At 43.0% G+C, this 288,358-nt stretch overlaps 1 protein-coding gene across 3 annotated transcripts; it reads left to right on the forward strand.

Moving 5' to 3' along the window:
- The first annotated feature begins 57,479 nt into the window (after positions 1 to 57,479).
- Positions 57,480 to 206,657, forward strand: EPSTI1 (epithelial stromal interaction 1). 3 transcript variants are annotated; one of them, XM_073580307.1, is made up of 13 exons: positions 57,480 to 57,729; positions 77,116 to 77,174; positions 92,705 to 92,788; positions 95,848 to 95,921; positions 115,439 to 115,522; positions 117,847 to 117,920; positions 152,040 to 152,118; positions 169,481 to 169,552; positions 181,812 to 181,868; positions 189,393 to 189,476; positions 199,658 to 199,719; positions 204,438 to 204,516; positions 205,466 to 206,657. In XM_073580307.1, exons 1-12 carry the CDS (start codon positions 57,536 to 57,538, stop codon positions 204,481 to 204,483), a joined length of 969 nt encoding a protein of 322 aa, XP_073436408.1. In that variant the 5' UTR covers positions 57,480 to 57,535; the 3' UTR covers positions 204,484 to 204,516; positions 205,466 to 206,657. The 3 variants fall into 3 exon arrangements, with proteins under 3 accessions (XP_073436408.1, XP_073436407.1, XP_073436409.1); XM_073580306.1 differs by lacking the exons at positions 181,812 to 181,868; positions 189,393 to 189,476; positions 199,658 to 199,719; positions 204,438 to 204,516; positions 205,466 to 206,657 and adding an exon at positions 169,737 to 170,729; XM_073580308.1 differs by lacking the exons at positions 57,480 to 57,729; positions 77,116 to 77,174; positions 92,705 to 92,788; ... (4 more) ...; positions 204,438 to 204,516; positions 205,466 to 206,657 and adding exons at positions 98,812 to 98,962; positions 169,737 to 171,351.
- Positions 206,658 to 288,358: the final 81,701 nt, after the last annotated feature.

A 288,358-nucleotide genomic window follows, 5' to 3' on the forward strand; every position in this document is an offset into this window, starting at 1 on the left:
CCTTGATTTCTGATTTCCTGTGCCCTCTGGTCTTGACGACTCTATGTCATTGGCCATTCAAATTGATTGGCGTTTACGTGAACGTAAAACTACATGAGAGGCGTTGCCACCTTTCGAACGAATTTCTGAACCAATGCAATGTGATAGGGTTTTATCTAGGGTGCAACGTCAGGAGTTTAGAAGGCGTAATAAGCTGCGTTTTTTCTGTGGGGACACCTCTTATACTATTTCTGTCTGCCCTAAATGAGAAAAGCGTTTTGCTCACACATTTCCGGTGGGCAGTGTACAGCCTAAGTTCCTTTTGGCAATTATCCTGATCTGCTCCTTGTCTACATTTTCCGCTTAGGCTTTTGTCGATTCAGGAGCAACTTTGAATCTGATGGATTTGGACTTTGCTAAACGTTGTAATCTTATTCGCATCATGCACGGGGATGAATGGAAGATGGCGTTTAATACTCCGGAGGGACATTTTGAGTACCTGGTGATGCCTTTTGGGCTCACTATTGCCCCTTCTGTCTTCCAATCTTTTATGAACGATGTTTTCCAGGACTTTGTCGATAAGTTTTTGATCATTTATCTGGATGATATTTTGATCTTTTCCAGTGATTGGGATTCTCATGTGGAACATGTCCGGACTGTGTTCCGGATTTTAAGGGAAAATTCTCTTTATGAAGTTTTTGGGTTTTGCTAGTTTCTACCATAAATTTATAAGTATTTTGTCTGGTATTGTTAAACCACTGACTGATTTGACCAAAAAAGGGCGCTGATGTGGTGAATTGGTCTTCAGAGGCAGTTTCGGCATTTCAGGAGCTTAAGCAGAGCTTTACTTCTGATCCGGTTCTACGGCAACCTGATGTCTCAGTCCCATTTCAGGTGGAGGTAAATGCTTCTGAGATTGGTGCAGGAGCCGTTTTGTCCCAAAGAGATCTGGTGACTTCTAAGATGAATCCCTGTGCCTTCTTTTCTCGAAAATTCTCCCCATCTCTTGATGTGACCGAGCCTACTACCATTCTAAATGAGGGTGTAGTTCTTTCCGCCATCTCACCCGATTTGAGACTTGCCCTGGAGGAATTTCAGGAGGACAAACCTGAACATTGCCCTATGGGAAAATTGTATGTCCCTGACCAGTGGAGGAAAAGAGTAATGTCTGAAATTCATTGCTCCGCGTTGGATGGTCATCCAGGTATTTTTGGTACCAGAGATTTGGTGAGTCGGTCTTTTTGGTGGCCTGCCTTATCTCATGATGTCAGGAATTTTGTGCAGTCCTGTGGGACTTGTTCTCGGTCCAAGCCCTGTTCTCGTTCTACTGGGTTGTTGATGTCCCTGCCGGTACCCAGGAAGCCATGGACCCATATCTCAAAGGATTTTATTTCTGAACTTTCAGTCTCACAGAAAATGACTGTTATCTGGGTGATCTGTGATAGATTTTCGAAGATGGTCCATCTTGTACCACTCCCAAAGTTGCCATCTTCTTCTGAGTTGGTGCCCTTGTTTTCACAACAGGTGGTTCGGTTGCACGGGATTCCTGAGAGCATTGTGTCGGACAGAGGAGTCCAGTTTGTTTCCAGATTTTGGAGAGCTTTTTGTTCCAAACTGGGAATTCAGTTATCTTTCTCCTCTGCATTTCATCCTCAGACCAATGGGCAGACTGAGAGAACCAACCAGACTTTGGAGTCCTATTTGAGATGTTTCATATCTGCTGATCAGGATGACTGGGTCTCATTTTTGCCGTTGACCGAATTTGCGCTAAACAATAGAGCTAGTTCTGCCACTTTGATGTCGCCCTTTTTCTGTAACTTTGGGTTTCATCCTCGATTTTCTTCAGGTCAGGTGGAATCTTCGGCCTGCCCAAGTGTGGATTCTGTGGTAGAGAGAATGCAGCAGATTTGGGACCAAGTGGTGGATAAGTTGTATCACTCTCAGGAAAAAGCCCAACGGTTTTCCAACCGGCATAGGACCATTGGTCCCCGGTTTAAAGTGGGTGATATGGTTTGGTTGTCTTCAAAGAATATTCCTATGAAGGTTGCGTCTCCAAAATTCAAGCCAAGATTCATTGGACCTTATAAGATTTTGGAAATCCTTAATCCCGTTTCTTTCCTTTTGGCTCTTCCAGTTATGTTTAAGATTCATAATGTGTTTCATAAATCCTTGTTGAAGAGGTTTGTGGAGCCAGTAGTTCCTATGGCAGCGCCTCCTGACCCTGTATTGTTTAAGGGCAATTTGGAGTATGAGTTAGAGAAAATATTGGATTCTCGTTTGGCTAGACGGAGACTCCAGTACTTGGTCTAATGGAAGGGTTATGGCCAGGAGGATAACACTTGGGTCTCTGCTTCTGACATTCATGCCAAAAGATTGGTTCGTGCCTTTCACCGGGCCCATCCTGACCGGCCTTGTGGCGTGGATGAGGGTTCATGATGCCTCCTCAAGGGGGGTACTGTTGTGAATTCTCTTTCTGGCATCCCTCTGGTTATTACTGAAGGTAGTGGAGCTGGTCAGATTGACAGAGGGGTTGCGAGTTCTCTTTCTGGGCTCCCTCTGGTGGTTACTGGAGGTAGTTGAGCTGATCTGATTGACAGAGGATTTTCACCTGATAATGAGGATGACGATTTGGGATCTGGGGTTTCAGATTGGGATTTAAGACAGCCGACTCCCTCTATCTCTGCTGGTGATTTCCTTCCTGTGCCTTCAGAGGTTTGATGTCTCCTGCTCTGTCCCTGCATGGTTCAGCTAAGTGGTTCATTTGCTTTTCTGTTTGCATTTGATCTTGTTTTGTCTTTCTCTGCTTTGTGCAGGTCAGCCAGCTCCGGCTGGGGCTGTGCTGAATCACCACCCATATGTTACTGCTTGTGCCAGTTTGTTTTGTCCCCTGTTGTATTGGTCTCTTTTTGCTTTGCTTTCAGAATATACCAGAGTGCTGATATAGTGGGGGCGAAGTCGTGCGACTTCAGTGTTTTTGTGCATCAGACGTGTTGGACTTTTTGCAGGGTTTTTTGCGTGATTGCAGTGTCTTTCCTTTCCTGTCTTGTCTAGTCAGTGTAGGCCCCATCATTTGCTCAGTCTATTTTCCTACCTGCATTTGTTTTCATCTTGTCTCATCGACAATATATATTTGGGAGCTTTCTATTCCTTTGGGGTCTGCTCTGGGGCAGTTTAGATTTCCCCTTTCTTGCTTTAGGCTTAGTTAGCTCTCCACCTGTGTCGAGGCGTCTAGGATCATCGTAGGTACGCTCCACGGCTACTGCTAGTTGTATGGATAGGATCAGGGGTCTGCAATCCACTCAGTTACCAACCTCTCTGGTTTTCTGTGGTTTAGCCTGGGCCTGCTATCCTCCTTGGTGACCCAGTCATAACACTCTACATTGTATGATGTTGGAAAGGATTTGTGAGCAGAAGAGGTCAGTTGTTGACTACCAGCATCAACAAGGCTGTCAGCATTCATTTCAGACTCCACACATAAGACCTCAGGAGTGGACATGGATGTCAGACATATGTACCATCCTCCAAAACATGGAGGACTCCACCAAGGTGATGAGAGGCGATGATGCCATAATTAGCGCTTCTCAGTGTTCTGAAACGCACTCTGCTCACAATCAAAGAGAATGCATTGCAGGCGGAGCACGATGAGATGGAGCAAGGAACAATAGAGGGTGATTGCATATAGTCCAGCCTCATCTCATCCCAACGTGGATTGGATGAAAATGAGGAAGAGGAGGAGGAAGACAGGAGCTAGTTTCATGCGCTATAGACAGTACTAATTGCACAACTGTCTGTGCAGCATAGATGGCCTCAGGACAGGGAGGAGGAGGAGAAGGAGAGCATGGTCAGTCGTCCTCTTGGTGAGGACATGAAAGTCTTGCATTCTGGCACGCATGGCTGAGTTTGTTACGCTGCCTTTCCCGTGACCCTAGCAATCTCAAAATTTTGGATCACAGTCTTTACTGGTTGGTGGCATTTCTAGACCCACGCTACATGGAGAACTTTCTATCTCTTATTGCCGAGGTGGACAGGTCTACTAAAATGGGGCAGTATCAGAGGGCCCTTGTTGCGGAATTATTAAAAAAATTCCCATCTGAAAACACTGGCGGCAGAGGTCACAGTTCATTGAACAACCAAGGAGTACAAGCAAGATAGATACAACTCCAATCCAGCAGAGGCAGGGGAACACTGGCAAAGTTCTGGGAGAGTTTTCTCAGACCCTCCCATAGCACAGGCCCTGAGGCATGGGGTACTCTCACAAAGAGTGCAAAGTTTTGGAAGATGCTGACTGTTCCAATGTCCTCCGTGATTCCTCTGTGCCTTATAATTATTGGGTATCCAAGCTGGACACTTGGCATGAACTGTCTTTCTACGCCTTGGAGATCCTGGCCTGCCCTACCACTAGCGCTTTGTCAGAGCGGGTTTTTATTCCCGCTGGTGGAATTATAACTGATAAGCGCATCCACCTGTCAACTGGAAATGCTGACAGGCTGAATCTTATAAAAATGAACTAGTGCTAGATTGGGCCAGACTTATCAAAACCATCGAATGATAGCAGCAGCGTAACAGAATCTCAAATCCAGTGGCTTTTTTTGGAAGTCTATTCCCAAGCACCTCTTCACACCCACACATGGGTATATGCTTCCTGATTTTGGCTATTTCCTGTTGTCCTACTCCTTCTTCTCATCTTCATCCTCCAACAGCATATCACCAGGGTGACCATGGTCCGTAATGCAACACCCACATAATATTTTTAAAGTGTGTTTATGATGCACATACAAAAAAAATGGTTATACAGTATGTTCATGTATACCCCCAGGGGTAAATGTTTGTCAGCACATACACTTAGTGCATGGGCATTACAAGTATAGGAGATCCGCTCCTTTCTAATGGGAACATTTTTTATGAGGCCCTCCTCCACTTCTCTTACAAGGGGCATTGGAGTGCCTCCAAATTTTTGGCAGCCCTTGCATTCTCTGCATAGGTAAACACTATGGGAGACCCACTTCCTAAAAATGGGAACATTGCTTTCATGAGGCCCTCCTGTACGTCTTGTCAAAAGGCTATTGGGGTGCATCAGCATTTTCGGCAGCCGTTGCATTCACAGCATAGGCAAACAGTATGGGAGACCCACTTCCTAAAAATGGGACCATTGTTTTCATAAGGCCCCCCTGTACGTCTCATCAAAGGGGTATTGGGGTGCATCAAAATTTTGGGCAGCCCTTGCATTCACTGCATAGGCAATAACAGTTTAGGAGACCCAAAGTTTAATAATGGGAGCAACAAAGCATAGCTGGCTGATGGCTCTTTAAGAATAGTGAGGGCCGACTGCTGGTCCTTTAAGAATAGTAAAGGCCGCCTGATGGCCCTATAAAAATAGGCTTTGTGACTTTTAGAGTCCCTCCTTCATAAATGAAACAGAATGTGTCTGATGATGTGTCACACACCACATGGCCAGATAAGGTTGTACAATGTTAAAATGACATTTCCCAGTGAATGCATTTGTCTTGTTTGAAAGCAATGCTAAAGTTCAAAAGCGCATAAAAAACGCTACATTTGAATATAGCCCAAGGTGTGGAGAAGCATTTTTGTTTTTGGTTATTTATTTTGCCTTATATACAAGTTGTTACCCCGGAAAGGATGTTCCTTAACATATTTCCCAGGAAAATCCATTTTGGTTTAGTTTTTGTATGTTATATTGTGAGTCTGTAAAAGTGGCGTAAGACTCTGACAACATTGTTCACAGCAGTGACCTGGGAATCAGAAATGCTTCCAGGGGTCTTCCCCATGCTGTTTCCATGTCATTTGAGCACTGTTCCCATTGATTTCCACAATTTCTAGTCCCTCTGCAGACTGCCGGGGGGGGGGCCACAGGAAAAATGCTCGAGTTTCCCAAAGGCTGGGGTCACACTTGCAAGAAACTCGCACGAGTCTCATGTCTCAATACCCGGCACTGCCGCCGACACTCAGGACCGGAGTGTGCGGCTGCATGTATTTCTATGCAGCTGAGCACTCCGGTCCGAATGCACACGTCGGTGCCGGGTATAGAGAAGCGAGACTCGTGCGAGTTTCTCGCAAGTGTGACCCCGGCCATAGACTTACATTGGGCTCATTGCTCGGGTCGAGCACCAGAGCATTCCAATTTGCTCGAACCGAGCAACAAGCACTTTACTGCTTGCCCATCACTAATGTCTACTCTTTCTCTATTTTAGCTGTCTTTGCCATACAGGTAATGCCAGCAATATTTCTCTATCCTGGACTAGAGAGGTGAACACATTCTGGTTATAAGTGGTTATTTCCAAAGTTTTTGCAAGCAGTGATTGCTTAATCCTTTTCTTTTTCCCAAGATGTCTTTATATTACTTTGTTGCCTCTCAGGTTTTACACTTTATATTCCTTTGTGTATTTCTCTGAGAGTGTTCTGTGTGATTGTGCTTCATTTCTGCCCTGTCTATCTTGTTTTGTATTTTCCTCATACACTGTAAAGACTAGTGCTACTTAGGAGTATAGAAAGGAACGAGGCCCACATTTCCTCCACATTTTTGGAGGAAAAAAGTGTGTCTTATAGTATGAAAAATACGGTACATATTTTCCATGCTCATTCCCCACCTAACAAGCACAAGGAATATAGGAATATATTATACACCTGTTTATATGGGATGTGTGTTCATTTTCCTCTAATCTACATACATTCCATGTCTATTCCCCACATAACATGCACAGGAAATATAATATTCACCTGTTTATGGAATATGTATTAATTTCCTTGTAATCTGCTTATATTTCATGCACATTTCTCCACCTAATAAGCTGAGGGAATATAATATAGACTTGTTCATATGTAATATGTGTTTATTCCCCTATTATCTTAATATATTCCATGTTCATTCCCAACTAACAAGCACAGGAAATATAATCTACACATGCTTGTTGAATATACAGGTGCTTCTCACAAAATTAGAATATCATCAAAAAGTGAATTTATTTCAGTTCTTCAATACAAAAAGTGAAACCCATATATTATATTGAGTCATTAAAAACAGAGTGATCTATTTTAAGTGATTATTTCTGTTAATGTTCATGATTATGGCTTACAGCCAATGAAAGCCCAAAAGTCATTATCACAGTAAATTAGAATAATTAACAAAAAACACCTGCAAAGGCTTCCTAAGCGTTTCTAAAGGTCCCTTAGGGTATGTTTCCACGGACCGGATTACATCCGGATTAACTGCAGATTGAATGCTGCGTTCAATCCGTAGCGTCCAGATGTTACAGAATAGTGGAGGGGATTTTATGAAATCCCGTCTCCATTATGTGTATGAACATGCATCTGGCGGCCCTGCATTTCCAGACATGCGGCGCCTATTTTTAGACCGCAGCATGTCTGTTTACCTTGCGGCGACGCTCCGTCTCCGCAAGGTAAATAACACAGTCCTATGTATAGGGTGCGGCGATTTCGGATGTGTTCAATGAACACATCCGGAATCACCGCGCGTACAGAAGGGGGCGGCGCTTTGGGCGGGGAAGACTGCTGAGAGTTTTTCTCACGGTGCAAGCAGGGATGTCACTGAGGTCACGGCAGTTCAGCCCGGCTGGGAACGGAGCCTCAGTGACCAGACGTAACCTCTATGCTGTCACCACCGGTCTCTGAGGCTGCGCTCGCAGCAGTTCATTTACCAGTGGTTACAGCATAGGACAGAATGATGGACAGGTATGGCATATTGTTGGTGTTTTATTTTACTTTTATAACTGGAGAACGAGGGCTATGCTGGAATTAGACGTTTAAATAAAAATGTTAATCTGTGTTTAGTCTTATTTCAAATAAAGTACTTTATTCTGGCTGTGTCTTCATTTACCATGTAACTATAGGATTAGTAATGGTTAGGTGTCTTACAGATGCCTTCCATTACTAAGCCATGGGCTTGATGTCACCTGACAATACAAAGGGGACATCAACCCCACAAATATGAACCCCACTTGCCACCTGTAATGACACCGGTAGTGTCACTGAGGAAGCCTAGGGAGCGCTAGCAGGGGGCACGGAGCCGAACACAGGGAGTGTGAGAACTGAGGCACACAGTGCACACAGAACCTGAGACTAAGCAGTCACGTGACCGAAGGGGGCGGAGTCACCGCATGTGAGGACAGGGAAGCAGCTGAGAGCAAGGAATACAGGGCAAAAATTATAATGTAGTCAGTAGCAAGCCGAGGGTCAGAAGCAAGCCGAGAGCGAGGTGCCCAGGGGCAAGACAAAAGAATAAACAGAGACAAGCTGAGGGGTCAGAGAACCAAGAAGGACAAAACAATACCGAGCAGAAAACAGAGGCAGAAGTCAAGGGACAAACCGGGTCATACACAGCTCACACGCACAGAGGCACAACGATTACAGATGAGTAACCTGGGTCAGCTTCCTCTAACCGAGTACACGGAAGTATCACTGACACTTAACCCAGGAACTACCAGCATTAAATAGCCGCCCCAGAACCAAAAAGCGGCAAAGTCATTTAACCCTGACCTGACAGGACTAAGCTAGAACAACCTCGTCCTCACTCATGACAGTACCCATCTCTCAACGGGGGGCCACCGGACTCTCAGGTTTCCCAGGAGATCAGGCATAAAAGGACCAGACGACCGGCATGAACCGATCGAGCAATTCCCAAGATCTGTCCTCTGGACCATACCCATTCCAGTGCACAAGATACTGGAGGGTACGAAGGATCAACCAAGAATTCACAATGTGCTCCACCTCATACTCCTCCTGACTATCCACCAATACAGGTGGCGAGGGACCCAATGACACTTCTTCCACAGCCCCAAATGGTTTCAGCAAGGCCCTGTGGAATACATTGGTGATCTTAAAAGACAATGGGAGGCGCAAACGAAACGCCACTGGGCTAACCACTTCCGTGATCTCATAAGGGCCAATAAACTTAGCCCCAATTTCACCGAAGGAACCTTAAGCTTAATGTTCCTGGTGGACAGCCACACTTTATCCCCAACCTCTGAGCCTCCCCAATATTCTTGTGGACCTCCCACCAGAAATTCCCCAACTGCTGTACAGCCACATCAGCCCCTAGGCAACCAGAGTCCAAACGAGAAAACTCCTAAAAGTGTAGATTTAACACGTAATGTGTCCATGGTCTATCAGGAACTGGCAAAGGCACCAATTTCCTGGCTGGCCGGTTATGAGAGCTCTTAGCTCAGGCACAAACTTCACAGGCAGACACAAACTTTTTAACATCAGACTTAAGTGAGGTCCACCAAAAAACCCTCATGATGGCACCATAAGTAGCTGAGATCCCAGGATGTCCACTCAGGGCTGAACATGGAACTCCTGGAGAACTCTGAGTCAAAATTGAATAGGAGCAAACAGTTTATCAACTGGTTTGGACGGGGGAGCCTGAGACTGAGCTTCCGAATCTCCCATTCCAACCCTGACAACACATCAGCCACCACCACCCCAGGTTGAAGAATGGAGGATGGAGGCACAGGCGGAAACTGGATCTAGACTCCGGGACAAGGTATCGGCTTTCACATGCTTGGATCCTGGACGAAACATGATCGAGAACTGGAACCGGGAAAAAAGTGACCATCCAGCCTGCCTAGGCATCAACCTCTTAGCAGACTCAATGTACGCCAGGTTCTTGTGATTAGTAACCACAGTAATGGGATGAACCGTCCACTGCAAAAAATGCCTTCATTCTTGAAAGGCCAACTTAACCGCCACAAGCTCCTGATTGCCCACGTCATAATTTCTTTCTGCCGAGGTTAACTTCTTGGAGCAGGCGCATGGTCTTAGATTGGTCAAAGTGGTGGGCCCCTGGGACAATATCGCCCCCATCCTCATCTCTGAGGCATCAACCTCTACCACGAAGGGTTCAGGTGGATCTGGTTGAACCAGAACCGGGGCAGTCATGAAGCATTTTTTCAAAGACAGAAACACCGCTACCGCTGGGGCCGACCAGTTCTTATCATCAGCCCCTTCTGCGTCAAGTCAGTGAGGGGCTTGACCACTTGTAAAAACCCCTTAATAAACCCCCAGTAATATTTGGAGAATCACAAGAAGTGTCGAAGACCTTGCAGGTCATGGGGCTGTACCCAATTCACAATGGCCTGAACTTTCTTGGTATCCATACCGAAGCCCTCACCAGAGACAATGAACCCCAAAAAAGACAGCTCCTGGACCAAAAAATGAGCATTTCTCTAGCTTAGCGAAGAGCTGGTTCCCCCTGAGTCTCTGGAGAACTGCCCAAAGATGACCAATATGAGCCTGCCTATCAGATGAATAAACCAGAATATCACCTAAGTATATAACCACAAAGCGCCCAATAAAATCAGACAACACATAATTGATGAAGTTTTGGAAGACCGCAGGAGCATTGGTCAAACCAAATGGCATAACTAAATTTTCAAACAACCCTACAGAAGTGAGAAATGCAGACTTCCACTCATCTCCCTCCCATACCCGGATCAGATTATATACCCCCCGCAAGTCTAGTTTTAAAAACCTGTGATGGTTACTTATGACTGCACACACTGCCTCCAGCAGGGCGAATTTCTATCACACACGTGACCCTGGATACACCGCCTCCAGTAGGGCGAATTTAAATAATATAACGTGCAACCCAGATACACCGCCTCCAGCAGGCGAATTTCAGTATTACACGTATAACTGGATACACCGCCTCCAGCAGGGCGAATTTAAATAATAAAGGGAAACACCAGGGAAACTGATACAATGGAGGGCCCTGCGATAGGGAACGGGGACATGGAGACCTCCTGCACTCCCCTGAGCCAGTCTCTACACTCCTAACAGTCCCTATACAGGCTCTGCACCTGTCGCCGAGGTTAAACCTAAGAACCCTAGCTCACCCTGCACCTAGCCCTTTCTAATGAAATGGACGGTGCAGAAACTAATCCCACTACTGCACTGAAACACACATAAGGGAAGTCACAAACAGGGGTAACACCACTTAGCTTTGCTCTGTTGCTATTGCTCCCAGGAACAGAGTCCACCACCAGAATGCAGCTTTCCTCCAGAATCGCTGCTACTTCACCAAGCTTTGTCAGAGCTGCAAGTAACTCTCTCTCGCTCCTTCCACACCAGGATTCTGACTGAGCTGCCAGGAACTCTCTCTAGCTCCTTCCTCCACCAAGGATGGTTGGAAATGACCACTATCACCAACAGTGAGTGAGAGAACAAGACACACCTATATAGTTAAACCAAAGCAATCACACCTGTTAGTGATAATCACGTGCGCTAAACTAAAGTAACCAGAGTGCAATGACCCTACTGGCCACCAGGGGCAAAACTAGAACTGAAATCACCACAGTGCAATGACCCTAATGGTCACCTGGGGCAAAACTACCTTAAAGCCAAAGGCTTGAAGGAAAAAAAGGTTACTAGTGCATTTGTCTGTCATAATCCAACCTGGATCATGACAAAACCATTTGGCCCCGGATAATTGATTACAAAAACCGGGAATGAGTGGAAGGGGATATGTGTTTCTTACAGTAATCTTATTAAGTTCCTGAAAGTCAAGGCATGGGCGGAGACCACCATCTTTTTTTTACAAATAAGAATCCTGCAGCGACAGGAGGCACAGAAGGGTGGATATGTCCCTTGCGGAGACTCTCAGATATGTACTCCTTCATGGCGACCCGCTTGGGACCAGACAGGTTAAGCAATTGGGCCTTAGGCAATTTAGCCCCAGGAATCAGGTTGATGGCACAATCAAAAGGACAGTGTGGTGGTAACCCCTCGGCCCGACTTTCAGAGAACACGTCTTCAAAGTCCTTCAGGTACTCCGGAATACCCTCCAGACCGACGGATGACACAGATGCAGTAATCGGACATTTGTTTTCACAATTGGGACCCCATTTAACAATCTCCCGGGTCTCCCAGTCAATAACTGGGTTATTACAGTGAAGCCATGGAAGCCCCAAGACCAACGCGGCAGGGAGGTTGTCCAGAATGAAACAGGTTATATGTTGTGAATTCTTCTTCTGGGCTCCCTCTGGTGGTTACTGTAGGTAGTGGAGCTGGTCAAATTGACAGAGGTGTTTCAAGTTCTCTTTCTGGGCTCCCTCTGGTAGTTACTGGAGGTAGTGGAGCTGGTCAGATTGACAGAGGCTTGCCACCTGATAATGATGAGGACGATTGGAGATCTGGGATTTCTGACTGGTGTATTTAAGACAGCTGACTTCCTGCAATCCCTGCTGGTGATTTTCTTCCTGTGCCTTCTGAGGTCTGATGTATCCTGCTCTGTTCCTGCATGGTTCAGCTAAGTGGTTCATTTGCTAATCTTTTTGCATTGATCTGGTTTTGTCTATCTCTGCTTTGTGCGGGTCAGCTTGCGCCTGCTGGGGCTGTGCTGGATCACCGCCCATATGTTACTGCTTGTGTCAGTTTGTTCTGTCCCATTATATTGGTCTCTTTTTGCTTTGCTTTCAGTATACCAGAGTGCTGATATAGTGGGGGCAAAGTCGTGTGACTTCAGTGTTTTTTTGTGCATCAGACGTGTTGGTTTTTTCAGGGTTTTTTGCGTGATTGCAGACAGTGTCTTTCCTTTCCTGTCCTGTCTAGTCAGTTTGGGCCCCATAATTTGCTCAGTCTATTTTTCTGCCTGCGTTTGTGTTTTCATCTTGTCTCACCGACAATATATGTTTGGGGGCTATCTATTCCTTTGGGGTCTTCTCCGGGGAAGTTTAGATTTCACTTTTCTTGCTTTAGGCTGAGTTAGCTCTCCGGCTGTGCCGAGGCATCTAGGGCATCGTAGGTACGCTCCACGGCTACTGCTAGTTGTGTGGATAGGATCAGGGGTCTGCAATCTGCTTAGTTACCAACCTCTCTGGCTTTCTGTGGCTTAGCCTGGTCCTGCTATCCTCCTCGGTGACACATTCATAACAGTTATATGCTCCAGATGAACTGGGCCCACCTTAAGGACGAATTGCTTAGAAACAAAATGGATCCTGTCCCAGGTGAAAGGTGTTGAGTCAATAGCCACCACTCTCATGAGTTTCTCCAACCTAACTGTCCCTATCTCACAACGAGCCACCAATCTCGAGTCAATTAAATTTACTCAAGACACAAAAGCAGAACAGGGAAAAAAACCAATTGTTCACACCAACTTCCACTTTTTAAAACAGTTTGAAGACTGAGGAAAAAAGTACCTGAGGGTCTGGGTAACCTCTAGAGGTGAGCGACTTTTGGTTTTTTAGGGTCGCGTTTCGTTTCGTGAAACCCGACTTTTCCAAAAGTCGGGTCGAGCAAGATCGTCCGATTATAGGGAAAAGTCGGGGTCGTCCCGAAACACGAAACCCAATGTAAGTCAATGGGGAATAAAAGTCGGCAGTGAGAGGAGGACAGGAAACACACCTACAGTGCCCATTTGAATGCCAAAAGCATCAATTCTTCTTACTTAAGCTTGTCAACCTTAATTAACTTCATAATACAAGTTACGCACTGAAAAATGGGGGTTATTTGGCTAAAGTTGTGGGGGGGGAGGGCTGGCTGCAGGTTTTCATGTGCCCTGGGCGAAAGAGCGCCCCTTTAACACATACCACAACTCATCATGCTCCGATACGGCAGAGAAATAGCGGTATAGTACAATGAAATATACCTCACTTTTTACATCTCATGACGAGGCCCATCTATTTCTCCATACAGAATCATTGGTCCCATATAATGTTTGAAACAGTATATGATGAGCTCCACATAATGCTACAGTATATGTTGGTCCCCATGGATGAAGCTCCACTGTCTTATGGGCCCAAATAATGCTCCAAACATAATGGGCCCCATTTCTAATGCTCTAGTGTATAATGGGCCCTGTAAATGCTGCTCCAGTGTCTGATGTCCACCTTTGGAATGTTCCAGTGTATGGTGGGCCCCATCTATCATTCTCCAGAGTATAGAGCTCCCCAAAAATTGCTGTCCCAACATTGAAAACAATCAAATATGTCTCCTCGCTAGGGAATCCCTGTACTTGTCTGGATTCCTCGTCGTCCCCATCTTCCATCTCACTGCACAGTATTTCAACTTTGCAAGTGCTGTGATCCTGAGCAAGCAGGGGGGGCCCACTCGTTGGCGACGGCACTGGCACAGGGCCCCTGATAGTACGGTGGTGTGTCTGATGGCGGGTGGGCCGAACCTGCACTTTCATCTGCAGCTTCCTCTTTGTCACCGTGTAAGATGGAACTGTATATGGGAAGGGTAACCTGAGTTTCATCAGGGTCAGATTCAGGTCGTGAAGCGTGCGAGGGGAATGTAGTGGTCTGGGTCAATGTACCAGCAGATTCATCGAGCAGTGGCTGGGCATCAGTGCACTTGTGTCGCCCCCAGGAGTACGGTCGCCACAGTGGCATTACCTTCTTCCTAGGGAGTGTGATGTCATGCTTGGGAGCAACGAACGATCTCTCTAGCAGGTTAACTGATTGGGCGGCGTTATTCCCACGAGTCATGACCCTCCAAACAGCGTTCATGAAGGCAAAGTGTTTGTTTTACGTGGGCAGTATGGTTGCAAAGCTGAACCTTAAAGGAATGTCCAGAAGGGCACCACCAGGAGTGGAGCCTACGGTTAAATTCGACTCCACCTGGGAAACCTCAACCATGCCAGCTACAGAACAGATGCACACATTGCAAGCTTAATTCCGTTAACGAACGAGACTCCGTCATGCCCCACGGTCCGAGTCCGGCTTACTAGAGGGACACGTGAGGCTCTGGCACATGAGATTGGCCAATAACTGGTGTGTCATGCCCTTACATGTCCGTGGCTGCATGTGCGCTACACTGAAAAGGCCAGCGTTTGTCGCTTACAGGTGCAGATAACCCGCTGAACAACGTTAGTGATGGGGATCACTGATTACAATTATTACCCGCGAACAATGATTTCCAAGTAAGTGCAGGTCAACCGCAGTTCCGGAATTAGGCCTAACCGTCATTCCTGAAAAAATGAAAAACTTACGTGTGCAAACCACAGGTGCTGTAGCTTGCTTAACAGCTCGCCAGCCGTTCTCACGCCCAGTATGGATTACACGTGATTGCACAAAGGTGAGAAAGGGTACCGTATCCCCAGATAACATGTATGGATAGCGTACACATTCAAAATATATGTCTATACATCAGGAGGCAGGCTCAGACGGTGTTAGGCCCAGTATGGATTGCACGTGATTGCACAAAGGTTAGAAAGGGTACCGTATCCCCAGATAACATGTATGGATAGCGTACACATTCAAAATATATGTCTATACATCAGGAGGCAGGCTCAGATGGTGTTAGGCCCAGTATGGATTGCACGTGATTGCACAAAGGTTAGAAAGGGTACCGTATCCCCAGATAACATGTATGGATAGCGTACACATTCAAAATATATGTCTATACATCAGGAGGCAGGCTCAGACGGTGTTAGGCCCAGTATGGATTGCACGTGATTGCACAAAGGTTAGAAAGGGTACCGTATCCCCAGATAACATGTATGGATAGCGTACACATTCAAAATATATGTCTATACATCAGGAGGCAGGATCAGACGGTGTCAGGCACAGTATGGATTTGACGGCCCAGACTACACAGCGGAGGAGCAGGGAGAGGTAAAGATTGCAAATGCTGGGGCCCTGCCCAAGCAAGGGGGGCCCACTCGTGGGCGTCAGTACTGGCACTGGGCCCCTCATAGTACGGCGGTGTGTCTGACGGCGGGTGTGCACCACCACCGTCAGAGACACTTGATTGCACTATGAAGGACCCTGTACCAGTGCCCGCGCCCAATAGTCGGCCTACCCACCTGTCCAGGGCAACGGCACTCTCACGGTGTCGTGCACTAGGTGGTGACCCCGGCCATGGGGGGGGGAGGCAGCACAGTTAGGGAGTTTTAGAAAGTGGCATATGTTGATGTTGAACATTCAGCTGATGCAAAAGGTGAAATAGGTCAAGTCCCAGGAAGAGGTGGACCAAAGCAAGCCATTTTTCTGTCACCCTATGTGTCATCAGAGGAAGGTGGGACAAAATCCTTGGAAACCCATGCGCGGTTCATTTTAATTAAGGTTAGATCATCCACATTTTGGGTTGACAGACGGGTCCTTTTTTCTGTCAGGATTGATCCAGCTGCACTGAAGACTCTTTCCGATAGCACACTTGCAGTTGGGCAAGCGAGCTCCTGTAAGGCATATTGTGCCAATTCAGGCCAGGTGTCCAGTTTAGCGGCCCAATAGTCAAAGGGGAATGACCTGTGTGGGAGAACATCGATATGGGAGGAAAAGTAGTTTGTAACCATAGTTGACAACTGCTGTCTCCTGTCACTTTCCATCGATGCAGTATTACCAGTTGTGTGAGCGGTACTTGAAAAATCAGTCCACAACATTGTCATGAAACCCCTGTCTCCAACGCCACTTCTGCTGTGTGCACCACGAACACCTCTGCCAAGCTGCCCCCGGCCCGTACGGCTCGTGTGAGAACCATCACCGCTGCTGTGTGCTGGGAATGCCTCAAGCAACCGATTTACCAGAGTTGCTTGTTTATTAGCCAATATTAGGTCAAGGTTCTACTGTGGCATGATGTTTTGTAATTTGCCTTTATAGCGTGGATCCAGGATGCTGGCCAACCAGTAGTCGTCATCGTTTATCATTTTGGCAATGCGTGGGTCCCTTTTTAGGATCTGCAAGGCATAATCTGACATGTGGGCCAATGTTCCCGGTGTCAATGATGCACTGCGAGTGCTGGTTGGAGGAGCACTTTCTGTCAAATCCACATCCCTCCAGTCACGCACAAACCCTGTACCAGACCTTGCCACGCCAACATTTTCACTTGCCCCACGAGATGCATCCTCCTCCCCTAAGTAATCATCCCCATAATCCTCCTCCTCCTCCTCTTCTTCCTCCACCTCGTCCAGGAGAGGTCCCTGAGCAGACAATGGCTGAATGTCATCAAGGATTCCCTCCTTCTCTTCCTCCTCATCAACATTGGCTGCAGACGCCTGCTCCTTAAGGTGCGTCAAAGTTTGCATGAGCAGATGCATAAGTGGGATGCTCATGCTTAGGATGGCGTCGTCTGCGCTTACCAGCCATGTGCATTCCTCAAAACACTGAAGGACTTTACAGAGGTCTTTCATCTTCGACCACTGCACACCTGTCAACTCCATGTCTGCTCTCAAAGTGCCTGGCCGTGTATCCTCCCACAAATGCATTATGGCCTGCCTCTGATCGCACAGCCGCTCCACCATGTGCAGGGTGGAGTTCCACCTTGTTGCAATGTCGATAATGAGGCGGTGGTTGGGAAGGTGGAGCAATCGCTGCAGCTTCTGCATACGAACGGAGTGTACAGGCGACCGGCGGATGTGCGCGCACAGTCTTCGCACCTTCTGGAGCAGGGCTGTTAACTCCGGATAATTTTTGAGGAAGCACTGCACCACCAGGTTCAAGGTGTGAGCCAAGCAAGGTATATGGCTGAGTTTTGAAAGGGCTATGGTTGCCACAAAATTACGGCCGTTATCACTAACTACCTTGCCTGCCTCAAGATGTACACTGCCCAGCCATGACTCAGTTTGTCGCTTCAAGTACTCGGCCAGCACCTCGGCGGTGTGTCTGTTGCCCAAACACATCATCTGCAACACAGCCTGCTGATGCTTTCCACTAGCTGCTCGATAGGGGGACACATCGTGTGCAACAGTGGCAGCTGCAGATGGATTGCTCTTACGACTGCGCTCTGTGGACGAGCTTTCGCTTCTGGAGGAGGAGGAGGGTCGAACGCCTACAGCCAACTGTTTCCTATACCGTGGGCTAGGCAGCACTGTCCCACCACCGCTGTCCCCTGTGGACCCTGCATCCACCACATTACCCCAGTGCGCAGTGATGGACACGTAACGGCCCTGGCCATGCCGACTGGACCATGCATCAGTTGTGAGGTGCACCTTTCCGCTCACTGACTGCTTGAGTACATGGACAATGCGGTCTTTCACATGATGGTGGAGGGCTGGGATGGCTTTGCGAGAGAAGAAGTGGCGACTGGGTAGGTCATAGCGTGGTACTGCATAGGCCATGAGTTCGCGGAAAGCTGTGCTTTCCACCAACCGAAAGGGCATCATCTCAAACGAGATTAGTTTGGCAATGTGGGCGTTCAAACCCAGTGTACGCGGATGAGAGACTGAGTACTTTCTTGACCTACTCATAGTGTCTGGGAGGGTGAGCTGGACTTGAGAGCTGCATATGGTGGAAGTAGCGGTGGACAGGGCGGACTGAGAGAGGGTTGATGATGGTGATGGAGTTGGTGTTCTTTCTGATGGCCTAGAATCAGTCTTTCGTTGATATAACAGTGGGATTCCCTGACTGCTGTGGCCTTGCAACGACACCTCAACATTTGCTGCTGTGCTAACCGGTGGGCTTACAGTGGGGGAAACAATGTAGCGTTGCTGACTACCTTCGTTGTGATCAGTTGCACATGTGGCACTTGAGGTTTGGTGTTGTGTCCACTCTTGCAAGTGCATGCTGGTTAAATGTCTAAGCATGCAACTGGTATTCAAATTTTTCAGATTTTTCCCTCGGCTAAAGGTCTTTGCGCACTTCTTACAGATAACCTTGGCCTGATCATGAGGATTTTGGTCAAAAAAGTGCCACACTGCACTCTTCCTACTTTGGCAGACATTTTGCGGCCTAGCACGCTGTGATCTTTTGACCCTCTGGACAAGCTGTCCAGCAACTCTTTTGATGTTTGGAACCTGTCTTTGGAGTGCTCCGGGCCTGCCAGATAACAGCTGTTGCGATGTCGATGTCTGCTGTGGATGCTCCTCATCTGAGCTATTGGAAGCAGCACCCTTTCCCCCAATGGATGCCAATCTGGGTCAACAACTGGGTCATCCATCACCTCCTCTTCTATGTCATGTGCACCTTCCTCTGTGTCACCGTGTATGGTGGTATAGTGTGCGGGAAGGGGCACCTGAATCTCATCAGGGTCAGAATCTGGCTCTGTACACTGCGAGGACAATGTAGTGCTCTGAGTGAATGTACCAGCAGAATCATCCATCAGCAGCTGTGCATCAGTGCACTCCATGTCAGATTCATCTTGGCCTGGGTAATTCACCATTTCACTTGATATTCCAGGCATCGTATGTGAAAACAGCTCCATGGAGTAATCAGTAGTATGGCCTGCGTCATCCTTCAATCTTGGTTGGGGTGAAGGACACAAGGAAAGGTGTGGTTCATGAACATGAGCCTCCAATGACGACTCAGTGCTTTTACTTTTTACAACTGAAGAAGAGGAGGCGATAGAGCTGGAGGCTGAGTCAGCAATGTAAGACAAAACTTTTTCCTGATGCTCTGGCTTTAAAAGCGGTTTGCCAACTCCTAGAAAACTAAGCGTTCGAGGCCTTATGTAGCCAGACGATGACGCAGGCTCAACACCTCCTGCATTCGGTCCTATTTTGCTCTTGCCACTACCATCAGATCCACCACCAACACCATCATTACCAGCTGCCAACCCCCGCCCAATTCCACGGCCTCTTCCACCAGCCTTCCTCATTTTTGGTAGAAATGTAGACAAAATCCAACAAACTATATAGTAATGTAAAACAAGGTACAAGGTGTCTATAGGACAGGGGAGATTTTGAATTTCTGCAGACACTTGTGGACACTGGACACTTTTGGATTGTGTGAGGCCCACTGATATCTGAGTGCTATGTCACAGGCTCGATGGCACAGCTGTGACAAAAGTGACGAGAGGATAAGGGAGATTTTGAATTTCTGCACACACTTGTGGACACTGGACACTTTTGGATTGTGTGAGGCCCAATGAATATCTGAGCGCTATGTGACAGGCTCGATGGCACAGCTGTGACCAAAGTGACTAGAGGATAAGGGAGATTTTGAATTTCTGCACACACTTGTGGACACTGGACACTTTTGGATTGTGTGAGGCCCAATGAATATCTGAGCGCTATGTGACAGGCTCGATGGCACAGCTGTGACCAAAGTGACTAGAGGATAAGGGAGATTTTGAATTTCTGCACACACTTGTGGACACTGGACACTTTTGGATTGTGTGAGGCCCAATGAATATCTGAGCGCTATGTGACAGGCTCGGTGGCACAGCTGTGACCAAAGTGACTAGAGGATAAGGGAGATTTTGAATTTCTGCACACACTTCTGGACACTGGACACTTTTGGATTGTGTGATGCCCAATGAATATCTGAGCGCTATGTGACAGGCTCGGTGGCACAGCTGTGACCAAAGTGACTAGAGGATAAGGGAGATTTTGAATTTCTGCACACACTTGTGGACACTGGACACTTTTGGATTGTGTGAGGCCCAATGAATATCTGAGCGCTATGTGACAGGCTCGATGGCACAGCTGTGACCAAAGTGACTAGAGGATAAGGGAGATTTTGAATTTCTGCACACACTTGTGGACACTGGACACTTTTGGATTGTGTGAGGCCCAATGAATATCTGAGCGCTATGTGACAGGCTCGATGGCACAGCTGTGACCAAAGTGACTAGAGGATAAGGGAGATTTTGAATTTCTGCACACACTTGTGGACACTGGACACTTTTGGATTGTGTGAGGCCCAATGAATATCTGAGCGCTATGTGACAGGCTCGATGGCACAGCTGTGACCAAAGTGACTAGAGGATAAGGGAGATTTTGAATTTCTGCACATACTTGTGGACACTGGACACTTTTGGATTGTGTGAGGCCCAATGAATATCTGAGCGCTATGTGACAGGCTCGATGGCACAGCTGTGAGCAAAGTGACTAGAGGATAAGGGAGATTTAGAATTTCTGCACACACTTGTGGACACTGGACACTTTTGGATTGTGTGAGGCCCAATGAATATCTGAGCGCTATGTGACAGGCTCGATGGCACAGCTGTGACCAAAGTGACTAGAGGATAAGGGAGATTTTGAATTTCTGCACACACTTGTGGACACTGGACACTTTTGGATTGTGTGAGGCCCAATGAATATCTGAGCGCTATGTGACAGGCTCGATGGCACAGCTGTGACCAAAGTGACTAGAGGATAAGGGAGATTTTGAATTTCTGCAGACACTTGTGGACACTGGATACTTTTGGATTGTGTGAGGGCCACTGATATCTGAGCGCTATGTCACAGGCTCGATGGCACAGCTGTGACCAAAGTGACTAGAGGATAAGGGAGATTTTGAATTTCTGCAGACACTTGTGGACACTGGACACTTTTGGATTGTGTGAGGCCCACTGATATCTGAGCGCTATGTCACAGGCTCGATGGCACAGCTGTGACAAAAGTGACTAGAGGATAAGGGAGATTGGATTGCTTTTAAAAAAGCAGTTTGCAGAGCAGTGGGTAAACAGCAATGCCAGCCTGTCAGGAAGCCTTTAAAGGCAGCCCAACAACCAACACCACTGATACACCACAATATAGCCTCCCCTTGCACTGCACACACAGTGACTGGTGTGTTGTGCAGGCCAAATTGCTAGCAGCAGAAGCAGTTTTTTTTTCTTCTCAGCAGGACAAAAAAAAAAATTGGGATTGCTTTTAAAAAAGCAGTTTGCGGAGCAGTGGGTAAACAGCAATGCAGGAATGTCAGGAAGCCTTAGAAGGCAGCCCAACAACCAACACCACTGATACACCACTATATAGCCTCCCCTTGCACTGCACACACAGTGACTGGTGTGTTGTACAGGCCAAATCGCTAGCAGCAGAAGCAGTTTTTTTTTCTTCTCAGCAGGACAAAAAAAAAAAATTGGGATTGCTTTTAAAAAAGCGGTTTGCGGAGCAGTGGGTAAACAGCAATGCAGGAATGTCAGGAAGCCTTAGAAGGCAGCCCAACAACCAACACCACTGATACACCACTATATAGCCTCCCCTTGCACTGCACACACAGTGACTGGTGTGTTGTGCAGGCCAAATCGCTAGCAGCAGAAGCAGTTTTTTTGTCTTCTTCCCTGCCTAACGCTCTCCCTACAGAATCAGCAGCAACCTCTCCCTATACTGAGATCGGCAGAAGTAAGATGGCGGTCGGCGTGCACGCCCTTTTATACCCCCTGTGACGCCCACCAAAGCAAGCCAATCACTTGCATGCCCTTCTGAAAGATGGTGGTGACCCTTGCCTATGTCATCACGTTGCCCACAGTGTCCGTGGATCCCGATTGGCTGAAAAAGAGCGCAAAACAAACTTTTGAAACGCGACTTTGGCGCGTAAGTCGCCGACCTCATGGCCGACCTCATCCTAGGGTCGGGTTTCATTTCATGAAACCCGACTTTGCCAAAAGTCGGCGACTTTTGAAATTTTTCGACCCGTTTCGCTCAACTCTAGTAACCTCCTCGGCAGTTACCAGACCTAGTCATTTCCCGAGACCTTGGAACCCAGGGGACAGGAGGGACAGTCCTTTCTCCAATGGCCCGGAGCTCCACAATAGAAGCAGAGTTTATTATCCCTTCAACGTCTCCTCTCCTTTTCCTTCATGGAGACAATCCCCACCTCCATGGATTCAACCATACGGACGGCCTGTGTCATGGTCTCCTCCAGAGAGTCGGGAGGTGGATGCAGGGCCAACGCATCCTTTAAATGCTCGGCGAGACCCCTTCGGAATAGCTCTCTGAGTGCCAAGTCATTTCAAGATACTTCCGGTGCCCACCGCCTATACTCAGAACAGTACCACTATTCCCTGGGGTGAGACCCATAATCGTGTCCTCAGCCAATCTCACTCGATCAGGTTCTTCGTAAATCAGACCCAAGGCCTTGAAGAACCGATCAACAGACAATCTCTCAGGGGAGGGAGGGGATAGGGAGAAAACCCAAGACAATGGCCCCTCATGTAACAGAGGAATAACTATCCCCACCCTCTGACTCTCATCACCGGAGGACACAGGGAAAAATGTAGTTTGCAGCTCTCCCTAAACACCCGGAATTTCTTTTTAGCCCCAGAAAAGGTATTCGGAAGCTTGACAGAGGGTTCAGGGGAGGACAAAGAAACATTTGACACAGTATCATCCATATTGCCAGTCGGATTAACAGTATCTGCCAACTCCCTTTGAACCTGTTGGTGAGAAGCGACCAAGGCTCTTTGCTCAACAGACAAGTTCTGCATCATTTTGGTCAGGTTAGTCACCTGATCCAACAGAGCTGGTCTAATGACCAGAGAGAAAAAAAAGTGCAAATCACGTTTAAATGTTTTTGTCGGTGGTAATGTAATGACACCGGTAGTGTCACTGAGGAAGCCTAGGGGGCGCTAGCAGGGGGCACGAGACCGAGCACAGGGAGTGTGAGAATTGAGGCACACAGTGAGCACAGGACCTGAGACTAAGCAGTCACGTGACCGCAAGGGGCGGAGTCACTGCACGTGAGGACAGGGAAGCAGCTGAGAGCGATCAATACAGGGCAAAAACGATAATGTAGTCAGTAGCAAGCTGAGGGCCAGAAGCCAGCCAAGAGCGTGGTACCCAGGGCCAAGACAAAAGAGTAAACAGAGACAAACCGAGGGGGTTAGAGAACCAGGAAGGACAGAACAGTACCGAGTAGAAAACAGAGGCAGATGTCAGGGGAAAAACCGGGTTATGCACAGCAAAGCTCACACGCACAGAGGCACAACGATTACAGATGAGTAACCTGGGTCAGCTTCCTCTAACAGAGTACACGGAAGAATCACCGACACTGAACCCAGGAACTACCAGCATTAAATAGCCACCCAAGAACCAAAAAGAGGCAAACTCACTTAACCCTGACCTGACGAGGACAGAGCTAGAACAACCTCATCCTGAGTCATGACACCACCATTATAGGACAAGTGGGAAGAGCCAGGCAAAGCACCAGAATTGGCGCATCTAATAGATATATCTTTTCTGGACATCTGCGGGCTGCTATTTTTAGGCTGGGGGGGCCAATATCCATTGCCCCTTACCAACCTGAGAATACCTGCCCCCAGCTGTCAGCTTTAGCAAGGTTAGTTGTCAAAAATGGGGGTGACCCCACGCCATTTTTTAAATTATTTATTTAAATAATTAAAAAAACAGCATGGGGACCCCTCTATTCTTGATAACTAGCATTGCTGAAGCTGACAGCTGAGGGTTGCAGTCCCCAGCTCTGAGTTTTGCCTGGCAGGTTATCAAAAATACAGGAGAACCCATGCAGTTTTTTTTTAAATTATTTATTACTTTTTATTACTATTTATTAATTATTGAAAACTCCCATCCGCCGCTCCTGCTCTCACTGTAAATAGCGGCAGCAGGTATCGGATGATGGGTTCAGTAGTCCCATCAGCTGACACCAGTGATCGGAGGTAAAGTTTACACCTCCGATCACAGCTGAGCGCTCACACTGTCTTTTGACAGTGTGGGAACCATGACTCTCTGACCAGCGGGGATGATTTCACCGCCGATCAGAAGCTGTGTTTGCCATGCTGCCATGCACATGACAGCGCGACAAACGCCCAATGTTCAGGCAGCCGAACCCAAACAGTAACACTAACTTCCTGGTGACGTCCGTATTCAGTGTCCGTGCTCGAACAGTAGGTGTTCGGTATGACGCCAAACTTTACTGTTCGGGTTCTCTCATCTCTAACAATAAATAAATCCTGGACCACACCGACCTCATGGGACTCAGTACCTTGCACCGCCTCAATGACCACTTGGCCACTGGATAGTGTTTAGCATCCCCATGAATGCAGCGGACACCCACCTTCTTCCTAGGGACCAATTAAAGAGGGAGTGTTGCCCTCATGATGGTCACCAAACTCCCTGAGTTTAGTAGTCCTATCATTTGCAGATCATTCACTTTTACAGGACAAGTTTGGGTCCCCTCAAAGGGTGGATTGTTGTGAGTTCATTTTTCCCTTTGTCACTGAGGTCTGGTGAACTCCCTATTCTGGTAAAGGAAGGTAATGAGCCTGATTATCAGGCACCTGAGCCTAATGAGGATGACTGGCTGAGTGGAGTCACGGACTGGATATAAGGCTGCCGACGCCCTTCTGCCCTGCGGGTGATTTCTCTGTGGACCTCTAGGACACCAGTCTGATTCCTGCTCCTCTAAAGCTAAGTTTTCGGCTTTGCCTGTTAGCATTTGTGTTTTGTTTTTGTTTTCCTTGCTTTTCTGGATTCTGCCATTCCCTGCTGGGGTGAGCTGAATCTCCTTTTGCCTGTTGCTCTGTCTTCCTGAGTACTGACATAGCTTTTTTGAAGCCTAGCGTCTTCAGGGCCTTTTTCACTGTCAGTCTGTTGGCTCTTGTTTTCATAGGGTTTTTCACGGTTTGCAGACAGCAGCCTTCCTTTCCTATCTACTTAGCTTGGGCCCCGTCTTTGCTCAGTCTATCTTTCTGTCTGTGTTAGTGTTTTCATCTTGCTTCACCGTCATTATATGTTGGGGGCTGCCTATTGCTTTGGGGTCTGCTCTGGGGCAGTTTAGATTTACCCTTTCTTCCTTTAGGCCTATTTAATTCTCCAGCTGTGATCGAGGGATCTAGGGCATCTTAGGAACCCCCCACGGCTACTGTTAGTTGTTGTGGATAGGATCAGGGGTCTGCAATCCGATAGCTGCCAACCTCTCTGGTTTTCTGGACTTAGCTAGCATTTCTGTTTTTGCCTCCTACGGTGACTCAATCATAACAGAATCACCCGCCATACCGCAGATCCTAGGGTACTCAATAGCAGGAAAGAATTGTGTTTAAAAAAAAAAAAAAAAAAAAGTGTATATTCTTTCCTCTATATCTCTGAGGCTGTAGGGGGAATTTTTTTTTCTCTCAATGGAGATAAAGCAATTGTCTGATCGTGTGGAGCAGCTCGCTGCGGAAGTGCGGGGAATTTCCGCCTACCTTGCTCGTTCGCATGCTGTTGAACCAAAGATCCCTACACCTGATGTATTTTTTGGGGATCGGTCTAAATTTTTGAATTTCAAAAATAATTGTAAATTATTTTTTGCCTTGAAGCCTAACTCGTCAGGGAGCTCCGCGCAGCAGGTTAAAATTGTCATCTCTTTGCTGCGTGGCGATCCCCAGGATTGGGCGTTTTCTTTGAAACCAGATGATCCTATTCTGACTAATGTGAACGCATTCTTTCAAGCTTTGGGGTTGTTGTATGACGAACCTAATGCTATTGATCAGGGTGAAAAGACCCTGTTGGCATTGAACCAGGGTCGAGATTCTGCAGAGTTGTAATGTCAAAAGTTCCGAAAGTGGGCGGTCCTTACTACCTGGAATGATAATGCCTTGGCTGCTCTCTTTCGGAAGGGTTTGTCAGAAGCCGTAAAAGATACTATGGTGGGATTTCCTGTTCCCTCTGGTCTGGACGATTCTATGTCATTAGCCATTCAGGTTGATCGGCGTTTACGTGAACGCAGGATTGCACGAGAGGTGTTGCCACCGGTTGAACAGACGTCTGAACCTATGCAATGTGATAGAGTTTTGTCTAAGGCGCAACGTCAGGAGTTCAGAAGGCGTAATAGGCTGTGTTTTTTCTGTGGAGATGCCTCGGATATTGTTTCTGTTTGTCCTAAACGAGAGAAACGCTTTGCACACACGTTTTCTGTTGGTGGTGTTCAACCTAAGTTTCTTCTGGCAATTACTCTGATCTGCTCCCTGTCCACATTTTCCGCCAAGGCTTTTGTGGATTCGGGAGCAGCGCTAAACCTAATGGACTTGGATTTTGCTAACGTTGTGGATTTCCGATGACACCTCTGCAGACGCCTATCCCTTTGAGGGGGATTGATGCTACTCCTTTGGCTAAAAATAAACCTCAGTTTTGGACCCAGGTGGTCATGCGGGTCGCCCCAGACCATCAAGAAAATTGCAGATTTTTGGTGTTGCATGGTCTGCATGATGCCGTTGTTCTGGGGTTTCCCTGGTTGCAAATTCATAATCCAGTTTTGGATTGGAAATCTGTGTCTGTGGTGAGTTGGGGTTGTCAGTGTGCCTTTAGTGAGGCTCTGGTTTTTTCCACCTCTCCTCAGTCGCATGATGTTCCTGACTATTTGGCGGACTTTTATGATGTATTTAGTGAGAATGAGTCTGCGTCCTTGCCTCCTCATAGGAGTTATGACTGTGCAATTGAACTAAGCCCGGGGTGTAAATTTCCCAAGGTCGGCTCTTCAATTTATCTGTACCCGAGCACGAGGCTATGCGGTCCTATATTAAGGAGGCGTTGGAGAAGGGTCATATTAGACCATCCTCTTCACCCTTAGGTGCCGGTTTTTTTTTTGTGGCCAAAAAGGATGGTTCTTTAAGGCCTTGTATTGATTATCGTGCCCTCAATAAAATTACTATTAAATATCAGCATCCGTTACCCCTGATTTCGGATCTATTCTCTAGAGTTAGAGGTGCTTGACCTCAGGGGGGCGTATAATCTTATCCGCATTAAGCATGGGGATGAATGGAAGACGGCGTTTAATACTCCGGAGGGACATTTTGAGTACCTGGTGATGCCTTTTGGGCTCACTAATGCCCCTTCTGTCTTCCAGTGCTTCATGAACGATATTTTTCGAGACTTTGTCGATAAATTTTTGATTATCTATCTGGATGATATTTTGATCTTCTCCAAAGATTGGGATTCTCATGTGGAACATATTCGGACTGTGTTCCAGATCTTGAGGGAGAATTCCCTGTATGTCAAAGGATCGAAATGCCTTTTTGGAGTACAGAGGATTTCATTTTTGGGATTTATTTTGTCTCCGTCAACTATTTAAAAGGACCCGGCCAAGGTACAGGCCATTTATGATTGGGTTCAGCCCACTTCTTTGAAGGCCCTCCAGAAGTTTTTGGGTTTTGCTAATTTTTATCGGAAATTTATAGCAAAATTTTCTAGTATTGCCAAGCCATTGACTGACCTGACTAAGAAGGGTGCTGATGTGTTGAATTGGTCTCCGGAGGCTGTTGCTTCCTTTGAGGAGCTGAAGCGAAGATTTACCTCCGCCCCGGTTTTGCGGCAACCTGATGTCTCACTCCCGTTCCAGGTAGAGGTGGATGCTTCTGAGATTGGTGCAGGAGCTGTTTTGTCCCAAAAGGATCCTATAACATCTAAAATGAATCCCTGTGCTTTCTTTTCCCGAAAGTTCTCTCCATCTGAACGTAACTATGATGTGGGGAATCGGGAACTGTTGGCCATGAAATGGGCATTTGAGGAGTGGAGACATTGGTTGGAGGGAGCTAAACATCAAGTTGTGGTCCTCACTGACCACAAGAATTTGATTTACCTAGAGTCGGCTAAACGCTTGAACCCTAGACAGGCTAGGTGGGCCTTATTTTTTACACGTTTTGATTTTGTGGTCTCTTTTTTTCCTGGAACTAAGAATGTCAAGGCAGACGCCCTCTCTAGGAGTTTCTTTGCTGATTCTCCTGTGGTGACCAAGCCTGCTACCATCTTAGGCGAAGGGGTAGTTCTTTCTGCCATCTCGCCCGATTTGAGACTTGCTCTGCAAGAGTTCCAGGAGGACAAACCTGAGCGTTGTCCCATTGGAAAGTTGTATGTTCCTGACCAGTGGAAGAAGAGAGTGATGTCTGAAGTTCATTGCTCTGCATTGGCTGGTCATCCAGGTATTTTTGGTAGTAGAGATCTGGTGAGTCGCTCTTTTTGGTGGCCCACCTTGTCTCATGATGTCAGGAATTTTGTGCAGTCCTGTGGGACTTGCTCCCGGTCTAAATCTTGTTCTCGCTCTAGTGGGTTGTTGATGCCTTTGCCGGTCCCCAGGAGGCCATGGACCCATATTTCAATGGATTTCATCTCTGATATGCCGGTCTCTCAAAGAATGACTGTTATTTGGTTGATTTGTGATAGGTTCTCTAAGATGGTTCATCTTGTACCACTCCCTAAGTTGCCATCTTCCTCTGAGATGGTGCCCCTGTTTTTGCAACAGGTGGTTCGCTTACACGGGATTCCGGAGAACATTGTATCTGACAGAGGAGTTCAGTTTGTGTCTAGATTTTGGAGGACTTTCTGTTCCAAGCTGGGAATTCAGTTTTCCTTCTCCTCTGCTTTTCACCCTCAGACCAATGGGCAGACAGAGAGAACAAACCAGACCTTGGAGTCGTATTTGAGATGTTTTATTTCCGATGATCAGGATGATTGGGTTTCATTTTTGCCCTTGGCCAAATTTGCTTTAAATAATAGAGCTAGTTCTGCCACTTTGATGTCACCTTTTTTTTGTAACTTTGGGTTTCATCCTCGATTTTCTTCAGGGCAGGTGGAGCCTTCTGCCTGCCCAGGTGTTGACACTGTGGTGGAGAGAATGCACCAGATCTGGGACCAAGTGGTGGATAAGTTATCTCTCTCCCAGGAAAAGGCCCGGCGGTTTTCCAATCGACATAGGACCATTGGTCCCCAGTTTAAGATTGGTGATATGGTGTGGTTATCATCAAAAAATATTGCTATGAAGGTGGCTTCTCTTAAGTTTAAGCCTAGATTTATTGGACCTTACAAGACTGTGGAGATTATTAATCCGGTCTCTTTTCGTTTGGCTCTTCCTGTCACATTTAAAATCCATAATGTGTTCCATAAGTCCTTGTTGAAGAGGTTTGTTGAACCAGTTGTTCCTGGGGTGGCACCTCCAGACCCTGTATTGGTTGAAGGTAACATGGAATATGAGGTAGAGAAAATACTGGATTCCCGTCTGGCTAGACGGAGACTCCAGTATTTGGTTAAGTGGAAGGGTTATGGTCAGGAGGATAATTCCTGGGTCTCTGCCTCTGATATTCATGCCAAAAGATTGGTGCGTGCCTTTCATCGGGCTCACCCTGATCACCCTGGTGGCGTGGTTGAGGGTTCGGTGACCCCTCCTCAAGGGGGAGGTACTGTTGTGAGTTCATTTTTCCCTTCGTCACTGAGGTCTGGTGAACTCCCTATTCTGGTAAAGGAAGGTAATGAGAATGATTATCAGGCACCTAAGCCTAATGAGGATGACTGGCTGAGTGGAGTCACGGACTGGATATAAGGCTGCCGACGCCCTTCTGCCCTGCGGGTGATTTCCCTGTGGACCTCTAGGACACCAGTCTGATTCCTGCTCCTCTAAAGCTAAGTTTTCGGCTTTGCCTGTTAGCATTTGTGTTTTGTTTTTGTTTTCCTTGCTTTTCTGGATTCTGCCATTCCCTGCTGGGGTGAGCTGAATCTCCTTTTGCCTATTGCTCTGTCTTCAGAATATTCCTGAGTACTGACATAGCTTTTTTGAAGCCTAGCGTCTTCAGGGCCTTTTTCACTGTCAGTCTGTTGGCTCTTATTTTCATAGGGTTTTTCACGGATTGCAGACAGCAGCTTTCCTTTCCTATCTACTTAGCTTGGGCCCTGTCTTTGCTCAGTCTATCTTTCTGTCTGTGTTAGTGTTTTCATCTTGCTTCACCGTCATTATATGTTGGGGGCTGCCTATTGCTTTGGGGTCTGCTCTGGGGCAGTTTAGATTTCCCCTTTCTTTCTTTAGGCCTATTTAATTCTCCGGCTGTGATCGAGGGGTCTAGGGCATCGTAGGAACCCCCCACGGCTACTGTTAGTTGTTGTGGATAGGATCAGGGGTCTGCAATCCGATAGCTGCCAATCTCTCTGGTTTTCTGGACTTAGCTAGCATTTCTGTTTTTGCCTCCTACGGTGACTCAATCATAACAGTGGATATGCTACAGTCCACTTGCTCGGAGGTCAGGAGACAATGGGCAGCTGTATGACCTGGGCCATGACATCTCCAGCAAATTACATCTCCTGATGAGGTCCTTGGCATGACCTCCGCCAACCACTTGGACTTCAGACACCCCACCCCCTTTTTAACCTCTGCCCCTCCCAGTATGGAATGGGTTGCCTCCCAAAAGACCCATCTATTCCCTGATGCCCTTCGACCAGTCCGACCAAGTGATTGGCATTCCTGGGATCTTACTGAGCAACCCAAGTTTGCATTGGGCTCGGAATGGAATGCACGATCAGGTCCATTACAACTCATTCCACCATCTGCGCTGGTGTAGAGAACTCCGGCTATAACCACTTTTGGACACGCTGCAGTAGATCAAACATTTTGGAGCAAGGGGGTTTGTCACAGTGATGCTCACCGATGGACCCATTGTGCCATGATCAACATTGTCACACCCAAGAGCACCAAAATTTCTGTTCTCAATTTTACATATTCTTTGACATCATGTAAGGTCAAATCATAGTAGGCCTTTTGTGGCTCTCCTTTTAACCCCTTTACCCCCCAAGGTGTTTTGCGCAGTAATGCCCATGCCAATTTTTACAATTCTGACCACTGTCACTTTATGAGGTAATAACTTTAAAATGCTTCAATGCATCCTGGTGTTTCTGATAGTGTTTTTTCGTGACATATTGTACTTCATGATAGTGGTAAAATTTTTTCCATATAACTTGAGTTTATTTGCAATTTTCAAACTTTGAATTCTTATACCCTTAAATCAGAGAGCTATAGTGGGTATGGAAAGTATTCAGACTCCTTTAAATTTTTCACTCTTTGTTTCATTGCAGCCATTTGGTAAATTTAAAAAAGTTAATTTTTTTTTAATTTTTGATCTTGGGGTTCTTCTTTACCTCTCTCACCAAGGCTCTTCTCCCACGATTGCTCAGTTTTACTGGACGGCCAGGTCTATGAAGTCTTCTGGTAGTCCCAAACTTCTTCCATTTAAGGATTATGGAGGCCACTGTGCTCTTAGGAACCTTGAGTATTCGAGAAATTCTTTTGTAACCTTGGCCAGATCTGTGCCTTGCCACAATTCTGTCTCTGAGCTCCTTGGCCAGTCCCTTTGACCTCATGATTCTCATTTGGTCTGACATGCATTGTTAGCTGTGTGATCTTATATAGACAGGTGTATGCCTTTAAAAATCAAGTCCCATCAGTTTAATTAAACACAGCTGGACTCCAATGAAGGAGTAGAGCCATCTTTAGGAGGATCACAAGGAAATGGACAGCATGTGACTTAAATATGAGTGTCTGAGCAAAGGGTCTGAATACTTATGTCCATGTGATATTTCAGTTTTTCTTTTTTAATAAATTTGCAAAAATTTCTACACTTCTGTTTTTTTCAGTCAAGATGGGGTGCAGAGTGTACATTAATGAGATAAAAATGAACTTTTTTGAATTTACCAAATGGCTGCAATGAAACAAAGAGTGAAAAATGTAAAGGTGTCTGAATACTTTCTGTACCCACTGTATATCAAACAAAATAGTTAATAAATAACATTTCTCACATGTCTACTTTATATCAACACAATCTTTGAAATTAAATGAATTTTTTTTTGTTAGGAAGTTAGAAGGGTTAAAAATTGACCAGAGATTTCTCATTTTTCCAACGATGCAAATACTTATGTCCCAAAAAAAGGAGAAACGTAATCAAGGAGTGATACCTTTACTGGTTAACCAGAGAAATTATATTTGCAAGTTTTCAGAGTTCAAAAGGCCCCTTCATCAGGCTATATTACAAGTGAATTACTGCGAAAAGATGGCAACATTTAACCCCTTTACTCCCAAGGGTGGTTTGCATGTTAATGCCCGGGCCAATTTTTACAATTCTGACCACTGTCCCTTTATGAGGTAATAACTCTGGAACGCTTCCATGGATCCCGGTGATTCTGACATTGTTTTCTCAGGACATATTGTACTTCATGTTAGTGGTAAAATTTCATTCATATAACTTGAGTTTATTTGTGAAAAAAAACGGAAATTTGGCGAAAATTTTGAAAATTTCGCAATTTTTCAAATTTGAATTTTTGTGCTCTTAAATCACAAAGATATGGCACACAAAAAACTTAATAAATAACATTTTCCACATGTTTACTTTACATCAGCAAAATTTGGGAACCAAATTTTTTTTTGTTAGGAAGTTATAAGGGTTAAAAGTTGACCAGCGATTTCTCATTTTTACAACACCATTTTATTTTAGGGACCACATCACATTTGAAGTCACTTTGAGGGGTCTATATGATAGCAAATACCCAAAAGTGACACCATTCTAAAAACTGCACCCCTCAACGTGCTCAAAACCAGATTCAAGAAGTTTATTAACCCTTCAGGTGCTTCACAGGAATTTTTTGAATGTTTACAAAAAATGAACATTTAACTTTTTTTCAAAAAAATAATTACTTCAGGTTCAATTTTTTTATTTTACCAAGGGTAACAGGAGAAATTGGACTGGAAAAGTTATTGTGCAATTTGTCCTGAGTACGCTGATACCTGATATGTGGGGGGAACCACTGTTTGGGTGCATGGCAGAGCTCGGAAGGGAAGGAGCGCCGTTTGACTTTTTTCACTGCAAATTGGCTGGAATTCAAATCGGATGCCATGTCAAGTTTGGAGAGCTCCTGTTGTGCCTAAACAGTGGAAACCCCCCACAAGTGACCCCATTTTGGAAACTAGCCCCCCCCAAGGAACTTATCTATATGAAGTGAGCACTTTGAACCCCCAAGGGCTTCACAGAAGTTTATAACATACAGCCGTACAATTAAAAAAATGATCTTTTCACCCCCAATTGTTATTTTCCCAAGGGTAACAGGACCCCAAAAGTTATTGTGCAATTTGTCCTGAGTACGCTGATACCCCATATGTGGGGGCAAACCACTATTTGGGTGCATGGAAGAGCTTGGAAGGGAAGCAGCGCCATTTGACTTTTTTGGCTGGAATTGAGATCGGACGCCATGTCGCGTTTGGAAAGCTCCTGATGTGCCAAAACAGTGGAAACCCCCAATTCTATCTCCAACCCTAACCCTAGCCCTGACCCTAACCCTAGCCCTAACCTTATCCCTATCCCTAGGTCTAACCCTAGCCCTAATGGGAAAATGGAAATAAATACATTTTTTTTATTTTATTATTTTTCCCTAACTAAGGGGGTGATAAAGGAGGGTTTGATTTACTATTTATAGCGGGTTTTTATATTTGGCAGCTGTCGCACGCTAAGGCTGTGTGCCCACGTAGCGTTTTTTAAGCGTTTTCGAGGCGATTTTAAATGCGCAATTCTGCCGCGGAAATGCTTAAGAAAAGCATTCCATGGATTTGTAATTGAAAACGCACATGTTGTGCCAATGGTGCGATTTTTACCGCTGCAGAATCGCTAAGCGGTAAAAATCGCCGCATGCTCATTAATTTGCGGAATCGAGTGTGATTCCGCCTACATAGACTTGTATTGAAACGCTTGAAAATCGCAAATGTAACAATCATTTGTGGGTTTTCAAGCGTCTCAAAACGCACACAAAATGAAGTGACATCAGGCCATCCCATAATGCCATCCCATGAGCATCCCATAATCCAGGAAGATGAGAATCAATCCCATAATTCCTGTCTTCCTGGATCATGGCTGCCGGTATGGAATGGTATCACAGGATGGACCTGGATGTGGGCCTCCTCATCAGTGTTGTAAGTGTCGGTGTGTGTGTCTGTGTGTGTCTCAGTGTGTGTGTCGGGGTGAGCGGTGTATATGTGGTGTGTGCGGCTTCTGTGTGGTGGTTGTGCAGCGTCTGTATGCTGTGTGGCATAGGCCGATAGGACTACTCCTCCCATCGGCCTATGTCTGTTCCCCCCTATTGTAGTGGCCGCAGGCTCAGCACGATGTGAGCAGTATTTCCCATCGAGCTGTTCCTGCTGTAAAAAAAACAAACATTTTTATTTGGTCCCCCCCCGTCCGTCCATAAAATAACCCCTCTTTATATTTCTAAATAAATTAATAATATTTATTAGGGCCCCCTTAATTCAATATTTTTTTCAAACATTTTTTTTTTTTTTTTAAATTATAAAATTTGTCCAATAATTTTTTTTCATTGGTGACCAGTGGTTACCTGTGGAAAAAAATAATAAATACCTGTCCCCGGCGTCGCCACCTAAAATAAAAATAAAATAAAAAACTCCTACTCACCTACACAGCTAGTTCCCCGAAGACCATGTTCCACCTAAAAACAAAATATAAAATAACAAACCACAGATACCTACGCTCCGCAGAATCCAAAAAAACGAGTGTCCCACGAAGATCTACAGTTTAGAGCAGTCACATAACATCTGGCTGCTCTAAACCACCGACGCCGCTACAATGAACGGGGCCGTAAAGCTCCCCGGTTCATTGTATACCGACTTCACCCGAAGGCAGCTCGCACTGCTCGGGTGAACTCGGGCGGTGCGGTCTGCGCATGCGCGGACTACCAGGCTGACCTGGGAAATTTTCCCACGCCAATTCGTTCATCTCAGGTGAGCCAGGGCGCCTGCGCAGAGCAGAATGACGTCATTTTTTTTTTTGTGATTGTCTAAAAAATAAAAAATGGTCAAAAACTTGGTGTCATTATTTCATTAAAAATTTATTTAATGAACGTGTGTGGTTTTTTAACCCCCCACCAAAAAAAAAAAAAAAATACATAAAAAAAAAATAAAAAAAAATATATATATATATATATATATATATATATATTTTTTTTTTTTTTGGGAGGGGGGGGTTAAAAATGGGGTGTATATATATAACCCCTTCCCTCACAAAAAAAAAAAAAAAATATATATATATATATATATATATATACACACACACATATACACTCACTGGCCACTTTATTAGGTACACCATGCTAGTAAGGGGTTGGACCCCCTTTTGCCTTCAGAACTGCCTCAATTCTTCGTGGCAGAGATTCAACAAGGTGCTGGAAGCATTCCTCAGAGATTTTGGACCATATTGACATGATGGCATCACACAGTTGGCGCAGATTTGTCGGCTGCACATCCCTGATGCGAATCTCCCATTCCACCACATCCCAAAGATGCTCTATTGGATTGAGATCTGGTGACTGAGGAGGCCATTTGAGTACAGTAAACTCATTGTCATGTTCAAGAAACCAATCTGAGATGATTCGAGCTTTATGACATGGCGCATTATCCTGCTGAAAGTAGCCATCAGATGTTGGGTACATTGTGGTCATAAAGGGATGGACATGGTCAGCAACAATACTCAGGTAGGCTGTGGCGTTGCAACGATGCTCAATTGGTACCAAGGGGCCCAAAGAGTGCCCAGAAAAAATTCCCCACACCATGACACCACCACCACCAGCCTGAACCGTTGATACAAGGCAGGATGGATCCATGCTTTCATGTTGTTTACGCCAAATTCTGACCCTACCATCCGAATGTCGCAGCAGAAATCGAGACTCATCAGACCAGGCAACGTTTTTCCAATCTTCTACTGTCCAATTTCGATGAGCTTGTGCAAATTGTAGCCTCAGTTTCCTGTTCTTAGCTGAGAGGAGTGGGTCTTCTGCTGCTGTAGCCCATCTACCTCAAAGTTCGACGCACTGTGCGTTCAGAGATGCTCTTCTGCCTACCTTGGTTGTAACGGGTGGCAATTTGAGTCACTGTTGCCTTTCTATCAGCTCGAACCAGTCTGCCCATTCTCCTCTGACCTCTGGCATCAACATGGCATTTCCGGCCACAGAACTGCCGCTCACTGGATTTTTTTTCTTTTTCGGACCATTCTCTGTAAACCCTAGAGATGGTTGTGCGTGAAAATCCCAGTAGATCAGCAGTTTCTGAAATTCTCAGACCAGCCCTTCTGGCACCAACAATCATGCCACGTTCAAAGGCACTCAAATCACCTTTCTTCCCCATACTGATGCTCGGTTTGAACTGCAGGAGATTGTCTTGACCATGTCTACATGCCTAAATGCACTGAGTTGCCGCCATGTGATTGGCTGATTAGAAATTAAGTCTTAACACACAGTTGGACAGGTGTACCTAATAAAGTGGCCAGTGAGTGTATATATACCCCATTTTTACCCCCCCTACCAAAAAAAATATACATATAAATATATATATATATATATGTATATATTTTTTTGGGGAGGGGGGGTTAAAAATGGGGTATATATATATACCCCATTTTTAACCCCCCTCCCAAAAGAAAATATATACATATAAATATATATACGTATATATTTTTTGAGGGGTGGGGGGTTAAAAATGGGGTATATATATAACCCCTCCCCTCACAAAAAAAAAAAAAATATATATATATATATATATATATATATATATATAAATACCCCATTTTTACCCCCCCACCAAAATAATATATACATATAAATATATATATGTATATATTTTTTGGGGGGAGGGGGGGTTAAAAATGGGGTATATATATATGGGGTATATATATACCACATTTTTAACCCCCCAACAAAATTATATATATATATATATATATATATATATATATACACCCCATTTTTAACCCCCCCTCCCAAATAAAAAAATAGTTGTAGAGTACACAGCATGCCTTAATTACTGTGTCAGCGGTCTGCGAATCAAACTGGATGGCTGTGTGAAAGATCCGCCACTGACTACACATGATCCCGAAGGTGCATTCCACATATCTGCGTGTGCGACTCAGCCGATAATTAAAAACCCTCCGCCGGTCATCCTGTGCCCTTCGTGGGTATGGGCGCAGCAGGTTGGTCTTTAAGGGAAACGCCTCATCGGATACCATCACAAAGGGCACTGGATGTGTGGAACCCGGCAAAGGTCTTGGGGCTGGGAGCGTTCCGCTATCTCAAAGAATTTGCAGTCTGTGATGATTGCAACACTCGAGAATCCCCAGTACTGCCATAAGCACCAACGTCAATGGCAACAAATTTGCAATGTGCATCAGCCACCGCCATCAGGACCACCGAAAAATACTTCTTATAATTAAAGAAGCATGATCCTGACCGTGGTAGCTTCAGCACTGTCACATGTTTGCCATCGACAGCACCTATGCAGTTTGGGAAATTGGCCACAGACTGAAAGTTTGCTGCGACCTGCAGCCAAGTCACCTCGGTTCGGGAAGGCATCACAATGGGCTGCAACTTCTGCCAGATGACGGTACATGTGCACCTCACAATTCTAGAGATGGTGGTTTTACCAACCCTAAATTGGAGGTGCAGTGATGTGTAGCTCTCTCCTGTGGCCAAAAACCTGAAAAAAAAAATAGATAAGCAAAAAAAAAAGCCACGCGTAAATGGCACATTTGAAATATAGATGTTAAACTTTATGGTCTTTTAAGACATAAGCTTCAAACACTGTGTTACATTTTTTGTGGCACTGTGCATGGCAGTATTTTGGGCCACTGTGGCAGCAGTATGGGGGCAGTGGCTGGCTGCAGTATGGGGGCACTGGCTGGCAGCAGTAAGGGGGCACTGGCTGGCAGCAGTATGGGGGCAGTGGCTGGCAGCAGTATGGGGGCAGTGGCTGGCAGCAGTATGGGGGCAATGGCTAGCAGCAGTATGGTGGCACTGGCTGACAGCAGTATGGGGGCAGTGGCTGGCAGCAGTATGGGGGCACTAGCTTGCAGCAGTATGGAGGCAGTGGCTGGCAGCAGTATGGCGGCCCTGGCTGGCAGCAGTATAGGGGCACTAGCTTGCAGTAGTATGGGGGCAGTGGCTGGCAGCAGTATGGTGGCACTCGCTGGCAACAGTATGGGGGCAGTGGCTGGCAGCAGTATGGGGGCAGTGGCTGGCAGCAGTATGGGGGCAGTGTGTCTAACAGTCTTTTGGAGGCCAAATGTGTTGCCGAAAATAAAAAAAAAACACCGCAGGGTGATGAGCAGCATTTCCTCAGCAGAGATGGCTCATTGCATGACCGTGTCCTCATAATCTAAAGCTGGAGAAAGAAGGCCGAGTAGGCGATCAAATGCTTCAATTGGGAGCCTGAGAACTGTAGAAATTTTTCAGGGTGACTGTAAAAAAAAAAAAAAAAAATTAAGATTAAGCACACAGATGAAAATTTGTCATAACAACAAAAAATAAACTTAACTATACATTAGGTTCACACGGCTACCAATATACCTATTTTCAATTATATATCTTACCTCCGTATATCCTGGTAAAGGAGACGGAAGTGGCCCTTTGTCGCCCGCTCTTGAACTATCGGGTGCACCCACATTCTTGTCCTCCTCCTCTTCCTCCTAGAGCGCTCCTATGAGAGAATATAGACTTTAGTCAAAAATACATTTGTATATTAAACAGGTAAAAAAATCGAATGATATTTTGTTACTTGCTCATTGTGATGGAGGTGTAGCAGATTCGGTAATAAACTCAGCAGCAAAATCCACAAGTTTTCTCCGCTAAGACTCCACTGGTGCTGCACGTGAGGCATTTTGAAAACAGCCAGAAAACAAAATGGAGAAAAGGGGTTGGAAAAGGAAATGACCTCATAGTAGCCTTTTTTATATTTTTTTATAAATAACTTTATTTGGGCTCAAAAACGCTTAAAAAAAGGCTTTAAAAAACGCATGGAAAAACGCGTGAAAAACGCGTCAAAATCGCATCAAAAACAGCATAAAAAACCGCATGCGTTTTTCCTAGCAAGAGTATGTGTTTCTGCTCAGGAAAAAACTGCTTGAAAAACGCAATGTGGGCATATAGTCTTAGGCTATGTGCCCACGTAGCATTTTAAAACGCACACTAAAAACCGGACTCCTTCCCAGAAATCGCGCGTTTTTTTCCGCGCGATTTCACCGCGATTCTGTTCGCGATTTTGCCGCAATTTTCTCAAGCACTTTCCAAGCGATTTGAAGCATCGCTTGGAAAGTGATTGACAGGTTGGTCACACTCGTCAAACATAGTGTTTGACAAGTGTGACCAGATTTTTACTATTGAGGCCGCCTATGCGGCATCAATAGTAAAAGATAAAATGTTAAAAATGATAAAAAAAAAAAATAAAAAATCGGGGTATATTTTTACCTTCCGACGTCCCGAGCTGCCATCCCGGGCCACAGCGTTCCCAGTAATGCCTTGCGAGACCTGTTATGACGTTGGTCTCGTGTTACTATAGCGATCTCGCGAGATCGCTAGAGTCACGCGAGACCACGTCATCACAGGACCTTGCCGCAAGGCATTACTGGGACCGCTTAGGCCGGGAATGCAGCGCGGGACGTCGGAAGGTAAATATACCCCGATTTTTTATTTTTTATTCTTTTTTTTACAGGGGTATGGTGCCCAGGGCCTGGAGGACAGTCTCCTCTCCTCCACACCGTGAGTACCAACCGCACATGAGACGCTTAACTTCCCACATGGTGGGCATAGCCACATGCGGGAAGTAAGCGATTCTCATGCATTCCTATGGGTGCGGAATCGCGGCAATTCTTTGCGATTCCGCACAAAAGAATGAGCATGCTGCGATTTTTTCCGCAATGAGTTTCCGCCGCGGAAAAAAGCGCAGCATTAGCACAGCATGTGCGGAATGCCGTAGGAATGCATGGGGGGCGTTTTGTACATGATTTTTAAATGTTTTCGCTGCATTTTCGCGCCGAAAATCGGGGCAAAAACGCTTAAAAATCGCATCATGGGCACATAGCCTTAAAGACGCTTTTTATTGCAAAAAATAGTTTTTGCATCACCATATTTTGAGAGCTATAATTTTTCAATATTTCGGCCCACAGAGTCATGTGAGGTCTTATTTTTTGTGGGACGAGTTGACGTTTTTATTGGTACTATTTTCGGGCACGTGACATTTTTTGATCGCTTTTTATTGCGATTTTTGGGACGCAGAATGAACAAAAACCAGCGTTTCATGAATTTCTTTTGAGGGGTGCGTTTACACCATTCCACGTGTGGTAAAATTGATAAAGCAGGTTTAATCTTTGGGTCATTACGATTACAGCAATACCTCATTTATATCTTTTTTTATGTTTTGGCGCTTTTATGCAATGAAAACAATTTTTTATAAAAAATAATTATAACTGATATAATTGATAATGCGGATCCGTAAAAAAAACGGATCCGGTGGCCTCCGTTTGTGCCACAACGGAAACGGATCCGTTTTTTCACATTCTGGTGGATTTACACTGACGTGAAAAAACTGAAATGTGAAAAAGGCCTTACTCTTAGTATTGGTAATTGTTACAGATGGTCAATAAGCATTGACTCTAGATCCCACACCTGCTTAACAGCACTATGTTTTTTAATTTGTGAATTTTATATTCAATAATAAAGTTTAATTTGGTTGAAAATGTACTCTGGGTTTCTGGGCCTTTTGTTGTCACGTCTGAAGCAACATGTTAACCGACATATATTTCATGGTTATTCTCCACCTAAGGGCTCACTCCCACTTGCTATGCAATCCAATTAAAAATCCAATTGCATGCAGACCAATGTTATTCTATCATTGTGTGTTCATCTGCATTTTTTTTGCAGCTCGGAATGGATCATGATAGGACTGCAAAAAAATCAGCATGCTGTGACTGTAATAAGAAAACGGATCGCATTCCGCAATAGAAGTAAAAAAATCACATAGCACTTGGACTATGCGAGTGCTGTCTGATTTTTACACACTAATCTCCTTTGAAAAGCCGGCAATTCATCTGCCGCTTACAGTAAGATCACAGCGTGACAGGTTAGAATAGAATAAATAGAATAGATATAAACACATAGGATAGATATATAGATGTCAGTGACACACACATTTACAGTGGGTATGGAAACTATTCAGACTCCTTTACATTTTTTACGCTTTGTTTTATTGCAGCCATTTGATAAATTCAAAAAAGTTTTTATTCTCATTAATGTAGACTTTGCACTACAGAGCACTACAGACAAAAACAGAAATGTTGACATTTTTGCAAATGGATTAAAAAAGAAAAAACAAATATCACATGGTCATAAGTATTCAGACCCTTTGCTTAGACACTCATATTTAAGTCACATGCTGTGCATTTCCTTGTGATCCTCCTTAAGATGGTTCTACTCTTTCATTGGAGTCCAGCTGTATTTAATTAAACTGATAAGCTTGATTTGTAAAGGCACACACCTGTCTATATAACACCTCACAGCTCACAGTGCATGTCAGACCAAATGAGAATCATGAGGTAAAAGAAACTGGATAAGGAGCTCAGAGACAGAACTGTGGCAAGGCACAGATCTGGCCAAGGATACAAAAGAATTTCTGCAGTACTCAAGGTTCCTAAGAGCACAGTGGCCTCAAGTATTCTTAAATGGAAGAAGTTTGGAACCACCAGAAGTCTTCCTAGACCTGGCTGTCCAGCCAAACTGAGCAATCATGGGAGAAGAGCCTTGGTGAGAGAGGTAAAGAATAACCCCAAGATCACTGTGGCTGAGCTCCAGAGATGCAGTAGGGAGATGGGAGAAAGTTCCACAAAGTCAACTATCACTGCAGCCCTCCACCAATTGGGCCTTTATGGCAGAGTGGCCCAACGGAAGACTTTCCTCAGTGCAAGACATATGAAAGCCCGCATAGAGTTTGCTAAAAAAACATATGAAAAACTCTCAGACTATGAGAAATAAGATTCTCTGGTCTAATGAGACGAAGATAAACCTTTTTGGTGATATTCTAAGCGGTATGCGTGGAGAAAACCAGGCACTGCTCATCACCCGCTCAATACAATCCCAACAGTGAAACATTTTGGTGGCAGCATAATGCTATGGGGATGTTTTTCAGCTGCATGGATAGGACAACTGGTTGCAATTGAAGGAAACATGAATGCGGCCAAGTACAGAGATATCCAGGATGAAAACCTCTTCCAGAGTGCTCTGGACCTCAGACTTGGCCAAAAGTTCACCTTATAACAAGCCAATGACCCTAAGTACACAGTTAAAATAACAAAGGAGTGGTTTCAGAACAACTCTGTGACCATTCTTGACTGGCCCAGCCAGAGCCCTGACCTAAATCCAATTGAGCATGTCTGGAGAGACCTGAAAATGGCTGTCCACCGACGTTCGCCATCCAACCTGACAGAACTGGAGAGAATCTGCAAGGAAGAATGGCAGAGGATACCCAAATCCAGGAGTGAAAAACTGGTTGCATCATTCCCAAGAAGACTCATGGCTGTACTAGTTCAAAAGGGTGCTTCTACTCAATACTGAGCCAAGGGTCTGAATATTTATGACCATGTGATATTTCAGTTTTTCTTTTTAATAAATTTGCAAAAATTTCTACATTTCTGTTCTTTTTTCTGTCAAGATCGGGTGCAGAGTGTACATTAATGAGAAAAAAAGAACTTTTTTTGACTATACCAAATGGCTGCAATGAAACAAAGAATGAAAAATTTAAAGGAGTCTGAATACTTTCCGTCCCCACTGTATATATGTATTTATATAGAAGAAAAGCTGGCAATTCAACAGCCATGTACTGTAAAATCACAGCAGGACCCGACAGCATAGAATAGATGGATTACATACAGTATATACACATAGAATAGAAAGATATATAGATGTCAGTGACACATACAATTAGTACAGTGTGTGTGTAGCTTACAGTACATTTATTTAATTATTAAAAGATTATTTTTCTGAAAAAAATGGCGTGGGCTCCCACATAATTTTCTTAGCCAGCAGAGGAAAAGCCGACGGCTGGGGGCAGATGTTTATAGACTGGAAATGGGATAATACCCAAGCACAGGGAATATAATATACGTTTTCTTATATGGGATCTTATCTTCACCCACCTCTGTTCCCTTACTAATCTCACTAATTCACCCCTCCCCCTGTCTGACCCCAACCTACTGACATTCTCTTCCCTCTCCTCTCCTAGTGCGCAACCCCCACTCCACAAACTCACTCACCCTCGTAGAAATCTCAAATATCTCAATTTACTATCACTCTCTGAGTCCCTTCTCCCTCTAAGGGTACTGTCACACTTAGCAATGTACCAGCGATCCCGACCAGCGATATGACGCGGTCAGGATCGCTGGTACATCGCTAAGTGGTTGCTAGTGAGCTGCCACACTGGCAGATCTCACTAGCGACATCGCTGGGGACGGGGGTCGCTACTTACCTATCACACCAGGCGATCCTGCTTCCTCCTGTCCAGCTCCACGCGTCGCTCGTCATCACAGAAGGAAGCGCCGCAGGAAGCAGACAACGAGAAACAGTCCTGGACGTTCTCGCGCGATCAGCGATAACTAGCGGGGGAGCGGGTCGTAGGTAAGTATCAGACACAGCGATATCGCTAGGAATATCGCTATAACGTCACTAGTTATAGTGATATTGCTAGCGATATCTCTTAGTGTGACATGCCCTTTACTGACATAGCTTCCCTTCATGACACAGATGCCGCTGCCACTTTTTATAACACCACAATGACAGCAACACTTGATTCAGTCGCCCCTCTCATGCACAGCAAAACTCATACAATCAACAGGCAGCCCTGACTGACCAGCCTGACCAAAGAACGGAGACGGACTTCCAGGGTTGCTGAGTGGAGCTGGAAGAGATCCCGCTCTGCCGAGCACTTCATCGTATACACGCAGTCCCTCACCAGCTTCAAATTCACGCTCACTGCTGCAAAACAAATCTACTTCTCATCTCTCATATCCTCCCTGTCTCACAATCCTAAACAGCTTTTCAACACTTTCAATTCTCTACTCCATCCACCAGCATCTCCTCCCTCTCCTCTCATTTCCACTGAAGACTTTGCCTTCTTCTTTAAGCAGAAGATCGTTACGATCAGAGAAAGCTTTGGCCCGCAGCCCCCAATGCCCCTCTTAGCTGCTCAGCCCTGTTCCTCCAAAACCAGCTTCTCCACCATGACAGAAGATAAGCTCTCCACCCTTCTGTCAAGATCACATCTCACCACTTGCACGCTTGACCCACTCCCATCCCACTTCATCCCTAACCTCGCCACAGTCTTCATCCCAACCCTAACACACCTCTTCAACCTCTCACTTACAAACGGTGTCTTTCCCTCGTCCTTCAAACATGCTTCAATCACACCCATCCTCAAAAAGCCCTCCCTCGACCCATCCTCTGTGTCTAGCTATTACCCAATATCTCTTCTCCCTTATGCCTCAAAACTACTGGAACTGCATGTGCATCTTGAACTGTCCTCCCACCTCTCCTCCTGCTCCCTCTTTGACCAGTTACAATCTGGCTTCCGACCGCATCACTCAACTGAAACTGCCCTAACTAAAGTCACCAATGACCTACTAACTGCCAAGAGCAAGCGACACTACTCTGTCCTCCTTCTCCTGGACCTGTCTTCTGCCTTCAACACTGTGGACCATTCCCTCCTGCTATAGATTCTCTCATCTCTTGGCATTACAGACTTGGCTCTATCCTGGATCTCGTCATATCTAACAGACCGAATATTCAGTTTCTCCCTCTCCCACATCACCTCCTCACCTCGCCCCCTGTCTGTCGGTGTTCCTCAAGGCTCAGTTCTAGGACCCTTGCTTTTCTCCATCTACACCTTTGGCCTTGGTTACCTAATAGAATCCCACAGTTTGCAGTGACATCTGTTATGAATGAGTCACCGTAGGAGGCAAAAGCAGAAATACAAGCTAAGTCCAGAAAACCAGAGAAGTTGGCAACTATCAGATTGCAGACCCCTGAACCTATCAACACAACTAGCAGTAGCCGTGGGGGGTTCCTACGATGCCCTAGACCCCTCGATCACAGCCGGAGAATTACATAGGCCTAAAGAAAGAAAGGGGAAATCTAAACTGCCCCAGAGCAGACCCCAAAGCAATAGGCAGCCCCCAACATATAATGACGGTGAAGCAAGATGAAAATACTAACACAGACAGAAAGATAGACTGAGCAAAGACGGGGCCCCAAAACTACCTAGATAGGAAAGGACAGAAAGGCTGCTGTCTGAAATCTGCCAAAACCCTATCAAAGACATAAGCCAACCAGCTGATATGAAAAAAAACTGAATCAGCACTCAGGTATTTTCAGAAGACAGAGCTAAATGAATTCAGCACACCCCAGCAGGGAATGGCAGAAAACCAGAAAAACAAAGCAAAAACAAAGTCAAAGCACAAAAGCAAAAGGCCGTGCAGCAAACTTAGCTTTGGAGGAGCAGGAATTCAGACTGGTGTCCAAGGATCCCACAGAGAAATCACCCGCAGGGCAGAAGGGCGTCGGCAGCATTATATCCAGTCCGTAACTCCACTCAGCCAGTCACAATCATCAGCCTCAGGTGTTTGACAATCAGGCTCACTACCTTTCTTTACCAGAAGAGGGAGTTCCTCGGGCCTCAGTAATGAAGGGGAAAATGAACTCACAACAGTACCTCCCCCTTGAGGAGGGGTCACCGAACCCTCAACTATGCCACCAGGGCGATCAGGATGAGCCCGATGAAAGGCACGCACCAATCGTTTGGCATGAATATCAGAGGCGGAGACCCAGGAATTATCCTCCTGACCATAACCCTTCCACTTAACCAAATACTGGAGTCTCCGTCTAGCCAGACGGGAATCCAGTACTTTCTCTACCTCATACTCCATGTTACCTTCAATCAATACAGGGTCTGGAGGTGCCACTCCCGGAACAACAGGTTCAACAAACCTCTTCAACAAAGATTTATGGAACACATTATGGATTTTAAATGTGACAGGAAGAGCCAAACGAAAAGAGACCGGATTAATAATCTCCATATTCTTGTAAGGTCTAATAAATCTAGGCTTAAACTTAGGAGAAGCCACCTTCATAGCAATATTTTTTGATGATAACCACACCATATCACCAACCTTAAACTGGGGTCCAATGGTCCTATGTCGGTTGGAAAACCTCTGGGCCTTCTCCTGGGAGAGAGATAACTTATCCACCACTTGGTCCCAGATCTGGTGCATTCTCTCCACCACAGTGTCAACACCTGGGCAGGTAGAGGGCTCCACCTGCCCTGAAGAAAATCGAGGATGAAACCCAAAGTTACAAAAAAAAGGTGACATCAAAGTGGCAGAACTAGCTCTATTATTCAAAGCAAATTCGGCCAAGGGCAAAAATGAAATCCAATCATCCTGATTAGCAGAAATAAAACATCTCAAATATGACTCCAAGGTCTGGTTTGTTCTCTCTGTCTGCCCATTGGTCTGAGGGTGAAAAGCAGAGGAGAAGGACAACTGAATTCCCAGCCTGGAACAGAAAGTTCTCCAAAATCTAGACACAAACTGCACTCCTCTGTCAGATACAATGTTCTCAGGAATCCTGTGCAAACGAACCACCTGTTGTAAAAACAGGGGCACCAACTCAGAGGAAGACGGCAACTTAGGGAGTGGTACAAGATGAACCATCTTAGAGAACCTATCACAAATCACCCAAATAACAGTCATCCTCTGAGAGACAGACATATCAGAGATGAAATCCATTGAAATATGGGTCCATGGCCTCTTGGGGACAGGCAAAGGCATCAACAACCCACTAGAGCGAGAACACGATTTAGACCGGGAGCACGTCCCACAGGACTGCACAAAATTCCTGACATCATGAGACAAGGAGGGCCACCAAAAAAACCAACTCACCAGATCTCTAGTACCAAAAATACCTGGATGACCAGCCAAAGCAGAGCAATGAACTTCAGACATCACTCTCTTCTTCCACTGGTCAGGAACATACAACTTTCCACTGGGACAACGCTCAGGTTTGTCCTCCTGGAACTCTTCCAGAGCACGTCTCAAATCGGGCGAGATGGCAGAAAGAACTACCCCTTCGCCTAAGATGGTAGCAGGCTTGGTCACCACAGGAGAATCAGCAAGGAAGCTCCTAGAGAGGGCATCTGCCTTGACATTCTTGGTTCCAGGAAGAAAAGAAACCACAAAATCAAAACGTGTAAAAAACAAGGCCCACCTAGCCTGTCTAGGGTTCAAGCGCTTAGCCGACTCTAGGTAAATCAAATTCTTGTGGTCAGTGAGGACCACGACTTGATGCTTAGCTCCCTCCAACCAATGTCTCCACTCCTCAAATGCCCATTTCATGGCCAACAGTTCCCGATTCCCCACATCATAGTTACGTTCAGATGGAGAGAACTTTCGGGAAAAGAAAGCACAGGGATTCATTTTAGATGTTACAGGATCCTTTTGGGACAAAACAGCTCCTGCACCAATCTCAGAAGCATCCACCTCTACCTGGAATGGAAGTGAGACATCAGGTTGCCGCAAAACCGGGGCGGAGGTGAATCTTTGCTTCAACTCCTGAAAGGAAGAAACAGCCTCCGGAGACCAATTTAACACATCAGCACCCTTTTTAGTCAAATCAGTCAATGGCTTGGCAATACTAGAAAATTTTGCTATAAATTTCTGATAAAAATTAGCAAAACCCAAAAACTTCTGGAGGGCCTTCAAAGAAGTGGGCTGAACCCAATCGTGAATGGCCTGTACCTTGGCTGGGTCCATTTCAATAGTTGACGGGGACAAAATAAATCCCAAAAAAGAAATCCTCTGTACTCCAAAAAGGCATTTAGATCCCTTGACATACAGGGAATTCTCCCTCAAGATCCGGAACACAGTCCGAATATGTTCCACATGAGAATCCCAATCCTTGGAGAAGATCAAAATATCATCCAGATAGATAATCAAAAATTTATCGACAAAATCTCGGAAAATATCGTTCATGAAGCACTGGAAGACAGAAGGGGCATTAGTGAGCCCAAAAGGCATCACCAGGTACTCAAAATGTCCCTCCGGAGTATTAAACGCCGTCTTCCATTCATCCCCATGCTTAATGCGAATAAGATTATATGCCCCCCTGAGGACAAGCTTCGTAAACCAGCAAGCACCTTTAACTCTGGAGAATAGATCAGAAATCAGGGGTAACGGATACTGATATTTAACAGTAATTTTGTTGAGGGCACGATAATCAATACAAGGTCTTAATGATCCATCCTTTTTGGCTACAAAAAAAAAACCGGCACCCAAGGGTGACGAGGATGGTCTAATATGACCCTTCTCCAACGCCTCCTTAATATAGGATCGCATAGCCTCGTGCTCGGGTACAGATAAATTGAAGAGCCGACCCTTGGGAAATTTACACCCCGGGCTCAGTTCAATTGCACAGTCATAACTCCTATGAGGAGGCAGAGACGCAGACTCATTCTCACTAAATACATCATAAAAGTCCGCCAAATAATCAGGAACATCATGCGACTGAGGAGAGGTGGAAAACACTGGAGCCTCACTAAAGGCACACCGACAACCCCAACTCACCACAGACACAGATTTCCAATCCAAAACTGGATTATGAATCTGTAACCAGGGAAACCCCAGAACAACAGTATCATGCAGATTATGCAACACCAGAAATCTGCAATTTTCTTGATGGTCTGGGGTGACCCGCATTACCACCTGGGTCCAAAACTGGGGTTTATTTTTAGCCAAAGGAGTAGCATCAATTCCCCTCAAAGGGATAGGCGTCTGCAGAGGTGTCATCGGAAATCCACAACGTTTAGCAAAATCCAAGTCCATTAGGTTTAGGGCTGCTCCTGAATCCACAAACGCCTTGGCGGAAAATGTGGACAGGGAGCAGATCAGAGTAATAGCCAGAAGAAACTTAGGTTGAACACCCCCAACAGAAAACGTGTGTGCGGCACGTTGCGGCACGGTGGCTCAGTGGTTAGTGCTGCAGCCTTGCAGCGCTGGGGTCCTGGGTTCGAATCCCACCAAGGACAACATCTGCAAGGAGTTTGTATGTTCTCCCCGTGTTTGCGTGGGTTTCCTCCGGGCACTCCGGTTTCCTCCCACATTCTAAAGACATACTAATAGGGAATTTAGATTGTGAGCCCCATCGGGGACAGTGATGATGATGTGTGCAAAATGTAAAGCGCTGCGGAATATGTTAGCGCTATATAAAAAAAATAAATAAATAAATAATAAAAAAAAAAAAGCGTTTCTCTCGTTTGGGACAGACAGAAATAATATGCGAGGCATCGCCACAGAAAAAACACAACTTAGGCTACTTTCACACATCAGGTTTTCGGCGTCAGGCGCGATCCGGCGTCGTGCCGGATCCGGCAAATGTTTTGTAAAACCTGATGTGCCGGATCCGGTTTTCTGCCGGATCCGTCTTGTTCTTGACAGACAAAACCGGATCCGTCTCGTCCAGTTCATCCGTTTTTCTATCCGTTTTTCGACGGATTACGCCGGATCTGGTTTTTAAAATTGACCCTTTTGGCCTTCCGAACGGGATTGGCTACTGGAAAACTATATATAGCATGTTCCTACAGCCCTTCTTTGACAGGTTGTAGAGGAGAAAGTGCAGGTTGGAGAGAAGAGCAAGTTACTGGCGAAGATGGATGTTGTCATTGGAAATATTACCACTAGAAGTTCTGTGACGGTTTCAGTAATGAGGGACAATTTTGCACTATACTTTATGTCACCTCAAGGCAGAGTACACTGGCAGGATGACAGAGTGTGAAAGATTTGTGCCCTAACCAAACTTGTGTACCTTCTGGACCAACAGTATATACCTTTGCCAACCAAAGTTGGCTATCTTGTCATGGTCTTACTATTTTTAGCTTTAGGCCACAGGTGTGTACCTGGTTGTGTTTTATGCAAAGTATTTCACCTTTTAACAAAAGTTGTGTACATTGTTAGGAAATCACCAACAATAAACACAACTTTTCAGGTGAAATACTTTGCTTCAAACACAACCAGGAACACAACTGTGGCAAAAAGCTAAAATTTACCCACAGTTATATACCTGGTTTTGAATACCTTTTTACCTTTTAAATACCCTGTATTTAACCTTTTTTTTAAACATATTTCGCCGCAGAAAGAAATGACAGACAACCAGTGTAAACAATAATTTAACTTTTATTTAAAATATTTTTTTTTGTGTAAACTGTTTTTAAAGTTAAAAAAACTTTTTTAATAAAGGTTTGAAACCAACCAAATGGGCATTTTTATTACAAAAAAACCATTATAACTCGGTGTAGTGTGGGGTGGAAATACTGCTGGAGTGGCTGCGGGACACTTCGACAATGGGAGTGTGGAGAGAGGACTGGGATCGTGGTGGGGAAGGAACAGTTAGAGGTGATGGTGTGGAAAAAGCTACAGAATGGGTGGACATGTGGGAGGCAGAAGAGGTGGTGGGCGGTGGAGTGGAGGGTTGGGCAGGGACTGTAGGAGCAGATGATGTTGATGGAAAGTTGTATGGGGAAGGAGTTTGGTACGGGGAAGGAGTTTGGTACGGGGAAGGAGTTTGGTACGGGGCAGGTTGCTGGAAGTGGGGAGATGTCTGGTACTGGGGAGGTTGCTGGTACTGGGAAGGTTGCTGGTACTGGTGAGGTTGCTGGTATGTAATAGGAGGGGGAGGATGGAAAGTGGCTGGAGGGGGTGCAGATGTAATAGGAGGGGGAGGATGGAAAGTGGCTGGAGGGGGTGCAGATGTAATAGGAGGGGGAGGATGGAAAGTGGCTGGAGGGGGTGCAGATGTAATAGGAGGGGGAGGATGGAAAGTGGCTGGAGGGGGTGCAGGTGGAGGAACTACAGTGGTGGGAGGTGGAGGTTGGGAGGTAACCTGCTGTAGAGCACCGTGGCACGAATGCATTACATGCATCTGCTGGGTAGGAGATAGTGTTGCCATGCGCTCCACAACAGACCTGAAAAAGGTGTGGTTTGGCGAAGATCTTGCTTCTGAATGCATGGTTTGCAGAAGTGTCTTCACCTCCAGAATGCTGGAGTTGATCTGCTGAAAGCCTGCGGAGATTTGCTCTGACAAGACTTTTAGACAGTTCTGGAAAGATGCATTCAGATGCAAGAACTCTGGCGCATAACTCTTTTCCTGACCCCTCTGCCGCTGCCGCCCAGTACCCGCAGGTGTACTAGAGGTGGCAGGGGCAGAAGGGTGGGGTAAAGGGAAAGCGATCTCCTCACCAGCAGCTTCATGTAATGTAGGCGGCCACGATGCTCCTGTGCTGGTGGATGGGACAGATGGGTCGAATGTGTGGGAAGGCTGGGAAGGTGCAGATGTACCGGGGCGGTCGAAGTGTCCCTCGGTGCCGGTCTCCTCAGGGATCGCCTCAGAAGGGTCCAATCGTGCAGGCTCCCGAGTGCTGCTCACCGTGCTGTGGAATAAAGAGAAAAAAAAACAATTAAAATACTGACATGGTATGGCCCTGGCTGAAAAAAAAAGTTACATCTAACATTTTTTTTCACATGTGGTGTGTAATATTTACCTTCTAGTGACCATTGTTTCCCGGAGGAACGACAGGGCTTGTGCGTACTTGTACTTGCTCCTGCGTCCTCCAGATCCACTCGGGGCCCGCATCTCTTTATTGAACTCCTTCTTGAAACGATCCCTCACAGACCACCACCGATTCACAATTCTGTTCCCTGAAACGAGAAAGGAGTGGTTAGTATACAACATCAGTGTTTCACAAACTCCAGTCCTCATGGTCCCCAGGGGTCATGTTTTCAGGATTTCCATAGTAAATAGAAATCCTGAACACATGATCCGTGGGGACCACGAGGACTGGAGTTCGGGAAACACTGGTTTACATCAAGCAACCGGTACTGTATATACTTACGCTCTTTAATCTGGGCCCGAACATCGAGGTCCTCCCAGCGGCCCACAAGGAGCGAACAGATTTCCTCCCATAGTCGTCGGGTAACGATAAGGTCAGCGTGGCGGCGGTCAGCCATATTTCAGAGCGGCTCCCTTTCTCTGACGAGATCGATGAGGTGGTCCACATCGAGTCCTCCATCCTCACCGTCAGAGTCGGGAGCACGCTGTGAAGGCTGTTAAAGAAAAAGACAAAAATAACATAATTAGCCTCCACAAAAGAAATGAAATAAAAAGTGCAAAAAAACAAAGCAAAAATATTTATACTTACACGCTGGTGACCGCCGCGTTGCTGTCGCCGACGACCCTGGGAGGCACTGCGAGGACCTCTTGGCCGAGCACCAGATTGGGAAGACTAGAGAAGAAAACAAAAAATGTTATGTCTTTGGATGTAGGCATTTGTTTGCTGTGTGTGGTCTGCAGAACATTGTTTTCTATGTGTTGTGTGTAGTGTGATGTTGTGTTTCTGCGTTTGATGCAAAAAACTTACCAATTGTGAGCCCACTCCAGGTGTCTGTCCACCCCTTCCTTCTTCTTCTGGGAGCTCCTCTTCATCTTGTGAATCCTGTTTTGAAATAAAAGGCAATGAATAGACATATATTACAGAGATGATGGATTTTGGAAATAAAAACTTACCGTCAAATGCTGACGATGCGAGGGAGGGCTCCCAGAAGATGATGTGCTGTCTTCCTGGTGGCCACACTCCATGCCTGTGGGTGGTGTTCCAGCTGCTGCCATTGCTGCTGCTGCATCTATTGGGCGGCTGTTGAATAAAGAGAAACAAAGGGCCAATGAATATCTTGATATTCAATAGCCCTAGTTTGGAGGAATGGGGGATTTGATAATTACCGTCTCTCATCTGCTGCTGGCCTCCCCTCCTCAGCATGTTCCATTTGCTGCTCCATTTGGGGTGGTGGTGGTGCTGATGGTGCTGCAGTGGTCTCCTGCCTTCTCCTGCTGCGCTTGGTTGCTTTCTTGGGTGGCATGTTGGGTGTGGCTGTGGGTCCCACTGTCTTGCTTTTATATATGTCTTGTGGGCAGAGCTACTGAGCATGCTCAGACCAAAAAAACCGGATCCGGCCACCGGATCCGGCTTTCGCCGGATCAGGCGCATTGCGGCGCTCATAGGCTTTCATTGTGTGAAAAAGACGGACGCGCCGGATCCGGCGTGTCCGGCTTTTTCGCCGGAGACAAAAAACGTTACAGTAGCCGGTTTTTCCAGACGCCGGATCGCGACACATTGCCGGATCCGGCGAAAACCGGATGAAACGCATGGCCATCCGGCGCGATCCGGCGCAAATGCAAGTCAATGGGGGGGAAACCGGATCCGGCATTGCATTTCGCCGGATCCAGTTTCTGTCAAAAGCGCCGGATCGCGCCTGACGGCGAAAACCTGATGTGTGAAAGAGGCCTTATTACGCCTTCTGAACTCCTGACGCTGCTCTCTGGAAAAAACATTATCACATTGCATAGGTTCAGACATTTGTTCAACAGGTGGCAACACCTCTCATGCAGCTTTGCGTTCGCGCAAACGCCGATCAACCTGAATGGCTAATGACATAGAATCGTCAAGACCAGAGGGAACAGGAAATCCCACTATAGTATCTTTTACGGCTTCTGACAACCCCTTCCGAAAGAGAGCAGCCAAGGCATTATCATTCCAGGTAGTAAGTACTGCCCACTTTCGGAATTTTTGACAGTACAATTCTGCAGAATCACGACCCTGGCTCAATGCCAGCAGGGTCTTTTCAGCCTGATCAATGGCATTAGGTTCGTCATACAACAACCCCAAAGCTTGAAAGAATGCGTTCACATTAGTCAGAATAGGATCATCTGGTTTCAAAGAAAACGCCCAATCCTGGGGATAACCACGCAGCAAAGAGATGACAATTTTAACCTGCTGCGCGGAGCTCCCTGACGAGTTAGGCATCAAGGCAAAAAATAATTTACAATTATTTTTGGAATTCAAAAATTTAGACCGATCCCCAAAAAATACATCAGGTGTAGGAATCTTTGAATCATAGAATCATAGAATCATAGAATCGTAGAGTTGGAAGGGACCTCCTGGGCCATCTGGTCCAACCCCCTGCTCAAAGCAGGATTCGCTAAATCATCCCAGTCAGATGTCTGTCCAGCCTCTGTTTGAAGACTTCCATTGAAGGAGAACTCACCACTTCTCGTGGCAGCCTGTTCCACTCATTGATCACTCTAACTGTCAAAAAGTTTTTTCTAATATCTAATCTGTGTTTCCTCCCATTCAGTTTCATCCCATTGCTTCTAGTCTTTCCTTGTGCAAATGAGAATAAAGTTGATCCTTCTACAATGTGACAGCCCTTTAGATATTTGTAGACAGCTATTAAGTCTCCTCTCAGTCTTCTCTTTTGCAAACTAAACATTCCCAAATCCTGCAACCTTTCCTCATAAGACAGGGTTTGCAGACCGGTCACCATTCTGGTCGCTCTTTTCTGAACTTGCTCCAGTTTGTTGATGTCTTTTTTAAAATGTGGTGCCCAAAACTGGACACAATATTCCAGATGAGGTCTGACCAAAGAGGAGTAGAGGGAAATAATGACTTCACGTGATCTAGACTGTATGCTTCTGTTAATACATCCTAGAATTGCATTTGCCTTTTTTGCTGCTGCATCACACTGTTGACTCATATTCAGTCTGTGATCTATTAGTATACCCAAGTCTTTTTCACATGTGCTGTCACTTAGCCCTATTCCTCCCATTCTATATATGCTTTTTACATTTTTATTGCCCAGATGTAGTACTTTGCATTTCTCCCTGTTAAAAACCATTCTGTTAGTTGCTGCCCACTTCTTCTGCCCACTTTGGTTCAGCAGCATGTGAATGAGCAAGGTAGGCGGAAATTCCCCGCACTTCCGCAGCGAGCTGCTCCACACGATCAGACAATTGCTTTATCTCCATTGAGAGAAAAAAAATTCCCCCTACGGCCTCAGAGATATAGAGGAAAAAATATACACTTTTTTTTTTTTTTTTTTTTACAATTCTTTCCTGCTATTGAGTACCCTAGAATCTGCGGTATGGCGGGTGATTCTGTTATGAATGAGTCACCGTAGGAGGCAAAAGCAGAAATACAAGCTAAGTCCAGAAAACCAGAGAAATTGGCAACTATCAGATTGCAGACCCCTGAACCTATCAACACAACTAGCAGTAGCCGTGGGGGGTTCCTACGATGCCCTAGACCCCTCGATCACAGCCGGAGAATTACATAGGCCTAAAGAAAGAAAGGGGAAATATAAACTGCCCCAGAGCAGACCCCAAAGCAATAGGCAGCCCCCAACATATAATGACGGTGAAGCAAGATGAAAATACTAACACAGACAGAAAGATAGACTGAGCAAAGACGGGGCCCCAAAACTACCTAGATAGGAAAGGACAGGAAGGCTGCTGTCTGCAATCTGCCAAAACCCTATCAAAGACATAAGCCAACCAGCTGATATGAAAAAGGCCCTGAAGCAGCTAGGCTTCAAAAACTGAATCAGCACTCAGGTATTTTCAGAAGACAGAGCTAAATGAATTCAGCACACCCCAGCAGGGAATGGCAGAAATCCAGAAAAACAAAGCAAAAACAAAGTCAAAGCACAAAAGCAAAAGGCCGAGCAGCAAACTTAGCTTTGGAGGAGCAGGAATTCAGACTGGTCTCCAAGGATCCCACAGAGAAATCACCCGCAGGGCAGAAGGGCGTCGGCAGCATTATATCCAGTCCGTAACTCCACTCAGCCAGTCACAATCATCAGCCTCAGGTGTTTGACAATCAGGCTCACTACCTTTCTTTACCAGAAGAGGGAGTTCCTTGGGACTCAGTAATGAAGGGGAAAATGAACTCACAACAGACATCTCTACGCTGATGACACGCAGATCTACCATACTGGACCTGACCTCACCTCCCTACTGACTAAAATCCTACAATGTCTGTCTGTTATTTCTGCTTTCTTCTCTGCTCGCTTTCTAAAACTGAACATGGACAAAATAGAATTCATCATCTTTCTCCCATCTCACTCTTCCCCTCCACCAGACCTATCCATCAATTTCAATGGCTGCTCACCTTCCCCAGCCCCGCATGCTCGGTGCTTTGGGGTGATCCTCGATCCTGCCCTTTCTTTCACGCCACATATCCAAGCCCTTGCCTCCTCCTGCCGTATCAAACTCAAAAACATTTCCCGGATCTGCGCATTCCTTGACCACGAAACCACAAAAACACTATTGCATGCCCTTATCATCTCCCGCCTTTACTACTGCAACCTCCTACTCTCTGGCCTCCCCTCTAGCACTCTGGCACCAGTCCAATCTATCCTAAACTCTGCTGTCCAACTAATCCACCTGTCTCCCCGTTTTTCCCCAGCCTCTCCCCTATGCGAAGCCCTTCACTGGCTTCCTATTGCCCAGAGGCTCCAGTTCAACACCCTAACTATGACATGCAAAGCCACCCACAACCTGTCCCCTCCATACATCTGTGACATGGTCTTCCGGTACTCATCTACACGCAACCTTCGATCCTCTCAAGATCTCCTTCTCTACTCCTCTCTTATCTCCTCTTCCCACAGCCGCATACAAGACTTCTCCCGTGCCTCCCCCCACACTCTGAAATTCTCTACCCCAACACATCATACTTTCGCCTACCACGGAAACCTTCAAAAAGAACCTGAAGACCCACCTCTTCCAACAAGCCTGCAACCTGCAGTGATCGTCAGTCTATTGAACTGCCGCACAATGAGCTACACCCTCTCCTAGTGTATCCCCACCCATCCCCTGTAGACTGTAAGCCCTCGCGGGCAGGGTCCTCTCCCTTTCTGTACTTGTGTGTGCCTTGTTTTGCTCATGTTTATTGTTCTTGTCTACATTTGCCCCCTTTTGACATGTAAAGTGCCATGGAATATATGGAGCTATAAAAATGTATAATAAGAATAATAATGGGATATTTTTTAATTTCCCTTTTATCTACATATATTTTATGTTCAACGTTTCAGATGCCCGAAAAATCTATTATACCTTTCCATAGTTTTGGACCTATAAGTTTTGTTCATTCTTTTTTCTATTCCTATTTTTCATTCTTTTTAGTATGTCCCAGGAATGTTTTCTGCAGGGACAAGATACTTCTTGTTTCTGTAAAGAGTGGAGAAAATAGAAGAATTAGCTGGGGAGAAAGGCAAAACGAGCTATTGTAAGCACAAATAATATGATGACTGCAATATATTAAGAGGATAACAACTTTAATAGGAGTACTGTTCTAACTTTTATTTCCTGACATAGTGTAAACTCCCTAAGGCTAGATGAGGGCTGTACATGGGTGGGGAGTTAGACATGTCACTGATCAACATTCACTGGTTCTCATTATACAGTATCTCTGAGGAGAGAAAAAGAAAGCAGCTCAGTATGTATGGACAAACTAGACAAAGTATGTATGGCAGAGGAAGAAATACAATGACAAGTCAAAACAATTTCCAATCCCAAAGAAATTACAACCAAGGCACTGGAATGGAAGAGCAGCAGAATTCAGACCCTCAACAGGATGGCATAGATGGACAGCCAGCTGCACAGACTCCACACACTGCTCCAGAGTCCCAATAGTAAGTGTTACCTATTCTACTTTATAGTTACATGTAGCTCAATGTGGACTGGGATTGTAAAACTATATTAAAAACATTATAAATGTCATTAAAGATCTTGGGACATTCAGGCTACATTCCCATGATGAGTTTTTGATGAAATTTTGATGATACAGAATTTCTGCACATATTCCTTAGGTTACTTGTGGTTTTCCTTTGCGTTTTGTTTGCATTTTTTTACCATGCATTTTATTGCTTTTTAACGGGGTTTTTTTGCTCTTTTGGTTTGTCATAATAAAGCTGCTTTGTTTTTGAAACTTCCTGGTATTTGGCTTTGACAAAACTTTATTGTTATACCTAGATGTCGATTACGTGCAGCTTTTTATGCGTTTCTGCCATGGAAACGAACTAAAAACGCATGTGCATTTATTACCTGTGGATTTTCCACATCTAAGGTAAATCTATGGGAAAAATCCACACAGAAAATTTGGTGTACTCGCAAGAGAAATCGATATGCTGCGGATTGGACACATGCACCACAGGTCATTTTACACTGAGTGAAAAAAGCACAGTGGGTAGGCGATTTCTACAGATCCCATCCACTTTGCTGGAACTGTAAGATGCTGAGTTTTTGATGTAGCAAAGTTAAACACTGCGTCAAAATCGCACCAACAGCTCATTGTGGGAACGGAGCCTAAAGGGGGCTTTACACATAGCGAGATCGCTTACGATATCGCTAAAGCGTCACCGATTTTGTGATGCAACAGTGATATTGCTAGCGATCTAGCTACATGTGACACTTACCTCCGACCGGCCCCCCCGCTGGATATCGCTGATCACGATTGCCCAGGGCCATTTTCTCCTCGTTAGCGTCCCGCTGGCGCCGACTAGCAATGCATGGACGCAGGCGTAAGTCGTCATCATCGCTGCCGTGTGACAGGTAAGAGCGACCGCCGAGCATCGCTGGATCACTGCTGCGTCACTGGAGAGATCTGCCTGTTTGGCAGCTCACTAGCGACCATTTAGTGATGCACCAGCGATCCTGACCGAGTCGTATCATTGTTCGGATTTCTGGTGCATCGCTAAATGTAACGGGACCCTAAGAAAACACAAGACTACATAGGCGACTCCAAGGAATATATTAAAATCTACTGGCGGACACAGACCTAAAACGGCCCCTGTGCAAGAATAGTTTATGGGCCTTTTACAGTCCAATAGCTCCTTTATAATGCAAAATTTCTTATGCTTTGGAGCTGGAAATGGGCCCCCTTACCTCTTGGGCCCCTATGCAGATGCACAGGTTGCACCAATGATGTGTTCTCATTAGTTATTCTTTGTATTAACATTACTTGGTTCTTTTCAGTATATTTTGCAATGTATTTTGACAGAGGATTTTCAGATGACCCTGCCCTGCTCTGCTCTATGGCACACAGGCTTCAGATTTCAGGATCTCATTCTGTCATACAGCTTTATGTTTAGTTTCATTTCTCTGACTCGTCCTTAGTTTTACTTTCGTTTCCTCTTCATTTTCTTGTGACAGAACAGAATGTAATAGGAGCCTGGGTAAAACCTGTACAGGGCGTAGTGACAGTAAGGACTCACTCACACCAGCGTATACATCTGACGTGACGTGACGAGTGTTATCTGATTTTTTTTTTACTGGATAGTACTCGGACCAATGTTATTCAATGTGTCATTGCTAATTAACAATTTTTTTCACTGACAAATTCTGCCAGTGAAAAAAATCAAGCTGCGATTTCACTCTGAATACAGATTCCAATCACCCATTAAAGTCTGCCATTTTTCCACAGTTTTTTGCTGTTTTTTTGTTAGCTTGGCTGGTATGTTTTAGCGCCTGAACTTTTTTGTGTTTTTTTTTAGCCTTGTATCATTGAAAGTCATTTGACTAATAGATCATACGAGTCTTAGATTACACTCAGGATTACAAATATATATATTACAGAAAAAACAACTAAAATGCAATACTATTACCACATGTAACCTAGAGCATGTAGTACTTTTGAAAAATAAATTAACTACACTGTATATATACTGTATAGTCAACAAAAAGATTCCCATGTACTAAAACAATCAATCTTTATTGAAATATACCAATATACAAATTTTTATGTTAGATTCGCCACCACTGTCCAAGTACTATGATATGTGTTCCAGAGAGGGCACACAGAGCTCTCCTATTGGGGACCTCACGCCAATACCACCGCCACCACTCTCCTCTGCATGTGCGGCCTCTCTTGAGCCCATGCGCCATCTCTCTCATCACTAGCTTCGCCACCACTCTCCTCTGCTGTGAGCATTCTTAGGAGGGTGAAGGTGATGGCGCATGTGCAGAGGAGAGTGGCAGCAGCGGTAGTGCTGAGGAGACCTCTCGTGCGCACAGGTAGGACTGTGATATGTGATGAGTCCGGAGCAGCGGGGAAACTGGCAGAGGTGAGTAATTATTTATTTATTTATGTGGGGCCATTCTACCGCATGGAGTACTAAATGAAGCCATTATACAGTGTGGGGCCATTATACAGTATGGTGGACTATGTTGGGCCATTATACTGTATGGAGCACTGTGTGGAGCCATTATACTCAGAGGCGTATCTAAGCTTTATGGCACCCGGGGCAAGAATTTGGTTCGGCGCCCCCCCCAAAAAAAAAGTACATATGTGACTTGCACACTTAGCCATGTAGCCACGAGCTGCTCTCCCTAATGCTCTCAATGTTCAGTAAAAAACTGAAAGCAGGAAGAGAAGCTCGTTGTCACAAGACTATAACTATGAAAATCGCATATGAGTGAAGTGTCCATGTGATGACTACTGGAACCTGCAGAGCTGAATCCTGATATTGCAGCTTCTGAATTCTCACAACGAATGCACTGCACACTTTTAGGATTCTCCCTTGCCGATATACAGTCATGTCAGCACAAGTATGTGATTTGTATAATTCTGGCCACATTCCGACTAGACGTGCCCGGCCTCGCTCTGTTCATTATCATTGAGTGAGGCCACACATGTCTAGTCAGCATGTGACCGCATGTATGTAAATTACCGGCATGAGAGAATCCTGACAGCATTCAGTGAGCACTGTGAGAATTCAGAAGTCTGCAGTCACATAGAATGACAGCAGACTCAGCACAAACCTGGACAACCCCTGTAATGTTCCTAACAAATAAAAACATGAGAATTAGTATCACTAATAATATTTACATCCAGGTACCTTATATATGACGTCGTCTCTGCAGTCATTCTCCTTTTCTTCTTCTTGTCCAGACCCCATGATGAGTTTTCTCATCCACATCTCGTCTCAGCAGACTTCCATCTTCTCCGGTCTTCTGCAGCAAATCTCCACACGATGCCCTTAAAGATAGAAGTGTCATTATAATGCTCCTAAATAAAAATGTCTGCAATATACTGTCGCCTCACGCTATTCCCCTCCCTCCTCATACTGTCTCCTCATATATTTACCCCCTCACTCTCTATACTGTCTGCTCACACATACCCCTGACTCCCCATACTGTGTCTGCACACATGCCATCACCCTCACTCCCCATACTGTGCCCACATACATTCACCAGTTCGCACCCCTTACTGTCTGCACCCATCCCCCATACTGCTTCCTCATATATGCCCTCATACATACTCTTCATTTTGTGTCCTCAAATCTCCCCACACACGTTAAATACCATCCCCACTCCAAATCCCCCCATCCCAAATCCACCACACACATTAAGTACCCCCCATCCCCACTCCAAATCCCCCCACACATTAAGTATCCCCCATCCCCACTCAATAATCCCTCGTCCCTACTCCCAAATCCCCCCACACATTAAGTATCCCCCATCCCCACTGAATAATCCCTCGTCCCTACTCCCAAATCCCCCACACATTATGTACCCCCACTCAATAATCCCCCATCCCCACTCATTAACCCCCATCCCCACTCATTAACCCCATTCCCACTCATTAACCCCATCTCCACTCATTAACCCCCATACATTAACCCCCCTACACATTAACCCCCATCTCCACTCATTAACCCCCCACTTATTAACCCCCATCCCCACATTAACCCCCATCTCCACTCATTAACCCCCACACTCATTAACCCCCATCTCCAGTCATTAACCCCCACACTCATTAACCCCCATCTTCACTCATTAACCCCCCACTCATTAACCCCCATCCCCACATTAACCCCAACACTTTAACCCCCACACATTAACCCCCCACTCATTAACCCCATCCCCACATTAACCCCCATCTCCACATTAACCCCCATCTCCACTCATTAACCCCCATCCCCACATTAACCCCCATCTCCACTCAATAACCCCCCACTCATTAACACCCATCCCCACTCATTAACCCCCATCCCCACTCATTAACCCCCATTCCCACTCATTAACCCCATCTCCACTCATTAACCCCCATACATTAACCCCCCTACACATTAACCCCCATCTCCACTCATAAACCCCCCACTTATTAACCCTCATCCCCACATTAACCCCCATCTCCACTCATTAACCCCCACACTCATTAACCCCATCTCCACTCATTAACCCCCACACTCATTAACCCCCATCTTCACTCATTAACCCCCCACTCATTAACCCCCATCCCCACATTAACCCCAACACTTTAACCCCAACACATTAACCCCCCACTCATTAACCCCATCCCCACATTAACCCCATCTCCACATTAACCCCCACACTTTAACCCCCATCTCCACTCATTAACCCCCATCCCCACATTAACCCCCATCTCCACTCAATAACCCCCCACTCATTAACACCCATCCCCACTCAATAACCCCCCCACTCAACACCCCCCCATCTCCCATCTTCGGTGGTTCTTCAGCTCCACAGAGGAGCACACTTACCACCAGCGTTTGCTCTGGGCGCCGGGGAGTGACATCAGCAGCATGATCACATGACATGATCGCGCTGCTGACGTCGCTCTGACCCGGCGGTCAGAGCTTCCTCAATTGTACAGGCGTCTGTATAGACGCCAGTACAATTGCTGCCTGGGAGCCGGCGCGGCCTCCTTCTCTGCGCCGGCTGTCAGCTTGACAGCCGACACAGAGAACCGCCGACTCACAGGATGGGGAGCGGCAGAACGCAGCCGCCGGGGGGGAGACACTGCGGACCGCTGCATTAGGCGGCCCGACTGCGCCCCCCTGCTGGCTGCGACCGGGGCAACTGCCCCGGCTGCCCCCCCCTGGATACGCCACTGATTATACTATATGGAGCATCATGTGGGACCATTATATTGTATGGAGCACTAGTGTGGAGGGTACTATGGAGGAATTCACTATCTGGGTAGCATACTGTGTTTGGGAGCACTTTTGTTTGCATCATACTTTATCTGTTTTATTCAAGATTTTTATCATTTGTTATTATATATTTAAATTAGGCCATTGGGCCATATGCTTTTTACTACTCTTACATAACATATTATTATTCCAATATAATTCCAAAAGTTAATTATTTTATTTGATAAGGAAAAACGTCCTCAATTGTAGATATTTTTTTAATATCAAGGTTGGCCCTTGACTTTGTGCAAGCGTTAGGCCAGGTTCACATTGTGTTTAACCAGCCCGTTCAACGCATAGCGTTGACGGGCTGGTTAAACGGTATAGCATAACGCAATCGCTGCAGCCCGCATCCGAGGCTCCATCACTGAATGACTGCACATTGTGAATGTGTGCCACTTTACAGCATGCGTCGCTATGCGCCCGACAATGGAGGGCAATGGCAGCATTAACGGACTGCCTTACATAGCGTTATGCCACGGTGTAATGCAGTCCGTCTAACGGACTGCCTAAACGTAATGTGAACCCAGCCTTAAAGTTTGGCCCTCTGTGTATTTGAATTTGACATCTCTGGTTTAATGGGTTATTCTCATCTTGATAGATAAAGGATTACAATTGCAAAGAGGTTGTAAAAACAAACAAGTTTCGAATTTTACTTTTGATTAAAATCCTCTCCATCCAAGAACAGGCCTGCACTGCAATTGGTGGCTAGTATCTTAGGCTTGAAGTGCAGTGCTTACAAGTGCTTTGCTATTATAAACTCTATAGCGGCGCTAATGTATGAGTTGATTTTCTAAACTAAAACCTCAATATTCAGGTTAAATTGCCATGTTGATACTTTGCAATAAATAAGTGAGTTCTGGATTGCAGTTTGGGTGCTCGATCTCTAAAAGGTTCGCCATCTCTGCCCTAGGAAGTGTAAATCAATTCAAATTCATGAAACATGAATATGCCATCAATTGGTGACCCATGTGGAGAGAAATCATTGAGAATACATTTATACATACAAGTAATATAATGTCTCCACCCAGAGCTTAAATATGTACAGGACAACTCTTGATTTTTTGATATTCCAGTTTTAATGAATCAATATGGTTACTCCAAAAAATGGTTAGAATGTTCAGTTACAGTTGCTCTAAGAAAAAGGTAAGAATTCAGTTATGCAGTAAATTATAAAATGAAAGTGCTCATTAGGAGCATAGTCCTGTCCAAGTTAAGGGCCTGTCACACTAAGCGATTATCGCTAGCAATATCGCTATAACGTCACTGATTTTGTGATACTTACCTCCGACCGGCTCCCCGCTGCTTATCGCTGATCGCGCGAGAACGTCCTGGGCCGTTTCTCGTCGGCTGCTTCCTGCTGGGCTTCCTGTGGCGCCGACGAGCGACGCGTGGACGCGGGCGGGAGGATGTCAGGATCACCTCGTCTGACAGGTAAGTAGCGACCCCCGACCCCTGCTATGTCGCTGGTGAGATCTGCCTGTGTGGCAGCTCACTAGCGACCACTTAGCGATGCACCAGCAATCCTGACCACGTCATATCGCTGGTCGGAATCGCTGGTGCATCGCTTAAGGCCCCGTCTCACTAAGCGACTTACCAGCGATCCCGACACCGATATCAAGGTGTCAGGATCGCTAGTAAGTCGCTATGTGATCGCTGGTGAGCTGTCACACAGACAGCTTCACCAGCGATCAGCACAGCGATGCCGAGCGCCCGGCATCGCTGGCCATCCTGTGAAAAATAGAATCAAAATAAAAAATATAGTTATTCTCACCATCCGATGTCCCGCGCAGTCTTCCGGCCTCTCTCCATGCTCCGGTCCCAGTGATCCTTTGCATGAATGACCGCGAGATGTCACGGTCTCGCGGGATAACAAAGTCTCGCGGCCATTCGTGCAAAGGATCACTGGGACCGGAGCGTGGAGAGAGGCAGGATGGCTGAACGGGACATCGGAAGGTGAGAATAACTATATTTTTTATTTTTTTATTATTTTTTACACCTGATCGCTGGTCTCCCGCTGTCACACACAGCGATGCGTGCTGGCCAGCGGGAGACCAGCAACCAAAGAAATGGCCAGAGATTTCTTGCAGCGATCAGCGATACCGGCAGGGGGGCCGCTCGCTGATCGCTGTCACACACAGCGATCTCGCTGGTGAGATCGCTGTTACGTCACAAAAGTTGTGACTCAGCAGCGATCTCGCTACCGAGATTGCTTAGTGAGACGGGGCCTTAAGTGTGACAGTACCTTTAGTTGATATAAGACCAGTGCAAAACTGACATACTGGCATACTTAGAGCATGGCTAAATGGATCACGACCTTCAATGCCATTCGCTGTCCCAATAATATGGAGAGCAGAGAGATCATGTAACAGATTGCTACTTCTGCCTTACAAATGTAGCAGGATATTCAGCAAAGAACAAGAAATCAATAGAATATCCTAATCTTCCTTCAGCCATAAGACCAGTGCCACACAATGAAAGTCTACATGTTCCAAAACTGCCCAAAGTACGGACAATGGAGGACGACGAAGATGAACTAACAATGTCAGTGGAAAATTAAACTGCTGCAGACCCAGACTTTGAGCCTTCTACATCTAATCCACATCTGTTCAGTCAAGCTGATCTGAGTGACTTGGTCAGAGATTTGAAATTGTCAAAGAGGCAGGCAGAATTATTGGTATCAAGGCTACAAGAACGGAATCTCTTATTACCAGGAACAAGAGTTTCTGTTTTTCGCAGTCGTCAAGAAGACCTTAATCAATTTTTCAACTATGTCGACAGTTTAACCTTTTGCAACGACGTCTTGGGATTCTTTGGTGCTCTTGGATGCAAACCTGACCCGAAGGAATTGCAACTGCTCATTGACTCGTTAGTTTTATGTCTGAAGGCTGTTTTACTACACAATGGAAATATCTATCCTTCTATACCTATTGGACATGCAGTACACATGAAAGAAACGTATGAGAATATGGAGTTACTGTTGACCCACATTTAATAGAAATTATAACTGGAACATACTGTATGTAGTGATCTAAAAGTTGTTGCACTTCTTGAACTGCAGCTTGGCTATACCAAGTACTGTTGTTTTATTTGTGAGTGGGACTGTCGTGCATGAGAAATTCACTATTTTGGAAAGGACTGGAAACTCCACGAAAACCTGGTTGCTGGACAGAGGAATGTTAAACATAATCCTCTTGTTGATCCAGCAAAGATATTTCTCCCTCCTTTGCATATTAAAGGGAATCTGTCACCCTATTTTTCGTCTATCAGCTGCCGCCACAGACATCAGGAGCTTATCTACAGCATTCTGTAATGCTGTAGATAAGCCCCCCAATGTAACCTGAAAGATAAGAAAAAAGAGTTAGATTATACTCTCCTAGGGGCGGTGTAGTCAGAATGCTCTAGATAAGCCCCTATTGTCGGTGCCGGCAGCTGATTGGTGAAAAATAGGGTGACAGATTCCCTTTAAACTTGGGCTTATGAAGAATTTTGTCAAAGCAATGAACAATCAATAGGAAGCCTTTTTTTACTTGCAACAGAAATTTCCAAGAATAAGTGATGCAAAGATTAAAGAAGGTATTTTTATTGGCCCACAGATGAGATATACAGTATAATGAATGACAGTAGCTTTGATGGTCTTTTGCAAGGTGCTGAACAAGTGGCATGGAGAGCCTTTAAAGATGTGACCTTCAACTTCCTTGGCAACAGCAGGGAACCGAGCTTTGAACAACTCATGGACAATATGCTCACATCATATCATTTGATGAAATGCAATATGTCACTAAAAATGCATTTTCTACATTCTTACTTGGACTTTTTTCCAACCAATCTTGGTGCCATTAGCGATGAAGACGGTGAAAGATTTCACCAAGACATTGCGCTGACGGAGAAAAGGTACCAGGGAAAGTGGAGTACGTCAAAGCTGGCTGACTATTGCTGGAATCTTATTCGAGAAGCATCTGACATGGATTATAAATGAAAGTCTTCTGCAAAACACTTTTGAACAATTGCTTTTGCTACTGATATCGATGCACATGTATGTAGTGTCTCTGACGCCATAATGTAGACTGTAAACTGTTGTTTCTTAACCCCTTACTGCCATTGGATGGAATAGTACGTTCAATTGCAGTACCCCTGCTTTGATGAGGGCTCCGGCGAGGGCTGCCCGCAATAGGCACAAGTGGAATCGCAATCCACCGGCACCTATTAACTAGTTAAATCCTGCTGTCAAACACTGACAGCGGGATTTAACCAGGGCTTCCGGCTGCCGGGCCGTAAATATGTGCATCGCCAACCCCCGTCATGTGATTGGGGGTCAGCGATGCATTGCCATCACAACCAGAGGTCTCCTCGAGACTTCTATGGCTGTTTATGAGGCATTGCTATGTGCGCCACCTGGTAGTCGGCGCTCATAGCAATGCTGTAATTCTGCTACATATAGGCGATCTGCTCATTGCCTATATGTAGCAGAGCCGATCAATTAGTGGATGCTTGGCTATTGAAGCAAGCCAAAATAAAAAAAGTTTTAAAAAATATGAAAAAAATAAAAGTTTAAATCATCCCCTTTTCGCCCCATTCAAAATAAAACAATAAAAAAATCACACATACACATATTAGGTATCGCCGTGTTCAGAATCACCTGATCTATCAATAAACAAAAGGATTAACCCAATCACTAAACGGCGTAGCGGAAAAAAATCAAAACGCCAGAACTACGGTTTTTTGGTCGCCGTGACATTGCATTAAAATGCAATAATGGGCGCTCAAAAGATCGTATCTGCACATAAATGATATCCTTAAAAACCTCAGCTCAGCACGCAAATAATAAACCCTCACCCAACCCCAGATTACGAAAAACGGAGACGCTACGGGTATCGGAAAATGGCGCAATTTTTTTTTTTTAGCAAACTTTTGAATTTTTTTTCACCACTTAGCTAAAAAAGAACCTAGACATGTTTGGTGTCTATGAACTCATAGTGACCTGGAGAATCATAATGGCAGGCCAGTTTTAGCATTTAGTGAACCTATCAAAAAAGCCAAACAAAAAACAAGTGTGGGATTGCACTTTTTTTTGCATTTTCACCGCACTTGGAATTTTTTTCCCGTTTTCGAGTACACGACATGCTAAAACCAATGGTGTCATTCACAAGTACAACTCGTGTTCAGCATATCAAAATCTATAAGATACAATAAAATTTTCTCAGGGGTCAATAACTTCCCTGAAATCTGTTGCGCAGTGTAATTTTTTTATGCCTTTTCACCCCTTATTTGATGTGTTTTTGGCGCAGATGTGAAGCTGAGTATTTAATACTTTTTAATAGCACAGAACAGTTCTTTTTCTGCACTAAAAAATGCACAGAAAAGTTTATACAATAAAATATGCATCAAAACAGTTCAACATCGTGGGCAGGAGTTTTCATGAAATCACTTCCACTTTGCTTGATCATGTAGGTCATGTTCACACATAGCGTAAATGCAAGTTTTTTTCCTGCTGCATTTTTTTGTGTAGATATTGTGCTGTGTTTAACCCCTTCCTGACATCCGACGTACTATCCCGTCCATGGGACCTGGGCCCCTATGCCCATGGACGGGATAGTACGTCTACCGCGATCAGCGGCGCCCACGTGGTGAGCGCCGCTGATCGCGGCCGGGTGTCAGCTGATTATCACAGCTGACACCCGGCACAATGGGTCAGGGGCGGTCACGGACCGCCCCCGACACGTTAACCCCTTGCACACCGCGATCAAACACGGGAGTTAAAGGGAAGCATCGGCAGGGAGGGGGCTCCCTCCGTGCTTCCCTGAGCCCCCCACGGCAGCGCAATGTGCAGCGCTGCTGCGGGGGGCTCCTTTCCTCCAGGCCCCCGAATCCAAGATGGCGACGGGGGCCTTTGGGGGCCTGCAGGAAGCTGGCTTCCTCAGTGCCTGCAAAGCGCAGGCAAGAGGAAGTCTTCTTCAATGCCTGTGACAGATTGCTGATCTGTCACAGTGATCTGTGATGTGACAGATCAGCGATCTGTCACAGGACAGTGATGTCCCACCTGGGACTATGTAATAAAATTAAAAAAAATAAAAAAAAGTGTAAAAATAATTTAAAAAAAAATCGCCAAATAAATTAGTAAAAAAAAAAAAAATATTCCCCAATAAATTCATTTTTTTGAAATAAAAAAACCCCAAAACAATAAAAGTACACATATTAGGTATCACCGCGTCCATAACGACCCGCCCTATAAAAATGTCCCATTAGTTAACCCCTTTAGCGAACCCCTTAATAAAAATAAAAAACAAAGCAAAAAATAATGTTTTATTATCATACCGCCAAACAAAAAGTGTAATAACGCACAATCAAAAAGACGCATATAAATATCCATGGTACCGCTGAAAACATCATCTTGTCCCGCAAAAAATGAGCCGCCATACAGCATCATCAGCGAAAAAATAAAAAAGTTATAGCTCACAGAATAAAGTGATGCAAAAATAATTATTTTTTATATAAAATAGTTTTCATTGCATAAAACCGACAAAACATAAAAAAACGACCTAAATGAGGTATCGCTGTAACCGTACTGACCCGAAGAATAAAACCGCTTTATCAATTTTACCGCACGCGGAACGGTGTAAACGCACTCCCCCAAAAGAAATTCATGAAACGCTGGTTTTTGTTCATTCTGCGTCCCAAAAATCGGAATAAAAAGCGATCAAAAAATGTCACGTGCCTGAAAATGGTACCAATAAAAACGTCAATTCGTCCCGCAAAAAATAAGACCTCACATGACTCGGTGGGTCAAAATGCGGAAAAATTATAGCTCTCAATATGTGGTGATGCAAAAACTATTTTTACAATAAAAAGTGTCTTTTAGCGTGCGACAGCTGCCAAAAATAAAAACCGCCATAAATAATAAATCAAACCCCCCGTTATCACCCCCTTAGTTAGGGAAAAATAACAAAATTAAAAAAATGTATTTATTTTCATTTTTCCATTAGGGTTAGGGTTAGGGCTAGGGTTAGGGCTAGGGATAGGGTTAGGGTTAGGGCTAGGGTTAGGGTTAGGGCTAGGGTTAGGGCTAGGGTTAGGGCTGAGATTAGGGTTAGGGGTGTGTTGGGGTTCGGGTTGGAGTTAGAATTGGGGGTTTCCACTGTTTGGGCACATCAGGGGCTCTCCAAATGCAACATTGCGTCTGATCTCAATTCCAGCCAATTCTGAGTTGAAAAAGTCATATGGTGCTCCTTCCCTTCCAAGCTCTGCCATGCGCCCAAACAGTGTTTTACCCCCACATGTAGGGTATCAGCCTACTCAGGACAAATTGCAAAACAATTTTTGGGGTCCAATTTCTCCTGTTACCCTTAGGAAAATAAAAAATTGGGGGCAAAAATATCATTTTTGTGGAAAAAAATGATTTTTTTATTTTCACGTCCGAGCGTTATAAACTTCTGTGAAGCACTCGGGGGTTCAAAGTGCTCACCACACATCTAGATAAGTTCCGTGGGGGGGGTCTAGTGTCCAAAATGGGGTCACTTGTGGGGAGTTTCAATAGTTTAGGTACATCAGGGGCTCTCCAAACGCACATGACACCCGCAGACCATTCCATCAAAGTCTACATTCCAAAATGGCACTGCTTCCCTTCCGAGCCCCGACATGTGTCCATACAGTAGTTTTCTCCCACATATGGGGTGTCAGCGTACTCATGACAAATTGGACAACAACTTTTGCGGTCCAATTTCTCCTGTTACCCTTGGGAAAATGAAAAAATTGGGGACTAATTGATCATGTTTGTGGAAAAAATACGATTTTTTTATTTTCATGCCCGGGCATTATAAACTTCTGTGAAGCCCTTGGGGGTTCAAAGTGCTCACCACACATGTAGATAAGTTCCTAAGTTCCTTAGGGGTTCTCGTTTCCAAAATGGGGTCATTTGTGGGTGTTTCCACTGTTTAGGTACATTAGGGGCTCTCCAAAGGCAACATGACACCCGCAGACCATTCCATCAAAGTCTGCATTCCAAAACGTCACTACTTCCCTTCCGAGCCCTGACGTGTGTCCATACAGTAGTTTTCTCCCACATATGGGGTGTCAGCGTACTCAGGACAAATTGGACAACAACTTTTGGGGTTCAATTTCTCCTGTTACCCTTGGGAAAATAAAAAAATTGGGGACTAATTGATCATGTTTGTGGAAAAAATACGATTTTTTTATTTTCATGCCCTGGCATTATAAACTTCTGTGAAGCCCTTGGGGGTTCAAAGTGCTCACCTCACATCTAGATAAGTTCCTTAGGGGGTCTAGTTTTCAAAATGGGGTCATTTGTGGGGGGTTTCCACTGTTTAGGTACATCAGGGGTTTTCCAATCGCGACATGGTGTCCGATCTCAATTCTAGCCAAAAACGTCAAATGGCGCTGCTTCCCTTCCGAGCTTTGCCATGCGCCCAAATAGTGGTTTACCCCCACATGTGGGGTATAAGCGTACTCAGGACAAATTGCACAATAACTTTTAGGGTGCTGTTACCCTTGGAAAAATAAGAATTGAGGGTGAAAAGATCATTTTTGTGGAAAAAATATGATTTTTTAATTGTACGGCTTTATGTTATAAACTTCTGTGAAGCCCTTGGGGGTTCAAAGTTCTCACCACACATCTAGATAAGTTCCTTAGGGGGTCTAGTTTCCAAAATGGTGTCATTTGTGGGGGGTTTCCACTGTTTAGGTACATCAGGGGTTTTCCAATCGCGACATGGTGTCCGATCTCAATTCCAGCCAAAAACGTCAAATGGCGCTGCTTCCCTTCCGAGCTCTGCCATGCGCCCAAATAGTGGTTTACCCCCACATGTGGGGTATCAGCGTACTCAGGACAAATTGCACAATAACTTTTAGGGTCCTGTTACCCTTGGGAATATAAAAATTGGGGTGAAAAGATAATTTTTGTGGAAAAAATATGATTTTTTAATTGTACCGCTGTACGTTATAAACTTCTGTAAAGCCCTTGTGGGTTCAAAGTTCTCACCACATATCTAGATAAGTTCCTTGGGGGGTCTAGTTTCCAAAATGGGGTCACTTGTAGGGGGTTTCCACTGTTTAGGTACATCAGGGACTCTCCAAACGTGACATGGCGTCCGATCTGAATTCCAGCCAATTTTGCATTGAAAAAGTCAAACGGCGCTCCTTCCATTCTGAGCTCTGCCATGCGCCGAAACAGTCGTTCCCCCCCACAAATCAGGTATCAGCGTACTCAGGACAAATTGCACAATAACTTTTGCAGTCCAATTTCTCCTGTTACCCTTGGTAAAATAAAAAAAATTGAACCTGAGGTATGTTTTTTGTGAAAAAAAGTTAGATGTTCATTTTTTTTTAAATATTCAAAAAAATTCCTGTGACGCACCTAAAGGGTTAATAAACTTCTTGAATGTGGTTTTGAGCACCTTAAGGGGTGCAGTTTTTAGAATGGTGTCTCTTTTGGGTATTTTCTATCATATAGACCGCGCAAAGTGGCTTCAAATGTGATGTGGTCCTAAAATTAAAATGGTGTTGTAAAAATGAGAAATCGCTGGTCAACTTTTAACCCTTATAACTTCCTAACAAAAAAAAAATTTGGTTCCAAAATTGTGCTGATGTAAAGTAAATATGTGGTAAATGTTAGTTATCAAGTTTTTTGTGTGCCGTATCTCTGTGATTTAAGGGCATAAAAATTCAAAGTTGGAAAATTGCGAAATTTTCAAAATTTTTGCCAAATTTCCATTTTTTTCACAAATAAACGCAAGTTATTTGAATGAAATTTTACCACTAACATGAAGTACAATATGTCACGAGAAAACAGTGTCAGAATCACCGGGATCCATGGAAGCGTTCCAGAGTTATGACCTCATAAAGGTACAATGGTCAGAATTGTAAAAATTGGCCCGGTCATGAACGTGCAAACCACCCTTGGGGGTGAAGGGGTTAAATGTCCAAGCAAAGTGGATGCAATTTCATGAAAACTCTGATCAACTGTGCTTCTAAAGACGCTGCTGAGGGTGGTTTCACATTAGCGCTTTTTAAGCGCACGCACGGCCGGGGGTAGCTCCGTCCCCGAGCCGGCTCTCTGCCCGGCGTGCCCGCCCCTTGCTTGTAGCGCCGCCTCCTAGCGGACAGCGGCGCCTGCGATCGGCGCACCCTATCTTTAGCATAGGGTGCGCAGATCGTGCGCAGGCCGTGCGCTAGTTGCGCTTTGAACTGCGCTGCGCACTTTTGACGGTGCGCCGTGCACGCCAAAATCCGAAAAGTTCGATTTTGGCGCGCACGGCGCACCGTCAAAAGTGCGCAGCGCAGGTCAAAGCGCAACTAGCGCACGGCCTGCGCACGATCTGCGCACCCTATGCTAAAGATAGGGTGCGCCGATCGCAGGCGCCGCTGTCTGCTAGGAGGCGGCGCTACAAGCAAGGGGCGGGCACGCCGGGCAGAGAGCCGGCTCGGGGGCGGAGCTACCCCCGGCCGTGCGTGCGCTTAAAAAGCGCTAATGTGAAACCAGCCTGAACTGTGTTTTTTTTCTCTATACTTCCATGGAGATCCTAAAAACATGTTAAAAAAAATAGCATGTAAGAGCATGTTTTTTTTTTAAATGCAGAATCAAAGCTTTTCTGTACTATAAAAAAAGCACATTAAAAATGTTGCTTCAAATTTACACCAGAAAAAACATAAAAAAGGAGGAAGACACATTTTAAAAAGCATCAAAAATGCAATAACCAGAGAATATTGTTCTGTGTAGTTTAGGGCGGCCACTTGCAGAAGAAAAACACAACACTTACACTACGTGTGAACACGGTCTTACAGACAAAAAAATGTAAGGTCTCATACAGGGAAGCTTACATAAAAATGAAAAAGTTATTGCTGCTACAACAATGAATGAACAAAAAAAATCCAACTTCCTGGATATAGCAACACAGTCCCAGATTTGGGTCTGTGCCCTGCTGTCTGTCCCTGATTGCCAACATGTCTCCTCTGCCATCTCCTCATGCCAGTGTAGAAGGAGACTGTAAATGCGTGTGGCTTGGGATGTGATTAGGGGCCTGGTCAAAATTTGACGCTGCACATATGTCCCTCTTTCTGTAAAAGTTGCTCTAAATTTGCTAGGACTGACCCGAATTATCAGGTAATGTTCTGGTAGTATTGGGGCCAGGCTAGTAGCAAAGCACAGAAATTCTCGATTCACTGAGATGAACGTTCTTACTACTTTTTACTTACGGTATGTTTTTAGTCCATTTGATTGCATATACTTTATATTGTCTGCAATACACTTATAGTGCAGTATATTGTGAAAAATCACAATCTCTTATGAAGACTTGGTTGCCTGGCTGGGCTTTATGGGAGTACTGTACAAAGAAGATGGTGTTGGGACAATTCAATAAGATATGGCAACACATCTGCACCCTGTGATCACATTTAGGGTATGTGCACACATTGCGGATTTGCCTGCGGATTTTTCCGCACAGAATCCGCATCTCTTGGCAGAAAACGCAGGTAAAAAGCCGCGGGTTTTTGATGCGGTTTTTAATTGCGGTTTTTACTGCGGATTTGTCTGCGTTTTTGAAAGCTAATAAAGATATCTAACTTTGACAAACTTGACAAACCAAAAAAAAACCTGGTGATGTAATTTCCTTGTCCAACCCTTCTTCTTCCATTCTCCATTTTTCTCACATCAGACTATACCTCTAAGGGTACTGTTACACGTAGCGATGCACCAGCGATCCCGACAACGATATGGATCGCTGGTGCATCGCTAAGTGGTCGCTAGTGAGCTGCCACACAGGCAGATCTCACCAGTGACATGGCAGTGGTCGGGGGTCGCTACTTACGTGTCAGACGAGGCAATCCTGACGTCCTCCCGCCCGCGTCCATGCGTCGCTCGTCAGCGCCACAGGAAGCCCAGCAGGAATCGGCCGACGAGAAATGGCCCAGGCCGTTCTCGCGCGATCAGCGATCATCGTGGGGGAGCCGGTCAGAGGTAAGTGTCACATGTAGTGATATCGCTAGCAATATCGCTGCTACGTTACAAAACCAGTGACGTTACAGCGATATTGCTAGCAATATCGCTACGTGTAACGGGCCCTTTACTCTCACCATGTCTCCAAAACATCAGGAGATAGTCTCTTTTCTTATTATCTCTGAGGGTATGGATGAGGTACTTCTGGGGATGTCTTGGCTGTGCCTCCATTCCCCCCAGATCGATTGGGCAACAGGGAGCATACAGAAATGAGGTAGTTTCTGTGAGAGTTTGTGTCTTAAGGCCCAGGTGTCCCCGGGCAAGTACTATGTGCCATCTAGTCTTCAGTCGGAGGGTCACTCTGGGGCACATACCTTCAAACGGGGTGGTCACTCTAGTACTTAAATGACCACTGAGCGCTTGGAGCGAAGGAGAGCTTCAGCCATTGAGCAAGAGCGCATCCATGCCCCCCAGCTTGTGGCGGCTTTCAAGTGTGGCAATCGTTGTTGGGGAGGGGATGTTAGCGAACAGGGTAATGTTAGGCTCTGGGATTCTCCTGCTGCACAGGATAAATCCCAAGCATTGCCTGGTGCTGTGATCTCCCATTCAAGTCCAGCCACTCCAATGGCTGCTCAGCACAGGCGTCGGCCCCAGCGTCTTTGCTTAGGCTCATGGTATATGTTTGGTTACTGCTGGCTCTCCAGGCAAGTCTATGGTAACCAGTGATATACAGGTGCAGCCTTGCGCTTTGGAATCTAAGTCCAGAGATCACCTTACAGCTCAGGATTGGCCCGCGGGCGATGTCACGGCCGGCTGGGCGTGAGTGTTTGGGGTGGAGCTTAGGGTTTAAAAGGCTTTCAGTGGCGCATGCGGGCACGCTAGTAACATTTATGTCTGGTGTGTATGGGTGGATACTCTACCACTTTGTCTGCATGTTTTGTGTATCTCTCTATGCACGGAGAATGTACACGTTTGCTGGCAGGTCGCATCTTTATGCGGTTTCGTACCTTTGCGTTATATTTCCCTGTGAAGTCAACAGGTTATTGTTTCTAGGATCATATGAGTTATTCCGCTTGGCTTAGCATCTGTTTTGTTCATGTGTGCTATTAGCATAGTTCAGTTACAGACAAGCTCAACCCTGGTTCACTACCCTTTTGTGAAGTTAACAGAGCTAGGTACTCTGCGTTCTGTTCATACTGTGTGGAGTTAACACAGTCTAACTTGAATGCTCGCTGTTTTTATTCGATCATTGTTCACTAGCAGCAGGACAGTGGACCCCGGATTGCGATTACACTTTTTTTTTTATTTAGTGCAAACCGCCAACCCTAATAGCGAGTCTCATCCAGAAGACGGAAGAGACTAGTGTATGCTGCTGTTTTTTCACACGGACATTCAGTTCATGTGAACAAAACTGTCATCTGAACAGCCCGATTGAATAACATTACATTGGTTGTCATGTCCCACAAATGCGAATTATATAGTATTGTATTGTTGCTGTTATGTTGGTGTCCAATTACCGGTAGGTATGCCTTTTAGAAGTTTGTGCTCCCTTTCTCCCTGACTGCCTCCCTAACTCTGATGTCAGTAACCTCTACCTTCTTCCTCCTTCTGTGTATGTCAGTCATGCTAAGAAGCTTATGTCTTTGCATCTCTGGTTCAGAATAGTCTTTTTTAACTATTGGAATTGTACATAACTACAAAAACTCACTTTGAAAGTAGACCTTCTGGATTCTTCATACGTGCTTCTGCAGTCGAGTCAAGCTAATGAGTATTGTTACATAGTGACGCTGTTTCAAGAGCCCACACTGACAACCTATTTATGGTGTCAGAACATTGGTCCATGTGTTGTCTGAGTTTTTTTAATAGACAGTTCAGGGACTGAAAATATGGCCATGTGAATGTACCCTAAGTAGCAGAAAATCCTGACTGCAGTGTCCTCATTAAAAAAAAAACACATCCACTCCTCTACTGGTGATGATAATGTATGAGACACACATTAGCTACAAAACCTACTGTAAATGCATTTATTATGACTCGAATTGTATGTTTGTTATGTTTGAATATCAGATGCTAAAAGTAATGTATATATTGATTCAGTGTTAATAATTATTATTGTAATCTCTATCATATTGCAGCTCAAGTCCCTGCCAGGTTTTTCAACCAAATCCAACAAAAAGAGAAAAACTTCTCAGAAGTAAGAAAACCTTACACAAATACCTAACATAGCTTTATGTACTGTATTTGTTTCTGCAATCTCCTTACATTACTAATATAGCTATGCACGAAGTGTCCATAATGTACCTTTCCAGGGCTCCAATTTTACATGCAATTTTTATGTGTTGGGTACACACAAAATCTGACAAAAATTGACATTCTTTATTGCATACCATTTTACAGAGAAATGAAGAGCTTAGTCATACAGTTCTGCATACCATGCAGTAGCACACATTGTGGCTAATGTTCAGTAAAATTGAGTAACAGGGAGCTTTGTGAAGTTGAGTCTTTAGTTATATACAATACTGATAATAAACAGCTGTAATCTTATGGCGTTTGTGAGGTTGGTACACTATATAATTTCCAATATTAAAAAAATCACACTTTGCTGATGTTCTGTCAATTAAAATTACTATGTATAATGATGACATGATGGTGGATTCATTACTTTGCAACATTTCCTGTATTTTAGAATTTCTATGACCCCTATGGATCCAGAAACTGGGGGTTTTTAGTTACAGCTGCTGGACAATAGGATGCAAATATGCATTACCTTTTAAGCAGGAAAGTCTAGCTCCCACTAGTAGATGGTGGATCTTAAAGGGGATCTGGAAATAGGATTAACCCTCCTAGTCAGTCTATATGGACATGCAGTTCACAGTGTTGAATAAGCTGACACTTTGATATCTGTGATTCAATGTCTTATTCAAGAGAAATCCACATTTTTCTTAAATGTAAATCTCCCTGAGAATCTGCCTCCAGAGCTTATTTTAAATAAAAGCAGGATCTATCAGTGTGAGCTATGTAATGTCTGACAGTCTGCTCTCCTGATCTCACTGCAGAACTGTGCCTGATTACAACCAACACAGTGCAGCAACGGAGAATTTTGTCTTTTTACTAACACTTCAGCAGTTTTCTTGTCACTGTGCTGTGAGCTCTGCTGTACTTCTCTTACCCTACACTGACTATCTGTAGATGGAAGCTGAAGCATTCTGGAAGGAGAACGGCAGCTGCAAATGTGTTTGTAATGAGACAAAATTGAGCTCTGCTGTACTGAGTAAGTTGTAATCACAGTTATGGCTTCTCTACTCCAGTCACTATGTAATCACTCACAGCTATTTTGTAAGATCAGGAGAGCAGAAAGCAGCCATTACGTGTGTCACATTGGTAATGCCCTCTGTCATTTAAAATAAGGAGGCATATTCTCATGCAGTTCAATGTTTAGCCGATAGATATCATCAGCTTATTTACATATTAAGAAAAACTTAGCTTTAACTGGAATAAAACATTGGATCGCAAATATCAACGTATCAATTTATTCAATTTTTTATGACCTGCATGCTCATGTAGATGGCTTAGGAGGGTTGATCCTACTGACAGATTTCCTTTCAAGTAAAGTAGTGCTTTAGGAATATTCATATCTGAATGTTAGAGATGCTGAACAGCATTTACAAAAGTTATATATGAGTTTGTATAAAATTTTGATGATTATAGCACAATTCTAAGGCGCCAATTCATAAAGTAGTAAATAATTACCATTTTTTTCTTATAAGCTGTTTGAAATCTTGCTAAAAGTTTAGCACAGAGAAAAGATGGACCTTTTGATGTTTTATGCCAATTCTGACCAGCTCCACCAACATTTTTTTAAAAAGTGAATGGAGCTTAGACAGGACAGAGCTTGGTCAAGCACACCTGACAAGTTCATCATATTTTATGCCATTAAAGTGATTTAATTTACAAGCCAAATTTACTCCAGTCCTTGACTGGATGGCGCACAGTAGCTGAAAGATGTGCCAAATTTATTAAAGAGGAGTATGTCACTTAATAAATTTGGTGCATCTTACTCCAGCACACAGTTCATCAAGACTGGTGTACAAAACGCCATGCGTGATGAATCAATGCCAAAGAGTCATATTCATTAGATAGGAGTTATAAATTAGTACATTTTCAGTACTGTGTGGCAGTGCGAACTTCCTCAGTTGCCATTGATATGCCAGCTTCCTAGATGCCTCTTGCGATACCTACTTCCCTACATCATCATATCTGTGTATGAGCCCTAGTTATCAGCTATTGCAAGAGGCATAAAGGATGCCAGCATTCGAATGCTAGGTTCACACCTGGCACTCGAAGTTCACTTTGCCCTCGACCAGCTGCCATGACGTACCAAAGTAGATAAGGGTAGTAGGAACTTTTTTTTGCTCATGTTTAATATAATGTTCAGTATACATATTTCATGGCAGACCATGAAGACCATTGCTTTTTTATAACATGCAAAACATCACATTATTATTATTCCGTCACTCTTTATAAAGGGGATCCAGCAGGTAAGAATGAGGTACCTGTAGGGAAGGTGACCTGACGGACGGACGGACTAGTCAGAGTGAAGAAAGATAGGTTTGCACAGTGTAGGTAGGAGACAGTGATTACAGTGGGGAAACAACTAGAAAAGTGTAGTGGACGTGCAGTACCTTGGGATGACCATTAGATGGCAGGGTGGAGTGTGAGTAAAGGACTTTACAGCAGCTTAGGGCTTTAGAAACCGTTGGTCATGGGGGGCGTGGTGACAGTTAGTGACAGTTTCAAGGAACCGGGGAAGTTATAAATTCTGAGGGAGGGTTCCAGAAGGTTCCAGTCCCCAGGGGGAGCCCAGGTGACAGGAGGACTTCGCCAGTCTGTGTGCCCTGAGGAGAATCCGACCAAGGGGACTGAGGAGAGGAAACGTCAGGGGGTGGTCCTGACAGAAAGATACCGCAGAAGAGACGAGGCAGTGAGTGCCATATACCGTATTTGACACGACGACTGACCAGTGAAAGCGCTGTTGGTTATTGGGCCTAGGGCGGCCACAGTGGCGGACCTGTCAGGAGCGTCGAACAAGTGAAGGAGGGACAGTACGCATATGTACGTCCCTATTGTAAAAGTACGGTGTGTAAACGGCTCTGGAAACGGAGGGCCGATAAGTGAAGAAACGTGCGGTGTGCTGCGGAGGCCGTCAGGCGGACGGCAAGTAATGAAATAAACTTGGACCTGTTGCACCCAGAATCTGCCTCATCGTGTCTCTGTTATCATCTCTGCGCGGTATAAAAAGTAGGACCACCCCCCCCCAGCTCGGCACCCCACCACCGACCCTACATTTGGCGTAGTCGGCAGGATGGCCGCCGCTAATACCTCATCTTCTGCGGCAGACCTGCCTCAAGTAATGGAAAAGGACTTGGACTATGCTGCATGGATTATAAACACCTGTGGATTACAAATGACTTACCTGTGGAATATGAATTGGGAGCGCTGTGTCGGATCTGTGTGGCCAGCAGAGGATCCGGGGCGGTACCAGGTACTGTGCAGTATGACGGTATTGCTTCAGCGCAGAGGAGAGGTCCGGGTGTTTGCAGTTGTTCAGAATGGACTGGGACCCCCTCCAACGTACCCCAAAAAGAAGCAGTATGTGCCTGGAGATCGACGCTTCCCTATATTGGACCCTGACAGGTGGGTGGAGAGGCCTGCTGACACCCCACCTCACAGAGGGAGTGGCACAAAAGAAAAACTTGGCTGCGGCTGTCTGACGCCATTCGAGTGCTGCCCAACGGACGGTATGAGATGCTGCGGGTGTCGGGGCATCGGCCGCCTAGAGTGGCAATGGCGGCGAGAGATGGAGCTGCACCAGAAGTCATCTTCAGATTTACGGGCAGGCAGCGGGATGCTGAGCCGGGGAGCGGAGCCTGAGGGGAGTCAGCGAGAACGGCTGCCACCAATACCAGCAGAGGACTTCTCAGCGGAGCCCCCGAGTCCGGAGGGAAGGCCCGCAGGACAGTGGAGCAAGGAACGGAGGCTGCGGGGGAAACTGCGTGATGATGGAACGGAGGCCGCAGCGCCAGGGAAGGTGAGAGTACCCCCGGCCCTACCAGTGCCTCCGCAAGCGGCCCCCACCATTCTGCTGCAGCACGCGGCCCCCTGCGCACCGGAAGGCCTAGTTACCACGGGCCCCGTGGTGTATGTAGAGCTGAGCGAGGTCCCCGCTCATGTCCCCGAACTACCCCGCCCGGAGTCACCAGTGCAGAGCTCACCCAAAGAAGATGCTGCTGCGCTTTCCCTGCTAATAGCAGCTGCATTGTTGAAATCGGCCGTTACTCCGACTCCGTTGGAAGTAGTGGATGCGGCCTGTCCTGAGGCCGCGGTTATGCCGCTGCTGGAGTCGGCTGCGACCGATTTAGCGGGCCCTGTGATTCCAGCCCCTGAGGACCCGGTTGTCCCCATTTGCCACCTGACCCCAGCGGCTGCTGGGCCGCAGAAATCTTCGGCCGTTTCTGTCTTGCGGTCTTTTTCAGTGGAGTCCCGCCCACCGGACTCCAGGGCCCGTGCTGTTCCCTCCGTGTGGGAAGCGGAGGTGATCAGGAAGAAAAAGGCCCGGGAGCAGGAAGTGTGGAACCTGCTCCACACTCAAGGAGAGGCCGTCATGGAAAAGAAGAGGACTTGAATGGACACCCTCAGTATCCCCGTGGAGCCCTCACCTCTGTCCATTGAGAGTGGTATAGACTGTCAGGAGTTCGATGCACCGTTGTGCAGATTATAAGGACAGTTGCATTTAGAAAAAAGTTTTGTTGTTGTTTAACTGATACAACTATTTTCTCTCTCTCTTTCTTTCTTCTTTCTATGTTCTTTATATACGAAAATATGTTTACCTGACAGAACGGGGATACGGAAAAGTGGAGGAGTGTCCAGGTCCAAGGAAGGGGGGGAGGAAGAAAGAGGAAATGCAATGTTATGTTATATTTTGGTTTTAAAAGCAAGAGAAAATGAAAAAAAAAAATTATAAAAAAATGGGGTACTTGTGCTATTATAAAGTTGTATGATGTATAATATGCAAAGTAAAATGCAACAGGTCCGAGTGCGGGAAGGTCTGCGGGACCAAAAGAAAGTGTGAGATCCGGTAGGGATCTAAGAGTTGAGGTCTGGGAGACCGGGACGCTGACCATGACATGTAATTGAAAGAAGGAAAATGAGTGGGAAGACGTGAGAAAGACAGCCGTCCTAGGTCAGGTCCCCAACACCACGGACACCCCTGAAGAAGGAAAGGCGGGCACCGGCAATGATCTGGTAGGTGAGTGGCCTCGATCATGGCGTACCGGATAGTGAAAGGTAACAGTAGGGGAGAGTAGGGGAAAGATACACACCGTAGAGAGAATACGGGTGTACCTTGCCCAATTTGAAAGACGTTGTCATGTGGCGTGCGCGCTGGTGAGTAGCAGTAGGCTGCTCAGAGCATAGTGCTCCCAGTATAGTTCGGCCCCCGCAGATAGTGGGTTTGGCTCAACTTCTGGTCCGACAACAGAATGTAGGTGTAGATTCAGAACGACGAAGGCAGGGATGACGATTGTCGAGGACGACAATGGACAAAGGAAGGGGGAGTGTAGGGAAGGTGACCTGACGGACGGACGGACTAGTCAGAGTGAAGAAAGATAGGTTTGCACAGTGTAGGTAGGAGACAGTGATTACAGTGGGGAAACAACTAGAAAAGTGTAGTGGACGTGCAGTACCTTGGGATGACCATTAGATGGCAGGGTGGAGTGTGAGTAAAGGACTTTACAGCAGCTTAGGGCTTTAGAAACCGTTGGTCATGGGGGGCGTGGTGACAGTTAGTGACAGTTTCAAGGAACCGGGGAAGTTATAAATTCTGAGGGAGGGTTCCAGAAGGTTCCAGTCCCCAGGGGGAGCCCAGGTGACAGGAGGACTTCGCCAGTCTGTGTGCCCTGAGGAGAATCCGACCAAGGGGACTGAGGAGAGGAAACGTCAGGGGGTGGTCCTGACAGAAAGATACCGCAGAAGAGACGAGGCAGTGAGTGCCATATACCGTATTTGACACGACGACTGACCAGTGAAAGCGCTGTTGGTTATTGGGCCTAGGGCGGCCACAGTGGCGGACCTGTCAGGAGCGTCGAACAAGTGAAGGAGGGACAGTACGCATATGTACGTCCCTATTGTAAAAGTACGGTGTGTAAACGGCTCTGGAAACGGAGGGCTGATAAGTGAAGAAAAGTGCGGTGTGCTGCGGAGGCCGTCAGGCGGACGGCAAGTAATGAAATAAACTTGGACCTGTTGCACCCAGAATCTGCCTCATCGTGTCTCTGTTATCATCTCTGCGCGGTACAAAAGTAGGACCACCCCCCCCAGCTCGGCACCCCACCACCGACCCTACATACCGGGCATGTGTTCTGTGACAAAGTCACAGGTAATGTACGAGAGGAGAGATATGTTTCACTGAGGCTATTAGATTCAGTGATCTGAAACCTAGAAGTTTTGCTCCAGCACACTGTGGTGTGAGGGTTTAATGGGCAATTTTAAGGGCTGAATTTCATTGAACAACTAAAAAGTGGGTGGGAGGTTGTTAACCATATCTGCACCCCAGGGAGGCGTTTCGAAGTTGAATAGCCAGCATTTTGAGTTATCATGTGTTTGGTTTTTATCTGTAGATGACATGTTGCTCCAGAGAAATATTTATCTTAAACCTTACTGAACCTGGTTGGTGTATCCTGAGCAGGTGGATTCCCGCAGGTATATGGACTGTGCTATAAGTTATTTTTGGTTTTCCCATTATGCCAGAAAGGCTGTGTCTTTTATTTGTTGAGTTTGCAATGGTTTATGCCTTGTTTTAAATAAATCAGCAGAAGAAACCACATTCTGGTGGTGATGGACTATGCAACACGGTTCCTGGAGGTGGTACCACAGAGAAACTCCTCCGCCTGGAGTATGGCCCAAGAGCTAGTCCATATTTTCTCCTGAATGGGCCTGCCAATGGAGATTCTGACAGACCAAGGAATTCCTTTTATGTCCAAAGTAATGAGGGAGTTGTGTAAGGCTCTCCAGATTATACAATTCAGGTTATCGGTGTACCATCCACAGACAGATTGGTGGAGAGGTTCAACAAGACCCTAAAGTCCATGCTTAAGAAGGTCTTGGAGAAGGATGACCGGGACTGGGATTGCCTACTCCCGTACCTGTTATTCTCTATTAGAGAAGTTCCACAGGCCTCTACGCGATTTTTACTGTTTCAGCTGTTATACAGATGGAACCCCAGGGATATTGTGAAAGAGACCTGGAAAGCAGAGGTGACACTCCACCGGAGCATCATTGAGCATGTGGCCCAGATACAAGAGCGGATTGCGAAGGTGATGCTGATTGTGAAGGAGAGCCTTCTTCGGGCACAAAAAGCCATACCAGAAAAAAGCCATACCAAGTGTACCACATCAACCTGCTTAAACCGTGGTAAGACAGGAAACCGGTGGAAGATAAATGCCTGAGGGCCAATCCTGAAGCCAGGGTCGAGGATGTCACAGTGGCAGAGACACCATTGCCTGCCCAGAAGTAACAGTGCCCAGAACTGCTTCAACAGAATCGGGACTTGTTTTCGAAGTTGCCAGGACAGGTTGTGGAGCATGAAATCCTGAAGGAACCACATGTGCGGGTGAACCAAAAGCAGTATTGGATTCCCTAATCCCACCATGAGGTGATCACAAAGGAGGTGAAGAGAATGCTGAGCCTGGGCATCATTGGGGAATTAACGAGTGGCTGGTCCAGCCGCATTGTTCTTGAAAAGAAACCAGATGGAGAGTGGCGTTTCTGTAGCAACAACAGGAAGGTAAATGAGGTATGCAAATTCAGCGCATATCCAATGCCCTTAGTTGATGAACTCATTGGGAAGCTAGGGTTAGTCAGATACATCACCACCCTGGACCTAACGAAAAGGTACTGGCAAAAGAGTGGGTGGGAGATTAACTATATCTCTACCCCAGGGTAGCATTTAGACGTTAAATAGTCAGCCTTTTAAGTCATTAGTTGTACAGCCTTAAGCCGGACTGAACCAGGTTGTTGTATCCTGAACGGGCGTATCCCTGCAGTTATATGGACTGTGCTATAAGTTATCTTTTGTTTTCCCATTATGCCAGAAAAGCCGTGTTTATTCTTTTTAATCTGCAGTGGTTTATGCCTTGTTTTAAATAAGCAAGCAGAAGAAACATTTCTTCTATCTACCTCTGTGAGCGGCCGAGTGAGCCAATCTACTACAGTTCCCACTGGTACAAGATACTGTATATTAGGCCTCTTTCACACATCAGTTTTTTGCCTTCAGGCGCGATCCGGCTTTTTTTTGTAAAACCGGATCCGGCAAAATGCAATGCCGGATCCAGTTTTTCCCCATTGACTTGCATTAGCGCCGGATCGTGCCGGATGGCATTGCGTTTCATCCGTTTTTTGCCGGATCCGGCAACTTGTCTCATTCCGGCGTCTGGAAAAAACGGCTACTGTAACGTTTTTTGTCTCCGGCGAAAAAGCCGGAAGCGCCGGATCCGGCGCTTCCAGCTTTTTGCTACAATGAAAGTCTATGGGCGCCGGAATGCGCCGGATCCAGAAAAAGACGGATCCAGCCACCGGATCCGTTTTTTTAAGTCTGCGCATGCTCAGATCCAATTGGCCAGCCCCCAGGAACAGATATAACCTGCTAGACGGATCCAGCAAAAAAACGGATCCGTTTCTACAGTTCTCCAAAATTTATGCCGGATCCGTTTTTTCTAAAAATAGCCGGATCCTGCCTGACGGCAAAAAACTGATGTGTGAAAGTAGCCTTAGGTAGACATGTATAGTCCAGCAATATCTTGACCCAGGCGTATTAAAAAAAAGAATCGATTACTACATTTTGTGTAAACTAATATAGAAATGTTAGTATTTAATTGCAGGAATGATCCTCTTTATTGTACCCAATGTAATATTTTGCATTTATTCTAGATTCTGTGATTTTTTTTTATTTTACTGTGATTTTTTTTCCTATAATATTCTTTTTTACCTAATGCTCAAACATTACTTTGAATAATTCATGCACTTGAAAACAAGCTCAACAGCATCCTGTGCAGAACATTTAGGAAGTTGTTCATTAAAATGACATTTCAGGGTAAAAAAAACAGAAAATTAGGAACACGTTTAATCTCTCAGTCAGACGATCAAACTGTGTATCCTGTTTTTGAAGCTCTACAATTATATTGCACCACTTTTACAATATGCTAACCTTTAATGTTGTGAAATCAAACAAAATTTCCAAATTGTTTCTTCTTCACTGATGTTCATTATTGTACAAGACTTCTTATAACCTGGAAAGCTAACATATCAAAGGACTTTCCACTGTGATCTTAGGCTAGTTTCACACTAGCGTTCTTGGGCACAGCGCAGGGCCGCCGCTAAGCCTCGCCCCTGGCTGCGCCCCCTCCGGTCAGTTCTTCCTCTGGTCGCATGAGGCTGCATGTGATCAGCGTATCCTATATTTACTGTTGGATACGCTGATCGTGCGCTGACCGTCCACTGGTCTGATTTTGCTGGCGCTGCGCTCAGCACACAAAAACGCACTGTGTTGCATTTTTGTGCTCTGGGCGCAGCGCCAAAAGGGCGCAGCGCTAGCAAAATGAGACCAGTGCTCAGTCAGCGCACGATCAGCATATCCAACGCTAAGTATAGGATACGCTGATCGCATGCAGCCTCATGCTATCAGAGGAGGAACTGACCGGAGGGGGCACGGCCAGGGCGGGGCTTAGCGGCGGCCCTGAGCTGCACCCAAGAATGCTAGTGTGAAACTAGCCTTAATCTTCATGTCAAAAGCACATGCCTTTATTTCATAAACCTGATTAATCTGACTTGCAGTGCCTTACTATTCATACAAAAATTACATGAAAGCCCATAAATAAAAATCTTTATTAGATAAGAAATCGTTGAACTAATAACTACTAAAAGTTGTGTCCTATAATTTTTATCATTCTAATGTATCTAAAATAAAAAAACATTTTGAATAAAATGTCCAACATTTGTGTTTAGAGGTCCTATTCAAATAAAAAGAAATCCATGGCACTCAATTGCAGTGAATGACTCCTTATTTGTCAGCCATCTATTGGCATGTAGCAACAATTATTGTATACAGAAAATGGCAACATTTTTGTCCTCACTGTTGAAGGTTTTTGCTAAATAAATGGTTGACATTTAATTACTAATAATTAATTTCTTATTGCAATTGGAATGCCCCAAGTTATTTTTCTGTTTGCCATATGAATTGCAAGATCCTTTCACTTGGCACTAAGGAGAGGTGTTTGCTGTTACAACATTCTTTGTATTGCAGCTTTTAAAGGGAATCTGTCACCGCATCTTTGCATCAAAATTTGAGAACAACATACCATTTGGACAGAGACCTGATTCTAGCTGTAGGCACCTGATTCTTCCCTGATAGTTTGATAAAATCACTGTTTTTTCTGTTGCGGCTCTGCTGGTCATCTCAATGATGAGCTCCATTTAATGTCACTTGTGCCATTGATTGACAACTTTCCACCTACACTGCACATAAAGGAAAGCTAGAAATAGTGGGTGCTGGGATAGTTGAAGCTCCTCAGGGACTACATAGCATTACCTCATTGAAAGGACTAGCAGAGCTGCAGAAAATAAAATTTCAGTAAGAAGCCCATTATGGATTTATTCCCATATTTTATGTTGCTCTCAATTGACTCAGTGTAAACTTGACAGATTCTTTTTAAGCTGACCTATGCACCCCAGACTTCAAAGAAACTGTAGTTCTATAATGCAGCTACAGTGCTGTGCAAATTAATTGGGACAAAGCATTTTTTTAAGTAAAATCGTAAGTTGGTTACCAGTCAGTGATTCAAACCAGTTTTAACTGCTTTGAACAGGCACTTACACCTGTTGAAAGCAGTTAAAACTGGTTTGAATCACTGATTGGTAACCAACTTACGATTTTACTTAAAAAAATGCTTTGTCCCAATTAATTTGCACAGCACTGTATAATCCTATAATCCAGTGGTAGGTAATTACTGTGCATATTTTTTTGAAGGGCTACATGAGAGACCATGACTGTTGTGGAGGGTCAGACCAATATGCTGAAATTTATTATACTCAATATTAACATATTATAATTATTTTATATTAATAATAATGTTATTACTTAATATTGAGCAGAATTAAGTATACTGACATGCCCCTAAATACCGTATGAGCCCACACATAGCCTCCTATATGTTGTATCAGCCCACACACAGCTCCTATATACTGTAAGAGCCCACAAACCCTCCTGCATACAGAATGAGCCCTAACATAGTCCCTCTATATACAGTATAAGCCCCCTATATAGTTTGAACCCCCGCATAGTCTCTCTACATGCAGTATGAGATTCCCAGATAACCCCATATATACAGTATAAGCCCCCACATAACCACTCTATATACAATATGAACCCTCTCATAGCCCCTTATTTACAGTATGAGCCCCTATATAGCCTCTCTATATACAATATGAGCCATCACATAGGCCTTTGTATACAGTATGAGCTTCCATATAGCCACCACAGCCTGCTAAATACAGTATCATCCCCCACATAACATCCTATATACAATATGAGCCCCTACATAGCCTCTATATACAATATGAGCCCTCACGTAGCCCCTTGTACATAGTATGAGCCTCTACATAGTCCCTTGTATACAGTATGAGCACTCACATAGACCTTTTATACAGTATAAAACCCCACATACTGTAGCCTTCTAAATACAGTATATGCCCCAACACAGCCTCTCTATATACAATATAAGCCCCACACATAGCCCCTATATACAGTATGAGCCCCCACATAGCCTCCTAAATACAGTATGAACCCTCACCAAGCCCCTATATACAGTATGAGCCCCCACATAGCCTCCTAAATACAGTGTAAACCTCCACATAGCCTCTCTATAAACACAATATGAGCCCTCACATAGCCCTTCTTTACAGAATAAGCCCTCACATAGCCCCCCATATACAGTATGAGCTCCCACATGGCTTCCTAATCACAGTATATTTCCACATATAGCATCCTAAATACAATATGAGCCTCCACATAGTCTCCTATATACAGTATGAGCCTCCACGTAGCCTCCTATTTACAGTGTGAGCCCCAACAGCCTGCTAAATACAGTATCAGCCTCTACATAGCATCCTATATACAGTATGAGTCCCTAAATGGCCTCTATATATACAATATGAGCGCCCACATAGCCCCTTGTACACAATATGAGCATCCACATAGTCCCTTGTATACAGTATGAGCCCTCACATAGCCTTTTTCTACAGTATGCAACCCCACATAGCCTTCTAAATACAGTATATGCCCCCGCATAGTCTCTCTTTATACAATATGAGCCCGCACATAGACCCTATATACAGTATGAGCCACCACATAGCCTTCTATATACAGTATGAGCCCTCACTTAGCCCCAATATACAGTGTGAGTCTCCACATAGCCTCTCTATAAACAATATAAACTCTCACATAGCCCTTCAATACAGTATAAACCCTCACATAGTCCCCTATTTACAGTATGAGCCCCAACATGGCCTACTAAATACAGTATATGCCCCCACATAGCTTCTCTATATCCAGTATGAGCCCACATATAGCCCTTATATACAGTATGAACCCCCACATAGCATCCTAAATACAGTATGAGTCTACACATAGGCTCCTATATACAGTATGAGCCCTCACTTAGGCCCTTTATACAGTGTGAGTATCCACATAGCCTCTCTATAAACATAATATGAACCCTCACATAGCTCTTCTGTGGAGAAACGGGGTTAGTGGGTGCTCTCGTCCGCCAGCATGGCTGTCTTTAGCAAGACTGCATGGACAAGGGCTCATACTACTGAACGCCTGCTCTATTTCCCTGTGGGCAGAACACTACACAGACAACACAGGGTTAGGGTAAAACAGTGTGGCCATGCTTTATTGAACCACAACACCCAACAGCAAACAGAACAATTCCATCAATTTCCATAAGATGGTGCACATTACAGGGTCTCACCTCTCCGCTGACTCACCGGGATACTAGTGGATGTTATGTGTGAGCTCCCAGGGTCGATATTCCACCTGTGATAACACACAGAGAGGAGGTCACGACCAGCGTAGGGAGATAACCGAGAGCAGTCCTGTGTTCTTTCAGCCGGGTCTGACATAAACTCAGCTGGGATCTTGAAAGTTTCTTGTCCATTGGGTGTTTAGCAGAATGTCTGGATGGTAGCTCTGTGTGATGAGATGAGACCTGGTCTCTCTGTCTCAGGGTCTTTTTATACCCGAGGCAGGTATTTTTAGAGCTACCTAGTGTCCTTCAGAACACCCTCACAGCCTTTCCCTATCTACATTCAAAGTCAACAAACTGATTCCAGAATATAATCAAACATTAGATAAGCACACAATGTTACATGGTATACCATTGTGCAGGTCAGTCTTCTTGACCCACCAGAATTCACACTTAAATCCACAAGCCAAATATACAGACAAAAAGTCAATTCCTCCAGGCCTGCAAAAACATAGCCGTTAGGCCAATTAAGATACTCTTGTTTCTTCACACCTTCTATACAGTATACACCCTCACATAGACCCCTATATATAGTATGAGCTACCACATGGCCTACTAAATACAGTATATGCCTCCTCATAGCTTCTCTATATCCAGTATGAGGCTCCACATAGATTACTATATATAGTATGAGCCTCTACATAGCCTCTTATGTACAGTGTGAGCACCCCAGCCTCCTAAATACAGTATTAGCCCCCACATATTATCCTATATACAGTATGAGCCCTCACTTAGCCTCTATATACAGTATGAGCTTCCACACAGCCCCCTATATACAGGATGACCTCCATCATGGCCTCTTAATACAGTATGAGCCCTTAAATAGTACCCTATGTATAGTCTGACCCCCTACATAGCCTCTATATACAGATTATGAGCCCTCACACAGCCCCTTGCCTACAGCATAAGCCATCACATATCACTCTTGTATACAGTATGAGCCCCACTTAGATTCCTGTATACAGTATGTGCCCTCACATAGCCTCTCTATATACAATGAGCCCTCACATAGCCCCTTATACACAGTATAAGCCCCTGCATAGTCTCCTATACACAGTATGAGCCCCACATAGCTCCCTCTATACAGCAGGAGTCCCCACATAGCCCTTTATATACAGTATGAGCCCCACTTACCTCCAATATACAGTATGAGCCCTCACATAGCTTACCAAATACAGTGTGAGCACCCACATTCTCTTAATAGAGTATAAACCCCAATATAGCCTTCTAAATACAGTATCAGCTCTACCTAACTTATCTACTCTATATACAATAAACCCTCACATAGCCAACTATACACAGCATGAGCCCACACATAGCCTCCTATATACAGCATGAGCCCCCACATAGTTCCTTATATACAATATTAGCCCTCACATAGCCCCCTATACACAGTATGAACCCCCATATAGCATACTAAATAAAGTAAAAGCCCCTACGTATCCACTCTATATAACGTACAGTATGAGCCATCCTCCTCCAATGTATTCCCCACTGTCCGCATCCTGAGAATGCAGATAGCAGTGACAGGCTCAGCGGGCAGCAGCGGCAGAGGGTGGGAGAGGACATGGTGCGGCCCGTGGGCCAAGGTTTCAGCCCTTGGCTGTCTCAGTCTGGGATGCAGTTGCCCAGCTCTGCTATAATCCTGTCCACTTGTCCTCTATATTTTTTTGCTAACTTAGATTCTATAGGTGAGCAATAGTAAGTAGACCGGTACTGTTATAGAAAAACCAAGATGTATACGACTATATAATTTTGTGGTTTCCTAGGTGCTGAAACGTTTGTGAAACTTAACTTAATATTTTGCTATGACCTTTTAATTTGTTCAAACCAGCTCCCTGCATCAAACATTAGCATACTCTTCAAGACCGGATGGTCAATAGATATTTCAATCAAGATCCACTGGACCTAATGTGAAGGACACTTATTACTAACATTGTGGCTGGAGCTGCCAAGGAAATCCTATCCCTGATGAAGAAAGCTAATATGCTATACACGCTATAATATGCACTGCCCGCATTTTCCACCAAATAAAAGCAGCCAATGTCAGTGTCATACTGTCAAAGATGTTTAATGAAATTCTTCAAAATAGTCAGTGCACAGGTGAATTTTTGTATAAAAAGATGTTTGACACATTTTGTCTAATTTACAATTTATTATAACAAACAATGCATTTTACAAAATACATGGGCACATAAAGCAATAAATGACATTTTATGTAAAATATTCTTTTAGTTTCTGTAGGGTTTTTTTTAGATCTAAATTAATACTTTATCCTTACTAGTAAGCCTGTACATAAACAAGTAGGAAGGGCAAGGGTGCATATCCAACACACAATATAGTCAGTATACAGCTGTTCTTTTAGTAAGCAGATGGAAAATTAAAATATAACTATTGAAATCAAGTTTTTGCATAGTAATCTTGACTCATCTTATGCTTCTAAAATAGATACAAAATTACTCAGAGCATCTGGGTTGTATACAAACTGTGTTACTTTTGTAATGACTTGAAAGTGACATTTGTCAGTGTGTGCGGGGTATAATAAAGCAAATTAACAATGTGAGCAAACTTTGTTAATGTCTTCAAGTGGCAAGAGAAGAGGAAGAGGAATATGAGCGCTTCAAGCAATCTAGGAACCTTGGACATATAGATCTTCCTCCGAGCAGACTAGGTTAGTAAAAAAAAACCTAAAGATTTTGTCTTAAGATGTAAAAGAATTTAATGAAAATCATATAATTCATAATGAGCAATTCTAAACTCTGTAATGTGTTCCTTAACACTAGAAAATATTATTTCAATGCACTTATTGTTCTATTTATTAATATTTTTATTAGGTGAGAACTTAAAACGTAAAAGTCAGACAAGAGCTGGTTCCTATTTGGGGAACAAACCAACTGATACAATAAAAAACTATTTTACATATTATATAGTAAAACATTAAAACAACATCCCTCTCTCCTCCCTATAGACTTACAACATTTATTAACCAAAAAGGATGGGATGTACAAAAAAAATGTCTCTGTAGGTCACATTACATCGGTGTATTACATGGACACCCCATTGATTTAAGTGAACATTATCATGTGATCAATTGCAAGAGGACTGAACACTTGATGAAGCTGAAAATGGAAAGGAAGTGCTGCATTTCTGGTGTACAGTAAAGCTTTATTTGTTAATCTTCATGCAATTTGAGTTAAGGCTTGTTGATACATAGCCTTTTTGATGTGCTTTTAATGTGGGGAAAATTTTTTTTACAGTAACAGTACAATAACTGATATTTCTAAAATCTCTTTCACACATTTCATTTTTTTCCTTGTGGTTTTTTTCTCTTCCATTTTTTTTTGTGAAAAGTGGTGTGCTTGCTTCTAATTAAAGACCAATGGAAAGTCACAAGTTTTATTCAAATTTATCACTAAGAAACAGATTCGGACACAGATGATAATGGAAGTGGAAGGTTTCTGGTTCGAGATGAGCGAACCCGAACTTTTAGTTCGGGGTTCATACTGAACAGTTAGTGCCTGGTGCTAAACGCTGGACGCGGATTTCTCCCGGAAGTCCGTTGTAATGTTCTGAAGGAAAGGAGAGAGAGAGAGGAGTAAGAGATTCAGAGGGAGAGAAAGATTTTCCAGCTCAAAAGTTTGGGTAAGGTACCAGAACCCGAACTTCCACGGGTCTGCTCATCCCTATTTCTGACTTGTATCCATGTATCGTAGATTTCCATAAATTGTGATGGGTGAATCTGACCTACAAAATTGGATCTCCATGAGACATGGTCTGAATCAAATGGATCTCGCTCTTGTATTCATGATTTTAACGGATGTGTGAAGACATCTATTCTACTCTATGGGTCTGAGTGATATCTGAGAAAAAATCGAACTGCACTCTGACATTTCTTATGGGTGTGTGAGAATCCAGCCTTACATACAGGAGTTACGTCAAGTTCAACCTTAACTGTCCCCAACTTTTAAACAATAAGCATTCTTAGGAGTGTCTTGTAAGTTATTCATGACTTAATAGTATTCTTTAGTTTAGCAAATCAAGCTATTATTATATTGAGCAAATAGAGACTATATATGTCCAGAATATCTGTAAACCTTTGACTATCATGTAGTCCTCAAAGATATCAGTAGAGAAAATACAGATTATACAGCTGCAGTGGGAGTACACAACAATTAAGCCCATCGCATTTAGGCCTCTTTCAGACACCCGGTTATTTTGCATACAAGAAAATTGGACAGATTATTCTGATCAGACCCTGACCAGAGTTTGATCAGAGTTTGAGTATAAGCGTCATATGAATTTCTCATATGTGATGAAAGTTAAAAACAAAATATTTCCACTTTCTTGAGTAAAAAACACTGATAACACTTGTACAAAAGAAAAAATAAGACATGTGAGTAAGGCTTAACATATGCAGAGTAGAATTAGTCTTTGTTCACACATTAGTATTTTTTTGAGATTCTGATTTGGCTTTTATCCTAAGTCATATTACAAGACTCGTTAAAGGGTTGATTGTGACTTGTAGGATCGCTGCTTCCAACGGGTGGCGCTATAGAGTTCAAGTCCTCTTTTTCTCTGAAGAGGCAATTTGCATATTATTTTTTTATCAGCATTTCATCAATGTTTGTATGCCAGCATCAGGAGTGTCTCTAAGACACAGAACATGAGTCAATCATTCATGTAGCTTAGTGTTCAGCTGTAGCACAATTGAAGAAAATGGTATCATTATGGAAAATATCAATGGAAGATATGATTTTGGAAGGAATGTGTGCATTTTCACATATACTTAATCACACTGGTGGACACAGACAGAAGATGGCCTCTTGTACAACAATATATGGGTCCTTTTCTGTCCATTAGCTCATTATAATGCACTAATCCTCCTGCTTTGGAGGTGGAAATGGGCCCCCTTACCTCCTAGGCCCCTGTGCAGCTGAGCATGTTGTACCAATGATATGTCCATGCCTGCTTAATGACCATAAGGAAATCCATAATGAAAACAAATGTAAAAGGACAAGTAATGATAATGAATATAAGCCTAAGCAGTAATAACAGCTAAAAAGAAATTGATTTTTTTATGGTGTCCTTACATTGTATACTTACTGATTTTTAATAAATGTTAATTTCATTTTTGTACATTAAGAAACAACTTTGTAAATACAAAATACATTATTTATCTTGTAATAATCCAGAGTTACAAATTTCATTATACCTCAGAACCTCAATCACAGTTCTATTGGTTTCTATAGCAGAAAACTTGTTCTGGCAACTTCAGTGCCCCCCCAATAAATAGTAACATCGCTAAACTCTTACGGTATGTGCAGACTATCCGGAATTGGCAGTGCGTTGGATGCAGCGCTGCCATCTGTTGAATGCAGGTGAATCCGCAAGTGCTCACTGAACAGTGCGGACTCACCGCGTCCAATACATCAATACATTCTATGGGTGAAATTGACATGCTGCAGTCTGGAGAGACACGTCGCATGGTCGTCTCTGCGGGTGAGCGGCGGGCATCTCTGGATGCATAGCGGACATGGGATTTCTTGAAATCCCATCCACTATGCTGCTTACATTTGGATGTTGCACAAGTCCGCAGCGTCCAACCCGCAGCGTTTACTGACCGTCTGCATATACCTTTATGGATGATCCTCGTGAGAAGTTTGACTACTTGTGCTAGAGAAGAGCAGAGCTGGGATTTTGTTGGTTTACGCTGTGCTATGTGTTTTGTAGGAGGATATAATTCCGAATCAGAAGCGCGGCAGCAGCAGCAACGGATACAGTCTCAGTCCAAGTATCAAAGAATGGTTGGCTTGTGTTTTTTATTCTCTTGCATGATTGATTATTATTGTACATGTGATTTTCTTAGGTCAAAAAGTTATCAAAATACATATACCATATTTATACCATATACCATATTTACCAACATTGGAGCTCTTATAACTTATTAATATGGTGTGACATCTGATAATTATTATAAAATTAAGTAAAAGCTTTCATATATGACTGTTGCAATTACAAACCCAAAGCAAGTTATATATTGCTGATGCTGTATGAAGAGTGAGGATTACTGCTAACGCTCATTACTGATACTGGAGGATACCGACACTGCTTATTACTGATACTGGAGGATACCGATGCTGCTTCTAGGCTCAGTAATTCTTATCTAGCTTGAATTGCCAAAGGTAAGAAATGTTGTTATGGCAACACAGTAGTAACAGAAAACACTTACACAGCATTATATAAGTGGGAAGGGCAATTAACCCTATAATGACATGAGATGTAATAGTAAGTCACATGTCAGGTGCTAGTTTATGGAGCGGGGTCAGGAGCTGAGGCTACTTTTGGGATAGTGGCTGTGATACCCAGCAAGCATCTTACTGTAACAGCAGCAAGCTAACTCTAGTAACTGCTGTTTAACCAATTAAATGCCACTACCAGTCACTGACAGCGGCATTTAAATAGTGCAATCACAAATGTACACATTGCTGGAGGTTAAAATCCCCCAGGGTACCATCTTTGTCCTCTTGGAGAGAATGGAGATTGTCTTTTTTTCTATATATTGTGATAAAGTTATATTTTTTGTTACCATACAAACCTTTAAAAATTTAGATAAAATGTGATCAAAACATCGAATTGGCCCAAAAAAGGTATCGTAAAAACATCTACTTGCCATACAAAAACAAGCCCTAATGCAGATCTATTAAAAGAAAAACATTACGGCTCTCAGGACAGGGTGATACAAACCAATATATTTATTTTTGTTTCTTTTTATTTTACAACATTCAGAATTTGGTTTAACAACTTAAATGAAAAAAAAATGTAGACATGGTATCCTCATAATAATCATACTGATATGGAGAGCCAGGTTGCTAGGTCATTTTTACAGCACAATGAACACTATCAAAAAAATTACCCCCCTCCCAAAAAAAAAAGCCTTCTGTTCTGGAATGGGCATCAGTTACATATGAAACGTACGTGGCTTGGGACACTCTGTGTTTCTCTCTCCCTACTCCCTCTCTCTACTTTGCACAAAGTAATGGACAATTTATAAGAAGAAGTTACACCTTTGGTGAATGCCACTTGTTTTTCATACTTGGACTTTTGAACAAGGTGAATTAGTCACATAGTTATGCCCCTGGCTTCCCTCCATCCGCCTTTGCTTGACTAACAGGTTTCTCCCTATTCACACATAAAGATATCTGTTACATGGGTCACGTCATCTCTGACCACAGCCCAAAGTGTGTTTTTTCTGACATGACACATTGTTTTAGAGTAAAACATAGATAATTTCATCATGGCAGCATGGTTTGATTCACAGTGGCAGTGGTTTGGGCAGCCATACCTTACAGGATCCCTTTGAGGATGTTGTCTTAAAAGCACAAAATGACCTGATATGCTGACAACACTATCTGGGTGCTGTATAGCAGTATGCAACTAGGTAATATGTGGTAGTCTTTAATCATTGTTGCCACTATTACTTTAAGCATGGTATATGCAATTTATCTATGTTATTAATTGTATCCACTGCTGTTGTGAGTTCATTTTCCCCTTCACCATTGAGGTCTGATGAACTCCCTCTTCTGGTGAAGGAAGGTAGTGAGGCTGATTACCAAGCACCTGAGCAGGATGATGATGACTGGGTGACTGGAATTGCTGACTGGATATAAGGCAGCCGACGCCCTTCTGCCTTGCTGGTGATTTCCCTGAGGGATTCTAGGAGACCAGTCTGATTCCTGCTCCTCAAAAGCTAAGTTTTCTGCTCTGCTTTTTGCATTTGTGTTTTGGTTTTGTTTTGCCTTGTTTTTCTGGATTTCTGCCATTCCCTGCTGGGGTGAGCTGAATTCCTTTTTGCTCTGTCTTCAGAAAATACCTGAGTACTGATATAGTCTTTTTGAAGCCTAGCGTCTTCAGGGCTTTTTTCCCTATCAGTCTGTTGGCTCTTGTTTTGATAGGGTTTTGGCGGATTGCAGACAGCAGCTTTTCTATCCTGTCCTATTTAGTTAGCTTTGGCCCCATCATTTGCTCTGCCTATCTTTCTATCTGTGTGAGTGTTTTTTCATCTTGCTTCACCGTTATTATATGTTGGGGGCTGCCTATTGCTTTGGGGTCTGCTCTGGGGCAGTTTAGATTTCCCTTTCTGTCTTTAGGCTATTTAGTTCTCCGGCTGTGATCGAGGGGTCTAGGGCACCGTAGGAACCCCCCACGGCTACTGCTAGTTGTTGTTGATAGGTTCAGGGGTCTGCAATCCGATAGCTGCCAACTTCTCTGGTTTTCTGGACTTAGCTAGTATTTCTGTTTTTGCTTCCTACGGTGACTCATTCATAACACACTGTATTTCTAGGCATTATGTGACTTTTTGCTATCACAATGTATTAAAGTAATATTTTTGCTGTGTCATTTTGCCTCCTAATGGCAATTTGAACAATGTATTTTGACTTTGTTTTGTCAAAATTACAGAATTACAGGGGGAAATAAGTATTTGATCCCTTGCTGATTTTGTAAGTTTGCCCACTGCAAATACATGAACAGTCTATAATTTTAATGGTAGGTTAATTTTAACATTTAGAGATAAAATATCAAAAATAAAATCCAGAAAATCACATTATATAAATTATATAAATTTATTTGCATTTTGCAGTGAGAAATAAGTATTTGATTCCTCTGGCAAACAAGACTTAATCTACTACTTGTTACTCATGTGAACACACCATTTTTTGCTCTGTTTTGGACTTGTTTTTAACAATAAATTGGACTTGAATTTGCAAAGCTGGACCTTTTTTCTTTTTCCTTGGTTACTGCGTGAAGACTGCACGTGGTCCGGGCTATCCACTACACATGCCTTCAGGTGAGCTGGCTTCTTTTTCTCTTTTTAAACAAGACTTAATACTTGGTGGCAAAACCTTTGTTGGCAAGCACAGCAGTCAGACTTTTTTTTCAGTTGGTGATGAGGTTTGTGCACATGTCAGGAGGAATTTTGGTCCACTCCTCTTTGCAGATCATCTCTAAATCATTAAAATTTTGAGGCTGTCACTTGGCAACTCAGAGCTTCATCTTCCTCCATAAGTTTTCTATGGGACTAAGGTCTGGAGACTGGCTAGGCCACTCCATGACCTTAATGTGCTTCTTTTTGAGCCACTCCTTTTTGCCTTGCCTGTATGTTTTGGGTCATTGTCTTGCTGGAACACCCTGCCATGACCCATTTTTAATGTCCTGATGGAGGGAAGGAGGTTGTCACTCAGGATTTTACGGTACATGTCTCCATGTATTCTCCCATTGATGCAGTGAAGTATTCCTGTGCCCTTAGCAGAGAAACACCCCCAAAACATAATGCTTCCTCCTCCTTGCTTGACAGTGTGGATGGTGTTACTTGGGTCATAGGCAGCATTTCGCTTTCTCCAAACACGGCAAGTAGAATTAATGCAATAGAGCCCAATTTTTATTTTATCTGACCATAGCACCTTTTCCAAATCACTCACAGAATCATCCAGGTGTTCATTTGCAAACTTCAGACAGGCCTGCACGTGTGCCTTCTTGAGCAGGGGGACCTTGTGGGCACTGCAGGATTTTAAACCTTTATGGCGTAATGTGTTACCAATTGTTTTCTTGGTGACTGTGGTCCCAGCTGCCTTGAGATCATTAGCAAGTTCCCCTCATGTAGTTTAGGCTGATCTTTCACCTTCCTCATGATCAAGGATACCCCACGAAGTGAGATTTTGCTTGGTGCCCTAGATCGATGTCGATTGACAGTCATTTTGTATTTCTTCCTTTTTCTTACTATTGCACCAACAGTTGTCTCATTCTCACCCAGTATCTTACTTATGTTTTTGTAGCCCATTCCAGCTTTGTACAGGTCTATGATCTTGTCCCTGACATCCTTATAAAGCTATTTGGTCTTGCCCATGTTGTAGAGGTTAGAGTCTGACTGATTAATTGAGGCTGTGGACAGGAGTCTTTTATAAAGGCGACTATGTAAGACAGCTGTCTTTAATGCAGTTAATGAGTTGATTAGGAGCGTCTAACTGGTCTGTAGGAGCCAAAACTCTTAAAATGGATGGTAGGGGAACAAATACTTATTTCTCACTCCAAAATGCAAATAAATTTATATAATTTATGCTATGTAATTTTCTGGATTTTATTTTTGATATTCTATCTCTCAATGTTAAAATTAACCCACCCTTAAAATTACAGACTGTTCATGTCTGTCAGTGGACAAACTTAGAAAATCAGCAAGCGATCAAACACTTATTTCCCCCACTGTATGTATACTGTAGTCGCTATATGAAGGCTCTGTGTTATGTTCTGTTTGAGCTTCTTTAGGCTCTTTGATGATCATTCTCTGCATATTTTCAAAAAATCCAGCATTTTTTCTTCTACTTATTGGATTTGATGCATTTAGATATTGTCTATGTTCATTGACTGAATAAAACATCATTATAGACACATTTTTGGGAGACATATTCTCTCTAGCACTGTATTTGATGGCATATTTACATTTGTGTCTGGATATACATTCATCTTCTTTATATGAGATGCATCAAGTTTACTATATGGTTGAACCAGACATATTACTATTTAGAATAGCACTTTAACTGAATGATGATAGAGACTTTTTCTAGGGGGGTCTTATTAGGGTCAAGGAGGGATAGCCTACATTGATTGGGGGTGCCACATGGAAACTTTAGGGTGCCAACCTCTACGGTCAGTAGGGTTACTAAGTATGAAGACACTTCCCCATTCCCTTAGTTAATTTCCAGTATCAAATTATCTGTATTGATTATACCTGCCTGGCATCATACATTTTTATCACCACTTTTTATGTCCAATTAACATTAGGAGTTATTTTGAAGTTTTAATTAAGGCAAATAAAAGTTATTTTTTTAAGGGGTTTTTCTTTGTTATTTTTTTCTCTTTGAATCCAACATTGAGTACTATATAGCAGCATGATTTGAACTCTATTTCAGTCTATTTGGGCTCTTTTTAGTTTGTCACATTAGAACCTTGAGAGGAGGGCACAACAGGTTTGCACATAGACAGCAACACAATACATAAAGTCCACATCACAGCTGGTTTTGCCTTTTATATTGGTAAAGGGAATTTGTATTCAGGTTTTTGCCACACCATGTGAGAGCAGCATGATGTACAGGCGAATATCCTGATTCCATTGCTTACTGCAGTTTTTGCAAAATTAGTGTTTCATCTGCTGCAGCTCTACCAGTTCTCTGATGTCTGAGCTCTATATAGCCCCCCAAAAGTTCACTGATCAAGGACCTTAAAACTCCATACATAATAGTCCACTAATTTAACATTTCACTGACCCGGGTGGACTAATTCGATTAAAATATAAAACTTTTATTATAAACGCCAAACATTTGGAAAGAATACCCCCAGCCCTCTCCTCTGATGTGCCTTCCCTCCAGCCAATTAGCGAGCCTCTCTCTCAAGACCAATCAACTGTGGCCATGTCAGCAGGGAATGACGTCCGGTAATATGGGTTCTGGAGGTATCCTGGATATCAGTCGCTGCAGAGAGGTTGTGAAGTACGTTAACCACTTATCTGGTAAAATTCCAATAGATTATATGTTCTTATCATGATATTACCTACGTTTTCTCAAGGATCACAACAGTAATGAGAGATACACTTTTGAAAGGTTTATAATTAGTAACCTCCTAAAATTCTAACAGATGATGTAAACCTCAATCGTTCCAAGAGATAGTTCTTATACAGTACCACTATAAATTCTATATACAGTGGGGCAAAAAAGTATTTAGTCAGTCAGCAATAGTGCAAGTTCCACCACTTAAAAAGATGAGAGGCGTCTGTAATTTACATCATAGGTAGACCTCAACTATGGGAGACAAACTGAGAAAAAAAAATCCAGAAAATCACATTGTCTGTTTTTTTTTCATTTTATTTGCATATTATGGTGGAAAATAAGTATTTGGTCAGAAACAAGCAATCAAGATTTCTGGCTCTCACAGACCTGTAACTTCTTCTTTAAGAGTCTCCTCTTTCCTCCACTCATTACCTGTAGTAATGGCACCTGTTTAAACTTGTTATCAGTATAAAAAGACACCTGTGCACACCCTCAAACAGTCTGACTCCAAACTCCACTATGGTGAAGACCAAAGAGCTGTCAAAGGACACCAGAAACAAAATTGTAGCCCTGCACCAGGCTGGGAAGACTGAATCTGCAATAGCCAACCAGCTTGGAGTGACGAAATCAACTGTGGGAGCAATAATTAGAAAATGGAAGACATACAAGACCACTGATAATCTACCTCGATCTGGTGCTCCACGCAAAATCCCACCCCGTGGGGTCAGAATGATCACAAGAACGGTGAGCAAAAATCCCAGAACCACGCGGGGGGACCTAGTGAATGAACTGCAGAGAGCTGGGACCAATGTAACAAGGCCTACCATAAGTAACACACTACGCCACCATGGACTCAGATCCTGCAGTGCCAGACGTGTCCCACTGCTTAAGCCTGTACATGTCCGGGCCCGTCTGAAGTTTGCTAGAGAGCATTTGGATGATCCAGAGGAGTTTTGGGAGAATGTCCTATGGTCTGATGAAACCAAACTGGAACTGTTTGGTAGAAACACAACTTGTCGTATTTGGAGGAAAAAGAATACTGAGTTGCATCCATCAAACACCATACCTACTGTAAAGCATGGTGGTGGAAACATCATGCTTTGGGGCTGTTTCTCTGCAAAGGGGCCAGGACGACTGATCCGGGTACATGAAAGAATGAATGGGCCATGTATCGTGAGATTTTGAGTGCAAACCTCCTTCCTTCAGCAAGGGCATTGATGATGAAACGTGGCTGGGTCTTTCAACATGACAATGATCCAAAGCACACCGCCAGGGCAACGAAGGAGTGGCTTCGTAAGAAGCATTTCAAGGTCCTGGAGTGGCCTAGCCAGTCTCCAGATCTCAACCCTATAGAAAACCTTTGGAGGGAGTTGAAAGTCCGTGTTGCCAAGCGAAAAGCCAAAAACATCACTGGTCTAGAGGAGATCTGCATGGAGGAATGGGCCATCATACCAACAACAGTGTGTGGCAACCTTGTGAAGACTTACAGAAAACGTTTGACCTCTGTCATTGCCAACAAAGGATATATCACAAAGTATTGAGATGAAATTTTGTTTCTGGCCAAATACTTATTTTCCACCATAATATGTAAATAAAAGGAAAAAAAAACAGACAATGTGATTTTCTGGATTTTTTTTTCTCAGTTTGTCTCCCATAGTTGAGGTCTACCTATGATGTAAATTACAGACGCCTCTCATCTTTTTAAGTGGTGGAACTTGCACTATTGCTGACTGACTAAATACTTTTTTGCCCCACTGTAATTAAAGGGCCTGTCACGCTAAGCGATATCGCTAGCAATATCGCTATAACGTCACTGGTTTTTGTGACGTTATAGCGATATTGCTAGCGATATCGCTATGTCTGATACTTACCTCCGACCGCTCCCCCGCTGGTTATCGCTGATCACGCGAGAACGTCCTGGACCGTTTCTCATCGTCAGCTTCCTGCTGGGCTTCCTGCTGTGACGATGAGCGACGCGTGGACGCGGGCGGGAGGACGTCAGGATCACCTCGTCTGACAGGTAAGTAGCGACCCCCGACCCCTGCGATGTCGCTGGTAAGATCTGCCTGTGTGGCAGCTCACTAGCGACCACTTAGTGATGTACCAGCGATCCTGACCGCGTCAAATCGCTGGTTGGGATCGCTGATACATCGCTAAGTGTGACAGTACCTTTATATTTTAGCAGACCATTTCTAACCAATTTAGATAAAGAGAATGTAAGAGATGGAGTCACAGTTTTTAATCTGTAAATCCACTGGGTTTATTTCCTCAAGATTTAATTATCAAGATTTCCCCTTCATGGGGATCCTCAAATTTTCTCTATCCCCTGAACTCTGGATCGCCCTGACATTACCTCCATGCTTGTCCCATATATGCCTAGAAATAAGAGTATCTTCCTTTCTCCTTATGTCTCCTATGTGCTTTAAAATTCTGAGATCCTGCTGAAAGCAGTTGAGGATCCCCTGATTGATAAAAATGAGCTATCAGTTCTAAATTCAAAGCACCCGCAGGTGGCAACCTTCTGTACCCTGCCCAAGGTGAACAAAGGATGCACCCCCTTCAAGGAGTGTTCTATTGTCTCCTGGCATAGGAAACCTTACACAGGGTATCAGCACCTACATTGATACAGTATTAAGGTAATTTGTGTTGGCCCTTCCTTTGTACATTCGAGACACATTGGATGTCATAAGGAGGTAGGAGGGAATTCAGGTGGAGGATATCCCTTACATGCCTCAAAATAAAGGCACTGTACAGCTCGATTCCACATGAGACAGGTTGCAGAACAGTTGACACCTTCCTGAATTCAATAGGGGTGCATCCTAGAAGACTCAATAAGTTGGTGTTGGACCTTTTGAGATTTGTCCCATGCAGGAACTACTTTCTCTTTGTTGGATGATACTTCCACCAGCTTAGGGGTACTAATCTATTCCTGGGCTGGTGGGAGGGGAGGTCCTAGTCTTCAAAGAGGATCAAGTAGAGTAGATGTCCAAATTGTTACTTTGGCTAAGATTCATAGATGACGTCCTGATTCTTTTACGGGAACGATTGGACAGTTTGAACAATTTGTTTTCATCCTAGATAATGACTATATAGGCATCAAATTTACATCCACTCTTCATGAATGCTAAATATCATTTCTGGATATAATGATTAACAAAGGCTCAACTGGCCATTTACTTACAGATTTATTCAGGAAAACAATGGCGACAACTAATCTGCTGCAAAGGAAGAGTCATCGTACACTACCTTTGAAACGTGGTATCCCTAAGGTGCAATCTTTGGGGGTTAGGAGGAATTGCTCCTCTTTTGAGGATTTCGAGAGAGGAGCTAAAGATTTAGGTAGTAGATTTGTCACACGAGAATATCCTGGTCATATATTATCATCAGCCTACTAAGATGCAAGAGTGGCGAATAGGACATCTTTACTAACTTTTAAATCTAAACAAGAGTAGGATGGCCTAATTCGTCTAATAGGGATATATGACCACAAATCAAAAGAAATAGTAGATATCCTCAGTAGTTATTGGGATATCCTCATAATGGATCCAGATATAGGTGAAATGGTAACATCAGAGGTCTCAGTGATGTATCGAAGAAGCTGTAATTTAAAAGACCGGTTGATCCATAGTTATTTAGAATCGAAACAGACAGACCCAACTTGACTTAAATCAAACAATTACAGGGACCTTCAGATGTGGATTATGTAAGGCATGGTAATTTCTGGATAAGAGGGGCGCCTTTTTTAGTAATGTCACTGGAAAAACATACCGGAATTCATCAACTGTCAGAGGGGATAGTTTACTTGGCAAAATGTGATTGTCAAAAATGCTGCTCTGAGAAAACCGGTCATCAGTTCAAGATATAGAGCCCATAGGAGACATAAGGAGAAAGGAAGATATTCCTATTTCCAGGCATACAGTGGGGAAAAAAAGTATTTAGTCAGTCAGCAATAGTGCAAGTTCCACCACTTAAAAAGATGAGAGGCGTCTGTAATTTACATCATAGGTAGACCTCAACTATGGGAGACAAACTGAGAAAAAAAAATCCATAAAATCACATTGTCTGTTTTTTTTTCATTTTATTTGCATATTATGGTGGAAAATAAGTATTTGGTCAGAAACAAGCAATCAAGATTTCTGGCTCTCACAGACCTGTAACTTCTTTCTTTAAGAGTCTCCTCTTTCCTCCACTCATTACCTGTAGTAATGGCACCTGTTTAAACTTGTTATCAGTATAAAAAGACACCTGTGCACACCCTCAAACAGTCTGACTCCAAACTCCACTATGGTGAAGACCAAAGAGCTGTCAAAGGACACCAGAAACAAAATTGTAGCCCTGCACCAGGCTGGGAAGACTGAATCTGCAATAGCCAACCAGCTTGGAGTGAAGAAATCAACTGTGGGAGCAATAATTAGAAAATGGAAGACATACAAGACCACTGATAATCTCCCTCGATCTGGTGCTCCACGCAAAATCCCACCCCGTGGGGTCAGAATGATCACAAGAACGGTGAGCAAAAATCCCAGAACCACGCGGGGGGACCTAGTGAATGAACTGCAGAGAGCTGGGACCAATGTAACAAGGCCTACCATAAGTAACACACTAAGCCACCATGGACTCAGATCCTGCAGTGCCAGACGTGTCCCACTGCTTAAGCCTGTACATGTCCGGGCCCGTCTGAAGTTTGCTAGAGAGCATTTGGATGATCCAGAGGAGTTTTGGGAGAATGTCCTATGGTCTGATGAAACCAAACTGGAACTGTTTGGTAGAAACACAACTTGTCGTGTTTGGAGGAAAAAGAATACTGAGTTGCATCCATCAAACACCATACCTACTGTAAAGCATGGTGGTGGAAACATCATGCTTTGGGGCTGTTTCTCTGCAAAGGGGCCAGGACGACTGATCCGGGTACATGAAAGAATGAATGGGGCCATGTATCGTGAGATTTTGAGTGCAAACCTCCTTCCATCAGCAAGGGCATTGAAGATGAAACGTGGCTGGGTCTTTCAACATGACAATGATCCAAAGCACACCGCCAGGGCAACGAAGGAGTGGCTTCGTAAGAAGCATTTCAAGGTCCTGGAGTGGCCTAGCCAGTCTCCAGATCTCAACCCTATAGAAAACCTTTGGAGGGAGTTGAAAGTCCGTGTTGCCAAGCGAAAAGCCAAAAACATCACTGCTCTAGAGGAGATCTGCATGGAGGAATGGGCCAACATACCAACAACAGTGTGTGGCAACCTTGTGAAGACTTACAGAAAACGTTTGACCTCTGTCATTGCCAACAAAGGATATATCACAAAGTATTGAGATGAAATTTTGTTTCTGACCAAATACTTATTTTCCACCATAATATGCAAATAAAATGAAAAAAAAAACAGACAATGTGATTTTCTGGATTTTTTTTTCTCAGTTTGTCTCCCATAGTTGAGGTCTACCTATGATGTAAATTACAGACGCCTCTCATCTTTTTAAGTGGTGGAACTTGCACTATTGCTGACTGACTAAATACTTTTTTTCCCCACTGTATATGGGACAAGCATAGAGGTAATATCAGTGTGATCGGATTTCAGAGGATAGAAAAAAATTTGAGGATCCCCAAGAGGGGGAGATCTTGGTAATAAAATCTTGAGTATAGAAGCACAGTGGATTTACATATTAAAAACTGTGACTCTGCTGGGCTTGAACAAAAATATCTCTTATGTTCCCTTGATCTAAATTGGTTAGAAATGGTCTGCAAAAATATAAAAGATATAGGATTTATAGTGGTACTGTATGAAAATTCTCTAGGGATGATTGAGGTCTCCATCATCTGTTAAAATTTTAGGAAGTTACTAATTATAAACCTTTCAAAAGTGTACCTCCCCATTGCTGTTGTGATCCTTGAGAATATGTAGGTAATATCATAAGAAGAAGATATAATCTCTATTGGAATTTAACTTCCTTTGCAACCTCTTTGCAGCGTCTGATATCCAGGATACCTCCAGAACCCATATGAGTCTACAGCATTCCCTGCTACGGTTGATTGGCCTTGAGAGCAGGTAGCGATGGTATCTGATAGCCTTGCAGTGCCAATAATGAAAGTAACAATAGAGATCCAATAGTATGCACGGTCAAGCTAATTATAATTTATTTAACATCAGCATCCAAATCTGATCTGAACAGATTGGATAAGACTGTCAAACTAGTATGGTATAATTTTATAAGGTTTATAATAAAAGTTAACTTTTAATTGAATTAGTCCACCCAGGTCAGTGAAAACTCTGTATAACCCCACCCCTACACCGCTGCCTGCTTTCTGTGTACTCTGTGCATAGGCACAAAGCAGCCAATCAGTGGTGGGGGTGGGGTTATACAGAGTTTATGAATATGGAGAACTATGACAGCAGGTTTACTAGTCCTTTAATTATAATGTTCTGCTGATAAAACTGTGATTTATTTCAAAACTACACCAAGCAGCCCACTAAGTGACACATCGTTGGAATCAGGGTCTCTTTCTCTACATCATGATGTTTTCAGATTATGTGGCAAAAATCTGGTAACATACATTCCCTTTAAGAAAAACTGAAATTAAATCCTGCTCATCTGTGTATAAACTAAATAATGTTTTTTTCTCAATATGGGAGGTGTGGTTTATGGGATGGAATCATGTTTATGTAAAAGAGCAGGGAAAATTGCATATTTTCACCTTCTCCTCTGTAATAATATGCTGTACAATGCAGCCTACAGAATGTTTTGTCAGGAATTAACCCTGTTGGAGTTTTATTATGCTCCATTCTTATATAAAAAAGGAAAATGATGTTTAAATACTAGACGATTCAATTAGAAATGTTGAAAGGTTCTTTATTATGATACAGAAATGCACAACAGAACATTTGCCACATTACAATCATAGACACAAAAGACGCAGGGGACAATTATTTGCTAGGGAAAATATTTTTCATCCTTTTTAATGAGCAAGTCATTTATTAAATCTGTGTATTACGGTGATATATTGTATAATCATAACTGAACAGCAAGAGCAATAATGCAAGTGATTATTACCACTGTCACTTCTGCTTTGTCTATATTCAGCACTAGAAGGCTACGTTTCTGCATGGTTTGAAGTCTTTGTTGTAAATATTTTGAATGCGTGTAATCACAAAGAAAGGTATATTCTGCCTGGGGGAGACATTGAATTTGATCCTCGATGCATAAGCTATTATTGCATAAAATGCTTGTTTTTATTAAAATCTAGCCAATATGGTTTATACCTAGGCTGGCAATCTTGGACGGAGGCTCTACACTAGTGTACAATCCATTGTTTTAAACTTGTCTGCTTTTGTAGACCATCTAGAATTCTCTATGTTCGAGGCAATATTGTGCCAAATGTTTATTAAGCTTTCAATTTTTTTAGCATTTGTCCAGTTATACAAAAGTAACTTTATCTATTCTATTTTGTGTCATACGTGACTTTTTTTTTTAACTCAAAATACACCACCATTCAAAAGTTTGGGGTCACCCAGGCAATTTTGTGTTTTCCATGAAAACTCATACTTTTATTAATCAAATGAGTTGCCAAATGAATTTAAAATCTAGTCCAGACATTGACAAGGTTCGAAAAAAAAGATTTTTATCTGAAATAATAATTTTCTCCTTCAGACTTTGCTTTCATCAAAGAATGCTCCCTTTGCAGCAATTCCAGCATTGCAGACCTTTGGCATTCTAGCAGTTAATTTGCTGAGGTAATCTGGAGAAATTTCACCCCATGCTTCCAGAAGCCCCTCCCACAAGTTGGTTTGGCTTGATGAGCACTTTTTGCGTACCACACGGTCAAGCTGCTCCCACAACAGCTCAATGGGGTTGAGATCTGGTGACTGCGCTGGCCACTCCATTACAGATAGAATACCAGCTGCCTGCTTCTTCCCTAAATAGTTCTTGCATACTTTGGAGGTGTGCTTTGGGTCATTGTCCTGTTGTAGGATGAAATTGGCTCCAATCAAGCGCTGTCCAAAGGGTATGGCATGGTGTTGCAAAATGGAGTGATAGCCTTCTTTATTCAAAATCCCTTTTACCTTGTACAAATCTCCCACTTTACCAGCACCAAAGAAACCCCAGACCATCACATTACCTCCACCATGCTTGACAGACGGCATCAGGCACTCTTCCAGCATCTTTTCAATTGTTCTGCGTCTCACAAATGTTCTGTGTGATCCAAACACATCAAACTTGGATTCATCTGTCCATAACACTTTTTCCAATCTTCCTCTGTCCAATGTCTGTTCTTTTACCCATATTAATCTTTTCCTTTTATTAGCCAGTCTCAGATATGGCTTTTTCTTTGCCACTCTGCCCTGAAGGCCAGCATCCCAGAGACGCCTCTTCACTGTAGACATTGACACTGGCGTTTTGGGTGTACTATTTAATGAAGCTGCCAGTTGAGGACCTGTGAGGCATCGAATTCTCAAACTGCAGACTCTAATGTACTTGTCTTGTTGCTCAGTTGTGCAGCGGGGCCTCCCACTTCTCTTTCTACTCTGGTTAGAGCCTGTTTGTGCTCTCCTCTGAAGGGAGTAGTAAACACTGTTGTAGGAAATCTTCAGTTTCTTGGCAATTTCTCGCATGGAATAGCCTTCATTTCTAAGAACAAGAATAGACTGTCGAGTTTCACATGAAAGTTCTTTTTTTTCGAGAGGAAACCAATATTAAACTGGTAACAGAATTTAAGTATCTGGGGATCAATGTTACAGCTAAACCTGTTGACTATGTGCCTCTTAATCTGACACCCCTGTTAGATAGATTTGTAACTAAAATTGACGCATGGTGTAGACTTCCCCTGTCAGTTGTTGGGAGAGGAAATCTCATCGAAATGGTTTTAATGCCCCAACTGCTCTATATACTTCACAACTCCCCGGTGTGGACCCCGGCATGGTGCTTTCAGAGGGCTCATAGGTTATTCAGACAATTACTTTTGAAAAAAAAGCAGGCTCAAATCCGTCTGGAGTACCTACAAAAAGAAAAAACAAATGGGGGCTGGTTATCCCGAATGCTTGGATCTACTATCTGGTGGCTCAGATTCAGCAACCGAAGGGTTGGGATCAGTGTGGTGCACTGTAGAAAAATGGGTGACTGGCAATTTAGAATAGCCCCTGGAGAGTACCAATGTATATGGTAGATACCCGGGGAGAGGGAAGCAAATTATCTCAAGCTCCAACTCTGGCCATGATCTATAAGGTTTGGGATAGAGGAAAGCACCTATTTGGATGTTCTGATTGCTCTTTGTTTACACCATTGTGGCATAATCCTAGTCTTCTGGAATTTCAAACTTTAGAAGGGTGCTCTGATTGGGAGGCGAAGGGGGTGATGACGGTGGCACTCATTCAGTCTAATTATACATTATAACAGTTTGAACAACTGCGCACTGAATTTGAAATTCTCCATAGGTTTTTCTACAGATTTTTACAGCTCCGGCATGCGTATGCAGCTCAAATCAAAACTAGAGATCTTAGTATAGAACCTAATCCCTTGACAATGATGGTGGGGGGCTTGGGCTCCAGAAGAGGACTGATTTCCTCCATCTATAGAATACTTCTCGATGCATTCCACGATAAGTACCCCCTTTGCACCAAAGCTAGATTGGAGGAGGATGTTCGCCAGCTCTCAGATGATCAATGGGACTATGTATTGGGTTCAGTGCCCTGTCTTGCGCTATCGGAGTCACAGAGATTATCGCAGGTGTATCTAATACATAGGAAATATAAAACGCCTGCGTTATTGCGCAAAATCGCGATAAGGAGTGACTCGTGCTGCCCCCGATGTAGCCTACCTGATGCACTCCTTATGCATATGTTCTGGGAGTGTCCTCGGCTTGGACGGTTCTGGAATAATGTTCTGAATACGTTGGCAAGAGTTTATGGTACAAGATTGGTCCCTGATCCAAAGGTCTGTGTGCTGGGTATTATACCGGATGTTCCTGTGGAAGACCCGCTGGCGATCGGTATGGCGAGAATTCTATGTATAGGACGGAAAACTATTGCCTTGCACTGGAAGCAATCTGCACCCCCGATGGTGGAGGAGTTTATTAATAGAGTGAATAGTTCTATAAGGCTGGAAAAAGGAGTGTATATTAAAAGAAAAGCTATCGGAAAATTTGATAAAATCTGTAGCCCCTTGCTTAACACCCCGAGTTTGCCATCCCAAATTTTGCCGCTGGAGAATCTGTTCCCTATGCTTCGTTAATTATGGTTCCCCTTACTCCCTTTTGGTTCCATATGATCTCTTGCTTTATGAATAGGTTTCATGAATATGTATATTGCTGACTGTTTATAGTTCTATGCTGTACAAGTCTTATCATGTTTCATATTGTCCCCCTTAAAAATTGTTGTTTTTTTTGTGTTTCTCCCTTTTTTCTACTATACATTTATAGGTCACATTCTAAGGGATCCACGGTTATATTAGTTATAATTTGATAATGGGGGGTTGGGTTGTGTATAAGAGATATGTCTCAAATCTGTATGTTAAAACTGTGTGTGCCTTGTCTCAATTTTGTAAGTTAAAACTGTTTAATAAAAATAATATGATTTAAAAAGAAAGTTCTTTTTTTTGGGCCATTTTGAGAGTTTAATGAAACCAACAAATGTAATGCTCCAGATTCTCAACTAGCTCAAAGGAAGGTCAGGTTTATAGTTTCTCTAATCAGCCAAACTGTTTTCAGCTGTGCTAACATACTTACACAAGGGTTTTCAAGGGTATTCTAACCATCCATTAGCCTTTACACAGTTAGCAAGCACAAAGTACCATAAGAACACTGGAGTGATGGTTGTTGGAAATGAGCCTCTATACACCTATGAAGATATTGCATCACACACCAGACGTTTGCAGCTAGAATAGTCATTTACCACATTAACAATGTATAGTATATAATGTATAACAAACATATAGTGTATTTCTGAATCATTTCATGCTAGCTTCATTGGAAAAAAACTGTACTTTTCTTTAAAAAATAAGGACATTTCTAAGTGACCCTAAACTTTTGAGCGGTAGTGTAAATGGGTCACTAAACAACATCCAATCAGCTGCTTCTATGCTGAACGGTGGTCATTTAATAGACTGTTTTCACAGGCTAACCCTTCTTCGGATGTTATTCATCTCCTACTAGTGCGCATAGGCTGCCAATGTTCTCGGCAGCATGAATTCTCTTTACAAAGGATGATGTGCTGATGAAAACGATGATCTTTTGTGCTACACAAAAGATTATTTCAGCTGCTGGACAGTGATTGGAAGTCTTTTCTAGGTACACTTGTTCACAATAATCTTGCCGTGTAAACGAACCTTAGACTTAGGCCTCATTCAGACGAGTGTTCTGCTACATACACTGTGTTCCAAATTATTATGCAAATGATATTTTTCTCTGATTTTCCTAAATAGTCAGTACAAATGACAGTCAGTCTAATAAAAGTCATCACCCGTTAGAGTATACATCAAATTTTATTGAAGAAACCTCCCAATGATAACAGTATAATCTCCAAAATGAATAAAAACTCAAATTGCACTGTTCCAAATTATTAGGCACAGTAGAATTTCTAAACATTTGATCTGTTTTAAAGAACTGAAAATGTTCATTTGTGGAATTTGCAGCATTAGGAGGTCACATTCACTGAACAAAAAAGCTATTTAACTCCAAAACATCCTAACAGGCCAAGTTACATGCTATCATAGGAACCCTTCTGTGACATCACCTTCACAATTCTTGCATCCATTGAACTTGGAAGTTTTTGGAGAGTTTCTGCTTGGATTTCTTTGCATGAAGTCGGAATAGCCTCCCAGAGTTGCTGTTTTGATGTGAACTACCTCCCTCATAGATCTTTTGCTTGATGATACTCCAAAGGTTCTCTACAGGGTTGAGGTCAGGGGAAGATGGTGGCCACACCATGAGTTTATCTCCTTTTATGCCTATAGCAGTCAATGACTCAGAGGTATTCTTTGCAGCATGAGATGGTGCATTGTCATGCATGAAGAGGATTTTGCTCCTGAAGACACATTTCTGCTTTTTATACCATGGAAGACAGCTGTCAGTCAGAAACTCTATATACTTTGCAGAGGTCATTTTCACACCTTCAGGAACCTTAAAGGGCCTTACCAGCTGTTTCCCCATGATTCCGGCCCAAAACATGACTCCTCCTCCTCCTTGCTGAAGTCGCAGCCTTGTTGGGACATAGTGGCCATCCACCAACCATCCACTACTCCATCCATCTGGGCCATCCAGGGTTGCTTGACACTCATCAGTAAACAAGACTGTATGAAAATTAGTCTTCATGTATGTCTGGACCCACTGCTACAATTTCTGCTTGTGAACACTGTTTAGGGGTGGCCGAATAGTAGGTTTATGTACCACAGCAAGCCTTTGAAGGATCCTACACCATGAGGTTCGAGGGACTCCAGAGGCACCAGCAGCTTTAAATATCTGTTTGCTGGTTTGTAATGGGTTTTTAGCAGCTGCTCTCTTAATCCGATGAACTTGCCTGGCAGAAACCTTCCTCATTCTGCCTTTATCAGCGCAAACATGTCTGTGCTCAGAATCAACCACAAATCTCTTAACAGTACGATGATCACGTTTAAATTTTTGGGAAATATCTAATGTTTTCATCTCTTGACCAAGGCATTGCACTATTTGATGCTTTTCAGCAGCAGAGAGATCCTTTTTCTTTCCTAAATTCCTTGAAACCTGTGCCCTGCTTAATAATGTGGAACATCATTCTTAAGTAGTTTTCCTTTAATTGGGCTCACCTGGTAAACTAATTATCACAGGAATTTGAGATTGATTTCAGTGATCCAAAGAGCCCTGATACACAATACCATCTATGAGTTTATTTAAAAAACAAAAAATTACATCTTTATGACACTTAACTCCAATTTGCATAATAATTTGGAACGCAGTGTATAAACGCTGCCCGTTGTTCACCAGTGTTTGGCCCACTTATGAAAAAAATAAATAAGCTACAAAGCTTCTCTTATCTCTTGCAATGTTAATAATCATGGTCAGTACACGGATGGCACACATGTGTTGCTGTGGTTGCTGATTTTCATGAACCCATAGACTCAATTGGATAAATTTGATCCATAACTCAGGCATATCCCCGTGATTTTTGATCCGCGTGGATAATTTTTATCTGTAACTCAGGCATATCCTCTTGATTTTTGCAGACCACTAATGTCACATAAAAACACTGACATGTGAACTGCCCAATAGACTACAATGGATACATGCTCTCTCTGTGATTGAGGCTGGGGTTTTCTCATCTCTAAGATCCTATCCCAATATGTAGTAGGTGTAGTAATAATAATAATAATAATAATAATAATAATAGCAAATACCTCCAATTAGAAATGTAGTATAGTTCTTCTGATTTGTTATGTCGCTTACCTCATGTGCAGGGCATTGTAGTAGCTTAAGTATCTATGGTTACAACCACTGGCAACAAACTAACTGTCCTATATGAGTGGTTGTAACCATGGATACCTAAGCTACTGCAATACTCTGCACATGAGGTAAGCGACATAACAAATCAGAAAAACTATGCTACATTTCTAATTGGAGATATTTGCTAATTTTATTATTATTAGACCTACTACATAATGGGATAGGCTCTTGGAGATGGGAATACCCCCTTAAGGATCAGGAAGCGTGGCTTATTTGACTAGAGTTCATTTCATAATGATATTCTGAAAACTAAATTTAAGGTTTTGTTCAGATCCAGAGAGAAGATCAAAGAAGAAAGCAAAAGGAGGAGGAAGAAGCTAAGATACAAAAGATGAAAGACATCCAGAGAAAACAGGTACATGTTTTACAAAATGGTATATTGTTTCTAACATCATTATGTCCATCGGAAATCAAATCATAGAATCATAAATTATTACAGTGAAAAGGCCGATTTCTTGTTTATTCTGTTTCTCTGATGTCTAAATTTGCAAAGAAAGATAGTTTAACAGTCCATCTAGTACAGAATTTGTGCTTAAGGGTATTAAGAATTTTAAGAGTTTTGTTTTAGACATATTGAGGACGTTTATATCCACGAAAGCCTAAAACTCACAATAGAATTATGACTTTAATTTCTTTAGTAGTGCAAGCTAGTACATTAAAAATAATATTTTATAGCTCGCTCTCAAAACATGCTTTAGGTATTGTAATACATTTTAATACTTTGCATGATTGACTGATTTCTGTCATTTCTTTCGAAAGATGCAAATTATTGATTGATAGGCTTATTTATATGCAACCAAACAACAACAACAACAAAACACAGAAAGGACAAAAGCATTGTGCAGATTTGTGCTGCCTTCTTTATTTCTTCTATATTAATGGTTTTTTGTCTGAAGACACAGTCTGTGTAGCAGCACAGGCTGCCTGTGTGATGGCACATGCAGTCCCAGCAGAGCCTTAAGCACCCCATGCTCCACTAAGAGAAACCTCCATGCGGAGATATTCTTCACTAGAAACAATGCTTTTGATAGATAATTGCACTGTAACATGGTATCTGTTAGAACATGACATGATACTTGGAGGTGATCTATTACACATTTAGATAACTTAGAACTTGTCCAGAGATATAATGTAATGGAGTGCCAGGGCCTTAAGTTTCAAAGTTTTATAGTAGCATGCACCTACTTCCCAATTGCCAGTTCTTGTAAAACAACTCAAAGACACCCATAGAAAGGAGTCCATACCAAATAGTAGAAAAGACAGCACCTCAAATGTTGGTAAAAAAAAGAATTCACATTTATTCTGCCTCCTGTGGCAACGTTTCGATCCGAAGATCTTTCTCAAGCATCTTTCGGATCGAAACGTTGCCACAGGAGGCAGAATAAATGTGAATTCTTTTTTCACCATCGTTTGAGGCGCTGTCTTTTCTACTATTTGGTATAGACTTTTTTCAGGATGAACTCCCTGGACGCGACGTGCGTCTTAATTAGTGTCCTGAAGGACATTGGCCATTTGAGGTGCGGTTTAACTTTCAAATTTTGATTGACCCATAGAAAGGAGACACCTCCCAGACTACCAGTTGACAATCCTCCACCTAAAAAGGCTGCAGGAAAACGATGCTTGTGATAGGTCATGACTTGCCTGATAGGGGGCGTAGTTTTGTAAAAAAGATCCTGTGCCAATTTCCTGCGTTTTGGAAAAGAATTATCAAAAGGTGGCAGTAAGAATAGAACAGGACAAATTTGAATTATCAACATTATTATCATTAGAGATGAGGAGTAATGTTATAAGTAAATCCAAAGTGACTTCCAGCTCTCTTCATCTTAAAAAAACTACTTTGCAAAAAAGGTTACCTCCTTGATTTTTACAATTTTTGGACAGCTGATTAAAAAATCATGGACAGTCAATATTTTTTTATGAACACATTTCAAAACCATGATAAACCTTTAATGGTAAGTGACACATGTCTGCAGTCCATCATTTTGATATGCAGACATTTGCTTTATTCAGTGTGAAGTGTAAAATGATAATTATTACTGTCATAACATTCTGTAGGAGTTTCTCAAGCTTTAAGAAAAAATTCATGGGTGTAACAAATTTCTTTTACACATAGGAGAAAATAGGAATTTCTGGATAGTTGGCATCACTGCTTTACAGACATGTTGAAAACTGTGGTCTGACTCCAAAAGTAGGTTTGTAGGGAGGGATGTGGCTCATGACAAATGAAATATGGTAATTCAGCTTCCAAATCGGAATACTCATTGGAGCTATGGAAATAAAATAAGGGTAAAAACTGGCCACTTTCGTCCTGATGACATCATCTTTCGTGGTATCTGTTAATATCTCTGATCTCTGCACATTGGTAATCTAATTTTAAGCACGTATTGATGATACAAATCTATTGAACAGAGGGCATGCTTTCATTCATATCTACATTTCTAATTTCATACTAAATAATTTTACGTGCTGAAACGCAAATTTTGATACACCTTTAATATCTTTTTGATGGTAAACTACTGTATGTTTATTCTGAGTTGTGACCATTGTACCAAATATAAAATTGCCTGCTTGTTTTCTGTACCTTTTTGTACTGTTGCTTTGTTTTGTATGTTATTCTGCTTCACAGCATAGCCAGATTAAATAAAAAAAGGTTTCTTGTTTGTTTTGCTTTTTTTTCAGGCTGAAAAGCTGGAAGAAAATAGACAAAAACAGGATTTGGTGAGAAAGCAAAAATGGCATGAAGACAGACAAAAGTAAATTTATCTCTTTCTATAATAAAAATATACATACAGTGTGTATATATATATATATATATATATATATATATATATAAAATGACGTTGTTATATAAGTTTGTAAACATCAGTTATAATATTAATCCTTTCACAACCTATATTTATGCAAATAGTTGTGTCCCTGCCTTTGATGTGGACTTGCATGGCGAGCCCACATCTTTCTGTTGCACATGATGGCTGATTTACGTGATGCTCCCTCTCCTATCATTCTCTCTCCACCTCTAATGCATCTGGGGCACGATGATGTCACTTTATCATGCTCCATGCTGTGCCAGCAGTGGAGCTCATGAGACGTGTTGCAGAAGCCAGAGCAGTGGGGGAACAGGGAGAGGTATTATATTTATTTATTTTTTATAATACTGCAGGGATGAATTAGTGTGTATGTGTTATACTGTGTGTAATACTGCTGGACTGTGGGGCTGCATTATCCTGTGTGTGGGGGCTGCAATATAGAGTGTGTGTTTATACTGTGTGTAATACTGCTGGACTGGGGAGCTGCATTATAGTGTGTGTGTTTGTGTGTGTTATACTGTGTGTAATACTGCTGGACTGTGTGCTTCTGTCAGAGACACCGCACTGAACTTGCTCACTGAGCCAGTGTGCATGTCCTGAGTAAAGCGAAAGCGTGCTCAAAGCTACCTGTGGAGCGGGCAGCAACCGAATAGATGCGTACTTCAGAGCCGCAGGACCTGAAGCACGTGACTGCTAGAGGCGTGGCCTAAACTCCACAGAGCTAGGAGCTGCAAGACAATTCCTAGCAGAGTAACTGCGAGATAAAGTTACCCAGGGGCATAGACAGTGAGAATAGTCAGGACGTAGCCAATGAGTCACACATAGAGATAGCTGCAAGGTACCAAAGGGGGCGAGCAGAGAGTAGTCAGGTCACAGGCAATGAGTCATACACAGATAATAACGCAGTACAAAATCAACAGGCAAACTCACAACGGGAAACAGAGCCGGGTCAGAACCATATAAACAAGCTATAGCAACAAACAGGCACACGGGGGTCAGCACACTAGGCCAAAGGCAAAAGTATAACTGGCAGGGATTGAAGCTACCCAGGGGTTTATGAAGCTCTCCCAGAACCAGAAAGAGGCCACAATCATTAACCCCAAGTGTGCAGGTCAAAACCTGCACAGAGCTCCAGACATTAACCCCCGGTGTGCAGCTCAAAAACCTGCACTGGGATCATGACAGTACCCCCCTCTCAACGGGGGGGCCTCTGGACCCCCAGGCTTCCCCGGGTACTTGGCATGGAACGCCTGAACCAGGCGATCTGCATGTACCGAGCGAGCAGGGACCCATGAGCGCTCTTCTGGTCCATATCCCTTCCAGTGGACCAGGTACTGCAAAGAGCGGCGCACCCGCCGAGAGTCCACAATATGTCCGACCTCATACTCCAATTGACCCTCCACCAGCACTGGAGGAACAACAGTCTCAGAGTTCTCTTTGACAGATCCTGCTGGTTTCAACAGAGACTTATGGAACACATTAGATATTTTTAAGGAGGCGGGGAGACGCAACCTATATGCCACAGGGTTGACTATCTCCATAATCTCGTACGGACCAATGAACTTTGGTCCCAACTTAACTGATGGTACCTTTAAGTTGATGTTACGCGTGGAGAGCCAAACCTTCTCTCCCACCTGAAACATGTCTCCCGAGGCTCCCTTTTTGTCCGCAAAATATTTGTATCTCCCCTGGGCCCGAGAGATCTTACGCCGGACTTCAGCCCAGAGGTTTTTTAACCGTTGAACGGACCCCTCTGCTCCTGGACAACCGGAATCCACCCGAGAAAACTCCCCAAAATGCGGATTAAAGCCATAGTTAATCAGGAATGGGGACATGTTGGTGGACTGACTCACCCGGTTGTTAAAAGCGAATTCAGCCAACGGTAACGCATCACACCAATCCTCCTGTCTGGCGGAGGTCAGACACCTGAGAATTTGTTCCAGGGATTGATTGGTTCCTTCTGTCTGACCATTGCTCTCCAGGTGATATGCCGACGAGAAGGAGAGTGAGATGCCCAATTTCATACAGAACGCCCTCCAAAATTTGGCCACAAACTGCACACCTCTGTCAGACACAACATTCAGGGGTACCCCATGCAATCGGACCACATGCTGCACAAACAACCTTGACAATGTTTCTGCTGAAGGTAATGCTGCCAAGGGAATGAAATGGGCCTGTTTAGAAAACCTATCCACCACCACCCAGATCACGGTATTGCCCCTGGAAGGTGGAAGGCCGGTAATAAAATTCATGGAAAGATGAGTCCATGGCCTATCAGGAACCGGTAAAGGTATGAGTTCCCCAGCCGGTTGGTTATGCAAGCTTTTGGAACGGGCACACATGCCACAAGCAGAAACAAATTCCTTGACATCGGACCTTAATGAAGGCCACCAAAAACCCCTGGCTACTGCCTCTCTAGTGGCCGTGATACCTGGATGAGCACTCAGCCTAGAATCATGAAACTCCTGCAGAAGTCTAGGCCGCAATGAATCTGGAACAAACAGTTTATCGCTTGGCCTGGTTGCCGGAGCTAGGGCCTGAGCCCTTAGGATTTCTTGTTCCAACTCAGTTGAGACCCCCGCCACTACCACCCCTGGGGGAAGAATGGAGGACAGCGGCTCAGGGGGAGACACTGGATCAAAACTTCTGGACAGGGCATCCGCTTTAACATTTTTGGACCCCGGTCGAAAAGTAATTGAGAACTGAAATCGTGAAAAAAAAAGTGACCAACGGGCCTGTCTAGGAGTAAGCCTCTTAGCAGATTCAAGGTATGCCAAATTTTTGTGATCCGTGACAACCGTGATAGGGTGAGCTGCCCCTTCCAAAAAGTGCCTCCATTCCTCAAACGCCAGCTTGACCGCAAGAAGTTCTCTATTGCCTACATCATAGTTTTTCTCAGCTGAAGAGAACTTCTTGGAGAAGAAGGCACAGGGTTTGAGATTGGTAAGGGTGGCCGGACCCTGGGACAGCACAGCCCCCACCCCCACTTCAGAAGCATCCACCTCCACAATGAATGGTTTGGACGAGTCAGGTTGCACCAACACCGGGGCAGACATAAAACATTTCTTAATCGCTGAGAAGGATTCCTTAGCGAGTACAGACCAATTTTTTACATCAGCTCCCTTCTGGGTAAGATCCGTGAGTGGTTTAACCACTTGTGAGAAACCTTTAATGAATCTCCGGTAATAGTTCGCAAATCCTAAGAAGCGCTGGAGCCCCTTGAGATCTCGAGGCTGAACCCAGTCAGCGATCGCCAGCACCTTCTTAGGATCCATACGAAACCCCTCACAGGACACAATCAACCCCAAAAAAGACAGCTCCTGTACAAAAAATGAACATTTTTCCAATTTGGCGAACAATTGGTTCTCCCTGAGTCTCTGGAGAACTGTCTTTAGATGTTGCAAGTGAGATTGACTGTCCGGGGAATACACCAAAATATCATCCAAATAAATAATAACAAAACGGCCTATCAGATCAGAAAACACAACATTGATGAAATTTTGGAAAATAGCGGGTGCATTAGTTAACCCAAATGGCATTACCAGGTTCTCAAAGAGTCCTTCTGATGTGAGGAATGCCGTTTTCCACTCGTCCCCTTCCCGAACCCTTATCAGATTGTAGGCCCCCCGCAGATCTAACTTGGAGAACCATTGGGCCCCAGCTAACTGGATACATAAGTATGGTATGAGGGGAAGCGGGTAAGAGTTCCTAACCGTTATCTTGTTCAGTTCCCGAAAGTCGAGGCACGGCCGCAAACCACCATCTTTTTTCTTCACAAAGAAGAACCCTGCTGCCACAGGTGACACAGAAGGCCTGATATGCCCTTTGCGGAGATTCTCAGCTATGTACTCCTTCATGGCTTGGCGCTCAGGCCCAGACAAATTGAACAATCGAGCCTTAGGTAACTTGGCTCCGGGTACTAAATCAATGGCACAATCATAGAGTCTATGTGGTGGCAGCGCCTCAGCCTCACTTTCGGAAAAAACGTCTTCGAAATCTTTCAGGTACTCCGGAATACCTTCCAGATTGACAGACGACACAGACACAAATTTAACAGCGTTAACAAGATGTCCCCAGTTACCACATTTATTATTGCATCCCCATTGAGTGATTTCCCCTGTAACCCAATCAATGGTAGGATTATGGCATTGAAGCCAAGGCATCCCCAGTACCAGTCCTGCAGGCAAGTTATCTAGCACCAGACAACTTAGTTTCTCCACATGAGTGGAACCCACTTTTAGAGAAAAAAGTTCAGACCTGCAACAGATACCGTCTTGGGTAAGAGGAGATGAGTCAATTGCCACAAGTTTAACAGGATCATGAAGCCTGACTGTCCCTATCTTATTAAGAGTCATAACCCTGGTATCAATCAGGTTCACAGCTGAACCCGCAGTCAATAAAAGCAGTAGTCTGAACAGGACCATAACCAAGTTCCAGTTCCACCTGCAGCACCATTTTTGCACATGAGGAAAATTGTACCTGAAGGTCTGGGTAGCCTCCTCGATTACTACCCAGACCTAGTCGTTTCCCGCCATCTTGGAGGATGACGGACAGGAGGGGCAGTCTTTCTTCCAATGTCCAGATTTCCCACAATAGAAGCACAACTGCTTTTCCCGGTGGCGTCTTCTTTCCTTTCCCTCACAGGTGACAGCGCTCACCTCCATAGCCATAGGAAGAGTCTGGGTCTCATCTCCACTGAAGAATAAGGGCGTTTCCCGTTGCATAATGCCTCTAGCCCGCAGCCTGCGATCCATGCGAACCGCTTGGACCATGGCATTATCCAGGGAGTCAGGCGGAGGATGAAGTGCCAAAGCATCCTTCAGACGTTCACACAGGCCTCTGTGGAACAGGCCCCGAAGGGCGGCATCACTCCAGGAAATCTTTGCTGCCCAACGTCTGAATTCAGTACAGAACCATTCGGCCGAGTGCTCCCCCTGACAGACACTCATCACTTTGTCCTCAGCCAACCGCACTCTATCAGGCTCATCATAAATAAGCCCTAAGGCTTCAAAAAATGCATCCACAGACATTCTCTCAGGGGCAGAAGAGGAAAGCGAGAATGCCCAGGCTTGTGGGGACCCCCTAAGCAGGGACATCACCACCCCCGCCCTCTGTTTCTCATCCCCAGAGGAGCGGGGTCTCAGAGAAAAAAAAAAGCTTACAGCCCTCCTTAAATGCCCTGAAATCATCCTTGTTACCAGAAAATATATCTGGCAATTTAACCGGGGATTCAGGTGGGACTAAAATGACATCTCTATTCCCCACCTGCTGGAAGCCTGCGGAAAGTACCCCCTGAACGGAGTCCTCAACCCGCCGTTGGGACTGGGCTAGAGCTTGGAGTTCCAAACTAAGCTTCTGCAGTGACTGAGTCAAGCTTTTCACCTGCTCAGATAAAGCACACATTGGGTCCATGCTGCAGAAGTGAGGAAAGGAAGAAAAAAAAAAATTGTAGGCCAGTTATAATGTCAGAGACACCGCACTGAACTTGCTCACTGAGCCAGTGTGCATGTCCTGAGTAAAGCGAAAGCGTGCTCAAAGCTACCTGTGGAGCGGGCAGCAACCGAATAGATGCATACTTCAGAGCCGCAGGACCTGAAGCACGCGACTGCTAGAGGCGTGGCCTAAACTCCACAGAGCTAGGAGCTGCAAGACGATTCCTAGCAGAGTAACTGCGAGATAAAGTTACCCAGGGGCATAGACAGTGAGAATAGTCAAGACGTAGCCAATGAGTCACACATAGAGATAGCTGCAAGGTACCAAAGGGGGCGAGCAGAGAGAAGTCAGGTCACAGGCAATGAGTCATACACAGATAATAACGCAGTACAAAATCAACAGGCAAACTCACAACGGGAAACAGAGCCGGGTCAGAACCATATAAACAAGCTATAGCAACAAACAGGCACACGGGGGTCAGCACACTAGGCCAAAGGCAAAAGTATAACTGGCAGGGATTGAAGCTACCCAGGGGTTTATGAAGCTCTCCCAGAACCAGAAAGGTGAAATTGCAAAAAAAATGCAATCCCACACTTGTTTTTTGCTTGGCTTTTTTGCTAGATTCACTAGATGCTAAATCTGACCTGCCATTATGATTCTCCAGGTCATTACAAGTTCATAGACACCAAATATGTCTATGTCCTCTTTTATCTAGGTGGTGAAAAAAAATTCCAAAGTTTGCTTAAAAAAAAAAATTGCGCCATTTTCCGAGTCCCGTAGCGTCTCCATTTTTCATGATCTGGGGTCGGGTGCGGGCTTATTTTTTCCATGCCAGGCTGATGTTTTTAATGATACCACTTTTGTGCAGATACATTCTTTTTTGATCGCCCGTTATTGCATTTTAATGCAATGTCTTGGCGGCCAAAAAACCATAATTCTGGCATTTTTAATGCCGTTTAGCTATCGGGTTAATGCTTTTTTTTATTGATAGATCGGGCAAATCTGAACGCGGCGATACCTAATATGTGTATGTGGGATTTTTATTTTCCTGTTTTATTTTGATTGGGGCGAAAGGGGGGTGATTTTAACTTTAGGTTTTTTTTATTTTTTTTATTTTTAAACATTCTTTTTTTACTTTTGGCATGCTTCAATAGCCTCCATAGGAGGCTAGAAGCATGCGCAACCCGATCGGCTCTGCTACATATGGGTGATGAGCAGATCGCACATATGTAGCAAATTTACTCCTGTGCTTTCAGCGCCGACCACCAGGTGGCGCTGAAAGCCATATGCCTGGAACAACCATAGAAGTCTCATAGAGACCTCTGGTTGTCCAGGCAACATGACGCCGACCCCCGATCACATGATGGCGGTCGGCGATGAGGTCATTTCCGGCCCGCCGTCCGGAAATGCTACTTAATGCCCGCTGTCAGCTTTGACAGCGGGATTTAACTAGTTAATAGGTGCGGGCGGACGGCGATTCTGCTCGCGCCTATTGCGGGCACATGACAGCTGTTCATAACAGCTGACATGTCCCGGCTTTGATGCGGGCTCAGCGCCGGAGCCCTCATCAAAGCAGGGGATATGTCTATTGACAGACTGTGTCCGTCATTGGACATTAAGGGGTTAAAAACAGGCAATCCCCACATGTCTTCTGGCTGTCTAACAGGCTCATAACATGCAGCTGCAGAGACTCAAACATATTTTCCGAGCACGCCCAAGAAACTTGGATAAGGCCGGTTTCACACTAGCGCATTTTCAGCGCGCGCACGGCCGGGGGTAGCTCCGCCCCCGATCCGGCTCTCTGCCCGGCGTGCCCGCCCCTTCCTTGTAGCGCCGCCTCCTAGCGGACAGCGGCGCCTGCGATCGGCGCACCCTATCTTTAGCATAGGGTGCGCCGATCGTGCGCAGGCCGTGCGCTAGTTGCGCTTTGACCTGCGCTGCGCACTTTTGACGGTGCGCCGTGCGCGCCAAAATCCGAAAAGTTTGATTTTGGCGCGCACGGCGCACCGTCAAAAGTGCGCAGCGCAGGTCAAAGCGCAACTAGCGCACGGCCTGCGCACGATCGGCGCACCCTATGCTAAAGATAGGGTGCGCCGATCGCAGGCGCCGCTGTCCGCTAGGAGGCGGCGCTACAAGGAAGGGGCGGGCACGCTGGGCAGAGAGCCGGATCGGGGGCGGAGCTACCCCCGGCCGTGCGCGCGCTGAAAATGCGCTAGTGTGAAACCGGCCTAACACCTGAGTTTACTCGGATAACACGTTATCTGAGCACATTTGTGCATCAATAATAGTGACGTCATATGTCTGTCAACATTTCCCTTTAAATAATGTATTATGTTGGCTTTGATAGCTTGGTTAAGCAACGAAACTTACTGTGAAGGTGTAAATTGTGCAATTATACTTTTAATTCTGCTTGATTGCTACGTGGAGCAGCTGTCACTGATTTACTTGAGCTGTTGAATTAAGCATAAACTAATTTGTTCTCCTCAATGCTTATCAAATTGTCATGAAATATAAAAAGAAAGTACAGTCAAGTCGAATAATACAGCTTCAGTCCATGTATGCAACACAGGAACAATGGTGTGAGTTTGCAAATAGTATGCAAATGCAATGCTGTACTACATTTTCTACCCAACTATGTAGCTTTACTTAAACGATGTCAAATTTTGTTACATGCTGACAGCAGGCTCCGACTGGCCCACAGAGGAACAGGTAAATCCCATGTTGACCCCTGTGCAGGAGTAAGCTACTTACAACATGAGCAGTAATTGACCCAATACATTTACAACATGTACTGACAAAAGCAGCATCTCATCATTCATTCAACAAACTAACTAGCTGTTTATTATATGGAAACATAGGGAAATTTATGAAAGGTGGGAATGTAATATTTGCATGTAGCTGGTGGGCCCAGGCCACCCCAGTCCAGCAGTGCTGTAGAGTATTCCTGATTACCAATGTAATGTAGAGTACCCAGCTGTTGGTGACCAATATCATAGATTATGCTCTGCTCTTGGTAACAAATATCATAGATCATGCTCTACTCTTGGTAACAAAGATCATAGATCATGCTCACCTCTTGGTGACTAATATCATACCGTAGATCATGTTCAGCTCTTGGTGACCAATTTCATAGATTATGCTCAGTTCTTGGTGACCAATATCATAGATCATGCTCAAGTCCTTTTGACCAATATCCTAGATAATGCTCAGCTCTTGCTGACCAATATTGTAGATCCTGACCAATAGTAAATACAGTATAATAGAGCACTCAGTTCCTGGTGAGCGCTATGATAGATTGTATTTGGATTCTGTCTTGGGGCTGTGGGAGTTATACTGTGTAGGGGGATCATCATACTGTGTGGGGGTGATCATGCTCTGCTGGGAGATGTGGTTGGGGACAACATTCTGTGTTTGGAGGCTATGGGAGCAAATACTATTGGGGGGTTATTCTGTGTTGGTGGACTGTGGGGGCACCATACAGTGTTGAAGTGCTATGGGGGCACAATTGTGTTGGGAGATTGTGGAGGATCATACTGTGGGGGGTCATCATTCTGTATTTGAGGGCTGTGGGGCACCATTCTGTATTGGGGGACTATATGGGCTATAAGACCATCATACTCTTTGGGGGCTGTGGTTGCAATTATGTGTTGGAGGGCTGTGGAAAAACACACTGTGATGGGGGGACCATGATGTGTGGGTGACTGGGTGGACATTTATACTTTGTAGGAGCCATCATACTGTATTTGATATAATACTTTTTGGATGTCTGTGGGGTCTCATAATGTGTTTGGGATTGTGAGGGCTATCATACTGTGTATAGGGGCTTAATGGTCCAGTGTACTGTATGGATAGCTGTGGGACCAGCATAGTGTGTGCATGTGGGGGGGGGTTGGTGGGAACATCATACTGTTTTAGTCTAAAAAAAAATATGAAAAGAATAAACAATAAACATTAAAAAAATCTTTTCCACAACATTTGCAATAAAGAAAATTAAAAAGTACCCATATGGGTATAACCTCATACAAGTGCTTCTCACTAAATTAGAATATCATCAAAAAGTTAATTTATTTCAATACAAAAAGTGAAACTGATACATTATAAAGTCATTACAAACAGAATGATTTCTTTCAAGTGTGTATTTCGGTTAATGTTGATGATTATGATGATAACCCAAAAGTCATTATCTCAGTAAATTAGAAAAATGTATAGCAATTTATAAAAATGATTTTTACGATGTGCAATATAAAATAATATTGTGGCACCGTGTTAGCCAGAAAAATACTTACTGTAGGTCCCAAAAAATGAAAAAGGTATTCAAGGAGTTATACCTTTATTGGCTAACCAGAGAAATTATATTTGCAAGCTTTCAGGGCTCAGAAGGCCCCTTCATCAGGCTCAATTACAAATTAATTCCCTGTAAGTGAATTCAATTGTAATTAAGCCTGATGAAGGGGCCTTCTGAGCCCTGAAAGCTTGCAAATATAATTTCTCTGGTTAGCCAATCAGGGTGTATGCACACGTTGCGAATTCTGCTGCGGATCCGCAGCAGATTTGGCCCTGCGGATCTGCAGCATTTTCTGCTGTGTTGTATAGTACCATTTAAGTCTATGGAAAAGGAAAAACGCTGTGCACATGCTGTGGATTTTTCCGGTTTTAAATCCGCAGCATGTCACTTCTTTGTGCGGAATCCGCAGCGGTTTGACACCTGCTCCATTACCAGGTGTCAAAACGCAGGGGAAAACTGGAGGCTAATCTGCAGGTAAAACGCAGATCTTTTGACCTGCGGATTTAGCCAAATCTGCGCGGAAACATCCGCTGCAGAATCCGTAACGTGTGCACACAGCCTAAAGGTATCACTTTTTGAATACCTTTCTCATTGTTTTGGCACCTAAGTATTTACATAAAAATGATTTTAAAATCCAAAATGTTGGCTTACTGAAAAGTATGTTCAGTATATGCACTTAAGGCCGGAGTCACACTGCCGAGTAGAGTTGAGCGATACCGTCCGATACTTCAAAATATCGGATCGGAATGGATCGGCCGATCTTTAAAAAAAAGTATCGGTATCGCCGATGCCGATACCGGAAGTCCCATTCAAGTCTATGAGACTTCCAGTATCGGAATTGGAAAAACCCTTTCCTGCCCTTGTACAGCCTCTCGGGGGTCTGTACGGGCCTTCCGGGGGTCTCTGCCGGCCTGCCGGGGGTCTGTGCCGGCCTGCCGGTGGGCTGTGCGGACTGCCCGGGGTCTGTGCACCCTGTGGGGGTCTGTACCGGCCTGCCGGGGGGCTGTGCCGGCCTGCCGGGGGGCTGTGCCGGCCTGCCGGGGGGCTGTGCTGATGTCCGGGGGTCTGTGCAGGCATCGTCCGATGGGACTACAAGTCCCATCGGGCGATGCCTGCTACCATGACAGTGATTGACACATTAGCCAATGATGGGACAGTAGTAGTCCCATCATCCGGCTAATGTGTTAAATGTAAAAAAAAAAAAAAAAAAAAAAATACTACATACATACATGCTACATACATACTACATGCTACATACATAGTACATATATACTACATATATACTACATGCATGCTACATACATGCTACATGCTACATACATACTACATACATACTACATACATGCTACATACATACTACATACATACTACATACTACATATATGCATCATACATACTACATGCTACATACTACATACTGCATGCATGCTACATACATACAACATGCTACATACATACTACATATATACTACATACATACTACATACATGCTACAGACATACTACATGCATGCTACATACATACTACATGCTACATACATACCACATATATACTACATACATACTACATGCATGCTACATACATACTACATGCTACATACATACCACATATATACTACATACATACTACATGCATGCTACATACATACTACATGCTACATACATACTACATACATACTACATACATACTACATGCATGCTACATGCTACATACATACCACATATATACTACATACATACTACATGCATGCTACATACATACTACATGCTACATACATACTACATACATACTACATACATACTACATGCATGCTACATGCTACATACATACCACATATATACTACATGCATGCTACATACATGCTACATACATACTACATACATACTACATGCATGCTACATACATACTACATGCTACATACATACCACATATATACTACATACATACTACATACATGCTACATACATACTACATGCATGCTACATACAATACATACATAGACATACAGTACATATAACATAGAGTAACATACTTACCAATACTTGTCACATTGTTCCCCGAAGCCATTGTCATCTACGGAATAAATATTAACATAACAAACCACAAAAATACTCACCCATGATCCGAAGCAGTCCACGAGTGTGTCCCACGACGATCTTGGGTAGAGAACTGCAGCATCAGCTGATGCTGCCGCTCTCTACGGGCTGCAGGAATCCAATGACGGAAGGTAGGTATCCTTCCGCACTGTATTCCTCCGCCACTTAAAAAAAAAAGTCCCTAGTCTCACTTTATGGTAAAAGCTGTGTGGGAATTATGTGGGAATATAGTATGTATGTAGTATGTATGTAGCATGTAGCATGTATGTAGCATGCATGTAGTATATATGTGGTATGTAGCATGCATGTAGTATGTATGTAGTATGTATGTAGTATGTATGTAGCATGTAGTATGTATGTAGCATGCATGTAGCATGTAGTATGTATGTAGCATGCATGTAGTATATATGTAGTATGTATGTAGCATGCATGTAGTATGTATGTAGTATATATGTGGTATGTATGTAGCATGTAGTATGTATGTAGCATGCATGTAGTATGTATGTAGTATATATGTGGTATGTATGTAGCATGTAGTATGTATGTAGCATGCATGTAGTATGTATGTAGTATGTATGTAGTATGTATGTAGTATGTATGTAGCATGCATGTAGTATATATGTAGTATGTATGTAGCATGCATGTAGTATGTATGTAGTATATATGTGGTATGTATGTAGCATGTAGTATGTATGTAGCATGCATGTAGTATGTATGTAGTATATATGTGGTATGTATGTAGCATGTAGTATGTATGTAGCATGCATGTAGTATGTATGTAGTATGTATGTACTATGTATGTAGTATGTATGTAGCATGCATGTAGCATGTAGTATGTATGTAGCATGCATGTAGTATGTATGTAGTATGTATGTAGTATGTATGTAGCATGCATGTAGTATATATGTAGTATGTATGTAGCATGTAGTATGTATGTAGCATGCATGTAGTATATATGTAGTATGTATGTAGCATGTAGTATGTATGTAGCATGCATGTAGTATATATGTGGTATGTATGTAGCATGTAGTATGTATGTAGCATGCATGTAGTATGTATGTAGTATGTATGTAGTATATATTTATTTTTTTTTTAAACATTTAACACATTAGCCGGATGATGGGACTACTACTGTCCCATCATTGGCTAATGTGTCAATCACTGTCATGGTAGCAGGCATCGCCCGATGGGACTTGTAGTCCCATCGGACGATGCCTGCACAGACCCCCGGACATCAGCACAGCCCCCCGGCAGGCCGGCACAGCCCCCCGGCAGGCCGGTACAGACCCCCACAGGGTGCACAGCCCCCCGGCAGGCCAGCACAGCCCCCCGGTAGGCCGGTACAGACCCCGGGCAGTCCACACAGCCCCCCGGCAGGCCGGCACAGCCCCCCGGCAGGCCGGTACAGACCCCCACAGGGTGCACAGACCACCGGCACCCTATATCTATTCTTTGGTTTCTGTTAGAAACCCTGTCATAGGGCTCCATTATATGTCCATTTTGCAAGGCGGCGAGAAAATCTCACCATACTAATGCCATACGGATTACATACGGATGCTTACATGCGCAAAATACGCGACCACACCTTGATTACGGATGACATATGGAGCACTATTTAGGGGTCTGTCATCCGTATTACGCATGTAAAATACTGACCGTATTTTGCGCAGGTTAGTGTGACTCCAGCCTTATACTTGGTCGGGGCTCCTTTTGCATCAGTTACTGCATCAATGCGGCGTGACATGAAGGCAATCAGCCTGTGGCACTGCTGAGGTGTTATGGAAGCCCAGGTTGCTTTGATAGCAGCCTTCAGCTCATCTGTATTGTTGGGTCTGGTGACTCTCATCTTCCATAGATTCTCTATGGGGTAAGGCTAGACGAGTTTTCTGACCAATCAAACACAGTGATACTGTTATTTTTAAACCAGTTATTGGTGTTTTTGGCAGTGTGGACAGGTGCCAATTCCTGCTGGAGAATGACATTTCCATCTACAAAAAGCTTGTCGGCAGAGGGAAGCATGAAGTGCTCTAAAAATTCCTGGTAGACGGCTGTGCTGACTTTAGTCTTGATGAAACACAATGGACCTATACCAGCAGATGACATGGCTCCCCAAACCATCACTGATTGTGGAAACTTCACAATAGACCTCAAGCAGCTTGGATTGTGTGTCTCTCCACTCTTCCTCCAGAGTCTGGGACCATGATTTCCAAATGAAATGCAAAATTTACTTTCATGTGAAAACACCTTGGACCACTGAGCAACAGTCCAGTTCTTTTTCTCCTTGGTCCAGGTAAGACACTTCTGGCGTTGCCTATTGGTCACAAGTGGCTTGTCACAAGGAACAGTCAGCTTCATTAGCAATGATCTTTTGTGGTTTATCCTCCTTGTGTAGTGCGTCAATGACTGCCTTCTGGACATCTGTCAAGTCAGCAGTCTTCCCCATGATTGTGGAGACTACTGAAACAGACTAAGGGACCTTTTTAAACACTTATGGAGCCTGTGCATGTGTTTTTTGCTAATTATTCTAATTTACTGAGATAACGACTTTTGGGTTTTCATTGGCTGTAAAGCCGGTTTCACACTAGCGCATTTTCAGCGCGCGCACGGCCGGGGGTAGCTCCGCCCCCGATCCGGCTCTCTGCCCGGCGTGCCCGCCCCTTCCTTGTAGCGCCGCCTCCTAGCGGACAGCGGCGCCTGCGATCGGCGCACCCTATCTTTAGCATAGGGTGCGCCGATCGTGCGCAGGCCGTGCGCTAGTTGCGCTTTGACCTGCGCTGCGCACTTTTGACGGTGCGCCGTGCGCGCCAAAATCCGAAAAGTTTGATTTTGGCGCGCACGGCGCACCGTCAAAAGTGCGCAGCGCAGGTCAAAGCGCAACTAGCGCACGGCCTGCGCACGATCGGCGCACCCTATGCTAAAGATAGGGTGCGCCGATCGCAGGCGCCGCTGTCCACTAGGAGGCGGCGCTACAAGGAAGGGGCGGGCACGCCGGGCAGAGAGCCGGATCGGGGGCGGAGCTACCCCCGGCCGTGCGCGCGCTGAAAATGCGCTAGTGTGAAACCGGCCTAAGCCATAATCATCAATATAAGTAAAGGAAAAACACTGTATGCACAACTTCAGAAGGTACTCAAGTAGGGCCCCACACCATACATGAATAATAAAGAAAACCTGGCACTCAACTTCTGGAATATTTTTTTGGATTTTTTAATGCAGTCAGAAAATAATAGACGTTTCGGCCTCACTGGCCTTCATCAGTAACAGACTGTAGTATAGTAGTTAATCACATTCAGTGTGATAATAGAAGTGACACCATAGTCACTTTAAATGTGCCTGGTCATGCACTAGGCGCTGGGCATGGAGCCTGAATCAAATAGTACCTGGGTGGGTGGGGGTGCCAGCATGCAGACATCAGCGACACAGTATCCACTGTTGGTCAGCTGTCAAGGTTTTCTACTAAACCTTTCCATTTGTGCTGGCAGATGACGAATGGGACAGCCAGTGGGGAAGGCTTAGGCTTATTTGTCAGCTGGCAAAAAGGAATATCCAGCATCAGATGTCGTTAAAATTTTGACTAGGCTTTATTATATTGTCATAAACATGATCTAGACAGAGACACAGTCGTACTGTGCATCACCTGGCAATTTCAAGTTGGTGAGTGAGCTGGACTTTTTTACTTTACATTACTTGTCAGCTGTTGCAGCATTTTCAAGGCTTTTTTTGTAGTTAGATATAGATTTGTTAGAAGGAGGATGAGGGAAATGGCTTGTAAATGTATATAAAAAATCTCCACATATTCCTTACTTTTTTTTAGTATAATCTACATAATATTGAAACAAAGGAGGATTTATTCAAAGGTTTTATTTTGCTATTTTTTTTTAAATAAAAGCCATAAAAGTGAGCACTAGAAATGCTGATACATTTTAGTTTAGTAGATGTATTTGAACCTAGCACACAAAGGATTCCCATAGTTCTATAAGTTTGTTATGCTTTCTACAATATACATGTTATGTATTTATTGACCTTCTTGATGTGCAGAACGCTGTCATTGTAGAGCTATGACTTGACAGGTAAATGTGTTGCATAATTAGTAACATCTTAGCATAATATCCAGGCACAGCTTGCAGCTAAACTAATAGATTTTTGCATACAGAATTCTGTCCCGCGTTGGCAGACCCTGGATTACTATCGCTGCCATTATGATATCTATATATATATAAAAATGAATGTATGTGTGTATGCATGTGTGTATCGGCCATGCCCACTCCACGCAGCCCCACCCAATCACTAAGCATCTTTCATTTCACCAGAGCTGTGAAAGCTGAGATGAAAGCTGAACTGTGATTGGTTGCTATGAGCAACAGTTTTTGCACTCCACCTCAGCAGACACTGACTGGGTGGAAGAAATCTAGCATCCCTGGGAACATAAGCTCCCAGCCATTGTCTGCCCCCCAGAAAGAAGCAAAGAGCACATGACAGAAATTAATCTCCCCCTCCCGTGCCCATATACCCTTCACACATCCTCCATTCCATAGTCCCATAGGCACATCTTCCCTCTTAGGCTACGTGCACACGCTGCGAAATGGGGTGCGGATTTGGCCGCGTGGATTTTGTAAAATCCGCAGGTAAATCTGCAGGTCAAAAGACCTGCGGTTTTACCTGTGGATTGCTCTGCGGTTTTGCCCTGCGGTTTTTCATCTCCTCAATGGAGGAGATGGCAAACCGCTGCGGAATCCGCAGAAAGAATTTACATGTCAATTCTTTCTGTGGTTTCAAAAAAGCAGGAAAACCGCGTGGAAAAATCCACACCGTCTGCACAGTGGTTTTTTATTCCCATAGGGAATAATGGTACTGTACACCGCAGCAAAAACTGCTGCGGATCCGCAGTGGCCATATCCGCTGCGGAACCGCAGCAGAATCCACAGCGTGTGCACACACCCTAAAAGGGATCTCTGGTATGGAAGTTAGGGCAAATCCCTCAGCGCTCTGATTCTGACCCCAGACTAATATTAAAGGGATCATTGGTATGGAAGTCAGGGCAAATCCACTCTGCACTCTGGTTCTGACCCCAGACCCCTCTTAGAGGGATCCCCAGTATGGAAGCTAGGACCGTTCCACTCAGCACTCTGGTTCTGACCCCAGGCTCTCTTAAAGGTATAATTGGTGTGGAAGTTGAGGCAATTCCACTCAGCACTCTGGTTCTGACCCCAGGCCTCTCTTAAAGGTATCTCCGGTATGGAAGTAAGGGCAATTCGCTCAGCACTCTGATTCTGACCCCAGACTTCTATTAAAGGGATCATTGGTATGATAGTCAGGGCAAATTCACTTAGCGCTTTGGTTCTGACCCCAGGTTCTGGCCCCAGGCCTCTTTTAAAAGGATCCCCAGTTTGAAAGTTAGGACCGCTCCACTTGGCGCTCTGATTCTGACTCCAGGCCTCTCTTAAAGGGATCCCCAGTAGTGAAGTTAGGACCGTTCCACTCAGTGCTGTGGTTCTGATCCCAGGCTGACGGGATGATGTGACATATTACGGGTAGTAGTCCGGTAGCTCTGACAGGATGATTTGGAATATTAGGGGTAGTAGTCCAGTGGCTCTGACGGAATGAAGTGAAATATTAGGGGTAGTAGTCCAGTGGCTCTGGCTGACGGGATGATGTGGGATATTAGTGGTAGTAGTCCGGTAGCTCTGGCTGACAGGATGATGTGGGATATTAGTGGTAGTAGTCCGGTGGCTCTGACGGGATGATGTGGGATATTAGGGGTAGTAGTCCAGTGGCTCTGACGGGATGATGTGGGATATTAGTGGTAGTAGTCCGGTGGCTCTGACGGGATGATGTGGGATATTAGGGGTAGTAGTCTGGTGGCTCTGGCTGACGGGATGATGTGGGATATTAGGGGTAGCAGTCTGGTGGCTCTGATGGGAATATGTGGGATATTAGGTGTAGTAGTCTTGAGGCTCTGATGGGATGATGTGGGATATTAGTGGTAGTAGTCCGGTGGCTCTGACTGGATGATGTGGGATATTAGTGGTAGTTGTCCAGTGACTCTGACGAAATGATGTGGGATATTAGGGGTAGTAGTCCGGTGGCTCTGGCTGACGGGATGATGTGAGATATTAGTGGTAATAGTCCGGTGGCTCTGACGGGATGATGTGGGATATTAGGGGTAGTAGTCCAGTGGTTCTGATGGGATGTGTGGGATATTAGGGTTAGTATTCTGGTGGCTCTGACAGGATGATGTGGGATGTTAGGGGTAGTAGACCGGTGGCTCTGGCTGACGGGATGATGTGGGATATTAGTGGTAGTAGTCTGGTGGTTCTGACGGGATGATGTGGGATATTAGTGGTAGTAGTTCGGTGGCTCTGATGGGATGATGTGGGATATTAGTGGTAGTATTCCGGTGGCTCTGGCTGATGGGATGATGTGGAATATTAGGGGTTGTAGTCCGGTAGCTCTGGCTGATGGGATGATGTGGGATATTAGTGGTTGTCCGGTGGCTCTGGCTGACAGGATAATGTGGGATATTAGGGGTAGTAGTCCTCTGGCTCTGATGGGATGATGTGGAATATTAGGGGTAGGAATCCGGTGGCTCTGGCTGACAGGATGATGTGGGATATTAAGGGTAGTAGTCTGGTGGCTGTGATGGGATGATATAGGATATTAGAGGTAGTAGTCCGGTGGCTCTGACTGGATGATGTGGGATATTAGTGGTAGTTGTCAGGTGGCTCTGACGGGATGATGTGGGATGTTAGGGGTAGTAGTCCGGTGGCTCTGACGGGATGATATGGGAAAATAGGGGTAGTAGTCCAGCAGCTCTGATGGGATGATGTGGGATATTAGGGGTAGTAATCTGGTTGCTCTTGCTGACAGGATGATGTGAGATATTAATGGTAGTAGTCCGGTGGCTCTGATGGGATGATGTGGGATATTAGAGGTAGTAATCTGGTGGCTCTGGCTGACGGAATGATGCCGGATATTAGGGGTAGTAGTCCGGTGGCTCTGACAGGATGATGTGGGATATTAGGGGTAGTAATCTGGTGGCTCTGGCTGATGGGATGATGTTGGATATTAGTGGTAGTAGTCCGGTAGCTCTGGCTGATGGGATGATGTGGGATATTAGAGGTAGTAGTCGGGTGGCTCGGACGGGATGACATGGGATATCAATGGTAGTAGTCCGGTGACTCTGGCTGAGGGGATGATGTGGGATATTAGGGGTAGTTGTCTGGTGGCTCTGGCTGATGGGATGATGTGGAATATTAGGGGTAGTAGTCCGGTGGCTCTGGCTGACCGGATGATGTGGGATATTATAGTGAATGTGGCTATGGGGAGTGGGCATAGCTATACACTCAGCTTTTTATATATACCGTACAAACCAAAAGTTTGGGCACACCTTCTCATTCAAAGCGTTTTCTTTATTTTCATGACTATGAAAATTGTAGATTCACTCTGGAGGCATCAAAACTATGAATTAACACATGTGGAATTATATAATTAACAAAAAATTGTGAAACGACTGAAAATATGTCTTATGTTCTAGATTCTTCAAAGTAGCCACCTTTTGCTTTGATTACTGCTTTGCACACTCTTGGCATTCTCTAGATGAGCTTCAAGAGGTAGTCACAGGAAATGGTCTTCCAACAGTCTTGAAGGAGTTCCCAGAGATGCTTAGCACTTGTTGGCCCTTTTGCCTTCACTCTGCGGTCCAGCTCAACCCAAACCATCTCGATTGGGTTCAGGTCTGGTGACTGTGGAGGCCAGGTCATCTAGCGTAGCACCCCATCACTCTCCATCTTGGTCAAATAGCCCTTACATAGCCTAAAGGTGTGTTTGGGGTCATTGTCCTGTTGAAAAATAAATAATGGTCCAACTAAATGCAAACCGGATGGAATAGCATGCCGCTGCAAGATGCTGTGGTAGCCATGCTGGATCAGTATGCCTTCAATTTTGAGTAAATCCCCAACAGTGTCACCAGCAAAGTACCCCCACACCATCACACTTCCTCCTCCATGCTTCACGGTGGGAACCAGGCAGAGTCCATCCGTTCACCTTTTCTGCATCGCACAAAGACACGGTGGTTGGAACCAAAGATCTCAAATTTGGTCTCATCAGACCAAAGCACAGATTTCCACTGGTCTATTGTCCATTCCTTGTGTTCTTTAGCCCAAACAAGTCTCTTCTGCTTGTTGCCTGTCCTTAGCAGTGGTTTCCTAGCAGCTATTTTACCATGAAGGCCTGCTGCACAAAGTCTCCTCTTAACAGTTGTTGTGGAGATGTGTCTGCTGCTAGAACTCTGTGTGGCATTGACCTAGTCTATAATCTAAGCTGCTGTTAACCTGCGATTTCTGAGGCTGGTGACTCGGATAAACTTATCCTCCGCAGCAGAGGTGACTCTTGGTCTTCCTTTCCTGGGGCGGTCCTCATGTGAGCCAGTTTCTTTTGTAGCGCTTGATGGTTTTTGCCACTGCACTTGGGGACACTTTCAAAGTTTTCCCAATTTTTCGGACTGACTGACCTTCATTTCTTAAAGTAATGATGGCCACTCGTTTTCCTTTACTTAGCTGCTTTTTTCTTGCCATAATACAAATTCTAACAGTCTATTCAGTAGCACTATCAGCTGTGTATCCACCAGACTTCTGCACAACATAACTGATGGTCCCAACCCCATTTATAAGGCAAGAAATCCCACTTATTAAACCTGACAGGGCACACCTGTGAAGTGAAAACCATTTCCGGTGACTATCTCTTGAAGCTCATCAAGAGAATGCCAAGAGTGTGCAATGCAGTAATCAAAGCAAAAGGTGGCTACAAGAAGAACCCAGAATATAAGACATATTTTCAGTTGTTTCACACTTTTTTGCTAATGATATAATTCCACATGTGTTAATTCATAGTTTTGATGCCTTCAGAGTGAATCTACAATTTTGATAGTCATGAAAATAAAGAAAACTCTTTGAATGAGAAGGTGTGTCCAAACTTTTGGTCTGTACTGTGTGTATATATATATAATCATTATAATTTGTTATAACTAACCGTAGTTAGTTACTATGCCCGGGCAACGCCGGGCTCTTCAGCTATTATTAACTAATCTTGAATATAATGTTCTCAATGCAAATATTCTTGAAAGGATATATTTCTAAAAATTTTGGATTACTTCTAAAATTATTCCAAACAGTATTTAAGAAAAACAAGAAATTTTAAAGAACACCTGCTCTCTTATTAATGAAAGTTCTACCTCGTACAACGCATGGAGAATAGGAAATCTTCGATTAGTTTATAGTTGTACTTTTTAGGCTGGTTTCACTTTAGCGTTTGTGTGTGCAGCGTTTGATCCGCATAGATCTGCATGCGTCATGCGCACATACATTTAACATGATGTACTCAGGAACATGCGTTTGCATGCGTTCGCATGCTTTTGCGTACGCATGTCTTGTTTCACGTGTGCGACGGTGTCCGGTGAATGCAACATGTTGCATTTTTGAGGCGTCAAAAATCCGTCAAATATGTGCAGGCATGCGCATGCGGATGAGTGCGTAAAAAAACGCATTACTGTCTATGAGAACGCATTGGTACAAAAGGACATGTGTATGCATGCGTTCAATACGCATGCTTTCTTCAAAATATATATAGAAATCCCATGACACACGCCCATTTTTGTCTGGTGTCTTATCGAACGCATGCGCATAAACAACGCAAATGCATGCAAAAACGCATTCAAACGCAGCATTTTTTTCATCATTTTTTTCGTAAGATGATGCGCATAAACGCTGCGTAAACGCTAATGTGAACCTAGCCTTAGAGACTCAATTACCTGGTGCTAAAATTATGCAGGTAGTTGGTAACCTTTCGCAGTTACTAAATGAACTGCACATGACTAGAAATAGGGAGGCACCTGTCAAGTTGAGCAATGTGGGCAGTACAGTGGCTCAGTGTTTAGCACTGCAGTCTTGAAGCGCTGGAGTCCTGGGTTCAAAATCCCACCAAGGACAACATCTGCAAGGAGTTTGTATGTTATGTCCTTGTTTGTGTGGGTTTCCACCAGGTACTCTAGTTTCCTCCCACACTCCAAAGACATTCTGATAGGGAATTTAGATTGTGAGCCCCATCGGGGACAGTGATGATAATGTGTGCAAACTCTAAAGCGCTGCAAAATATGTTAGTGCTATATAAAAATAAAGATTAACCCTTTAGCATTAACCCCCTTTTCAAAAGCTGACATGTGGCCCGCAATAGCAGCGGGTGGAATCATGATCCACCTGCGGCTATTAACTAGTTAAATGCCACTTTTAAATGGCATGTAAATGGTGCTTCTGGCAAGCGGAAATACTCACACAGGTGACTCCTGGATCGGCATAGCGAGAAAAAAATTCAAAACGCCAGAATTACGTTTTTTGGTTGCCACAACATTGCATTAAAATGCAATAATGGGCTTATCTGCACCAAATGGTATCAGTAAAAACATCAGCTCGGTGCACTAAACATAAGCCCTCACCCAACCCGAGATCACAAAATATGGAGATGCTACGGGTTTCGGAAAATGGTGCAATTTGTTTTTTTTTTTAGCTAAGTTTAGAATTTTTTTTCACCATTTAGATAAAAAAGAACCTAGACATGTTTGGTGTCTATGAACTTGTAATGACCAGGAGAATCATAATGGCAGGTCAACTTTAGCATGTAGTGGACCTAGCAAAAAAGCCAAACAAAAAACAAGTGTGGGATTGCACTTTTTTTTGCAATTTCACCGCACTTGGAATTTTTTTTCCTGTTATCTAGTACACAACATGGTAAAACCAATGGTGTCATTCAAAAGTACAACTAGTCCCACAAAAAATAAGCCCTCACACTGCCATATTGACACAAAAATAAAAAAGTTATGGCTCTATGGCTCTGGGAAGGAGGGGAGTGAAAAACGAAAACGCAAAACCGAAAAAAGCTCTGGGGGTTAAGGGGTTATTATTATACGGGGCAGGGAGAATCTGCCGGGAACCTGCCTATGAGTAGTTATCTGAGACACAGACTCCAGCCGTCTTTTCAAAGTATGATTTCTTGGAAACACCTCAGCATTTCAGGGTAAAACAAACATGGTTGCAATAATTCAGTCAGTGCCTGATTTATGCTGACCATGGTTTTGGCAACATGAATCAAAACTAATGTCTAAAGAGGTTGTCCACTATCGGACAATTCCTTTTTAATATCTCTGCAGCCCATAGCAAAAAACCCTGTAATGCTTGGCTCCTAGAATGGTGCTGTTCATATGTTGATGATGTGAAAGAAAATATAGAGGTTGCTCAAACTGCTGTCCACACTGTCTTTCTATCTAATACTGGAGATACCAGAGATGCTGCTCACACTGCTGCTACTGTGTCTGATCTAATAATGGACATACCAAGTTAGCTGAGGTAAGAAGAGGCTGCTCACACTGCTGAAACTGAGCAACTTATGTGACCTGAAGATAATTATCACATACTGTATTATAGAAATATGTCATGTAGGTAAAAGCAGCCACTCAGCTTCCAGAAAGACAGAGTTGATAGCAGTATGGGCAGTCTCTAATTACCTTAGCTCCCATGGTATCTCCAGTTTCAGACACAGGGTGAACAGCAGTGTGAGAAGCCTCTTCTTAGCTTGATATCCGTGGTGTCTCCAGTAAAATAATCACTATGAGCGTATCATCCTACACATGTATTGGCACCTTAAATCTGTGTTTAGTTGTCTGGGCCTAGAGATGATTGGACTGATATGATGCAAATCAAATTTGTGTCAAATTCTATTAAATTCATAAGTCCTGGCGAATTTGAACAATTTGAATTAACATTGCAGAAAATTAAATCAGCCATAGAAGACTTGCGTGACTTCAGACGTGACGACGTGGGCTTCATCGTAATAATTTCCAGCTGTCTCATCACATGGTATAGCAAATTCAATCAGGAGGTACTATGATTAGCCTTTAAACAACGTCAATTGCAGGAGCGGCACTGATCTCTGCTCTCCTTAAAATGTGTACTGACATTGCACTCACTTGCTGGCTTGTCCCTTCTCATCAGAGTCGGCAAGAGAGCGCATTGTCACTGTGCACTGAGATAAATAATGCACAGTGACAAGATTCTACTGAGCACCCATCAGGATTGACAACGAACACTCTTTAGAGTAGGGACTAGTCCAGCCCCTGAAACAGACATGACTAATGACACTTGGTTTCAGGGTGGGGGTAGAGGCTATGGCAGTGACCGCAGCCTCTGCCCCCTGATGAAGACTCATTTGAGTATCCCAGCATGTACTGGGATTCTCAAACAAAGTGTCATCACAAGGAAAATAGTAAAAAGAATAAATAAAACAATTAGAGTAGGAAATTTTTATTAAAGTATATTAGAAAAAAAGATTAGATTATGAGATTAAATTGATAAATATTTAGGATTAAAATGCATTCCAGCTTCAAATCACCAATTTAAATTATGTATTTGCTTAGGCTTTTGATATTTCCTATCGCATCTAAGTAAAATAATGACATATATGTAACATTTCTGCCATGAGGCTCTTGTCTTGATGTTCATTTAAAAGATTTGAAATCACTCACATAAAAATGTAATTATGATGAGTACGATGTGGCAGGCTCTTTATCGCTGAAGAGCCTGCAAGTGTATAATCAACCCAATCCTAATCTGAGTTTGTGTTGGCAGAAGTATTTGAGTGATTTTGTTATTGGATTGAATACTGCAAGATCATTAATTTGAGTACATTCATAGTAGTTAAAAATTCTGAAAATCAACAACATGTAAAGTGCAAATTTACTGATATGCAATATGACACCAGATTTTGTTGAGGGGGAAAAACATTCATTTAAAGGGATTGTATCATCTATATGTTTTAAGTTTTTCCTAATTTACATAAGATATATTTTTTCCCGTTCCCTGTTTCTTTTTGCATGCCTTGCCTTGTATGATACCTGCAATCAGGTCAGGTGATAGCAGGTTAAAGCTCTATCTATGTGAATCGTTTTGAAAAAACACGAAAATACAAACATTTTAAACACCATTAACCTTACAGTTAAAATATCCATTTTATATTGCGTAGATCATATAAATCTAAATTTTCAAAATATCACATTTATCCTCCATGCTGTAAAGCTGTTAACTCACTTCTAAAAAAAATAAATGAAAAAAGGATGAAAAGTAAAACATATCCCAAGATGGTGCTACTAAAACTTGCAACTTTACCAAATAAAAATACGCCTTCACATAGCTCTTTCAATGAACAAATAAAAAAAGATAGGAGTCTCAAAAATTGCATCATAAACAAGTTGTGTTATTTTAAGTTTCTTTTTTTAAACATAATAAAGCATAAAAAAGTGTACAACCCCAGTTACAAGAAGAAAACTTAGACGCCGTGTAAAGAAAACAAGAATGCAATGATTTGGAAATCTCTTATAGACAAATTTAGTTCACCACAGAAAATCTAACACAGATGAGAAGGTTAAAGTTAGACATTTTGCTATTTTTTTCTAAAAATTTAATCTCATTTGCAAATTGATAGCAGCAATACATCTCAAAAATAGTTGGGACCGAGTCATGTCTACCATTGTGATCTTTTTACAACTGTAAGTCTCCAAATGCTGGAGTTTTGGGAGAAAAAAGTTGTTTAATTCTTGTCTCATGTAGGATTCTTGCTGCTCTTCAACTTTTTTGCCAGATTGCTGAGCCCTTCCCTGGAATAGACATTGTCTGGATGGGAGTATATGTTACTCTAACCCAACCACAGATTGATGAAACTCTGACCATCTTTGCTTCTGAGTGACTCTGCCTCTCTACATTCTCTTTTTATACATACTCATATGACATAGTTGAAAATTGACCCTTTAGCAGTCTTTCATTAGTACCACTACCTCTTCCAGCCTTTTGTTAATCCTGTTCCATCTTTTTTGAGATGTGTGGCTGCCATCAATTTTTAAATAAATTATTTTTTTCAAATGAAATAGAATATTGATCTAACCTGCACCTTCTAATGTGTTCTATGCTCTGTTGTGCATAAAAATGGCTATAAGAGATGTCAAAATCATTGCATTTTTTTCTTTACATTTTACACAGCGTTACTGTTTTTGTTTTTTTTTTAAATTGGGGTTGTAAATTTGAAATAAAATTAATATGCCATTTTAACCACAGCATGAATACAATAAAAGTGACACCCAAGCAACAACGGTGGAATTGTTTTTTTTGTTTCACAAACACTATAGTTTTTGTTTTGTTTTTCGCAAAATTATATGTTGAATATAATACTGGCATTATAAACTACAACTCGTCATTCAAAAATCAAGCTCTTAGATATACTGAAGTAAAAAAAAGCAAACAAATAATGGCTAATGATACAGTATTTTCAGTATGAGTGATCAGCCAATGGATAACTTTTAGGAATATGCACCAAAATTGCAAAGCCAAAATGCAAAATGTGCAACATGTATTATTACATATGAGATATAACTTCAAATGACATGGATATAAAACAGACTGTGTGCCCTCATAGATCCACTTTCCATTATGTCTTTTTAGATAAATTAGGATCAAAATGTGTGTGAAGGGATTCTGATTAGTCGTCATTGTCATCCAACAGTTTGTCAACTGACTGGTGAAAAATGGAACAGTTCCAATTGTGTGTTCGAAGATGAAAGGCAGGGCCGGTTTTAGACAAAGTGGGGCCCTAGGCAAAAGTTTAAAGTGGGGCCCCAAATGGTAACATTGTAAAAACACACATTTAGGTTACAATACATGAGCAGGATGCGGATACAGGTGGCAGAGGGGCCTGGAGTCAGTGCTGGCACTGTGGTCCCCATATTCAGGGGCTTTATATCAGCCAATGGGTCTTCCACTAATAGCATTACACAGGAGCATTGCTAGGGTCAGAAAAGATTGGGGGGCCCAACCCCAAGACAAAGCGTTGTCCCCCAACCCCCTCTTAAAGGGAATCTGCCACCTACTTTTGGCGGGCTATTTAAATGAGGTCGGTCCGGTCCAATGGTTGGTCCGGTAAAATGGGCGGTGTTTCCGATCTTTGCTGCCTCCCCATCCTTTGCCGCCGGCCGCAGTTTTTTCATGAATAGGATTAGGTGTCCGCCATATTTTGCGTGTGCGCTAAGCATTCTTGGCTCATGCACGTGCAGTAAGCTTTGCCCAACTGCGGGCAAAAATGAAAAGCCTGACTGCGCATGCGCCAGTTAACTAAGCCCCAGAAGTATTTTGCTGTGTTCCTGGGCCCAATTAAGCGGCACATGCGCAGTCAGGCTTTTCGGCTTTGCCCGCAGTTGGGCAAAGCATACTGCGCATGCGCGAGCCAAGAATGCTTAGCACATGCACGAAAAATGGTGGACACCTACTCCTATTCATGAAAAAACTGCGGACGGCTGCCAAGGATGGGGAGGTGGCAAGATCGGAAACACCACCCATCGGACCGGACCGACCTCATTTAAATAGCCCTCCAAAAGTAGGTGACAGATTCCCTTTAATTTGTTTTTTTAACACTGCAGATAACACAGCAGGGCTCCCAACTGTCCTGGATCCAGCGGGACAGTCCAATTTTGACACTCCCACCCGCTATCCCGGCCGGGATTGCAGTTTTCCCACGCTGCGAATCAGCCACCATGCCCACCTGTCATTTCAGAAGGGGCTGTGTACCGATCGCCATATAATTCCCTCTATGCACAACACACTCCAGAACAGAAGCCCTCCCTGGCTCACGTGACCAGTCATATGACTGTGACCTCATCCTATGTAACACCAGAGATAGCAGAGATAACTCTCGGAGAACAGATAATATAGTAGATGTCACCTGTAGTCCTATGTAACACCACAGATAATCTTACTCTGAAACGCTATGGCTATGTTCACATGAATTTTTTTCAGTAGCCAAAACATGTTCTATTGGCAGTAAAAATGTTGCATTCAAAACACCTGTTTTTCAGCTTGTTTCTGGTGTTCTTTACACTTTTTTCAGCTTTTTTAAAGTGTGAATGTTTGCTTTGTCTACAGTATGTTAGTGGCCATGTTCACACGTTCAGTATATGCAAGTCAAAACCAGGCGGGTGAGAAATCCAGAAGTGGTGACGTGTTTCTACTATACTTTTCCTCTGATTGCTCCACTGCTGTTTCTGCATTACAAATCCTGATGTGAAATCCTGACCAAATACTGAACGTGTAAATGAGACTTAATAGTTTAATTCACAAAAAAACACTTAAAAAATTGCAGCGAAAAATGCCGTTGAAATATCTGCAGTTTTTTTTTTATTCTTTCATTGCTTTCTACGGGTGAAAACACACTGAATGAAGTGACAAGCTGCAGATTTAAGCGCATGCAGGAGAATTCGGAAATCTCATATGTTTCGCTGGCACTTTATAAAGCAGCTTTTGACCGTGTTCATATGCAGAATTTCTGCAGCTTTTTCTTCTGCAAATAAGAAGTTTACGGCATTTTATAGCACAAGCAAAGACTGAGATTTTCCGAGATCTCCTCACACCCTTTTATTTTCTCCTGACTGAATTTCACAACTGCAACGTTTTTAAATCCGCAGCGTGTCTCTTCTTTCAGCAATTTTTTTCACCCGTAGAAAGCAATGAAAAAGTTTAAGAAAAGCTGCAAATGTCGCAACGTTGTTTTCGCTGCGTTTTTGATGAATAAAACGAACTTTATTAAACATGTACTGTAGACAAAATGCACATTGTAAAATAAAAAACAGCAAAGCTCTTAGGGTCTGTGTCCACAATCAGTAAACTCTGGATGCTGCGTACATCTGCAGCATCCAACGCGCAGCATCCAGATGTTACAGCATAGTGGGGGGGATTTCTAGAAATTCCATGTCCACTATGCGTGCACATACTCCCGCACCTCACCCGCAGAGACGGACATGCAGCATGACTCTCCAGACCGCAGCATGTCAATTTATCTAACATAGATGCGAGTCTCTACAAGAGAAATCTCACCCCTACGATGTATTGGGTGCAGTGATTCTGCACGGTTCAGTGACCACTCGTGGAATCACCTGCGTTCAACAGATGGAGCACATGTCCGCTGCGTCCAAAGTGCTGCCATTTCTGGATCATCTGCACATACCCTAAAAAATGGGCATTTTGAAAGCAGTGTTTTTACTGCCAAGAGAGCCGGCTTTGGCTGCAAAAAAAATGCACCAAAAACGCTGATTCCTATGCACACCTGTACTATATATACGTATGGTTTACCCTTATTATTTCACATGGGAATTCATTTATTTCTATATTATAAATCCCCTGATTCAGCAGACAATATCCCTGTCTTGTGGCATTCGGACAGCAGTGACAGGAGGTCGCCCTGTCACATTACAAGCAGTGATTAGTGACTGTGGTCAGAGCTGATGCTGATCGCTGCTGTATGTGGCTGTGAATCCTGATCCTACAGCGATCAGCACAGAGCTACAGACCACAATGAGAAAATCCTTGCACTCTAATGTGTTATTGCTGCTCTTACCAGGTTCTGCGGCTTCACTTTGGCATATCCATTCTCAGGACAGTGCTAGGAGCAGCCATGATCAGGACTATGGAGGAGACATACAGAGCTGCAGGCATCTCCTGGCTGTCATTGTGCTGTAATCGACCCCTCCCCCTCACTCTCAACTTTTAACCTGACTGCAGGGAGAAAGAGACAGGGGGGGCTCAAGGGGATTTGCGAGAGACGCTCCAAGACTTCAGAGCAATGCACAACATTATTCACTGTTGTACATCCTCTGGGCACTTCATAAATGGGCAGCAGATGCAGGGGGCCCCCTTTGTAGGTGGGGGCCCCAGGCATCTGCCTGGTCTGCCTGGTGGAAATGCCGGCCCTGATGAAAGGGAGCATGATTGTAGCATCAGGCAATACAGCAATACAGAGACTGGAGTAATGAAAATGGATGCGAAGTTTAACTTGTTCCTTATTTGTGGATATTACAATTGTGAAAATTAATTGCTAACTGTCTATAAAAAAAAAATATCAAAAGGGAATTTTTAGCAAACAGTAGCACTGCTGCCCGGTCTGATTTTCAGGATAACTCGTACTGATTGTATTTTATTCCATGGAATCTTAACTTTTAAACATTTTTTTTCCTGAATAGTTTATTATGTCTTTAGTTTTAGGCAAATTATCCCCTCCTGGTGATTTAAAGGCAGGTCAATTATTTAGCTAACAGGCAGAAAACTAGGCTTTTATAGCCTTTTCAAGAGGCTCTCTAGAGTGTAATAATGAAAGCAATTTATTGAATGCCTATGAGCTTGCTTTCCAAGCTGTGCACATTAATCTATCCGTGCTTCCTAGTGTAAAGGGTGCAAACAGATTGCACCAGTTAATTGGCATCACACGATGCCTTATGCATGCAAACATAATACCAGCCATGTATGCCATCGTGAGATTAAAATAAATATTTTAGTAGAGTTTGCTATTTTCTCTATTTGTATGACTCATTTATTTAAATAAGTGTAAGTGTTTTCAAGATGTTTCTTAATTTAGTACTTAAATGTACTTATTTACATTACATTAAAATGTCCATTTTAGTTTTACAAAGCCTAAACCTCTGATAATGGTGGTAATAGCAGTGTATAAAATCATGTAGTTGCCTTTAGAAGAAACTTTCTTTGAAGATAATTATTAATAAAACAAAACTTTTTGGTATAGCGTAGCATCATCAGGTCTAAGAGATCTAATTTAATGTGTCCAGATTATACTGTGAAATCTGGTGACAGGTCCACATTAAATACATATTGATAGAGATGAACAAATTAATTTGACATAAATTGAATATGTGGCAATTTTGTAAGAATTTTCTGAATCTGGCAAATTGGAAAAATTTGCAATACAATTTGTTCAAATTAGTAAAATTGCCACCACCATTTTACGCATTGCAGAAAATTGCAAAGCCAAAGAAGGCTAACATGACCTCCAGGATGGAATGGCAGGCTTCTCCATAATGCCTTTACAGCTACCACATCACAAGATTCAGCAAATCCAATCATGATGGAGTGTCATAGCCTGGTGAAAAAAGAGACAGGAAAATAGTCAGCCATATTGGAGTGAATCTGAACACTGAACATATTTCACAGCTGACAGCTTAGGCCTGTTTCACACATCAGTTTTTTCCTCAGTTAAAATCCGCTAAAATGGCGGACAACGAATCCGTTCCTGTACTGACCACAACGTTTGGCACCGGACCGTTGTTTTAACGGATCCGTCGAAGGAAGAATTTTAAAGGAACCGCTGCCTGGGGAGGAGAGAGAGAGAGAGAGAGAGAGAGAGAGAATTTTTTTCAGCCGCCAGAACAGGGTTTAGGGGTAAATTTGTGGCCGAGGCAAATGCTCCGGGAATGCGCAATGTAAAATGCGGATCCGGCCACCCGAAAAAACGTTGCATTGTCCATCCAGACATGTCGGCGGATGCCAAAATTTTGGCGGATCCGCAAAAAAACGGATCCCACGGATGGCCATCTGTCAAGATCCACCGGTAATGCAACTCAATGGGAAAAAACGGATCCGCCAAGCAAAATGGCGGATCCGTTTTTTTGCAAAACGGCAGATCTTGACTGATTTGAAAAAACTGATGTGTGAAACAGGCCTTAGCCACAGAGATACAATGTATAAGGAGCCAGGACAAGTGGACTTTAAGTGCGCTGCTAATTTAAGAACTGATCCGAAGGCAAAATTGTTTTAAGTTGGTTTATTGTCAGTGCCTTTCAGAGTCAAAACCCAACTCCGGTTTAAATACAAAATATGTGGTTAAATGCAAATATATGCGGTTTAAATACAAAACAATTTCAAATAAGAGTGCCAAAACCAAAAAAAGGGATTACATGTGTTTAACCCCTGTATCATCTTGGGTTTTTCTGTTTTTCCATTTTCCTTTTTTGCTTCCCTTCTTCTTATTTATTTTTCTGTCAATATGTCCATGTGAGGGCTTGTTTTTTGCAGGACAAGTTGTACTTTTGAAGGACACTATTGATTTTACCACATAGTGTATGGGAAAATGGGAAAAAAAGCCAAGTGAGGTGAAATTGCAAAAAAAAGTGCATTCCACAACTGTTTTTTGCTTTTACCATGTTCACTAAATTCTAAAACTGACCTTTATGTTTCATCAGGCCATTAGGAGTTCATAGATACCAAACATGTACAGGTTATTTTTTATTTAAGTAGTAAAATATATCCAAAGTTTGTAAAAAAAAAAGAAAAAAGGCACAATTTTCCAAGACCCGTAGCGTCTACATTTTTCGTGATTTGGGGCTGTGTGAGGGCTTATTTTTTGTTGTAGATACAACAAAATAGCTCTGCTATGTGTAGCAAAAATGTTCATCTACTGGCCACGGGACAACGCTCATAGCAATTCGGCAATGACAACCACATGGATCTCCTGTCCTAGTCATGCCAACCAATCAGCGCCCCATGGTCATATGACAGTGGCACCAATGGATGGAGCTACTGGTGCTCATCTGCTTGCACTTGTTAAATTCCGCTTTCAGAGATTGACAGCAGCATTTAACATGTTAACAGCCACGAGCGGATGACAGCTTATCAGATCAGTTGTCATGTACCAGAAAAAGTGCGGGCTCAGGGCCAGGGCCCCCACAAAATTTTCCATCAGTATATATATCCAGTATTTCATTTGTTTTTTTGACAGTATAAATTGAAACAGTGAAGAACATATTAAAACATGTGCGGGACATTTTCCTGAACGTGCTGACAGTAAAAAACAGACATGTCTACTTGTGGATCACACGGACACACGGTCCGTGGAGACACGCTGACATGTGCACAACAGCATAGATTTCAATGTGTCTACGTGTGTGTCTCGTGTACCTGTGAAAACTGTCACCACATATACCGGATCCGGAGGCAATGACGTGTGAAAGAGGCCTAATGTTTTGTCCAATTTTTTGTCTCATTAGTGTGATGTGCTATCCCTAAGTTTGTATAATCAGTGTTTAATATATGGTTTCAAATAAAAAAAATGTTTATATCGGTCTTACTTTTTTTTCTTTAAAGAAATATATTCGTGAACCAAAGAAGGGTTGCATTGTAATAATATTTTTTTAATATGTTTGTGAATTTATAAACTTGAATAAATGTATGTGGCTTCTAAACCCCTGTTTTCCCTAGTCTATTTTTCTGCCTTCAGCTGAATTGTTATCAGAACATACTCATTTGGAGTACTGACAATGGCAGTAAAAGGGTCAGTACTTGTCTACCTCAGAGTCCTATGCTTATCAGACCAATATCCTGCAGCATCTTAAACCCCAGAATTAGTGACACATGTGCTGAGCTGACCCTTTCACTGCCATCATCAGTACTCCATATGAGTACCTTCTGATATCAATGTAGCTAAAGGCTGCCAAATTGCCAGGAATTGGGAGTTATTAGAATGATTATTTTGCAATAATTTTTTACAAATATGGAGACACATTCCATAATAAAGTGATTTGCAACATTTCATAACTTTCATAACTCTCCAAGCTAGACAAGTTTTTAAAGGGAACCTGTTCCTAAAGATATTAACCTGTAGATAGAGGATTTAACTGCAAGTTACAAGCGTTACAATGCTGTTTTGCTATCTTAGGCCGGTGTCACACTTACAACCGCAATGCGAGAAACTTGCGCCTCAATACCTGGCACTGGACCGGAGTGTGCGATTGCATGTATTTCTATGCAGCTGTATGCTCTGATGCCGAGTGCCGGTGGCTGTGCTGGGTATTGAGGCAAGAGACTCGCGCAAGTTTCTCGCATTGCAGTTGCAAGTGTGACCCCGACCTTACTGATGGTGTAGCTATTAGGAAAAAATGAACTTTATTCCTCCTGGGAGCCATCCCTTTTAGTCATAGAGGCATCCATGGAGCCACTACAATCACTGATCAAAGCATTGTTTGCGATGGCTATAAATACGCCCCAGAACTTTGACAGCACGCCCTGCACAGATGCACTCTGCAGAGTAAGCTGTCAATTAAAACGGTGGGGCATGCTTATAGCCTTTGTTCACTTTGCATTGAGCAGTGACTGTAGCCGCTCTGGCATGCTTCAATAACTGAAACCCGGCTGATCCCAGGTGGAAATAAGTTCATTTTCTTCCAGTAGCCACACTTTCAGTTAGGTGGCCGGATAGCAAGGTATTCCTATTAACCTGCAGATTAATGCTATATAGCATTTGGGGACATGACATGATCCCATTAAGTTGGTAATGCAATATTTTACCCAAATAACATACTGTACACTTTAATTTTTTTTCTCTTTATCGTAGACGAAACGAAGCATTTCTTGATCGATTCCAACCCATAGACTATGCAGTTGATGGAATCTTCGGACAACAAAATAAATGGGTAAGATTTATAACCAATTATTTAGTTTTAAAATAATTTTGAAGGCAGTAAGCCCATGTTCCCACCCAAAAATCTTTTTTTTTTCTGGTGTTTTTTTCTTGTAGATTTACTCACCAAGATGCACAATAGCTGTGAGCTTTGATTATTGCATTTTTCTGCATTTTCCCCTTTTAAATGCATTTTTGGTGCAGATTTAAAATAGCATTTTTTACATGTATTTTTTTAAAACTCTGTAGAAACCTATAAAGGAAAAAAAGGACCAAAAAACACTCAGTTCAACTGCATCTTTAACCCCTTAGTGACCTCAACCATTTTGACCTTACTGACTACGCCAAAATTTTTAAATCTGTCAAGTGTCATTTTATGTGGTAATAACTCTGAAATGCTTCAAATGATCCCACTGATTCTGAAATTTCTCATTTTTTCAACCAAATTTACAAAACCATTTGTTTAGGGACCACATCACATTTGTGGTGGCTTTGGGGGGCCTATATGACAGAAAATACCCCAAAGTAACACCATTCTAAAAACTTCTCAAAACAACATTGAAGAAGTTTAGTAACCCTTCCGATGCTTCACACGAACTATAAAGCAATATGGAGGGAAAACATGAACATTTAACTTCACAAATATTTTACTTTAGCTCCAATTTATTTATTCACACAAGGGAAATGGGGAAAATGGACCCTAAAATCTATTGCGCAATTTCTCCTGAAGAAAACAATACCTCATTTGTGGGGGAAATCCACAGTTTGGGCGCACGGCAGGTCTAAGAAGGGAAGTTGCACCGTTTCACTTTTTGAATACAAAAATGGCTGGAATCGAGAGCAGGCGCCATGTTGTGTTTGGAGAGCCCCTGATGTGCCTAAACAGTGGAAACCCCCTACAGTTGACCCCATTTTAGAAAATAAACCTCTTAGGGAACTTATCTAGATGTGTCATAAGCACCTGGAACCCTCAAGTACTTCTCAGAAATTTATGACGTAGAGCTGTGAAAATAAAAAAAGCACATTTTACCCACAAAGATGTACTTTCAGCCCTAATTTGTTTGTTTTCACAAGGATAATAGGAAAAAATTGACCCCAAAATTTGTTGCAAATATTCTACTGAGTTTAGTGATACCCTATGTGTGAGGGAAAACCACTGTTTGGGTGCATGGTAGGGCTCGGAAAGGAAGGAGTGACGTTTTGGAACGCAGACTTTGATGGAATGGTCTGCGAGGGTCATATCACGCTTGGGGAGCCCCTAATGTGCCTAAACATTGAAACCCCCCACAAATGACTCAATTTTGTAAACTACACCCCTCAAGGATTTTATCCAGGGGTATAGTGAGCATTTTGAATGCACATGTAGTACACGGAATTTGATAACATTAGGTCGTCATATTGAAAATTTTCAGTTTATTCACGAAAATGTTGTTTTAGCCCCAAATTTGTAATTTTCACAATGGATAATAGGAGAAAACGGACCCCATAATTTGTTGCGTAATTTGTCCCGAACGTGACTATACTCCATATGTACTCAAAAACTTTTACTTGGGCACATGGCAGGGCTAGGAAAGGAAAAAGCGCTATTTGCCTGGGTTAAATTGTGAATGCCATGCTGCATTTGAAGAGCCTCTGACATGTGAAAACAGCAGAAGCCCCTCATAAATGACCACATTTTGGAAACTAGACCTCTTAAGGAATTCATCTAGGGGTACAGTGTTTATTTTGAACCCATAGGTGCCTCACGGAATTTTATAACATTGAGACGTGGAAATATGACATTTTAGTGGTAAAATGTAATTTTTGTATTTGCTGCAAATTTGTCAGGTAAACAATGGTTAATAAGTGAAACTAGACTCCACAATTTATTGCTCAATTTCTCCCTAACGCGGTTCTGCCCCATATGTTGTCAGAAATTACTGTTTGGCCACATCAAGGCTGAGAAGGAGGGGCGCTATTTAGTTTTTGGAGCCCAGATTTTGCGAGAATAGTTTACGGGTGACATTTGTGTAGCCCCAACTGTGCCACAACAGCATAAAAAAGTGACCCTATTCTAAAAACTTCACCACTTAATGAATTAATCTACAGCTGCAATGACTATTTTGTAACATCCACGCCAGGCTTTTTTTCTGGAGAATGGCAAATATGCCAGCTTACTGCCCATATATTGTGTTCCCATACAGTGTAGAGTCGCCATACATTGTGCCGAGCTTGATTCACGCACCCGTAAATTAAGTGTCTTCACTCCATTACAATAATGTCAAACATGTAGCCGGTTACTGTGGTTTAGGCACAGTGGGGCTCAGAAGGAGGGGGCATTTGGATTTGGGAGCACAGAATTCACTGGATTTTATTTGCAGGGGTGGGAGCCATGTCGCGTTTATAGACTCTTTGTTCTGCTGGTAACATGGGAGCCCCCTATAGTTCCAGACAGATGACGGACCTGAGTGTGGACTGGTTTTATATGGGATAAATTAGGGTTTTTATTGGTAAAATTTTGGGGTACATAACATTTATTGATCGCTTCCATAATAAGGCTGGGATCACATTCGTGTGTTCTAAGCTGAGCACTTACATCAGGGTTTATGTGTAAATCCTACGAAAATACGATTCAGACGAAACTCCCAACGCAACCACCCACCATAATGAGGCAGATGGAGACACTTTGTACTCCATTTGGCATCTGCTCCAGTGGTATTCATCTTTTTAAGCGTGCACAGATCTGTGGTCACCCACACTTGTGTGCTAAAACCACGCCTAAAATGATGGGACTCTGCCAGAACACAGACCAGTCCAAAGTGACTCCATCTGCCTCATAAGTGAGTGGTTCCATCCGGGGTTTTGTCTGAATCGTGTTTTAGGGGAATTTACATGGAAACCACAATGAGCGCAGGATAAATATGAGCCGAGCCTTAATCCGATTTTTGGGAGGTAGAATGAACAAGTAGCAGCACAAAAGTAATTCTTATTTTTCTTTTTGCACTGTTCACCGTTCAGTACTAGTGATAAGGCGGATTTATTCTTCGAGCTGGTGCGATTACAGCGATAACAGATTTATATTGTTTTTTAGGTTTTGCTGCTATCACACAGTAAAAATGCTTTCTTTATAAAAAGTAGTTTTTTTTTGTTGCCATATTCTGAGAGCTGTACATTTTTTGACATGCAGAGCTGCATGAGGGTTTGTTTTTTGCAGGACAAGTTGAAGATTTTTTTTTGTATCATTTTGGGGTACATAATAATTTTTAATCACTGTTTATTCAGATTTTTCAGATACAGAATGAACAAAACCGAGTAATTCAGTTATTGTCTTTATTTTATTTTTTGCACCGTTCACCGTACAGTAAAAGTGATATGACCGATTTGTTTATGGGGTCGGTGCGATAACAGTGGTAGCAGAGTTATATTTTTATGCTTTGCTATTTTTACACACTAAAAACAATATATTTGCTAAATGAATTTGTATTTGTATCGTCATATTCTGAGAGCTATAACTTTATTTTTTTGCCGGATGCACCATATTAGTTTGTTTTTTTGGGGTACAGTTTGGTGTTTTTATTTCTACTATTTTATTTTACATATAACTTCTTGATCGCTTTTTATTCACTTTTTTGTGTCACTATGATGAGAGCTACATTTTTGAAGTGTTATTTTTTTATGGCATTTACCAACCTGAATAAATAACGTGCCCGTTTTATAGAGCGAGCGGGTCGTCCAGACGCGGCGATACCAATTATGTGTACTTTATTTTGGTTTATCACAAACACTGCGTTTTGAAAGGCAAAACTGATTTTCATGATATGTGTGCACTTTTTGTTTATTCTTTTTACTTTTTTCATATTTTATTTTACTTTTTTCACTTTTTTTAACTTTTTTTCTGTGGGACATGTATAATTTTTATTTTGATCACTGGTCTCATATACTGCTGTACTCATTCCCTGTTTAATGGCTCAGTCTAATGGGTAATTACAAATAAACTATAATAGTGGCATACATAAAATAATTTAAAGAAGATATCTGCATAAGACAACCCCTGTGTATATGCCCTGTTATGGCATATGGGCATCAGAGAGGGAATTTCCCTGGTTTTGAGCACTGAAATTTTTTATATGAGCCAGAACAGAGAGCCACTCTAGCAGTCCTGGTCCAATCATGCGTTACATTGACAATGAAGTTGGAAAATGTGGTAATCAGGCATATTTAATTTCACTTAAGGGGTTCTGTCCTCAAAAGCTCTGACGCACAATATTTTTGCAGCTTTTTACAATGCTTCTGAACAGCAACATGTGTTTCAAACATTTTTTTTCTAGCATTTTTCTGCAATTGCTATGATAGCTTTTAATATTGCATTTGGTCATCTATAATATAGTACATATATAGTACTGTGCAAAATATTTTAGGCAAGTGTGAAAACAAAGCTGCAAAGTAGGAATGCCTTTCAAAAATAGAATTGTTAATTTTTTAATTAATTATCAAAATACAAAATGAATGAACAAAAAAGAAATCAAGTCTATACAGTAGTATTGCACCCACGCTGCAAAGACTTCCCCAAACATCTACAGGTAAACCAACTAGGTTATCCGTACATAAGCAAAGGAGTAGTGTTATTATGTTACAAAAAAGTAAGGTTAGTTTCACACTAGCGTATGGAGGAGCTGTGGAGGGATGCAGACTTCCGTGAAGCTCCGCCCACGGCTGCACCTCCTTCGATCAGCTCCACCTCCGTTGGCATGTGGCCTGCGTAGCCTATCTTTAGCATTAGGTATGCAGGCCATGCCGATGTATGCGTATGCCTCCGCATGTGCCGTTTGACGGTGCGGTGACCGCACCAAAATTCAACATGATGCATTCGGCGCAGGGCGCTGCACCGTCAAAACGATGCATGCAGAGGCATACGCATACATCGCCACGGCCTGCGTACCTAATGCTAAAGATAGGGTACGCAGGCTGCATGCTGACGGAGGCAGAGCTGACCAGAGGAGGTGCGGCCGTGGGCGTAGCTTCACAGAGGAAGTCTGCATCTCTCCGCAGCTCCTCCATACGCTTGGTGAAACTAGCCTAACCTGTTTGATGTGCGTGATAACAATGTGTAATAACAACAGCGCCGGTGTATACCAACATAATAGACACATTGTGTATACACGTCTAGAATGAAACAATCATTGTATTATGTATTTGTGTTGTGCAAATAGCACAACCGGAAACACACAAGTACTTTCAAGATAAATGTCCATAAGAACACTCATTGCTTTGGTGAACAGTCTTGTGTAAGCCCTGATGAAGGCATGTATCATAGATGCGCAGTGAAGTATTCAGGCAGTCCCATTCGGTGACTCACCTGAAACTAAACTGAACTGTGCGCTGGAGCGGACAGCGTGTGACGTCACGCTACTTCTGAAGTACTGATGCTTGGACATGCTGTACTTCTCCCTTATGCGTTTTGGAAACACAGCTATTTCCGTCATCAGAGGGGGATAAGAAACTGTTGCTCCATGGTATAATGTAGCCTATGGCTCCACCTAGTATTAATATTAGATGTTAAAGGCAGGTATTTGGTACTCACAAGGCTGTGCATGAAAATAACCATATATTTGTATTTACACTGCGCAAAAAAATAAAGTGAACACTAAAATACCACATCCTAGATATCTCTGAATGAAATATTCCAGTTGCAAATTTTTATTCATTGCATAGTGGAATGTGTTCAGAACAATAAAACATAACAATTATCAATGTAAATCAAAATGAATATGCCATGGAGGTATGGATTTGGAATGATACCCAAAATCAAATTGGAAAATCAAATTACAGGCTGAACCAACTTTAGTGGAAATGTCTCATGGCAAGGAAAAGATGCTCAGTATTGTGTGTGGCCTCCACGTGCCTCTCTGACCTCCCTACTGTACAATGCCTGGGCATGCTCCTGATGAGGTGGTGGATGGTCTCCTGAGGGATCTCCTCCCAGACCTAGACTAAAGCATCCGCCAACTTCTGGACAGTCTGTGGTGCAACATGATGTTGGTCGATGGAGCGAAACATGATGTCCCAGATGTACTCAATAAAATTCAGGTCTGGTGGACGGGCGGGCCAGTCATTAGCTTCAATGCCTTCATCTTTCAGGAACTGCTGACACACTTCAGCCACATGAGGTCTGGCATTGTCCTGCATTAGGAGGAACCCAGGGCCAACCGCACCAGCATATGGTCTCACAAGGGGTCTGAGGATCTCATCTCAGTACCTAATGGCAGTCAGGCTACCTCTGGCGAGCACATGGAGGGCTGTGCGGCCCTCCAATGAAATGCCACCCCACACCATTGCTGACCCACTGCCAAACCGGTCATGCTGAAGGATGTTGCAGGCAGCAGATCACTCTCCACGGCATCTCCAGACTCTGTTTCATCTGTCACATGTGCTCAGTGTGAACCTGCTTTCATCTGTGAAGAGCACAGGGCGCCAGTGGTGAATTTGCCAATCCTGGTATTTTGTGGCAAATGCCAAGTATCCTGCATGGTGTTGGGCTGTGAGCACAACCCCATTTGTGGACGTCGGGCACTCAGACCATCCTCATGGAGTTGGTTTAACCGTTTTTGCCGACACATGCACATTTGTGGCCTGCTGGAGGTCATTTTGCAGGGCTCTGGCAGTGCTCCTCCTGTTCCTTCATGCACAAAGGCTAAGGTAGCAGTCCTGCTGCTGGGTTGTTGCCCTCCTACGGCCCCCTCCTCATCTCCTGGTGTACTGGCCTGTCTCCTAGTAGCGCCTCTGGACACTACACTGACAGACACAGCAAACCTTCTTGTCACAGCTCGCATTGATGTGCCATCCTGGATGAGCTGCACTACCTGAGCCACTTGTGTGGGTTGTAGAGTCTGTCTCATGCTACCATGAGTGTGAAAGCACAACCACCATTCAAAAGTGACCAAAACATCAGCCAGAAAGCATTGGTACTGAGATGTGGTCTGTGGTCCCCACCTGCAGAACCACTCCTTTATTGAGGGTGTCTTGATAATTGCCAATAATTTCCATTTGTTGTCTATTCCATTTGCACAACAGCATGTGAAATTGATTGTCAATCAGTGTTGCTTCCTAAGTGGACAGTTTGATTTCACAGAAGTTTGATTTACTTGGAGTTATATTCTGTTTAAGTGTTCCCTTTTTTGAATAGTGTATAAAGACATTCATTTTATTACAAACAATAAGATTAACCCCTTAGCAGTCGCTGATACACAGTTAAGGGTACTTATTCCTCAGCGCCGCTTTTTAACAGCGCTGAGAAATAAGGTTATAGCGCTTACCAGGGTTGAAAAATGTCTGGTGTCTCGGCTACTGGGAGAACATGATCAGGGACAGTTTTTAAGGTCCCCTGTCATGTGATCACAAAAAAAGACTAATTTACAATTCATTTCTCTCTCCTCTGATATGATCTAGTATATCAGAGAAGAGAAATATGGAGTACCCTGAATCCAGTACCTTCACCATTCCTGGCCCACCTGCTCCGTTCCTCGGCCCCCCACATTATCTTCCTGGAAGAAAATGGTGGGCGCATGCGTAGTGTGCTCGCCCAAATCTGCCGGCTGGTACCCAGCAGCAATAAGAAATTTTTCCTATTGGTTCCTTTCAATCACTGTGATATCCCTATCACAGTGATCAAAACAAAAAAATAGTAAATCAAATCCCCCTTTGTCACCCCCTTAGTTAGAAAAAAAATTATAAAATATATTTTTTAAATTTTTTTCCATTCTTTGCATTTAGGGTTAAGGTTGGGGTTAGGGTTGGGGTTAGGGATGTGATTAGAGTTGTGTTAAGTTAGGGTTGGGGTTAGGGTTGTGTTAGGGCTGGGGTTAAAACTGGGGGTTTTTCAAAACAAAAAAAATGACGATATGACGGTTAATTTTGAGTGCAAGTGATCGCTACTTGAGTTTGCATTGGGTGCTATGGTATGTATGCAGTACAGCGGATCCCCTCTTTTTTGGGTTGTCTAACAGCCAGGAAACATGCGTGCAGGGACTTGAGCAAGTCACTCGAGCACCCACGATATTCGGTAAATTCTGTCTCTTACCTGTGAGTTCAAAATGCTCATTATACTCCTGGATAAAATCCTTGAGAGGTATGGTTTCCAAAATGGGGTCGCTTGTGGGGGGCTTCCACTGTTTAGGCACATCAGGGGGGGTCTCCATATGAAACATGACGTCCACCATCAATTTCAGATAAATTTTGCTTTCAAAAAGTCGAAAAGTGCTCTCTCCCTTCTGAGCCTTGCCGTGCACCCAAACAGTAAATTTACTCCACATATGGGGTATCGGCGTACTCAGGAGAAATTGCACAACAAATTTTGTGGTCCAATTTCTCTTGTTGCCATTGTGAAAATAAGAAAGTTTGGTTCTAAAATAAATTTATTGTGAAAAAATTTTGAAATGTTAATTTTTTCCTTCCATATTGCTTCAGTTCTCGTGAAGCACCTGAACAGCTAATAAACTTCTTGAATCTGGTTTTGAGCACCTTGAGGGGTGCAGTTTTTAGAATCATCTTACTTTTGGGTACTTTCTGTCATATAGACCCCTAAAACTCATTTCAAATGTGATGTGTTCCCTAAAAAAAATAGTTTTGTAAATTTTGTTGGAAAAATGAGAAATCGTTGGTCAACTTTTAACCCTTATAACATCCTAACAAAAAAAAATTGGTTCCAAAATTGTGCTGATGTAAAGTAAACATTTGGGAAATGTTATTTATTAACTATTTTGTGTGACATACAGTTGTGGCCAAAAGTATTGACACCCCTGCAATTCTGTCAGATAATTCTCAGTTTCTTCCTGAAAATGATTGCAAACACAAATTCTTTGGTATTATTATCTTCATTTAATTTGTCTTAAATGAAAAAACACAAAAGAGAATGAAGCAAAAAGCAAAACATTGATCGTTTCACACAAAACTCCAAAAATGGGCGAGACAAAAGTATTGGCACCCTCAGCCTAATACTTGGTTGCACAACCTTTAGCCAAAATAACTGCGACCAACCACATCCGGTAACCATCAATGAGTTTCTTACAATGCTTCAGGTCCCTGATATTTGAAGGGTGCCTTCTCCAAACTGCCATTTTTAGATCTCTCCACAGGTGTTCAATAGGATTCAGGTCTGGACTCATTGCTGGCCACCTTAGAAGTCTCCAGTGCTTTCTCTCAAACCATTTTCTAGTGCTTTTTGAAGTGTGTTTTGGGTCATTGTCCTGCTGGAAGACCCATGACCTCTGAGGGAGACCCAGCTTTCTCACACTGGGCCCTACATTATGCTCCAAAATTTGTTGGTAGTCTTCAGACTTCATAATGCCATGCACACGGTCAAGCAGTCCAGTGCCAGAGGCAGGAAAGCAACCACAAAACATAAGGGAACCTCCACCATGTTTGACTGTAGGGACCGTGTGCTTTTCTTTGAATGCCTCTTTTTTTCTTCTGCAAACTCTATGTTGATGCCTTTGCCCAAAAAGCTCTACTTTTGTCTCATCTGACCAGAGAACATTCTTCCAATACATTTTAGGCTTTTTCAGGTAGGTTTTGGTAAACTCCAGCCTGGCTTTTTTATGTCTTGGGGTAAGAAGTGGGGTCTTCCTGGGTCTCCTACCATACAGTCCCTTTTCATTCAGACGCCAACGGATAGTTTGGGTTGACACTGTTGCACCCTCGGACTGCAGGGCAGCTTGAACTTGTTTGGATGTTAGTCAAGGTTCTTTATCCAACATCCGCACAATCTTGCATTGAAATCTCTTGTCAATTTTTCTTTTCCGTCCACATCTAGGGAGGTTAGACACAGTGCCATGGGCTTTAAACTTCTTGATGACACTGCGCACGGTAGACACAGGAACATTCAGGTCATTGGAGATGGACTTGTAGCCTTGAGATTGCTCATGCTTCCTCACAATTTGTTTTCTCAAGTCCTCAAACATTTCTTTGGTCTTCTTTCTTGTCTCCATGCTCAATGTGGTACACACAAAGACACAGGACAGAGGTTGAGTCAACTTTAATCCATGTCAACTGGCTGCAAGTGTGATTTAGTTATTGCCAACACCTGTTAGGTGCCACAGGTAAGTTACAGGTGCTGTTAATTACACAAATTAGAGAAGCATCACATGATTTTTCGAACAGTGCCAATACTTTTGTCCACCCTCTTTTTATGTTTGGTGTGGAATTATATCCAATTTGGCTTTAGGACAATTCTTTTTGTGTTTTTTTTTTCATTTAAGACAAATTAAATGAACATAATACCAAAGAATTTGTGTTTGCAATCATTTTCAGGAAGAAACTGAGTATTATCTGACAGAATTGCAGGGGTGTCAATACTTTTGGCCACAAAGGTAACTCTCAAACCTTTTGCTAAATTTTTGTTTTTTTAATAAATAAATGCAAGTCATATTGGCGAAAGACTTCTCAGAATCAGTGGGATCCATTGAAGTGTTACAGAGTTATTACCACATAAAGTGACAGTGATCAGAATTGTAAAAATCGGCTTGGTCGTTAAGGCCAAAATTGGCTTGGTCGCTAAGAGTTTAAAAACCAAACTGGGTCTGTATGGCTAAATCAAGTGTGGCTCTTTAAGTATACAGCAGAAATATACCAGAAATGCTTGGTATACAGGCTTCAATTTCCTCATTCAAACTCCACCCAACCTGACTGACATCTACAGTTTGTATTCAGCAGAGTGAGATCTCAGCAGGAAGATCTAAGAGATCTATTTAATAATGTATGCAGCTTGGATTGTGAAATCTGGTTACAGCTTTGCTTTAATAAGTTTGGCGCCTTCTGGTTTATAAAATGCTGCTTGCACATTGGACTACATTTTTAATTTGACAGAATGTTTTCATTGAGGCTGCAAAAACTAACCCAATCCTAATTGTTCAACTGCTAACTATTGCATGTGATGACAAATGATTTGTAAAGTGCTAAGAGCTCCCACACTGGCCAAAAGCATGGGCCACAATAAATGCAGGGTGCTCATTGAACAGATGCAAGCCGTTGCTTACTTCATACAGAAATTGCCATTAGTTTCAGCAGTATGATATGCTCATGGGGAATGCATGGTAAAAAAAGGACCTTTGACAGGAAGGAATTGTTATATAAACCACATATATTAGAAAGTTGCATAACTTTTCAGTATGCAGAGGCTAAGCATTGATGGACAAATGTATCCCTTTAAGATTGTTAATAAAACAGAAATAGAAAGAAAGTTTGAAACAGAACTGAGAAAAAAGTAACTACGCATAGATCAAATGAAGTTGCTATACAGGTAAAATCATTAGAATTCCTTTTCTATTCACACATTCATGGAGAGTGACCTGTTCTACCAGAACCAAAATCACATCGTGTTACTGTGCTAACGAGAATGTGAAATATTTCTGTAGCAGCTAGCTACATTTCCTTAATATTATTATTCTCCATCAGACTGGTGATATTCCGTTCCGCTAAGGCATTTCCCTTTTATTGATCCACAAAATGGAATTGATCTTTTTTTGTGAAATGAATAAAACATGCAGCCTTTGCAAAAATAAAACTTTAGAAATATCACAAAGCAAACAGACATATTGATCAGTTTAAAAGTATTTACATACAGTTTCAAGCTTGGCATAGTGTTCTGCGTACCTTGGTAAACAGTGTAGGTTTTAACCTGCACATACTATATTGTCCGTGCAGTTCTTCAACATGGGTAAATTGAAAAAAATATAGATTTGGGAGTATATCCGCATACATTTAGTGATTGCCTTCATAATGGAATAATTTTTAATTTATTTATAATTACAAATAATTATATAATTGCCCAATATAGCTTCATAAAATATACATTTTTAAGATATCCTCCTGCTTTATGTCTACAGCATATATGCTGTCTTGTATTTTTCCATTGTAATTAACTATAAAAAAAACAGTTTAAAGCCAGTAGAAAAAAAGAATGCTCTCAGTGGGAGAAACAAGATTATTTTGTAGTTATGATGTCTTTTAATGGCTAAAATAAATGCTGTTACAAGGCAAGCTTTCACAACTTCTTAGGTCTCTGTCATGATCCAGGACAGGGTTTCGCTTTGGCCCATCCTGGTCAGACTGGGGGTTAATTGTTCTGCCTCTCTCTGGCAGAGGGCGGCTATTTAATGTTCACTGGACCTAGGTCCAGTGTCAGTTATACTCCTGCCCTCGGCTGAGTTAGTTGACCTCTTTTATACGTGTGCCTTGTGCCTGATAACTTGTTGCTTGTTTGGTTGTGATCTGGTTCTGTCCCTGTTACGAGTTCTGCCTGCCCCTCTTGTACTGCACCGCTCTCTCGTGTATGACTCTCTGCTTGTGACTCGACTGCTCTCTGCTCATCCCTTTGGTACCGCACCACCCTCTTGTGTATGACCTTTGGCTTTGTCTGACCTCCCGTCTGTTTACCCCTCGTGTACCTCATTTGCCCGTACTGTGTATGACCTCCGTTTTGCCCGACTGAGTTTTCTACCTTCTCTGAAAGCAGGATGCTAAACCCCGCCCCCTTGCAGTCACATGACCGTAGGTCCTGTGCCGGCTTGCTAAACTTCAGCGTTCAGGTCCTGTGCATCTGTACTTTCTGGCTGTTCTGGTCCCCAGGGGTCCCTACAGTGTGGGTGAGTCCCTGCTCAGCGGAGGCTGTACGCCGGTGCTGTCAGGATCCTGATACTCTCATCCTCAGGCATGGCATAACAAAATTTCTGAAGAAACACAGATATATGCACAGAAAAAAAAATTATGTGGTCCAGGACACAGCATAAACAATCCAAACAGGACTAAATCTATCAGGAGGATTTATGACACTACAGAATATGAGGAATCGGCTCCAAAGGCGTTGAGGGCACCAGGCCTCTGATCTTACTTGGATATTGGGACTATAACATTTTCACTAATCTAATCCAATTTTTGATTCACTCTATGAGCTCAGTTTGTTTGGCTTATTTAAGGGCTTCTGCAGTGAGCCCACATCAAAGCCGGGACATGTCAGCTATTTTGAACAGCTGACATGTGCCCGCAATAGGCGCAGGTGGAATCGCGATCCACCTGCACCTATTAACTAGTTAAACACCGCTGTCAAATGCTGACAGCGGCATTTAAACAGTGCAGCCAGAAATGCGCGCATCGCTGACCCCCATCAGGTTGTTGCATTGGCATAACAACCAGAGGTATTCTGGAGACCTCTATGGTTGTTGATGCCTGATTGCTATGAGTGCCACTCGGTGGTTGGTGCTCATAGCAATGCTGTATTTCTGCTACATATAGGTGATCTGAGCATTGCCTTTATGTAGAGAGTATGGGATGCTTCTTGCCTCCCATGGAGGCTATTGAAGCATGCCAAAATTTAAAAAAAATGTTTTTAAAAATATGAAAAAAATAAAAAAAATAAGTGTTCTAATCACACCCCTTTCGCCCCATTCAAAATAAATCAATAAAAAAATCAAGCATACACACATATTTGGTATTGTAACCCCTTCTCATGTACAACACCATGGAATCAATGGTGCTATATAAATAAATAATACTAATAATAATTGCCGCGTTCAGAATCGCCCGATCTATCAATAAATAAAGGATTAACCCGATCGCTAAACAGCATAGCGGTAAAAAAAAATCAAAATGCCATAATTACCTGTTTTTGGTCACTGTGACATTGAATTAAAATGCAATAACGGGTGATCAAAAGAACGTATCTGCACAAAAGTGTTATCATTAAAAACGTCATCTCGGCCAGCAAAAAATAAGCCCTCACCCAACCCCAGATCATGAAAAATGGAGACGCTACGGGTCTCGGAAAATTGTGCAATTTTTTTTAACAAAATTTGGAATTTTTTTTCACCACTTAGATAAAAATGAACCTAGACATGTTTGGTGTTCATGAACTCATAATGACCTGGAGAATCATAATGGTAGGTCACTTTTAGCATTTAGTGAACCTAGCAAAAAAGCCAAGCAAAAAACAAGTGTGGGATTGTGTGTGTGGCAATTTCACTGCACTTGGAATTTTTTGCCTGTTTTGTAGTACACAACATGGTAAAATCAATGGTGTCGTTCAAAAGTACAACTCGTCCCGCAAAAAACAAGCCCTCACATGGCCATATTGACGGAAAAATAAAAAAGTTATGGCTCTGGGAAGAAGGGGAGGGAAAATGAAAATGCAGAACCAAAAATACCCCTGGTAGTTATGGGGTTAAATATTTATTATACCATGCTGCTTTTTTTTTGTTTGTGCATATATTTGTGTTTCTGCAGAAACTTTGTTATACCATGCCTTAGGAAGAGACCTAAGAAGTCTTGAAAGATTGCATTGTAACATGAGTTTCAAGATTATCTTTTGTGATTCTGTAGTCATACTATTTTATATCTGTACATACTTGATGACATGCATACACTAATGTTGGTGATCCTTGATTTATATAATTTAGGCCAGTGTCACGCATGCACTGTTCATGGTCAAAAGCAGATCCAAAATTGCTACCACGAACAGGCCTGACACAAGTTATACTGTTCCACTGTACAGGGATCTGGAACTGAAACAGAGGTTCTTTGGCTAGAGCCACAGAGTCCGCTGCTGTTCAGTGGTGCAAGCTGGCAAGAAGCATAGTCAGGTAGTAGGGTCAGATTCAGCAGATACGGGAGGTTCAAAATCGTCAAGCAGAAGAAACGTCAAACTAGTCAAGGTCAGAGAACAGAATAAATCAGGATGAAACACTAAATGTATTGAATGCTGGTAAAGCCAGTTAGCACAAGCATTGACTGGCTGAGGTACTGGCTCTCAGGGGTTTATACAGTGAAAAGCCCCTCCCAGTGCTGACAGCAGGAAGAAACACAAACTAACAGGATTAAACCCATAGCTTCTGGACTGGTAGAGCCACAAAACCACTCCGTGCAGCCTCACTGACTTAACTGGCTGACCTGAGGTGAACTAATGAGTGTGGGAAAAAATGCAGAAACTTTCCCGCACTCATTAGTTCATCTCAGAGCAAACAGGGAGGCTGCGCAGAGATGAAATAATTCATTCTGGCAGTGGTTTACATGGGGCTGATCGCATTAGCACCAGTCCCTGTGTAAACCACTTAACCCTTTCTGATGGATTGCAGCGGGGAACCTGACTGAGCAGTGGAGAGGTAAGGATGTGGTTGATTTTTTGCTTTATTTTTGTGGCAGGTCGATGGTTTATTTTTGGATTACCAGAGCAATAAATCTTGTTAAAAACTAGGTGTCTTTATTTCATTAAAATAATTTTTAATTTTTAATTAATGTCTGTGTGTGTTTTTTAACCGTTTAATAGTCCTTGGTTAATAATGGATAAGTGTCTAATTGACACCTCTCCATTATTAATCGGCTTAATGTCACCTTCCAATTGCAAGATGACATTAACCCATTAATATTAATCCATTTGCCACCACTACAGGGCAATGGGAATAGAGAGGATAAGTGCCAGAAAAGGCGCATCTTAAAGATGCGCCTTTTCTGGGGTGTCTGGGGGCAGATTTTTGTAGCCGGGGGGGGGGCAAAAACAATGGTCTCTCTCAAGGCTATTAAAATCTGCCCTCACTCACCTGTTTTACGTCTTTGGTCAAGATTTTGCCGTGGGTGCCCACACATTTTTTTCCAATGAATTAACCCCTTAATTTACCACCTAGACATCCCAAATTTTACACACAAACCCTAATTTAATTATTAGTGAGGGACATATAAAAAAGTACATGAAATAAAATAGTCTACTGTATGTAAACCATGTGTCATTTCATGTCGGATTTTGGAATGATTTTACAGAAGCCGGCAATTGATTTTGCGGCTATTCTGCTATGTAGAACTCTATGAAATATAAATAAATATATATATATCTCTCATTGACATGTGTGTATGTATATATATATATATATATATTATATATATATATATATAGTCTGTGAGGTAGCACTGTCATTCAGTTAGGGGATCACTCGCTTGGCAGCGAATAAAACACATCCGGCACCGGGTTTTCATAAACCATAACATACTCCATGCGGTTTATTCCTCCATCATAAACCCACAGCAGCAATATACAACAGCATAGCATCCATGACAGAGCTTTCCCTCTATCATCCCTGTATTCACACAGGTTATGCAATGTCCAATGCGCAGGCTTTCTAGCCTCACAGTTCTCACCCCGTCAGGGTTTTACCTCGTGGCTGCTTCATCCATATGGCAGACGTTCATTCGCTCTCCCTGGGAACTGTCAGACACTTGCAGCCATTAAACACAGCATCCACACGTGCTGTTAGGAAGACAGACGTCTCTTTGCACTTGACCTTCCGCTCTGGACCAATCGGGTCCCTGCATTTGCCACATCTGACCTACCGTGGCGACCATATATGGTCCGTAGCCACGCCCACCGGGTCACATGGCTAGGACCTCATTACAGGTCCTTCACACACTCAGTCTTTTACTATAGTGTACTAAACACACCCCCTGTGTGGGTTTGTAGGTAACTAGGACCACCCGTCTCCCTAGTTACCTGGAGACTTCTTCCTGACACATTGCCACAGCACCTCAGCCGTATCACTGCTGCTCTACACAAGCATCAGTCTTCATCTCAAGGCCACCCACCTTGAGATACATTATGATCATTCAGCATCCTACACCTATCAGGACAATAGAATTGCTTATACGCCTGTCCTGGGACACCCACACAGCGCCCCCTTGCGGACACAGTGGTCACTACACCACAATGTATGTATTCTATGTGTATATATCTATTCTTTCGTTTCTTTATTAAACCTGTCAGTGTGATTTTACTGTATCGCGCACTGAATTGCCGGCTTTTGTTAAAGGACACCGGGTGCATATTTCTCGCAAGTCACACATCTGGTCCATGTGTAATGTGGGTTTTTTTGCGCACCCTTAGACTTGCATTGGCGTATTTCGGCTGGAATACGCTGACAATCGCAGCATGCTCCGATTGGCATGGACCGTAAAATATGCGCAAGAAATATACGGCCGATGGGAGCTACCCCATAGAGAATCATTGGTCCGTGTGCAATGCGTGGTTTTTACGCTTTTCACTCGTCCGTATTTCTCTCTAGTGTGACCCCGGCTTAATAGAAACATTTTCTCCACTTCTGCATTTTTCACCCACTCCTGATTTTGGCTTACAAATACTGGGGTAAAAAACTCACCAAACACTGAATGTGTGCATGTGGCCTTACTAGAATTGCAGCATGATAATTAATGTAATTCAATGTGAAGTATATTTCTTGTTAATCAAGAACAGACAATGAAAGAAATGTATAGGGAGGATGAATGGCTATGCAGAGTATTTTTCTTACCTTCTCTTCTAGATGGTACATTATGCTACCTAAATAATAAACTATAACTCATTTATTTAACAGGCAGAAAATGAGGATGAGGAAGAGGATGAGGACTGGATGTTTAAAAAAGCACTTGAAGAATCAATTAAAACGGTATGATACTTTTATATTTTACGTGGCTACACATTACAGAGAGTAATCGCCATAAATATACAATGAAACTAAGTATATAAACTGCAATTGATAAGTCATCTAAAATACAACTTTAAAAATAAATGTTACATGTCAATAACATTAGTATATGAAAAATTTTCAATTTAAATTAATTCTACTGTAGGAAAAGCTAATGTTTCCCAACATAAAGAAATCTAAGTCCACATCACTTGGGACCAGTACATTTCTACAAGATTGGAGACCTGTCTTATCTTCCGTTCACCGACTGGGCAGCTCCATAGCAGAGAAGATCATACAGAAAGAATTAACTGCCTTACAGAATGACCCTCCTACTTATTTCTCAGCAGGATTAGTAGGAAATGATTTGTTTAACTGGCAAGTAGCAATTCTGGGACCTTTGAACAGTCCCTATCAACATGGTGTCTTTTATCTCAAAATCCGTTTCCCAACAGATTATCCATTCAAACCACCAAATGTTACCGTCGTAACCAAAATATATCACCCAAATATAAACAACACAATTATTTCTCTTGATATTTTGAGTTCAAAGTGGTCTCCAGAGTTCACTCTCTCAAACGTTTTGTCGTCCATATACACCTTACTTCGTGATCCCAACCTAGATGATCCTTTAGTACCAGACATTGCAGAGATCTACAAGACAGACACGAAAAAATTCTGCAAAACTGCAAGCAATTGGACTCAAAAATATGCAGGCATTTAAAACTCTGTTTATATGTACTAGTCCAGACTTCCAAATGCTTCTCTAGAAATTCCAAAACTAAGTATAAGTTTAAGCAAGAATTTTTCTCCAACAAAGAGGTTTTTTCACTTTTTTTTTACAGTGACCTAGACACACCATGGAATTGGTGTTGTAGAACAGAATAAAATGTTTTTGTTTTTTCAAGTTAGAACATCTTCATTGTGGAGACATTAGCAATCAAAGTATTGGGCAGCTAAACAGCTAAAAAAATGTAAAGTCCAAGTGGGCATTAACAGAGAGATTTCACTGGAGGCGTGTACTTCTTCCTCCTAACACTGCCCAATCATAAGTAGGCAGCAACACACTAGGGAAAGAAAGGAATGCCCCCACTGCATTGTGATGACATGTTCTGAAGCACAGCAGAGCTGAATGTGAGTAAATGACCGCTTTCTGCTCTCAAGTCTAGCATTGAGTATGGAAAACAGACAATTAATCACACTCAGGTCTGCTGTGCTCCAGCATATGTCATCACTCTGCAGTGAGGTGAGCAGAATCACTGCCAGTGCTATGGTGGGGTGTGCTCTTCTATCCACAGTGTGCCTTCTTATGATTGTTCAGCATTAGAAATAGGATGAAGTAAACACCCACAGCAAAATCTCTTCGGCAACGCCCACTTGGACTTGTTTTAGTACCAAATAGTTTGATATCTCTGCAACAGAGAGGCATTTTAAAAAAATGTTTTAATCTGCTCTGCAGTGCTTATTACATTGTGTGTCCAGTTCAACATGAAAAATTTGGTGAAAGTCCTCTTTAAGACCTTTTGGACTAGACACAAGAAGTAATAAAAGTTACATATTGTGATCAGTAGCAGACATGATGTGGAACATACCCTTCTTATTCTTAAGGCTATCGTGTTTGGTTTCTTTATTGCAGAAATTTGTTGTCTAGGATTACTATTGCCAGCATCTTCTGACCAATCTGGATAGAGTTCCTGATGACGCTAGTAATCATAGCAGAAGAGAGGAAGTACAAGTGGCATGTAAAAGTTAGGGCACCCCTGTTCAAAATTACTGTTATTGTGAACAGTTAAGCAAGTTGAAGATGAAATGATCCCTTAAAGGGCTAAAGTTAAAGATGACACATTTCCTTTGTATTTTAGGCAAAAAGATATATATTTTCATTTTTTACATTTTAATAATTACAGAAAGGAAAATGGGCCGATGTAGAACTTTGGGTACCCTTGGAGATTTGTGTGCAAAGATAACTTTGAAAAAGGTTTCAGACCTTAATTAGCCTGTTAGGGTTATGACTTGTTCACTGTCATCGTTAGGAAAGGCCAGGTGATGCAAATTTCCCAGCTTTATAAATACCCAATGTCCTCTAACCTTGTGCCAAGAAACAGCAGCCATGGCTTCTTCTAAGCAGCTGCCTAACACTCTGAGAATGAAAATGGTAGAGACCCACAAATCAGCAGAAGGCAATAAGTAGATAGCAAAGAGTTTTCTAGTTGTCCTTTCCTCAGTTCAAAGTGTAAATAAGAAATGGCAGTTAATAGGAACAATGGAGATCAAGATAAGGTCTGGAAGACCAAGCAAATTTCAGTGAAAACTACTTGTAGAATTGCTAGAGGACCAAATCAGAACTTGCTTGACTGCGAAAGACCTTCAGAAAGATTCTGAAGTTGTGGTGCATTGTCGTACTGTTCAGAGACACCTGCACAAATGTGGAAAAGTCATCAGAAGAAAACATCTCCTGCGTCCTTACCATAAAATTCAGGATCAGAAGTATGCAAGAGAAACATCTAAACAATACTGATGCATTTTGGAAACAAGTCCTGTGGATCCATGAGATTAAAGCAGAACTCTTTGGCCACAATGATCAAAGGTATGTTTGGAGAAAAAAGGGCACAGAGTTTTAGGAAAAGAACATCTTGCCAACCACTAAACATGGGGGTGGATCAATCATGCTTCGGGGTTGTGTTGCAGCCAATGGCATGGATAACATTTCACAGAAGAAAGAATGGATTCAATGAAATTTCATCAAATTCTTGATGCAAACATAACACCATCTGTAAAAAAGCTGAAGTTGAAAAGAGGATGGCTTCGACAAATGGATAATAGTAGTTCTAAACACATTTCAAAATCCACACTAGACTGCCTTAAAAGGCGCAAACCGAAGGATTTAAAATGGCCCTCAGTCACCTGATCTGAACATCGTTGAAAATCTGTGGCTATACCTTAAAATAGCAGTGTATAAAAGACGACCCAGAATCTCACAGAACTGGAAGAATTTTCCAAGGAAAAATGGAGGAAAATACCTCAAACGAATTGAAAGACTCTTAGCTGGCTACAAAAAGCATTTAAGGCTATGTGCCCACGTAGCGTTTAAATCCGGACACTGAAAACCGGACTCCTTCCCAGAAATCGTGTGTTTTTTTCCGCGCAATTTTGCCGTGATTTTACTGCGATTATGTTCGCAATTTTGCCGCGATTTTTGCGTGCGATATTCAAGCACTTTCCAAGCGATTTGAAGCATCACTTGGAAAGTGATTGACAGGTTGGTCACACTCGTCAAACATAGTGTTTGACAAGTGTGACCAGGTTTTTACTATTGAGGCTGCCTATGCGGCATCAATAGTAAAAGAATGTAAAAAATAATTAAAAAATAAAAATCGGGGTATATTTACCTTCCAACGTCCTGCGCTGCCATCCCGGGCCTCAGCGTTCCCAGTAATGCCTTGCGAGACCTGTGATGACGTTGGTCTCGCGTTGCTATAACGATCTCACGAGACTGCTAGAGTCACGCGAGACTACGTCATTACAGGACCTTGCCGCAAGGCATTACTGGGAACGCTGAGGCCCGGGATGGCAGCGCGGGACGTCGGAAGGTAAATATACCCCGATTTTTTATTTTTTATTCTTTTTTTTACAGGGGTATGGTACCCAGGGCCTGGAGGACAGTCTCCTCTCCTCCACACCGTGGGTACCAACCGCACATGAGATGCTTAACTTCGCGCATGGTGGGCATAGCCACATGCGGGAAGTAAGCGATTCTCATGCGTTCCTATGGGTGCGGAATCGCAGCAATTCTTTGCGACTCCGCACAAAAGAATGAGCATGCTGCGATTTTTTTCTGCGATGCGATTCCGCACCGGAAAAAAGCGCAGCATTAGCACAACATGTGTGGAATGCCATAGGAATGCATGGGGTGCGTTCTGTACAAGATTTTTAAACATTTTCGCAGCGTTTTCACGCTGAAAATCGTGGCAAAAACACTTAAAAATCGCATCGTGGGCACACAGCCTAAAAGTTGTGATACTTGCAAAAGGGGGAGGTACTAGGTGCTAACCATACATGGTGGCCAAACTTTTGCACTGGCCCATTTTCATTTTTGTAATTTTTTTTGTAAAATATGAAAATATATATATATATATATATATATATATATATATATATACAGTATATATAAATTTATCTAAAATACAAAGGACATAGGTCATCTTTCACTTTAGGCCTTTTAGAGATCATTTCAACTTCAACTTGCTTAACTGTTCACAATAAGAGTAATTTTAACTAGGGATACCCAAACTTTTAAATGCCACTGTATACACTGTAAGAATGAAGTAGTATAGCCTCATTAAGTGTAATGAGATAATGTTTAGAATTATTAATGCAGTTGGTTAATAATAGCCCACCTCAAAAACTCCAAAAAAATATAATGTCTGGGGCTCAGAAGATCTTAGTGCTATAAAAATAAATGCTGCTTATATTGATCTCAGCTTTCCTTTTGAACTGTGCACATGTGCCCAAGGATCCTGTACTGTAAATGAACACAACTGCAGTCTCACTTGTTGACTGAGATGAGCTCGTAGTATCTACTGTATGTTTGTAAGTTTCACTATTAATTTCTTTAACACTACAGGCCTAATTCTAATGAACTGCTAAATGCAAAATTGCTGCTTTAAATTAGGTTTATATAGTCATGTCAGAAAGTGTTGGCACCCTTGAAATTGTTCCAAAAAAGGTATTTCTCTCAGAATATTATTGCAATTAAAGATGTTATACGCATGTTTGTGTGTATTGGAACAACACAAGATTCTTTTCTGATTGTCAAATTGGACAAAATTTCACATAAAACCCCTAAAATGGGCCAGATAAAAAATTGCTATGTTTTAGCATTTGATGCTGGTTCAAACTTCCCTGTGGCAAGTAACACCTGTGAGCAATGTGAAAATCACACCTGAAACCAGATAAAAAGGGGGAGAAGTTGACTCAATAATTGCAGTGTGTCTGTGTGTGCCACACAAAGCATGGAGAACATAAAGAGAATAAGAGAACTATCTGAGGACTTGAGAACCAAAATTGTTAAACAATATCAACAATCTCAAATTTACAAGTCCCTTTTCCAGAGATCTTGATGTTCCTTTGGCCATGGTATGATAAAGTGTGTGTTCAAGTGAAACGGAGTTGGCCGACTGGGTTTTCATCAGCCCAACTTAGCAATTTCAAGTTTCAATAAAAAGTCAGCATTTTATTTGGTGTTGAGTGCCACTATTTTTTCTTATCCGGATTACCTCATGCAGCTATGTTGTTGTAAATCTTAAAAAGAACTTAGTTTGTAAAACACCTTTATCCAAGCATTTTCCAATAAGTCTGTGTTCAGATTTCATACTGTTAACTCTATTTTTATGAGTTATCCATTCTCATACAAACAACTGAGCATTGTGTAAAATGACAAAAAATGAGTAATCTCATATTACCAATCCCCTCTTGCTATTGCCCTGGTGTCTCTGATCCTCTCCATTCTCTAGTTACTAGCCTCCAGTGATGATGTAGTGTGTTGACACCAGTGGTGGTAACAGGTCACTGCTGCTGCCAGTGATTGACTTCACAGGTCACATATCTTATAAGTAGTGTTGAGCATTCCGATACCGCAAGTATCGGGTATCGGCCGATACTTGCTGTATCGGAATTCCGATACCGACTTCCGATATTTTTTCAATATCGGAATTCGGCATCGGAATCGGAAGTTCAGTTGATTGACGGCCTGACGTCATCATGATGCGCGGTGTGTGCGCATCATGATGCGCCGTCATTTCGGGCCTTCCGGGGGTCTCTGCCGGCCTGCCGGGGGGCTGTGCCGGCCTGCCGGGGGGCTGTGCCGGCCTGCCGGGGGGCTGTGTGGACTGCCCGGGGTCTGTACCGGCCTGCTGGGGGGCTGTGCCGGCCTGCCGGTGGTCTGTGCACCCTGTGGGGGTCTGTACCGGCCTGCCGGGGGGCTGTGCCGGCCTGCCGGGGGGCTGTGCTGATGTCCGGGGGTCTGTGCAAGCATCGTCCGATGGGACTACAAGTCCCATCGGGCGATGCCTGCTACCATGACAGTGATTGACACATTAGCCAATGATGGGACAGTAGTAGTCCCATCATCCGGCTAATGTGTTAAATGTTAAAAAAAAAAAAAAATACTACATACATACTACATGCTACATACATACTACATATATACTACATACATACTACATACATGCTACATACATACTACATGCATGCTACATACATACTACATATATACTACATACATACTGCATGCTACATACATACTACATACATACTACATACATACTATATGCATGCTACATATATACTACATGCTACATACATACCACATACATACTACATGCATGCTACATATATACTACATGCTACATACATACCACATACATACCACATACATGCTACATATATACTACATGCTACATACATACCACATACATACTACATACATGCTACATACATACTACATACATACTACATGCATGCTACATGCATGCTACATACATACTACATATATACTACATGCATGCTACATACATACTACATGCTACATGCATGCTACATACATACTACATACATACTACATGCTACATACATACCACATATATACTACATACATACTACATACAATACATTCATACAATACATACATAGACATACAGTACATATAACATAGAGTAACATACTTACCAATACTTGTCACATTGTTCCCCGAAGCCATTGTCGTCTACGGAATAAATATTAACATAACAAACCACAAAAATACTCACCCACGATCCGAAGCAGTCCACGAGTGTGTCCCACGACGATCTTGGGTAGAGAACTGCAGCATCAGATGATGCTGCCGTTCTCTACGGGCTGCAGGAATCCAATGACGGAAGGTAGGTATCCTTCCGCACTGTATTCCTCCGCCACTTAAAAAAAAAAAAAAAGTCCCTAGTCTCACTTTATGCCATTGCTGTGTGGGAATTTCCCACACAGCAATGGCATAAAGTGAGACTAGGGACTTTTTTTTTTTTTTAAGTGGCGGAGGAATACAGTGCGGAAGGATACCTACCTTCCGTCATTGGATTCCTGCAGCCCGTAGAGAACGGCAGCATCATCTGATGCTGCAGTTCTCTACCCAAGATCGTCGTGGGACACACTCGTGGACTGCTTCGGATCGTGGGTGAGTATTTTTGTGGTTTGTTATGTTAATATTTATTCCGTAGACGACAATGGCTTCGGGGAACAATGTGACAAGTATTGGTAAGTATGTTACTCTATGTTATATGTACTGTATGTCTATGTATGTATTGTATGAATGTATTGTATGTATGTAGTATATATGTGGTATGTATGTAGCATGTAGTATGTATGTAGTATGTATGTAGCATGCATGTAGCATGCAGTATGTATGTAGCATGCATGTAGTATATATGTAGTATGTATGTAGCATGCATGTAGTATATATGTAGCATGTATGTGGTATGTATGTAGCATGTAGTATGTATGTAGCATGCATGTAGTATGTATGTAGCATGTATGTAGTATATATGTAGTATGTATGTAGTATGTATGTAGCATGTAGTATGTATGTAGCATGCATGTAGTATATATGTAGTATGTATGTAGCATGCATGTAGTATATATGTAGTATGTATGTGGTATGTATGTAGCATGTAGTATGTATGTAGCATGCATGTAGTATATATGTAGTATGTATGTAGCATGTAGTATGCAGTATGTATGTAGCATGCATGTAGTATATATGTAGTATGTATGTTGCATGTAGTATGAATGTAGCATGTATGTAGTATGTAGTATGAATGTAGCATGTATGTAGTATGCATGTTGTATGTATGTAGCATGTAATTTTTTTTTTTTTTTTACATTTAACACATTAGCCGGATGATGGGACTACTACTGTCCCATCATTGGCTAATGTGTCAATCACTGTCATGGTAGCAGGCATCGCCCGATGGGACTTGTAGTCCCATCGGACGATGCCTGCACAGACCCCCGGAGCCTGCACAGACCACCGGCAGGCCGGCACAGCCCCCCGGCAGGCCGGCACAGCCCCCCGGAGCCTGCACAGTCCCCCGGCAGGCCGGCACAGCCCCCCGGCAGGCCGGCACAGCCCCCCGGAGCCTGCACAGACCACCGGCAGGCCGGCACAGACCACCGGAGCCTGCACAGACCCCCTGGCAGGCCGGCACAGCCCCCCGAAAGGCCCGTACAGACCCCAGAGAGGCTGTACAAGGGCAGGAAAGGGTTTTTCTTATTCCGATACCGGAAGTCCCATAGACTTGAATGGGACTTCCGGTATCGGAATCGGCGATACCGATACTTTTTTTAAAGATCGGCCGATACCATCCGATACGATACTTTGAAGTATCGGATGGTATCGCTCAACTCTACTTATAAGCAAGTTATCGCTGTGTCTGGAAGAATAGAGACAGTCGGAGGCTAGGTAAGCATCAGGATGGCAGTGTCAGTGTATTGGTAAGGGGATTACTACAACTTTTTATTTTATACAAGTAACGGCTGTTTGTAAAATAATAATATGGGGTTTAATTTTTATTCTTACTGTGTCAACTAAATCTTTGTTAGCTTTGTAGGTATAGTCATTTTACTTTTACTTTTCTTTTCTACATTTTTGGGGGTTTTCAGTTTTATTGATCTTTAAACAAATAGAGAAACAATTTTGAAAAATTAATAAAGGGTTGCTTATTTGACTCAAGTAAATAGAATAAAGTGTATTCTAATTCTGATCCAATATATTTTAGTGGCTACAGATGAAATACTTTTTTAGTTAAAAGTCTTGGAATGTGATTTATTTTAGAGAGTTTGGGATAAAATACCAGAATTAGTGTGTACAATAGTAGGATACAATTCTTATCAAATTTTGTTTGGTGATGGAGTGAAGGATGTTTCTTCTAGTGAAAATAAGTTGATACAGCACGTATTGCTCGTTGTTAGAGTATATTTAGCCAGTTAGAGAAAAAAATAATGTACTATTTCTATATACAGTAGTGTATATTAACAATAATTTGTGGGTAAAAATGATTACACTGAGATTTCATAGGACAGATTATTTTGATTTAATTTTTAACACTAGGGTAAATTATTTGGGATGTTTGTAATGTATATGCCTTTGATAAGCCTTGTAATTATTTTCTTTGTAAAATCTAAAAATCAATAAAATTCTTTGAGTAATTTGTTTTTGTCTTTTTTTTATAAAGCACCATTCTGTTTGGGTCAAATAATCTAACAAGTTTAGGTTCCACTTTAACTGACTGACAAATCCAGTTGTAGATTATTAGAAAACTGTATCAAGTTTCATTTACACAGTGATCATAGGAGATGGACAATTTTACTCAATTTCTAAAATGCCCTAAACTGTTGTATTCTGACATAGCCATTTCTAAATATTCAACATAATTACCTATGTTCTGCATTTTAAGGCTCGCTAGCTAAGAGCTAATATTATCTGGCATAGCCAATGACTTGCAATTTGGTAAAGGACACAGTCGAATGTTGGCTGTTTTCCCCCGTGACTGTCCTGGTGGGTAAAGCCATGTCAGCTCCTTGTAGCAATGCAAGCTTTTGGGGAAGAGTACAGATCTGGCATGGTGTCTTGGTGAGAGATAAATCATTGAAGAAGGGAAAGGAGAAACTGACGCCTAAGTCGATAAGGTCATGTAGTCTCAAGGAAAAAGGATAATGTCCACTGCCTTATGGAGCAGATGAACTAAAGGCAAGGCGAGTTATACCCCAGGAGTAATTGAACTAAGTGTGTGTGTGTGTCTGTAATGGCTAGCTGAAGAAAAAGAGTGAATTAGAGCCCCACTGCCAGCATACAAGAAAAAAGTATCTACAAAGACAATAGAAATAAGTTGAATACTTACACAACTTGAGCAGCGATAAAGAAAAACATTCTAGAGACACAGTCTAGAGTAAATATCAAAACCAACACAAGAGACAAGGGAGCAGGAAAGTCTCAAAAAATGTAACATCTTTTATAAGTATATAATTTAAACATATGAAAAACATACAGAAAAAAAGACTATTCCTACAAATGCCACCAGTACACACATAAAGTGTAAAAATGTATAAACTTGAAAAGACAAAGTTTAGAACATTCAGTGACCACCCCTAGTCTAAGAGCTTAGTGCTATGACTATCCATAGAAGATCTGGTAAAATAATGAAGGTAAGTAATACTTACACCTAAATGGAGTGACCAGGTGGGGAGAGAGTAAATGTGTACTTGTCCAAAGGCCCCTACATGCGTTTCACCTGCAGCTTCATCAGGGGGCATATGTATGTTTTTCATATTTTTAAATTATATATTAATAAAAGATTACATTTTATGACAGCTTCCTGCACTATTGTCTCTTGTGTTGGTTTTGAGTGTAAATAAGTTGTTGCTGAAACACTTAGAGCTTTTGCCTCATGAAATTAAGTAAAGTTACCACAATTAAGAGAAAGTGCCATGTCTTTCCTTCCATGCCACTCAAAAGGGGGATCTTTTTCCAGGGCTATCCTGAAAGTTATACTGAGTTGTGGCCTACCACACAGAATCAGGGCACATGCTAGATGCCTTCTCAGTTGTTTCCCTGTTCCATCCATTTTCTCATAGGCCCAGATACAGAAGATTCTGTTGCCTGTATGTTCACACATCTCTGGCCATCATTAAACTGATGATCCATGGCTAGATGAAGACCTTGAAAAGCAGTGCAGGGGTAGGCAGGGGCGCACCTAAAATAAAGCAAGTTGATCACTTCACCTCAGGCGGCATTGAGTCACTGAAGACAAGTGTAGAGATCGATGTTTCAAATATATTCCTATTTAAAAGTGTATGTATTTTACATGTGCGTCATGTTAGGCTAGTAAAGAGTAAACCAGATTTATTTGTACTGATTTTACTACGGGGAGGGGCATTTTGCAGTTCACCTCAGGCAGTAGAGAGGCTAGGTTCACCCCTGGGGGTAGGCAATATTTATTATTGATTATGTCAGAACTATTATTAGTAACTGTCTAACCCCTTTAGGGTTTATATGAACAAAGCAAACAAAAAATCTACTTTTATGACAATTTTATCTATTATGTCTTTATTGTTTCCTGAGTTAAAATTAAAACATTTTGTAATAAACATATAAGCTAAAAATCATTTCGAATCTGGAGTTTGTTTTTCATCGAAAATAAAAATAGCATGTGTTTATAAAAAACATTACTAAACATAATTTGTTCAAAAAAATGTGTTTTTTTTTTAGAAGCTACAAAAAGAGGCATTTTTCTTTAGTGGTGTAGTACAGGATGAAAAAATGATCTGCCATGTCCATGTATGCCAAAGAGAACCCAGTTTATAATTATTGCATGCGCTATTGATTTATGAGAAACATGTAAATTATAGGGACAGATTAATTAACAGGATATTTAAATAATATGATTGTGTAACCCTTTATAAGACGAGCCAATTAGTTCCTATATGACCCCAAAACACTGCTCCGACAGGAAGAAATTACATTTTGAAGTTGTGACTGGAAGTGCATTGGGGCATGATGATGCTCTTCTAGCTTTCCATCCTCACACTATAGTTCCTACCAAACAGCACCCTCGCCTGCCAGATTGACAAGTACTTTGCTCTGGTACATGGCCACTGACCTGTCAATCAGCTGAGGGAGGAATCGTCTAGTTATGAGATATAGGGCTCATACTCACATGTGAAAAACTCGGACAACTCTCGCACATCAATACTGCACTCAGGAGTGGAGCTTTCAGCTGCATAGAAATAAATGCAGCTGAACACTCCAATCTGAGTGCCGGCGGCAGTGCCGGGTATTGACGTGCGAGACTCGTCCGAGTTTTCCGCTTGTGAGTATGAGCCCATAGCATGAGACTGAAAAGCTTGAAGTGCCTCACCACACCTCAATGCTCTTCCTGACTAAATTTCCAAAGCAATTTCTCACTGCTGGAGCAGCACTTTGGGGTCATGAAAGAATCAAAGGGCTGTAAATGGTTTAGTGGGGGCTAAAGTTCCTGACTGGTTGCCTTTAGAATAAACAACCACAATATTTTATTTACAGATGATGAGACACTCACTTTGACCAACAAAATGTTGCTGAAAAGTATTGTTTTATAAAGATAAATTTGCAGTACAATTTCGAGTTCAATGTTTCTGATACTCAGTAATTTAAAATTTGTATACAAATCTGCTACAGCACAAAATTGAGGAGGAAACGCGACTGCAGGAAGTTAAAAAGCATCAACACAAACAGGTAAGACTAGACTGGATGAATTTTTCTATTTTAGATTCAAGTACTATATATTCTGCAGTATATGTCATGTTTATGTATGAAGTAACAAATTTCTTTACTAATATGAAAAAGTCACATTCACACGTTATATATAGTGCTGATTTCTTTTCTTTGTATCTTTCTATCTGTCTATGCACATATCTACTGATTTTTAAAACTTCATCATTAGTTAAAGGGATTCTATCACCAAATTTTTTATCACCTATTCAGAGAACAGCATAATTTGTGACAGAGACCCTGATTCTAGTGATATGTCAATGTGTGGGCGGGGTTATGCAGAGCTCAGCATTCTACTTGTAGATTAGCAGCAGGGAAACAGTGATTTTCTAAAAAATGCAACATGCAGCCCAGTAAGTGTTATACCACTGGAATCACAGTGTCTATTCCTACATTACGCTGCTTTAAGATTGGGTAGTAAAAACTTGGTGACAGATTCCCTTTAAATAAATGTTAAAGGCCGAGGTTGGTAAACCCTAACATTTCACATATTAGCCATTCTCCTATCACAACAACCATAATAAAAAAAACTCTGAAATCTTAAAATAACACTTGATTTTGTTTCATTGTAGCATGTAATTATTTAAAAGGAATGAATCATAAGGAAATGACACATTAACAGATAGTAAATCATGTTTTTTTTGTAAATATAATGAACAGATTTACTAATCCTGTCTAATATATAGTGTCAGAGAAAAATCTGAAGAGATCATGCAGATCCCACCACTGTCACCAATTCGTGAGTGGACACAATTCTGCTGCCTCCACTCATCAGGACAATTACGCATTTGATTGACGACTGAAGAACGAGGCTGTGGCTGTTTCCATTACTAGGCTGGTTATTAGTAAACTCACAGTGAGCATATGGTACATACACCTCCGATTCCAACGCATGGGTCATATGTAAGCATATGCCCTGGGATGGTCATGGCCAACACCACAATAACTAAAGGACATACTGTTAGGAACGGCGGAACACACTAAATAAAAATAAATAATAAAGTGCATTCGCTGCTCGGGGTCCACCGTGCAGTAGGTGTTACACCGCTGCTAGGTAATGAAAGACGAGCAATATGGCGGTATAATGCTCATGGTTTAGACTTCACCCGAAGTGCGCAAAGTGGGCTCTGTTCACACACAGAGGCGCCGCAACATAAACATACGAAAACGCTGAGCCTGTTAGTGTCACAGACCACAGGGAAATGCACACACGGTATCTGGTCACAGGAGCAGGACCCAAGGCAAAGGAGCTGCGTCCGTCTAGACCTACCGTGTGTGCGGCATCGCTACTGTGGATGCCAAGGAGGACTGAAACTGCAGCGCGGCGTAGGGCACGGCTGCTAGTCGACAAGGCTAGGAAGCAGGCGCAATGTCGGATGCTGGAGCAGAGGTGCGGTGTGCACAGTGGCCTAAGGCTTGCCACTGACTGGCGCTGACTGCTGCACTAATTCCCTATCCACATGCGTAATATCAGAGGGAAGGGGTTTCAAATGAGTCAGTCACCAGAGTCATACATCCATCACCATTCACACATTTAGCTTCAAAAGTCTATACTAGCGCATGGCCAAACGGTCATGCTCGCTTTTTAAAGCCGTGCGGGACCTTCCAGATCTCCGAGATGGATCAATGAGATCTGGAGCAGGACCTGGGCACATGACTCTTGATCTCCAATGGGAGATCGCCTCGTGAGCATGCCCAGTAGGAGCACAGAGGAACTTAGTCTCTGGAGCGGTCTGCTGCAAAGTAATCTCTGCAGTAGATAGACAGCAGGAGACCGCAGGATGTGAGGCTCTGGATTCCTGCCGAGCAGACGCAGAAACCAGACGCCTAACACATACAAGCTGACACCGCCAATCATTTATAAAGGCAGATTGGACACCCGTTACACATGGCTTGAAGGGTCCGGTTTACAGAGAAAGAGAAACAGAACAATTACATTTTGTATATTTCATCTGGAAAGGTAGGAAGTGTTTATAGAAAATATACAAAGCTGTTGTAAATTGGGAACAAAATAATATGGTATATACAAACATATAAAATTTAAGGGATAACACAAGAAAAATACTACACCTGTGTCACGGAAATGGCTCAGAGCTTAGTGGAGGGAGGTTCTCCTTTCAGGAAAACGGACAGAACCACAGTAAGCTGTACCTTTCATGACTGACAAATGACAAAAACTCAAACTCTGCTTTTTATTTGATCAAGGTTACGCTCACACACCTCCCTTTGATGAGCTCATATGGGGGACTGGTCGTGGGATTTGCTAAGTCTTTTAGAAGTTTCTGGAGCATTATATGGGGCCCATTATACAGTATATGGAGCAATATATGGGGCCCATCATATACTGGAGCACTATATGGGGTCCATTCTGCATGGAACATTATATGGGGCCACAAAATCCACAATAAACTACCTCCGAAGGCACAAGCCGAAGGTTTTACAATCGCCCTCACAGTCTTCTGATGTGAACATCATTGAAAATCTGTGGCAAGACCTCAAAATACCAGTGCATGCAAGATGACCCAGGAATATCACAGAACAGGAAGAATTTTCCAAATAAGAATGGATAAAAATCCCTCAAACAAGAACTGAAAGACTCTTAGTTGGCTGCAAAAAACATTTACAAGTTGTAATACTTGTAAAAGGGGGGGTTAATAGGTACTATCCATGCAGGATGTCCAAACTTTAACATCAGCTCATTCTCCTTTTTGGAATTTTTAACATGTAAAGGGTAAAAGAAAAAAAATCCCTGCTGCCCTGTGGAAAAATAAAAAATAAATTATATACCAAGGCTACTAACACTATAATACCTACTTTAGGTGGCTGTTATAGCGTAGTGGTTCAAGTGCACAACCACCATCGTGGGAGACTGGGGTTCAAAATCCCAGCTCTGCCCTTTTGGAAATAAGATAACAGCAGTAGTCCTTGAGCAAGACTACTAACACTATAGTGCCTACCTCAATAAACATGAGAATGTCATGAACAAAAAGAGTCATACCGGCTCGGATGTTGCCCGGATTAACAAGGTCCGCGTCAGATGTTGAGGAACCAGGACAATCTGATGATAAATGGGCTACTGGAACAAACCATACATGGACAAGGCAAGAGAACCTGGATCTGATAAAATGCTACTATAACAGCAGACCAAATGAGAGAGTATATATGAAGCGCATGAGGAAACACTGGATGGATACAAGACCTGCATGTCCACTGACTGAGAAACTAGTCATCCAAAGTTTCAATGTCATAACAAGACAGCTGCACATGAAGACCTGGAAGAACAACATGTGCAACCCCCGGAAAATTCTGATCCAATCCTGCAACTAGAGAGCACTGCAGATGATCTGAAACAGAAGATCTTAGATAAACTATATACCATCAATACCAGAGATAGACTGCTCAGCAAAGAAACACCATAAGACAGTATGCTAGAAGATACTTGCATTGCATCAATACCTACCACCATAACTCAAACTAATAAACTGATCTGTGTTACTTCCTCAGCAATCAAGTATGTGCTGGGCTATACAACCAGCAAGAACAACAGAAGTATGTGCCCCCCTTGGAAAAGAACACTGGAGACAAAGATAAAGGGAAGTCAGCCTACGCACAGAAATACGGAAAGGTGTATAGATCAAGAGTAAGACCAAGCTGGAGAAGTACAAAGGCTTGACGCTAACTGAAGCCCTAGAGACTGCTAAACAAAGGCTTACAGCACTCGCTGCAAGACTAGGGAGATACACCAGAGAAGCTGAGGCCAAGAAGATAAATGCCTTGCTCTCCAAAGAACCATCCAAGGTGTACTCCCAACTACAGAGTAACAGTACAAAGGCAGCAACTCCACCAATAGCAGAGACTGAACAATACTGGAGGAACATATAGGAGAAGGAAAAAACACACAACACCAGTGCCAATGTGGCTGTAAAATCTAAGAATGAAACACAGAAACCACCTAGAGCAAGAACCAGTCACCATTACAGAAGCAGACATCCAACAGCAGGTCAAGAGCATGAAAAGCTGGACAGCACCTGGCCAAGACATGATCCACACCTACTGGCTAAAGAAATTAACAGTGGTACATGAACGCATGGCAAAGCACATGAACCAACTGCTAGAAGCAGGCCACCACCCAGCTTGGCTAACACATGGAAGAACAGTGTTGATCATGAAGGATCCTCACAAAGGAACTGTTCCATCCAACTACCACCTAATAACCTGCCTTACAACAATATGGTAATTACAAGCACTTTGCAATTTTAACTACTTATGATGAGAATAACCATGTGGGGTGTGTGCACACTTTGCGGATTCTGCTGCTGTATTTCCCGCGCGGATTTGTGTATATCCACAGGTCAATCGACCTGTGGTTTATCTGCGGATTAGACTGCAGTTTTCCCCTGCAGTTTGACACCTCTACAATGGAGCAGGTGTAAAAGAAGTGACATGCTGCAGGTTTGAAACCGCAGCAAATCCACACGGAAAAATTCGCAATGTGTGCACTGCGGTTTTCATTTTACATAGACTTATATGACACTGTACAATGCAGCAGAAACTGCTGCGGATCCGCAGGGCCAAATCCGCTGCAGATCCGCAGCAGAAACTGCATTGTTTGCACACACCCTTGATGTTAAAGCTGTAAATCAACAAAGAGATAAACCTTCATTACAACTTTTAACCCCTTAATGACACACCTTTTAACGGCAGCAGTTAAGGGTACTTATTCCTCAGCATAGCTTTTTAACGGCGCTGAGAAATAAGGGTATAGTGGCCTCCAATGTTGGAAAATCTCTGCCCGCAAAAAAAGTCTGATTTCCCATTTATTTCTCTCTCCTTTGACATGATCTATCATACCAGAGGAGAAAGAAATAGGGTCCCACAAGCCCCCCCGGTCCCTATGGCTCTGTCCCCCAGCGCTCGACGTCTTCTTCCGGGAGGTAAAATGGCGGGCGCATGTGCAGTGCGCCCACCATTTTTTGCCGGCCGGCACCTGGCAACAATAGGAGATATTTCCTATTGGTTCATTTTGATCACTGCAATAGACCCTATCATAGTGATCAAAATTTAAAAAAAAAATCCCCCTATTTCCCCCTCTTAATTAGGTAAAAAGAATAAAATAAAAAAATTTATTTCTTTCCATTTTTCCGTTAGGGTTAGGGTTGGGGCTAGGGTTAGGGTTGGGCTAGAGTTGGTGCTAGGGTTAGGGTTGGGCTAGGATTAGGGTTGGGACTAGGGTTAGGGTTGGAACTAGGGTTAGGATTGGGGTTAGAGTTGTGTTGGGGTTAGGGTTGTGGTGCTGTGGTAAGGGTGGTGTTGGGGTTAGGATGGTGTTGGGGTTAGGATTATGGTTAGTTGGGATTAGGGTTAGGGGTGTGTTGGGGTTAGGGTTGCGGCTAGGGCTATGGTTAGGATTGGGATTAGGGTTCATTTTCTCCTGATGCCCTTGTGAAAATAAAAAAGTTTGGTTCCAAAGTAAATTTTTTGTGAAAAAGTAAAATGTTCTTTTTTTTCCTTCCACATTGCTTTAGTTCACATGAAGCACATGAAGGGATAATAAACTTCTTGAATGTGGTTTTGCGCACCTTGAGGGGTGCAGTTTTAACAATGGTGTCAGTTTGGGTATTTTCTGTTATATTGACCCCCCAAACTCACTTCAAATGTGAGGTGGTCCCTTAAGTGGTCCCTTAAAAAATGGTTTTGTGAATTTTGTTGGAAAAATTAGAAATTGCTGGTCAAATTTAACCCTTATAATGTCCTAACAAAAACAGAGTTTCCAAAATTGTGCTGATGTAAAGTAGACATGTGGGAAATGTTATTTATTAACTATTTTGTGCAAAATGACTCTCTGATTTAAGGGCACTAAAACTAAAAGTTTAAAAATTGCAAAAGTTTCAAACTTTTTGCCAAATTTCATTTTTTTCATAAATAAACACAAGTAATATCAAATAAATTTTACCACTAACATGAAGTACACTTAATCATGAAAAAACATTCTCAGAATCATCGGGATCCGTTGAAACATTTCAGAGCTATAACCTCATAAATTGACAGTGGTCAGAATTGTAAAAATTGGCTGGTCATTAAGTACAAAATTGGCTATGTCACTAAGGGGTTAAACAGAAGATAATTAAATTTATCCTATTTAAGCCAGTAGAAATTATAACCTTGCATATTTGTCAATGGACCTCAATTACTTCACACAATATTGCTTAATCATTTCTGAGCAATGTGCCGAACAAAAACAACATAGACTCACATCAGGCAGCTGGGCAGTAGCAGCGATGTCGGTGGCAAGACATGGTGGTGTCACGAGACCGTCCCCATTCAGATTTTCTTATTTATTTATTTTACTCATTTATATAGCGCCATTAATTCTACAGCACTTTACAGACATTATTGACACTGTCTCCGATGGGGCTCACAATCTAAATTCCCTATCAGTATGTCTTTGGAATGTGGGAGGAAACCAGAGTGCCCAGAGAAAACCCACGCAAACACGGGGAGAGCATACACACTTCTTGCTGATGTTGTGGGATTTGAACCCAGGACCCCAGTGCTGCAGTGCTAACCACTGAGCCATCGTGCCACCCGTTCAGATGCAAAATTTAACAATTTGTCACAGCAAATGTCCATCCTGATGGAACATTGATGAGCTGCAGTCGATCAGTGACTGCTGATCAGCTGCAATGGTCAATTGACAAAACAATATCACATCACCCAATGGGAACAGAACATCAGCAGTGACTTTGCTGGAACTACACCACTGCGGGAGGTGACTATACACTATTTTTATTTTCTGTGCGTATCTAAATTGATTAAGCAGTAGTTGTCCAGCATTGGCCAACCTCTTTCATAAATTTAGATCCCTTTATAGATATTTGTTTAACTTGGACCTTTTTAAAGTCTTTTGATCTATGGCAATACAAGGTAAAAATAATCACGGCGAATTACAATAAAGTATGGATAGTGAATACTTTTCATTGGCACTTCAACTCATGCTCTATACCACAATAACATCATTTGGTTTTGTGCTAAAACTTTTTTAAATGATAAAATGTTGCAGCACTTTGAGACAGACCTTTGAAGGTCAGCTCTAGACAACTGTAAATATAGCTTCAGCTTTATATGTAGCAGTGGAGACATAAAGTGTCACCAAGGATAGGAACAAATGATCCCTCCGGTAAAAATTTAAATAAGATAGGAGCACACAATAGCTGATGCTGACTTTCATGAGTATGAAACATACAAAATCTGGCTGCTCTATCACATGGCCTTTAATTTTTTTCATGTAAAGTCCATTATGAAATTTTGCATAAATCCATTATGAAATTGTCCCAGCATAGTCCAGGATTTGCGAGATTATCTGTTCATTTCTTTCTATTAATTAATTTAGTTTAACAAAGCTTTTTTTTTAAAAAAAAAGCTTTTTAAAATCTTTTTAAAACTTGTTCAGTCTATAGTTACTTGTCTCTATGCATATTTCTGATACAGCCAATGCAGCAGACGTACAGACAACAGCAAAAAGAAGAAGAGGAAAGAAAACTGAATGAGATGAAAGAAAAGCAACACAGAAAGGTATGTTCATACAAATGCATATTCCTAACCCATTAAGAACACGGCAAGTTTTCATTTTAGTGCTTTTTTCCTCCTCTTGTTCGAAGAGTTATAACTTTTTACTTTTCCATCAGCATAGTTATATGATGGCTTGTCTTTTGCTCAACCAGTTGTAATTTTGGACAGCACTATTCATTTCATCATGTAATGAAAAACGGGAAACGTGGTGAAATTGGTAAAAAAAAAAAAAGAAAAGAAACTGAAACCTCAGCATCAGGAGGAAACTCTGAATTTGAATGTAGTTTTGAAAATATCAAAAAATTAGCAAGAAGCAGCATCATATGTAGAGAAAATGGTGTACGGGAGTAAAGAAAATCTATCAGAGTGAAGACAAAATGACAAAAGATATGTTAGATGGTGTCGCAATTTTGTGCCCATAAGTCACTTCAGTGTCACAAACAGTGTTACTATTCAAAGGGCTTAATTTTGTACCAGATAGGAATTTTAATCATTTGAGCAATTTGCGACATCAATAAATTTGTAAGACTGTTAAGAGCATTTTCTTAATGTAATCATGAGGATAAAATTGAGCAACTTCTTTCTCTGATAAATGATTATACAAGTTTAATGTTTCCAAAGCAGCTTGCTCTTAAGATACTACATAAAATAAATCATGATGGCAAATTGACATTTGATAATATCAAAACTGATAATATTGACTTCAAAGCAATGGCGTTTATAGAAATCATGAGGTCTCAAACCAAAAGTCTTCAATAGCTCCTCCCTCCACACATCCCCAAAAAGTTATTTGGGTGAGTAGGTGGATCATACCTCCCAACTTTTAAAATCAGGGAGTGGGACACTCATTGCAACAGGTACACAGTAATTATGACAATACTGAAGTCCCTTAGCGTTCTCACTCACTACTATACCCCGTTCATAGCTCTTATAGAATATAATGCTCTCAAAAATACCCCCATAATTCACTCCACACCCTGCACGCACAGTATGAGGACACCATAGTGCAGCCAGCAAAGTATGATGATGCCCCAAGTGTTGTGAGTTCATTTTCCCCTTCGTCACTGAGGTCTGGTGAACTCCCTATTCTGGTGAAGGAAGGTAATGAGCCTGATTATCAGGCACCTGAGCCTAGTGATGATGACTGGCTGAGTGGAGTCACGGACTGGATATAAGGCTGCCGACGCCCTTCTGCCCTGCGGGTGATTTCTCTGTGGACTTCTAGGAGACCAGCCTGATTCCTGCTCCTCTAAAGCTAAGTTTTCTGCTTTGCCTTTTAGCATTTGTGTTTTGTTTTTGTTTGCCTTGCTTTTCTGGATTCTGCCATTCCCTGCTGGGGTGAGCTGAATCTCCTTTTGCCAGTGGCTCTGTCTTCAGAATATTCCTGAGTACTGACATAGTCTTTTTGGAGCCTAGCATCTTCAGGGCCTTTTTCACTGTCAGTCTGTTGGCTCTTATTTTCATAGGGTTTTTCACAGATTGCAGACAGCAGCCTTCCTGTCCTTTCCTATCTAGTTAGCTTGGGCCCCGTCTTTGCTCAGTCTATCTTTCTGTCTGTGTTAGTGTTCTTTCTTCTTGCTTCACCGTCATTATATGTTGGGGGCTGCCTTTTGCTTTGGGGTCTGCTCTGGGACAGTTTAGATTTCCCTTTCTGTCTTTAGGCTATATAGTCCTCCGGCTGTGATCGAGGGAACCCCCCACGGCTACTGCTAGTTGTGTTGATAGGTTCAGGGGTCTGCAATCCGATAGCTGCCAACTTCTCTGGTTTTCTGGACTTAGCTAGCATTTCTGTTTTTGCCTCCTACGGTGACTCATTCATAACACCCAAGTATATTTTGATACTGCCACAGTATTCCCAGCACTGCTTAAAACCTAACACAGCATGATACCCTTAAAGGGCCCCCCACACATTTTAATGGACCCACAGTTCCTCTATATTTAGCATTATGACCCCCTAGCTGCCTATACAAAGTATGGTCCCCATGGGTAGTATTATGGCCCCTACAATATCATGCACATTATGATTTCTCCCACTAGCAGTATGAAGACTACCACAGGGCTCAAACTCATGAGAGTTTCCACACACAATACAAGGGCCTTCATAGAATCCAACCCAGGATAAGGGCCCACACACACAATTTGATAGTCCTACATGTCATGCACACTATGAAGACAACTGGATACACTAAACTACACCCACAAAGCAGGAGAACAAAAACAAACAACAAACATTCAAACATATAAATTAGACTTCTAAAAAGCTGCAAACAGAATAATGAATTGAGAAAAAAAGGTGCAAGACACACAAAACTAGACAAAAAACAGGGGTAATGGCAATGATGCACACGTGGTCAAAATATGTTGTACCCCTCGTTTAATGACAGAAAACCCCACAATGGTCACAGAAATAACTTGAATCTGACAAAAGTAATAATACATCAAAAATCTATGAAGATGAACAAATGAAAGTCAGACATTGCTTTTTAACCATGCTTCCACAGAATTTAAAAAATGTAAAACTCATGAAATAGCCCTGGACAGAAATGATGGTACCCCTGAAAATAATGTGGCAAAAGGGACATGTTAAATCAAGGTGTGTCCACTAATTAGCATCACAGGTGTCTACAACCTTGGAATCAGTGAGTGAGCCTGTATAGAAGGCTGCAGATACTCACTGTGCTGTTTGGTGACATGGTGTGTATCACACTCAACATGGACCAGAAGAAGCAAAGGAAAGAGTTGTTTCAGGAGATTAGAAAGAAAATAATAGACAAACATGTTAAAGGTAAAAGTTATAAGACCATCTCCAAACAGCTTGATGTTCCTGTGACTACAGTTACATATATTATTCAGAAACTTAAGCTCCATGGGACTGTAGCCAACCTCCCTTGACGTGGCCACAGGAGGAAAATTGATGACAAATCAAAGAGATGGATAATACGAATGGTAACAAAAGAGCCCAGAAAATCTTCTAAACAGATTAAAGATGAACTTCAATCTCAAGGAACATCAGTGTCAGATCGCACCATCCGTCGTTGTATGAGCCAAAGTGGACTTCATGGGAGACGACCCAGGTGGACACCATTGTTGAAAAAAAAATCATAAAAAAGCCAGACTGGAATTTGCCAAACTACATGTTGACAAGCCACAAAGCTTCTGGGAGAATGTCCTATGGACAGATGAGACAAAAATAAAACTAAGCATTTTGGAGATAACTACCTTTATCAGGGGTAGTTATTTCCGAAATAATGAAGATAGTTCGTTCCGAAACGCAAGTCGGGGTGTGCGTGCCATAGAGACCTGGTGGACCTCCTATTTTTATTATAATGGCATCTTAGCACCATGCACTTTGTTGTTTGTATGGAGGCTCCTGCTTCTCACTGTGACACTACTGCACTTTGACTATTTACATTTGTAGTTTTTATCTCCCCTCCACCTTTTGAATTGAATATTTAACACTGTGTGATTTTTATTAATATTCTTTTTTTGGGATGTACTCTACAGAGTTCCATAATAATATTCTAGTCTCAGTGAACTGTTCATTTTTTAGGCCCACTATTTTTTCATTATTTTTACTTGAATATATCAATTGTAATTTTTGTTGTGTCTTCTATCATGCGCATGTTTTTATACTGTATCTCTGTTTCCATTTCTATTTAATAAAGGTATATATTTTATCTGAATAATCTTGCCTGGATCTTTTTATGTCCATTCATAGTTTTAGGTAATTTGTTTTCAAACTAATCTATGTAATCCCATCCTCACCACTGATTGGCAGCTTGCTAACAATATACAGGGAACAGAAGAAGCTGACAATTAGTGGCTCCGATTTTTTTTTACCCTGTTCAGCATTCTTAAGCACTGCTGTATTTACAACAGAGAAAATAGAAAGTCTATCAAATTACACCAACTAGCCCAGTACGTGATCCATCGCTGAAATCAGGGTCTCTGCCCTTACATCATGCTGCTCTCAGATTAAATAGCAAAAACCTGATGACAGATTCCCTTTAATGGTTTTAGAATATTGAAAATTGCCCAAGTAAAATAAAACACATTTACCATCTAATATTATATATATTTCACCAGTAACAAAAGGTTGTGGACTCATCTTGTGTTTTTCCTGTAGCCATTAGTCAGTTTAGTAACTTGACCCTGTCAGGTGTTTTTGATTTTGGCACACAACCAATGTGACATGTATCTTGAAATTCTAACATAAATTCCCCAGCAACTGACACATAAAATTGATTAGTTTTGTTAGCTAACCTTTATTTTCCTTAGCATTTATAAATCTGTCACCAAGGTGTTATTGCATTAACATCTGTCAGCTGCTCACATTTACCATCCTTGTTCCAGAAAGACACAGCTTTTTCTCTACTTAATATTGCATTAGGCTCATCTCACAAGGTTTTTTTTTACCCATTGCATCAATCATTCTCCTCTCCTGTGATGTATCTTTTATGTTCCTTTCAAACCATTTTTCTTTTTTGCATTATCCTAATCATCCCGATGACTGGCTTCCACATTTGTTAAATCACCTTTTATTCTTTTTGGTGTTTCATCAACTTCAGATAATCCTCTGGCTATTTCCACAATGACATGAGCTTTTAAGCTGTAATGATATTTCTTCTCACACTTAATATGAAATTCTAAGCTTTTTATGTCTGGTATGTGCATAACACTTCTCTGTCATAGCACTGATGTAACTGGCATTAACTTTATGACAGTTCATAAAAATGAAGAGTTGTTGGTCTTTCTTTAACAATGCAATGTTCTATATAACAGATGCAGTTGTCTTACATGTTACTCTATGTGAATATTAACTACAAGTGGAACCAGTAGGTGTCGGTGAATAATCATTGTTGAAAAGTAACACGGTTCATGAGTATAAAAAAGTTTTCTTATTACAGAGGGCACATAATCACCTCGTATGAACCCATGTGTTAAGACATTTCTGTTCAACATGTCATAGCAAAATCTATGCACATTTGTTTAAACTTCTAGGTTATAACTGATGTCATTTTTGCTATTTATCATTAATAGTTTGCGGTTATTATTATTTGGGTACTCGTGCTTACAATAATGGTCTTCTGGCAGTTGAGACACAGGTCTCGACAGCTTTATTTCTTCAGAATGCAGACCTTACACATTTATTTATTTCACTCACTATTAGGCTGAGTTCACACATCGTGGTTTTTTCGCGTTTTCGTGGCGGTTTTAAACACGCGATTTTTCCGCGAAAACGCGAAAAATAAGCATCCTATGCAATCCTATGGGATTCTGCAATGCTGTGCTAATGCTGTGTTTTTTTCCGCAGCGGAATCGCTTTGCGGTAAAAGCGCAACATGCTCATTAATTTAGATGAATCGCGGCAATCCCGCACCCATAGGATTGCATTGTTCTGCTTACTTCCTGCATGTGGCTGTGCCCACCATGCGAAAAGTAAGCAGAATATTTGCGGATGGTACCCACGGTCCGGAGGAGAGTAGACTGTCCTCCGGGCTTTGGGTACCATATCCCTGTAAAAAAAAATAGAATTAAAGTAAAAAATATTGTTATTCTCACCTTCCGGTGTCCCGCGCAGCCTTCCCGTCTCTCTCCACGCTCCCGGTCCCAGTAATCCTTTTCTTGCTTGCAAATCACTAGTTTTTCCGCAGGAAAATCGCTGGAATTTAAAATGCGATTTTTCCGTGGAATGGAATTCGGAATTCTCGCAGTAACTTCCGCGAGAGTTCCGCTACGTGTGCACATAGCCTTATAGTGCCATCATATTCCACAGCTCTTTACAGACATTATGTTATGATTGGGTCAGCAAGGAGGAGAGCAAGACCAAGCTAAGCCACAGAAAACCAGAGAAGTTGGTAACTAAGCGGATTGCAGACCCCTGATCCTATCCACACAACTAGCAGTAGCCGTGGAGCCTACCTACAATGATCCTAGATGCCTCGACACAGCCGGAGAGCTAAATAAGCCTAAAGCAAGAAATGGGAAATCTAAACTGCCCCGGAGTAGACCCCAAAGGAATAGATAGCCCCCAAACATATATTGTCGGTGAGACAAGATGAAAACACAAACGCAGGTAGGAAAATAGACTGAGCACATCATGGGGCCCACAGTAAATAGACAGGACAGGAAAGGAAAGATACTGTCTGCAATCACGCCAAAAAACCCTGCAAAAAATGTCCACCACGTCTGATAGAAAAATACTGAAGTTGCACGACTTCGCCCTCTATATCAGCACTCTGGTATATTCTGAAAACAGAGCAAAAAGAGGCCAATCTAATAAGGGACAAAAACAAACTGGCACAAGCAGTAACATATGGATCGAGATTCAGCACAGGCCCAGCCGGAGCTGGCTGACCACACAAAACTGAAATAGACAAAACCAGATCAAATGTGAACAATAGCAAAAGAACACTTAGCTGAGCATGCAGGGACTGAGCTGGAAACTAAGACCTCAGGAGGCAGGAAAAAAATCACCAGCAGGGATAGAGGGAGTCAGCTGTCTTAAATCCAATCAGAAACTCCAGATCTCCAATCGTCCTCCTCATTATCAGGTGGCAAGCCTCTGTTAATCAGATCAGCTCCATTACCTCCAATAACCACCAGAGGGAGCCCAGAAAGAGAGCTCGCAACCCCTCTGTCAATATAACCAGCTCCACTACCTTCACTAGTAACCAGAGGTAGGCCAGAAAGCGAATTCACAACACATTATCATTACTGTCCTCACTGAGACTCACAATATAAATTCCCTATCAGTATTATCTTTGGAGTGTGGGAGGAAACCGGAGTACTCGGAAGAACACCATGCAAACATGGGGAAAAATTACAAACTCTTTGCACATTGAAACCCTTGGCTACTTGTGTCTACTATTGTGTCCTTTTTCTCTGGTCCTAGCTTATGGATCCACTAATGATCATTTCTGATACAACTCATTGCCTCAGCTCAGGAAAGCTAGTTTCTTGTCTAAACTAACATTAGACTCTAAGTTGAGAGATCAAAAAGTGTTTGTAAACTGAATAGTTTCCCATGACTACCTTTGTTGTGCATAGGTAGTACTGCTGATAAGGCTGTAGGAAAGTACTAGTATTAGAGGTGAGCAGATCAATCAATTTGCAGAGGATTGCGTTCAAGTCAAATTTCCTGAAATTCACAGTTTCATGCAAATTTAAAGATTTTGAGATTTGATTTGCTTTCAGCAAAAAAACTTGCCCAGCAGCATTTTCCACACTGCTGAAACATCAGATCAAAGAGCAGGCAAACGTCATTTTGCATACAAAATGCCCCGCAGCTATGACCTCTTGATGATTATCATACATTGTACAGGGGTGGTCAGTACCTGGGCCATTAGAGATCAGTGAGTTGTAGTAGAGCACAGTTTGTATGCCAGAATCATTTTCCAGCTCCAAAGTCACTGAGAAGTATTTGTCTCCTGTAGAGTGTTAGAGAGGTTCTCCCCTCTATCCCCCACATGCATTATACGAGCAATTACAAGCTTTTCAGTTGTTGTTGTTATTATTGTTATTAATACTTAGAGGGAAAAATTTGGCAAGATTAGCAAATTAGAATTTCAAAAGATCTGCTCATCTCTAGCTAGTATGTTACTGCAATATATGGTAGGGTAATCTATTTTGTCTTTAGACTATAAAGAAGGACAGCAAGAAAAAGTTAAACTAGTAGCTGCTAAACTTACTCCCTAACCTTCTAACAGTAAGAATTCTGTACTGAACATCTATCTGAAAAGGAAGTCTAGAGGCCTGTGAAGAGAGACCGGTCTGTCCATAGCACCCAGCTAACCAACACTCCTAATGATCACAAATAAAAAGTACAACTCATCAAGTGTCTTAGGCTAGTTTCACACTTGCTTTTTTTTGCAGCGCGTTTTTCCCGCAAAAAAACGCATTGAAAAAACGCATACAAACGTATACAGATGCTGCGTTTTTTTCAAGCATTTTTATGAGCATGCATGAAAAAAACGCAGCGTTTTTATGCGTTTGTATGCGTTTTTAGTGCGTTTTTACCGCGTTTGCGGTTTTTTCCAACATTAGGTGGCCCCTCACACTAACCCAAACCATGACTTTACTAACCCTAACCCTAACCCTAACCCTGACCCTAACCCTGACCCTAACCCTTAACCAAACCATACCCTGATCCTAACCCTGACCCTAACCCTGACCCTAACCCTAACCCTTAACCAAACCATACCCTAAGCCTAACCCTAACCCTGACCCTGACCCTAACCCTAACCCTTAACCAAACCATACCCTGATCCTAACCCTAACCCTGACCCTAACCCTAACCCTGACCCTAACCCTAACCCTAACCCTGACCCTGACCCTAACCCTAACCCTGACCCTGATCCTAACCCTAACCCTTAACCAAACCATACCCTGATCCTAACCCTGACCCTAACCCTAACCCTAAACCCCCTTAACTAACCCTAACTCTAACCCAAACCCCTAAATTCCATTGTCTAAACTAATGGTAAAAAAAAAACGCATGTGCAAAAAAACGCATACATAAGCATGCCAATGCGCACATATGCTCACCATAGACTTATAATGGGTGTCTTGCTGTAAAAAAACGCATTGCACGCGCATGCGTTTTTTTGAGGCAAGTCGGACGCCCAAAAAATGCAACAGGTTGCATTTTGTGCGCCCGAGCGCATACCGCAAAAAAACGCATGCGCGGAAAAACGCGTACAAACGCATGTGTGTGCGCACATAAGCGCATCCCATGCAAAGTATAGGAAAAAAAAACGCATGCGCTATTTAGCGCTAAAATACCGCGAAAAAAAACGCAAATGTGAAACCAGCCTTACAAAGGTCATCATCTGTATACTGACTTGGCCAATTGCAAGAAATGGATGGTGACAATATTCATATAAATTGAAAATACTGTAACTCGATCGTTTCAGTGCTCAATCAACACTAATTGTGACCATATAAAGTAAGTGGAGGAAAAAAAAACAACTGTCAGTCAGGGGATGATCATTTTATCTATAATCCAGTACTATGTATTTTAGATAATATGTAATTGTAGACCAATAAATCTATTTATTTTACTTACATATGTATGTAATGTGATATATTTTATTAATTATTTCAGTATAAATCTTCAAAGGAAGCCATGTAACTGGGACAGTCCATATAGATCACTATACACTTCACTATGAAATATTATTCACTTTCCTTTTGCAAAATTAGTCTATTTGTATTTTGACCTTGACATTTGTATCCGATGTTGATTTGGCAATAGCATATGCACTGCACCTGTAGAGGACTTTTTATGTCAATATTTAACACTTTAGATTACAATATCATTTAGCTTTTTGATTCATGTGAACATTTACTGTACTTAAAATTATAGCTTATATTTCAAGTTAGAAAAATCCACTTTTAAATACATAATAAACTGCCCCCGTAACTTTAAATGATTTTAATTATGTATTAAGTAAAATTATTTATGTGCTTTAATGTTGTTTTTCTCTTAAAAAATTACTTTTAAGTGATGCTTGTTATATACAAAAGAGGTAAGACTATTCCAGTGAGGCGTTGATTCCTCCAGACTAGTCCGGCCTTGGATCCTGTAATCACGAGAAGATGATTGACATCCTTCACACAATGACTTAATCAGTGGGCCACTGATAACTGTCCTGACTATCACATGACTTTCTGCCTGCCTGAGAATGCTCAGTGTGCCGACGGGGGGCGTACACTTGACTTCATTGTGCATTCCCAGGCAGGCAGAAAGTCACGTGCACAAAAAAGACTTGCGACGACTCGGTGATGAAATCAAGGTGTAGAGGATGTCAGTCGCACATTCGGGATTATAGAATCTGAGGTTGGACTAGTCTGGGAGAATCTATAACTCATATAACTAGCCCGGCTTTGAATCAATATATATTTTATACATCATGTGATGATACGCACCTCAGATCTAAAGCCATTTTCAAATATATCAAACATCCATTAGAATTTAAAGTTGTTGCGCAGAAGAAATTTCTAATTTTATAATCTGACCATTTATTATAATAAACTCACCAATATGTATTAGTCATTGCTGCCGTCAAATACTTACAGGCCGCGAAGTGGTGATGGTGGAAGCTGAAGGAAACTGATTGATTTTAGCTTTACTTCAACCTAATTGTGAGAATGGTTAATAGGCAAATATTTTGTTATTCTAGACTGAATTGTTACAAATGCGTGAAGAACAAAGAAGACTGTCTCAAGAGAAGGAACACAGGAGGTATAATGTTTCAAGACTTTTACTGTATAGTAGTTGTAAGCAGTGTGTACAATATATATTGTAACCACACCCACAGGTGAGATATGGATCACATGGGCTGGTCACATGGTCATGACCTCACTGCAGTTCCTGAACATTCAAAACCACACAGCCTTCATTAGGTATTCAGACACATACCCCTTGGGTGGGTATGTAGGTGACTGGACCCACCCATCTTTCCAAGTCACCTGTAAGCCTCCCAACATATAGCAAAACCCTCAGCAGTAGATCTGCTGAGCAAAACACACCCAGGATTCCATCACAGGGCCACCCACCTCTGCGATACATACCGCCCATTAATCACATGACCAGCCGCCATGCTACATATATAATACTAAAATATATAATCACTGCACTTATAGAGGTTAAATTTTTGCCTGTCCGTTCACCTATCACCTGTAATAAACGATTCACTTGAAGCAAACCTCTTCAACCTCTATGAGTGCAGTGATTATATATTCTACTATTTATGTGACCACCGGCACCGTTCACTAGCACCATCAGATCCACAAGAGTCGAGTGCTAGCCTTCTGCTCTTCTACATATACAATACTAACATGAAGTTTGCAGTCACGTGCAGGGGTGGATTAAGGGTAGCCAGGGTCCCGGGCTGTTCAGACTCTGTGGGCCCCCCGGTCATGTGACGGGGTCATGTGATGGGGTCGGGAAGTCACTAGTTTTCATGACGCATACGGTGCGTCAAGGGGCGGGAAGGGGTTAAATACTGAGGTAAAAAACTCAGCAAATACACAGCGTGTGCACAAGGCTTCACAAATACTGAGGTAAAAAACACCATATACTCAGCGTGTCCATGAGGCCTTACAAATACTGAGCGAAAAACTCACCAAATACTCAGCGTGTGCACGAGGCCTTATAAATACTGAGGTAAAAACTCACCAAATACTCAGCGTGTGCACGAGGCCTTACAAATACTAGAAGGCTTCCACCCAACATCTAGTCCTGACTCACCTGTACCTAACATCGAAACCAGCTAATAGTCTGCAATCACCTGCAGACCTGGACCCATGACCTGTCAGAAAAGTTACTTCACATGAGTCACACAGGAGCTTCTGCTTCATGAACTTCCCCAGATAGAAGAAGCAGCCTCCGATGTGCAGCCTGTGGTCGGATGCACAGGAAGAGACGCTCCTCATGACAGACTGTGCCCAACATGGCAGCAGAGGGATTAACACCACAGACAGGTCGCCGTCACCTTACACACTGGACACGACGCTGCATCTGGCGACGAACAAGCGCACATTGCGCAATGTTAGTCATATCCCAGATGTTCAGCATGTGGAGGACCAAGAGGGGACAAAAAAGACCCCAGGATTGGAACAGGAGCATGGGAAAGTGGACAGCGGTCGGAGGGGCAGGGTTTATATAGAGGCTGGAGTAAGTAAATATATATATATATATACACACACATATTACTACATTCCAAAGACATACTGATAGGGAATTTAGATTGTGAGCCCCATCAGGGACAGTGATGATAATGTGTGCAAACTCTAAAGTGCTGCAGAATATGTTAGCGCTATATAAAAATAAAGATTATTATTATTATTATTATTATTATTATTACATGTGGGTAGCGCACACATGCACAATCCTCAGGTTGCATAACTTTCAACTGGTCAAAACATTTCTCTCAGTAGGCCAAGAAAGAAATGTGGCAGGAATAAAGTACATAGTATCATGTGTGAGGCAGAGGTGACAAGACCCGCCATCTCGTGCCCACCTTACTAGAGGTGCCCACTGCCCACATATAGCAAAATTGATGGAAACAGACTTCCACTATGATGATTGGTTACCAGCCCCTGGCCCCACCCATTTTGCAACTAGTCACACCCATGTCCACACCCCAACCACAACCATTTAGCACTGCTGATCACACTGACTGGTACTGAGGGCACAGTGGCTGGCATTATGGGCACAGTGGCTGGTACTGTGGCACACTGGTACTGAGGAAAAGAAAGAAAGAACAGAGAGAGAAAAAAGAAAACAAAGAGAGAGAAAGAAAGGAGAGAGAATGAAAGGAGAGAAAGAAAGAACAGAGAGAAAGAAAGAAGAAAGAAAGAGAGAAACAGAGAGAAAGAAAGAAAAGAGAGAAAGAAAGGGGACAGAAAAAAGAACAGAGAGAGAAAAAAAGAAAGAAAGGGGAAAGAAAGAAAGAACATAGAGGGAGAGAGAAAGAAAGAAAGAGGGGAAAGAAAGGTCAGAGAGCGAAAGAAAGAGAAAGAAAGAACAGAGAGAGAAAGAAAGAGGGGAAAGAAAGAACAGAGAGAAGATTCTATAAAGATACTATAGCAGCCCGGCTCCCATTGTAATGCCCACCTGAGCCTCCTGGTGCAGGACATATCATGATCCACTCACATGGCCAACATCCTCGAGTCCAAGGCGATCCCGCTGTCGGAGGACACGGTGATGGATCTGAAGAATTCCCTGAAGTGCCTCCATGGTTCCGTCACAATCTCCTCCTGAAATTACCTCATTTCCGGTCAGCTTCCAGCACGTCACTTCCAATGGAACGTCGCGTGCGAGTTTTCAAGTGCTCCACGGGGCTCCGCCATGTACTCCTGTGTCCACGGGAAAAGTAAGCTCCCGGTCGGCACAGTGGGGCAGACTCTCAAAATCTGGGACGGTTGGGAGGTGTGAATGCTCCCCATAATACACCTTGTACACGCATGGCTCCGCACACCTCATACACACACGGCTCTGCTTTGTATGCCTCGTACACACATGGCTCCGCTCCGTACACCTCACACACACATGACTCCACTCAGTACACACATGGCTCCACTCCGTAAACCTTGTGCACATGCGGCTTTGCTCCATACACCTCGTACACACGCAACTCCTCTTCGTAAACACATGGCTCAGCTCCGTACACTTTGTACACATAGGGCTCCGTTCCGTACACCTCTTACACGCGCGGCTGCGCTCCGTACACCTCGTACACACACGCGGCTTCGCTCCGTACACCTCGTACATGCGCGGCTCCGCACAACTCGTACACACGCGGCTCTGCTCTGCACACCTCATACACACTCCACTCCGCACACCTCACACATGCGTGGCTCCGCTCCGCACACCTCATACACACGCGGCTCCACACACCTCATACACACACCGCTCCGCACACCTCATACACGCGCGACTCCGATCTGCACACCTCGTACACACTCCGCTCCGCACACCTCACACATGCGCAGCTCCGCTCCGCACACCTCGTAACGCTCCGCACACATCATACATGCTCCACTCCGCACACCTCGTACACTCTCCGCTCTGCACAACTCGCACATGCGCGGCTCCGCTCCGTACAACTCGCGCATGCGCAGCTCCGCTCCGTACACCTCGAGCACACTCGGCTCCACTCCATACACCTCACGCACGCATGGCTCCGCTTCGTACACCTCACATACGTGCGGCTCCGCTTTGCACACCTCGCACACGCGCGGCTTTGCTCCGTACTCGCACACACATGGCTCCGCTCCGTACACCTCGCACACACAGCTCTGCTACATCCTCCCTGTAAACCCCTCCTGACCCCACACATACTTCCCTCATCCAGCACGATGACAACCTGCACAGCAGAGTCCTGCATACAATACATCGAGGGCTGTGCCCACAGGACCTGTGATGAGGTCACAAGAGGGGAGGAGTCAGGGGTCACATGATCAGGGGTCTCGGACTGAAGCCTCTGATCATGTGACCCCCTGACTCCTCCCCTTTGACCTCATCACATGTCCTGTGCTCACAGAGCGGGGATTTATGAGTGAGAGGCAGCGGCTGCAGTGGCCGGTGGGCTTGTCTGGGAGGGCGAGGATGGCGTCGGTAAATGGGGGGCTGTGGCGCTATGGAGGAGGATCATAGTGGGGCAATTTACCCTGGGCTGGGGGGCCCCCCACACCACTGGGCCCTGGACTACCGCCCAGATTGACCTCATTATAATCCGCCACTGGTCACATGCGGTATGGGTTATTATTAGGATGTTGCATGAGCAGCAGTTCTGCTGTTTATATGTTAATGTGCACAGAATCCAATATTATATTTTACTGAATTGGTAGTTATGCCAATCACTGCTTATATATTTCCATTATATATTCATTTATAAAAGCTTTGCATTGCTGCTTGATATTCCTGCTATTATTGTGTAACATGAACTATATGACACTATATGGCAGAAATTCAAACAGACTCTTCCAAATGCAAAAGATTTATTAAGAGACATTCCTTTTAATAGGTTAGATGCAATTCTCATCATATTTTCCAACTTCAATGCAAAACAATACAACATTATTAACAAATTAGTGTTTACTGCTACTTTTGTAATCGATAATATGCCTATTATTCAAATTCACTATAAATTAATATTCCTATATTCAATCCTTTTTTATCGCCTCTATTTTTCTATCTCAAAGCTTTCAAAAACACTTTAAAGCAGAAAAACAGACTGAAGTCATTATTTTTAGCTTTTTGAGCAGAATTTATTCCGCCTGCCACCAAGTGTTTGTGGTATTTATCTTGTGTTCAGCATTCAGCAGTGTATACAAAAACATACTATATCTTACATTTTGATGGTGCTGTCACCAAAAACCAGGTAAATGCATGTATTTAGTATTACAAAAAGGTACTTTAAATGTCTAACGGCATGTTGTTCTTCTATTTTAAAGAGTAAATAAAGCTTTCCTGGACAGATTTCAAAATCAAAATGCTTGACAACACGGTTATTCTGGAGAGTTGAGAACATGGGTGAGATTCAGATAAAGCTTGTAGTATTCTTCCCTGCAATTCTATTTTTAATTTTTTAAGCAAGTATGAACCTTCCGAACATTTATTCTTAAATCCAATACTAATAAATTTAAATGATAAACCGTTTGTTCTCCAGGTAGCTAAGCCACTGCCTCTGCTCTCCACACAGACAATATATGAATGCTCGGCCAAGTGTTAATGTGTATGGGAGAATTGGGAAGATAGTTGAGATGATTCGCATGACCCAGTCCATCTGCCAGGTCAGTTATCTCTGCCTACTGGACATAATCCATGAGAACCTCTTCTTATGTGTCTCTTCTTTTGGTCAGCTGACCTGGCACAACATCATCATTGCAGCGAAATGCACATGTGATGTTGCGACAGTCCAGCTAATCAAAAGAAGTGTCTCGGACACCATGAAGTAAGAGGCTGTTCTCATGTCTCATGTGATCATGTCCAATGGCCACAGATTACTGACCTAACGAAAGGACTGGGTCATGCAAATCGATTCACACTAATTCTAATGGGCACCTCTTATGTTCCACTACTGCGTACACAAAAGTCAAAATGGAACTTACTTGTCCAATTTGGTGAAAATCAATGTTGCTTTACATAGTGCTTGTGGCATATGAAGCATCTTTCCATTAGTTCTGAATTATTGTCACAAAGGAAAAGAAAACTAAGAAATTTTATGCACTTTGATTAAAGTAAAAAAATAGTTGGAAGCTTTTCTGTGTATCAATCTGCCCCATTTTGTTACTACACCAGAAACCTATGCTTTCATGAATGAGTGAAGAATAAAATTGTATCTATTCATTGCATAAATTAAATTATCTAATTGCAAATTGTTTTTATCTAAAATAAAAGAGATGTCCAGTTGTATTGTGATTTGCTTGAGCGCAACATTAGTTACAGTTAGTAATTACAAAACTGTTTCCTTTTCTTCAAGGCTCAGAGTTCATTTGAGAAGAGATGTCCACATAAAGTCAAACAAAGCTGGTTTCTATTGGATATTCTAAGTGAACATTCAACAAACTGAAAAGACAATGATCCAAACTTTAGAATATTTTCTAATCAAAAGCAGTGGATTACATAACTAACGGTGCTGGTTTTATAGTATAATCTTGTGTAAGTCACTCCTAGGAGTATTTTGTTATTGGTGTAGGGTTGTATCATTTCTCCAATTGTTAGAGGTTTTTTTCCTATTGGGTTAAGAACTTACAGGCAGGCTGTCTCTACCAGCTCAGGCAGTGACTTTCCTACTTCTTTTGGCCACAAAACAAAGAAACTATTTCTCTCCCACTTCGACTTTGTTCTGTCGAGGGAACGCCACTGTCGATGTCATGCGGATTGACAGTCGGCTGCCCACAGTTTGTAAGTTGGGAATCGGCTGTCAATTGACATCACATCGGCAGGGACCCCGTTGACAAAGCCGAGCGGAAATGAAGAAGCTGCTCTGTTGATGGGAAGTCACCAGAAGGAGAATCGCCGGCAGAAGTGATCCAAGACCGCTTTAAACCCTAACAGATTGTTGCAGGGCAGAACAAGCAGCATTAGTAACTACTTGCCTGTAAGTTCTTAACCCCATAGGGAGAAAAAACGTAAGTCCTGGATAACCACTTTATTGTTTACAATATATTTTTGTTATAAATGTAAGAGACTTTACCAATTATAATAGATATTTCAAATTTCCAGTATGTGCACAAATGTTGAGTTTGTTTTCTATTGTAATTTTACCAATGCTGTGACAGACTAAACCTATATGGACACTTTCAGTATTTTCAGAGATAAAATCTGTATTTTATATCACCTCAAAGCCTATTCCTTGTGGATATGTATGAAAATATGTGATAAAGCACCAAAGCAGATAATTCTAATTAAATACCCTGCTGCTCCAGTGTTGATGCCACCACAATCCACCTCAGCTGAGAATTGTATTTTTTAGACATTTTTTTCTCCTATTACATTTGTTGCTCCTAGATCTTTTAAGTCCAGTTCAAGATCCCACAAATTATCTTAAAAAAATCTAGCAATTAATCATTTCTCAGTGATGTCTGTAAAAAGCTATAAAATCACACTTTGCTCACATATGTTAAGCTTAATTCTAAATAAAATGCTTTGGGTATTTCTATATGAAGTTACCTTAAAAGTTTTGAAGGTTGTCATTCCTTATATGTTGTGCTGCTACTGTGATAAGTTTTACAAATATTAAGCTTTTTTTTTTTTACAGCACTTTTTGTTATTTGTAAATCCGTAATTTTTTTTTTTTTTTATTTCATGCAATCATCTAATGCCGGATTTTTATTATTTACATATTCATGAATCACAATATTGTTAAGGAAAAACCATTTTTGTTTAGATGATGGGGAGAAAGCTCGCAGTGGCTGGATGCAACACTGGAGACTGCTGGATGTAAACATTGAAAATAGCTGATCTATGCACCTTCATTCAATATACAGCAGCTGCTACCGGGTAACTTTTGCATTTTCATGCCAGTCTTCCACAGCCCTGCCAAAATAGGTATAGTTGGGGTGGTACAGGGGCATGACTCCACAGTTCATTTAATTTATTACAAGCTATTGCATTCCCTATGCTAGAAATCTTACTGCAGTCCATGACTAGTGTAAGATTTATGGCATAGTACATGGAGGCACACACCACTTGTTAGATACTGCTAATTATTTTAGAGGCATGCACCTCTTAATAAATCAGAAGAGTATGACTCCAACATGCCCCTTCATCAAGACCGATAAGAAAATCATGTCTTCTATGGACTGATAAAATACTTGCCTACTGCCATAAGAAATAATTTATCATCATAAAATATAAAAGGGGGATAGGGTACATTCTTGGTATTTTTGGATGAAAATTTGCAGCAATAGTACACAATTAACCCTCATACAAGCTATTGGACTATGATATAATGAGAGTACCTTTTCTATAAATTTTATTCCCAAGCCTACCTGATGGGAATAGCCATCCAAAAAACATCAAAGGACATGGTCAAATGCCTTCTCCATGTCTATGGAGCGGAAGTACATTTGAAAGGCATTGGTCCTCGAGTGCGCCATTGTTAAGAGTGTCTGGTATTGTCCCTATCCTCATGTCTTTGGATAAAACCCACCTAATCAGTGTGAACAACCAATGTAGGGCAGGTACAAAACTGTTAGCTAGGGTTTGGAGAACAGTTTAATGTTTACATCGATCAATGATATAGGCCAGAAGTAGCTTTCAGCCTTCTGAAGTAAGAGGAGAAGCAGGTAGCCTGAGGATGCTGATACTGTTAAAGTTGCAGATTGAGGCAGTTCATGGCCAGATTGGCATTGGTCCCGAGACCAGCAAGAAGTCGCCACTTTGGTCACCCCAGACTGCTGTCTGAGGCAGGATATTCATCTTGCCTCATGGCAGAAGTGGCCATGATTATCTATTATACTAACAAAGCATTTTGTTCTAAAGCACCTGTTGTTAGAACTCAGTCTTGTGTTGTAGATGTGTTAGGAGTCTTAGTGGGCCCTCTGTGAGACCTTAAAGGGGTGCTCCGAAGGCAAAAATATTTTCATTTTAAATAAATTTAGTGTCATAATCTAAACTATTTTCTAATATGCTTGCATTAAAAATTCCCTATCCTTCCCTAACTACACTATCTTAACGACTTTTCTTTTTTTCTCCCTACTTCCTTTTTGATGACATTTCATTTGAGATTCCCAGTGCATGCTCGGGTACTCAGCTGAAGTGTTATCAGCCGAGGCCACAGTCTCTCCTGAAGCCACTGTCCCCTCTCTGAACTGAAGCATCATCAGTGAGGCTTGTTTCAGGGGCTGGGCTAGTCCCTGCATGCGGTGCATTTCATCAAAGCGTTATTACAAAAGAAGTAGAAATAAAAATAGAAAAGCAGTTAAATAGTGTAGTTAGGGAACGGTAGCAAATTTTTAATGCAAGTATATTAGAAAATATTTTAGATTATGGAACTAAACAGATAGGGATTTAGAATGAAAATTACTTTGGCCTTCAGACCACCCCTTTAATGCTAAGCTGACATAAATATTAGGAATGCAACTTTACATCAGTTTGAAACCAGATCAATAATTGATCGTTCTATGCAAATAGACTTTCATTGTTCTCAGCAGCACATGTCCTGTTTACACGGGTTGATGTGCTTCCAAGAATGATGATTTTTAAACAAGTTAAAAAATAATTTCACCCAATAAACAAGTGTTTTGCTTTTTCATCTGGTGATTGGCAGCCTGTTACACTGCTGCTTATCGGGAAGTGCACTTTCCTAGGAATGCTCGTTCATAATAGTGTTGAAGGACTCTTGCTTTCAGCTGTAAGTTTAGCTAGAACAAACATTAATAACGACCTGACCCGAACATCCACTACATCCATTTCCTCACCTGTTATGGGTTTGCAGGCTTAGATGTTGATGACAAGTTGCTCTTGACGATGTATACTTTGTACCTTTTTAAAAGTGGATGGGAATAGTGAAACTGGCCCTCATTTCCACTACATAACTTATTCTCAGCCCTGTTCTGAAAAAGCCAGCTTCTCCACCATGACAGAAGATCAGCTCTCCACCCTTCTGTCAAGATCATACCTCACCACTTGTGCCCTCGACCCACTCCCGTCCCACCTCATCCTAACTTGGCCACAGTCCTCATCCCATCTCTAACACACCTATTCAACCTTTCACTTACAAATGGTGTCTTTCCCTCATCCTTCAAACATGCCTCAATCACACCCATCCTCAAAAAGCCCTCCCTTGACCCATCCTCTGTGTCTAACTATCGCCCGATATCTCTTCTCCCTTACGCCTCAAAACTACTGGAACAGCATGTATATCTTGAACTGTCGTCCCACCTCTCCTCCTGTTCCCTCTTTGACCGGTTACAATCTGGCTTCCGACAGCATCACTCAACTGAAACTGCCCTAACTAAAGTCACTAACGACTTACTAACTGCCAAGAGCAAGCGACACTACTCTGTCCTCCTTCTCCTGGACCTGTCCTCTGCCTTCGACACCGTAGACCATTCCCTCCTGCTACAGATTCTCTCATCTCTTGGCATCACAGACTTGGCCCTATCCTGGATCTCATCATACCTAATGGACCGTACATTCACTGTCTCCCTCTCACACACCACCTCCTCACCTCGCCCCCTGTCTGTCGGTGTTCCCTAAGGCTCTGTCCTAGGACCCCTACTATTCTCCATCTATACCTTCGGCTTGGGACAGCTCATAGAATCCCACGGTTTGCAGTATCACCTCTATGCCAATGACACGCAGATCTACCTATCTGGACCCGACCTCGCCTCCTTACTGACTGACATCCCACAATGTCTGTCTGCTATCTCAGCCTTCTTCTCTGCTCGCTTTCTCAAACTGAACATGGACAAAACAGAATTCATCATCTTTTCCCCATCTCACTCTACACCTCCCCCAGACCTATCCATCAATGTCAACGGCTGCTCTCTTTCCCCAGTCCCGCATGCCCGATGCCTTGGGGTGATCCTCGACTCTGCGCTCTCTTTCAAACCACATATCCAAGCCCTCGCCTCCTACTGCCGCCTCAAACTCAAAAATATTTCCTGGATCTGCTCATTCCTCAACCACGAAACCACAAAAACACTAGTGCACGCTCTTATTATCTCCTGCCTCGACTACTGCAACCACCTACTCTCTGGCCTCCCCTCTAGCACTCTAGCACCGCTCCAGTCCATCCTACACTCTGCCACCCGACTAATCCACCTGTCTCTGCGCTATTCCCCAGCCTCCCCCCTATGCCAGGCCCTTCACTGGCTTCCTATTGCCCAGAGGATCCAATTCAAAACCCTAACCATGACATACAAAGCCATCCACAACCTGTCTCCTCCATACATCTGTGACATGGTCTCTAGGTACCTACCCGCATGCAACCTTCGATCGTCCCAAGATCTCCTTCTCTACTCCCCCCTTATATCTTCTTCCCACAACCGCATACAAGACTTCTCCCGTGCTTCCCCCATACTCTGGAACTCCCTACCGCAACACATCAGACTCTCACCATCAACGGAAACCTTCAAGAAGAACCTGAAGACCCACCTGTTCCGACAAGCCTACAGCCTGCAATGATCCTCGGTCTACTGAACCACCGCACGACCTGCTCTACCCTCTCCCACTGTATCCTCACCCATCCCTGTAGACTGTGAGCCATCGCGGGCAGGGTCCCCTCTCCTTATGTACTTGTGTGTCCCTTGTCCCTTGTCTTACACTTATATATTACTCTTGTATATATTACACTTGTCTATATTTCCCCTTTTCACATGTAAAGCGCCATGGAATAAATGGCGCTATATAAATGCATAATAATAATAATAGTAATAATAATTATTCTTCTTGCAAAGTCATTTTTTTTCTGAAGCTTGTACATATATTGCATGATCATTGCCCAACTATAACAGACACCATTTTGCTCATATGCTTTAGGGTGTGTGCACACATAAGCGTTTTTTTCATGTTTTTTAAGCGTTTTACTGGCAAAAACGAAGCATCCCATTCATTTGAATGAATTCTGCACTTTTTGTGCATATTGATGCCTTTTTTTTCCGCGAAAAAACGCATCGCGGTAAAAAATGGAGCATGCTCATTAATTTCGTGGAAAATTCCGCATTTCTTACTATATTCCATGAGACTGGGGATGCTCCGGAAAAAATTGCAGCAAAAACGTGCAAAAATCGCAGCTTTTTTGTCAGGAATTTTCTGAATACGTGGGTACATAGCCTTAATGTATATCTTGATCTGGTTACAGAATGTGTCAAAAATTAATTACTGATACTAGGGCAAGTTAAAAATAACAATTCATATTAGGATGCAAACACTTCAAAATATTATATTGTAAGTGTGTCATAGTAAAAATGTCTTAAGAATGCTGTCAACTCTTCATACGAAAGGCATCAAGCTAGCGATTTTCTTCAACCCTGTGCACAGTATCATTTAAAGCAGGACACACAGGTGCTAAATGCTAGTACTCTACACACCTACTGTGTTATTCTGTGTTTTGTGTTTTTACTAACAGCTGCTCTCCAGACATGCTTATTGAAGTAAAATATGAAAAATAGTTTAAAAGGTTTGGTATTTCTGCTTTTAAACATTAGGGGAAGCAGCTGCTGAAATTTGCCATGAAAACCTAGTGTCCAACTAGCAAAACATTATGACTGCAGTACATGTGGGCGGGGTGTGATCACATGCGTGTGACGTCACTCTTCACTTTCCCTTCTGGGTGTTTGCTAAGGGACAAGAGAGGATGAAGTTCAGGATCACAGTGAGGCATTTTGTTGGTGACCGCAAAGTGATACTGTCTAGAGATGGGCGAACCCAAACAGTAAAGTTCGGCGTCCATAGCAAACACTTACTGTTTGGGAACAGACCCCGAACACGGACCTCACCAGGAAGTCCATGTTACTGCTCAGGTTTTGTCCCCGAACACTGACTGTTTTTTGTGCTGTCTTGTGCATGAGAGCGCGACAAACACCGCTTCTGATCGGTAAAATCATCACCACAGGTCAGACAGCCGTGTTTCCCATGATGTCAAATGACATGGGTTCCCCTGTATTTTTGATAACCAGCCAGGCAAAACTGACAGCTGGGGGCTGCAACCTTCATCTGTCAGCTTCAGCAAAGCTGGTTATCAAGAACAGAGGGGTCCCCACTCCGATTTTTTTAATCAAGTGAATGGGGTTCGGGTCCGGGTATTGTTCTGATACCGAACCCAAATTTTTTGTAACTGTTAAGCCGGACCCAAACTTCCAGGTGTCCACCCATCTCTAATACTGACAAGTAGACTGTCACCAAGGATGGACATCAGCACCGATTATGTTAGTGCTGCTTGCTGTATTATAAGCTAGTGTTAGATACGTGGAGTGTATCATGTGCTGCAATTAGATACTCTTAGAGTAACACATGCTCTGATTAGATACAGTGCTAAATGTAGTTTATCACATGGTGAGATTAGATATTGAGCTCAGTGGGGGGTATCAAACAGGATGGGATTAGATATGCAGTATTTACTGTATGTAAGATGTGACCCTGCTCCATCCAATTCTATAGGAGCAGTGGTGTAATGTGTGACACTGCTCCGTCCACTTCTATGGGAGCAGTGGTATAATGTGGGACCCTGCTCTGTCCACTAGAATTGACACATCACATTAAATGCAGATATTCACCTGGGACCTCCACTTCCTGACACCTCCTCCCTTTAGCAGCTCCTATCATTGCATGCATTGAGCATTTTGTGCGATGACAGGGGGAAAGTGAAGCCCACAGAATAAGCTCTGGGCTACGACAAAATGGCTGCTATCTCCTCCCACAGCTGTGACCTTGGCAGCCCCGATTGGGTGCCTAGGTCACAGCTAGAGACTGGAGAAGCAGCCTAATGCAAGAGATGTGGTCGTCGTCCGACTGCAGGCTCTTATGCCCAGGGGCTGTCGTATTTGAGGTGTGTAAGGCCTCTTTCACACTTCCATTTTTTACAATCAGTCAAAATCCGCCAGGATTTGAAAAAAACGGATCCGCAAATTTTTTTTGCGGATCCGTTTTTTTCCCCATTGACTTTCATTATAGGCGGATCTTGACGGATTGCCGTCCGTTGCATCCGTTTTTGTGCGGATCCGCCATAATGTTGCTGTCTGTCAACATCCTCAAAGAATTCCAAACGGAGCTTGCAACGTTTTTTTGGCCGGCGGATCCTCCAGACACTGATTTAACCCGAAATTCTGTCTGGGTGCCGGACAAAAAAAATTCTATCTCTCTCTCTCCTTCCCGGCCAGCGGTTCCTTTAAATTTCCTCATTTTGCGGATCCGTCAAAAAATGGATCCTGTGGCATCCGTTCACATCAGTTAAGAACGGATCCGCATGTCCGCCTTTTTGGCGGATTTTATCTGACGTAAAAAACTGAAGTGTGAAAGAGGCCTTAGGCTGGAGTCACACTAACCTGCGCAAAATACGGTCAGTATTTTACATGCGTAATACGGATGACAGACCCCTAAACAGTGCTCTGTATGTCATCCGTAATCAAGGTGTGGTCGCGTATTTTGCGCATGTCTGCATCCGTATGTAATCCGTATGGCATCCGTATGGTGAGATTTTCTCGCAGGCTTGCAAAATGGACATATAATGGAACCCTATGACAGTTTTAATAAAGAAATGAAAGAATAGATATAGACACATAGAATGCATATATATATATATATATATATATATGTATTCTATGTGTCTATATCTATTCTTTCATTTCTTTATTAAACCTGTCAGTCTGAGTTTACTGTATAGCGCACTGAATTGCCGGCTTTGCTAAAAGACACCGGGTGCGTATTTCTCGCAAGTCACACGTGTGGTCCGTGTGTAATCCGTATTTTTTGCGCACCCATAGACTTGCATTGGCGTACTACGGGCGTAGTACGCTGACAATCGCAGCATGCTGCGAGTGGCACGGAGCGTAGGATACTGAGGAGAATTATACGCCTGGTGCGAGTGACCCCATAGAAAATCATTTGTCCGTGTCTAATGCGTACTTTTTGCGCCTCTCACTCTCCCGTATTCCTCGCCAGTGTGACCGCGGCCTTAGGGTCATGCTCAGACACTTACACACCTCTAAATGAAAATGGCAACCCCCAGTGGCTGAAGTAAAAATAGATAAATAAAAAACTATTAAAGTAGTTCATTTACTTCTGTATTAAAATAATAGATTTTATAATCAATAATTTAATTAATACAAAAATAAAATTATCTTTAAACACTTTTGCTTTCAACTATATGTTTTGCTGAAACGACTAAGTTGGGAATGAACTGACCAGGAAAACTAGTCAAGGGGGAGGGTCCACATCAGCTTCTCATGAATCACCAGACAACAGGGGCATAACTACCACGGTCACAGCAGTTGCCACTGCGACCGGGCCCGGGGGGAGTCAGGGACCCGGCAGGTCAGACCATGATATCTCCCAACCATCCCAATTCTCGTGGGACAGTCCCGTTTTTGATCCCCCCCGCGTCCCACCCGGGATTCTATTCTTCCTGCACTGCACTGAGCTGCCATGCCCCCCCCATGTACCCCATCCTCGCCCTCCCAGATAGACCCACTGCAGCCTCCCACAGCCTGCAATGATGTCCTAGGCTGTTCTTTTCTGTCACAGGAGGAGAGGAGTCAGGGGTCACACGATCAGGGGCCTCCATGTCTGCACTCTGCAGGACTCTGCTGTGCTGGTTGTCATGGTGCTGGATGAGGTAAAGTTTCTGTGTGTGGTTAGGAGGGGTTTACAGGGAGGATGTAGCAGAGCTGTGTGTGTACAAGGTGTACAGAGCAGAACCATGTGTGTACGAGGTGTATGGAGCGCAGCCATGTGTGTACGAGGTGAGTGGAGCCGTGTGTGCACATGGTGTAAGGAGCGGAGCCACGTGTGTATGAGGTGTACGGAGCGGAGCGGTGTGTGTACGAGGTGTACGGGGTGGAGTCGCGTGTGTATGAGGTGTACGGGGCGGAGCCGCATGTGTATGAGGTGTACGGAGCGGAGCCGCATGTGTACGAGGTGTACAGGGCGGAGCCACGTGTGTACGAGATGTACGGAGCAGAGCCACGTGTGTAAGAGGTGTAGGGGGCGGAGCCGTGTGTGTACGAGGTGTACAGGGCGGAGCCACGTGTGTACAAGGTGTACGGAGCAGAGCCATGTGTGTAAGAGGTGTACGGGGCGGAGCCGAGTGTGTACGAGGTTTACAGAGCGGAGCCGCGTGTGTACGAGGTGGACGGAGAGAAGCCGCGTGTGAACGAGGTGTACAGAGCAGAGCCGGGTGTGTACGAGGTGTATGGAGCGGAGATGTGCATGTATTTTGTCATGGGGGGCCCATTTGAAAGTTCGCTCCGGGGCCCATAAGTTTGTAGTTATGCCACTGCCAGACAGGTTTGTTTTGTCTACTTCATATGGCAGGTAATGTATATATTTGGCACAATATTATTCTTGAGAATTAGAGGATTATTTTAAGTGTAACATATTCAACCACATTAGATTTCCAAGAAAAAGAACTAACCAAATTAACCTGTTAGTGACAGAGCCAGTTTGGTACTTAATGACTAAGCCAATTTTTACAATTCTGACCACTGTCACTTTATGAGGTTATAGCTCTGGAACGCTTCAATGGATCCCACTGATTATGAGACTGTTTTTTCATGACATATTGCACTACATGTTAGTGGTAAAATTTCTATGATATGACTTGCATTTATTTATGGAAAAATGGAAATTGGCAAAAATGTATAAAATTTTGCAATTGTCAAACTTTTAATTTTTGTACACTTAAATCAGAGACTCATATCGCACAAAATAGTTAATAAATAACATTTCCCACATGTCTACTTTACATTAGCACAATTTTGGAAGCATAATTTTTTTTGTCAGGACGTTGTAAGGGTTAAAACTTGACCAGCGATTTCTCAGTTTTCCAACAAAATTTACAAAACCATTTTTTTAGGGACCACCTCACATTTCAAGTGAGTTTGTGGGGTCAATATAACAGGAAATACCCAAAAGTGACAGCATTCTTCAAAATGGACCCCTCAAGCTGCACAAAACCACATTCAAGAAGTTTATTAACCCTTCAGGTGCTTCACAAGAGCTAAAGCAATGTGGAAGGAAAAAAATGGACATTTTACTTTTTTCACAAATAATTTACTTTGGAATCAAACTTTTTTTATTTTCACAAGGGTATCAGGAGAAAGTGGACGACAAAATTTGTTGTGCAATTTTTCATGAGTACACTGATACACCATATGTGGTTGAAATCCACTGTTAGGGCGCATGGCTCAGAAGGAAGGGAGCACCATTTGACTTTTTGAATGCAAAATTGGCTGTAATCAATGATGGGCACCATGTCACATTTGGAGACCCCCTGATGTACCTAAACAATGGAAACTCCCCAATTCTGACTCCAACTCTAACACAGCCCTAACCCCAACCCTTACCCTAATCCCAACCCTAACCATATCCCTAACATCAACACCACAACCCTAACCCCAACACAACCCTAACCCCAACCCTAGCCACAATCCTAACCTCAATCCTATCCTTAGCCCAACCCTAACCCTAGCTCTAACCCTACCCCTAACCCTAGCAAAACCCTAACTCTAGCTTTAACTCCAACCTTAACCCTAGCCCCAACTCTAACTCTAGTCCCAAGCCTAACCCTAGCCCCAACCCTAACCCTATCCCCAACCCTAACTCTAGCCCAACCCTAACCCTAGCTCTATCCCTAGCCCCAACCATAACCTCAGCCAACCCTAACCCTGGCTCTAACCAAAACCCTAGCCCAAACCCTAACCCCTGCCCCAACTCTAGCACCATAAGCCTAGCTATAACCTTAACCCTAATGGAATAATTTAAAAAAATACATTTTCTTTATTTTATTATTTTCACCTAACTAAGGGGGTGATAAAGGTAGGTTCGATTTACGATTTGTTTTTATTTTGATCACTGAGATAAGGTCTCTCACAGTGATCAAAATGAACCAACAGGAAAAATTTATTGTTGCCGGGTGCCGACTGGCAGATCTCAGCAGGCGCACTACACATGTACCCGCCATTTTCTTCCTGGAAGAAGACTCCAAGGGCCGGGGGACACAGCCGAAGGGACCGGGGTACACTGGAGGTACTGGAGGGGCCCAGGGGACCCCATTTCTCTCTCCTCTGATGTGCTAGATCATATCAGAAGAGATAGAAATAAATAGAAAATCGGATTCTTTTTTGCGGTCGCTGTTATTCCGTGAATAACAGTGATCGCAACACTGAGGTCGGTAAAAACTGGCTCGAATCCCGGAGACCTCGGAGATTTTCCGATGTTGGGGGGTGTTCTATAACCTTATTTCTCAGTGCCGTTAAAAAGCAATGCTGAGGAATAAGTATCCTTAACTGCTGCTGTTAAAAGGCGTATTGGCGGTCGTTAAAAGGTTAATGTTGCTTTCATGCTATCTATTTCCCTTATACTATCCACTAGCGGAAGAGCCCCGGCATTGCCTGGGCATAGTAACCAACAAACTATAATGATTATATTGCACATAAGAACCATGCATCTAATCCTATCCTGTGTGATACTGACTGCTGAGCTGTGTATCTAATCCTATCCTGTGTGATACTGCCTGCTGAGCCATGTGTCTAATCCTCTCCTGTGTGATACTGACTGCTGAGCTGTGTATCTAATCCTATCCTGTGTGATACTGACTGCTGAGCCGTGTATCCAATCCTATCCTGTGTGATACTGGGCTCCCCCTGCAGTCTGTGTCAGAGGGTGGTCTGCGTTGGCACGGTAATAAATTGTGTTATTTCCAGCTTTACAGAAGGGCAATAACACCATAGAAATGATAAGAATAATAGGGCTCAGTTACCACAACTGCCTACAAAGAAAACTGTTGCTGATAGCAACCAATCACAGCTCATTTTTCATCTTTTAAACAGCTCTGGAACAGCGTGGCGAGTTTTGAGTGGCGACTTTTGTGTTTCGACTTTTATGTGGCGAGGTTGGTGTATGTGTGGTGAAATGTGTGCTGAGGGTGGTATATGTGTTGAAGCACGTGGTAGTGTGTGGCACATTTTGTGTGTGTTCATATCCCCGTGTATCAGGGCCCCACCTTAGCAACTGTACGGTAAATACTCTTTGGCGCTATCGCTCTCATTCTTTAAGTCCCCCTTGTTCACATCTGGAAGCTGTCAATTTGCCTCCAACACTTTTCCTTTCACTTTTTCCCCATTATGTAGATAGGGGCAAAATTGTTTGGTGAATTCGAGCGCGTGGGGTTAAAATTTCACCTCACAACATAGCCTTTGACCCACTCAGGGTCCAGACATGTGACTTTGTAAAATTTTGTGGATGTAGCTATGACGGTGCAGATGCCAATACATACATACACTTTTTCCCCATTATGTAGATAGGGGCAAAATTGTTGGGTGAATTGGAATGCGCGGAGTTAAAATTTTGCCTCACAACATAGCCTATGATGCTCTCGGGGTCCATACATGTGACTGTGCAAAATTTTGTGGCTGCAGCTACGATGGTGCAGATGCCAATACATACAATTTTTCCCCATTATGTAGATATGGGCAAAATTGTTTGGTGAATTGGAACGCGCGGGGTTAAAATTTTGCCTCACAACATAGCCTATGACGTTCTCGGGGTCCACACGTGTGACTGTGGCTGTAGCTGCAACGGTGCGGATGCCAATCCCGGACATACACACATACACACCCACATTGAGTTATATATTAGATTATACAGGATGGGAAGTAAATAAATCAAACCCCCTTTTTCCCTTGTGTGACTCATACAGGATAAAGCTTGTCTGGCCTCATTCATTGAAACTCATTTACAGTAAAACCCTCATTGCTGCACAGTCAGGGCTCAGCTTTCATTTTATTAAATCAGTGTCAAAAATGAATGAGATCCTTTATATCCATTACCTGCCAGGCAAGTGGCATTCTTTGTGGAGGGCTGTAGTGTTTTATGTGAGCGAGTCCAACACGTCATATTCAGTTTAACAAAAAAAATTATAGAAAGACACAGTTTTGTTTTTTTAACCAGTATTATAAAAATATAGTATTGTACTGTTAATGTCTTCCAAAAAAAAATTTAAAAAAATACAAAATGTGGTAGACTATAAAATAATAAAAAAAAGGCTTTCCATAAAATTATTTTTTTCAAAACACTTACATAGACCATGGTCACCATGAAAATACAGTCCAATCTCCACACGGGGAAATGAGTAGATTGATATATAGTTTTCTGTGAAAAAATTCAGTATAACTTGTATATAACTTTTAATAATTTAATCCTCTGCTCTTTCTCGATTTTTTGGTCCAGTGGGTGGTCCTATCAGTGACTGACAGCTTTCTATGTATAAGTGTGCATACATACTGCAGAGATATCTGTCAGTCATGGATAGGACCGCCTACTGGACTAAAAAATCCAGAAAGAGCAGAGGTGTAAATAATGAATACCCAGTCTATCCTGAGTCTTTTTTCACAAAAATATGTATCAATCTGATCAGCTTCATCTGCTGTATGATATGGTGCCCGCAGATTGGACTAAATTTCCTGGTGACAGGTTTCCTTTAACAGACTTTAACCCCTTTGCGACCTTCGCCGTACTAGGGCTGCTTTGTGGGAGGTGTGTTTGTGCCCAGAGAAGTACTAGTATGGCAGCACGATCGCCCGGCCTCACGCTGAGTTCTGCAGTGATCTCATACGGGTGTCAGCTGTATGCGACAGTTGACACCCCCGCAGCAATGCCCACGATCAGTGCTAGCACCAATCGTGGCCATTTAACCCCTCTGATGCCACTGTCAGTAGTGACAGCAGCATAGAGAAGCATCACACAGGGAGGGGACTCTCTGTATGCTTCCATCAGCACATCGCGATCGCATAGTGATGTCCTGATGGTCTCCATGGAGACCCCGACACCAAGATGGCCGTGGAGTCCTTTAGGGACTTGCAGGTAAGGTTACTTGTGAGCGCATGCTGAGAGCAGGTGCTGGCATGCCTCTTTCCCTGTCTGTCAGATCCTGATCCGATATTCTGCAGTGCAGAGTATCTGATAAGCAATCTGATGTAATATAGTAATGTCCCATACTGAGACAATGTATCAAAAGAAAAAAAAAATTATAAAATATAAAAATATTTTATTTAAAATCCCTAAATAAAGAAAAAAAATAAATGTTTCCAATAAATACATTTACGTAAATTAAAAAAACAATAACAGAGCACATATTTGGTATCGCCGCATCTGTAGCGACCCGCTCTATAAAACTTTCCCACTTGTTAACCCCTTCAGTGAACACCGTAAAAAAATAAATAAAAAAGAGACAAAAAACAATGCTTTATTATCATACCGCCAAACAAAACGTGCAATAAAACGCAATCAAAAAGACGGATGTAAATAAAGATAGCACCGCTGAAAACATCATCTTGTCCCGCAAAAAACAAGCCACCATTCGGCTCCTTCAGCAGAAAAATAAAAAAGTTATAGCTCTCAGAATATAGCGATGCAAAAATAATTATTTTTTCTATAAAATAGTTGTGTAAAGCGCCAAACATAAAAAAACATATAAATGAGGTATTACTGTAATTGTACTGACCTGAAGAGTAAAGCTGTCTTACCAATTTTACCACATGCAGAACGGTATAAAAAAAAAAATAACAATTCCTGAATTGCTGGTTTTTGTTCATTCTGTCTCCCACAAATTGGAAAAAAACAAAAAACACAAATATCCTAAAATTAAAAATTAAAAAATAAACTGCAAATAATGCATAAAGCTAATAATAATAATAATAATAAGGGTATTTAGTAAACATAATTTTGATCAAAATAATGTACAAGCTATCCCGCCACGTCACGGCAACCCTTGTGGGACAGTCCTACTCTAGTATTTAAAACCTTTCCACTTGCCAAGTGACGTGAATGTGAACAAGGATCGAGGGACTGAACCACTTAGTAAAAGCATAGGCTAGACAGGATGGATTTCCCAGCTCAGAAAGAGGGCGGTCACACCCATGTATGCATAGAATGCATAATGAAATGATAAAAAAAAACTGGAGTCTGAACTGAGAAAATAAGTTAATGTGTATGCACAAAGCAAGTGCATATTAACACATGACCATTAGGCCGGGGTCACACTAGAGAGGAATACGGACGAGTGAGAGGCGTTAAAAGCACGCATTAGACACAGACAAATGGTTCTCTATGGGGTACCTCGCACCAGCCATATATTTCTCATCCGTATTCTACGGTCCGTGTCAATCACAGCATGCTGCGATTGTAAGCGTACTACGGCCATAGTACGCCAATGCAAGTCTATGGGTGCGCAAAAAATATGGACCACACGTGTGACCTGCGAGAAATATGCAGGTCTTTTGGCTGCTGCCAGGAAATGGCCCAATCCATCATCAGGAAGCTGATACATGCAAATCACCTCAAATAGCGCTCCAGACATCCAGGAAGTCAGCCTCCACGGAGTACAGTAGCGTTATGGCGACATTTTATCTGAATGTAGAAATGCTAATTGTCCTGGTGCAGGAGCGTCCCGAACTATGGGACCAACGTGATGACCATTATGCCAACCGGGCAAGAAAGGAGGCGTCATGGAGGCGCATATGTAGGCAGATGTTCCATGACTTTGGTGATCGGCCACGTGATGAGCAGCAGAAACTGAGTAAGTACAAGTGAAAAACTTAGTAAAATTACCGCACAACAAAAAATGAATATAGAATCAGCACCCCCCCTTCCTGTGCTTGTACTTTTTTCCTCATGAGGCAGTTAGATTTTGATGTGACACGTGGTTTGACACTGCCATCATTTGGGCCAGGCCACAAGCTCCTCATCCTCCTAGCCAAACAAGTTATTAAGTGTAGTTACTTGATACATCAACTAATGTGACCCTGTGTATCTGGCCTGTATGCCCCAATTAGATATGCCACCATGGGTAGAAAGCACACCCCAGAAGGCCCCATGCCTAGACTACTGGTAGCAAATGTAACCTATCAAATATGTGAATTTGACAATATTTCCTGTCACATTGCAGTGGAAGATGCGATGAGACGCTGGCGTAGCATCCGGGACCAATACCGCCGGGAACGTCAGCAGCGGTCCAGGAGTGGGGATGCGTGCTACGTAAAGAGAAAGTACATATACTATGACCGCCTCTCCTTCCTCGCCCCAATTCTGGATCTCAGACCGTAAGTAGATACCTCACACCACATTACACAGATACTTTGCAGGGCCAAAAATATTTAGTTATTTTTGGCTCTGTTCTATTTCATAACAGAACTCAGTCCAACCTTATGGACAGAGGAACTGGCTCCGAAACCGACCCCATCATCGATCCTGTGTCTGCAGGGGAAGAGGTGGCTGGCCCATCTTCTCCACCTACTAGGAGCATGGCTGAAGATTCTAGTCAGGAAGTGCCATTGTCTGCACCCCAAAGCCCACCACCAGGACCATCTGGTGCTGCTGCAGCATCAGCAAGAGCAGAGGAGCAGGGCAACATCAGCAGCAGCCCAACTGGCCACATCCGGGGCTCCCCACAACCTGCTGCCACATCCCGGCGAGGAAGAAGCCGAAGGCGGCAAATACCTGCCACTGATACCCGCACTAATGTGGACACTGGGGTCCAAAATTATTTATCCAGAGTAAATAGTGATGATGGGGAGGAGGCATACTCACGCAGCCTGGCCCTTTTTCTCCGTGCCCTTTCCCGTGAGGTCAGTCTCCGTATTCGAGGATGTTTTCAGATCCTGCTTGATGCATGCACATACCCCAATACCCCCTATGAATTATTTGAATATATTGAGAGGTGGCAGCTTTCCCCAAGAAATCTCATGCGCCTTAGGCACCCCCCACAAATGAATGCTCAAGCAGGATCTAAGGATCCTCAAATACGTGGGCCTACACCTCACCCCCTTCCTCCCACTACCCAACCTTCAATACAGCAGCCACAAATGTCTGCCTCTAGCCAACCACACCAATATGGCCACTTGTTCCCACCCAGTGTTGGAGGCTGGTCCCAACCTGGTTGGGGACGATATGGCTATCTTGGTGGGTATGAGACACGTGCCTACCACAGCCAACAAGATGCCCCTCCTCATTATTACTCTGGCCAGTACCACCAACAATCACAGGAGGCAGGACACTACTCACATCATGTTGGGAGAAGGCTGCTCTTCCGCCTTCTCCTTCCCCAACGTATGAGAATTTATAATTCTGTGTCCAGAATCAGTCTGATGCCAGGAGATGTCCAGTGCGGTTTCACTGGTGATACAAATACCAATCCAAAGGAAAAAACAGGTGGTCTCCGTCACCAAACTTTGTGAAAAAAGTGAAAACTCACATTTTTTCAGAATGTTTTCCAATCATATTAATAAACCACCATGACAGGCAAGGCTACCTTACGCCTTTCAGACAGATATTACATGTCTGTACAAAAGAGAATATTTCACCATGCTATACTGGTCAAGTGAAAGGATGAAAATACACTACTCACTTGTTAAGACATAGAGAGAGCGTGATGTTCTTAAGGCTGGTCGCCTTGATTTGTGACTATAGATAGCTGGCAAAAAAATTACTACTTCACTAAGGCCAGCATGCCTTTTCTAGGCATTAGCAAGTGAGTAGTGTATTTTCATCCTTTGACTTTACAGTATAGCGCGGTGAAATATTCTCTTTTGCACAGACATGTAATATCTGTCTGAAAGGCGTAAGGTAGCCCTGCCTGTCATGGTGGATTATTAATATGATTGGAAAACATTCAGAAGAAATGTGTGTTATCTTTTATCAATAATTTAGGTGCTGGAGACCACCTCTTTTTTCCTTTGGATTGAAAATTACTAATGTAGCAATGTTGTTATTGCATAATGTTATTTAGTGTTCTGTTTGAAAATGTTACTTTTCAAAAAAGTTTTCTTATGCAAAAAGGGCAATTTGGCCCATTGCCACAGTTTTCATATGGCAATAATATGTTTGCCTTTAAAAAACAAACAAAAAAAGGCAAAAGTAAAAATTTGTCTACTACAGTTTACGTATCTGTGTGATTTCTCAAAAACAGTGTCAGCATACTAACATACAGTATGCTTAGCAATGCAATGAAACAGTCATAGAATCAGAAGGGGTATAAATATATATATTTAGACACACAAAAAAACAAAAATTATAACATAGACTCAGCATGCTCTTGCCAAGAAGTTTCCCCCTCAGGTGAGATAAAGTAATTAGTGAAAATATCACGCACTTTCAGCCCAGAGAGCGGTCTATATTGAGGGTTGATATGTGGTCTCACCCTACGCACATTGTCTGGCCTACGCACAACACCAGCTGAGGAGGAACAATCATGTATCCTGGTAAAGTTATGAAGAACCACACAGGCTTTTACAACTTCATTAACATTTTGTTCACTCAGCTGAATGGCAGACTGGCGTACCCGCCATTTGGCACAAAGAATGCCAAAGGAACACTCCACCAGTCACCTAGCACGTGATAGGCGCAAGTTAAAAATTCTGCGCCTGTGGTCAAGGTTGCGCTGGGGATATGGCCTCATGTCATTGCGCGTTAACTGAAACGCCTCATCTGCCACAAGGACATAAGGGACTGATTCTTCAGTGGAGCCTGGTAGCTGGCGTGGTGGTGGTAGATCCAACTGGTTGGTGCGTAGCCGCCGAGCCATTATGGAAGTATTGCAGAATCTAGAGTCTCCCGTCCTTCCATAGCCCCCAATGTCAACAATTATAAACTTGTATTGAGGGTCTGCCAGAGCCAACAATACAACAGAAAAGTATTGTTTATAATTGAAGAATTGGGAGCCAGAGTTCGGCGGCTTACGCACCCGGATATGTTTGCCATCAAGGGCCCCAATACAATAAGGAAACTGTCATTCCTCCTCAAAGTCCCTTGATATCCTCAACCAGTCTTCCATCCTGGGCTCAGGCATGACGACTTGATGGAGTCTTGTCCAGATTTCTATACATGTTGACCTGACTATGCCAGAAATGGTAGATCTTCCAATGAGAAACTCATGGTGGAGGGCAGCATAAGGCAGGCCAGTGGACAGGAAGCTGAAGAACAACAGAAATGGATTATTTTAGAATGCAGAAAGTCCAAAAAAATCAGTTACATGCTGACCAAACTTGGCAGGAATTGAGATAGACTAACACACACATATTTGGTTGCACAATGACTAAGTGATATTCAGTACATATTAGACCTAACATTCTGGTCTGTAAGTTTAAACATATGTGGACTAAGATGAGGGCATTAAACATAGTCCAATAAGCCAAAAATACATACTTTGGCCCACACATTATGAACATAGAGAATGTGGTTTTGTGGTACATACCGTATTGTGAGTAGAAGTCGCTCCTCTGCAGATATAGCTTTGCGCATCCTTGTGTCCTGAAAGGTTATCCCAGGGCGCACTGTCTCCAAGAGTCGATCAAATGTGGCAATGCTCATGCGACAGTATTGGTAAAATTTAACAGGATGCTCCCGCAGAGAAGAATAGAGGCGGGGGAAGTGACCTCTTGAGAGTCGTTGCCTCAAAAGTGGATGGACCCACATGTGTCTCCTCCTCCGCGGATCCACTATCACTGGGTATGGTTGGCCAAAGCGGCGTGACAAAAGCCAGTTGAAGAGAACCTGCTCAGTTGTGTTGAAAGTCAGACCCTCTGCCATGTTGCACATACAACACCAACACAACTAGTGAAGGCAAGGTCACAAATGGACAGAATGGAGACAGCCTCCTGTTCCTGAGGCAATAAATAGGGTGCAGGCTAATAGTTAGCAGGCCTCAAAACCATTAAATGTCCATTTTGCAAAGCTGCGAGAAAATCTCAGCATACGGATTGCATACGGATGCCATACGGATTACATACGGATGCAGACATGCGCAAAATACGCAATCACACCTTGTTTACGGATGACATACAGAGCACTATTTAGGGGTCAAAAGTGTGACCCCGGCCTAACACAGAGAAAAAACAAATTGGAATAGAAAGCGAACCAAAAATGTCATGTGCCGGAAAATTGTACCGATAGCAATGTCAGCTGGTCCTGAAAAAAGCAAGCCCTCAGATGACTCTGTTGGACGAAATATGAAAAAATTATAACTCTCAAAATACGATGATGCAAAAACTAGTTTTCGCAATAAAAAGCGTATTTTGTGTGTCTTTCCTGTGAAACATCTGAAGGGGTTAATAAACTTCTTGAATGTGGTTTTGAGTACCTTGAGGGGTGCAGTTTTTAGAATGGTGAAAAATCGCTGGTCAACTTTTAACCCTTATAACTTCCTAACAAAAAAAATTTTGGTTCCATTTATGGTGTGATATGATGATATGACTCTCTGATTTAAGGGCATAAAAATTAAAAGTTTGAAAATTGCGAAATTTTCATAATTTTGGACAAATTTCCATTTTTCACAAATAAACGCAAGTCATATCGAAGAAATGATATCGCTATCATAAAGTACAATATCTCTTTAAAAATTGTCTCAGAATCGCCAGGATCCGTTGAAGCGTTCCAGAGTGACCTTATAAAATGACAATGGTCAGAATTGTAAAACTTGGACTGGTCATTAAGGTAAAAATAGGCTTTGTCTCAAAGGGGTTAAATTACTTTGTTGTAATATGTAGTTGTACACCATATTGTTTTTCCTTATTTGTGTCAGCTAGTGATAAGCTACAATTTTAAAAATGCAATTTAGCTGTAACTCCATACATGCAGCATGTGAAAAAAGATGCTAAATTGAACATGAAAAATGTGCAGTGCTACTGCAAATATTCCTCAGTGGGTTGTTAATGGGTTTACACTCTCTAAAAGATCCTTCCTAATGCAAAAAAACAGCCGAAACAATGGACAGATAGAAACTCAATTTACTGCACTTAAAACTATAGAGATTAAAAGTGTTTTATTGGTGAAAAGTAAAGAAAAATGCAGCACTCTTAAAAGTTTAATGCAGGAGAATTTCCAAAGGGACACTTAAGAGATAAATGTTCACCACTATCAAATATATGGTTGCTCCAACTAATTCTTTCTTGTTTTTGCAACATAAAAATAGCAGAACCGAAACAAATGGTGTGCCAAGTAAGATGATTTTTAGCTCAGTTGAAATTAACAGCCACTGATTTCTACTTAGAGAAGACAGTGATAAATTTAGAGTAAAAGAGCAGCAAAAAGATACAGAAACCATACTCAAAAATACACCTATAGTATATAAGGAGACATGACAAATTAAATATTAGGCTTGCTTGTTTAGAAAATAAAGTATGGTCCAAGGTTTAAGGAGTAGTGATGAGCGAGCACTAAAATGCTCGGGTGCTCGTTGCTCGGGTCGAGCAAATTGGAATACTCGGGTACTCGACCCGAGCAACGAGCCCAATGTTAGACTATGGGAAATCCGAGCTTTTTTGCCACAACCCCCCCAGAGGCCTTTCTAGGGTATCAAAATGTCGGAAATGTTTCGGGACAGTGCACAAGCGACATGGGAACATCATGGGGATCATTTCTGACTCCTAGGTCACTGTTGTGACCAATGTTGTCAAAGTGTTGTCAGAGTGTGACACCACTTTTACAGGCGCACACAAAAACGAAACCAAAATGGATTTTACAGGGAAATATGTTAAGGGACATCCTTTCCAGGGTTATAATTTGTATGTAAGGCAAAAGAAATAATCCTCCCAAAAAATGCTCCTCCGCCACTTTGGTAATGTTCACACGTAGCGTTTTTGATACGTTTTCCAACGTTACCATTGCTTTCAACCAATACAAATGCATTTACTGGGAAATGTCATTCTAGCATTTAACAACCGTAGCTGGCCATGTGGTGTGTGACACATCATCAGACACATCTTGAATCTTTTATGAAGGAGTGACTCTTAACCCCTTTCTGCCAAATGATGTACAATCCCGTCCATGTGCCCTGGGACTTAATCCCCATGGACGGGTTAGTATGTCATCATCAATCGACCGCGCTCACGGGGGGAGCGTGGTTGAATTCGGCCAGGTATCAGCTTATTATCACAGCTGACACCCAGCACTAAGTGCCAGGAGTGATCACGGACTGTTCCCGGAACTTTAACCCCTGACACACTGCGATCAAACATGATCTCAGTGTTCTGGGAGCAGGCAGAGGGGGCTGTCTGCTGTGATAGCACCTCTGCCTTTGGATCGGAGACCCCACGGCATGTCGTGGGGTCCCGATCGCTGCCATGGAGACCCGATGTTGTCATGATGACATCTGGGTTTCCAGGCCTGAGAGACTTATTGTCATGCGCAGTGCATGTCAGGAAGTCTGTCAGGTCAGGTCAGTGCACAGAAGCTGCAGCGCTGACAGCTTCTATAGCATGCAGATCTGCATGCTATAGAAGCAATCAGCCTGCACAAAATGAGTGTCCCATAGTGGGACACAGTGTAAAAGTAAGAATTAAATAAGTAAAAATGTTTTAATAATTGTAAAATATTTTAAAAAAATAATTAAAGATAATAATAATAAATCAATATTTATTCTAACATTAAATCCATATTTGAATAAAAAAATCTAAACAATAAAAGTACACATATTTGGTATCCCCGCGTCCGTAACGACCTGACCTATTAAACTGTCCCACTAGTTAACCCCTTCAGTAAAAAGCATTTAAAAAAGCCAAAAAACAATGCTTTATTATCATATCGCCGAACAAAAAGTGGAATAACACGCGATCAAAACAACGGATATAAATAGACGTAGTACCATTGAAAACGTCATCTTGTCCCGCAAAGAATGAGCTGCCATACAGCATCTTCAGCTAAAAAATTAAAAAGTTATAGCTCTCAGAATAAAGCGATGCAAAAAACACCAAAGTGTATAAAAGCGCCAAAACATAAAAAAATTATATAAATGTGGTATTACTGTAATCGTACTGACCTGAAGAATAAAGTTGGTTTATCAATTTTACCACACGTGGAACAGTATAAATGCCCGCCTGAAAAAAAGAAATTCATGAATTGCTGGTTTTTGTTCGTTCTGCCTCCCAAAATTCAAAATAAAAAGCAATCAAAAAATGTCATGTTCCTGAAAATGGCACCAATAAAAATGTCAACTCGTCCCGAAAAAAACAAGACCTCAAATGACTCTGAGGGCCAAAATATGGAAAAATAGCTCTCAAAATGTGAAGCAAAAACTATTTATTGCAATAAAAAGCATCTTTTGGTGTGTGGCAGCTGCCAAACATAAAAACCCGCTATAAATAGTAAATCAAACCCCCTTTATCACCCCCTTAGCTAGGGAAAAAAAATAAAATAAAAAAAGTATTTATTTTTATTAATATTTATTATTATTAGGGTTGGGACTGGGGTAGGGGTTAGGGTTAAGATTGGGGCTAACGTTAGGGTTGGGGCTAAAGTTAGGGGTTGGATTAGGGTTAGGGGTGTGCTGTGGTTAGGGCTGGAGTTAGAATTAGGGGGTTTCCACTGTTTAGGCACAACAGGGGCTCTCCAAACATGACATGCATCTGATCTCAATTCCAGCCAATTCTGCGTTGAAAAAGTCAAACGTGTTCCTTCCCTTCTGAGCTCTGCCATGCGCCAAAACATTGGTTTATCAGCATACTCAGGATAAATTGCACAACAACTTTTGGGGTCCAATTTCTCCTGTTACCCTTGGGAAAATAAAAAATTGGGGTAAAAAAAATCATTTTTGTGAAAAAAATAAGATTTTTTATTTTTATGGCTCTACAGTACATTATAAACTTCTGTGAAGCACATGGGGGTTCAAAGTGCTCACCATACATGTAGATAAGTTCCCTAGGGAGTCTACTTTGTGGTGACACAAAGTGGTGTCACTTGTGGGGGGTTTCCACTGTTTAGGCATATCAGGGGCTCTCCAAACGCGGCATGGCGTCCGATCTCAATTCCAGCCAATTTTGCAATGAAAAGTCAAATAGTGCGCCTTCTATTCCGAGCTCTGCCATGCGCCCAAACAGTAGTTTACCTGCATATATGGGGTCTCATAGAACTCAGGACAAATTGTACAACAACTTTTGGGGTCCAATTTCTCAGGTTACTCTTGGTAAAATAAAACAAATTGGATCTGAAATAAATTTTTTGAGAAAAAAGTTAAATGTTCATTTTTTTTAATCATTCCAAAATTTGCTATAAAGCACCTGACGGGTTAATAAACTTCTTGAATGTGGTTTTGAGCACCTTCAGGGGTGCAGTTTTTAGAATGGTGTCACTTTTGGGTATTTTCTATCACGTATACCCCTCAAAGAGACTTCAAATGTGATGTGGTCCCTAAAAAAAAAATGGTGTTGTAAAAATGAGAAATCACAGGTCAACTTTTAACCCTTATAACTTCCTAACAAAAAATATTTTGGTTCTAAAATTGTGCTGATGTAAAGTAGACATGTGGTAAATGTCATTTGTTAACTATTTTGTGTGACATATTTCTCTGTTTTAAGGGCATGAAAATTCAAAGTTGGAAAATTGCAAAATTTTCAAAATTTTTGCCAAATCTTTGCTTTTTCACAAATAAACACAAGTCATATCAAAGAAATTTTACTACTATCATGAAGTAAAATATGTCAGGAGAAATCAATGTCAGAATCACTGGGATCCATGGAAGCGTTCCAGAGTTATTACCTCATAAAGGGACAGTGGTCAGAATTGTAAAAAATTGGCCTGGTCATTAATGTGCAAATCACCCTTGGGGGCTAGGGGGTTAAAATAGACCGGAATAAAGAAATTTAGCAAAATGCAAGTAAACAAGGACATAGTAAATCCAAAAGACAACTGGGTTTTTGTCTCAAGAGACTCCAAGAAATCCATACAAAAAAGTATAAGATACTATATAGAGAGATCAAAGTCAAGTAGGAGCCCAGAGAGCAAAAGATTTCTTTGCACACCATAGCTGATAAGAGGTAAAAATAGTAACAAATACATGTTAACATAACAAGGTATAGAGTGTATGTTAGGTTAGGTTCACATTAGTGTTTGAGTCCACAGCGTATCATCCGCATCAGCATGCAAAAACGCATGCAAACGCATTTTTACGCTGCGTTTTTTATCCACATCATCTTACGCATGACGCCAAAAATCACTGCGGTTGCATGCATTTTTGCATGTGTTTGCGTTGTTTATGTGCATGTCCATGCACACGCATGCAATCCCATAGACAGTAATGCATTTTTTTGATGCACTGATCCACATGCGCATGACTGCACATATTTGACAGATTTTTGCCGCTTCTAAAAGTGCAACATGTTGCGTTTGCCGGACCCCGCCACCCACGGAAAAACAAGGTATACGTACGCAGATGTATGCGAACTGATGCAAACGCATGCCCCTGTGTACACCATGTTAAAGATAGGTACGCATGACGCATGCGGACCTGTGGATGAAACGCTGTGCACACAGACGCAAATGTGAAACCAGTCTTAGCTAGGATGTGCACATAATTACCCAGGGTCCTGACTGCTCAAGTGTACCCCTTGACGCATGCTTCAAGAATCTCTTCCTGAGGTACACTTGAGAAGTCTGGACTCTGGGTAATCATGTGCACCTCCTAGCTAACATACATACTATACCTTGCTATGTACAGTGCCTTGTGAAAGTATTCGGCCCCCTGGAACTTTTCAACCTTTTCCCACATATCGTGCTTCAAACATAAAGATACCAAATGTAAATTTTTGGTGAAGAATCAACAACAAGTGGGACACAATTGTGAAGTTTAACAAAATTTAATGGTTATTTTAAATTTTTGTGGAAATTCAAAAACTGAAAAGTGTGGCGTGCAATATTATTCGGCCCCTTTACTTTCAGTGCAGCAAACTCACTCCAGAAGTTCATGGTGGATCTCTGAATGATCCAATGTTGCCCTAAATGACTAATGATGATAAATATAATCCACCTGTGTGTAATCAAGTCTCCGTAAAAATGCACCTGCTCTGGGATAGTCTCAGAGTTCTGTTTGATGCACAGAGAGCATCATGAAGACCAAGGAACACAACAGGCAGATCCGTGATACTGTTGTGGAGAGGTTTGAAGCCGGATTTGTATACAAAATCATTTCTAAAACTTTAAACATCCCAAGGAGCACTGTGCAAGCGATCATATTGAAATGGAAGTAGTATCATACCACTGCAATTCTACCAAGACACGGCAATCCCTCTAAACTTTCATCTCAAACAAGGGGGGGAACTTTGGACTGGAACAGCGCGATCCTGAAAGCCAGACTTCTCTCCTTCCTATATATGCATCTCAAACAAGGAGAAGACTGATCAGAAATGCAGCCAAGAGGCCCATGATCACTCTGGATGAACTGCAGAGATCTACAGCTGAGGTGGGACAGTCTGTCCATAGGACAACAATCTGTCGTACACAGCACAAATCTGGCCTTTATGGAAGTGTGGCAAGAAGAAAGCCATTTCTCAAAGATATCCATAAAAAGTGTTGTTTAAAGTTTGCAACAAACCTCCTGGGAGACACACGAAACATGTGGAAGAAGGTGCTCTGTTCAGATGAAACCAAAATCGAACTTTTTGGCAACAATGCCAAACAATATGTTTGGTGTAAAGGCAACACAGCTCATCACCTTGAACACACCATCCCCACTGTCAAACATGGTGGTGGCAGCCTCATGGTTTGGGCCTGCTTTTCTTCAGCAGGGACAGGGAAAATGGTTAAAATTAATGGGAAGATGGATGTAGCCAAATACAGGACTGTTGTGAGTTCATTTTCTGGTCCAGTTGTGAGTTCTCCTTCCAGGCTCCCTCTGGTGGTAACCGGAGGTAGTGAGGCTGATTTAATCAGTAGAGATCTGCCACCTGAGAATGAGGATGATGATTGGACCTCAGGAATCTCAGATTGGATTTAAGACAGCTGACGCCCTACTCTGGTGCTTGTGATTCCTTCTGCTTGTCAGGTCTTGGTTCTTAGCTCTGTTCCAGTCATCTAAAGCTAAGTTTCTCTGCTAATGTTCACACTTGATTTTGTTGTTCTATTCAGTTTTTTGTGTGGTCAGCCAGCCCCGGCTTGGGCTGTGCTGAATTTCCATTCTTATTTATCTATATTTGCCAATTTGCTTTTTGTCCCTTATTAGATTGGCCTCTTTTTGCTCTGTCTCAGAATATTTCAGAGTGCTGATATAGTGGGAGAAGCCTAGTGACTTTATGGTTAACTTTGTTATCAGAAGTGTTGGACATTATTTTGTAGGGTTTTGGGCAGATTGCAGACAGTGTCTTTCCTTTCCTTTCCTCTCTAGCTAGTTTGGGCCCCATCGTTTGCTCAGCCTATTTTCCTGCCTGTGTTTGTGTTTTCATCTTGTTTCACCGTCAATACATGTGTGGGGGCTGTCTATTCCTTTGGGGTCTGCTCTGGGGCAGTTAGTTTTCCCTTTTCTTGCTTTAGGCTTATTTAGTCCTCCGGCCGTGACGAGGCGTCGAGGTTCATCGCAGACATACTTCATGGCTGCTGCTAGTTGTGTGGTAGGATCAGGGATCTGCAATCTGCATAGTTACCAACCTCTCTGTTTTTTCTGGGCTTAGCATGTTTAGGTTTTTTCCTCCTCGGTGACCCATTCATAACAGAATCACCAGCCATACCGCAGATTATAGGGTACTCAAAAGCAGGAAAAAGTTGTTTAAAAAAAAAAAGTGTCAGATTTTTTTTATATATATATTTTCCTCTTTTTCTCTGGGGCTGTAGGAGGATTTTTTTTTCCTTCCCTAATGGAGATTAAGCAATTGTCTGATCGTGTGGAGCAATTTGCTGCTGAAGTGCAGGCAATTTCCACCTACCTCATTCAGTCACATGCTGCTGAACCTAAGATCCCTGCTCCTGATGTGTTTTCTGGGGATCCATCTAAATTTCTGAATTTTAAGGATAATTGTAAATTATTTCTTGCCTTGAAGCTTAACTCATCGGGGAGCTCTGCGCAACAGGTTAAAATTGTCATCTCCTTGCTGCGCGGCGATCCCCAGGATTGGGCTTTTTCTCTGACACCTTAAAATCCTATTCTGACTAATGTGGATGCATTTTTTCAAGCCTTGGGTTTGTTGTATGATGAACCTAATGCTTTTGATCAAGCTGAGAGAACCCTGTTGGCATTAAACCAGGGTCAGGATTCTGCAGTTATACTGTCAAAAATTCCAAAAGTGGGCGGTCCTTACTACATGGAATGATAGTGCTTTGGCAGCTCTCTTTCGGAAGGGTTTATCAGAGACCGTAAAAGATGTTATGGTGGGATTTCCTGTTCCCTCTGGTCTGGATGATTCCATGTTATTAGCCATTCAAGTTGATCGGCGTCAACGTGAACGTAAAACTACATGGGAGGCGCTGCCACCTTTTGAACAAACGTCTGAACCTATGCAATGTGATGGGGTTTTGTCTAGGGCGCAACGTCGGGAGTTTAGAAGGCGTAATAAGCTGTGTTTTTTCTGTGGCGATGCCTCTCATACTATTTCTGTCTGCCCTAAATGAGAGAAACGTTTTGCACACACATTTGCTGTGGGCAGTGTACAACCTAAGTTCCATTTGCAATTACTCTGATCTGCTCCTTATCCACGTTTTCCACTAAGGCTTTTGTGGATTCAGGAGCAGCATTGAATCTGATGGATTTGGACTTTGCTAAACGTTGTGGTTTTTTCATGACTCCTCTGCGGACGCCTATTCCTTTGAGGGGTATTGATGCTACTCCTTCGGCAGAGAATAAACCTCAGTTTTGGACCCAGGTGATAATGCGAGCTACCCCAGACCACCAAGAAAATTGTAAATTTTTGGTGCTGCATAATTTGCATGATACTATTGTTCTGGGTTTTCCCTGGTTGCAAACTCATAATTCAGTTTTGGATTGGAAATCTGGGTCTGTGGTGAGTTGGGGTTGTCAGTGTGTTCTTAGGGACGCTCCTGTTTTCTCCACCTCTCCTCAGTCTCATGATATTCCTGATTATCTGGCCGATTTTTCTGATGTATTTAGTGAGAGTAAGTCTGCATCTTTGCCTACTCATAGGCGTTATGACTGTGCAATTGAGTTGATGCCTGGGTGTAAATTTCCCAAGGGTCGACTTTTCAACTTATCAGTACCCGAACATGATGCTATGCGATCCAATATTAAGGAGTCGTTGGAGAAGGGTTATATTAGACCATCCTCGTCACCTTTAGGTGCTGGGGTTTTTTTGTGTCCAAGAAAGATGGTTCATTAAGATCGTTCCCTTAACAAGATGACAGTTAAATATCAGTACCAGTTACCTCTGATGTCTGATTTATTCTCCAGAGTTAAGAGTGCCTGCTGGTTTACTAAGCTTGACCTCAGGGGGCGTATAATCTTATTCGCATCAAGCACGGGGATGAATGGAAGACGGCGTTTAATACTCCGGAGGGACATTTTGAGTACCTGGTGATGCCTTTTGGGCTAACTAATGCCCCTTCTGGCTTCCAGCTCTTTATGAATGATATTTTCCGAGACTTTGTGGATAAGTTTTTGATCATCTATCTGGATGATATTTTGATCTTTTCTAGTGATTGGGATTCTCATGTGGAACACGTCCGCACTGTGTTTCAGATTTTGGGGGAGAATTCCCTGTTTGTTAAGGGATCGATATGCCTCTTTGGTGTACAGAGGATTTAATTTTTGGAATTTATCTTGTCTCTATCGACTATTGAAATGGACCCGGCCAAGGTACAGGCCATTTATGATTGGGTTCAGCCTACTTCTTTGAAGGCCCTCCAGAAGTTTTTGGATTTTGCTAATTTCTATCGTAAATTTATAGGTAATTTTTCTGGTATTGTCAAACCACTGACTGATCTGACCAAGAAGGGCGCTGATATGCTGAATTGGTCTCCTGAGGCTGTCTCTGCATTTCAGGAGCTTAACCGGAGATTTACTTCAGCTCCGGTTTTACGGCAACCTGATGTCTCACTTCCATTTCAGGTGGAGGTAGATGCTTCTGAGATTGGTGCAGGAGCTGTTTTGTCCCAAAAAAACCCTGTGACTTTAAGATGAATCCCTGTGCCTTCTTTTCTCGAAAGTTCTCCCCATCTGAACGCAACTATGACATGGGGAATCGGGAATTGTTGGCCATGAAATGGGCATTTGAGGAGTGCAGACATTGGTTGGAGGGAGCTAGACATCAAGTTGTGGTCCTCACCGATCATAAGAATTTGACTTATCTGGAGTCGGCCAAACGCTTGAATCCTAAACAGGCTAGATGGGCCTTGTTTTTCATGCGTTTTAATTTTGTGGTCACTTTTCTTCTGGGCACTAAGAATGTTAAGGTAGACGCCCTTTCTAGGAGTTTCTTTGCCGATTCTCTTAATGTGACCGAGCCTACTACCATCCTAGGTGAGGGGGTAGTTCTTTCTGCCATTTCGCCCGATTTGAGACGCGCCCTGGAGAAATTTCAGGAGGATAAACCTGAGCGTTGCCCTATGGGAAAATTGTATGTTCCTGACCAGTGGAGAAAGAGAGTGATGTCTGAAATTCATTGCTCCGCATTGGCTGGTCATCCAGGTATTTTTGGTACCAGAGATTTGGTGAGTCGGTCCTTTTGGTGGCCTGCCTTATCTCGTGATGTCAGGAATTTTGCACAGTCCTGTGGGACTTGTTCTCGGTCTAAACCCTGTTCTCATTCTTGTGGGTTGCTGATGCCCCTGCCAGTGCCCAAGAGGCCATGGACCCATATCTCAATGGATTTTATTTCTGATCTTCCTGTCTCTCAGAGAATGACTGTTATCTGGGCGATTTGTGATAGATTTTCGAAGATGGTCCATCTTGTACCACTCCCAAAGTTGCCATCTTCCGCTGAGTTGGTGCCCTTGTTTTTACAACAGGTGGTTCGGTTACATGGGATTCCTGAGAACATTGTGTCGGACAGAGGAGTCCAGTTTGTTTCCAGATTCTGGAAAGCCTTTTGTTCCAGTCTGGGAATTCAGTTATCCTTTTCCTCTGCATTTCATCCCCAGACCAATGGACAGACTGAGAGAACAAACCAGACCTTGGGGTCTTATTTAAGATGTTTTATATCTGCTGATCAGGATGATTGGGTCTCATTTTTGCCCTTGGCCGAATTCGCACTGAACAATAGAGCTAGTTCTGCCACTTTGATGTCACCCTTTTTCTGTAATTTTGGGTTTCCTCCTCGATTCTCTTCAGGGCAAGTGGAGTCTTCGTCCTGCCCAGGTGTGGACACTGTGGTTGAGAGAATGCAGCAGATATGGGACCAAGTGGTGGATAAGTTGTCACTCTCTCAGGAAAAGGCCCAGCGATTTTCCAACCGGCATAGGACCATTGATCCCCAGTTTAAAGTGGGTGATATGGTTTGGTTGTCGTCTAAGAATATTCCTATGAAGGTTGCATCTCCAAAATTTAAGCCAAGATTTATTGGACCGTATAAGATTTTGGAGATTCTTAATCCTGTTTCTTTTCGATTGGCTCTTCCAGTTACGTTCAAGATCCACAATGTATTTCACAAGTCTCTGTTGAAGAGGTTTTTTGAGCCAGTGGTGCCTACGGCAGCACCTCCTGACCCTGTGTTGGTTGAAGGCAATGTGGAATATGAGGTAGAGAAAATATTGGATTCTCGTTTGGTTAGATGGAGACTCCAGTATTTGGTCAAATGGAAGGGTTATGGCCAGGAGGATAATTCTTGGGTCTCTGCCTCTGATATTCATGCCAATAGATTGGTTCGTGCTTTTCACCGGGCCCATCCTGATCGGCCTGGTGGCGCGGATGAAGGTTCGGTGACCCCTCCTCAAGGGGGGGTACTGTTGTGAGTTCATTTTCTGGTCCAGTTGTGAGTTCTCCATCCAGGCTCCCTCTGGTGGTAACAGGAGGTAGTGAGGCTGATTTAATCAGTAGATATCTGCCACCTGAGAATGAGGATGATGATTGGACCTCAGGAATCTCAGATTGGATTTAAGACAGCCGACACCCTACTCTGGTGCTTGTGATTCCTTCTGCTTGTCAGGTCTTGGTTCTTAGCTCTGTTCCAGTCATCTAAAGCTAAGTTTAACTGCTCTGGGGCAGTTAGTTTTCCCTTTTCTTGCTTTAGGCTTATTTAGTTCTCCGGCCATGATGAGGCATCTAGGTTCATCATAGGCACGCTCCACGGTTGCTGCTAGTTGTGTGGTAGGATCAGGGATCTGCAATCTGCAAAGTTACCAACCTCTCTGTTTTTTCTGGGCTTAGCATGTTTAGGTTTTTTCCTCCTCAGTGACTCATTCATAACACAGGACTATTCTTGAAGAAAACCTGTTGGAGTCAGCAAAAGACCTGAGACTGGAACGGAGATTTGTCTTTCAACAAGACAATGATCCCAAACATAAAGCAAAATCTACAGTGGAATGGTTCACAAATAAACGTATCCAGGTGTTAGAATGGCCAAGTCATAGTCCAGACCTGAATCCAATCGAGAATCTGTGGAAAGAGCTGAAAACTGCTGTTCACAAACTATCTCCATCAAACCTCACTGAGCTCGAGCTGTTTGCCAAGAAAGAATGGGCAAGAATTTCAGTCTCTTGATGTACAAAACTGATAGAGACATACCTCAAGCGACTTTCAGCTGTAATTGCAGCAAAAGGTAGCGCAACAAAGTATTAAGTTAAAGGGGCCGAATAATATTGCACGCCCCACTTTTCTGTTTTTGAATTTCCACAAATATTAAAATAACCAATAAATTTCGCTGAACTTCACAATTGTGTTCCACTTGTTGTTAATTCTTCATCAAAAATTTACATTTGGTATCTTTATCTTTGAAGCATGATATGTGGGAAAAGGTTGAAAAGTTCCAGGGGGCCGAATACTTTCGCAAGGCACTGTATTTGTTACTATTTTTACCTCTTATCAGCTATGGCATGCAAAGAAATCTTTTTGCTCTCTGGGCTCCTATTTGACTTTGATCTCTCTATATAGTGTCTTATACTTTTTTGCATGGATTTCTTGGAGTCTCTTGAGACAAAAACCTAGTTAAGTCTTTTGGATTTACTATGTGCTTGTTTACTTGCATTTTGCAAAATTTCTGCATCCTGGTCTATTTTAAGCATATCTGCTCTAATTTACTAATTTAGGGATGATTATTGCAAGTTCTTCTGTACTCTTTGTAAATCTGGACATAGTCTATCTCCTTGCTCAGTGTTAGCTTGTTTTTTTCATTTTCTGTGTGATTTCATCTACTTTTTTATAAAAAAAAAATTAATATATGTTTCAAAAATTTTTATATTTTATGTAAACTTACTGGAGGACTACTTTTTGTATAGCTTTATTACATTTCTTAGAGAACAGAACCCCTTTAACTTTCTTAAATATTCAAGTTTCAGGTTTTTTAACATTTTGAATTGACCAACAGCACTTAGTTGTTCAATAATAAAATTAATCATAAAAAATACAAATTGTGTAATAATTTTGCTCACATTCCTCCTATTTCAGCTCTAACTAATGTCACGTGATCGCTTCAGCCAGCCAGCGACTGTCAATCAACTGACTGCAGCGCTCACAGATAGGTCCAAGAGTGAAAACAATGATTCTACTTGGACAAAACAGTGAAGGCTACAGCACTAGTCTGTAAAGTAAAATAAGATAGAGGGTGGATGATCTAAACACCAATTTAATTTAAATTATACAAATCGGTATTTTAAAAAGAAAACACTATGAATTAGTATGGAGTTTAATATTTAACATAAAAAAATTGCATTTTAAGCTAATTCAGTTTAATCATATGGTAAAGGCGATAGATAATAAAACAACATATTTAAGAAAATAGAAATTTATTCTAAAAAAAGTTACTGAAAGGATAAATATCAGAAAACTGTTTACATTTGTTTTTTTTAGCTGAATTGTTTTCCTTTCAGTTACAGTGTCCTTCGTCTTTAAAATGATTTTAAAAGTAACAGACAAATATAAATGAAGTCCCTCGAATCTAAGCATAAAATCCCCGAATTCCTCCCCTAAAGGAAAAGAAGATCTACACTGAGGTTAAATGAACTACATGTGAAATGTAAATTTCCCCTTTTAAAATTTCCATTTATATTATTGGAGGCAAAGTTAGAAACAACCTTGATGAAGCAAAAAGTACACAGATATACATATAAAAGTCTAAATTAGAACTGGAAATCAGCATTGATGTATTTCAGACTTGTAATGGTCTACAATGAGTAACCACTCTCATAAAATATGTGCATCACCTAATGAATTGCTACCTGTCTGTAATAATGAAGCCATGGAGAATGGCAAGCAATAAGAGACACATTCATCAACAAGTCTAAAGCTATTCTACTGATTTGTATGATCATATTAGCCTTTTGTTTTCCATTAAGTGAGACTATATATAATTTGCAGTTTGCTTTTTACCTTCCCTGCTGCGATTACATTGTGATTTGCATAAAATCACATCATCCAGCCCCAGAGTTTTTACAGTCACTCATTCCTGTTCACTTTAACAACCCTGGCAGGCAACCAGACAGTCAACTATATGGATTTTGAAACTAAGCAATGCATTCTAACATTCATAGACACCTATCACATTGGCATTTTTATACCATAATTTCCACTTCCAATTTCACCTTTTTTTTTCAAACCTCCATCTCCGTTACACTGGCTCGATACCGGCATGCATCAATACTAACACTGTACCATCAGGTTTCTACATAATTTGAGAAAAATATAGATACACATAATAACACCAAGTAGAACTGTTAGCTCAAATCTATCTTTGTCTATGATAGGTTTCCATCTCTCTACTTAATTAATACATGATTACTGTGTGTTGGATTCCAATTAAACTAAAGAACATGCCTGCAACTGTGAACATTTGGCTTTCTTTTTATTGTGTAGAAAACAACAAATAGGACAAAATAATGAAAACGTTAATGTGCATAACTATTCACCCCACTAAAGTCAGTACTTTGTAGAGCATTCCTTTTTCAGCAATTACAACTGAAAGTCTCTTTGGATAAGTCTCTATGAGCTTTCCACATCTTGCCACTGGGATTTTTGAAACAGGTTTTGCTCAAGAATATCCCTGTATTTTGCACCATCCATCTTCCCCTCAACTTGGACCATTTTCCTTGTCCCTGCTTCTTAAAAATCTACCCAGAGCATGATGCTACCACCACCTTGTTTTGCTGTGAGGATGGTGTTCTTGGGGTGATGAGCTGTGTTCTTTTGGTGTCAGACATAGCGTTTACCTTGGTGGCCAAAAAGTTAAATTTTGGTCTCATCTGACCACAAGAATTCACCATGATCAAAAAGTACTTTAAGCAAAATATTAAAATATAACCTTTGATAGATTTATAAAAAAAAAACACATACAAGACTATTATCAACAATAAAAATTGGGGTATTTTCTGTGTATTTTCTCTCGATCTGTCCCCTGCCTTTCCAGTGGAGGTTGGCACTTTATTCTTGCACAGTGGCGCCCCCACCCGTTGGTGGCAGAACCTGCTTTCCTAATAGGCCCTAAACAGGGGGAAGAAGGTGAAGGAAAGAGTTACTTCAAAGCAACTGATGCTACTTCAAAACTGAAAAAAGAATGAAAAAAATACTGTACATTCAATAGATGGTAGAGAGGCAAATTCATATGTAATAGGCCAATACAATTTAAAGATAAACCATGTACTCATGAAAAATATCCTTTAATGGTAGAAGGCGCCATAAGTTGAATAATATTGATTATAGGAAGGGTACATGTATCAGAGACGTTTTAGTTGGGGAAAATAATCTCACCCTTGTTAAATCTCTCAAACTTACTCCTTGCAGCTTTTCAGTATCACCTCTATGCTGATGACGCTCAGGTCTATGTACCTCTCTGGACCCAATATCACCTCGTTACTAACCAGAATCCCACAATGTCTGTCTGCTATTTAATCTTTCTTCTCTGCTAGATTTCTACAACTTAACATGGATAAAGCAGAAATCATCATCTTTCACTCGTCTCACTCAACCCACCCCCCAACAGACCTATCCATTAAAGTCAATGGCTGCTCTCTCTCCCCAGTCCCGCATTCTTGCTGCCTCGGGGTAACCCTTGACTCTGATGTCTCCTTCAAACCACATATTCAAGCCTTTTCCACTTCCTGCCGACTCCAACTCAAAAATATTTCTCAGATCTGCACATTACTTAATCATGAATCTACAAAAACACTAGTACATGCCCTCATCATCTCTCGCCACGACTACTGCAACCTCCTGCTTTGTGGCCTCCCTTTTTACACTCTTGCATGCCTTCAATCTATCCTAAATCTCCGCCTCATGACTAATCCACCTATGCCCCCACTATTCCCTGGCCTCTCCGTTCTGTCAATCCCTTAGCTGGCTCCTCATTATCCCAGACTCCACTTCAAAACACTAACCATGGCATACAGAGCCATCTGCGCTCACCTTTCTGGCTTCATGGGAGTGATTCAGAAACGCTTCAGGTACAGTGTGCATTTAATATGGTCTTGCTTTTAATACATTTAGGAGGCCGCAATGGCACAGCGAATATAAAAAAACGTAGAGTAGGACTGCCCCATATGAGAATGCCTTGGCATGGCGGGGTGGCTCAAATGATTGATCAATTTTTTGCTAAATGTCTCATTTTGAAATACAGTTAGAAATTAATATGTGTATATGCACTTTATGTATTGCGCTCTGACCACAAGCAGCACTGGCTTCTTTCCTTTTTTACTTGATGTTGGTTTGTGGCTGACCAACACAGTTGCCGTGCACGCTGGGTTATGTTCGCTGTTTTTTCTGTATTCATTGTGATTGATCTAGGCTGCTGTACACACACAGCAGTCCAGCCCTGCCCCAGAGCTCTATTTAATTGTGCACCTGTATTTGGGTCTGTATCACCCTTCATCTGTGATTATTGGTCAGGGGAGTGTGGAGGTTAAACCTAAAATGTCTGTCTAGACCTGGTTGGCCTTTATCTGCGCTCACCTTTCTGGCTTCATGGGAGTGATTCAGAAACGCTTTAGGTACAGTGTGCATTTAATATGGTTTTGCTTTTAATACATTTAAGAGGCCGCAATGGCACAGCGAATCTAAAAACCATAGAGTAGGACTGCCCCATATCAGATTGCCTTGGCATGACGGGGTAGCTCAAATGATTGATCAATTTTTTGCTAAATGTCTCATTTTGAAATACAGTTAGAAATTAATATGTGCATATGCACTTTATGTATTGCTTTCTGACCACAAGCAGCGCTGGCTTCTCTCCTTTTTTACTTAAAGCCATGCAGAACCTGGTCTCCTCCATACATCTGTGACCTCCGATCCTCACAAGATCTCCTTCTCTACTCCCCTCTTATCTCCTCTTTCTACAATCGCATGTAAGATTTCTCCTGTGAATCTCCCCTTCTCTGGAACTCTCTACCCCAGCATATCAGAATGTGGAAACCTTCAAAAGGAACCTGAAGACAAGCATGCAACCTGCAATAACCCTAGTTTCACCATACTGCTGTACAACCAGCTCTACCCTCACCTGTACACTCACCCATTCCTTGTAAACTATGCAACTCATTTTTTTCAAGGTTATAGTATTTGTTTTTGTTATGTATACCCCTTTTCACACGTAAAGTGCCATGGAATAAATGGAGCTATAACAATAAAAAAAATTATAATAATATAATTACTGTTTCACTGGACCCTATATTTTAGATTTATTTTGTTTGATTTGTATTTGGGTGACATCTAGTGGCCAATACAGATTACTTTTACTGAGATCACTAAATAGATTCCTTTTTCCTTAAATTGCTTCTAAGGCTGCGTGCACACGCTGCGGATTCCGCTGCGTTTCCGCAGCGGTTTTGGCCGCTGCGAACCCGCAGCAGTTTTAGCTGCGGTGTACAGTACAATTCAAATGAATGGTATAAAAAAAACGCTGTGTAGACGTAGCGGAAAAATCCGCGCGGATTTGCTGCGGTTTTGAATCCGCAGAAAGAATTGACATGTCAATTCTTTCTGCGGAAACCGCTGTGGGTTCCTATCTCCACCATTGTGGAGATGTTGAATCCGCAGGACCAAACCGCAGGCAAAACCGCAGATAATCCGCAGGTCTTTTGACCTGCGGATTATCTGCGGTTTTTGCAAAATCCGTGCGGATTAATCCGCAGCGGATTCCGCAGCGTGTGCACGTACCCTAACAGCCAACAGTGGCATTTATGTGCAAAAACTCTTTTTCTGTTACCCATGTACTTATAACATTTATATCTACCATGTTGTCATTTTTTTTGTCCTTACCATTTGATCTGCTATCACTTTTTATTATTACTTTAAGTATTTATTTATTACCTATTCATAATTTTCTTTTTATCTTTACAATAAAACGTTATTTTCAGTTAAATAAACCTCTATATTATATTGGTTGCGTATTTGCCTTTGGGTTCATATACTTTATTCGTCTTCTCTTTTAGTCTAATGTGTACCTCCCCACTCAACCCTTTCCCTCATTGTAACCCTAATCCTAGTCCTAATCCTCAACCTAGTCCTAATTTTAGTTCTAACCCTAATCCTTATCCTCACCCTAATCGTAGTTCTAATTTTTGTCCTAATCTTAGTATTGATCCTTTTCCTAGTCCTAACCCTTAACCGTTTATTAACCTTAATCCTTGTCTTAGTCCTAAACCTCGTCATAGTCTTTATCTTAACTCTAACCCTAATCTTAGTCCTAATCCTCGTTAGGTTAGAAAAGTTAATAAAAATGAAAAGCTTAAATGGGCAAAAGTTTGTTATATTAGCATTGTTTTAACCAATACAGATGCATCTATTTATATAATTGCCTTGTAATGTTTTAATTTCTTGTTTTGTCCAGATGTCACCGTATCCCAGAATTCCAAGCGGAGCAAATTCACCGACCACCATATTGAGACAATAAGTACTGAGTCCATATAGGAGGAAAAATATCTGAGCGTAAAAAAAATATATATTGGTAAAAAACCTTTATTACAAATAGGTTATTTGACACTGTATACACTAAAAAAACACCATAAAAAATTCAATAGATACAGAACTTGTTAATATACCAAAGTGATACAACCCACAGAATAAAATTAAATTGATTTTAGCCCCAATGTACAATATAGCATACAGAAATGATATCCATAAGATACAAAAGCACAAGCACAAAAATAAAAAATAAATGATATAAAAAGTAATAATAAATAATAAATGAAAAAATATGCAAAAATATGGTGCTAAGTGCTTATTTATATGAGTAAAGTGCCAAAAAAAGTATACTTTTTATCTCAATAAAATGTATCAAAAATAAAAACTAAAGTGCTAAAAAAATTGTGTAATCATTCAGAAACAGTATAAATACTGCACTGTGCAACCAAAAATAAAATTATATAATGTATAGTGATAAAATAAAGTGATAAGTGCTACACAACAGTGCAATTTAAATATTTAATAAAAATCAATAGTGCACTGTGTTCCCACCAACTCCTGTGGACAATTACTCTATAAAGTATTATGCTGAGTAGTGCTATATACTATAAAAAAGGCCCATAGGTATATCATATGAAAAACCATTTGTTAACCACATGTATGTCTAAAATGGCCATGTATGGAGAGGCCATGTCTGAAAAAGCAACATCAAACAGACCAAATCAGACTAATGTACAGTGGGATACCATTACAAACAATACCTGTACAGTGGGCTCACAGTGGTAAAGGTTAAGGTGCTTCTACGCGCGTGTTTTACTCTACTTTATAGAGTAATTGTCCACAGGAGTTGGTGTGAATATATAGTGCACTATTGATTTTTATTAAATATTTAAATTGCACTGTTGTGTAGCACTTATCTCTTTATTTTATCACTATACATTATATATTTTTATTTTTGGTTGTACAGTGCAGTATTTATACTGTTTCTGTACGATTACACATTTTTTTTAGCACTTTAGTTTTTATTTTTGATAAATTTTATTGAGATAAAAAGTACACTTTTTTTGGCACTTTACTCATATAAATAAGCACTTAGCCCCATATTTTTGCATATTTTTTCAATTATTATTTATTATTACTTTTTATATCATTTATTTTTTATTTTTGTGCTTGTGCTTTTGTATCTTACGGATACCATTTCTGTATGCTATATTGTACATTGGGGCTAAAATCAATTTAATTTTATACTGTGGGTTGTATCATTTTGGTATATTAACAAATTCTGTATCTATTGAATTTTTTATGGTGTTTTTTTTAGTGTATACAGTGTCAAATAACCTATTTGTAATAAAGGTTTTTTACCAATATATATTTTTTTACGTCTCAGATATTTTTCCTCCTATATAGACTCAGTACTTATTGATATATGATACCGAATGGTTTGCCATTCTTTTTTTCAGTAGAGATACATTACATCTAGGACGTATTGGTTTTTAATTATGTGTATATAATTTGATGTAGTGTTCTTCTACTGTGTCTAATAACCATATTGGGACAGCCAAGTGATGAGAGTCTCAATATGGAAACTGCTGCTGGTACCAACCTATTGCGTGGTACCACCAGCGGAACACCGTTGCACTACACACACACACACCGTCGCACTACACACACACACACACTCTATACACCGTATGCATCACACACACACTCTCTCGCACTCACACACTCACATTCACATTCTCACACACTCACATTCACACTCACAAACATACACTCACTCATACACTCACACTCACACATCACACTCATACACTCACACTCATTCACATTCACACTCACTCACATTCACACTCTCACACACTCAGACTCACACACTCAGACTCACACACTCAGACTCGCACTCATACACTCACTCACACACTCATACTCATACACTCACATACTCACACTCACAGTCACAGTCACACACAGTCACACACAGTCACACACACTCACAGTCACACACTCTCACACACTCACACTCTCACAGTCACACATTCACACACAGTCACACACACTCACAGTCTCACAGTCACACACACACTCACATTCACACTCTCACAGTCACATTCATACACACAGACTCACACACACTCACATTCACACTCTCACAGTCACACTCACACACACTCACATTCACACTCTCACTCACACTCTCACATTCATACACTCAGACTCACTCACACACTCACACTCATACACTCACACACTCTCACACTCTCACAGTCACACTCTGACACACACACTCACACACTCACATTCACACAGTCACAATCACACACTCACAGTCACAATCACACATTCACAGTCACAGTCACACTCACACACTAACACTCATACACTCACTCACATTCACACTCTCACACACACTCACACTCACAGTCATATTCACACACTCACAGTCACACTCACACTCACTCACACACACACTCACACATTCACACTCATACTCATACTCTCACACTCACAGTCACACTCTCACACTCACAGTCACACTCACACACTCACACACATGCACAATCACACACACACTCACACTCATACACTCACACTCACACACTCACATTCACACTCATACACTCACGCACTTACATTTACACTCTCACAGTCACACTCACACACTCATAGACTCACACACACTCACAATCACACTCACACACTCAGACTCACACACTCAGACTCAGACTCTCACACTCACACACTCACACTCTCACACTCAGACACACACTCACACTCATACATTCACACACACACTCACATTCACACTCACACTCAGACTTACAAACTCACACTCACACACTCAGACTCACAAACTCACACACTCAGACTCACACATTCACACTTATACACTCATGCTCATACACTCACACACTTACATTCACACTCACAGTCAAACTCACACTCACATTCACACTCAGACACACACTCACACACTCAGGCTCACACACACGCTCAGACACTCGCACTTACACTCATACACTCACACACTCACAACAACACCATACCATCCACAGACAAATGGCATGTGTGAAAAGATGAATCAGGTGGTAATTGACCTATTGAAGACCTTGCCCCTGGAAGAGAGAAATCAGTGGCTAGAGAAGTTGCCGGATCTGGTGGATCTACAGAACCATGTCCCCGTAAACTCCACCAACTGTTCCCCAGCCTATTTGATGAGAGCACGACCAGGCAGGTTACCCATCGATTTGGATCTGAAAATTCTGACACCTGAGACAACACCACCAGATGCAGTCTGGTATACAGAGCGGCAGCAGCAATACTGCAAGGTGCAAGAATGCGTGGAAAGAAGTTTGACCCAAGCAAGACAGAGGCGGGAAAGAAATTATAATCAGCATGCCCCTGCAGTTCCCTTGTCGCTAGGAGAACAGATCCTAAAGAGAAATAGGAGGATGCACAAATTAGATGACCAATGGGAGGCCGAACCCTACACTGTCCTACCTTCAAATTTTGATAATACCAAGGTATGCCTCATAAGTGGAGGAGAAACCTCATCGGCAGTGTCAAGGGATCATCTGAAGCTGTGCCCTGACCAACTAAGGGAAAGGATGGGAGAGAAAGACAACCTTCAACCCATGTAAGAAGAGGAGAATAAAGATCAGCACCGTACGCGGTGAGTTCCCTTCAAATTGGACAAAGGTGAATCAAGTCATTGTAGTTCCTGTACTAATCTTTCCCCAGCCTACTGCACCCAAAGTAGCAGAGACTCAAAATTTGTTGGCTCAAATAACAGATGCCACATCAGCAGAGGAGTGCAAAAATCTGCCCCCCTGCTAGCGGTGAATCTACCAGACCCCTGGTGAGTCTAAGAGTTCGCAGACAGTTGCCCAGTTTACCAACATCAACAACAGGCACACAAAACCAAATTAGGCCCTTAGAGGTACCCATGTGGCGTAGATCTACCCATAGTACAAGAGGTGAGATCCCAGTTCAATGTAGGAACTAAAATGCAAACAGTATATGTAAATCTGAAATGTAAATAAGTTAATAATGTTTATAACTGAAACCATTAAGCTTATGTGCCTACAGGGACTCTGTAAAAACTTTTGAACTATCCTTTTGACTTGCTTTAATGGACGATGGGTCACTGGACTCGTTGTGACCAGGACAATACATGTAAATAGTTAACCACATTGCTCAGGAATAACCAAGGAACAATGACGCATGGACTAATCATCACTTGGACTATTTTTGAATTTGGTTTTTACAAGTTGAGGATCAAGAAAAGCACTTCTGAGCAACCGCGCTGCTACAGTGACACGAATTCTTCAGAAATCCATATAAATATTTCAAGTTCTTTATTAAATGTACTACAAAAACTACACGTTTTGAGGAGACAAACCTCAACTTGTGATTCTTAGTGGACGTTTCCACCTGCACGAGCTCTGCAGCAGCTATAGAACTGCAAAAAATGTTGTGAGTGGTTGTGTCTGAACACAACCCATAAAGGGTGAGTACTTCAGAGTACTTTTTTCATTTTTATTGATTTATACCAGGTGAAGCCCTATGTCTGCGCCCCCTCCCTTGTTCTTTCTTTTGAATTTGGTTTTTGTAATTTTTGTTTTTGAGATTTTGTAAATAATTATTATCGTTCCCTGTTATAATGCTTTTTGTTTCCTCAGTCCCTCAGATTTTTACTAGGGGGGAATGTGGCACCCCAGGAGTCTGGTTGCCACAGTGGCATTGCCTCCCTCCTGAGGGGGGTGATGACATGCCTGGAAGCAGAGAGGAGTTCCCTGATCAGGTAACCACTACACACTACACTTTTCCTACTCCAGACCAGAAGGGGGAGCTCTGAACCCTGTTTTAGGAGAGCTTCCAAGCAAGTTCTGGGCTGTGGGGAGGAGTTAGTTAGTTGATTCTGGGAGTGAGAAGAAGCAGGAAGCATGAAAGAGCGGCTCCCCAGACAAAAGTAGAGAGAGGAAAGGAGAAAGAGCTAATAAAAGCCTGGGGAAGAGGAGCTATAAGGAAGCTCACCCCAAGTCAGTGCGCTGGATACTGGACACCAGAGTCCATGGCTGTCTGGGAATGACACTATCAGTAGCCAAATTTGGAGAGCAGTAGACTGCAGGCCTCCTGGCCTCATCAAAATCCCAGAGGCACAGCAGCATAGGAGAGCCTGGAACTGCCACAGAGGAAGAGGCGTGAGCTGCCTGCCAAAAGGGCAAGTACTAAGGACTGTAGAGCACAGAGGACTGAGTATAACTTCAAGCTGCAGGGAACGCAGACACTAGTGCAAAAAGGAGGCCTCCAACAACACTTGGTTCAAGGGACCCTGATCTGCTTTCAGGCTGCTGGATCTCCATTTCCATCTGTACCAGTGCTTTGGTCTGCACCTCAAGTCTTCAGTAAAAGGAATGTGTCTGCAGTTATTGATCACACATTCAGCCCTGCACTAAAGCTATCCACCATCCTGCACTTACACTGCCCTGGGGTTAAGCTCTACCTGTGGAGAGCTGAACCAACTCTGCTGCATCACCACCAGACCCAGCGATCTGTACAAGCAGCGTCAGCCTAAGATCTAAGTTGCCGAGCACCACAGGTGGCATCATGAACTTATCTACACCTTGACTTTACTCCTCATCAGTTCTTATATTACATGGACACTCAGGGCCATAGACTGGGTCCCCACTACTGTGACACTTCTCCTTTAAGTACTGACCCGGTACCGAGTATCCAACGGCCTTAGGGGTGCTCTTCTTTCAGTGTGATTGTTGTTCATGGAATAACCTGACAACACTGGGGACAAATTGCACTGTTCAGATGACTGATTTTTTACACAGTACAGGTGTAAAAAAAAAAAATCGAAGCATGCACTATTCTATATTCCAGATGAGAATCATCCATTCAAGTCTATGGGTCCACAAAAAAAATCAGTTCCCATACAGATCAACTTTATTGCAAGTGATTTTTACTGATACATTGGAATTAAAAACACAGGAAACTGTATTTGGCCTTATAAATGATTCACTGCTTTGTAATAACGGCGACCATACTAATGACATGGAAAATCATCTGGTTTTCTGGTTTACAAATCGGATGATTTTCTATTCACTAGTGTGCTGGCTGCACAGCACACAGCATGCCCGGGTATGAGGCTGCTCAGCTCCTGAGCCCGCACCCTACATGTGCACCCTGTGTTGACCCTTTATGTGCCAGAGGGACGCGCTTCCTTCATTTTTGCGAGACACATTGATACATTTGGGTCAAATAACTGCAATGCGGCCTCCTGCCAGAAGTGATAAACGTCTTTCATAGCTGCACTCCGAGCAAGCCCCTCCTAAAATTAACTATTTCCTATGCTAATGCATATTGCTAAATCTCTATCTTACACTACACATCTAACTGGAACTACATATCCTAAAATGCACCCATCTAGTGGCCAATAATAGTAACATCATTTACCCTATCATATGAATACAACAGCACACCAATGTACATTATATACAGTTAGTAATATGGTAATACACTTGACTGTGTAGCAGTACCAATAAAGCAACTAATGGTAATACACCTAATTGTGTAGCAATACCAATACATACTTTACAAACATATTTTCCATCCCCTTACATAAGATCCACAATTGATCAGCTGGTGGACTCCCAGGGGAAACATATCAGAAACCCAATGGAGATTGTGAATGAGTTTGCTAGGTATTATACTCAACTTTATAATTTAGAGGAAGATCCTGATATGCCCCAGCCCTCTCAAGTGGTGATTGATCAGTACTTGCAAAGCATTAACTTACCAAAGGTTTCCCAGGAACAATTGAATTTCCTGAACGCGCCCTTTACTGTATAGGAAATGTGGATCACCATTAGGTCCACCAAAGGTCACAAGGCTCCGAGTACGGATGGGCTACCAAATGAGTACTATCATCAGTTCCAGAAGATTCTAACCCCCTTTCTTCTACGTTTGTATACATTATGGCGGGATAAGCAGTCTATATCTAAAACTAATTTAGAAGCTACGATCTCTACTCTGTGAAAACCAGGGAATAATAATAATAATAATAAATTTTATTTCTATAGCGCCAACATATTCCGCTGCACTTTACATTATAGAGGGGGCTTCTACAATTTCCAACTTGTCCTAGCAACTTTAGGCACTCCTAAATAGCGATGTAAAAATGTTCTCTAAAATATTAGCTTTAAGATTACATCACATTATTCCCTCATTATTTTCCCTGGATCAGATTGGTTTTGTGGGGGGTCGAGGAACAAAAGATGGAACAAGCAGAATGATTAACTTAATCAAAGTGGCGGAGCTTTGTGGACTCCCCAGTGCATTCCTGTCTTTGGATGCTGAAAAAGCTTTTGACAGGTTGCACTGGGGATATCTTAGGAGTGTTTTGACGAAGTTTGGCTTGGTGGGCCCCATCTTGTCAGTGATCTGTGCCGTGTATTCCAACCCCAATGCTAGGGTATTCTCGTCGGGGTTTTTGTCAAACACATTTGCAATAACTATCGGAACACGTAAGGACTGCCCTCTATCTCCCATCATCTTCACTTTATGCATGGAGCCATTAGCTGAAAAAGTACGAGCTTCTCCGAATATAGTTGGCAGTAATGGCGTCCATATTGGTTGATATACTACATTCCCAGATATACATCACTAGGAAATAACACAATAACTACTCCTATCACGTCTCTCACTGTGGACGCCTCTTTACAGAGGATTCTCCTTCTTCATGAATGTTCTCTGGAGGATCTGATAACAGGGGTGTCTATGATGTGTCAGTCCTGACTTAAGGGAGCAGCATTGTAGCAAATTCACCATCCTCCACTGTGCTGCATCTAGTCCAGGCAGTGCTCTATAAGCTGGATAGTTCCCAGCTACCCCGATACACTGTACCGCAACCTCTGCTCTATTACAAGACCATTACAATTACTGTCTGGTTTAGAACACCCATTCTTTCCAATATATTTTTTAAAATTCTGAGATAATAGAGGAGAGACCCGACTGTTCTCATTTACTGGCAAAATGGAGAAAGGCAACAGCATCTCCTGATCCGGACACGACAGTCTCAGGAATCAGAGCAATTAGCTGATTTATCATCATAGGATAGTAATGATATCAGCAAAGACCAAATTCATTCTAATGTGTATGGGGCCTTAAACATAGGGAGCAGTGTAAGGGAGTGTGCAGACGCTCGGATTCTGCTGCGGAATTTTCTGTGCGGATTTGTCTAAATCCGCAGGTAAAACAGCAGGTCAAAAGACCTGTGGTTTATCTGCGGATTAGCCTGCAGTTTTACCCTGCGGTTTGACACCTGTACAATGGAGCAGGTGTAAAACCGCAGTGGAATCCGCACAAAGAATTGACATGCTGCGGATTTGAAAGCGCAGCAAATCCGCGCGGAAAATTCTGCACCGTGTGCACTGCGGATTTCATTTTCCATTGATTATAATGGTACTGTACACCGGAGCAGAAACTGCTGTGGATCTGCAGGACCAAAACAGCTGCGGATCTGCAGCAGAATCTGCAGCGTGTGTACACACCCTAATAATGACAACATGGACAACCAATGAAATAAAGACAAGCACCAAGATATAGGGGGATTAAAAGAAGATTTTATTTATTTATAGATGGAGTTAATTTGTATGTTAGTATCATGTATATGTGTAAATTATTACTCTATCAGACTAAACCTATTTATGAACAGTGTTGATCCAGTGGAAGGCGAAACCCCCTTGTGAGAAATAGGCCAATTGTCCTCATATCAGGGGGGAAAATTCCTTCCTGACCCCAAATATGGAGATCAGCATAAACCCAGGATCAAAGGCTGAAACCTGACTTGTGTATTGTAAGTGTCATGTAAAAAAAAATAAAAACTATTTTTATTTATTTGGAATAATTATCATTTATATTTGCAAATTTATTTTTTCAAACTTTTTTCTTACGCTTCTAGCATGTGAATCTACTTTTAATTTATGATACTAAACCTATTTAATGCCGTGTAGATCCAAAGGAAGGCGAAAACCCCCTATGAGGAATGGGCCAATTGTCCTCATTGAGGGGAAAAATTCCTTCCTGACCCCAAATATGGAGATCAGATTAAATCCCAGGATCAAAAGCTGATCTGTGTACTATATCTATGTGCTGAAAGGTTCTATGTGTGTGCCTATACTGATCATGTAGTGTGGGAGCCTGTACTAATCATGTAGTGTGGGTGACGTGATGTGTGATGGGTGTGGAACTTACCAGGCCTGTGCTAAGGTGAGTTCAGGGATAATGGTCGCTCTGGTACATTCTGCTGCTTGGCAGCCCCAGGACTATTGTTCCTGAACTCATCAGATGGAAATTTAACACAGGCCGCTCCTGGGGGTAGAAGATCTTCGGGCTGCAGGGATGTCAGATACTAGTCCAGGATTGGAGGAGACCAAGTCAAGGATCTGGGGCAGTGGTCCGACATGAAGATGGTATGGAGAGGTGATATTGAAGGGTAGCCGAGGTAACATACAGCAGCAGAGATGAGGCACATGTCAGGAGGTAAGAAGTTCTGGGCAGTTGGCACGGGCTCATCCTGCAAGATATAAGAGGAAGATGTGAAATCTTCTATCTACCAGATCTTCTGTTATACTAGGGGAATGGTCTTTATAATAAACCGTTCCGCTATGTAACAGCAGATACATTGTACTGATATAATAGGTGTCATATGTGTACAGCGTTTACTCACCAGATGGTCGTGGATTCTTTCACAGTCCATATCTTTTCATCCACCTAAAATAACATAGAGTCATTGTTAGAAAAAGTGAAAAAAGACAAGATGATTGATGATGATTACAACAATTGTAAGGTAACGCTCACTGAGTGTGTTTGGGAACACTCACTTGACTGTGGTATTGATGCACACAGGAACACTTTCACTTAAAACAGTCCAATGCAGTTTATTGTGCCATCATAAACCGCACCGTAAGGCTGTGTGCACACGCTGCGGATTAGGTGCGGATTCATCCACGCGGATTTTGTAAAATCCGCAGGTAAAACCGCAGGTCAAAATACCTGCGGTTTTACCTGTGGATTGCTCTGCGGTTTTGCCCTGCGGTTTTTCATCTCCTCAATGGAGGAGATTGCAAACTGCAGCAGAATCCGCAGAAAGAATTGACATGTCAATTCTTTCTGCGGACTGAAAACCGCAGATAATCCGGGCGGAAAATTCCGCACTGTCTGCATTGCGGTTTTTGATTCCCATAGGGAATCATGGTACTGTACACCGCAGCAAAAACTGCTGCGGGTCCGCAGCGGCCAAAACCGCTGCGGAACCGCAGCAATATCCGCAGCATGTGCACACAGCCTAAGCCATGTTATACTTTACAGGCTTACACATAGTCCATAACATTACATAGTACATGGCTTTAATACGCTGTCACTAAGCACGCTGGACCTCTTTGTCCAGTTACTGTGGATGACCGCACGCCGAACAGTTCATTAGTGTCCATAGAACATTACGGGCACCAACAGTTATATCCCCATGTCCGGGGTTACTTCGCATGAGCTCTGGCTCCAGATGCCGACTCTTTGTCAGTCCTCTCTTTCCCAGGGAAGCTGCTGAACTGGGATCACCATCCCGGATAATGTTTTGCTCACCAGGCCACCTGACAGTCCAGATCCACAGACGGACAGTAGCTCCCAGAATGCAGTGCCGACATCAAGTTGTGGTCCTCACTGACCACAAGAATTTGATTTACCTGGAGTCGGCCAAACGCTTGAATCCTAGACAGGCTAGGTGGGCCTTGTTTTTCACGCGTTTTGATTTTGTGGTCTCCTTTCTTCCGGGCACTAAGAATGTTAGGGCAGACGCCCTTTATAGGAGTTTCTTTGCTGATTCTCCTATTGTGACCAAACCTACTACCATCCTAGGTGAGGGAATAGTTCTTTCTGCCATCTCGCCCGATTTGAGACATGCCCTGGAAGAATTTCAGGAGGACAAACCTGAGCGTTGTCCTATGGGAAAATTGTATGTTCCTGACCAGTGGAGGAAGAGAGTGATGTCTGAAGTTCATTGCTCCGCGTTGGCTGGTCATCCAGGTATTTTTGGTACCAGAGATTTGGTGAGTCGGTCTTTTTGGTGGCCCGCCTTATCTCGTGATGTCAGTAATTTTGTGCAGTCTTGTGGGACTTGTTCCCGGTCTAAACCCTGTTCTCGTTCTAGTGGGTTGTTGGTGCCCTTGCCGGTGCCCAAGTGGCCATGGAACCATATCTCAATGGATTTTATTTCTGATCTTCCTGTCTCTCAGAGAATGACTGTTATCTGGGTGATTTGTGATAGATTTTCTAAGATGGTCCATCTTGTACCACTCCCAAAGCTGCCATCTTCCTCAGAGTTGGTGCCTTTGTTTTTACAACAGGTGGTTCGGTTGCATGGGATTCCTGAGAACACTGTGTCGGACAGAGGAGTCCAGTTTGTCTCCAGATTTTGGAAAGCTTTTTGTTCCAAGCTGGGAATTCAGTTATCCTTCTCCTCTGCGTTTCACCCACAGACCAATGGGCAGACTAAGAGAACAAACCAGACTTTGGAGTCCTATTTGAGATGTTTTATATCTGCTGATCAGGATGATTGGGTCTCATTTTTGCCCTTGGCCGAATTCGTCCTAAATAATAGAGCTAGTTCTGCCACATTGATGTCGCCCTTTTTCCTGTAACTTTGGGTTTCATCCTCGATTTTCTTCAGGGCAAATGGAATCTTCAGCCTGCCCAGGTGTTGACACTGTGGTAGAGAGAATGCAGCAGATTTGGGACCAAGTGGTGGATAAGTTGTCCCTCTCTCAAGAAAAGGCCCAGCGGTTTTCCAACCGGCATAGGACCATTGGTCCCCGGTTTAAAGTGGGTGATATGGTTTGGTTGTCGTCAAAAAATATCTCTATGAAGGTTGTGTCTCCAAAGTTCAAGCCAAGATTTATTGGACCTTATAGGATTTTGGAGATTCTTAACCCGGTTTCTTTTTCGATTGGCTCTTCCAGCTACATTTAAGATCCATAACGTGTTTCATAAGTCTCTGTTGAAGAGGTTTGTTGAGCCAGTGGTTCCTATGGCGGCACCTCCTGACCCTGTGTTGGTTGAAGGTAATGTGGAATATGAGGTAGAGAAAATACTGGATTCTCGTCTGGCTAGACGGAGACTCCAGTATTTGGCCAAGTGGAAGGGATATGGCCAGGAGGACAATTCTTGGGTCTCTGCCTCTGACATTCATGCCGATAGGTTGATTTGTGCTTTTCACCGGGCCCATCCTGATCGGCCTTGTGGCATGGATGAGGGTTCGGTGACCCTTCCTCAAGGGGGGGTACTGTTGTGAACTCATTTTCTGGTTTACCTCTGGCTTCTGGTGAGGGTGGTGGAGCTGGCTGTGTTGACAGAGGAGTCGTGACTTCTCCATCCGGGCTCCCTCTAGTGGTGACAGTAGGTAATGAAGCTGATGTAAATGGCAGAGACCTGCCACCTGAGGAGGAGGACTGTGAGTGGACATCAGGAGTCTCTGACTGGATTTAAGACAGTCAACTCCCTAATTTTGTGCTGGTGATTTTTCCTGCCCTGAGGTTCTGGTCTCCAGTTCTGTTCCTGCCTTTTCAAGCTAAGTGTGCTCTGCTATTTTTTCACATGAGATTTGGTCTGGTTTATTCAGTTTTTGTGGTCAGCCAGCCCCAGCTGGGGCTGTGCTGAATTTCCATTCTTTAGTCTCTGTTTATGCCAGTTTGTTTTTTGTCCCTTATCAGATTGGTCTCTTTTTGCTCTGTCTTCAGAATATACCAGAGTGCTGATATAGGGAATTGGGTTTTTGGTTATCAGAAAGTGTTGGACATTTTTTGGCAGGGTTTTGTGCGTGATTGCAGACAGCATCTTTCCTTTCCTGTCCTTTCTAGTTAGTGTGGGCCCCATTGTTTGCTCAGCCTATTTTTCTATCTGTGTTTGTGTTTTCATCTTGTCTCACCGACAATACATGTTTGGGGGCTGTCTATTGCTTTGGGGTCTGCTCTGGGGCAGTTTAGAGTTCCCCTTTTCTTGCTTTAGGCTTATTTAGTTCTCTGGCTGTGACGAGGCGTCTTGGATCATCGTAGGTACACTCCACGGCTACTGCTAGTTGTGTGGATAGGATCAGGGGTCTGCAATCCGCTTAGTTACCAACCTCTCTGGTTTTCTGTGGCTTAGCTTGTTTTTGTTTTTCCTCCTCGGTGACTCATTCATAACACATACAGGCTTTACATTGGGTATTCAGACACATGTCCCTGGGTGGGTTTGTAGGTGACTGGTCCTGCCCAGCTCACCAAGTCACCTAGAAGCTTTCCCAATACATAGCAACAAACCCTCAGCAGTATTATCTGCTGATCAAAACACGTTCAAGCTTCCACCACAAGGCACCCACCCTTGTGATACATATCGGCCATTTACAATCCTGCCGCTCACCATTTCACCATCACAATAAAGGAATCGCCTGCATGCATGTCCTGGGAAGCCCATACAGTGCCCCCTAGCTGTCACAGGGGTCACTGCATCACACAATGTAAAAACAACAATCCTTAACGGGCCCAGCTAGGTGACACATATGTAAATCCGTCCACGGGGTGAAGGACTTTATGCTCCGGCCACTGCAGATGGTGGTTCTCCAGAACTGGCCTGAATGGTGTAAATGGTGGCTCTGCTCTCCTTTCCTCCAGATCCTCCCAGCCGATGTTGGTAAAGAATGGATGCTCTTGGATGTTCCCGCACACACCCAACCGAATCTGAGGGTCTTTGCGCAGCAGTTTCTTGATTAGATGTTTCACGACAGCATCAAGCCATGATGGAAATTTTGGCTTTTCATTGATGATGGCTTTGAAAGCCATTTGCTTGACGGGGCTGTTGTAAAATGGGGATCGTCCTGCTGCCATCCTGGATACCACAATCCCCAGGTTCCAACAGTCCACTGCTGCGCCATATCGTTTTCTACCATGCACCTCAGGGGCCATGTAATGGAAAGTGCCCGTCACTCCAGAGATGTTTTTGGAGGAGGTGACCCCATCCTGGGCAAGCCCTAGATCGACAATACGGATGTGGCCATCTGCATCCAACATGATGTTATCTGGCTTTATGTCTCTGCAATAAAAAAGAGAACAACATAAGAAATCTGTCCAGTGATACAAGTGATGAAAAATGGGTCACTGTAAGATCAGGTAGAATAGGTGGCAGGATACCAGGAAAGCTGAGGGCCATATCTTTAGAATATAAAGGGGGCAGAGAGAAGGAGGAAGTTCTGCTTACCGGTGGACGATGTTGTGTCCGTGGAGGAACTGGAGGCCACATACCATCTCTGCTGTGTAGAATCTGATGGAGAGAACAGAGTGTAGTATCAATGTTAGCAAATCTTTCTCTAGCAATCCCCAAACACCATGGCACCCCTCCGCCTTCATCCAGCACCCTAAATATATGCCCTGTCAGTGATCCCTCAGTTTTTTCCATCTCCTTAGTTCGCTTTTAGCTACATTCTCCACTTTCTCACCTCACATTGCCGATATTCAGGCAGCCGCACATCCTGATCAAATCCTCAAGGCTGCCACTGAACAGGTACTCCGTGATGAAATATGCCATGTGCTGAGACTGGTGTGCGGCACAGAGGTGGCATAGGAATGGGCAGTCTCTGGCCGCCAGGAGTATCCGTCGCACTCTCATGATGGGTCCCTCATTGTCCTCGTTTTTGGTGATCATTTTCATAGCCATTTAGATGTTTCAGCTGGGGACAGATGCCAGGACCACCTGAAAAACACAAATGGAGAATATTTAGAAGCTGTCTGTGCGAGGGAAGGGACCTGGATTTTAAAGTACACAAGGCACATGAGTACGCTGGCTCCTTGCTGACTACTGGAGGCTGGACGCTCACTCTCTCCTGCTGCAACCTCCACTGAACGCGGCCCATGCCTTGGCAGCTACGCATACACGAGTGCTGCATCGTGGTCGGTTCATGGGTACAAGATGACGTTGCACAGTGTCTTCCAGAATTTTCTTCAGGGTCCCGCCTGTCATTGGGTGGGACCGCCTCCAGCCACCTCTCCTCTTCATTGTTGTTCCATTGCAAGGGGCAAGGTCTCCTTCTCTTCATCCGCTCCCACCAGGGGCGGACCCGACCATATTGACAGGCACAGTTTGGCACCAAAGAGTAACAGCAATGCCCACAAAAGACATGGTTCTCGTTGTTTACTTTTTTTGTCTATCTTTTCCCGCCATTCCTACCACCGCCATCTTGGTCACAGTGAAGGTGTTAGTTTTTCCTCTCCAATCAGTCAAATCCGATGCAATAGTCAAGTCTGGTGTTGTCAAAAATGTAGTAGCAGACAAATTCAGTGTTTCTTCATCAACAGCAACTTCTGACTCCTTCTTCTGGTCATCTTCCAGGGGTACAGCAGTCGCACATACATTCTCATCATCTTTTCCAGCAGATTCTCCACATGGCAAGGCAACCGCATCCTGCCAAACTTCATCTTTCTCAAGTTCATCAATTGCAGTGTTCCCTTGCTGCACAGTTTCGACATCCTGCCGACTATGCCAAGTGTAAGGGAGGGACAGGACTGTAGTCATGACCTGTATTCCGGTGGCAGCTGTGTCCAGTCCTTCCCCTACATGAAACAATACTATTCTTCTCGGCATACCTGCATCTCCAGATTCAGCTTCACTTGGGCACTTCCCAGGCCATAATGGTCCCTCTTCTAGGTGACCCCCATCAATGGAGACACAGTCCGAGACAACTTTAACACTTTATTTACTTAGGAGTTCGCGCGTTACATCCACAATTGGTACATTATAACATTTGCTTGCTTCCTGATTTTTCCCTTGCTTGTTGTCACTTCTGTGCAGTACACACCAGGGCCGTACTGTACTAGACTGCTTCCCAGTTCCTCCAAAGCCTGACCTCACTATAAGGACATTTCCTTCAGCCTGTTTTGCCCCAGACATTAATTCATCAATCACTACGTTTGGTGACCCTTGGTGAAGCATCCGGCCCGTACGGTACCGATCTCGTCGAAGTTCCAACTCCTTTCATCTCTTTAGTCCAGCCAACTTCTGCCCTAAAAGCATTGGCCCAGGCGGTAAGACGCCACATCTTTCTTTTTCTGTTCTGACCCACTGCTAAGGCATGCAGTGGCCGTGAATAACGTGGGCAATAACGACTTAACGTTACGTGGCTGCCGAGCTGTCCAGACCTATAGCTCATGTGGACACTTGTGTGCCCTGGCCCCATCGACTAAACCATCTCATCACTAACCTTAACGCTCAGCAGCCCCTCCTACAATTAACCCTCTAAGAACCTCCTAACAGGCCCCACTACTAGTATACCCCCATATAGTGGCCGGCAACATAATTACAACCACCCGCTCTATAGGGGAAACTATATACTAAGAGTGCCCTCCTCTAATGTCCCAAGGAGGATACACTACTTTTCCCTGACTGTACATATACAAAGAACACATAATATGTAAACAATATTATAAAACAGGAATGCAAGGCAATATGTACAGTTTTCTATACAATGATAACATATTCAAGTGGCAATACCATAATCAATGAGCAGTAATACTTAGTTATACATGTAGCAGTACAGCAAGCAATCATCATAAAACACAGCTGTAAACATTTAGAACTGGAAGACCATCAGAAGGAAGAGGAGCATGATAGACATCATATCTTACCCCCTTACATTTGTGAAGGGGGACCTGGATTTTAAAGTACACAAGTCACATGAGTACACTGAGTGGTCGCTCAGTCTATTGGTAACTAGAACCATGTAGATGAACAATTCTATCAGCATAATGCACTGCCTGCTCCATAGATGGGCTATGGAGAGGTCTTAAAGTATAATCCTCATTTTTATTTCATAATTCAATAGCACACATGAAAATAAGCAACATTGAAAATTAATCTTTTCAGGGAAATCTGCTTTTTTCTGCGCCAGGACTATTTTTCAGTTTTCAAAATTCCCTATTTCCCAGAAAAATCTATATTCAATGAAGAGAGATTGTTATGAAGACAGACTGTTACATTACTGAGATAGGAGGTGGCAGTTGGTGCTGATAATATTCTATGTAAGAGGGATGGTGGACCATGGGGGGGTTCTGCATTTATTTCCTCTCTCTTCAGCACCAACTGTCATGATTTGAGTTGGCAGTAGTGTGGTCCAAATATCATTGTCTATATAGATTTACTAAAGACAGAGACCAATGTATGTACAATATGGCAGCCTGATAGGAGCCTATATTGAAAATGACATGGAAATAAAACAATGTCCCATGCTCCCCTACAGCTGTGACACCTGAGAACAACTATTCAGAACAGAAGAAAACCACATTGCAGCAGCACTAAACCAAACTATGGTAATGTCTTATACAGAACATCATCTCACAGAAGAACTCTACAATGAGCAAAAACAAATCAAGATGGCTGATAACAGAAAACAATGCATGGGGATACAATAAAAACTTCAGATTTAAAATAAATAAAAAGTGTGTAGGGCTTACTTTGCCAAAGGCGCCCCTACCCAAGACCTGGTGGATGTTGAAGTGTCTGATGTTACTCCTGGCAGAGGGGCTGGATGATCCAAGGTCTCTGCTGCATCCAGGTGTTGGCTCCTCCAATCCGTTCTTGACTCGTCTCCTCTTCTTCGTGATCTTCTTGAATCCAGTGATATCACTGTCTTCTTCTCTCTTCCGCTTCTCCTCCCTCTTCTTCTCTTCGCTTTCTTCTTCGTGTCCAATAGACGCCATTCTCATAAAAATCTTCCCATCTGTAGACCTCCGTCAGATCGCTTTAGTCGACAGATGAAAGTAAACGGCAGTTGGTCACGTGCAAGTGACCAGAGGTCAAAGTTGACTGAACCCTCAGGTGTCACCTGCCTGGCAATGGTCATGGACCTGCTCTGCCCTATACACTGCGATGTGGACATCATGGGTGACAGTTTAGAGTCCAAAGGAACGGTAGAGAACTTCATGGCGACTGTTAGTGATTTTTTATTTATTCCCATATATATCAGTAATAAAAAAAATCATATAAAAATAATGCTTTTAATTTACCAGCTTTTTTTTTTCTTTTAATGTCATTATAAGATGACACTTTTTATATGTCGTAGTTTTAGATTATTTTTCTACTGCACTATAGACTGTGTGCACAATTATTAGGCAATTTGTATTTTAAATTATTAATTTTATTATTAAACTACAGTGCTGTCAATCAATGCAAAAGGTTAATAAACCTAAAACCTGAATATTTAATAAAGTAAAAGTGCGGTTTTCTCTTTCTTAGGAGTATAACAATATGTGCAGAATTATTGGGCAACAAAAAAGGTACATTTTCCATCTCAGTAGTTTATTTTCATTTGCTAAAGAAAGAATAATCAAACAACTAAAAATGTACAAAATATACTTCTGACATTTCAAACATAATATCAGTGACAAATATAGTAATATAGCCGCCCTTCTTTTCAATAAGAGTCATAAACCTTCCATCCATGAAGTCTGTCAGTTTCTTAATCTGTTGACAATCAACTTCTTGGGCATTGCCAGCCACAGCCTCCCAGACACTTATAAGGGTGGTTTCACATTAGCGCTTTTTAAGCGCACGCACGGCCGGGGGTAGCTCCGCCCCCGAGCCGGCTCTCTGTCCGGCGTGCCCGCCCCTTGCTTGTAGCGCCGCCTCCTAGCGCACAGCAGCGCCTGTGATCGGCGCACCCTATCTTTAGCATAGGGTGCGCAGATCGTGCGCAGGCCGTGCGCTAGTTGCGCTTTGACCTGCGCTGCGCACTTTTGACGGTGCGCCGTGCGCGCCAAAATCCGAAAAGTTTGATTTTGGCGCGCACGGCGCACCGTCAAAAGTACGCAGCGCAGGTCAAAGCGCAACTAGCGCACGGCCTGCGCACGATCTGCGCACCCTATGCTAAAGATAGGGTGCGCCGATCGCAGGCGCCGCTGTGCGCTAGGAGGCGGCGCTACAAGCAAGGGGCGGGCACGCCGGGCAGAGAGCCGGCTCGGGGGCGGAGCTACCCCCGGCCGTGCGTGCGCTTAAAAAGCGCTAATGTGAAACCACCCTAAGACAGTGGAATGTTTTTTCTTCTCTGAAATCTTCCATTTCAGAAAGTCTCACAAGTTCTCAATAGGATTTAGGTCAGGTGAAGAAGGGGCTGTGTCATTATTCTTTAAGGCCTTTAGTGGTACCAAGCAGTAGAGACTCAATGCTGCGATGAAGCATTGTCCTGCAGAAGAATCATGATTTTCTTAAATGATGCAGACTTTTTCCTGTAGCACTATTTGAAGAAAGTGTTTTGTAAAAAACTGGCAGTAGGTTTGGGTGTTTCTTTTGAGTTTGTCTTCTACCCAAATTAGTCCAACTGGCTCACCTTTAATAATACTAGCCCAGATCAGTGCCCACCTCAACCTTGTAAGCGTCTGAGTCAAAGTAGAGATCTATGCACATTACTAATTTAGCCACAGGCCCATCCATCTTGTCCATCCAGAGTTGCTCTCATCTCATTAATCCATAAAACCTTTGAACAATGTGTCTTTAGACATTTATTGGCCTAGTCTTGACATTTCCCTTTTTGCGTCTTGCTCACAAGGGTTTCAGTCTTCCTTACCTCGGCCATTTCTCTGAGCACTGAACACCTTTTGTACTTCTAGCTCCAGGGAGGTTGCAGATCTGGAATTTGTCAGCACTGGAGAATAATGGGACCCTGGATGCTCCACGTTAGATTTTTCTGATACTTTTGGCAGTTAATGGCAGTTTGGAGTCTTTTTTCTCAACACGTTCTTGTGACCCTGTTGACTATTTGCAACAAAACTTTTGCTGGCTCTGTGATAGCGCCCCAATATCATCGCAATTTTGTAAGACTTAACAATTTTTTACCTTTCAAAATAATTTTTAAGTTTTTTTTTGGCCCATTGTGTCTAAGGAAAACACGCTGTCTAATAATTCTTCACACCTTGGTAAAGAGTATCATATCTTTAGTCCGCACTCCCCCATTACCCAAATACACATCACTAGAGCAATAGTTATTCTTATTTTGGTGCATGGTAAACCTGCACTTATTACGATTTTTTTGAGTGTTTCTTCTAAATATTCCAAAAATTGCAAATGTTCCTATCGGAGAGTGGCTTTGTGATCCTGCATTGCAAATGGAGCCAAAGTTGTTGCTAGGAGAGCTTGGTTTGTAATTTGTGAATTAGTAGTTCACATTTATCAAGGGATAAGTTTTCAGTACAGGAAACATTGACTGAAGAGCAAACACCATTGATCCTTTCCCACCATTGCATGTACTTGTAAGGGGGTGAAGAGGAAGAAGAGTCAGAAGGGGGTTACCTCTCCTGCTAAGTGTCCGGAACCACATAGCCGGGGAGCAGGATTGCCGGGGGGAAGACTTACTGACTTGAACCGACTCTACCATGTGACTGTAAGGGGTAGTGGGGGAAGAGAAGAGGCGGTGGACCGGAAGCTGTGCAGGCAGAGGCAGAGCAGCGCGCATCATGTAAGAAGCAGGCTGCAGCACCGGAGAGAGAGAACTTCCCGGCAGAGGACTGGGGCTGAAGGACATGATACAGAAAGTGCTGTCTGTGAGTACATGGAATCGATAGCCCCTGTGACCAGAGGAGGCTTCCCCCCTGACAGTGCAGAGACAGTGACCCATGCGTGCGGCCCCAATGCCCGCGGTGACAGGCCAGAGCCCCTGAGTGTGGCAGAGAGACTTATCGGTGTGCGCAGCATCGTTCCTGCAGAGAGACTGTTAGCTTCACAGACAGAGACTTAGAGAAGGGGAGACTCAGGTCCACAGTGTCTCCCTGCTTCCTGCTTTAACCCTGGAGTTTCCGGTTTCCAAGAGAGGAGAGATTACAGAGACTTCAAGTGCCGGTGTTGACAGTGCTAATGTTGGAGAAAAGGACCCTTCAATCAAGACTTCACTGGACTGATAAATTACAAGAATTCCTGTTAATCATTTCTACTCTGTTTAACTGTTACATAGCCTTACTTAGCCTTTTATATACCGTTTTACTATTTACCCTATCACTTTTAACCCCTACTGCTTCTCCCTGCGTGGAGAGTCTATCCCCTGTAAATAAACCTTTTAACTCTTGGTCTGTCTCTGATCCTTGGTGACATCATCAGTACCTGCACATTATTACATACTGGTGACATATGTTGGGAACGGGCTCAGGAGCTGAATATGCTCCAATCTCTGCAGGTGTCACCTGTGTTATAATCCTTCCTGAAGGGAGGAAGTACACAGCCGTCCACAGTGCCCGGTACACAAGTGTGAACTTAGCCTTAGACTGCTGCATATTTAACCATCTAAATACAACCGACACTCTACCACAGCTGTAGTAAAATGTAACTTCCGTTGGGCAATCATTCTGGCTCCCAGTGCACCCCTGCCAAAACGAGCACAGGTTCAGGTCCTGAAAGGTCACTGAAAATAATGTAAATTTAATAAAATGTGTAAGAAAAATCCTAAATAATGATTTTTTTATCATTTTTTTTTTTATTACCATATCTCAAAAAGAATCAAAATAAAAATCTAAGACTATTCAACCCACACATTAAATGTTCTAATTGCCATTTTTCTGTCTACCTCCAAAAAAAAGATCACGATAGTATGAAACTACAGGAGTGCACAAGAAAATAATTTTTGGCCTGGACATAAAAATAAAAGTTACGGATCACAAAAAATAGCAACACAAACCAATTAACTTTTACAAACAAAAAGGTTTTTTTTCCACTAAAATCCTTACAGTATTGCTGTAATCGAACCTGGAAAAACATATTGCCAGGTCAGTATGACACACAACTCCACAAAAACTAAGCCCAAAATGCAGTCATAAATTTGCTGATTTTTTTTGTTTTTTTTTCCTTCCCACCATTGGTTCACCCCACTCTAACAACTTAATGACCACCAATATGCATTCCAAATAACCATTTAAAAATGACAATGAGGACAATCCCATGGGTGACAGCTGTATATGACAACTGTCACCATGCAGCATCATCCCTGACCGATTTTGGAACTGACCTGAGCCGATTAAAGTAGGGTCTAAGGGCTGAGTCAGTGAGACACAAAAAAGTCTCAGGCACAATTATTTATTCATTTTTGACAACCAGCCAAGCTAAAGCAGCTGGCAGTTGATATTCTCAGGATGCTAATGAATATTGACCCTCCCAGCCTAAAAATAGCAGCACACTGCCACGCCAGAAAGGGGGAATCTATTAGATGCACCAATTCTGGCGCTTTGCCTGACTATTCCCACTGGCCCTGTGGCAGTGGCAAGTGCGGTAATAATTGTGATGTCACCTTTTTAGTGCCTAGTGACATCAAGCCCACAGGTTAGTAATGGAGAAGTGTCTATATAACGCCTATTCATTACTAACCCTATAGTCATATTGTAAATAAAAAACACCCTGTGGTGGTTACCACAGCTCTTATGACCAGCGGTTATAATCTTACCACAGATCAGAGCCGCCGGTGTTTCTCACATTGTCAGGCAGATGAGAGAGTGGCAAATAATAGATGTTCGGCCCCCCCATTCATCTGAATGGGGTGCGGGTTCTGGTACCCGAACCAAAGTTTTTTTAAATGTTCAGCTGAACCCACTGTACATGAACATCCAGGGGTTTGCCCATCACTAATACTGTCACAAAAAATTGATTAAAAAGCGATAAAAAAAATCATACTGGCTATTTTACAGGGGGATCCCAGAAAAAATTGCCTTAAGGCCCCCCTATAAATTCTAACCAACAAAGGCTAAACAGGCAGCTGAGGGCTGATATTAATAGCTTTGGAAAGGGCCATGATTATTGACCCCCCCTCCCAGACTAAAAATATCAGCTCTAGGCGGCACCAGAAATGGCACATCAATAAGATCCGCCAAATCTGGTGCTTAGCCTCAGTCTAACCACTTGCCCTGATGCGGTGGCAAGTGGGGTAATAGGGTTGGGGGATTAATGTCAGCATTTTATTGGCAGCTGTCATGAAGCCTAGGGATTAGTAATGGAGAGGCATCTGTAATGGAGAGGTAATCGCTCCTGTTTCATTGTGTATCAGTGAGAAAATTCATCAGCTGATGAATCCCAATGAACTGAACTGTCTCAAGCAGCGGTGGAGCCATAAGTGAGATCACAGGGGCTCATCAGCTGATGAACTCCGGTGAACTTTATCACCGCAGCTCAGCATTACACACTGCAAGAGCAATTACACATTCCTGTCTGTGTGTAGCCAGCTGCTGGATAGAGCAGTTTAATCAGCTGATGTGGCTGCTCTACAAGTGATCTGAATCATCGGGGTACAGTATGGATTATGGTGGATCGGTGAGGGATATGGTGCTTTATTATTTTTTCTCTTTTACAGGTGACGTGGACATGAGGGATTAGGTGTTAAGGTGAGTATTGTGTTTCTTTATTTTTGAATTTTTACAGGGGATTAGGTGTTAAGGTGAGTGGGTAACCTACACTGGGGCCTCCACAGTCCAAAAGATGCCAAAACATGGGGCTCTAGAGTGTCCCATTTGAATGGAGGAATAGTCCTGTATAAGCTTCATTACTCCATTTATTGACTCCAAGGGCAGCACGGTAGCTCAGTGGTTAGCATTGCAGCGCTGGGGTCCTGTGTTCAAATCCCACCAAGGACAATATCTGCAAGGAGTTTTTATGTTCTCCCCGTGTTTGCGTGGGTTTCCTCCCACACTCCGAAGAGATACCAATAGGGAATATAGATTAGAGTAACAATTTTGGAGAATAAACTTTTCCACTTTGGAAGAATTTGACAGCGGGCACAGCATGGCCACGTCCTGCACTGGCGCTTCCCTAGCTCCACCTCTTTTGGCGGTGCTGCCTGAAAGTTTTGTGGAAACGCAAAATATCCCACTTTTTTTCCGCATCTTTGCCTTGCACAAAAATTTGAAACTTTTCAAAGCGTTTTATGTCAGTTTTCTGGTAATGACGCTTACTTAAATTGGGATCTAAATGTGAAGAAAGTTGTGCAAGTGACTGATGTTGCACAGATATTGGAAGAATCCCTGTAATATGCTGCAGGTGCTGAGGATGTAGCCATAGATCCGAGACAGACCAAGAGATAAAGGGTTTATTTACAGGGACTTTACTCTCCACACAGGGAGAAGCAGTGGGGGATTAAATGTGACAGAGTAAACAATATAAACAGCCAAAATAGATTAAAGAAAGCTATTAGACAGTTATGCAGCGTTGAAACGGTTAAACTGGAATTATAACTTATCAGACCAGGGAAATCTTGATTGAAGGGTCTCTTTCTCCCACGTTGGCACTGACAACAGTAGCGCTTGCAGTCTCTGTAGTCTCTCCTTGGGATGAAGCTGGGACCTCAGGGGTTACAGTCTCTGTAGTCACTCCTCTGGTTGAAGCTGGGACCTCAGGGGTTAAAGCAAGGAGCAGGGAGATGCTGCGGAACTGAGTCTCCCCTGCTCTGAGTCTCTTTATGATACCCCGGCTGTCTTTCCACAGGAACGTTATTGCGCTTACTGTGAAGTATCTCTGCCACACTCAGGGGCTCCGGACTGTCACCGGGGTCACCGGGACTGTGCGCTCGGGTCACTGTCTCAGCACTGTCAGGGGGAAGTCTTCTCTGGTCACAGAGGCTACCGAGTCCACATACGTAAAGTGCTCTCAACGTCCTGTCCTGCAGTCCCAGTCCTCTGACGGGGAGTTCTCTCTCTCTCTGGGAGCGTGGTGCTGCAGCCTGCTTTCTCTCTGGTGCGCTCTCCCCTGTCTCTGGCGCGCTCTGGTCTGTGCCTGGCGCGCTCTCCTTTTGCGTCCTCTCCCTGCACAGCTTCCTGTCCACCACCCCTTCTCTTCCCTCTCTGCCCCTTACAGTCACATGGTCCAGTCGGTCCAGGGCAGAAAGTATTCCCCCCGGCAACCCTACTGTCTGGCTAGGTGGTTTCGGATAAAGAGCAGGAAAGGTAACCCCTTTTTGACTCTTCTTCCTCTTCACCCCCTTACATACCCATTCCCACCACTTCGGGATGGAGTAACCTCTACAAGCCTTACTGGGAAAAGATGAAGCCAGAGAGGCAGGAGGAGTTGCAAAAATGATGGGCAGCTGTTGGCCCTCAAAAGAGCATCGTGGAGTCCGACGAAGCCTCGTCCGTGGAATGGTGAGCTAAAAATGAGGAGGAATGGAGGGAGGTGGACCGGACCACAGGTACCTGCATACTGGGTCCGGAACTTGAGAGGCTGCATCCACTGTCCCCGGGAGGAAGGAATAGGGAGGCAGAGCTTCCTCTGCAGTCTGGGGGAAACTTGAGGGAGATGGAGCTTCCTGCAGTGACATGAGGGCAGGGGGAAGCTGAAAAGAGCGTGCAGCGACAGGAGGAAAAAGGGAAAAAGAGTGCAAAGCAGCAGAGCCTGGTGCCGGCAGGCTGGAGTGCAGAGAGCTGCGCTGAAAGCAGCCGGGAGAATGGTGAGCGGCACGCCCTGCCTTTCCCCCAAGAGAGTTCCGGTGTGGTGATGGGCAAGAAAGAGGGAGCTGCGGTTGCCAGCAGAGCTAGTCTTGCGGAGCCAAGTCGTGCAGAGCAGAGCCTTGCTGAGCTATATACCCACAACAGAGCCAATCCAGGTGTCGCAGTGGACATAATGAGTAGTTCTTCGGCCAGGAGTAACAACTCCAGACAATCCAGCGCCGTCTGCTGTCAACAGCGGGGACCCGGGGGAGCGGGGCCTACGGTGTGTACCTAGTGACCGCCAGAGAGTACCAGTGCTGTGTACGACGTAACCGTGAGTATCGCACACACGCTGCCCAGGAGGGACCACTCATAGGCCTGACACCCACATCCCTGACGTGGACCCTCAATAGTTGTTCTAACCCTTTGTGATCTGACCGCGTCAGTTAGGACAGACTTTCCAGGGCCACATTTGGCTCGCACAGTTCTTTGGCCCGTGCCTTTAATTAGTCACGTTAATATAAGGAAAAGGGGCAGCGGAAGGTGCCGAAGACCAACCACTGTCACCAGAAGACGGACCAACGTTTACAGCGACCTCCAGGAGGAGGCGCAGTACCCGCCGTTGTCGGCGCTATTGAGTACACAGCAGAAGCTGCAGAGTCAGGACTTCCTGATATACCTGTTACGCAAATTGTTGTGTATTTGTACTGTTATTATTATGCTGTGCCTTTAATACCGTTTAACTCTTTTATTTCCCTGCGTGGAGTAATTTCCCCTGTAAATAAACCTGTTTACCCTTGCTCTGCCTCCTGCGCATTGCTGCATCCCGCGTTCCTGCTAGAATCCTACACTATCACTAGCGGTGCCATACTAGACATCAACAGTACATATCATTTGAATGGGGCCTCATTTTTATTAGGTTTAAATTACAAAAGTATTTCTTTCTATGATGTCCGCAGCTTTACTTATATGTTATATGGTGTAAAAACACCTTTAATTAAGGAAGGCAGATTAGCAATCATTGTGGTTCAATAGCACACGGTGAAACAGTGACCTAGTGAGTGTATTGGGTAGAGAGACACACAGCCAATGTGTGGCTGTCCTAAAATAGTAGCAATGATATTTGGATAGGATTGGCTAAGAGGAGTAGAGGAGTAGTGACTCCAAGATCCAAAGCACTGCTGTTATATGTGAATGACATTCCTGATGTGCACTGTGTTGTGACTTATGATGGTGTAGGTTCGCTTAGCTCCTCCAGAGGGAGACAAACACCAAGAAAACCTAGATTAGGAATCAAAATAAAAGAGAACCATATATTGCAGTGTTTTAATGTGTTTTAAAACCAAATTTAAAAAGACTACAGTAATTCAAAAGTTTTCTGCTTTTTATATTTAATCTAACAGTTTATGCATTATTTCTGAATGTAAAATCTATTTATAACGGTAATGTGATCACTGCATTTATTGTAATACTATTAAAAGAATACCTGCCACTTGGTCAAAAGTGACCAGTTTAAACCTTATTTTATTCTTGGTGCTTACCTGATTATTCAAATTTTTTCTTTTTTTATTATATCTGCCTTATGGATCCAGACATATGGACCCTTTTATTTAGTGTTACTTTTGATGGTCATGATGAAAGAGGCAGTGGCCACGGGATAATAATGCAGATCAGCCTAATGATACACCACCAGAGAATCATGTTAGCCATGCCCCATTGGGGAAGAACATGAAAATTAGTACTAAATGAAAAAGACCCATATCTCTGAAACCATATTATGAATTTTAAAAAAGCAAAGGCCAAAATATTCAGGAAAACCTGGCACTGTAGACCTGATGACGGGTCCCGCTTAAGTGTATATTAATGTAAGGAGGAGGACCGGGCTGTGGGTACCTGTATTGATCCGGGTCCGGAACTGTCTAGGCTGTGCCCCATGTTGCCCGGGGGCAGGAATAGGGGACCGGACGGATCTCATGACCTGGAAGAGGGGGCGTGTTTAAACCAGAAACAGAGCCGAAAGCGCACAAAGCAGCAGAGTTTCCTGCCGTCAGAGAGAGTGCAGGAGGGTGAACAGCGCACTCTGCACCTCAAACATCAGGGCAGCGACGTACCGCGGCCGACATCTCCTGGGCACTCCAGCAGGATGGTGAGAGTGGAGAGCGTCGTGCACCCTGCTAAAAGTAAGACCGCGCTCGCGGAAGCATGTTGCAAGCGAAACATCTGTCGTCCATCTTTTCCCTGCATACCTCTGCACACCTGCCTGTCCACAGAACTTTGTCTAACTCCATGATGATACAATAAAAGATATCGTTTTTACAGCAACTGGGTGAGTGCCGCATCACTACTTGCCTTGATCACATACTTTATGTTTTAAATGCAGAGCACCGTACACCCATTGCTTCATACCGCTAGTCTCCTGTTTCAATTAGGATTTTATTCATCATATGCATGGACTCACTGCCCTAGTGCCGTTCATTTCATTGCTCTCCATTTTGCATACTTTCATCTTTTCTGTTAAATGAAATAATATTGTTATACTGTACATTTGAAGCAATGGCTGGGGGACCACCACAATGCAGGGAGACTACAGTACACAAGATGAGGTGCAAACAACAAAGGGTTAATTTAGTTACAGGCAAGGAATGCAGTGTTAGGAAAGTGGAAACAGGGGTGTGCAATGACATAAAACAATTTACAAAAGTGACATTCTCTAGCTGGGCCGGCAAATGGCACGGTGCACCAACTATTATAGATCAGTGTATTTTGCAAAAGGCAAAATACAATAAAGTACAGTATGCTGCTACTCTATCTATAGCCTAAACTGTCCGCTGCTACTCCGGCCGCATGGCTACCGTGCTCTGTCTATTGCAGCTTATCCTAAGCCCTAAACATGTGCGCACACGGGGGTAACACTTATAGTAGTTGGTATCTCAGTCCATTCCCGGGGGCCCCTGAAGCTTTGCAAGATGGTGCGCAGTTCTTCCTGGAAGCTCTGTTTTCCTTGTGTGCAAGTTCAATGATGCTCCTAGGAATGATGGATTCCTCCTCTAGGTTCCTTTCTTGTCCTTTCTTCGTGGCTTCTCACGGCAAGACAGGAAAGCCACCCTTTAATCCCCAGAATAGTTTGCAAAGTCACAGATGCAGACTAAACGTTCTTTTCCTCACAGCTCATGCAGGCACACATGCTTCCTGCAGAAAATCTTGAGTCTCTTCTCCACACAGAAAAGCCGCCCCTCCCCTCTGTAGTCTGGCAAATGAAACCAAACAGCCTTTACAGCAGGGAAGCGCAGAATGTCCCACTGCTCTAACCAAGGGGGTGCTGTCACTTAAAGGGGCATCTTGTCTCTACTGTCAATAGCACTGCCACCCCCTTACACTTTAACTATCCAACTCAGTGTTTATTCACTAGCTGACTCATGGCAATGTTTTTACATGGTATTTCACCTTCTTGGCTGTAATGGCACTCAAAATAATGTATATAATTAAGGTGAGGGAGGAATGAAGTTAAGATGGGAAAGAGAGTGTAAGTCATAAAAATATAAGCTTTATTATTGTCTAATTGAAACATTTATATGAATAATTTAGTGCGTGATATTTACAACTATATTGCGATATAACAGACAGGACTTCATAAATCCGACGCAATTATGTCATCACATCACTCTATGCTGGACTGTTCCCGTATGTCACCCTACCATTCTGTAGGCCGCAGGCTGAAAGTGACCTGCACCTTCCAGAAAGGAGAGTTTTAGAACAGGAGACCATAACTCACTACTCTACCGTAGAGTGTAACTATATCAGCTTGCTGTACTCACCGATACTAAGAGTAACGTACGCACCGTGTGGCCCCTCTAAGTGAGGGGCATGTAGCAACCAGCCCGCCACCCCTCGATAGCTGTCTTTCTGAGCGATAGTAAGAGGTTTTGCACATTTAATAAATGGTGTATTTTGGAGTTGTTTGAAGGAATGTCAAAGTTGACTAGTAAAACAGGTTTAGAAAAAAAATGCACAATTAAAAGTCTAAAAATTAATTACATACAGCTCTGGCAAAAATTAAGAGACCACTTTCAAATGTTCAGTTTGTCTGATTTTTCTATTTATAGGTGTAAAAAGTAAATTGTTCTTTTAGTTTATAAACTTCTGTCAACACCTCTCCGAATTTCCAAGGAAAAAATTTAGTATTTTTTTTCTGACAAAGAAAAATGGTTAACATAAAAAAACCAGTGCTTTCAGACCTCAAATAATGCAAAGAAAACAAGCTCATAATCATTTAGAAACAACAATACTAATGTTTTAACTCAGGAAGCGTTCTGAAATCAATATTTTGTGGGATAAACGTGATTTTTAAAACAGCTTTCATGCGTCTTGGCATGCTTGCCACCAGTCTTTCACACTGCTTCTAGTGCAAAAATTTAAGCAGTTCTTCTTTGTTTGATGGCTTGTGACTATCACTCTTCCTCTTGATTACATTCCAGATGTTTTCAATGAGGTTCAGGTCTGGAGAATGGGCTGCCTATGACAGGGTTTTGATGTGGTGGTCTCTTAACTTTTGCCAGAGCTGTATATTATTTTTTTAAAACTGTAAATTTTATTAAATTTTTACAAATTTTTAACAAATGGATGTGAGTCCAGACAGACAGATGCATACAAAAACTTAAAAGATTAGAGAAAATACATTGGCAGGGTAATGTAAGAAACAGTAGATAGAGAAACTCCTTCAAATAATAGGTAACCATAAGTAAATTATACAATGGAACATTTAATACCAACTATACCAAGCCAAACTAGGCACCTATATTCCCATATCATACCCTAGCTAAGATCATTCGACAATAAAGAGACAAAAAAAAATGCAAAATGTCCTGAATAAAATAGGGATAAACCTCATATAGACGGACAAAAGGACAAGACACACACATCAAGGAAGGGAATGAGAGCGATACAGGATCCTGTAATGTATAATAATTAGATCTGTCTCTTTAAGCAAGCCAGACTTATGGGACTTGGGGGGTGGAGACAAGAGGGATGAGAAGGGAAGTTTCAGTTTCACTTCTGGGTAGCATGGGAATGCAACTGTTATGCTGTGTGCTGGAGGACGAAGAATAAAAACATATCTAAAGTTTAATACCTTGAATTCTTCATAACGTGTGGATATTACAACTGGCGACGAGGATGGGATATAATCACCTACTGCTGTGAGTACGGAATATATTTTACCGCTTCACACGCCAGCACCACTGAGAGACTCTATCATGGCTGACTACTTGCACACATTCCCACAATTTGATATGACTGATGTCATTAATCTCTCCCATAACTGGAGAAAATGGCTAAACAGATTTGAGAATTTCCTAGAAGCCATGGACATAAAGGAGGAGAAAAGAAAGAGAGCTTTGCTCCTGCATTGTGCAGGCACAGGAGTCTATGACATATACAGTACGTTACCTGCAGCAGAAACAGACACATACAGCAACTGCACTAAAGCTCTCACTGGCTACTTCAACCCCAAACAGAACATCAGATATGAAAGATATAAATTCAGGATTGCCAAGCAGCTTCCAGAAGAGTCCATAGACACTTATGTCACACGGCTGAAAGAGTTAGCACATGGATGTGCCTTTACAGATGTAGATGATGAAATCCTAACTCAAATAATTGTCACCTGCTCGTCTAATAACCTAAGGCGTAAGGCTCTGCAGCAGGATATCTCTCTACATGATTTGCTCAAAATGGCCCGTGCTATAGAAATAGCAGATCATCAGGCTACCGTAATGGAAAATGGGGATAAATTACATGTGCATAATCTCAAACAGAAAAATTTACCAGACAAACAAGCCCAGAAACAGAAGAAATGTTATAGATGTGGACAGGATTTCCCTCACACCCAGAACAAATGTCCAGCTATGGGACAAACCTGCAGTAAATGTGGAAAAGGGAATCATTTTGCAGCTGTTTGCAAATCAGCGCACTACAAGCCTCCGCTGCCTATGACAAAATCTGCAGATGTAAAAGTGATAAATCAGGACACAGAAGAAATGTCTGCGACTGAGAACTATGTGTTCACTACCTCTGTCACTGGTTCAGTACAGTCTCCCTGTGTTACACTCTCAATCTGCAACACTGACATTACCTTTACAATAGATACAGGAGCTTCAGTGGATATCATAGATGGCACTACATATGAACAATTGAAAACAAGGCCAGTCTTACAACAAGTGCAGACTAAAATCTTTCCTTATGGATCTAAAACACCTCTAGCTATAATGGGACAATTTGATGCTGAAATTAGATATAAAGAAAACAGGCAGAAAACCACTTTCCACACATTACAAGGATCGGGAGGCTGTCTTCTCAGCTATCACACTGCCTTGGAGCTAGGGCTCATCCAGATTATTCATACCATAACTGACCCTGCGGATATGGATGTACAAACTATGGTGAACAGCTTTCCCTCCCTATTTAGTGGTTTGGGAAAACTAAAGGACTCTCAAGTACACCTTCATGTGGATGACAATGTTCGTCCAGTAGCCCAGCCTCACAGGCGTATTCCATTTCACCTGAGACAGAAGGTAGAAAAGGAACTCCAATTGCTCATGGATGAGGACGTTATTGAAACTGTTACTGGTCCCACTCCGTGGGTCTCTCCACTTGTGGTAGTTCCAAAACCAAAGACTCCTGATCAAGTGAGACTGTGTGTTGACATGCGCCTGCCCAACACCGCTATCCAGAGGGAAAGACATATCTCACCTACGATTGATGACATTATTCATTTATTAAATGGAGCCACCGTCTTCTCAAAGCTCGACCTCAATAAGGAATATCATCAATTAGAACTGAGTCCAGAGTCCCGATACTTGACCACATTTTCCACCCATGTGGGCCTCAGAAGATACAAAAGATTGACTTTTGGAGTCTGCTCAGCAGCAGAAATTTTTCAGGATGCAATAAGGAGTGTCATTCAACACATCCCAAATGCCTTTAATTACAGTGATGACATATTGGTTTTTGGTAAAACTCAAGCTGAGCATAATCGTGCTCTATATGCTATCTTCGAATGTCTGCTTTCTGCTGGACTCACTTTAAACAAAGAGAAGTGCGAGTTTGACAAGGGTTCATTAGAATTCTATGGTCACATCTTCTCGGCAAAAGGAGTACAACCAGACCCCAAGAAAGTGGAAGCTATCAGAACAGCCTCAATTCCACAGGATGCCAGTGAAGTGCGTTCTTTCCTTGGAATGGCAAGTTACTTGTCAGGAACACCGCACTGTACTTGCTCACTGAGCCAGTGCGCGTGTCCTGAGTGTCAGCGCCGGCGTGCAGCCTCCGCTGAGCAGTGACTCACCTGCAATGTAGGGGTACCGGGGTCAGGTACAGCCAGAAAGTACCGATGCACAGGACCTGTGGATGCTGAAGTTTAGGAAGCCAGCATAGGACCTATGGTCATGTGAATGGTCATGTGACTGCAAGGGGGCGGGGCTTAGCGTCCTGCACACAGAGAAGGAAGAGAACTCAGAGTCCAAGCAAAGCAGAGGTTATGCACAGTACAGACCAGCGAGGTACAGTAGAGATAAACAGATGGGAGGTCAGACAAAGCCAAAGGTCATACACAGGATCACAGTACAGTACCAGGGAGGAGACAGAGCGGATAATCAGGGCCAAGCAGAGATCAAAACCAAACAGACATATAAGGTACCAGGCAGAATCCAAAGCGATATCCAGGGGACAGACCGAGTCATACACAGAGAATCAAGTAACCAGAACACAGCACAAACACACTCAGGGGTCACCACACAATGCCAAGGGCGAAAGTATAACTGACAGGGATGGGAGCGTCCTGAGGCTATAAGAAGCCTCCCCCAGAACCAGGGAGAGGCCACAATCATAGCCCCAGGTGTGCAGGTAAGCCTGCACCGGGATCACAACCTTTAACCCCAGAAATGCCAGTCATCAGCACTGGTTCCAAACATTAACCCCACGTGTGCGAGTCAAACCCGCACTGAGATCATGACATTACTGTGCTAGATATATTCCGAATTTTTCAACAATCAGCAATCCACTACGGGAACTTACAAAACAAAGTTGTATTTTTCAATGGTCTCAAGACTGTCAGGCCTCTTTTGAAACAATTAAAAATGAACTCTGCTCGACAACCACTATGGCTTATTTTGATCCAGCCCTTCGAACTGAACTGATTGTGGACGCCAGTCCCGTGGGACTGGGTGCTATTCTAGCGCAGTACAAGGATAACAATCAAAATCCTCACATCATTTCTTATGCAAGTAAGAGTTTAACAAACACTGAAAGAAAATATTCTCAACCTGAAAAAGAAAGCTTGGCAGTTGTCTGGGGATGTGAACACTTTCACTTATTTCTCTATGGAGCTCCCTTCACCATTGTCACAGATCATCAAGCACTTCTTACAATTTTTGGAAATCCCAGAGCTAAAATGCCTGCACGAATTGAACGATGGGGCCTACGTCTACAGGACGACAACTATAAAATTGTTCACAAACCTGGAAAATACAGCAATCCGGCTGATTATCTTTCAAGACATCCTACTAATGATGATTTACCTGTGCATTACTCCATTGAAGAATACCTACGTTTTGTTACAGATCATGCCGTGCCAAAAGCACTTTCTCTTGATCAATTTGTAAATGAAACAACAAAAGACAAGACACTCTGTGCCCTAATACAAATCATCCAAAATCGAAGGTGGCATGAAATTCAAAAGGAAAAATTTCCTGATTCTGAGATTGATCTGAAAGAGTTAAAACTATTCTCAAACGTACGTGAGGAATTATCGGTCACTGAAGAACACCTCATTCTTCGAGGTACCAAACTAGTTGTACCTAAGACTTTGCGTAACTTAGTCATACAGATAGCACATGAAGGTCATTTAGGAATTGTTGGCACAAAGAAGTTACTCAGAGAAAAAGTGTGGTTCCCAAATATGGATCACTTGGTGGAAGAAAAGATTAGACGCTGTTCTACTTGTCAATTAATCACTCCATCATCAAACTTAGAGCCATTACAAATGTCTCCGCTACCCACTGCTGTCTGGGAGGAAGTGGCAGTCGATATATATGGACCATTGCCAAATGGCCAATACATTCTCGTAACAATTGATGAATATTCTCGATACCCTGTCATTTCATTTATCTCTTCAACATCTGCTAATAATGTCATACCAGAGCTGGACGACATTTTCTCGGCATATGGTATTCCAAGAGTGGTTAAAACAGACAATGGACCTCCATTCAATGGACATGTGTTTACACAATTTTCTGAATACTTGGGATTCAATCACAGGAAAATCACACCTTGCTGGCCACAAGCCAATGGAATTGTGGAACGTTTTATGCGCACTCTGGGGAAACGTATCAAGGCAGCGAGTCTGGAGCACATCCCACTGAAACAGTCATTATACAAATTCATGCGTAATTACCGCAATACGCCACACTCCACTACTAATGCTGCTCCAGCTCATTTAATGTTCAGCAGAACCCTGCGTATACGTCTCCCTGATGTGACCAGCCATCCCCGACCGAGTGACTCCTCAGTGAGATCCACAGATTTCTCCAACAAACAAGCCATGAAACGTTATGCAGACAGAAGGCGAAGGACACAGTCAAGTGCCATCGAAAGAGGGGATGTCGTGGTGGTACGTCAAAGACCAACCAACAAGACCTCACCTGTATATGGTCCTGCAAAATATTATGTTACTAAAAGGAAAGGCAGCATGATCACAGCTGAACGAGATGGACACTCCATAACGCGAAATTGACATAGTCAATTCATTGTCATACCGCAGAATGATGACAATGAACTCTCTTTGGTGGAAGATTTGATATCCGATGGTGGAGAGGACCAACAAGAGGTAGCTGGTCCATCAATAATGAACCCTCTCAATGAGCCCAGACGTTATCCTATGTAGTGCCGGTGGTGGGGTGCCGAGCTGGGGGGGTGATAGGGGGTGGTCCCACTTCTTACCGCGCAGAGATGATAACAGAGACACGATGAGGCAGATTCTGGGTGCAACAGGTCCAAGTTTATTGTTCACCGTCCGACTGACGGTCCTCGCGGTACACCGCGATATCTCTCTCTCTGCCCTCCGTGTCCAGGGCCGCTTCAACACCGTACGTTACACTAGGGACGTATTTATACGTACCGTCCCGTCTCACACTGTGACAATCCTGACAGCTCAGTTACTGTGGCCGCCTTAGGCCCGTACACCATCAGCACTTTACTGGTCAGTTTCGTCGTTACACATACGGTGTCCTCCACCCAGAGCCTTGTCTCTGCTGCGGTCCTTTCCTGTCAGGACCACCCCCCTGACGTTTCCTCTCCTCAGTCCCCTTGGTCGGATTCTCCTCAGGGCACACAGACTGGCGTAGTCCTCCTGTCACCTGAGCTCCCCCTGGGGACTGGAATCTTCTGGAACCCTCCCTCAGAATTTATAGCTCACCCGGTTCCTTGAAACTGTCACTCCAACTGTCACCTCGCCCCCCATGACCAACGGTTTCTAAAGCCCTAAGCTGCTGTAAAGTCCTTTGCTCACACTCCACCCTGCCATCTAATGGTCATCCCAAGGTACTGCACGTCCACTACACTTTCCTAGTTGTTTCCCCACTGTAATCACTGACACCTACCTAAACTGTGCAAACCTATCTTTCTCCATTCTGACACGTCCGTCCGTACGTCAGGTCACCTTCCCTACACTGCAAGGGGCCCACAGCCGTGGAACTCCTGGGGTGAAGGGAGTGTCCAATACAGTCCTCTTTACGGGGGTTCGCGTTCCTCAGGTACCGCCAGTACCGCCACCGCATAATACCCGCGGGGGCAGTATTCTTTATAATAAGAGACAAAGTCCCCTATTTCCAGGGCACGGCCGTGGCGTATGGAGGCTACGTTCACGTATACCTTCTGACCAGTCTGATCACGTATGAAGCCATACCCCCGATCCACATTGGTGTACACCAGCCGCCCCCGGGATCTTTTCACCGCCATGCCAGCCTCCCCTTTTGAATGTAGCAGGCTCCATACCTCCTGCTCCCGAACCTTCTTTTGTTTTACCACCTCCGCAACCCAAACGGAGGGTACCGTGCCAGTCCCAAAGTCCGGTGGGCGGGACCTTGCCGAGAAAGGGCGTGGGGTAGAGGCGGCCGATGATATCTGTGGCCCAGCAGCCGCTGGGGCCGGGTAGCGGATGGGAGCAGCCGTGACTCCGGAGGGCTGGTCCACAGGGCCCGATAAACAGACCCCAGCCGGTTCCAATACTGGCTTCACCGCGGCCACAGGGTAGGCCGCATCCACAACTCCCAGCAAAGCTGGAGTAACGGCCGGTTCGGGTGATGAGGCTGACCCCGGCCGAGGGAGTGCAACCACGCCTTCTATAAATAAGCTCCACCCTGGTGACTCCGGGCGGGGAGATTCGGGAACGGGAGCTAGGGCCTTGCTCAATTCTACGTATAGCATAGGGCCCTCCGCAGCCGGGCCTTCCGGTACACTGGAGGCTGCGTGTTGTGGCAAAATGATAGGGGCCGCTTGTGAAGCCGCCGGCAGGGCCGGGGGAACTCTCACCTTCCCCGGCGCCACGGCCCCCGTCACACCACCGCACGGCTCATCCCGCAGCCTCCGCTCTCCAACTCGCTGCTCAGCGGGCCTAGCTTCCAGGCTCAGGGGCTCCGCGGGGAGACTCTCTGCCGGTATCAATGGCGGCCGCTCCTTCTGGTTCCGCACGGGCTCCGCACAGATTCCTCTTCTTGCCCATGGACCCGAAGATGATGTCTTCTGTCTCAGCTCGTTCTCCTGCCGCCACTGCCATTCTAGGCGGCCAATACCCCGACATCCGCAGCGTCTCATACCGTCCGGTGGGCAGCAATCGAATGGCGCCAAACAGTCGCTCCCAGGCTTTTCTTCGGTGTCACTCCCTCTGTGGGGTGGGGCGTTGGCAGGCCTCTCCACCCACCTGTCAGGGTCCAATGTATGGAAACGTCGGCCTCCGGGCACATACTGCTGTCCACGGGGGTACGTTGGAGGGGGTCCCAGTCCATTCTGAACTACTGCGAACACCCGGACCTCGCCTCTGCGTTGAAGGAGCGCCGCCATACTGCACTGTCTCTGGTACCGCCCCGGATCCTCTACTGGCCACACAGATTCATCACTGCGCTCCTCATTTGTAATCCACTGGTAAGCCAATCGTAATCCACCGGTAATTGTAATCCAAACTGAGACCAGCCATCCCCGACCGAGTGACTCCTCAGTGAGATCCACAGATTTCTCCAACAAACAAGCCATGAAACGTTATGCAGACAGAAGGCGAAGGACACAGTCAAGTGCCATCGAAAGAGGGGATGTCGTGGTGGTACGTCAAAGACCAACCAACAAGACCTCACCTGTATATGGTCCTGCAAAATATTATGTTACTAAAAGGAAAGGCAGCATGATCACAGCTGAACGAGATGGACACTCCATAACGCGAAATTGACATAGTCAATTCATTGTCATACCGCAGAATGATGACAATGAACTCTCTTTGGTGGAAGATTTGATATCCGATGGTGGAGAGGACCAACAAGAGGTAGCTGGTCCATCAATAATGAACCCTCTTAATGAGCCCAGACGTTATCCTACACGAGAGAGAAGAGCTCCATCGAGGCTTATTGAAGAAGTGTAACTACAGTTTTGTTTGTTTTGTTTTTTTTTTTTTGTTTGTTTCTCTGGTTTTGGAATTGAACAAATAAGACAAAACGGACATATGATTTCTTTGGACGTTTTCATGTTATTGCATTTATCAGTAATATGGGTTATTTATAATAAAAAAAAAAAAAAAAAAAGGGGGATGATGTAATGTATAATAATTAGATCTGTCTCTTTAAGCAAGCCAGACTTATGGGACTTGGGGGGTGGAGACAAGAGGGATGAGAAGGGAAGTTTCAGTTTCACTTCTGGGTAGCATGGGAATGCAACTGTTATGCTGTGTGCAGGAGGACGAAGAATAAAAACATATCTAAAGTTTAATACCTTGAATTCTTCATAACGTGTGGATATTACAGATCCAAAAAGACCAAATATTGAAAAGATGCTCTAACCATTTCTCTGAGCCCAGAAGTAATCCCACGGGGCCCAGACGGAGTCAAATCCATCCACTCTCGCTCCCAAAAGAGCCGTCATATATTCCATCCTACAAATGTCATTAATTCTATTCAATAAGTGCTAATGTGAAGGAGGAGAGGTCTGCTTCCAAGTTAAGGCCGATCAAACACCTCACCGCTGTAAGGATATTTAATAACAGTTTAGCTGAATTTTTCTCCATATTTAACTGATAAATAGTCGGGTCAAGCCCCACCTCAGCATAAAGAACCCTGGAGATTACCAAAACAGTCTCACTTCCTCCCAAAAACCTGTGATCACCAGACAAAACCAAAAAATATGATATCGAGTTCCCACATCAGAGCCACCACGCCAACACAAGTTTGAGAGTAAGGGGTTCAGTTTGTGGAGGAGATCAGAGGTGTGATACCAGTACATCAGTATTTTATACTGATTCTCCATATAAAGAGAGAAAATAGAGGATTTGGCCACTTTATCCCAAATAATTTGCCAGCTTTGAGTTGATAACCCTGGTCCAAAATAGACTCCCATCTGCACATGTAGGTATGTTTTAGTTGTTGACCTTCCTGAGGAAGACCCAGAATCTTATATATTTCTGAAATTAATCCTTTAGTCGACGTCCCTCTCCTGCAAATCCTCTCAAAGTCAGTCGGCAAAGAGACCTTTGGAAGTTCATAAAGTGAGGAAGCAAAGTGCTTGATTTGTAAATACTGAAAGAACTCTTTATTAGTGATAGCAAATTTGGACTTGGCAACATCAAATGAAAGAAGCTCCAATGTGTCCTCGTCTACTAGATCCACAAACCTAAATAGTCCAGGGGTGAGCCATCGCATGATCCATACCATTTGGCAACAAGGGGTCAAACATGAATGAGATCTTTTGCGAGTTAGGGGAGGAACAAATTAAACCTCTTCATACAAGAAAGCCATATGTCCCTCGTGAATCGCATAGGGCCCAACAAACACTCAGGAATTCTAATGCTCCTAGTTCACCATAATAACGAATTCAGATGAATTGGTGCTAGCCATAATTTTTCTATTTCTGTCCATTTGTTGTATGCCAACAACGAGGCCCACGAGTGGATTCTATGTAAATGATAGGCCCAGTAGTATTTAATAATATCAGGGACTGACAGATCCCACTGAGACTTATGAGAGGAAAAGACATGCTTGAAGATCCAATGATGCTAATTATTCCAAACAAATCTCATCATGGCTGCCTGTAGGGACTTAAGTTCACTCATGGGGACTTTGACCGGAGGGACTCAAAAAAATAAAGTAACTTAGGAAGGAGAGACATTTTAAATGAAGCAATGCGGCCAATTAATGAGAGCGGGAGTGGTTTTTACCTGTCCATTAGTTTCCTTAAATCACTCAGAAGTGGTGGAAAGTTACTACTATATAAGTTACCATAAGAGAATGATAGGTTAACCCCCAGATATTTGATTGCCTCAGACTTCCACCTGAATTTAAAGTTTAGCTTTGAATGATCCAATACATCAGGAGGGACATTTAGAGGCAGGGCTTCTGTTTTTGAAGTATTCAATTTATAGCCCGATACTTTTTTAGATCCTCCATCATGTTAAGCAATGTAATATGGTGTTTGGTTAGGGTTAAAAGGACGTCATATGCAAATAAGGAGATCTTAAACATTTTATTCTGAACCTCTACTCCTGATATGTTAGGGTTCGTCTTATCATTGACGCCAGCGGTTCTATACACAAGACATATAATAGGGGTGATAGGGGTCAGCCCTGATGGGTACCATTTAATATAGTGAACGAGGGAGAAGTGATAAAGGGAAGTTTAAATGAGGCCGGAGGGGAACTGTACAGTGCTCCTATAGCTGTTAGAAAAGGACCCGATGAGCCAAAAACCTTCAATGTCTTAAACAGGAAGGACCAATTAAGACTGTCAAAAGCCCTTTCCGCATCTAGACTCAATATTAGAGACTGTAAATTGCTTCTATTAGCAACCTCTATTAAGTCTATTGAGGTAGCCAAGTGTTTAACCTATTTGCCAAAATACAAGTGAAGATTTTTAGATCAAAGTTTAGAAACGCAATTGGGATCCTTCCCTGGTTTTGGGATAAGAATTAGAAAAGAATGTGAAACTGTTAAACTGTAAATGCTGCAGAATATGTTGGCGCTATATAAATAAAGATTATTATTATTATTATTATAATGTGATAACGTACCTGGGATGGGAGAGCGCTGCAAAAAGGAGTTACCAGCCTAACCATGTGGGGAGAAAGCTCTTCTGCAAATGTTTTGCAATATAAATTCATCAGCCCATCAGGGCCCGGAGATTTATCCAAAGTGAGTTCACTCAAAATGTCCACCACCTCCTCCTGCATCACCAGCTGATTAAGAGACAGTAAGGCCTCAGAAGGGAGAACTGAAAGATTTAATTTTGATAGAAAATTTTCCAATGCAATATTTCTATCAGCTTTATTTATGGGGATGGTATCTTGTAAATTATACAATTTACTATAGAAATTAAAAAATGTCTTAGAAATTTGGGTTGAGTTATAGTGAATCATGCCATCAGCTCCTCTCAGGGCCTCAGGATGAGAGTTCAAAGATATATCCTTCAATAATCTAGCCAGAAGTGTATGAGCTTTATTACCTTTCTCATAGTATTTTTAAATTTACACATTGAGAGGTCTTGTAATTTATTTTTAATTCCCACAAGCTTATTTAAAAGCCTCACGGAGGGTGAAACCGCTAACCTACGTTCCTTCTTAATTAGTTGAGAGGTTAATTTATTGAATTCGTATTTAGCATTTTTTTATCTGGAATCTTCTTTGATACAATACCCCCTCATGATAGCCTTGGGAGCTTCCCATAGAATTGAAGGGGAAGAAACCGATCCCTTATTCAAATGGAAGAAGTCAGTGAGATTGTCTAATAGGGTCTTCCGAATAATTGGTTCCTTAATTAGAAACTAATTCGGCCGCCAGTGACAATGCCTAGTAAAAGGTTGAGTGGATTTAAGGTCCAACACAACCAGGGTGTGATCAGACCAGGTAATTTGTAACATCTCTGTCACAAAAACTGCAGCCGTAGACGCGGCCCAGCCCAAAAATGCCCCCACGCCAACTGACCATGACGGCGTGGAATGGGCGTCCCCTGGGTGGGGACGCAATATGGACCCTCCAAACCGCAGAGGGGGACCCAGATCTACCCTAAACCATAAATGGGCAGCGACCGGGGTTTTGCTGGCAGCTGAGCATGTGGACAAGGAGAAGACACATAGGACTTGATTACACCGCTCAACTTCAGGTTTAGGGAGCGTAAAGTTTACTAAAGTAAAGTCACACAGTACATAAACCAAACATGACTATGCCAGGCTCCTGATTCCACACCTCTGAGAAGGGTACCATCCAGTGGACCCCAAGGGACCAACGGATCACCGAGGAACACATAGGCAGGACATCGGAACATCAGGACACAAGCAGAACATCAAGGTATACGAGGTCATCAGTACGCAGGCAGGACATCAGGGTACACAAGGACATCAGGACACAGGCAGTACATCAGGGAACACAAGGATATCAGGACATCAGGACACAGGTAGGACATCAGGACACAGCCAAGACATCAGGATCACAGGCAGGGCATTAGGATCACAGGCAGGACATCAGGACACCCACAGGACATAAGAGTCACCGGCAGACATCAGACAGGAGTTGTTCGGTTCCGGGCATCCAAACCGACCTACAGGCACCACTGCGGTCATCAGGCTCCAAGCTCCAGGCAGCGGTCATCAGGTTCCAGACAGCAGTCATCAGGCTCCGGGCATCGGCCCTAGGAAGGAACTCAAGCATGATGGTGCTAGAACCGCAGGATAGTGTTGAGCTTTTCGATACCGCAAGTATCGGGTATCGGCCGATATTAACTGTATCGGAATTTCGATACTGACTTCCGATACTTTTTTCATATCGGATACCGGAATCGGAAGTTCCCATAAAGCTATCAGCCTGCTCGATTTGATTCAGCCAATGGGAATCCTCAGAAGTGTGGGCACATCCTGTTAGGCATGTTAACTATTGGCATGGCTGTGATAGGCTGCTGAAATGACATCATCATGATGCACGGTCTGTGCGCATCATGATGCGTGGTCTGTGCCGACTGCGAGGGGTCTGTGCCGACTGCCGGTGGTCTGTACGGGCCTCTCGGGGGCCTGTGCCAGCTGCCGGTGGTCTGTTCGGGCCTACCGGGTGCCTGTGCCAGCTGCCGGTGGTCTGTACGGGCCTGCCGGGTGCCTGTGCCGGCTGCCGGTGGTCTGCGCGGGCCTCTCGGGGGTCTGTGCCGACTGCCGGGTGCCTGTGCCGGCTGCCGGTGGTCTGTGCGGGCCTGCCGGGGGTCTGTGCGGGCTGCCGGGGGTCTGTACGGGCCTGCCGGGGGGCTTGTGCCAGCTGCCGGTGGTCTGTGCGGGCCTGCCAGGGGTCTTGTGTGTGTGCAGGCATCGTCCGATGGGACTACAAGTCCCATCGGGCAATGCCTGCTACACTGACAGTGATTGACACATTAGCCAATGATGGGACAGTAGTCGTTCCATCATCCGGCTAATGTGTTGAATGTAAAAAAAAAAAAATACATGCATACTACATACATACAACATACATATATACTACATACATACTACATACATGCTACATACATGCTACATACATACTATATACATACTACATACATACTACATGCATATATACTACATACATACTACATACTACATACATATGACATACATATACTACATACATACTATATACATACTACATACATACATCATACATATATACTACATACATACTACATACATGCTACATACATACTACATATATACATACTACATACATACTACATTCATACAACATA

Source organism: Dendrobates tinctorius, unplaced genomic scaffold, assembly GCF_039654945.1.
Source record: "Dendrobates tinctorius isolate UK_male_01 unplaced genomic scaffold, ASM3965494v1 ptg000064l, whole genome shotgun sequence".
In the NCBI taxonomy this organism is placed as follows: domain Eukaryota; kingdom Metazoa; phylum Chordata; class Amphibia; order Anura; family Dendrobatidae; genus Dendrobates; species Dendrobates tinctorius.

What these genes read in the sequence shown, in the direction of transcription:
- EPSTI1 (XM_073580306.1), top strand. Translation starts at nt 57,536, where the DNA reads ATGTATGGACAAACTAGACAAAGTATGTATGGCAGAGGAAGAAATACA. An exon ending in AAGAGAAAAACTTCTCAGAA is followed by an intron (nt 77,175 to 92,704) that starts GTAAGAAAACCT and finishes AATGTCTTCAAG; the next exon opens with TGGCAAGAGAAGAGGAAGAG. An exon ending in TTGAAGAATCAATTAAAACG is followed by an intron (nt 169,553 to 169,736) that starts GTATGATACTTT and finishes ATTCTACTGTAG; the next exon opens with GAAAAGCTAATGTTTCCCAA.